Below are 285,650 nucleotides of genomic sequence, written 5' to 3'. Positions count from 1 at the left end.
GTTGGTTCAGTTGATTTAGTATATATGTTTACAAGTACACCTCCATCTCTAGAAAACATTGCAAAAGAATAAAAAGGAAAAGTGGATTCAGTCTCAAACTATGGTGACCAGCTGCAAGGAGGTAAAAATCTTTAATCATTTGTACGGTTTTGCCTTCAAAAGGAACTGCAACATTACACACTGGTGTGCTATTGCAGTTTGAAACATTCGTTTTTTAAACGAGTACATACCAAAACCTTTCATTTTCTGTAGACTGTTTCAACTAAATAAGCTCTGAGAACATCAGATTTACAATAGCGGCAAATTCCTTATAGTAGACTGCTGACAAAATGATCATCAGATCAATATGTAGTTCCTGTTGTGCCACCTTCTGATCCAACATCATTATAGAGAACCGAGTATATATCTGGAATCTGTTTTCATTGTTTTATACATTTGACCTCATGTTTCAGGTTAGTCTATGTAGCTGAGGGTTAGTTAAATCCTTGCAGTCATTCTCTGGCAAATCCACATAAATGAATTTAACTTTTTTTTTCATATGTACTTCCAAGCATACATAGTTATGTGTAGTTTATAGATTTGTTTTGTGGAGGTGCTCCTTAAAGAAAACCTTTTCTGGGGTAGGGTTTGCTGTTGTCTGGAGTTGACCCTGCTAACCTGTGCTTCTCAACAATTATCAGTTTTGTCAGCCTTAGTTTCAGTATCCATTAAACAAGAGGTGAGCGGCAGGCTGACCGAAAAAAGTAAGACATTTTTAGAATGTTCTAAAGGGAACAATGTTTTGACATGCAATGGTTGGTGAAATATAGAGTCGAAACAAGACTTTTGAGCATTTGTTGAACAGTTTCAAAACAAAAACTCACTACATTGCCTCCAGCTTCCTGGATTCTGTTCTGTGTGCAGGTGACGAAACAAACATGGTCATTTTGGTGTGTTGCAGGGCTCGCCTCTGGGCTCCGACTCTGGTCAGAGCAGTTACACAAATCAGCCTCTGCAGTTCATTCTTGTGAGAGATAAACAGATGTGCCAGATACCTTAGCAGAGAAGGAAACATATTGCAGACTCTCACTTCTTGACAATGACATTTACGCGAGGGTGCGGTAGGAAGCAGAGTCACTGCCATTTGCTGAGGATTGTCCTTCACTTTTTCAGATTAAACTTATCACAAGCAGGAGGTCAAAAATCTGTTAATGTCTTCAGCTGTAATGCAATACAAATCTCACATTTATTCAGATATAATTTCCCTGCTAATAACCAGTTATTTGTACATCTCATGGGGACAATATGTCGAGGCAAGATGGATTTTTTTTGTACTCTGAATTACATTTATTTTTCCATAAACGCAATCATGAACATTACCATAATGACTAATAAGTATTTCAACTTTTGTATCACAAATAGAAAAGGATTTAAGGTGCACTGTACCAGAACTACTGCAGAGGAGTCAGTGCAAAAAGATGATGAATAACTTTAAAGAGTCAGATGTCTTTACTGCTGGCATAAGAAAGTTGTCAGATGTGAATATAGATCAACATATGCCTTAACTATTGGGTAGAACAAGTGAAAAAGATATAATCCTGGGAAGAATCAATTTTTGTCAGATTAGTGTTTGCCAGTCTCAGTTTTTGTACGTCATAACAATTCATACGTTATATCAAAAGATAGAATACAAGTTTGGCAGGTTGTTCTCCTTTACCCTGCTTACTATGTAAAGTTAATACCCCCAAGGATGAAATAAATATATATATATTTTTTTGTATGTGTTGCTGGATTAGAAAGCAAGGATATTGATCAAATAGCTGCCATTTGTCCTGCCAATATTTCCATCACTGCAATAAGAATTCCCTGTGGGATGACTGACATGTAACAGTAGCCAAATGTAGACCCTTAATGTGTCCTCCTTTTGTGGACTTGACTGAATAATTTATGCATGAGTAAAATGATCAGTTGTAAAGCTTTTAGAATCAAGTGCGGTTTCCGTTTGTTTTGTTTTTTTTGCACCAGCAGCATCATCCTTCAGGGGTCATGACCTCTGCCTTCTTGTGTGTTACTGACTTAAAAGTGGTTGGAAACAGAATAGCAGGGAGACAAATAACTAAAGGGAGACAGTCTGGGGGGAGACGAAGTCGGAGTGAAAAACAGGGAATAAGACAGAGAGACTGAACAGTGGGAGATAGATGCTGTTTGTCAGCGCAAGGAGAGCAAAATGTCAGTTTTTGTGCTGCATCAGTGAGTGATGGCTGCCATTATCCCACCCAGTGGGTATAAGCAGGCAATATTAGCACACTGTTTTCACACTCAAATGAAACAGGCAGAGTTCTCCACAGTGGGGATACCCAGAGCCAGCATGGAAAATGGGATGTGAAAGCATGCGAGGCATAAAGATTGGTGGGGGTAGATATACGTCGAGGCTGTGGGATAGAAAAAAAGGCAAACGAAGAAAGAAGAAAAGGTATCAATGCACACAGAAAAGACAAAACCAAGAAGCCGAGTGTCAACATCAGAGCAAGAGAAGAAAATGGACTAAAGAAACTGAGTGTCCTTGTCTTTTTTAACCGTCCAAGCCTTTTAAATATAATGGTCTCTCTCAATGCAGACTGCAAAGTGAGAACTGACATCCACTGAACAAAGTGGCTGAGGCAGATATGGAAGTTTTGGGCACCTTAGAAGGATGTGCAGAATTAAAGTTTTAATTATAGACCATGAACACCTCACAAGCTCTCTTAACACAGAGTGAAGCCACTTGTAATTGTTTTTGCTGTATCAATGGGTATATGCGTGTGTGTGTGTGTGAGAGAGAGAGAGAGCGAGAGAGAGAGAGAGAGAGAGAGAGAGGAGGAAGAAACAGAAAAGGGTAATGTAATCAACGGAATTAATGAATAGCAGCTTTCTTCAGACATGTTATGATTTCTGCTTTCGTGTGTGGACATGAAACCTGGAATATAAAGTGGTTACTGTCAGAGCAGTTTCTTTGTCATGACTTTACTAGAAATTACTCAGAATTCTACCTTTTGTTTGGCAGAGCACATCTTATGAAGAAAAAGTTCTAGGTATGTTTAGGTACGTAATGCTAACAGTAAGGATCTGCTAAGCAATTACTTTTGAAATTACATCTCATTTGACTCTTATTATTGTGACAAGAAAAAAAATGAAGAAATTCCAGGAAACATTTTTCCGTTGCTCTTATCTAAGTGAGGACAATACAGGGTCAAGCTTTCCAGTGGCAGTTGTTTCAAAGACTTTGTAGTTGATATTTAAAAAACGAAAATCAATGTATGTAAGAAGAGTGGACACATTGTTTCTCCTTTAAAAACTTCAGAAATGGAGAAAGACACTGGGTTGACACAGCCTTACCGCAGTGTCACTGTCCCTCCGACAGTGAAAAGAAAATTGCCGGCTATGAGCCAAGCTAGTAAAAACACTTAGACTAGAGCAGAGAGCTCCATTGTATGGTTAGGGAGCCACTGATCTGGAAAGGCCACAAAATCAAGTTCAGGTAATTGAAACGCTGTCATCATTTTGCTTGTAGTTGACTTGCTCGTTGTTTTTCATTGACTCTGCAGAGTGTGATCTGTCACATATTACCTGTTCAAACACTGTTGATGTTAGATTTGTGCTTAGACATAGTACGTTGGATGGACTCAAGTGTTTAACCAAATCCACCTGGAGTTTAGTATGAATCAGGAATCTATCTGTTAATTTCAATTAACAACCATTTTAATTGAGATAGCTTGAATGAGTAATTATTATAATAACTTTGACATCCTTCAAAATTCTTTATGGGCATCAAGCAGTATGAAATGATACACAAAAAGGTTCAAATGTCATGACTATGCTATGATTTGAAGCTGTATTTCAGGTTTAATCAAACAAAAACAAACTGTGGGCCATCAAATCACAGACATGAAATAAGTCATTCTTAATGTTTTCTACAATAGGAGTTATGGAGTCATACTATGTAACCATGTGACAAAGTGCCATGAGATAGGGATCTTTGTCCAACCAGCAAATCAAGTATCATATCCTTACGATTAATGAAAGCAGCTTGTTGACTTTGTTAGACTGTTATCAAAAACACAAGACCAAAGTTCTGCAGGCGACACCATGATCTGCACAAACAGTCCTTTGCAATCAAACAAGCAAATTTATGAGACATTTCATGAGTTATTATGTACTCGTATTTTTTTGGCTACTATAAACCATGAACCTATATCTGTCAGATTATACCCACAGCACAATGTGCAGGCTTTTCATTCCTTTTTATCTTTTGATTGTGGAACCACAACTACCAGAAGTCACGTCACATACTTCCATGCAGTGTGGGGTGCACCCCTGTGGTTTTAATTAGTTGCAGGATTTCCACTATTGTTATCCTAAAGAGAGGAAACTGTGCCAACCATAATCTCTCAAAATGTTTTTTGTCTAACACACTACCTTGATTTGATCAAATAAGCAAATTAGAAACACATTAGCAGATAATATATGTTCTGTGTAGGCTATATCCTATGTACTGATCAATTTTCCTGCTGGAATAGTATAAGGAAATCTCTGAGATGAGCGAAGGAAGTTGCCGTGATTAAAGCTTCCTGTGAAGAGATTTATCAAAATGCTAAATACTATGGGACCATAGTATTTGCTTTAGTAAATTACTGGTTGTGTTTTTATTGCAAACGGATGGGGTTACATTTTGCAAAGTCTGGAAAGTCTGCTAAACTGAGTTGAGTTGACCACTCACCCTGTCAACTCCTTGCAGATAAGCTGAATTAGAAAGATTGTGCGATTAAACAGAAAATATTCAAATAATGTGTTCGAATCATATCTGCTGTTCAACAAACTGTACGTATTAAATGTAGAGACTGTAGAGCAATTCCAAAATCCTTTTTGACCAGAGAAGTCTACTGCAATTTGCCTTTTAGTGCAGAACAACTCGACATTCAAGTGAAACAAAATGTGTTTTCCGGATACTTTGAAATGCCATTATTTTCTTGGCACAAATAGGACAACATGCTGGCACCTGCATGTGGCAAAATGAGGCTGCTGAAGTGAATTTGCCTCAGTAAGTGATTCACAATCCCCTGGGCCTTCAATCAATGTTATTTTTCCTCTTAGATTTATAATGGTGTGTGCTATAATGGTGCTTTTTCTTTGCTTCCTTGATACAGGTGAGAGAATGACTCAGGAAATCAAACCATTATCAGAAAATGTCACAGTGAGTCAAAGATACAGAGGAGGTTTGTTCTCTCTGAACAAGCAGCCCCAGCATACAAATCTCTTGAAATGTTGCACTTTCTTTGTCAGTCATGGTTGCACTCCAGTGCAGCACAGACAGGGTTGAAATAACAGTAGAATTCAGACAGAAGTGTCTTAGCCATCTTACAGAACCAATACATAGCTCAGCCCACATCTCAGTCAAATCACAAGCTGTGGCTCTAGTGTTCAGTCTCTCTTTTTGGGTGTCTATATCTCTACAAACCATGCCAGTCATAAGAAAGCAACAAAGTAATAAAAAAACAAATTCCTGGATGAGTATATGGACAAGAAGAAGGGGAGCAGGTGAAGAAAGGTGAGCCTGGAAACACTAATTCTCGACAACAAGTTCCACTTGCAAGAAAAGTGGAAATGAACCGAGGTAGTGTCATCAACAAAAGGAGATTATTTGTTTTCAGCACAGGAGAAGGGTAGACATGCAGGGCACGCTTTATGAAATGAAAAGATGAAGTGGCGGGGGCAGGAAAAATTATTTTCATGTCAGTTTGTCTCAAGCACAGATATAACTGTGAATAGAGCACTAAGCAGTCCTGCTGAGGTACCAAGGGAGCCAGGGGCCACAGTTTAAAGTAAACGGTCAATCTGACAACTAAAAATGACCATAGCGGTGCATAGAAAAACACAAACACATGCACAACATCTATAAAGAAACATGAAACAACCATTAAGAAAAGTACAGCTACAGCTGGATACAAAAACAACCACTAAGAGATGCACAACAACTACAAAGAAACATCAAACAGTCATTAAGAAATGTAAAGCTACAACGAGATACAAAAACAACCACTAAGAGATATATAACAACTACAAAGAAACATCAAACAACCATTAAGAAATATACAGCTTCAACAAGATACAAAAACAACCACTAAGAGATGTACAACAACTACAAAGAAACATTAAACAACCATTAAGAAATGTACAGCTTCAACGAGATACAAAAACAACCACTAAGAGATGTACAAAAACTACAAAGAAACATTAAACAACCATTAAGAAATGTACAGCTTCAACGAGATACAAAAACAACCACTAAGAGATGTACAACAACTACAAAGAAACATTAAACAACCATTAAGAAATGTACAGCTACAATGAGATACAAAAACAACCACTAAGAGATGTACAACAACTACTAAGAAACATCAAAAGACCACAAAGAGATGTACAAAAACTATAGAAAGACTTAAAAACAACAATTAAGAGATGCACAGCTGCCACAAAGAAAATGCCAAACAGTCACAAAGATGTGCCCAACAACTACAGAGAAACACAAAATAACAACAGATGGATGCTCTATAACTACAAAGAAACCCCAGAGACATAACGTAATGACAGAGACACAAAACCAGCACAAAAAAAAACAGCAACACTGAAAGTAATTTAGAGACACGATATATCTAAGCAGAGAAAAGTAAAAATATCCACAAAGAGCAGAAATTGGCATTGTTAGCCTGAATCTTGCTCCTATGCAGAGGGTGATGGCCGTTTGGGGGGTACGTTTTTGTGCTCAGAGACTTGTTATTCATAGTTTGTCCCTGGGTTCAGTACACAACCACATTCAGTGGGTTTTTGGTTTCAAAATTGGTTTTTGACAGCAACAAGTTTCTCAATTATCTGGCAGATATAATGTCTCAGTGGTGCAGTTACGTTCCATCTTCAGTCAATACCAAACCTATATATTTTTGTGTCTTTGCCTCTTCTCCCACCTTGTCTTTTATTGAAGCAGTGACAGCTTGGCACAGAACTGAGAACTGAGAAACACAACCTGTGAATGCGCTCATTGTGCCCGCTATTGTAAGAGCGCTGACAATTGATTTAAAAAGATCTTTTTACCATTATGTCTTCAAAGCCTGGAGTATGACGTTATCTTCCACCTATGCTCAAGCATCTTTTAAACACTTCCTGCAGACATTTCTGGCATTACTGTTCAGACTGAACTAAATGAGAATGGATGTTTCAGAGTTCCATTTTGGAGAAACGAGGACAGCATATGCCTCTTACTCTAAATCAGCTCCATCAGTTCAGTGAACTCCGTTCCTCGCTCTGACAGTTGAATATGTGTGGGTGACAGTACAAACAAAGGTGAATCGATGCATCTCCCCGAGGAAGAGAGAAAGCGGGGTTGTGAGGAAGACACGGAGTGAGTAAGAGAAGGAGAGAAAAGACTGAGAGATGAAGGTGGCGGCATGACATAGGGAGTGTGACAGTGTCATGCAGACTGGTTTCATCGTTTCTCCCTATTGCCCTGGGGAGATCATTAGCTCACAATATGGAGTCTATCAATTCTCACAGAATACCACTTTCCCCTCCAGATACGTCTGCCTGCCTCTCTCTGTCTGTCTGTCTGTTTGCATGCTCCTAACAGATGTATAGTGAGTATCATAATATTCTAGTTAGTGGGAAGCACGTTGTTTGCTGTCTGGCCATTGGAGCTGTTTCATAGAAAACACAGAAGTCTAAAGAGTAGATATTATCCTATATGAAAGCACAGTCTGTCCTCGTCAGTGTCCTGTCTTGTTCTTTGAGTTTACTGAGGTTTAAGAGTTTCTTTTCTATATGCCAAAGAAACAAAATACTCATTTAAAACAACCCTGCAACGCCCAAAAACTGCAACAGATCTGATAGCATACAATTGCTGACAACCCAAATAATAATAATAATTAAAAAAATAGAGCAAGTAGGATAAAAAGGACATTTTTACTTGGTCTGTGTTTAAACGTGTCAGAAACAAGTCCAATAGTCTCATATAATATCCCTTTCCTGCTAGCTCTGGTTTTTGAACCAGGTCTGATTCAGAACTCAGGAACTTTGATTTTAATGACGGAACAAACCCATGTTTCCAGCTTGTTTTCCACAGTAACAAAGGATGAATCATCAACAGAAAGCAAATCCTCTTGTTTTCAACCAGGACATGCCCACTGTTGTTGGAGGAAAAACATCAAATGCTTCAAAATTAGATGGGAAAACCCAAACTGAACTCTTTCCATGATGGTCGAAAAATGGACACAACTGGCAGGCAAAAACTACAACATCAAGGCTACTGTACAGAAAATATGGAAAATGTGACGGCATTTGGCAATGATCAACAGGTAACCTTAATGTAAATGTACCCTTGTCTTACCCATGACACATAATTATACATAATGCATGGATAGACGGGCCGATCTTGCACATTTCTCAAATTCAAGGTGACTACTTGATTGGATTTCAGTTCTATCTAGTATCTCAACTAATGAAGGAATTTGTATTGAAAACACATCAAATTAGCAAAAAAAGAAGTAGCTATTGAAGAGAATGTAATGTTCAGGCCAACTTAAATCCGTACACTTAAAGCCTCTTCTCTTGAAATACTTTTAAAGACTGAATCATGTAGTTTAGTGCAACATTTTAAAAGCTCAAACAGGGCTGTGCCTCCAAAAGACTACTGCACCACTGACCCCGGCGGAAAGGAGGTGAAAGTGTTCCTAATTGGGGAAGGATGTCACACACACACGCGCGCACCCCCCCACACACACGCACACACACACACTTGCATTCGTTCATACATACACATGCACACACTCCAACAAAGACCTTCTGGGAGGTAATCTCTCTTCCTGTTCCAGCTCTGCCTGGTCAGCCAAGCGAAGCTGCCACCTCATTGTGTCCCTCTGTACCAAGGCTCTGTAGCGTCCTCCTGCAAGCAATGAAAAAGAGGGAGAGAGTAAGTCTCCACCACAACACACACGACTCACAGACACACGCAGAGATGCACGGAGTCCGATGCCCTGCAGTGCAAACAAAGAGGCTTTAAGGTTATCGTGTCTGATTCACTGTCTGCTGTTTTTACTATGTCTGTAAGAGTGTAACACCTGTGGTAGGAGCTTGTAAATTTGGTCATACAAGTATTTTGCATTGTTGCATAATAAAAGAGAAGGTCTCAGCAGGGCTTCAACTCGGCATCACTGTCCCCTAAAGACACAATGAATCATTTAGATATATGACATGATTAATGGGAAATAAACTAAATGAATGGGGATAAAAAAAAACAGTTGAAATACATTTAAATGCACATGGGAAGAATGGTGGTGTGTTACATTTCGTTGATAAAACAATCGATCCTTTAGACAATATGTGAAAATATTCAGCCTTTTTATTGCTAAAATATATGTCAACATGAAATGTTGCTGCCATCGGGGAAAGAAGGGAACATGCCATCAATGCAGGTAACATGTATTCAGATTCCAGACACAGAGCAAACAAAAGGCACTTGGAGGTCAAATGAAAGGAAATGAGCCCGGCAACATGAAACACAAACTCATGACTCGTCAATACACATTTAGCAGATATCAACAACACCATAAATGTAAGTTAAAATGATATGCGGGGAGCAATAAATATGAGTATATTAGCTTTGCTCTTTCAGAGCAGCCTTTTTTCCCTCATGTACACTCTCACACATTTACACACTAGACAATTTCATCATTGAGACTGCATGCAAAAAAAGTGTATGTGTATATGATAATTTTGGCTTTTTTTAATATATTTCTCACCATAATTTGTTTGTGCCATTGAGCAACCTTTTACTTTCCTTAGTTTTTCAATTTGTTTCAAGTAAGAGCTTTTTAAAAATTCATTAACGTTTTGTGCAGAACACTTCTGGGAGTCTCTTATTGATTTCTTATTAATAGGTTGTTTGTAGTGATAAATTATTTTCTCTTAAGGCGTGAAATATGTAAAGTTGGGGTGCAGTTGGTGAAATACATGGCCTCAGGTGCTGCAACCAGCAGAGAGGAAAAACATAAATGTCTCTGTTCATTTATCATTGTTAACCGTCATTTTCTAGAAAACTCATGAATTTATATTGTTGCTCCACATCAGTCTTGGTCCTGGAGTGGTTTGCTCCTTATTGGGGCATGTGCTTAGACCCATGTGTGTCTAACTGCAAGAAATGGATGGCATACCACAGTTATAATGTTTTTCTAAAATTAAATTCAAACGAGTAAATTACACACAGGTATGTGAAAGGGAAACAGTCAACGTCGCTGCTCTTTGCAGCATCTGCAAGCGGGGAAAAGAGAAAGAGAAACAGAAAGAGTGAGAAAAAAAACGTGCTGTGAGTTTAAGTTTAAGATTGCACTTCTGTAACATTGTTTGACAAATACTGAACAATTTAGAATAGACTCGGCAGAGACAGATATAGTATTTCTTTATTCTGCTCTTTCTTCCTCCTTCCTGAAGTCAGTGATGCAAGGGTGCTGAACTAACAGCAGCTGTTGTAGCCCCAAGCAGTTAACCTCGAACAGATATGAGGAGTGATGCAGATAGATCTGGCCAACACAAATGGGTAGGTCATCAGTCCCATTAGAAGCTGTCTCAAATAATATTTCATGCAGCGGTTTTCAGATTTCACAAGACTCCATCTAGAGCTATGGATTACTTTATACAAAGCCTGAATATAAAGTGAGAAGGATCTGTCTGCCAACTGCAAGAGAGACTTATGTTTGAATAGTCTAAATCAGACAGAACCTTAGTGTCAAAACAAGATACAGTACACACTATGACATATCATGCAGAATTGGTAGAATGTCTACATTAATTACACGAGATACGCCGTTAGCATGCCACAAAATATAAATATCCTAAGAGCTTAAAGAGAAGGCAACTGGATTGAAGCAGCCTCCTGTATGAGAGATTTAGGTACTTAGGAAAATAATAAATAAACTAAAGACCAGATCATTTGAATATTTCTTTTAAATTAGTATTATTGTTTTGGAAGGCATTGATGTGCCAGATGAACCTGCAAAGTGCAACACAAAGTGCAAAGTATGAATTCAGTCACAGTTAAGTGTTACCATAAAGAGGTGATTTAAGAGTATTTTTCACATGAAATCTTGGTTGTTAAGGGAAACAGAATTGGGAACATGCACATTCACTTACAGTACACCGACAGTAGCACATCTTTAGCAGCCTGGTGACTCTTGTTAATGTGTTACAGAAGATGCCAAGCTCGATTCAGTCTATCTATCTCCTTTCTCAAGTTTGTTTACTGCAGCCCGTAACTCATGTCAGCAACAGACAAGCCATTCCTCTCTTCTGCAGGTATAAAACTTTTACTGGGCTAACAAACTGCAGCCGTCGACAGGGCCGCTGGTAGCCAACGGAGGGGAGGGAGGTACTGGAGGAAAAGAAGAAAAGGCAGGATTTATGGCAGCCTGTAAATTTGTCCATCAGAACTTTCTTTCCTATAAGTTAGATTTTCTCTCCTGGCTTCACAATGAGCAGTCCAGACTCCAAACCAGTTTTATACTTCAGAGACTGTGTGTTTGACATAAAACAGAAAACAGGTTCTATATTTGGATTTTTTTTTTTTTTTTTAAAGCTGATAAACATGGGTTTGACTTACAGGTGAAAATGAGAAGGGCAATGATGAGTTAACATAGATGAAAATGCATGCAAAGCCACAATTTAAAAAAAACATACACCTTTCTTCTGCATAAGGAGATTCATTAGCTCCATGAATTTCACAACACAGAGAGAAAAAGCCAGAGCATTCAGGAGGCCTGCTCTGTTTGTTGGGTGAGTTAGTGATTATTGTTTATTACCTCAATAAAAGCCACAAAATCCTCACCCTTCCTGTGCACATCTGATATAATGACAGCTTAAATATTCAGAGCTGTGCAGCCATAAAATAAAAACAGAACGAGTGAAAAAATAAAGCGTGTGCTGTAGCTGGCTAGCTTCCCTCCCTTGGGTTTGTTTATTTCATACACCTCCAGTTTTAGAAATGGACTAGTATTTAAAAGTAGCAGCTTGGATCTTCAACAAAGATGCATGAGGGATAATTTCTATATTTACCTGCATAAGTTTACCTCCATCTAGACACAGACATACACACACCTGCACAGCTATGTGCACACTAATCACAAGCCCAGAGGATGTGATATAACGAGATAAACCACAACAATTTTGCATGAGCAATAATTACACCAAAGTATTATACATACACTGCACCAATTAAGCTAACACAATTAACTCCAGGGTCGTGGAGGATCTTAGAGGCTTGGTGAACCTTATGAGGATTTGTTCCAGGTCTCAGTCAATATTCATTTCATATTATTTTGTCGAGTATCACATAACCGTCTGCATTCTGCACCTGTGGAGTATTACCAGGGCCATTTGGCTCTGATTACATCTTCTGTCTCTAGCGAGCTCTGTGTTGTGTTGTCCCATTTTCTCTGGCAAACTGTTTTTGTAGAAACACACCATCTCTCTTGCTTTCTCTGTACAAACCTTTTTTTTCTCAGCAGCATACTCCTTTTTGCATCACCTCCCCTTCCATCCACTTCTTCCTCCCATCCACCCTTCACTCTCCTTCTACCTCCTCATGGCTGTGCGGAGGTCCACTGTAGGCAATAAATACAATACAATATGGCAAAATCATATATTTTTTCTTTTCTTTAGCAAATTCAATTTGGTCCTTAACATTCCACTGGTTTTAATTAGATGCCCATGGTGGCAAATTGCAATTTACATTTTTATAGTTTTTCGAGTTAATTAGCTTGTTCACTCAGCCAGACCCGACTTGTTTATGCTTTCCCTGCTTCCTTTTTTCATTCTGCCCTCTTGCCTACTGTTTGAGGCCTCAGCTTATGTGGTGTTTACAATAATAATAAAAAAAATAACAAAAAAAGCTTAATGTCTCACAGTTTCTTTGCACCAAACTAAATAAAACATCAAGTCTGCAAACACTTCTTTTCTCAGCCATTTGGAAGACAGCTTGCCGACTACAGTGTGATATCTTGACTATAACGACGGTGTTACGTCCCATTACACAAAAACATTTAAATCTTCTTCTTTTTTTTATGGGGAAAGACCTTTAAAAGACAATCTGTCTTGTGTGTTTCCTAAAACTCTTTTCTTGAATTCCCTCAAGTCCATAGGGAGTTTTTGAGTCTTTTTCCCTGGCAGAGATCAAAGTTGCAGCTCTATTAACAGCAACAAAGTGATGAAGATTAGGAGCCACCGTAGTGCATCTCATATTGCATTCAGTGTGTGAGTCAGTTTTTTTCACTGCGTGTGACAGTAAGATAAAATGTTACTGAAATAACTGCTACAGTAGGAACTACCACGCAGTTTTTAAAAGATGGTTGAAAGTACAGCTTCTTTTGATTATAATGCTTAATGTATTAAAATATTAATTAGAAAAAATGGAAACTGGTCTTTGCTCTCTTCATTAGGTAAATACAACTTCAACGAAACATAGTATCACTGTGTTACTATATATATTTACAAAAACTAAGCCAAAAGCCAGAGGCAGTTTGTGAATGAACTGACCATCAGCAGATGTGAGCAGCTCTTTGAAAGTAAATGTTTTAGTGGTTTGCTGGTCTGGAGCATGCAGGTATGTGTTAGCACAATGAAAAAATATCTGGAAACACACTGGAGAACTGTGAACAGATAAGAGTGAATAAGTCTAATGTGGGGCTGGTGGTTAGCACCGTCGCCTCACAGCAAGAGGGTTCCAGGTTCGACTCCTGACTTAAGCCTTTCTGCGTGGAGTTTGCATGTTCTCCCTGGGTACCCCGGCTTCCTCCCACCGTCCAAAAACATGAACGTTAGGTGACCCCACGTGACCCCACAGTTGGATTAAACGGGTATAGAAAATGGATGAATGGAAGCCAAATGTGAGCTAATGTAACATAATGGTTGTATTTCCTGCATCACACTTAACAGCAATAAAAAAAACATAGTAGTAATAGGTGTCATGAGCTTTTCACCTCATGTCATTGTCCCACTGTGATCAATATGTTCCTAGTGACAACTACAGCTGGTTTCACCTTACAAGTTGACAGGAGTTTTTAGGTTAGTTCAAATAAAAGTACAAGGTGAAAATCCTCAAGAATGGCTCACTCTGCATGTTTGGCTCATTATGATTTTTTTAACTAATTAAAAAAAACAGATGGGCATGTTAACAATGTTCAAACTTATTTTAATTATAGGGGATCATTAACCTCCTTTCTCTCTGTCTCATTTAGTTTATTTGGGAAGTGTAGATTGCCATCACTGATTTGTTGAAAATTAGCTTTTTCTTTTTTTTTTCAAGCACCTGTTTTCTGCTGCTTGAGTTGATGAACAATGAACTTTTCCTACACCTTGATAAAGTTTCCTTTGTCATCCCAGCAGTCATGGAAGCCAACGAAAACAGAACAGTGTCAGAACCAGTTAAATCTGTTTTCTAAAATTTTCAAGAATATTTCAGTGTACAAAGACATCAATTGAACAAACATGTTGGAGCTTTAACGACAGGTTAACCCTAAAAAGATCATATCTATGCCTTTGAGTTTGCTTTCCCTGCCCTGTAATCCCTTTTAAACACACAATTAAGACAAGGACAGATGGACTGCAGTAAAATGTTGGGGTGGGTCTGCACACATGTCTCTTTTACAGTTTGCACCAATCAAAGTAGAACAATCTCTTGTTGCAAAGCACCTTTACAAATAAATCTTCTGTAACCATAGAGTTTGAAAGTTTTATACCTGTCTTCAAGTACACAAGTGCCCGAGGGACTTTTTCTGCAGTGCTAACCCCTGTCAAAATACAGCTGACCTGAAATATTTCCACATATCCCTGTCAAAGAAAAGACAAAACACATCATCCCCTTTAGTTTAATAGTTTCTTACTTCTTTGTCCTGACCTGTTCCACATTTATTGTACAGTTTAACCCCATTTTCAGTTAGCAAATGTCCATAACAGGGAGATAAAAGAGATATTGCAAGAGACAGAGCAAGTCTTTGAGAGCAAGACAGAGGGAGAAAGGGAGAGTCAGTCAGAGCGGCAATCAGCTGAGCAGACAGGCAAGTCACCTCTACTGTCACTCACCCCTCCCCCTTGTGACTAGAGGACTAAATGAAACAGGGCCTTGGTAGTCCTCCATGTTGTCTTTTGTTTCATCCTCTTCCACTATCACTTTTCATCTCCTCAACAAGACATCAGACATTTAGTCATGCGGCCACTGTGGAGCTGGTTGGGGGGACCAAGGGTTGCTGGCAGCCAAGAGACCATGTAAGCGCTGACCTCCATTACAACACAATTAAATGACTCTCGTCTTCCTTTGAGGTAAGAGAGCATTTCCGCCTGCTTGCTCAGTTTATTTCAGCTTCTCCAGCCTCCTTATGTTCAAAGCCATCCTTTTGCTCCTCATTAAAACATCATATCCATTTAGCGTCTACACATTCGAGCCTATGCTGATAAACCGAACAGCATGTTGTTATTGTTTGAGTGAGGCTGTTACTTCCAGGGCCTCCTTAAGGCAGAGAGGACAGACGTGGGGCTTAAGTTCATATTAACCACTAATTGGGTTTTTTATCTTGATAGAAATTAGGTTGGACGTTCAAAAAGCCATCCAGACCCCTGCTATAAATGCTGCAGTGTTTTTTAAATAGGGCAAGTACAGGCAGTGACAGCTTGATTTAAAAATCAGCTGTCAGACAATTTAATGGACCAGAAACTGTCAGAAATTTGTTTTTCCTATCCTTTTAGATACCACAGAGCAAATGAATGAATCAATTTGTGTCTTTAACACTCGATCATTCTTTTAATATCTAGTTACAGTAAGACAAATAACTACTGTTGTGAGATTTAAAAAAAAGGGGAAAATGTTGCAGAATAAACTACCCACAGACTAAATTAACAGAAGTATATAATCTACACATATGCGTGTATGTACATAGATAAGTTGGGATGTTCTGTCCCACAGACTGCCATTATAGGTGATGTTTAGATGAAAAAAGCTCCTGGTTCTTAGAGAACAGCATTGGAAAACATACAGAATCTTTCAAAGCAAAGTTTTCTTTCCTTGATGTTTCCAGAGCTTGTCACTTCCACACAATCTTCTTAACAGGTGATGTTCTCACTTTCACCAGAATTTGTCCGTCTCCTCTAGTTATAGTTTTGTGTTTTTGTGTGTGTGTGTGTGTGTGTGTGTGTGTGTGTGAGCCCAGCTGCATCTTTGAATTCTGCATGCTATACATCTCATTTTCCTAAAAGCTCGGTCCGAGATTTGTTTTAAAGTACTTTTTTAGAGTCCTAACCTTATTTTTGATTGTACAAATTTCTATTGCTTCAACTTTTCTGTCCTGAAAGGTAAAAGAATAAAAGTCAGAGGATTGAACACAGACAGGTCATAAATCGGAAAAAAAAAAAAACTAAACAAAATAAAAACAGAATATTCTCTGCCTGGGGGAGAGAGGAGAGAGGGTGAGGACACAGGGTGTAAGATAGAGGAGAGCCTCTGACCTGATGTTTGCGCCTATCTGCTAATTAGTGCTAACCAGTGCTAATTATCGCTAACCAGATGCTTATAATTAAATTTACATGCAGCACTGAATAGCCGGAAAAAAGAACAGATCCGTCAGGAGGCCAGTAAGGAGGTATTGAGCGACCATCACATGGTGTGTAAAATACACAAGAACATAAAAAGCTCATTAAGAGAGACAATAAAACGAAGAGACCCCCTGAGCAATTGTAACACCATCTTGAGCTGTGCTCTGGAAGCATCCGTCCAACTTCGTCCTCCTCCTCTTCTCTCTTCTCGGCTCACTCTGTGTCACGCGTTCTCTCTATCTTTCAGTCTTTCTTTGTTCACGTCTCTCTTCAGTCGTGTTTGCATTAGACTCTGGATTCAAACTCCCATTCTTTAACTCCGCACCTGTTCTATTGAGGGTTTTTTTTTTTTTTGGTCACAACGGCTTCCTGTGACTACCAGAGGCAGGTCCTCCTTCCTCCAGTGATATTTGGAGGAGAAGAATAGGGAAGGAGAGAGCAAGCTTCTCCTTGCCGCAGTTTTGGCACATGGCACAACAAGTTGATGGAAGTAGCTGCAGAAAGGAAACAACAACAACTTTTCACAATAGGAATGCCCTACTCATCCACTTCCTCCCACTTTGCTGCTCTAACTAGTTAATTATTACCTAGAGCTATTTAAATACACCTAATTAAAACAAATGTAAAGTAGATCATTAGTCAAGAGATGTTTGCTTCCCCTTGGATGGGAACTGGTGTGTGCCCACAAACAAAAGGGCACCCTAGATTGCTCTGTGGTCACTTACTGTTAAGTTATTTACCAGACTCAATGCTATTTAAGGATTAAATGGCTTAAAAATACCATCGCTGATTTCCTATCAGTTTTCAAAAAACAAACAAGCTCTTTAATTTCCAGAAAAACACTGGTAGGCTGTGAGCTGATCAAACATAAAACATATAGAGGACCAGACCATCAAAAGTAAATATCAAAGGATATGAAACCCAGAGGTCTAATCACTGTTATTTCCCACAAGGTCTTCTTGTGTTTTGAAGATAAACAGTGAAAAAGAAGTAGAGGTACAGAGATATCACAACAAGCACTTACCAGAGCTCATGAAGTGAGGCAAACATTCTGATATGTTATGAAGGGGAAGGGTATGAAGAAAAAAAAATTAATACCAGCAATAATTGTTGGATTTCATTTGGGTTTTCTAGTTTTAATGTGTTACTGTAAGCCTGTTGAATCATTGCTCTTGATTACTGGAACAGAGTCGTGATTAGTTTCATTACTCACAGCTGGGTTATTCAGGATGTGACAAGTCAAAAAAACACACCAATGAAAACTGTATTTACTGCATGCACATTTTTTTTTTTAATTGTTTTCATGTAACAGCTTCCTCAAAAAGAAAAAAAATATTCTATTTTTGTTATTTTGTTAACTGTAGACCCATTACAGGAGGACTCTTCCACAACAGCCTGGATTTTTAACCACCTGACAAAAAGACATTCACCAGTGGGCTGTGTGTCAGTTATAATTTCTCTGGGAAAGACATGACCTTGCCTAACTCTGACTAGTCCTCTCATTAACTTGTACAAGACAGCTTCATTAAATGGGTTGGTGAGGTTCACGCATAAGACTGAAGGCCCTCATTTCATTCTATGTTTACTCCATGATGACAGGCAACAGAACATATTTGCACATAGTGTAGGTCCACTTTTGTGTCTAACTAAATATGATGACATAGTCACAATATGTCATCGGAAGGGCGTTCATCCTTTGCTAAGTAGTCGGCCTAAATAAACAACAATAACAACAACAACAACAAAATGAAAAAAAGGAATTACCCAGAATATACCCACCTCTCCAGGCACAACAATACCACTGCATATAGCGTAAGTGTAATGAGTAGGTCAAATCAATACTATGGCCAAAGTCATGTCTTGTGTTTAATCCAGCTAAGCCACTGTGACGCAACCCTGATCAGTTACAAAAAGTGTTTTTAGTGAGACTGTGTAAAACATTTGAAACATTTAAAGACGATCAAAGGCAATCAAAGTAAAGTGAAGAAACTGCAGTCATGATGTGACTCTGAGATGTCTCCTGGATTTGGTGTGCAAACTAAATTAAGGTCACCCTTGTTATCTACAGAAGTACTGCATTGTAGGTCACGCTGAAGTAGTGAATTGCTTTAGCTTTCAGTCTGTCATAACAGGCAGGGAAGAAGAAGTACTGTTGCTGAGAGTCTACAATTCCAAACTCTTGTCAATCAGGGTAAAGGACAAATACTCAAGAATGAAACAGGAACTGGCTGGCTGGCAGAGGAGCCAGCAGGCCAGGAAATGGTTTCAGTCTTTGTATGGACCACTGTTGCTGAAGTTACGCTTCCTGCAACATTGCTTATGACATCTTTTCTTCTAATCATCAACATCCAGCAATCCAGTACTCAAACTCAAATATATGTAAACTAAGACTAAAGTGACCTCAGTTTATCAGTGCTTCTTAAAGGAATCAAAACTGACCTGATCTAGACAACAGAAATAGCCTTTTATATGTAAGTTTTCCTTACTGAGCAACAGAAAAAAGATCCCATTCCACTCTCTAGTAGTATAAAGACTTCTGTTCTGTGTCGGCCTTAAATGAACCAGTACAGAAGCAGACAAAAAACCTACAGAGCAAATGGCCCGAGAGCATGATACATCCTTTAAAGGCCGTATTTCCATTCTGCTCTTCTCATCATTTCTCTCCAGTTTAGGCAGGGTGTCAAGTGCGCACCGAGATGAGTCTGAAGTTTGATCCATGTTGATTGCAATTGCGCTCCCACACAGGTGCTGCCAAGACTCTGCCAAGAGTATCTGCAGGCGCTAAATACAAGTAAACCTTTGTCGTTTTTATTTGCTTGTTTATGTGTCAGCCTTTGTGGCTTCAGAGTGTGTGTAAACCTGAATGATTGAACCACACTGGAGGGATTGAGGAAAGCTGGAAATGAATACGGTGGAATTTGCAAAAGCATCACTGCAGACGGAATTAGAGTCATGATAAAGAGACACAAACACATATTACTCTCACATTCTCATCAAGCCGCAAGGACCCTGTTTCCACTGACCACAGTCCGACAGGGACTTATATGCAAAACGCACACACCCACTCACAAATTATGCATGCACAAAGAAAAAGAAGCAAACAGCCTTGCAGTTATGTACTGCAGCACGCCAAGGTCCAACCCCTATGGACCGAGAGCCTGAATAAAAAGTGTTTATCTGACAAGGAGCCTATGGTTCAACTGACTTTTAAAACAAAATCGATTCGTCTTTTTTCTTTTAACTCATGCAATCTATATGTTTTTCCCTAAGGGGGCAGAAAATAAATAGGAAAGGAGAGGTATTGTTGGAACATGAGATAATTAACAGGCACAATCAGTATATCAGTACACTCCCCTATTAGATATAGCCACCTGATGCAAATTAGGAATAATTAAAGTGGAGCTACGTTATTTTTGTCAATCATTGTCTGTCAATCATTTTCACTTATGTGAAGAATAATTGCCACCTCCAGCATTGGTTTGTGTACAGATTCCCTCCATATCTGTCATTGCAGAGAAGTGACACAAAGCAGAATTTATTACCACGTATTTGATTGAAGTGCCTGCTGGTGTGAACAACCTCAGTGCAGTGTGAAAAAGAATACAAATTGCACTGCATATGTGCAAAGCAAGCAAGAGGTTAAAGCAAGAGAGATAATTTAAAGGTGCTCGGAGAGGACATACACTTGGTCCTCCATTTCTCCTTGATATTGTAATGAATCTCCGTGGATTCCAAACACGCCCATAAATTTTCATAACTGGTGGGTGGACCATGCTTGGCACAGAAAAGTGAACAAATGGCTCAGTCTCAGGCATCATGAATATCAATGAAAGATGGGAAATGATTGCCCTGACTGAGGCAGCAGGCAAGCAGATCGTGGTAACTTCCAGACCGTAAACTGGATCAGAAAATGTCCCAAAGCTCATGAAGACTGTCCGCTTTTATTCCTCGCTTTGCCTTGATTGTATTTCACATTGTTTACTATAGAGGTCTAATCAAGAGTGTTCCTGATAACGCTGTTGAGAGGTAATCAGCACCTCGCTGATTTTCTGTATGAATCTTATAGTGTGTGGTGACAAATATTTAACAAAGCTGCACAGTGTCATGAATATAAGTCATTTGATTGCATCCCAGTTGTGGTGTATCATTTTAACCTTTTAAGATAAACAAATCAGCGCTACTGTAACTGTTGAAATGGTTGTTGTAAGATAATCGCTGTAGTCATGCCAACGACTGCCATGTTCAGTACTACTTATTTCATCAAATACAATGTATGGTACACATACAGTCACTCAAATTTAAAAAACGTTTAAATATATATTTGTCAAAATACATTTCAAAGATCTTGGTAAGCTGCATTTACACCTTACGTCTTTTTTTGTAAAAGCTGTTGTTGCAGTTGACATATAACTCAGTAATAAGATGGTAATAGTAGGTAATAGTCTGATATTAAATATATAATAGATACTATCACAAGTGTTCCTATCACTATCACAAGGTTAGTATATGCCTCTGTTTGTTTGGGTTAATGTAACAGTTTTAAGCAATTAAATGGAAACAGGTCAGGACAGGACTGTTTGTAGCTCTGATTCATGATAGAATCTTCTTTCATACAAGACTGAAAATATTATCATATTGTTATGTATGGGTTATCACCAAATTAATATATAGATCAATATATCTATATAGCTATATATGTATACAGATAATTCAGAGGTCTGTACAACACAGAACCAGTAGAAAACATTTTGGATCATGAGTTAATCGGAGACTGCTCCAGAATGTACAAAATGTCAAAACCCTTCTTTTGAAATCTCACATTTTATTTATTAAATGTGCTTCCCTTTCACATCTAATGGCTTGGCGTTTGTTGACACTAGTCCAACTCTCGGTTGGAATAAATGAGAAATAGAAAAGTGGTGGTCACCTTTTGGCTTTAGCTCGCAGGAGAGCCTGTGTTTAGAGGAGTCAGTGGACAGCCAACCTTTCCATTATGATGGAATTATGAGCAGGAGTTGGTTGAGCCGTGACATCAATAACTACTCAGCCATGTGTCCATTTAGAGATCGGTGTAGATGAATGTGATTAAAAGCTTGTGTGATTCGTGCTTTCAATTCTATTGATCTCTTTACATAAGCTATTGTTGGAGCCTCAACTGTACACACGCACATGTGCATTTCACATGAACTCACAGGTCAAGAGACATAAGAACGCACTCACACATAGGATGCACTGTCTATAAATATCAGCCTGAGGTGAACTGACAGATGACCTTATTTCTTCTACCTGACACACAGTCATGCACACACACACACACACACACACGCTTACACTTTTCTGTGCGCAGACTTTCAATTTGTCAGGTCAAGCAAGACAGCTAGTTTGCTGTGAATTTAGGGTGATATGCTGAGCAGTGGCTAGTGGAGGCTATTTCTGTCCATTAGGTGCACAAAACTGGGCACTGCCAGAAGATTTATCTCCTCCTCAGAAATTTCATTTGGCGAAGGAATAATAAGGCCATAGGAAATTAAAGTTAATCATGAATCCTTTCTCACTTTCTCCCTCTTTGACTCTGCTGATGAAAGCTTGGCCTAGGCCTGCTTTATTTAGTCAGAAACCTTTTGTCTTTTTACCACCCTGCAGCCTTTTAAATGCTTCATAAATCAGCGACAAGGCGTGCAGTTCTGTTCATTTGTTGTCCCACAGAAATTAATTACAGTCGGAGAGCCTCTGCACCAGTGAAACAAACTTGGAAGAAAATAGTTTACCATCTAAAACCCATTGCAAAAGTGGGCAGGTTACGAAGATTGGAAAATGATTCAAGCTGTCGCTGTAATGTGCGCAATTTCCTCATTCAGGAAAAATTCTCTTTAATCACATTTTAAAGAAAAGGTTTCTATAAAACATCAGTTAGGTCGGTTGCTGAACTTGGCTCTTTGGTGCAGTTCTACCATTCAACCCCTCTGACCTCCAAATGTGGAGTTTGTTGCCACTGAGAGGATAATTAAAGGAGGACAAACACAAAACAAAGCAAAGCTACGTGAACATGGAACTGTTGCAAGCCTGTTCAACACATGAAACAGAACACCAGAGACGGCATGAAATCAATGGAACTATTGTGTAAATCCACCAGGAGTGAGATTTGAATAATAATATTAATAATAAAAAAAGGATTTTGCTCAACACCACCCCTTAAAAACTGCTCACTTGTAGCTATATAGTCTTGGCTTCCTAACTTTCCAAATCCCAATCTGATAAAATATCACAAAAGTCCTAACAGACAATCCACATGATCTCAAAGATTTGTGGTTAGTTCTGATTAGGGTTTTGGTTAATTACTGTGTCTATTTTCCATTCTCTTGTTGGTTGGGTTAATGTTAAACTTTGAAGGAAATTATTTTTGGGGATTGAATCAACAATTCACCTTTGTCACACTGTACAAGGCTTGTATGAGCCTTTTCTTCATATGTAGTTACAAGTGAAGGTAAAATGATAACAAGAAATCCCCAGGATATACAGAGAAGCAATCAAAGCAATTCACACTGATGCAGCACATAGTACATACAGTTTATCTGTCTGCCCTCACCACCATCTTCGAGAGTTTTAAGGTTTATTTTTCATTATTCCAAAAAAATTCAATTTGACAAAAAACAACTCCAGGCTACTTTTCACAATTGCCATTGTTGCTGCTGGTAGACATGATTTTAATTTAAATAATGCATTTTTTTAATCATGTCTGTTAATTATGATAAGAAACATAAAAGGCTGGTAATTTCAAGGCCTTTCAGCAGTGCTTTTTCACTTATTCAATTCTATTCATCTGTATCAACTTTCTACTTTTCTGCCTGTTTCGATTTTGTATAGCAGAGTAACATTAGTCATTGATTTAGAAAAAGCACTTATCCTAGCCTTCTGTTTTGAACATAGGTTGTTCAAAAGTAGCAATGGGGCATTCCATGTATAACTGAAGAAATAACAGGGAAAAAAAATAGGGATGTGGGCAAAAAGGAAATTTATTTAAGAGAACTAAAACAAATAAACCAAAAGGGACATGAGCTGAAAGGTGTTTTGATGCGTATCCCAATACTGTATCTTAAAGAGGAGTTGAGATGAAAAGCGATCAACATTGCTTGAAGATGTGCTACCAATTTTCTTGGTATAACAAAATAAAATACGCTTCTGGCAAATGGGAAGAAACACACAAGAAGTCTACCTATGAGAATAGTCCATCAGTTTGTGCTTAATGCTGCAGTTTCCAGGAAACTGGAAAGGGGTTTTCTAAGGCTCAAGGTCGCAAATGCTTTTGGCTTCATGGTTGTTTCACATTAATCGGTAAAACCAACAGTTCATCCAGCTCATTCTGAAATCACGAGGTCTGGGCATTTATTTAGTCCTACACGTGAACAAACACATGGATAAATGCGCCACAAACTCCTACTAATGTGTCAGATAGTGTAGTCAAAAGCTTGAAAGCAGCCATTAAGCAGTGGTTGATGAATCCAATTTTCCTTGAATAAAGGAAATCTGCTGTCTGTTATTCCTCTCAGTGAGTCACTTAACCTGAATGGCTTGTGTAAACACCCAGTGGGATAAATGGGTATTATCTTAGAGGAGGCCAAGAGCTGGCAAAGCAGAGGGGTGATAAAAATAAAGAGAAAAAAGCTATCACCTCCACTTCCAGTACAATGAGGATAGCTATAATGAGTATTGGTATGTGTGTGTGGGGGGGAGGGGTGGAATCAGTAGAAAGATGAAGAGGTGGTTATTGGGAGAGTGAGGAAGAGGAGTGGAGGGGAAAGGGTGAGAGAAAGAGGGATCATACTGAAATGAGGTGTCTGGGGTGTTAATGTTTTTTCAGAGATAGGCAGCGTAGTGCTCACAGTTCTCAAACTGGGTGCTTTAACACGTACGCCCCCTGTCTGAGTCCTGCTGATCAAGATTGTTTCTCAGTGTTGTGACTGTGGCGAGTGGAGCTGCGACTTGCTGTTGACTTGAATTCAGAAAGCTCTTTTGGTTCTTTCCATCTTTCTTTCTTTACTTGGAATTTGCTGAGGCCACCGCAAAGTTGACATAAGACTACAGAGATCTCCGATGATTTTCACAAATTCTAAAATTACATCAGAGATCTACCATTACAAGTATTTATTATAAGCCCAGAGTCATACATGGTCATACATACCGTCATTTATTTTTGGCATAAACTTTAAACTTTCTTCCCTAAATTGGAGAGTTTAATGGTGAGTCTCAGTTTTGTACGAAATATCTTCTTGCAATATCACAAAATTAACATATTTTGAAATAAGGTTCCCTTTACTCTCAAGTAAATCAATCACCTCACCAGAGTCTAGACTAAATAAATTAAGAGCAAATAGAAGCCGAAGCATTGGAGCTGTAAGGACTACGGATCTGCGATTCAAATTTAATAAATAAATTATTCAATGAAATTTGAACCCACAAATTCTTCACATATGTGATACAAAAACATACTGCCTAAAGTACTATATAGAGAGCAACAAAAACACTTTTCTACCTGCACAAAAAACCTAAAATGAGATAATCTGAAGGTGCATTGACTTCTCATATCTGTCAACATCATCATCCCCAGCCTATATAAGTAAGATTATTATGTTTTACCACTGGAATATAACTCTGTAAGCAAGCTAATAAAATGCTAGCATTTAAGATTAGCAGCCTGTATTATTAAGTCATCTTCTTCATGTCTCATAAATCCCTAGCTGTTAGCCACCTTGACTGATATCTCCAAAAACCAAGCAAGTCAAACAAGTCCAGTCATCTCATTCAACCTTATCCTGTCACTGCTCTGCTTTTTGTGGGACGTGCTAGCTCTCACTGGGCTGCTCTTCTCTGTCTGAAGCGTGATGTTCTCTTCACGGCTGTCTGTCTCACCCACGACACTGACGTCCCAGCAGAGGTAGAAGTGGCACCAAAAAGTTTGTAATGTTCAGGCACTTTGATGCAACTGCCTCAAGCGTCTTTTCATTTGTTCCACAACTTTTTGGCACAATCTTTTTTTTAACCAGCGGTCTTCATCTTTCTGTGGTTTTCATCTGCAATTTTCATTTTCATCATTCTCATCTCAAGGAATAAATACTCGTAAAAACACACTATTTAAGCCTTTCTAGATACTGCATTGGGCTAGAATCAAGCCCTAAAGTCCATGTCTCATGTATCATTTGGCCTCTTTAGTGAATTCAGTATTTCTAAAGGGCATACACCAGGTGAAAATGGTAAATCTGGTCCCTTTTCTAACTGGGTGCCCAAACATCTTTAAGATCAATACAAAACAAAAGGATCTGATCATTTCTTAGAGTCCAGGTAAAGTGAGAGATTTGCACTAAAACACATTTTATCTGTACGACAATATTTGCCGGAAACACGGTAAAACACTGAGTACTTTGTTGTCCATATTTGTGGAGTAGGACCAAAATTAGAAGGCCATGCAGCAGAGTTAGTTAAGTTCACAAGCTTGAACTCCAGCTGCGATTGGATTGCATGTGTTTGAGGGCTAATTGAATTGATAACCGAGTTGATATATGTGCGTTAGAAACAAACTGTAGTTAGGGGAGATATGCTCAGTGTATTTGTTTTGATCAAAGCCACTCTGATCAAGAGCTGAGAATCGGTCTCCAGTGACCATTTGATACGTGGTAAATCCCCAAACTTTAAAAGCAGACAAATGGGGATCATAGCTGAACGGATTCTCCCTAGTCATATTCATCCTGCCATCACTCCGGTGGGAGCCCAATTTTTTTGCATGACGCTGTGTGTACTTTCTCAGTTTCTCATAATGCCACTACTCTTCTGTTGCACTGTCTCTGGATACTCTTTGTCTCCCCTCTCAGTCTCATCTTAGAATTTAAGTAGAGCTCTTAAGTCTGGCTGTAATAAAAGTGTGCTGATGTGAGTGTATGTGACAGCTAACGCTGAGGTCACAATGTGTCTCGCACTGTTTGAACTTGCAAACGAAAGGACTAAATTCTAAAACGACCCAAGAGGTTTTATTCTTAGATCCCTGAAATTTTCAATTTTGGTGTATTAATCATAGTTTCCATTAAGACATTTGTTTCAGATTGTCTTTTGCTTTGTGTTTTGTTTTGTGTGTGTTTGACTGATTCTCCCTTTCTCATGAGCTGAAACCTTTGCCTGAAGGAGACGTCCTGTCAGCCAGCTGAAGAAAACACAGAACATCACACTACTTCACGCAGTCTGCGCAAAAATGCACATACGTTCTCATGCTTTTGTAAGAGTGCTTAGTATCTATAAGTCTACATGCTCAAGTAGAAGTCTGGGTGCACGTTTCTGCTTGTTGAGTAGGGCGTACTTTGAGGCATGCATTTTTCCGAACAAATAAATAAGAAAATGCATGACAGCTCTTGCACGACAGTCTCGTCATCTTCAATCCATCATTCAGCTTTGCAGCAAATGCATGCACGCAGAAAGCACAAAGATGCACACCACAGGGGGAATTTAAAACTATGTTGACTGAATGCCATGCTATTTATTACCCAATATACATTTGAGAGAAAAGAGAAATTGCAAGAAACATTTTGAACATTGAAGAACTGAACATGACACCTCTCCAACCTTGTGTTAAAGGCAGATGGCACTGAGGCCCAGCCAAGAGTACAAAACCATTTTGCCCCTCATTTCTGTTCATTTTGTCATTACAGGATGTTTGTAGGATGTCAGAACACATTTTCTTTTCGGTATTTGTGAACTGAAGGCGACAGGAGCTCCTATCGGGGGAATGGCTGTGCAAGGATATGTGCAGGTGGATGACAAGGGTGGAGAAAGAGAACAAACTGACAGATGAAGAATTTATACCTTTAAGGCTTGGCAGCCTGGTAACACCCTGAGAGAGCTGCCATTTAATTTCAAAACAACTTCTCTCACAGTCTTTTAGTCAAACTTCTTTAATCTCACCAGTACATCATTATAGTTTGGACATTTTTTAATTACCGACCATCCACCATACCCACATCCAACAGTTTGCTGAGGGCCTCACCTTCTTTCTTCGTTCACTGTATCCTGAGCGTAAATCAGAGCCTCAAGCAGGCAATATCCTCAGCCAGTCCCCTTGCTCTCTCTTATCTTTAATCCATATATTGCCTTTTCCATGCAGCAATTTCCCCAAACTTAGCCTGACTATACCCTCGAGACTTATGAAGATCAGGTTTTATTGGTTCGGGTCTCCTACAAGTGGATTCAAAAAGGTATTAGAGGAGCAGGAGGGAGGACATATACATTTATTTGGAGTAGAGGGAGAGAAATGGGCTGCCTATTCAATGGGTATATTTTTCAGTTGTACACAGTTGATATTAGACTTGGTCTCAGCTGTACTGGTACTGTTTGGGAAAAGGTCACAAAGCTGTCAGTTTGTTCAATTCTATCCAAACCAGAGTGAGAGGTGCTCGTTTGAAATGTGTCATTATGCTTCTCTTAACACTTAAAAAATCGTTATTAGTATAGTGCATAGGAATCATGTCCAAGCACTATATCCAACAGATTAAACTACCAGTTTACATTTTCGTTCAGAGTCTGCAATAATATAATTTGACTGACAGCTGGCTTCTGCAAGGCTCTGACAGGCGAGGTTGTTACATGCCAAAGGCGTGGTCATATAGATAAATGATGGTTCCAGTCAGGTTGAATATTAAATGTATTATGCATGGATGGATCTAATTCATTTTGTGTGTGTGTGAGTTTGATAAGTCCATGTAAATGAACAATATTTTCAGCCTCAGTGGGAGCGTCAAACGAACACTGCCATTTTTCAGGCAATAATGACAAAAGCAGTGGGAGAAATTACTCTGAGACTCAGCTTTATGGCTGTTTCATCCTAATTTACATAGTTTGAACATTAGATTATTCTAATTACTAATGTAAAATATAAAGCTTTAGTTTCTCGCTGTTATGGTTTTTCTTAACTCAGCTTGGAGGAAACTAGCACAGAGTATATTGCAGATATTTTCAAGATAATTGATATCACTGCTATCTTAGTCATACTCGATTCTATTCTACTCTCTCAAGCATGTCAACAGCAGAGGTGGTAGAGCTAATCGGCATACCCCAGTGAGAGCAGAGCAGATTCCCTATAATCTCTTGTGTGATGTCAGAGTATTATTGTTCCCCTGCTTTGAGCCATGATTAGACAGCAGATTGAGCACATTTGTCATGTTCAGTGCCACAGATTACTGAGGGATACACTGAAAAACAAACAAAAACCAACACAATGTATGTATAGCTGTGCCACAGTCATGACAAAGAAAATTAAATTCCCCTTCTGCCTTACACACATTCTCATACAAAATGTCCATAGGGTCAATTGAAATTGCACATTCACCCACACATTACGCATGTCATTGCACTCACTAACACATGTGAACACAGCAGCATACACAGAAAAGACACTTAAGTCAAATATTTAACAAGAGAGAGGGATGAATGTGTTTTGACAACTGTATCGTGCCTCTAGTAAAACAGCAAATAAAGCAGCTCTATAGCAGACACACCAAATTATAAAATATGCTGAACTCAGTTAGTGGAGGTGTGTTGTAGGCTGGTGCCGTGGCAGATTAAGCAAATCTACACCTTGACTAATGACACGAAGAGCAGATACCACATCTGCACAGACATTGGACACTTTGGACACACACAAGACCTACACAAATGTGCTCTCCATCAGATATCCACATTTACATGAGTGAATCTGTGCCTATGTATCAGCGTGTTCACGAGTGTGCTCGTAAGAGTCAGTGCCTGCAAGTGTGTTTTACTGTCACGAGAGTGTGTGCCCACACAAGTACCCGTGTTTCCCTCCTGTCTAGTGCTCTAATAGTGTGTCGTCTGGATTAAGTGAAATAAATAGATAGCTCTTCCCCCTGATGCACCATCCACCTGCCTGCAGGACAAAATAAGCCTCCAGGGGAGACATTGTTTCAATTCTTCCTTATTACCTCCCCTCCTCTGAAGTATAATATTCCAGGGGCCACTTCCCCGGTCACTGAGGATCAAAAACAAGGAAGATGAGACAAATGGAGAAGCAGAGGCAGCCAGCAATCTAAGCATCGAGCCGGCAGAGGATGTGGTTCATAAGAATGTGTCTGAATAAAAGGATGATAACACATAAACAAGCAAACAGAGAATTTAAGAGCAAAATCAGTTTTTTGTCCTCTCATCATCAAACATAATCCATCTTTGTGTTTTTATCTTAAGAGAACAACACTGCCTCCCTCTATTATTGATGTATTTTTCTGTCCAGTCATAGACATACATCTATGACTGACTGCAATGCGACAGCAGGAGAAAAATGCTGTGCTAGAACACATTAAACCCACTTTAAAGTCCTTACATTGTTTGTTTGTCAGTTCTTGTATTGATTTAAAAATCTTAAAAGTACCATTCTTTATGCTGTTGACACAGTTTGCCCAAAGATCTGAGAACGACTGAAAGGTTTTACATCTTTAACACTAAACCTAATGGTTTAGTTCCAGCCTTTCACACAAACCAATCTCAGTCCGAGAAAAAACTGACCTAAGCGTTGACGAATATTATCCCACTCCTCGAGGGAAAGCTTTATTGATAGAAAATGTTGTTTATAGTGTTGGAAAATCTGAAAGGTTGGAAGCTGGAAGTCTGTGCTGTTTTTCTTTTTTTTCTGATAACATGAAATACGTTTGTCCACAGTGAATAATACTACATTTTTCCAATGAAGTCTCAATTATTGAACACTTTACTACCTTTTCTGTCCATTCATCACCACCCCTACATCCATCTCCATACCTGTTCCTACATGATGACGTCTGCTTTCTATGTCTGGCTCGAGTTCACTTGGCCACAAATGCTTTTACAAAGGAAGGAAGGGTTGGTGGGAATTGCTGATCCACAGGACTTTGTGATACTATAAACAATGTCATTCAAGACATCACTGGTGCAACACCTGCCTGCTCGTTATTTTTAACAGTCATACTTTTCTCTTCCACTTGCTTCTTCTTGATTTACTACTGCATGAGGGTTAGCAATAAAAGCACATGTTGCATGATTAGGGTTAGAATTCATGTGCATGGTTTTGGTCCAAATGTTTTAAAAACACTTGATGAGAGAGCTGCAAAAATGCAGATTTTTTCTTTCTATTCTTTTTATTCTTTTTATTTACAACCATGGATTGTGACACTTCTATATTTGGTAGGCAAACGTGTTTAACAGGTTTTCTTGTAAGACTGGGTTGTCTCGTACAGTCACAGTCAATCCAATATAGGAAAAGCTCAAACTTATCTTTTACTAAGCAGAAAATGGTATCAAAATCATTATCTATTTTATATTCCATTGAGATGACCATGATCCAGATCTTCACCAGGGAATTCCTTGCATATTTCAGCAAAACATTGCTAAACCACATACTGCATCTGTTACAAGAACATGGCATCATAGTAGATGAATCTTGGTGTTGGACTGACCTGCCTGCAGTCCAAAGCTTTCACGCAGCTGGAAACATTTTGAACATTCTTTCTCAAACCTCAAGCAACAGTTCAAAGACATTCATGGATTGCTGTTAAAAGAAGAGGGCTTGTAAAACTGGTCCCGTCACACCATCTTTTTTAGTGTCTGTGCCATTAAATTCAAGATGAGCTGATATTTTTCATGATATTAAATTGTCTCACTTTCAATATTTTATGTCTTCTGTGGCCTATTGTGAATTTTAAAAAATGGTTTGTAGTTGAAAATCATTGCATTCTGTTTTATTCACATTTTACACAGCATACCATCTTTTAAGGACTGGTTCTTTCTAATTGATGAACGATGCAAGCCTGAGTCTCAAAGTTTTGTTGACTATGCCGCAATGCTACAGCTTCACATCTGTCTTGGAAGGATAAGAAAGTTACACAAGTCTGTTTCAAGACTTTAACCCACATTTGCAAGATGCAAAAGTTTCTAATTTGCATCACAACATCTTCACGCCGTTTGCCTCCCCCCGGCTCTGCTCTGTCTTCCTCCAACACCTCCACACCTTCGCTCAACTCGCTACCACACATCAGTAACAATCTCATTTGCCGCCCCATTAATTGCTGGAATCCCAGACTCTAGTGAGGGAAGAATGTGTGCGTGTGTGTGTGTGTGTGTGAGACAGACAGAGAGAGAGAGAGAGAGAGAGAGAGAGAGAGAGAGAGAGAGAGAGAGAGAGAGAGAGAGAGAGAGAGAGAGAGAGAGAGAGAGAGAGAGAGAGAGAAAGAGAGAGAGAGCTTGCTATACTTTTGCTGTGGGGACATGAATTTGTTTACAACATCCCATTATTGGAAGCCACCTCCATTTCAGACACAGAAAGTAGTAGACATTAAATGGGATGACGAAGACTTGGTCTATGGGTAAACATTAGGGTAGAGAGTAGAGATTAAGCTAGTAGTGGTTATAGTTTGGGTTGACATAACTCTAAGTATCGGCCTTGAATTGAGGGGGAATGATAACAAGGATGTGGAGCGACATTGAACATTCCTTGTGTGCTATTAAACTTTTAATACTTCAGTGACAATAAACAACTTAAATACTGTGTAATGGGGGAATGTGTACAACATATTAGTGCTCCTCACTGTGAGACTTACATTCTGCACAAAAACCGGTAGATGCTATTACGATATTCTTTACTGATTTTCCATATTTATTCGTTGTAAATACAAAAGAAGTGTATGTAGATAAGGAGTGTATAATCTTCGAGACATGTTTTAAAAGTATGATCAGTTTCTGAGAGTGTTGCCGTTCTAATTTTCATCTTCATTTCAAAAGCAGAGGCAGACAGACACCTGTCTTATCTACATCATACTTGCATTCAAACACCTGTAACAAGGCACAGACACACAAATATTCAAATGCAAATTATTTTTAGATGCCAGCTAACGCTTGCACATTTAAAAGCATAAAAAAGTAGAGTAGCACATTAGCAGGGGGCTGTTAATGAAGTGAGTCCCTGCCAGCAGTAATGAGTGCGCATATTTAACTACATTAACATCCCATTCCCCCTCAACAGTGCAGCAGGTAGGGCGTGACAGCGTTAACAGTCAGACATATTACAGTTATTTGTTGCAACATTGATCCAAGCATCAGGAAGCTGCTGCTTTATGAGCAGAGGAGATGCAGAGGGAGTTTTGTTCTGTTGCACTCTAAGTTCTGTGGATTTACTCTGAGCTCTGTTTGTATTTGAGGCAATGCAATGAGAAGGTTTTTTCCTTTCATGAGCATCACCGGAGAGATTTTTCTGATCCAAAAATGAAAAGTTTACCTCCTGAAATAAAGAAACATTTGCAGCCTTAACAAAAATGGAACTAATCGCCTAAAAATATTCTTCATAACAACTGCATAGAAGTTTGTGGGCTCAAAAATTTTTTTGCAGGAAAAAGCAAAAACATTGTTGACTTAAGCATGCAGAGGAGAAGTTTTACCCTTACCTTTCAAATAATTTGCTTACTCTCAATAGGCAGATGCCAGTTATGTTCCTGATGTGCTGTCACTTTAATGAGCGTCTTTGCATTTAGGTCACATGGTGTAGATACTTGGCCGTGAAATGAAAGCATAATTACACCAGGGAAGTGCTTTTGTCTCTTCATTTTCTCTCATCTTCACTACTCTGTGCTCCGTTGCTCTCAGGTGGCCTCAGTTCTTACATGAATGCACTCTGGGCCAGCCTCTCTCTGTCTCTCCATCTTCCTCAGACTTTCTATTTCTCACAAAGGCACACATGTAGACTCCCTGCTCTCTTTGTAAAAATCATTGTCAGGCCAGGCCTGCAGAGAGAGAAAGAAATAAAGAGAAAGGATTCAAGTTTATGGTGGGATTGAGTCCTGGATAAAGGTCAAACAGATTGATGGCTCTAAAACGCTTGGCGCAAGGACATGAGGTTATGACAGCTTATATCACCACTGTCTCTGCCGCCAGTGCCATCAGCGTTGTCTCCATCACAGCGAGTTTTATATTACCAGTAAGTGGCAAGAGGTATCTGACATTCCAAGGCTTTTGCAAATTGTTCTCTCGACAGTTCGAGCTGGTATTTCTCTCTCTGTGTCTCTCCCTCTCAGGTTTTACTTTGAGATGAATAGGGATGTTTAAGTGGTGGCTGGGGATGCCGTCAAATCGTCCTTGAGTGTCATACAATAGAGACAAAGCAAAGTACTGAGGAGCAAGAATAGGAGGCGGAAAGAGATAAGAGGCAGAGGGTTAACAAAGAGGTTGTCAAAGACTGAGGCACTTTGTCATTGTCTGGAGCATTTAACGAGCAAAAATTAAACAATGACAGCCAGTAATAACCTGAGAGCGGTGTACACGTGTGTGTGAGAGAGATGATACTTAAAGGTTTGCTTGAGAACAAACTGACCTGTTATTTTAGGTGTTTAACTGATCTTTCAACTCCAGCTAAAAAACGGTACCTTGTCAGTCTAGCAAGATACACACTGATAAGTGCATCAGTACAGAAGCCCATAGAATCAGCAGACATCCTTGGATTTGAATGTCTGGATGTTCTTTGCAATGTCCTCTGCTGATTTCCTGTCGTATGATAGACAAAATACAATGAAGGTAATCTAAATGATGAAATGAAAAACATGAAACATTTTGAAGAGATATCTTGACAGATTCCCCACCCCTCCTTCCCAAGAGGAATTAAATCTGTCCTATCACGTCATTCCACTGTCGCATGCATACTATTGGATTTCTCAGCTGATTAAACTGCATTTTTTGTGCTTTGCAGACAGAAATCAAACACTTTGCTCCCAAGCAAATTTTATTTTGGGGTGAAGACTCCAAACTTTATAAAATAACAAATTTGATGGGGTTTCTTCCTTCTTATATTTTTCTCTCATTCATTAGATAAAAACCTGGTTTGTGTACAAGGTATATCTTCCAAGAATACTGCCAAGTTAGATGGATTGCCTGAAATGACTTTGCTTAGGCAAAGCAGAGCATTAAGCTAAGTTTTCATGTCACCATCCTAACATAGTTATAGTTGCAATAGCAGATTGGCTGAGGGTAAAATATAATGCTGCAGCAACAGCTCAGATAAAGAATGTTTGGGTCACATCTACAGGTGTCTTATGGCCCACATTTAACACTGAAAGAAAGCTCTGACTCAACGTAAACTAGCTGCCTAAATCCAGCACAGACTTGTTAGATAGGGCACAAATCTGTATTGTTTTTGGAATTATGGGCCACATCTGGCCCTCACAACACTTGCCAGAGCCACAACTGAGCCATAAGCCACAAACCAAATATATCTACTATTTGAGAGCACAGACCATTTATTGACATGATTCAACACAGCTGTATATGACAACACAATGGCCCAAATGAGTCAGATTGAACAGTAAACCGGCTTTACAAGGTCAGCTCCATGTTTTGTGTATAATCTGATTGGGCCCATGTGTGAACAGAAAAAGGAATTTCTGGAAAATAATTTTTGTAAGCTTATGGGACAGATATTTTAAATTTTGTGATAACTTCAGACAATGTTCAGGCCCATTATTGTCCCAAGGCCATGTGTTTGAATGCCTTTAATGTTGTTTTAATATGTTCATGTGATTACAATTACTAACTGCCAGTTCAAAGATTAACCAAGGCTGATGAGAATGATCGGAAATCTGGGTTTAACTAGGTAAATGTTATTGGACCACGAAATATATTACCATGCTGTTCATTCTGAATGGAAAATCTGCACCAGATTTGTCTAAACATCTATCCAATAGTTGTGGTAATAGTTTACTAAAAGTAAAAAAGAAGCAAACTCCACGGTGGCTCAACTGGGAAAGCATGTGGAACACACGGATCCTTTTTCAGTTAAAGATTGTGCTATAAAGCCTCAGAAAAGATGCCATCGTTAAGATGCTTTTGTTTTCCTTTTTCTCATTCATACTGACCAAACAGAGACAGCTTTGTGCCATATCAGTGCAAGCACTGCAGGGGAGAACCAGAGGGGCAACAACAGCCATGGGTTAGGGTTAGGGTGTACCATGCTGAATCTTCTCTTTGCCTCTGCAAGTACCTCCCCTACAGCTTTGACCCTTTTCTTCACTTTCAAACCATACAAAAAGAGCTCTGCAAAGATGCAACAGACCTGCTTTGAATGTGTCTTGTGAAAAAAGCTATGGATAAAAATGATTTATTCTCCTGGGGCAATGAATGCTATGGCAACAGGTGTGAAATCTCAATCTGGTCAAATGTAGTGCCCTTATCAACTAAGACATATTGCCTTGTTTTGAGGTACACTGCAATGTGCAGGCTGTGATTGGCTGTGATTCAGACACATCAACACGCTTAAACAGGAGTTCATGTTGAGAATCTTCTTATAAAGAGATTAAGAAGTTTTTTACTGGAGTTCTGAGACCACTGATCTGATAACTAAAGCATATACAATATATTATGACAATCTGCTGTCACTCTGCTCACTTGTATTCATTATCCTATTAATATTCAGTGTTTTCTAGCTTGGTTGGGCAATCATTTCAATTCAGCTGTGGGAAGTTGTGATCTGCTGATCAGCAGTACAACTTCTTCTGCATGATTTATGAATCACTGTCCAGTCTTTTAGTTGACCAAACTGTTCAATTAAATAAAAAAGACGGAGGGGTAAGAAAGGGAGGTTTTACGTTCTGATTTAAGCATTAAGCACCTACCACTATAACGCAATGAAGTGTTTACACTGCAAAGACCCAGAAGAGACCACCCACAGCTGCTACAAACACTTGCTTTGGAACAGTTTACATGAGCAGCAACAGTGTGTTTATTAATCTTGATGTCAATAGGAATCATATTGAACCCAGTAAACAATACTGGAGCTCCAAAAAAACGCAACAAAGGATGAAGAAAAAGAACAATATTGATACAACGTTTAGAGGCTGAACAATAGTACCTCTGTCTAAAATAAAAAAAAGAAATAAGAAGAGCAAGCTTCTGTGAATGGTACATATACAAATTCCTAGAAACACCAATGAGCAGCATTGAACACTGTTGAAGATCTCTTTTCAGCTGAAAACATGACTACTCTCTCTTGACACACAACAGTGTCTCAATGAGTAATCCTCCATGTTTGATTCTTACAGCTTTGTAAAAGGTTGGGACACCAAGTTCCTCCGATTTCCAGCTGGTTCCAATTAGATGCTCCCAATGAATAATACTGTAATGCAGCAGTTTTTAGGAAAGAAGAGGAGCGAGAGGAAGAGAGCAGATTAAGAAAGCTTCTCATCTCTAGAGGTTAATCTTTCATTTTCAGCCTAATTTACAGAGCACCAGGAAACATGTGTGCAGGGAGAATGAGAAAGAGGAAGAGAAAAACCAGCAGTGATGTGATCTTAGAGGAAAAAGCAACATAAGAGCCAAATGAGGAACAAAAACAGAATAAAAGGGATTTTATACACACTAGAGCAAAGGCCTCTGCGCCTCCCGTATTCTGACCATGCAGCATCGCTGCATGTAGCAAAGACATTTCATTTGTTCTCTGTTTGAGTGGAAAATGACTGGTTGTGATCCAATCAGACTGCCTGTCGCTGGGACGTGTGAGTGAGCGAATATGAGGAAACGTATATAGACCAGCCCACCCTGCTGCAAGCATCAATCTCCTCTATCAGATTATATGCGCTGAAATAAATCTAGACTGACTGGCCGATATGCAGATCCCACTGCTGTATTTAATGATGAAGCAGCTGTCTCAGAGGCAGGTGGAAATTCTGGCATGTGCTTTTGAGCAAAACGGTGACGATAGAGTCACTTCCAGAGCAGACACACTGCAGATGTCTACCTTGATTGTTTTGTCATTGGATCAAATGTTCATGCTGTGTAAGACAAGGTATCAAATATTTGTCAAATGAGGCAACAATAGCGCTGTGGCTACGTTGAAATAGGTCAAGCTGAGTGCGGCTGAGCTTAGGTCTTTACGCAGCAGGTTGAGCTGCATCCGTGAGGAAATTGTACGTCTGCTGTGAAAACGCATCAACTGGCTTGATGTTTTGTCTCTGAATACACAGCACCCCCTAGAGGATCATCCAAAACATCCACATTTTGTGTGAGTTTGTCCATGCATGGGCTTCACAGATTGAAAGCGAGAGTGATGGTTGGTGTGCATGCGCGTGTGTGCGTGCATGTGTGTGTGTGAGTGCACTAAGCATTGGGCTAGACTGAGCTGACAGGGAGACTCAGTGACTTTATACTCCTGATAATCTGGATTAAAACCCTCTGGGACAGTATTAAACACTACTGGCTCGGCATTACACGCACACACACACACACACACACATACTCAAACTGCCTTTCTGTATTATTTAAGATTACAATTGTTCTCCAAAGACTATCAATTTGGACACATGGGTGAATTTAATCTTTTGATCTCCGTGTTGTAGAAGTGAATTCACTCCTGTTTCATCCTAAACTGTCAAAAGAAACTCATTTAATAGGAGTGAATCATTTCCTCAAAAGCTTTTGGACTTGGACGCTTCATTCCCTGGTGCTCAGCACTGAAATCCCGGTATATACTTACAGTCAACAGTGAGATTCTCTTCTTAGATATTGCACCTCTAACAAAACTGAGTGATGTTGGTGTATGATGGGACATTAGGAGGGGATGAGTGGAAACTGGGGGTGGGTTCTACACTGCTTGGCCTTGTGGGAGTATTAGGTTTGATTGGATTGGGGTTGAGGATTTGTGTATTAAACTGAGATTATCATGTGATCCAGCGTTTTGCAGGGAAATCCACACAGCAGTCAGAGGGGTAGCTTGCAGTGGGAGTCCACTGACCTCCTATACGCTGCCTGATTCCATTCACTTCTGTCCTGCCCCGCTGGGCTGTCAGCTCTATACTTGTGTTGTGTTTACAGTTTGCTTATTCCATCCCACTGTGCTCTGTTGCATTCTGTTGGTCTCTTTGGTATATTCTGTATAAAACAATCAATTTCATTTTGTTTTAATCCACATGACTGTCTGCTCAGCTCAACTATAATTCTTTTTTCTCATTCTCTTTTGGCTCGGTTTTCCAGCCCATCTCCCTGCCAGTCTGTTGCATTTATTTCTTCTAAATGTAGTTAATTTCTGGTCAGTTTTGTTTTTATCACATTTTGTTCCTCTAACCAAGACCCAAATGTTAGCACTCTAAAAAATTATTACAAATAAGCATTAAAAAGTAATGGGATTACACTAGCTTTCTTGCCGTTATTTTTAGCTCCGCAAAATGACAAACAACTATCCAACTACTTGACACGGCTACACAATTACCTAACTTGTTCTTTTCCTGCAGGCATCTCTGGTTCTGTAGTAAAACCACGAAGATGAGTAATAATTTGAGCTTTGTTAACACTTCATATTCTTGGGTTAAAAAAATTATTATTCTCCAATCTATTTTCAACCAAAAGCTCTTCCTCAATGGGGGGACTATAAGGTGAGGTTTGCAGCTCTTTTGAGATTAAACAGGTAAGATAAAAAAAGTTTTTAGCTGGAATATCTATGGACATTTAGTTTAATGTATACATAGATGCATACAGTTTGTTGCACACTGATGTAATCCATTTTCCAAATCCAAGTCCAAGCTGTTTTGTTTTAACTATGATTAAATGCAATAGATCAAACAATGTTGATCAATTATAGAGCTAATTGGCTCATGGAGATCATGGAGTACATATTCTCTCTTTTTGAAAAAAAAAAAAAGAAAAATCTAATTTAACTTTGAGTTCTCACACATTTGCTGAAAATTTTCACAAATCTCCCACATTCCTTTCACAGACTCAGCCAAAACCAAATTTGACTGCCAGAATGCAAAAAAGACTGAGCCCAGCCTGCATTGGCATCGTTTCATTCTGTGGATCAGCTCTTTGCATTTTCCTCATCTTTTTTTTTGTCTATTTATTTTCTAATCTGTTTCTAATCTGTTCCCTAACTTCCCGTTTTAATAACTCTACAAAGTTATGAATACTCAGATTAGCCTGACCCCATTGTGGAAAGTCTCCAGCCTCATGCTTTTCAAAAATATGAACGGCGTTGCACATCTGCTCTACAAATCCGTGTGTTGCCTGAGTGTACGAGGTTGTGAGCAAGCTTGAGAGCCCAGGAAGATAAGCTTGCAATAGAAATCAAGATTCGGAGAAAGGAAATGTGTGACACCTCTGTATGTCTCCCTGGACATGAATCTATATTATTTACAGTGGGTCAACTATCCCCCCCAACCCTCTATCTCGCTCTACACAGAGGTAGAAGTATTGGGTCTACAGAGAGGGTCATTGATTTTATGTCAGAAATGCAAGGGCTGAAGGCCTATTAGGCCAGGACCAGACAGATGTACACTCACACGCACACACACATCATACATACATACATGGATACATTTGATGTATTGTACCACCATATGCATCCAAATCACATTCTGGTATAAAATCTACAATACTCCAGCATATATTCCCTGTTTTGCAGTACGCTACTCCAGTTAGAAGACGGATTTGCTATTGCATTTTGATAAAGTGAATTACCTTTACAGAAACTTGATGCCAAGCTAAACATCCTCACTCTCTAACTCCCACCTCATCACAGACTTGTGATCAGGAGCCTGCTGGGCCAGTTTTTTTTTTTTGCAACTGTTGATTTAGTTTTTAATGCTTTTATGTTCTATGGAAAGCACTTTGCATCACCTTGGTGCTTGTTGTGAAATGTGCTCAATTAATTTAGTTGTCACTTTTGACATGCAGAGTTTCTTTAGCAAAAATAAATTGTATTATAAAAATAAATCTTTATGTTTTTGATTACTTTTGATGCCAAACAAATGCATCAAACAAAGTACAAAGGAAGTCAAAGTAAAGACCAGAAGTGAAGATGAGGACAGAGAAAAGAAAACTGTTTCAAACTCAGACTTCAACGTAGAATGTATGCTTGGGAGTCAGGTGTCTTTCCCCATCCTCCCCACTGATGTCCTACGCAGTTTGCGTTAATTAAAAGTGAACAATGTGATAGGATAGCTGTGCTACTGTTTTGAAGCAGTGATTCTGGTTGTCGCCATCTTGCTAGTTTGAAAGTGGGCATTGCTCTCGAGCAGTACATCTGACTGAGAACTGTGAAAACAACCAACTATATGATAGCAACTTGTCAATCACAAAGTAGTGCTGTCTTAAAACATACCCTTCTTTATAGTCCATTTCACTTCGAATGGTACCACATTTTAGAGGCTAATCATGCTGTATTGTTAGATATATGAGATATATGAGACCATAACTCATTTGGAAAATGTTTATGGAGATAATACAATGCAGGAGTATTCTAAGTTGCACACTGATAAAAAAAAATAAGACTTATTTTGGAGTAACACATGTCACCCCCTGCTGGCCATTAACAAGGATTAAGGTTCAAGGCACTTCCATACTGGCTGTAATTTACAGATCCTGAAACTACATCCAACTTTTATAAAGGCTGTGTGTGAAAGAACTGTGCAAAAAGCAAGTTTTTTCTCCACACACCCAATTTGAAAAAAAAGTTTACCCAAAAATCCTGTAGTTTTAAAGCCCAAGCTGAGACATTCAATGGTTACTAGACTTCTCCCAAGGACACCAAGAGACCTTAATCTATGATTTCAACACTTTGTCAATACTTTGGTCTTTCTATGACCAGTAATTTGACTTTGCCAAGTTGTCAAAGTGCACTTTTCTATGCGAGAAATGTGTGTGAAAATCTGTAAATATTGCTCATTTTTCCTACCTGAGATATTTGAAGTTGTTTATTCATATTGCAAATGGGTCTCACTCAGCATTGCATATTATCATTCCTTCTCTCGAAATTTCACTTTTTCTCTCACCCTCTGAAGGACATTTGGTTGACTGATGGTGGTCCAGGTATTTAAGAGGCTCCAAGTGGAAAGTTGTTATCAGCTGTAGGCCACAAGATTACCTCCAGCAGCTCTCTGCTCAAACTTCTGCCTTCTAAATCCTTTCATTCACAAATTGCTCCGGGGATGGCACACATCCACATGCACTGCAGCTCAGCTACATGGACTTGCACTTAGAGATAGTGAAACACACCCGCCGAACAGATTTTGTCAGTTCCTTTTTTGTTCCATAGATTATTCGTAGTTTTTTTCTGCTGCTTTTCGTTTCTTCCCTGTTCCTTAAGACAACAGCTTTAAGTCCACCTAGCATTGCTGTATGTTGACTCAAAAAGGCCTCTTCCTACATATTGACCCTCGGACTCTGCCTCTTTTCCCAACTGTTTGAGCTGTATCTATGAATGTATTTCCCATCGTTCTCTGTGTGCCGCTTTGTGACAAGTCTGACATTAGAAAAAGAGAGGATGTTTTAACGCTTCTTAACAGTATTTCAGCAGCTTTATTGTTCGCCTTCGGGCTGCTTTTGACAGGATTCTCACATTGTGTGGTAGGTTTAAGGGTTGAAGGAGATGACCCACAATGCAGATTTACCAGCAATGATGACTGAAACAATAGTTGTGTTAATAGACATTTTTTATTCATAGGTGTGATGAACTGGTCCATCCTCCAGTGACCCTCTGGAGGATAAAATGAGCAGCTCTAGCCTTAAGATGCAAAGGTTTCCCTTCGGCTGTGCTTTGACCACCAAAACTTTTCTACCGCAGCGACCTGGAGCGAAGCAAATTACAGACAGGGATGGATCAAGAAAACCCTTCATGCTGTCCAAGGCCAGCTTTGGAAGGGATCCCCTGAAAGAAAAAAAAGTATAGGTAACTGCATTCAACAAAAGCACCCCAAATATATTTTTGTATAATATTCATAGTCACGTTATGATGATATTTCCCCAACATGCAAAAATAACAATAAGTGAAACATGACAACAAGCAACAAAAAATCTGTCACAGCAATTATTGGCTTTGAAACACCCATCGGTTCAGGCAGGTCCACGTCATGGCGATTTCAACATAAAGCAAAAGTTGTTACATTATGCAACAAAATCCATTAAAATCAGTATTTAAAAAAAAAAAAACAGGCCCAAGAACTGGGCCGCTCAGTGTGGAAGCTTCTTCTTTCCTGCTTCCTGTTATCTTGTAGTTTTGCTTTTTAATGAACTTACATTGTAGCATCAGCTCTGACTTCTGATTTCTGATCTATATTTGATAGAACAGAAATTACTGCTGGTTTGTGTATTGCCTCTTCCACAGGGAATTCTGCTAAGTGGACCTTAAGTCAGGGGGATGTCTTGTGCTACTCTTGCATTCAACATGATTGTTTAATGCATGTACATCTTAGAGCAATCACCACTTTTCATCTGAGGTGTTATACCCATAACGTGGGTGCTCTCTTGGGTGGCAATTCAAAGTGAATGTGTCTGAGTCATGTCTGAATTACTCCCCCGCTTTTCCACAACATTTTTCAACAGCAATCTGAAAAGGTCACGTCAGACCTGGTGACCTAAACTCATCACTTTCAACATGCCACAAGTGAGAACAGTATAGAGGTAAATCAGGGGTGAAGATCAAGAAAAATAAATAAATATCTGTTTAAGCTAAAACTTCTTCTTCTTCTTCTTTCGTCTTCTCCCTTTTATCAGGGGTCGCCACAGTGGGTCGATCTTGCCTCGTCGATTTGGCACGTTTTACCCCAGATCTGTTTAAGCTAAAACTAAAAGTTGATATTTGACTTTAAACCTTGAAAGGAAATAACTTAAGAAAAAATAAAAGAGAGGGGAAACAAATGTGTATTTTAGTTTGAATTTAAATTTGATTTTCAAATTTTTTTCAGCTTCAGATTTCTTTTCTTTTTTAAACTTTGATCTTATAATTAAACGACAGATCACAACTGTGTACAATCATGAGTGACAGCGAATAAAGGAGGCTGAATAGATTCCTTCTATCATGTTGGCTTCAGGTAAAGTAGGGAAAAAACATATTGCAGGGTTAAATTGGCTTCTGATCAGCTGCTCAGAGCAATCCAACAGATGTCTTTATTGTGAATGAATTATTAATGAGATGGATTAAACGAAAATGATTAACTGAAAATAAAATGAAAGAAATACTTACTGATCCCAAAAGGAAATTATCATCATAGCATCACTGTCCAAACATTTGGTTTTACATACAGTAATCAACTACAGCAAACAGTTTCAGTCAAAAGACCAAGAGAAAACTGTTTAAAAATCTTTGAGTTGTAGCTAAAGCTTCTGCTCTCTGTATAGAATTCAATTAGTTTCAAACGCTGCCTTCCACCACCTTTTTGTTTTTAAAACTTGACATGAATTCCTGTGGAAAAACAACATGTTATCTTGTGTGGTTTCTCTTCTGACAAAAGTGTCTTTAGGCAAAATAGATCATCCGTTTTTATTTGATCGCTACTGTTGTGCTCAAAAACCCCAACACTTATAACACTGACTGTTCGAATTGCACAAAACAGACGTTTTCAGCCGAATCTGTCCTTTGCCAATAGGTTTTTTACGTAATCATAACATACTAGGCATAATTTTATGAACTTCTGTGGGCGATACAACCGTAAACCGTGACTCTTTAAAGACTATTATACCTCACCTGCATGTTTACTGACTGTTCTCATCAGTTTCACAAGCATATCTCAATGAAGCTGACGTCTGAATGACTGGGATTTTTGGATGACAACAACTGCATACTTTCTTTCTTTCTTCAAAATTTAAAATTTTAATTTTTCTCCATTGGGTTTACATTAGCTTCAGTTTTTGGCCAGCTCCAAGCAGAGAAACGTTGGTATATTGAACACTTTCTCTCACAAGCCTGGTGTCCTTCACCTCTCTAACCTTGATTCAGCTTTAGTTTTCTATCACAATCCCAGGCAGCTGCTCAAACCTGAGGAAGACTGAGCACAAAAAGGGAAACGGACAGAAAAAAGACCGAACGATATGACAGAGAGGGGGAATGGATGAAGAGCCGAGCGGAGACATACGGACAAACGCAGTCCAACAGATGGAGAGCTATGGGGATATTTGGAGGATGCATGAGGCAGTTATCATCCTATTTGGTTTCGACTACAGAAGCGCCCAAGTGTCACTAATGGCAAAGTAGGGGCTGGTAAACACATTTCTGTGACAGCATGACAGTGCTGAAAAACAAATCAAACTCTCTTCTCGCATTTCACACCCTCTCAACGCTTTTCTTTTTATTTCCTTCAATTGCTCATTTTTGCAGCTCTAGTTCTGTGTCTCTGTCACTCTTCTCTCTACCTGGTCATCTCTCTTCTAACCTAACCCTCTATATTACTTCTGTCGTTCTGTCACTTCTTCCTCATCCATCCCAGCTTCAGCCCGTTCCCTCTCTCTGCGGTGCACAACCAAAAAATGAAAAACAGGGCCATATGTGTGGGGACAGCAAGCGGTATTGCACTCCTGATGTTCCTGCTGAGGCAGTTAAGAGTCTCTCTGCAGGCCGCGCCCACTCCAGCCCTGCCCAAGACATGTGGACAGTTGGCAAGCATAGCCGTGCCAAACAACACGGTGGTTGCTTTCTGGCTGCATGTACTGTGAAGAGACTGGGAGTGTAATGAAGCTTCTGGGTCCTTGTGTCGACTCGCTGCTCCTTGTACAATGGCTGTCTGAGCTGCTGGTGCAGAACTGGATGAGAAGTCTAAAAGAGAAGAAAATGACAATCATTTGGAAGAGCTGAACTGAGGATTTTCTGAAGGTCAACAAGCATGGCCTGTGTTCTGATAGTAGATTGATACTCGTGTTTATGGAAGCTGACAGAGAAACAGCCCTTTGGCCCCTGGGGGGGCTTCTAATTTGTGTCTTTCTGCATCACTAGCAGTATGATTTCTTAAGCAACTGAGAGTAAAAAAGGCTTTGACAGAAAATTTTGGCATGAACTGGAATCCAAAATCAGCTGCTCCAGTGACGCAAATGCAAGATTCCCATCAAGGAAACTGGTTGAATCCCAGTGTGAGGCCATTATTCCTTTGTCAGTGTTCTGTAGAGCATTATTAACTTTGATTAACAGGTTCTCTTTGATTAGACATCACAGTATGTAAAGTACAATTCAGTACATGCCGACATATGGAGAGCATTCACAATGAAGATTGAATACAACAGTGAACATATTTTACAAGTACCAATCCCATGCATAATGTATTGGCAGTGTTATGGCTCACAGCATGCCATCTTTGCTAAGCTTATGCTACTGCTGTAATTGAAATGACAAACTTAGCTTAATCGCTCAACTTAGGTCAACTGTGAAAATACTTGTACAGGTGTACATCAGCATCACCTGAATGCATCGGTTTAGCTGACAACAACATAAAGTGACTGATGGTCTTCTCCTCACAGCATTCAATCTCATTATTCTCAAATCCAGACTGAACCAAAACTGTAAAATATAACATATTTAATTGTTATTGTAACAATGATTCAAATAATAATTAGCTTTGCTGACTTTTTTATTCATGGTTATTATTACTTATTGACAAAATGCTCATATTTGTATGCCATTACTAACATTAAAAGAAGAAGAATGGCAAGTGAGTCATGTTCAAAGTAATATGACTCACTTAAAACTGTGTGTTCTGTACTTGATGGGAATTCATAAGTGAGATGGTAAATACAGAGCAGACATACAGACCAAATGCTTGGAAACAAGGGATTGGTTAAGTTTGGTGTCTTAGTTTGATTGAGTCCCTATGGTGAAGTAATTCAGAACATGTTTAGTAGTGACATACAGTTCTATGCAAAAGTCCTGAGCCACCCCAGAGCCAGACTTTGTTGCAATCTTTCAAAGCACTAATAGAGAAGCGTGTGAATAAGACAAGTATATACCTCTGATTTGTTTAAAAGAACAGTTACTTTCGTTATGTGCTCTCCAGTGCCTGAAACTGCCCTGGAGCACCTGGTAGCTGATATACCCTGGTTGAAAACTTTGGATTCCAGCCCGGCACAGCATAGTTTAGTCTTACAGTACCACACCATGCACCAGCAACAAAGTAACAATACACTCTGACATACCTGAATTAAGGCACTTTTACTACTGCAGTTAAAGACGAAGATTAAACTTTTTTATAAAAAAAAAAAAAACTTTCAATGTGAGAAACATAGTTGGGGGAAATTTTTGGAAAAAACACAGTGGCAGATGCAGCAAAGAGACCCAAGGCAGTAATTGGAGCAAATGAGAACAAAGAGAGCTAAAGAATACCATCAGGAGACAGGACAAGAATAAACATCTGACTGGATTTTACTGCTGGAGAGAGTGCAGACAAAAAACAGGATGACAGAAGAATGCAGAGGTAGCTTTGTTGTTGCTCTAGTTAATAACAACCAGTTAGCCCTCCTGTTTTTAGTTTTTATCATGTTTCCTTTGTTGAATTATGTCAGCAAAGTAGCAAATGTGCAGGTTTATTAATGGAAAGGATATAATCGTGATCTTTTCTCTAAGGCCACCTCTGACAAACACTTGGACAACCAGCATTTGCAATTTAAAGCAAATATTCAATCATCTGTTGCACTTTTATGTGGATATATCTCTGTTTTTCCACACCAGTGTTGATTAAGCTCCCCTTTCTCTTTCATTCACACATGCATATAAATATTTGCGTTGCATCAACCCCTTCTGTCCTACACATCAAGTCAATGCCTGATCACAAACAAATGGATGCTCATTGGATTATAAAGTACCACTAAATTACCACTAAATTGACTGACTTTGAGACTTTTTTCAGATCCTTTTAGTATACGTTTTTCTCTTCACAAAGTAACTGCAGAATAATGTGAGAAAGTCCTGCTGCATAGGAAGACTTCAAACACAGAGTGGGAGATTTTGTATTGGTTATTTATATAATGATCATATGAGTGAGGTGCAGCCAGTTCTGTGAAACAAGATGCCAGACGACAGCTGATAAGGGACATAAAAGTGAGTGAGAGCGAGGAAATTTAATGTGTTCTGTTGCTTCTAATCTAATAACAATAACTTAGATATAAGTACGAGCAATGAGTCACAGCATAGTACAGACACCTCCCCCACCCCATAATTTCCCAACCAATGAACATTTGGCTGACTAAGATATTTTTGTTTACCATTAGTAGGCAGGCCCACAATTCTCTCTCTGCTTAGACTGTAAATCAGAGGGGACTGAAGTGGCGGTATATTACAAATCAAAACAAATTGAATATGTTCATACACTCCTGGCATTTAGTGCTCTGTATCACGGCTAACAGGAACTCCACAACATCATACCAATAGCGTGTTTATTCCAGTTATGTTATTCATCAGAGATTGAAACATAAACTATGATCATCTGGTTATCGTCCCTATCTCACAGATTAAGCCTCCTTTAGCCTTGTTTTAGAATTGTTTACATATAGGTTCTTGTTTTGTCAGATTTTACAAATTTGCAAATTTTACACCAAGATCTTGAAAATTCTCTGCTAACTTGCAAAGGATGCAAATTACATTTGCGTATTGATTTCACACATACACCACACATAGGCAAACTGTATTAAAGATAAACTGCAACGTTTTACTAATTGTTTTTGTTTTGTTTTTGATTTGGTTTTTTTTCTTTTTCTGTTGTTGTTTGTTTTGTGTGTGTTTGTTAATCACATGTCAAAGTGTATAAAATATGGAACCTGATCGCACTTCATCATTTTTGGTGGTTTCTGGAGGTGTCTTTGTCAGCCTCTTCACCATGGCATCATATGCACATGTATGGCTGTTCATGTGCATTTCTCAAATGGAGATCTGTTTTTACAACTGTGGTTTTACATCCCACAACTGTAGGGGAAGCCTAGAATTCTCTAGATTTACTTTAACATGGTGCTGAGCCATAGTTCTCCAGATGTCCCGGTGTCCATGACGATGAGATGATGTGCATGGCCCATGCAATCTTAGACCTAACTAGGACATTTTTCTAACCCTAACCAATAACTATTATTGCTGAAACATAATGTGAGTTGGTCTCTATCTCAGTATTCTTCAGTATTCAACATTTCATTACTACATAGAGAATCAAGTTCCTGAGCCGCATTGGTCCGGCTGCAATATAACACTTGTTCATTAAAACACAGGTCAGTTGCGCAATTGTTTTGACACCACATTATACGAATTTTGACAACATGACATAGCTGCTATTAGCTCTGTGTCCAATTTCTCATCCCACTTTTCCACTCTCAATCACTCCCTGTCTTCTTCTCATATCACACCCTTCATGCATTCTGTTTTCAGGAAAGGTGTCAGAAGAGTGTATTTAACACGTACAGCGAGCAGTGTGTGTCTGAGTGTGTGCCCATATTTAGCGAGGTGACACTTTGGATCAGTGATGCGCTACTACAGGGGCTGATGCTGGTGTGTTTGAGGGGTTGCATGGGTCACTAAGTCACTAAGTACTGCTGAGAGGAAGCCAGTAGGGGGTTGCTGATGTTTACAGGGGCCCTCAGTACCACCTGAAATGAACTGACAGCATGCATGTGTGTGTATGAGCCAGTGTGTGTTTACTAACCTCTTATTGGACTTTAATTCTTGCGAGGAACATTAGTAACAGACCAGAACAGTCCCATCTGCTGGTGCTCTGTCCTTCGATCTGCCTCCCATCCTTTTTTCTCTCCTTGTTTAATCATCTCTGAGCTTTTTATTTTTCACTCCTTGTCTTCCATTAGTGGCTCTTGTTTTCCTATTTGCTTTCAAGTTTTTTTTTTACTCTCTTCTTTAAAAAGGTGTAAGCCAACCCTTCTTTTAAATGATTTTCACATTTTCAAGTCTTGTCGTTCTGTCATTTGCACCAACTGTTCTCCTTGACGGGTCTCCATGTACTATCCCTCCCAGAGTGCTGCCATCCGCTTCTATCACTCACATACACATTCAGTTACAATCATTTTTTAAAATGTTGGATTGTGCCACTGCTGGTGAGAGCTCCATTTCTTTCTGCCTCAGTACTTTATTTGCCTTCCGTCTGTCTGTCTATCTATTTGTCTGTTTCTTTCCCTCTCCTCCAGTCTTTCATTAGCGCAAACCCCTGCCTCCAACATGGGGAATAGTAAAACTGAAAACAATGAACGTTATCACAACAGCCACTGAATTCAGAGAGATAAGAAATTCATTAGGCGCTTGCTTGCTAATGACTTGCGAAGAGATGAAATTACGGCAAGGACAAAAAGGGTGTGAGGGATGTGGGTGGAGGAGGAGGAGGGGGAGGAGGTGAAATGAGAAAGAACGTGTGGGAGAAAATGTTCTCCAGCATGTGTCATAGCATGCCAGCTCGACTGGCTTGTGACCTCTGCGAGTCAAAGAGTAAAGCAAAGGGCAAACTCGTATTACAACTATTTCTCTTCTTCATTTTCCAAGTTTGCATATGACTCTTTTCCTAATATCTGTTTGATATCGATACACAACCAAGGAATGCTCACATTCTCTTACTCGTTTATACGTCTCTCTCTTAATGCAACATGAGCAAAGAGACACAAAAAGTGTCTCTGAACTATATATTGATGGCTTTTATCCATCTGCTTATTGTGCTGAGAACAAAATAATTTTTTTCTAAAAAGTCCATCTGCAGCACATCAGACGACCATAATCCCAAAGTCTGTGCCTAAAATTCTCTCTAAAACACACGCAACTACACATCCACCATCTGGTGGCCGTCCTGCCCGTGTTACGCTGCTCCTCTGCCCTGTTCAGGATTACCCTCTCAGTATTTACATCTTGCAAATCCAGGCAGCGGCCTCTGATAGGGGCCATCTGTAATCTGAAGGTTATATTTGCAGCATGTGTATGTGTTTTTGTGTGTGTTCTCTGGTGTGTGTGTCGGCCTGTAATTTGTTCCTGCTCAGCACGGGGACAGTATCAGCGTCTGTGACATCTGTTCAACACAGGGCCTACACAGCAGAACTGAGAGCATCATCTGCACAGTGCAGCACAAGGGATAATGCAGTCATGCACACACACACACACACACGTATTTCATGAACTCACACGTACACTGCCGTGTGCATACACACTAGTATAGAAACACGTTGAAGTGGTCTTATTCTTATCATTTACTCTTTTGTCACTGTTGTCTTTATCATGTACTCTGCTATTATTGTCTTCTAAGACTTTTATTCCATGTCCAGACATTTTGGAAGAGGACTCCCTACTTTTTACAGTTTTTATTTGATGAAGTGAGTCTTAAAAATGCAAACAAGGCCAGTCCAAGGCCTCATACCTCATACAGTACAGATTTCTGGCCAGATAAATATGTTTTGAGCTTTGTAAATAAACCGACAAACCTCTAACAAGGGTTTTAATTTTCATCCATTTTGGTTAACTGAGGAGAATTACTTTTACTATTGTGTACTCTCTTGAAAAGGAATATTTAACCCAGAAGACTGTATGGGATAAATGGTGAATGAATAAAATAATCTGACTTATTTCTAATTGGGGAAAGAAGTAGACATATCTTGGAAAGAGTGCTGCAGTTCATTGATAATGCACATTTCCTGTACTTGCAAAACCACAAAAAAACTAACTTATTCTGATGCATGGCTCCAAACAGCTTCAAAGCTGCTAAATCTTCTATAGTACATCTTAAAATGCCTTATCTTTCATCACTAGGCAGAACCTCCCCGTTTATTAAATGTTCCCATTTTAAAGGCAGATTTTATAAAAACATTTGAAGACTTAGTCAAACTCACGATAACCTTGATGGCATTTGCTTTGTTGGACCCACCAATCTTTAAAAATACCTCAGCTGAGAGATGCATTTTTGAAAATAAATTTGAATAAGTGGACTGCCCCTTTAGCATTTCCTTTGTTTCATATTTTTCTTAGATTATCTCTAAAGCTGTTCACAAAGCTTTGAGCCTACACACGCATGTGTCTATTTATGCATGTGCACACAGGCCATTTTACTTTTGCATGGTAAGCCTCAATCACATCCTCTCTGTTCCACTCAGAGACCACAAAAAGCACAGGAAAGACTCGTATCAAATTTTGAACATCCGCAGTTTCTTACTAAGTCAAGAGGGATCCTTGTAGAGGACAAAAATAAATTAATCTACAGCTCATACGTTTGGGAAATGGATGTGCCTAAGATGAAGTGACGATCATCTTTGTTCTTCGCTAAAATGAAAAATGATGGTGAGGGACCCTAGTGCCATTTCCTGCCTGGCACAGGAAGCGCCCATCTGGAGTTGAGTGTTGTCTGTAGTCTGTTGTTCCATGTTGTAGTAATAGCTCTCTTGTAGTTGCTGTTTTCAGTTTTGTTGTTATTTCTGAAGCATAACGCAGAGGGAAGAGGGATTCATGATTTAAGACACTGAGCTGTGAGTTTCTGAGGAGGGAAATGGTAAAATGGACAATAAGTATGGAGTTAATCATTTGAAAGGGAAGTGTGGGGGGACGGGGGGGATGGGGGTGTAATGGAAGACGGAGGGTCGCAGCAAGATGCGTGTTGGCAGCTGCCTGGAAGACTGTCACATCCCACCACCCTCCAGAAAAGCAAAAGGAAGCCAGTCATCATCGCTGTGACAACCAACGCGTGGCAAGAGGAGGGAGGAAACGTATCCATCAAATGATGCAGGGATGACTGCACTCACACACAAGCACACACAAATAGGCACAAACAATGCTTTCATATTTCATTTGAGTCATTAAGAGCAACTGTCTCCGGGAGGGAATCTCTCACTGTATCTCGTGCTTTCTCCACTCAACAACATAATAATGCATTTTCTTTGTAATGAAGTGACTACAAACCCCCCCACAGGGCGAATGTTCAGAAGACACAGACAAACTTAAAGCACCACAGAAAAGGAACAGCAACTCAAGTGTAAACAAAGAAAAAAAACACCTCAGAGCCAGAGACTTTCATAAACACATTGAAGGTAATTAGATTAGTTCATTTAAAAGAAATGAACCATTCAAGCTAAAATGTGTGTACGTTAATAATGTTTGCATGTTTATCTTTTCATAAATGGAGAGATAAACATGCATTTCTGCATTCAAATCTGGACAAATGTTAGATAAAAACTGTTCAAATGTAACAATTGAGCCAAAAAGACCGCTCTGTGGTACATAAGAAAAAAAATATTTGCTGTAAAACGACATTTTCCACTCTTCCTCGTCTGCTTAATGGAATTTTTATTTCTTGTGACATTTCCAGCACATGACAAAAAGACTAAAAGGGAAGCTTCTGTGCATTACTGAGGCTTTCGTGCGAGCAAACACTCAAGGGGTGGAAAATGAACACTGAGCACCATCCAGTGGTCGATCGTGTATTCTGTTCAAAGCTCGCATTGAACACTGCTTCTACTAACTTAGCTGTTGTAACCACCTAATGGAAAATAAAGTGTATCTATAATGGATTAAATCGCAGAAATGGAGAAAAATGTGGTCATCGGTCAAACATCTTTTCTCCTCCACAGCCAATAATCTCCATTCTTTTCCAAGCCCACACTAATTTATGAATGTACACATTTTTAAACTCAATGTGAAAAAGTATTTTAGGCATCTGCCCTTATTTTATCTTTGCAAAATCAGCCGATTACTTATTTAACAAAAGCAGACAAAATCAAGAAGTGAGATCACAGCTATTAGACCGGTTTGATTCAGGGGAAAGGACTTCCTCACTTTCCCTCTATATATTCTGTCCAAGAATTCACACGAACCAGCTTCCCCATCTGCTGGGTGGATGCTGCCCCCTAGAGATCAATAAGAGGCAAACCCCACAAGCTCATAGAGTATAAGAAAAATGTTGTTTGCATTTGTCCAAGTTGCAGACAAAGCAAACAACATCTCTGGTAAATATGAGTGTATGGACAGACACTTAACACAAACCTCACCCCATTATTTCAGTCATCAACTGTGAGGAAGACTTCAGCACTGCCTGTTGTGATGAACAGGCAGCCAGAATAATGAATTAGTGACGAATGATAGAAGAACAACAAGGAGTAATGACCTGGCTTAAAACACACACATGCCCCCTCATGTAAAACACACACTTATGCGCACCCAGTATGCAACAAATAAAGGTTAGAGTTCAATATTTGTATTTCTCTTTCTGTGGAACTCAGAAATGGTTCAATGGCATGAGGAGAAAAACGCTACCACACTTTTGATCTTCTGCTACAAGTCAAAAGGAAACTGAGTTTGTCAATATGTTGCGAGAAGGTTAACACTTCTTACTGACATTCAAAGGAAGAGAAAAAGCACTGCTGGCAAGAACAACCAACGCACTTCTGGGAAAACATGTTACTGCTTGTCCGTTATTGTGCACCAAAACTGTGAGCGCTACGTCACTGATTAGTTATCTGTTGTGACTTTATTGTGAAGTTGTTCTAGACAGTAAAAAACTGAAGAAAATGTTGAATTCATGTTTAAGTCAAGCACAATATGCAGTTAACGTATTCTGCATATTCATTTTGTTGACCATCCCTAATAACCCACTTTCTTAGGCCTAGTTGTAGGTAGTAATCCTATGTAAAACCCTCAAACATGAGCTCAACTCATCTCAGCTCAATTAGATAACACCTATCAGTCAAATTTCTACCCAGTTAACAGTTTGGCAGACATTGCTTTACAACAATGAACTGGTTCAGTTCGGAATATTTCAAGAACCTTTCAAAGTTAGTCCCTAAAACCATCAAACGCAGTGATGAAACTGAGTCTCTCAAGAACAACCACAGGAGGAGACCAAAAAGTACCTCTGCTGCAGAGGATAAGTTAATCAAGTTAGCTTAAGTTCATGAGTTCAAAATGAAATACCGTAAATCTAATGTGTGTATGTGTGGTGCTCTTAAGCAGTCATCCACAATATCCTCCGGCAACACATCATTCCTATTTGTCTTGGGGCCAGAAACCTTTAGGTTTCATTGTTTGTTTTCTTTAACTAAAATAGAGCTGTTTGACTAATGAGAGTTAAGTGGTGCTGCTTGACATGACCTGGTACAATTGTCCGTCTTAAAGCCATATAAACTGGCTTGTAATTAGGTGAAGGATTAGCAGCCAACAGGCACTCTGCATATATGTGAGCAACCTTAACATTCAGTTTGAGTCCATCTGATGAATTTCCAAGTACTGGTAATCAATCTTTTAAGGTCTGCTTTAGGTTAATCTTCTATACACAGCCATTTGATCAAATGTACATTGTATTGAAACAACTCTATGGAAACCAAGAACATTGTTATTCACTGTTGTTTATTACGAAACTGTTCCCTCTTTCTCGAGTCAAGCAGAACGGCAGATGTAGGTTTGATTTAGCAACGGTCCGATGATGCAAGACAAACCACTTCCTACATTTTAGGAACATTGCTGTGACAAAACAGAAACACAATGTTTATACCTCATCTGTACCTATAGCTCAGTTTCTCAAGCACAGTTGTGAGGCCACAGATCATAAATCAAGCTTCCAAAACATACCGTAAAGTACAGTGAAGTAAAATTGTACTCAAACATAACTTTAGTTACTTGCACTTAACTGGGGTGTTGTGTGTTTAACTTCTGCTTCTAAATATTTCCCCACCACTAGATTCCTGAGAAACATCCCACAATAGATATCACAAAGTGGATAAGATAACACGCTTCAAAACGACAAGACATGTTGAAAAAGCTAGATCTGTGGTTTCAAATGGTTTTTGCTCGTGACATCAAAGACCATTGTGATAAAGGGAGCCTGATGCCGATAACCTCTCAGCGCAACCTCAAAAGCTCAAAACTCAGGTAGCTTTATTCCAATAATTGCTTGTGTGATTCTTCGATTATTCGCGTGATTGTCACCAAGAACAAAAGATTACTTTAAAATATCCAGTTAATCAGTAGGTGATTCCTCAGATTTGACTTTAGAGAAAATGCTTTAAAATAAATCCAACCCCCGACATCTACAAAAGAAACACAGTTCACAATTAAAAGTCTGTCTGTCTGTTTTTAACCAGTGCTTGTGATACATTTGTAAATTAATAATAAGCTTACAAAATAATAAAGAAATATGTCTTCTCGTGTTACAAAAACAAGAGGGACAAATAAAGATGCAACTAAAAAAACTCAACCTGCTTGATGTGAAGGACATTCTAAGAATATGAATAAAGTTTGATCACGGATCCACTAAAGCCTTCATGAAACCATGAAAAAAATTAATGAAGGACTTTTCAGAACATTTAACAGAGCTAAAAAAAAGTAGCAAACATGGGCAAATTGTTCATCATTTATAAATGGTTGAACTTATCATAAAACTCTACTTTGTCCCTTTGTTTCATATGCACATAAAGGCGGATCTATTCTTTTTGAATGACTGTGCTTCTTGCAGAACTGTATAAATTCCACGTGCCCCTCCTGACCCGCCCTCACTTGAGGCAGGTCTGATGTCATTTTGTCCGACTACAACAATCAGAGCTGTCATCACAACCTGGCCCTGGAGGTGAGCGCTGTCAGAGAAATGTGAGCTTTCAAACCACGTGTGATGAGGGTCTGATGGACTTGCCTGCCAGCTCTGAATTGCAATAAAAGTTAGAGGAGTCTGGTCAACTCTTCTACCTGCAGGTCACAAATTAATCGGCATATTTTAAATGCGACAAATCACTATGATGATTACTTTAAAGTTATCACGCGAGGCAGTAAAAACATTGCAAACAGCTTCTTCCTCCCGTACAAAAACTGGGTTAACTTAATTCATTGCTGCACAATTGTTTTATACATAAAAGGGAACTTGAAGCTTCCCTTTTTTTTTCAGTTTCCCAGTCTCACAGTTCCGCAGGTCTCACCTGCATTTTGATTATAATGCATTGAAGTTTACCTGTAAGACTGTACAAAACTGTTGGGCTTGCCTTTTGTTCATCCCTAACAACATGTTGCTTGGCGTTGTTATACTCCTCTCTCTGCATGAGAGCACAGGTAAGTGTATTTAATTTAATACCGTAATTAATTTATTAAAAGTATCCAGAAATTGAATTTCAAATGCATTGTTATGGTTTGTAATGACTCTTTAGGTGAATCCATAAGCAGCACTACTGTCAGAGAAACTACAATGACTACGAAAGAAGGTAATGCAGCGCTTTTGTTTGTGTTTTTGAGCTGAGTTCATATACCCAGTATAAATATCACAATATGCGGATGATGAAAAGATCTGATGTTTATTTGGTCACCAAAATAAATAAATAATTTCAACATTATTACTATTCGGAGCAACTCCAATATTCTCTCTCACTTTGTTCTATGTGAACTCTGATCATCTGTACAATCATTTCATCAGTTGTTTGTGGTGTTACTGGGTGCGGAAGTGGTTATGTTGATTAAATCACCCAGTGACAGTACTTTAAGAGATAAAGAATTACAAAGTATTTCCTGCATATTACTGTTTTCACGTTGTGAAGAATGTTCAGAACTTTGAATGACAAACATCTTACACCAAACTATGATCTTTTTCTAACCTCAGCTCATTTTGTTTTGTTGTCAAAACTTGTGAAAATGTGAGTAGTATGAAATCAGGGGGTATCTCGTGACAGGAAAACAATAAATATATATTTCCAGGACATATCTTAACATTTTTTAAGTGCACAACACACAAGTTCTCTCGTGTTTAGTTGTTTCGTTTGCAAGTTTTACCACCATCATTTTTAAAAAGATTCCCTGTATGAAATGTAAATAAAACCGAATGTACTCGTAAGCAAATCTTGCAAACCAATATTCAATTGACAATAGAACATAGGAAACATTTCAAATATTGGAAGGAAGACATTTGCATGTTTCATTGAAAACATCAGTTCATCTTGAAACCGATGGTGTCTCAAAAAAGTTGGTAAGGGGTCAGCGAAAGGCTACTAAAAAAACGGTTAAAAAACAAATGCAGGTTAAAGCTCTATTATGCAGAGAAGAAGCCGTGTATAGACATGATGCGGAAACACCAGTCTTCTCTGGACCAAACCTCATTTAAATTGGACTTAGGCAAAGTGAAAACCTGTTCTGTGGTCGGTTCTGTGGACCATCTAGCTTATTATCAGCGTTTATCGCTGAAAGTATGGGGGTGCAAAAGTACTTATAGAATTGGCTAGTTGCACAACTGGAAAGGCTTCATGAATGGTGGAAGATATATACAGGTTTTAAGGCAACATATGCTCCTGTCCAGATAACGTCTTTTTCAGTGAACAACAATTCTAAACCACTTCTAATCCACTGCATCCATTATAACAGCATGGCTTCACAGCAGGAGAGCCGGGCTGCTTTCACTAACTGAAAATATTTGGCCCTTTATTGTTAAATGATGAAGGGACGTTACACACTCGTAAGCATTTCCCTGACCCAAATTTCTGAGACGAAAAAGTGCTGCCATCAAATTTAAGTTAATGCTAATATTTTTCATGAAATAGTCAAATGTCCCAGTTTCAACATTTCATATGTTTTGTATGTTCTGTTGTTAAGGAAATATTGGTTCATGTGACTTACAGCATCCAAACTTCTATCTTTTTTTAACTGGATCTGTAGTTATCCTCCTTTCTGTCTCTTCAGCTCCACCCTCCACCACAGAAAAGCCGCCTCCACTGCAGCTGGTGGCCATACCAGACTATCCAGTTGCAGCAGGTCGAAGAGTCCACCTGCACTGCAGCGCTCCCACTGAACCAGTTATCATCATTTGGTCTTGGAAACACTTGCACAATCAAACCTGGAAACAGGTGGGAAAAGGTCCGGAACTAATTCTCACTGAGCCGGAGCAAAGTGGGGTGTACCGCTGCAATGCAAATATCTTGCCATCTCAGAACAGCGAGAGCCCAGACCACACAGTCTTTATCATTGCCATTGAAACCACAGGTTGGTATTTGTTTGGATTTGCTGTATACATGTATGAAAAACTGAATATTCGTAGGTCTTCATAGCAGTGTTGTCCCATATTTCCAACTGATGGCTGTCAAATGACTCCAAATAAATCTGCTAGATAACTATGAGTAATATTGATGTCAGGTCTAATTCATGGAAATGAACACACAGATAGTAAGCCAGTTCAACATTTAGGACATTTAGGACTTTATGACAGTGAACATTTTTTATCATGTTAATGTAGGCATAATTATTTGCATAGTTTGAAACATCACCAGATATTCTTGCTCGGGGGTGATTAAAGTTAATACCGATAATAGACCTGTGTGAACAGTTTAATAGACAAATACTGACAATAAACAAGGAGTTAAAAATTGGGTGTTTTTAAGTAAGATTTCAGAATGTGAAATGTTAAACTAATATGCAATACTTGCTGTTCCCCCAACTTATATTAGTGGGAGAGAGATTAGGAATAGCTGCCTTCGTACTTTCCCTGAGCATCATCATCTGTCTTCCGTGGCTGCACAGGCAAAGATCTTGTGACACCTTGACCACTCCAAGCACTGCAGTTGAAGGTAAAGACCACAACCAAGCACTTAAAATTTTGATTAGATTGATCTGTGGATCACTTCAACTGCTTTCCTTTCTTTAAGGTGTTGGGAGACCTGAAGTGGCATCAAAGTAAGTCTTGAAAGATCAATCATTTACACATTTTTTTTACTTTTATGTTGCTGTTTGAACTCTAACTTGATGTTATAAACCATCTGAGTCAGAGGAAGTGAACTGCCAGTAATCACAGTTTTCTATTTAACAGAGGAGAGCCACCCCAAGCTGACAGTGACAAAGATGTGTACATGAATTACACAAGCACCAGCACCTACACCAATGTGAATCCCACCATTATGACTGAGGAAAATGTGTACTCGAGTCTGTCATGACTGACGATGTGAGTGAAGGTGGAGATAACAATAACAAGGCAAAAAAGACACCAAGAGAGTGTTTTGTTCCACAGTAAAGGGTAACTTCATGTGGCCTTTGTGTTAGCATGTTAGTTTCCTGCCAGCGTGGTTTTTGTAAGATGTTATCTACTCTCACACCTCAGCTGTTGTAGGCCCCCTTTTTCTGATGATGAGTAAGCTTAATCCTGCTGCCTTCCTCTTGCTGACTTTTGTCAAGAAAAAAAATCTTTGAATCATCACAATTTATCACAATAAACATTTTATTCAAAAACACGTCTTGTTAAAATAGCTCATTTTTCTTTTGGAAGATCAAAATAACACCACGCAAACCTTTGAGCACAGTACAACAGAGCTGCACCGGAAAATGCAAGATGAATCTGCTTTGCAAAAGCAAATAAGCTCGAGGTAACGCAGACTATTAAAAGCATGTAGCTGAAGAATTAGAAGAACTGCTTTTTTATTTCGATTTAAGGCATACAGGCAGTGCAAAAACATCAGATGTGTGAGAGGAAACAGCCAAAGTATGATTACTTCTGCTATCTTGTGTCACAGTGCAGGACACAGTCTGTTTCAGCAAAGTTGATAGAAACGGAAAATGGAGATAGAAAGCTATTTGCTTCGTTTTCTGCTGATATGATGACAAGCATGTTAAATTAGGTTATGCGAATACCAGTGCCTAAAAGATGTGGCTGGGCTCTGAGTGTGAACGTGCTTCACTTTCTCTACAGTTTAAGGCAAGGCACATCTATTCATACAGCACAATTCAACAAGTGCTTTACACATAGTACTTGATATAGAACGTAAAAAATTAATTAATAAAACAACAGAGAAGGAGGTACAGTTATTATTAAGTTATTTAGATTATAAGTTAGTATTCAAAGCCCTTCAATTCAACTCTATGATGACAGGAAGCCAGTCTAAAGATATGTGATATGAATCATTACAAGGTCAAGGGCAAGTGGGGACTTACTTAGTCTCCCACAGGTATCAGTTAATCTCATTAGTCACCTCTTTTTTTTATGTCCCCCTGCTTGCAAAACTTCTCTTTTTAAGTTCACACCGGAAGAGCAGAAATGATGATGCAAAACATTTCAGTACCCATCAGCATTTGAAGCCAAACTGAACTGACTAAACAGCTCTCAGGGGTTTGAGGCCAGAATCCAGGGGACAAGACCCAGCAAGACAGAGAAACGAGATATCTAACACGCAGACTGTGTAACAGGATGTATATTACGGGAAACCTGGTTCACTGGGCCGCAACATAAAATGAAGACTGAACACAAGTAGTTAGGAAAGATATTTGTTTATTTACAATATAAAAAACACATATAAAAGGTTTCAGAACAACAAGTAAATGCTGTTTTTGCTTGACAGCAATGGGGTTAGAAAGAGATATATTGCAAAGTGCCTGAGCTGGAACTCAAACCTGGGTCACCCGCATCTAAGACTATAATCCCCTGTACACAAGTCAGATACGTAACCAGTGGAGCTACATAGGACTCCTGAAATATATCTGTGAAAGTCTGTCACATCACTTTACATCTTTAAATTAATACAAAAAGCTTGATTATGTAAACATTGTATAAGAGTGTTTCCCAACCCCTGTCCTCACAGCAAACAGCCCTTAATGTTTTCTATGTTCCCCTGTTCCAACACACCCAGTTCAAATAAATGGCTCAGCTCTTCAGCTCTGCAGAAGGCTGATGAAGACCCATTCATTTGATTCAAGTGTGCCGGATCAGAGAAACATAGAAAGCATGCAGGGTTGTGTGGCTTGAGGAAAAGGGTTGGGAAACATTGCTTTATAACACAGAAAGAGCTGAAAACTTTGCATACACAAGGCAGCTAATGACATACAGCAAATGGCCCAAGCTGGTTCTCATACCTTGGTATCTGTTTAATCATTAGATATTCATTTGACCTTAGTCAATTCAGTTGATGATGGTCTCTCACACACATATTCACACACACGTGATCTTTGAGTTATTCCTCTCTGGGCTCGTGGTGAATGCTGTGAAGTCTCTGGCTCTGATCTCTACTGTCTAAGGACACATGTGAGGTGACTGTGTGGGAGCAACCCTCTCCCTTTACTAACTTTTTAAAGTGGGCCACAATCAACTTCTGAAACTTCCTTGTGGCAAAATAATAGACCACAGGATCAAAAATGCTGTTGAGGCTCATGAGAGCCAAGGCGATCTGATGTGCGTCGTTAAGTGATTGACGGGTGTCCTGGTCCCAGTCCATGTGGCCCCAGCCTTCTGTGATGTTTAGTACTGCCAGTGCCCAGGGACCTTGGATTATGTGGTGGGGCAGGAAACACAGAACAAATACTCCCACTACTGCTAACAGCATCTGCAGAGCCCTACGTTTCATCCCTCTGGGCTTTTTACGTGAAGTTGATATGGTTCTGTTGGACTTTCTGGATATGCTGGACTGAACTTTTTGGGAGTGAAATTCTGACTGGGGAATTTTTTGATAAAGTAAAGCCTGAGCAATAAGGAAATTGAACACCACAACAAAGGAAAAGACAACGAAAAACATACCAATAATTAAGAAATGAGTTACAGCTACTTTCCTCTTCTCATCGTTTGTTTCGTTGTGGTAGCCCTCAAAACAACGATTGAAGTTGTCTGAGTCTACGTGTGTCCCTTTTTGTGTCATATTTGGAATGGATATTGACACGATGAACAACCAGATAACAACACATACGACGATCCCGCGACACCTGTGGTCTGAAGAGGCCACGTCCAGAGGCCGAGTGACCGCCAGGTATCGGTTGAAGCTGATGGCTCCAAGGAAGAGGATGGAACCATAGGTGTTGATGTAATAGAGTGAGCCCGACACCTGGCACATGAACTCACTATAGACCCAGTTACCGTCACGAATATAATAACCGATCCAAAAAGGAAGAGTACACACATAAAGGAGGTCAGCGATGGTCAGGTTGGTCATGTAGATGCGGATCTCTCCCATGGCCTTTGCTCCACGTAGGCACCACAAGATAAACAGTATGTAGACATTGGCAAAGAAGCCCAGGACTACGATGACAGTATAGATAACTGGAAAGAGCACATAGCGAAACTCAGACTCCAGGAATGCTGAGTTATTGGCTGTAGACTCCACAACAGAAGATCCTGTAACAGCTTGTTCTGCCTGTGGGAGACAAATTATGTTATCAGTATGATGCCTTATCATAACAGCAGTAGAAGTGACAAGCTTATAAAATCAAGGGTTTATTTTTGAGGCAGAGTTCAGGATGAGGAAGTTCAAATGAGCAAGAAAGAAACTTGCAAGTTCTATGTGACACTATCGAGGACTAAAAGGGAGGAATGAAAGTGTTAGCAGAGCACTGCAAACACACTCTTGGCCATTACTGAATGTCATGACACAAAAAAAACAAGGGGACCGAAACCATATTTCGACTTTAGTCAGATTTTGAATTGCTGAAATACTGAAACTGTGCAGTCTACATTTCAGACTGACATTTTGTGTTCTATTATAAACAGCTTTACAAGACAAACAAAATGTACTTTATTTATTTCCCCCTTCACCATCGACCCTCCATCCATTAGCTCAACCCCAAAATTAATTTAGCTGTAGCAAATTGAGCACATTTTGTAAAATACTTATGCAGCTCTCAACACATTAAGAAAAATCATTGCGTCATTTAATATTGTGTGGCGCACTTTACTTTCCTCAGATGCAAATAATATAAGTGCACATGCAAAACAGAGCTTTATTATGACTTATACATGTAAACAAGTGCCAAGAAGTTGGCAACACTCTGTTAACATCTCCATTTGCAGCAGACAGCAGACTATGTTCTGTTTCTTCCTCTGACTCAGAGCATAACCAAAAGTTTGCTCTCACATCTTCCTCTTTGTACAAGAGACCCGTTCCCTCTCTCTCTGATTATATACATACATATATAGATATATACATACTGTTTCCTTCCATGAACAGGAACAGAAATAAGAATACTTTCTAAAGAATTTGAACAACAAGGTATAATTATCAGCTGAGGATAAAACAGGGAGGTTACAACCGTTCTTCCTTCCTGTGGAGCCAGTACACGACTTAAAGTGTTCTAACATACTCGCTATCTTTTTCCTTTACTTAGAAATCTAAGAAGTTCTTGAGATTCGTGAAAGTAGAGACAAGTTGAGGCCTGTAGTTATCCAATGGGGGAAAAACATAGAAGGAAGAAGGAAGAAGAAGCACATGGTTTATTCCACGCAACATTACTTAATCCCATCAGCTCTTGCTGGGGGTTTCCATTCATTTTCATACCCATTTAATCCAATTCAGGGCTGTAAGGGTGCTGGAGCCTATCCCTGCTGCTACTGGGCAAGAGGTGGAGTACACCCTGGATGGGTCACCAGTCCATAATACAGCCACACAGAGACAAACAACCATACACACTCACACTCGCTCCTCAGGTCACTTTATAATCAACCATGTACACATAAACATGCTAATACGCATGTTTTTGGACAGTGGGAGGAATATCAACCAGGAATCCTCTTGCTGTGACCTTGCGTGACCCCTGCTGAGGGTTTGCTAACGAAAAACAATATCAAAACATAATGTATATCAATATCATGGGACCGCCACCTCAAACCACTTTTAAGACATGATCGTTTTATCATTTTTGTGAGTCTTTCTTAGCTTTATCAACTGGACATTTTTCACTGGAGTACTTTCTAAATTTGAGCAGACCATCTTTGTTCTACCCTTTATCGTTTTTATATTGTCCAAAATAGCAATTTGTGTGTTTTTTTCTGACTGTGACATTAAATTCAGTGGTTTAACTTCATAATTATGGAACCCTTTTGAATTAATTTAATGTAGGGCTGATTCACTTTGGCAGGATAACTATTCTGACCACCTTTATTAAGTCATTTAATCATTTGACACTGAAAGCAGCTCTTCCTTGTCAGAGCAGTTATCAATGGGGTTGGGCAAATATTGTGTAATCTGTCTACCTCATCTTAAAAACTTCCATTTTTCTGTCTTAAAAGCGTGATGACATCTGGAAACAACATAAAATTGGAGGCAGGCATGAGCGAAATTTTCCATTGAGCACAAACCCAATTTCTCGCGAAGCAGGAAGATTTTCTAAAATGTAGCCAAAACTAAAATCTGTACTGTGTTAAATAGTTTGAACCTTTATTCAACAGACACAAGTAACAAAAAAAAATTGTAAATAATTTCAGGGTCTTCACTGTTTATACGCCATCTTCTTTAAAAAAGTTCAAACAAATCTAGAATTTGATAATGGTAACATACCCAAAGCAGTGGGGAGAAAGGCATGTTTAGCACTATGTGACATCACCATATCTCTTAATTCCACATATAGGTGATTCAGGAATCATCTGTGCATACTCTGTGTGAGCAAGAGACTCATTCAGCTGTTTACCAAGACACTCCTTCCACCACTGAACACCACAGGAAACTGTATTTGCCTGTAGCTATCACACGATGCAACTCCACCTTCAGACCACCAAAAATGATTATGCACCCACAAATGTGCATAGTCTAGATATACTTTCTAATTTACTATTTTACTACTTAGTTTGTTATCTATCATTTATTACTATTTCTATTTCCACAATTACTGTATTGTTGTACAATTAGATTGTTTTTATGTGTGTATTTCTATTCTAAATTCTACTATTGTTGATTTAATATAGCTCCACTGAAACACGGGAGCAAAAGAATTTCCCCTCGGGGATTAATAAAGTATGTCTAAATCTGAGGCCAAGCTGTCATAAGTCATGTAGAATGAGATCTGGTATTGTCCTGCTGAACTATTCATCAACCTCCAGGAGAAAGACGTCACCTTGATGGTAGCATATGTCTCTCCATCATTCAAATATGCATGTATGCCTTTGCATCAATGGTACTGTCACCCATATGCAAATCAATCCTATCATGGGCAGTGATGCACTACATTTCACTGATAACAGCCTGGTGTTTCGTGCTCAGAGGACTTGGCTGCATTTCTGCAGAGTTATAACATGCATTCAGCTGATTTTCTTTTCTTTAAGTGGTCAATAATGATTTTCTAAAGGAGCTTGGCAAAAAGTGATGAACCCTGACCCATCCATGTGACCCTCACCTGCCACAAGTTAATCTATTGATTGTTGAATCTTGGTAAATGGTATTACTTCTGCATTCTATAAACGTTTATGTATCTTATTTATTTAGTTTTTGCCCCTCTTTTGACTGTTTTGAATGGGTTGGTGGTACTAAACTCTGCGTTTGTTTAGCTTTACTGCGAACAGTGAAGCGGGCAAGTGGTGACACGACTTTAGTAAGTTAAATAAAGCTTCAACTGACTTAACAGGTTTCCTGTAGATGAAATTTGTCCCCTCAAAAGTCTTTCACTGGGCAATTAAAAATGTGGACAGTTGCTTTCCATCTGGACGTATTGAACTATTTTTTCATTTACTTTGTCTCTTTTACCATTTACCATGACACTGGGCTCATATAACCACATTTATATATTATGCTGAAAAACATTGTGCTCACAGTGAGAATTAAAGCTTGTTACCTTGCGATTAGTTCTGGTTACGAAGTGATGGTTTAAAAAAATATGGTTAGGTAACAATTTATGCTAACAACCTATTCCACAATCTGTTATAAATTAGTGGCTTCATTAGTTGTACATTATGTTGTTTATGATGTGTGACAAGCTATCAATATTCTGAGCATAATACGGTCCCCAAGTTCTTCAACTACTTCAGGTACAGTAGTACTTCACAATGAGAAAGAGAGAAATTATATTTTGGACAATATTTCCTAAAACCATATAACACCAAACTCCTTCAGAGGTACATATTTTACAAAGTGGCCCTCTAACGAGTATTACATTGATTTTCAAAATTATAAGAGCACTACAAAAAGATTTGCTTTCTTGCCATCTTTCAATTGATGAATTATTTGCTATTGGTACAACAGCAAGGACCTGCTATCCTTTATACACACACGCACGCGAAAGAAATACAATTTTTAAAAAAATAGAAAAAAAGATAGAAAATAAAAACTTACAGATATATCATTCATTTTCTTCAATGATGAACGTCTCACTGCACATTTAAGGTCCCCACGGAAATGAGGGCGCCTGACCCAAGCGCTGTTCCTTTGACAGAGTGGGCGTGGCTCTGTGAGACTTTAGTGTTATATGGTTCCTTCCGAGGAAAGACCGATATGGTGCAAGACAATTTTTGACGTTGCAAGCTCACGTCTGCTCAAATGAAATGAAAGCAGACGACGGCTTTGCCGCAACGCAGGAGTTTTTCAGCTGCTTTTATTCCCATGACAGCAGGCTTCAGCACAGAAAATTAGTTTTTTTAAGTTCTCCTGGGCATTAAGGTAGCATTGAAGCCCTTAACGAGTTCAGTTTGTCTGTTTGCTATCTGTCTACTTTAACTCCTGTCGTGCACATTTCATTGATATATCTATATTTTAGTATATCAAAAACCATATTGATTATTCAACATATTGTTAATGATTTCACTGGCAGTTCAAGTGTTAATTAAATTAGTCCTATCACCCCTATATTTTTCTAGTTCAGATTATCTTCTTGCTAAAGTCTCTTTTAAAAGAGTTTTTTCTTATTGAAAGGAAAAAAATCAGCAGCAGAAGGCTTTGTTGATTTTGTGATCTTGGTTAAGATTATCGAGGCTGTTAGCAGCCTGAAAGGAATAAGCCTACAGTACCTGAGTAAAAGTAAAGGTTATGTTAGACTTAATAAAAACCATAAAAAGTAAAGGTACAGAATTGCTCCAATTTATATAGTTTTTCCTTGATGTAAGCTGCATCGTGGTGTTGTAGTGATGTTGGCTTCTTAGGATAACAACACTGATGTCATTGATGCCACAAAACCACAAACTAAGAAAGTAGATTTCTGAAAGATATGTCCGTGTGTGCCTTATGTTTGATGTGATGAATGCTCTGGGATGAAAAAAATAAATATATACCTCATCCCAAGTCTATCTTAAATGTCTTCTCGTCTTAACACAAGATCCAGATAAGTCTCAGTGAATGCTATATGGAAACTGTGTAGCCTCCTGTTGCGGCTCATCAGCGGATGAAGTCAGCAGTAATGCACGTTAACCACATGGTGGAGGTAGAGATTCATCAAGAGGCCCAGTGGTTCCATATTTGAATCTGTGTACTCCAAAGGGAAATGATTTCAGGCAGGCCCTGTGCAGTTCTGTCTGCATGAGCTAAATGAACCACCACTCTTACTCTCTGAAGCAGCAACACCACCCACCTCAGTGGTAAAGGTTTCATTCCACCTCCTATGTACAACCTCACAACACAATGCAACACAACACAACACATCCTCCTTTCCCTGGTGCCACAGTATAATTCCTGGATTAGGGTTAACGAGCCTCCCCAACCTTATTGCTGTTATTATGGCTTGGCAGTGGAACAAGACAGCAGAGCTTTTGGGTGGTTGCGTGCCCTGCATGACTACCAGACCTGCTGAGCCATTGCAGGGTATGCAGACCTAAACTGTAAAATATCTTTTCACATGCAACACATGGATGGGTGTGGATTCAGAACATTTCTCAGTTAGCTGCTTTGATTCGTCTTGGGCATGATGAAACGGAGAGCAGCTTATGTGAGATGTGGTGTGGTGTGGAGTATTGGATATGTTTTGTATTTGAACAACACGTGTCCATCGGTCAGTGTGAGCTTTTTTGTGTGAAGTCTGCATGTTTGGTTTCTTTTGGGAACTCTAATTTCTTCCCACAGTCAAAATACATGTAGGATAGGTTAAGGGGCAACTCCAATTGCTCATTTACTGTGAGTGTTGATGGTTGTCTGTACAGGATGTACCCTGCCTGTCACCCAGTATCAGCTAACACTAGCTTTGTTGCATCTTGGACCCTGGTACAAACTAATGTAGCAAAAGATGTAAGCAATACAAGATGAAGCACCGACAAACACTTTACTGTTAACGTCACCTAAATGCATTTGTTTAATGGTTGCATTCCACTAAAAAGACTCTACTTCATAAAGCCATTTCGAACACAGGTTCTCACAGGTTGTAGTCATGCGGCAAAAATAAGTTCATGTAATTAATGCTGAGAGTTAGAATCTTGAATAACTTGAAAATGCTTGGAGGTTCTTTCCCTCATACACCGGCACTTGCTCCCACCCACACTGAGAATAAGTCACAGACTCTACCAGTCGTGACATAACAGGAGTATTTGATGCCTTGCCTAGCCATACCCGAGTTTCCCATCTTTGAGCTGAGTTAAATGGCGCCTGCACAAAGCAATGTCACAGAATTGATGAAACACACATGTGAGGGGAATCAGTCTTTGCTCTAAACATTGTTTGCTCTCATAGCACTAAGCTAGTTCAACCATGATGATTAGTCTATACTTCCACAGTAAATATACCTAGTTTGATAGCACTCGTGCGACTGATGATGATCATCCACGGTTTATCGTTGTATGTGATCAATCTTAGCTTCTTTATCTCACGTTTATTTACTTCAGCTGTGTTTATGTTAGTAACTTATGAGATAACTTTACGCATTCATAAAGCCAGCCATCAATCCTAAGCCATCAAGCTGGACCAGCTTTAGATGTTTTGTAGTACATATTAAACAACTGGGATGCAAATACACATACTTTACACTTTCATCTGGCTTCTGTCTGTAAGCCTTTACTTCTTTTTCAAGTAGCGACCCCTGTATGGCCAGCCCTGAAAAAGAAAAAAAAAGTATAATCAGACACAGGTCCTTGCAGGTGATTGCTGATGTTCTGCACTCCTGCACAGCTCCGTCTGAGGAATCTTTTCTCTTAAGGAGTGGTTGCACTTTGAGTCCAGGTGTACAGAGACAAAAAGAGGGAATGCTGCCAGGTACTTCATAACTTTTTTTTAAAACTTATATATACAGGATGGGAAGAGCACGTCAGAAGTCAGAGTGATGACGTGGGAACACAGAAAGGGTGTGTGCTGATGAGTGGCGCTCCTCTTGTCCCATTAACACCTTTTCACAGTTACACCTTCACCTCAGCTTGACCTCGAGGCACTTTGTCTCTGGCAGCAGGCACGAAACGCCCATGTTGGACATTTTATACAGGAAGGCTCTAAGATCAGCTCACTTCAGGAGGGCAGAAAGGAAATAAGAGGTTGAGAATTGAGAAATAGCTGCACGTCCTGCCTGGCAAAGGGCTCTTGGCAGACTCTAGACGTGTAGGTCTCTCTCAGGCAGATTTACTGCATGCCAGAGGCTGAGGATTGAGGAATGTCCCCCTGCAGTGAGAACGAGAGGGGCATGGGAGGGTGAACTAGACAGGCCAAGGCATCTGTACTTCAAGATGATATAGGACCTGACAGTAAGTCAAGACTTTCAAAGGATTTGGAGCTCTCTGACCGTCTCATGGGACATTCTGTGTTTCCAAATTAAGACATAACAACCTCAAATATCAGAATTTCATAAGCCGTTAGAAGTCACTTAACACTCATTTAATTGGAAAAGACTGTTTAAGCAACTGAGATTCACATGACAGTATTATACAAGAGAAGCTTCCTTTTAAAATGGACACTTGAAAACATGGCGTGTGCCTGATGGCGTAGGATAAGCGCATGTTTCCTGACATGACAAGCTGCCCCACATTTTGATCCACCAGAGTTACATCTGTTTGAATACTGGCCATAACCCACTCTGTGAGGACAGTGAATTATGCTCACTAATCCTTATCCGCTCTGCGAAATGGACATAAAGTAGGAAAGCTTGAGCATAAGCCATATTGTAGCATAAAATCCTTTCACTTTAGTCTCATTTTAGTTTTCACATTTCCATCATGTAGACAAAGAAAAATATCAGGTGACTGCTGACCTAAGCCCTGCACTTTGTTCTATTGGCTGCTTGTAATTTGGGTGATCTGCACATGATTATTTGAGATTTTCGAATGTTTCAGTGGCTGAAAGTCACTCTGGATACGATAAAATGCCAAAGAAGTGAAATGCAGTGCTACAGTATTCATTTGTGGCTTCTTACTGGAACAAACAAAATCCTGGCTGGTGAAGTATGTTTTTGATTAGGAAGGATGTTGGCCAGAAACCTGCTCTTCCTGAATCAGCTGCTGTGTGTGTGCTGCAGTATGCAGCGTAGGAGATTGCATTCCCTATAACCCCAAACCTTTTGCAGGAGAGTGCAGTCTGTGCGATGCATTCACATTTATATAATTTGATATATTCAGGCAAATTTCCAAAATGACAGAAAATTGTCTGTGCATGAGCCAAAGCTCTTAAGATGGATGCAACATGGCTGATATGCATCCTTATGAAATAGGTATCTTCCGTGCCTGGCTTTGCATAAATGTCATCTCACTGTTTTTTCTGCCTTGATGGATTATTTGTACGTCGGCCCTTTATAAATCCTGGGTCGTTTTAATCTGTCTTTCATTTTTTTTTTATGCTCTGAAATATGTGGAAGAAGAATGCGCAGACTACACTCAAATAAAGTTTATTCAAACATTTTTGAGCGCTCATACATATTCATATACACCTGCGCGAGGCTTTGCTGCCGTGGCGTTCAAGTGTCTGGGCATGCCAGGTTATGCCTTTGACTTGCAGCTGCCTCGAAAAGGATTTGATTCCTCTTTGATCACTTGGCATCTTTGGTATCTTTCCCCACCTTGAAAAAGGTGACCGTATTATTTATACCTCACTTAACCCTTTATGTCAAATGATACGAACAGAATGGTATGTCCTTTGTGTGAGAGAGGTATGTTAAAAGTGTGGGAAACAAAGGCTCAACTGAGGGACTCTCCACGAGTGACTCATCACACCGTCGATGTAACAGATGTATATGAGATTTTAGTGTCCATTCACTGTATTTTTCAGCCTTTAATTAAGTTTGTGTGCAGTCTGCGTGGGCAAGACTTCACCTGGTCGCTTGACTGCTTAATAAATTCAAAAGGGTTAGAAGGTATTTTATCATCTATCTGAAATAATTTCCACTCTTACATGACTAAAAGGCAGTAAAAACACAGAAAGGAGAATTTACTGCCCACCGTAATCATGCTGCAATAACAGAGTAAACAATACACCTCTGTTCCAGTATTAGACTGAATTACTGCAGTGCTTTTCAAGAGAGCACAGTCATTTGCCTCTTGGTTGCACACCCAAATCTACATGATAGAAAGGTTATAAGATGTGACGATGGAAATCGATGTTTTGTCTGGAAGGCCAGGCTGCCGAGCTGCTCTGAATTTGGATTCAGGCGAAGGAGATGATCCAGCGTTGCATGGTTTAAGTTGCCTGAAAGTTCCTTTCCAACATCATCCACCATCAAATAGCAATCGACACAAAACAGATCGTTTGAAAGTCATCTTGGTGTCACAGTATCTGATTTTTAATACATGACTGTCACGCCCAAAATCATTTAAGATAATAATAAAATTAAACTTCTATGAGAGCTATTCTTTGTTTCATGAGTCTTTTGTTTCCGTTTTTCTGGCAGTTGAATTACATTCATAATAGGTTGTAAGTATATTTAAGTCTGCATTCAGTAATGTTAAAATATTATCAAGTGTAAATCACTAACACACTTGATATTTAAAACTTTAGATATAACAATTATTATCAATACTGGTTGAAATTATCCCATGATGTCACAAAGTTAAAAGAGGAAGGATTACAACAACATTTCACTGATGGCCACGAGAATGTTTACTATTCCTTTTTTAGATTTTGAAAAAAAAAAAAGTTTTAATGATCCTAAAGTAGTTTGATGTAAATAACAAGTCTTGTGTTGGTGTTTTAAAACTCTTGTTTCCGTAGAGAGTGTCTTTATTTAAACAGTGCACTGAGATATTTCCAACAGGCTTTGAGACAACTAATTATAATGTCACTCGGTAGTTATTTTTTGCACCACAGTTGGACTATTTTAAGACTAGCAGCTATCCCATATCAAAAACGTTTAAATATGAAGAGATTTAAAGTTGTTTTGATTTTAATTCTGCCAAATAAGATCCCTATATGTTAAATGTATTCTGGGCGTATTTCCTCCACAAAAACCTCAACAAAACTTTCTTTAAATTCCACATGACATCCAGTGTTGTATACCTAACTATGTTATTTGTACTTTTTAAAAAAGCCTATAAGGTTCAGAGTATTTTGGTGGGGATTAGTGGTTTTTGGTTGTTAAGTTAAATCTTACTTTAAGGCTGTATACGCAGCTGTATTGTAACCTCGCTGTCGTTGTATCATTAATGTCTGAATGGAGAATTTGTGTTTAAGTGACGGTGTTTTGGCCGGTGGAACAGAGTTAAGAAGAAGTCTTGAATATCTGAACGCTTGCTTGGGTTCATTCCTGCTCACTGGCCACACTTGCGTGCAGTTCAGTGGGAGAGAGGGGCGGGACCTTGAAGCCGGGAAGGGCGTTCTCTTTGCGGTCAGACCGAGCAGAGTCATCCCGAGGGGTGGGTCCTCCGCCAACAGAAAAGGAAAGCCCACCTTTTTTCATTGTTAAGGACGCGGTGGAATGTGACGGTTTGATCTCAAACGGACCAGGGAGGGGAATATCCGAGAGGAAAGGACCAACGAAAGGGATTTAGGGGACGAGGGAAACAAAAACCAACCCCCCTCCGTCGCCTCCAACTCTCTGGTCTTGTCTGAGAATATGTGGATGAACTTGTCCTGGTCGTGTCGGCTGCAGCGAATCCCACCGTCCGCATGAGCCCGACCCGTGTGAAGTTGTGGATTAACCGCGAAGGTAAATTTGACTCCTTATACTTGAGCGTGTTTGGTGTTGGGTGGAAATGTGTATCGGTGGGGGTAAGACAGCGGCTTCCTGAGTTGGACCAAGCCAGTTGCGACTGCAGAAGTCTGAACTGCGGCAAGTTTTTTCGACCCTCCTCCCCGTCTTCGTCCTTCTCCTCCTCCTCCTTCTCCTGCTGCTCTGCTCGCCAGCGGAAGCATCCAGGTCTGCGGCGAAAACCTCAGGTGGTTTAAAATACAGCGAGAAATCGCTTATATTCCGTTTTTGTTACGACGTGGCAGTTTTTAAGAGGCTGGGAGTATTTTGAGGCATAATTGTTGCACATTTGCTTGTGTTTACTCGCATTGTAATGCCAGCGTTTACGTACAGGCTGCTGCGTTTGATGCTTAGTTCAGGACATGCAGTCAGAAAACATACAATAATGTGTGCGTCGGCGGCTTGTTCGTGTTCTTGACATTCATGAGCTGTTTCAGGTTGACTGTGCTGGTTTCCCCCCTGTTTCTAAGACTTCTGGAGTGTTAGGGAATTTTCGCAAATGAAGTCAAAAATGTTTTGGCCTCTTCAGGGTAAGTACCGGCAACATAAGCAGGCATACTAAGAATTTAGTGGCCACAGAGGCACTGCTTTGGCCTCATTTCCTCCAAAAACAGTGGGACAGAAAGGAGGAAATTTAGCTTTTTAACTGTTCAAACCAGCACAACTCGTGTACGAACACATGGCATTTGTGTTTAGTGTAGTTCCCACATAATCATGGTTTTTAAATGATAATCTTGACTGGCCTTGCTTATATTTTGGTCCTGCCAAGTTGGAGGGTACAAATCAGAGAGTCACATGCCATTAGGTGAACATAAAGAAGAGATGGGAAGTGAAACGCCTGTTGTTTGGTAAAGCCTTCAGTCTGTAGCACCAACCGGCACATTGTTAAAGCCATTTGGCAGTTGTGACAAGAGACTGAATTGTGTTCATATCTCACTGTGCATTGGTCTGCATGGGAACGATGAACCTTCATGTAGCCCTAACAGATGTTAACCTCCACAGCTTGGAAGTGCAGACATTTAACATGGAAAAAAGGTTTGACTGTCGACAGGAAGTGAGAATCAAGTCGAGACCAAATGAACAGAAGTTGACTCTGTAAGATGGAAAAACAACAGTGAAAGTCACAGGCCCATTTGAATAATTTGTTAAATGCCCAGTGCTGCAAGACATATGTGATATCTGTGTTTGTTTTCTTTCTCATGAAGGAATGTGTCATACCGCATGGCCTACATATGCTGGTATAAAAACAAAGTGGCAGTCTGAACAGTATGTGCCCTGTGTTCCCTTTCCAGAACTCCAGTAGATGAGTGTGTGTGTGTAAGCAGCAAAAAAGGTAGTTGTGGTGGTGGAGTACTAATCTGCCAGGTGGGGCTCGTAAAGAGCTGCACAGGGAGGGAAGGAGATGGTGGGGACCTGCCTTGACCTGTTTCAGACTTGAAGGAGACAAAAAAAGAAAAGAAAAAAGAATCCCTGATGACTTTCCAGTAAGGCTCACCCTCCCAGCCAGCTGTACTTTATGCCAGTTGAGCTGCCAGCCTCCACTGCTGTGGGCACAAGCACTTTGATGGAAGCTTGTCGTCGTGGTAGACATTTGAAAAGGCTTTCCTTTGGTATTTCGGGTGGGATTATTGCACTGCGTGTGGAGGGAATGTGTGCAGTTTGTGCCGTCAGTTTGGAAATGTTGGGAGGAACACAATGGGGGGGGGGGGAATCAAATCCCAGTCGAGACGGAGATGCATACGTTTCCCCTGATTACTGCTTCCTTCTGTGCATTACCAGTCCTGGGAAATTATTCTTAAAGTCGTGTCGGGCAGTTTGATGAGTTTGATTGCACAGCCCAAAGATTCTTAACATTAACACAGTAGGAGTGCTTGTACCGCCACCACCTGTTTTACAATCCTAAAGTGACTTTGATGCCAAGAAAAGGTCACACAATCTGTCCTGTCCAGGAGATGTCAACTGCCATGCGAAGTAATAATCATACCTCTCTAGTGTCTTTTATGACATGGGCTACACCACGCATGATTGGTTTTCCACTCCACAGAGCGATGCGAGCGCCCTATGAAACTTGCCTGCACTGCTTTGGGTGAAACCAAAAACTAATCATTATGGGTGTCCAATAAGGGTAATTATCAGACTAAGCGCTGGACCTGGGGATTACGGAGTGGCTAAATGACTGCTTTGGGGATTAAATTAAAATATTGAGGTTTTCTGCCTGGGAGAATCAAACCACGGGGAATGTCAAGCCCAGCCTGCGAATAGTAATATTACTACCACTCTGCACATTGGGGTGTATGCACAGGCCTCGCTGTTAGTGTGGGACAGTCACACGTACGTGTGGAAATGCAGGAGAAGGATGCTGACGTCATGCGTTTCAAGGGCATGGAAATAAGAACGGATACTGTTATTGCTCAAGTAGATGGAAAACCACCAGAGATTGTTTGATAGTTTTTCATCCAAGTCTGCAGGGACTAACACAAAGAACAGAGACGGTGTCAGCTAACACCTCCTCAGCTCGTGTACTAGCTCTTTTTTCCCTTTACTAGTTCATATGGATTCTTTAAGATGAGGCTGCTACGTTTTGTTGTCTAACAATCTTGGTCATTTTTTTTCCCTGACTCCATAGTATATAAGACAACAGGGAAATGACCATATATGGAGCCTATATGAATTGAAATGGTACATTTATCAAAAGGTCATTTTAAACCGATACAGGAAGTTGTTTCCTCAAAGTTACAACTTGAGAGAGGGAAGTCGGCATCAACACCGGGATGCAAATGCGTACAAGTGTCCTTTGCAGCATAGCCTGCACATCCTAATAAGCTGTAATTGAGAGCTGAGATGGATTTAGGACCGGATGGTGTCGGTGTTGGTTGTTATTATCGGCAGGCCTTTGCTTTTAGCCCCAGTTACTTGTTCACCCAGGAATAGAGCAGCGGAAGATGCAGAGGGACGTTACAGGCTTTACAAACAGGGGCCTCCTCGAAATAGCACAGATGAATCATGATCTCTCCCATAAAGCCTTGTACAAAGGCCCACGCACAGCCTTGTGAGTGTATATCCTTTATGTGTGTGTGTGCGTGTTTTGTGATAATGCAATAAACCGCTCAGTATCCCGGACAGAGGCTGCTGTTGACAATACGCAGGCCAGCTGGAGCTCACGTCTGCGTAGCGGTTGACTTGCAGGAAGATGGCTTAATTCCACAAAGACGTCTCTGTGAGACTCTGCATGTACTTGCTGTGTCTCTGGAGTGTAAGTGAGAAAAAGAGCCTGCAAATAGTTTCACTGCTGATAAATCATTTCTCTTGGTTTCAGAGCAAAATGCTAAGACATTGCTCAGATTCCAGTGCTTCCTTTCAGGAAATCTTCTCTTTATTTTTAAATTTTTTTAAAATGTATTATTCCAGTGTGATCATTAAGTAAATATCCCAGGATGAGAGCTTTTGATGGATCCTCGTCTTTATCCGTTCTCCTCCGTCTTCCCTCTCAGCTTTCTCTATCAGTGGTGGGCAATGATTACAGATGGAGTTCAAACTGCTGTGTGGATTCTGCTTGTACGCGGGTATTTTCTGTGTTCTGGGGCACTGTTGCTTGGGGCTGTTCCCATTCGTTTATATCTGTCATCATATACTAGCGGCTGAGTGTCGTTCACTCAGCGAGCAGTAGCTAAGAAGTACATTTCAGCTCCGAATGTTCACACGCCTCCCTCAGTCTTTCATTAACACATACACTGACACGCACACGCTGTGTCCTCTCGCTCTTTCAGCCACGCCGAGGCGAGAACGGATTCTTTTCATAGACACTCTCCTGCATGCGCGCACGTGTGAATGAAATCCCATCAGTTCTACCCCAAACTGCCTCCTTTTGAAACTGACATTACTTCTTAAAGTCTCAGTAATGTCTTGTGTTGCAGGTGAATGTTAACTTCTTTTTTTTGTTGTACTGAGGCAAATATTCTTGATAACACAACAAAAGTTTTTCCCCTTAAATTGACAGGACATTCTCTTGTGGTAGACCTATTTCATATTGTGTCATATTAACTAACTCTGCCTGGATGCGGTTGCTTTTATTAATCCTTTCAGGCCGAGTATGCTGTAGTGTCTCGTATACTGCGACCTGTGATACTGAGCCGCATTGCAAGGCTGAGTAACTGTATTCCATTTATTCAGATTCCATGCTGACATCTCTGGTATTTACTGACCTGTAAAAGGTTTTATTGAATTACTGGGTGGCTATCAAACATGTCACATGAGCCGATGGTTATGAATCAGGGATTGTTTTTGCCGAATTGGGCTGTCGTCAAATGATCAGCTGTGCGCACTTACAGCAAACTAAAGTTGGTCTAATGCAAGTGTCCGAGTGCTTTGATGAGATGTTTTGTCTTTGAATCTTTGACGGCAGCTTCTCTCTCTCTCTGACATTTCTACGTCCTTGTTTGGAGGAATCCTCCCTGCTCCATGCAGAGCTGTGTGGTGATGCTTGTACATAATGTAGTTCCTGTACTCACTGAGCTGTTTGAAAGGACAATCCTGTTTGCTTGAAAGGTGGAGATTTCGGCTGGATAATCCTAATAACAAATACAATCCTGTATGACAAGTTAAAAAACTGATACAGGTGTAGAAGCAGAATTTACAAAAGTACACCTCGAAAGGATTTAGAGGTTTAGCAAAGATACAGAATGTAACAAAGGAGAAATAAAGTAATCTGAATTTATCATTGGTGGGTCAAGCAGAGAGATGATCCTAATCGGTTTGTCTTTTTTCCAACCTTACCCTCCAGTTTTGTAGTTCTCTAATATATGCTGAAGCCGATTGTGGATCAGTTTGTTTAGTCTTCAGACTTTACAGCGAACGTTTTCTCACGTGAGTCACCTTTTGAAGTCTCTCGTCTGTCTCTTTCCAGCCCTTTTAGACAATCCCACTATTCCTAGTGAGTGTGACCTCATACCACCGCTGCTTATACTCTGGATTATCTGTGATCATTTTATGTGTTGTAGTTAATACAGATGAGTCGTAGCTTCTTCCTTCTGTCAAGTGGTCTGTTTTCTCTCACACTTTAGTTTTGAAACGCTCCTGCCAAGAATGTGTTTGTGGTTGTTAAACGTATCCTGATAGCAGCAGGTGATAAGTCCTCTAATGTTTAATCGGAGTCTTGGCCAGGAACTGCCGCCTCACATGGCTGGAGTTTGGGCCACATTGACTTTGTAACGCGGTTCACTGTGCCTCCATGTGTGTGTTGTGCACACTCGAGACGGAAGCGTTTTGTCTCGTTTGTCCAACTTGTTTCTGTGTGAGATTTAGGTTTCTGTTGGACTCCAGCAAGTTGTTTCACAGAAAGTCCCCTGTGCGCCTGTTTTGCTCCTACAGGCTTGTCAAAAAAAAAAAAAAAGAAAAAATGGCTACCATGTCGATCCTGGAAGAAAAGGGAAAAGAAGTGCAAAGGAAACAGACCTCTAAAGCATGTAGGAGGCACAGCGTGGCTGTGGGAAGAAAGGGAGGAAGGGAGCGAGGCGTTTTTAATAGGGGAGAGCTAAAGTTAAGACATGGCTTGTGAATTCCTCAGGCACACTTTTATTTTTTTAGGTGTTCTGTTCATTAACTGACCAATATTTCCCCTCTCTCATTGTGATTATTATCTTGTCTTATTCACTTTCTCCTTCTATTCTACCTCACTGAAGAGAAGACCCCTCCCGTCCTCCTCTCTTTTCCTGCCCCCCCCCGGCCTTGTCCGCCTGGTGCAGGAGTATTTTTGGAAGTTAATGAAAAGAGAAATCTGAACTGCTTACCCTTAAAAGGCATGTCTGGGTCAGATGAGTGGAAACTTGTGTTATTAATGTCCTTAACATTTTCTGTGTGAGTGGGTCATCTGTGATTATAAGTATGGTGCTGTGCGGAGTGCAGGAATTCTGCGGGTTGGGGGGACTTGGAGGGAAGGAGGGTGGGCTAGGAAACGGGCCTACATCTTCAGGAAGAGAGGGGGGTCACGGGCATATTTGCAATATTTCAGGAGCCATTCCAGTTTGGTTCAAGATGCATTCTTCTCCCGGAGAGATGTTGATCTAGGGAGGGGAAGAAAGGTGAACACCACGCTCCACTTCCTATCAGTCTCGTGATGCCTCCACATACTTCATACATGTGAGAGAAAGTTATGAAAACACCACCTCATGCCGCCGACATGCGGGACACACAGATGTGTGACCCCACCAGCAAGTCTCTAACTTCAGTGACATCCATAAAAGGCTACAAGTTAAACCAAAGTCCTTCACGCAGCAGCAGGGTTTGTATGGCTTGGGCACCGTCACTACGATTTAATAAGTGTTTATGTGCTTACATATGTGCTGTTACGCGTCTTTCAACCTCTCTCCAGTGGCTTTACAGTGACCGCTACTCTCCCCTAGAGCTTCTGATCATTCAGTCTGTTATTTGCAGTCAGATGGCTGCTGACTGACGTGACGGGGGCTGGCGGGTCTTTGCTGTGGGGATGCCAGTTCAGCGCTCAGCAGAGGTTCGGTTCACAGCGAGGTCACGGATGAAAGTCTACAGCTATATTCGACCAGCTAAACTTTTATTCGGCTTCATTCTCGGTTACCGAAACTGTATACTCCGATGTACCTTAAAACCCCTTCTTCACACAAGCTGAGAAACTCTCCTCACGCTGCCGTGTATGGGGAAGCCCGTAGAGGCGAGGGATTCGACGTGCCTGATGTTTCTTGTGTTTTGATCACAGTCGGGAGATGTGAACAAGGGAAACGCAGCCAAAAACAGGAAGAGTGTAAAACGAGACGAGCAAAAACCTGAATTTTCCCCGCTGCTGAAAAATATTAATGAGCAATAACTCAATAAGCTCAGTGTGCAGAGGGAAAGACGTAGTAGGAAGCAGCTTTTATCAGGATTCTTAAAAACTAAGAATCTGAGGAAATGGAAGATGGCCAACCAGTGTCAATAACTATTAAAGTGGCACCCAGACATTAATTTTCCCGTCCTGTGTGCCTGGAGGCGTGGGCGTTTGTTCATTTGATCAAGCGATACTTGAGCCGCGACGCGTTGGATTCTCACACGCACTTCCTTCGCAGTCCGTCTGGTGACACACAAGGTGTTTCGGCTCCTACTGTACAAGGGATTTCCACAGTCTCACACTCACTCTCACACACTTTCAGTCTGACCTGCTCAAAACCTCTAGTCTACAGGGCGGCTCTCAAAATAAAATTCCTCCCGCAGATTATTTTTCTTGTGATCAGAAAATATACATGTTCTCAGAGAGAGAGGAATGTTGGGACGCCATGGTAACCTAGCTGTTCCCCTTCTTCTGTTTCTCTTGTCCTTGGCTATTATGCCCTCTTTCTTTTTTTCTTGTTTCACATTCAAACATGATGTCTCGTGTTTTTTTTTGTTTGTTTTTCGTTTCAAATTGCAGATTTGATACATATTGTTATGAGTTTGATGTGTAAAGTTAATTTTTTTAAAAACTTTTTATACGTCTTCCTTGTTTTGCTGTGAGATGATTCTGGTATTGTTCTTTGTTCAAAACTAAAGTGGTAAGATGTTTCCCTTCCTTCAGGGGCATTCTTCCTCCTTCTCAACCAGCTGTCAATACATTAGCAAGTCTGGGTTTTTGGAGCGTCATCGTTGTGGTGCCGGTGCATGTGGACCCCAACTGCTGAGCTATTTTCAGACTCTTTCTCCTTCTTTCTGGCCCTTTACCCTCGCGCCTTTGGCTTTTCTTTTTTTTTTATTTTTGGAGACGCTCTCTGCACTGCTGAGTTTGTTAAGGGCATCTGGGGGCTGGGTTTCCTGGTTTTCCCCTCCATGCCAACGTTGCTTTTGGAGCTCCCTCTCACTCGGGCTGTTCTGACCAGGGGAAGCGAAGCAGCACAATGCTGCTTTGGTGAGGGCCGTAAAAATAGACTCCGTAAAGTGCAGCTTTTACTTACGGAGTCTCGAAATCATCTCGTGTCCGAGTTTTATGCAGCGAGTGGGAGTAGAGAAAAGAATAATTTTGGCTGAGCAGAGCCTCGACTTATTATTGTGCTGAATAGTAGATAATGTACAGAAAACAAGAGAAGTCCCAAAATGGAACCAAGAGAAAGAGCACTCTTAAACGTTTGATTGCTGAGTGCCCTATTAATAATTATCTCGAATAGGTAAATAATTAATTAGTGCACAGATAGCTCCTTAATACAAATCCATGATGCTTTCTCTTGTTAATAATTGAATACCAACATGTCATTTACGTTTCTCTCAAAATGTTTGAACTGTTGTTTTCAGGACGGTGGCTGCCTTTGAAGTGGCTCGAGTCATATCTTGGCATCTTTACACATGTCTTTGTACTAGGACTAAAGCGGCAAAGAGCGACTCGAGTCATCGGCTCTCCTCTGGCTCACCCTTCGTCGGCCTTCTTCTCTCACCCCGTCGACACATATGGGAACACCGAGAAAACTTTAATGAATGACTCAAGGCGTGAGTAATTAATTTTGGTGTAATTGACCTTGTATTGCTGGACAGTGCGCGCTCATCACAGGTTACAAGGCTTTTTTTTTTTTCTTTTTCTTGTTAAACCGGTGTAATCTTGAGTTGGGAGGTTTGTGTGCTATGCTTGTATTTGCAGACGCATTCAGACAGGGGAGCCTCACAGGAATCCCGTAACACTCCCAAGTCAATAAGTGGCTCATTTGTGCACTGGAACATTGTGGAATACCAGGCATATTTTCTGATCCAGCCTTTAGCCGTCTCCCCGTCTTTCTCCGTGTTTGGGTTTATTTGTGAAGCTTAGCCAATCTGACTAACCCCTTCCCTCTCGTCCCTCATCCTTTTTCCTTCATTAGAGAGCAGAATACTTCAATATAGCAATGTAGACATAAAGATTATGCTTTCATTAAGACTAACTTATAATGAGAGGGATGACTTTGTAAGTCTGGGATGTCTTTGTGGAGAGGCACACATTTATTTTTATATATATATATTTTTTGCCACATGTAGTGGTTTGTTTTGACTGCCTGCTCAAACAAAGGTAAGAAAAAGTTTGCCGCTCGTGGCAAAGACTTGAGTCTTGCCCACCCACCTGGACAAACTTGTAGTCTTCCTCTCCTTTTTTCTCCCTCCAGTCAAACTTTTCTTTTCTTTTTTTTCTTTCCAAACCACTTCAAATCGTTCCCATCCCTGCATATCTTATATAGTCTCTCTCTCTCTCCCCTACTGCCTCCCTCTCTAAGGTGTGGACTGCACCAAAGAATGTGGTTAAATTAGGGTTTTTATCTCTCCTGCCAGCCATCTGCATCTGTACTCCCAGCCTTGCCAAGCATTTGAGACACAATTGCCCTTAAAAGGAAACAATAGCAGCCCATCAATTCTGCTCAGTCAGTCAAGGAACAACTCAGTCCTGCAAGGGCAGGGTCCAGCTTGCGCACACAACACGAGGAAGTGTTTGGTAGCTGAGCTGAGTCATAGTGCGACTACTTCTTGTTATTTTATAAAGTACAGGGTCAAATACATGATTTTAGAGCTATAAGGGTTATGAATCCATCAATGGCTAAAAGTAACACCACACATTCCCAAAAAACCATCAGCTTATGTTCTTGACACTTATGTGTGAAGGTAATGGTATTATAGCTGCTATATATGATGATGTAAAACAGTTTTGACCAGTTTAGGTTTTTTTTTTTTTTTTTTTTTTTTTTTTGAGAACATTTCATTCAAATTTCAGTTTGTGGCAGAAAAAAGTCTGTTTGAATTTTAGAGGTACAAAAAAAAAAAGAAAATTTGTTAATGGATCGTCCACATAACAAGCCCTTTTCACACTGCAGCTGCACTGTATTGGTGCAGAAGGTGTCCTTGTCCTCGGCTGTACCTTACACACAAAGATTAATTTGGCTCTGTGATAATCTCTGGCTCTGAGAAACATCAGTTTAAACCTCCATTGCGTCTGGACCTTACAAATACAATGGATATGGACAACCAGCGAAGGCACATCGGCCCCGTGTTAAAAGGTCTTTGGTCTAATATTGGGCTATTTTCAACCTGTCAGATTAGCTGAGCTGAGTTGAACCAGTTGGTAAAGTCAGGTCAAATCAAGCCAGGAGAAAAGCAAAAAAAAAAAAACGTATTTTCCACTAAAAATAGCTTTCAGTGTTGTTCTTTACTCCTCTTTCATTTAAAAAGTGAAAGTTCTGGTATAACTGCTTGCTATAAGCACACATTTGCAAACTTGTAAACCAACTCAATCAAACCTGCTTGCTGATCAGACGCAAACAAAGCCAACAAGTTGTTCTGTGACATAACTATCTGTCATGTTAGTGATGTTGGCTAACGAATGATAGCCTGAAATAGTCTGTCGTTTCAGGGCCCAGTAGCGTGTGAAGGCCTCAGCTGTTTGTGCAGCAGGGAGGGCTGCAAGTCATTAGTTATTAGGGCTGGTTCTGCAGGTTCGCTGTGAAGTTTAAGAGGTGAATGGTTTGCTCTCTGACAGCTCATCAGCGTGTGGACAAAATCCTTACCCCACCTTGCTGCGCTGCTGGAATGCAAGAAGCAGGAGGAGGAATGCTGTTTTCGAAGTCTTCTGTGGCAGCAGATGAAAAATCAGCCACTTGTTATGTTCATCGCTGCTCATCCCTCCTCCTTTCTTTCATTAGCCCCTTCCTAGTCTGCGTCTTTGTTCATCTCTGTTTCCTATCTCTCCCCATCTTTCCCCACAAAGTTTATCTGTGCGGTCTCTCAGCCTCTCTGTCTCTTTCCCTTATCCCTCTCTCTTGCGAGGCATCCTGTTCACTGTGTTTGATTTGGGCATTCCTTTCCCCCTTAGCAGACAAAACAACCCCAGACCTCTCTGAACTGCAACCCCCAGTGCGCGCACATGTATACACACACATAGGTACACATACACGCTCTCTCTCCCTCTCTCTCTCCTGCTAATCACACACAGGAAATGGGCTCCCATGCAAACGAGGCCCGCCTGGCCACTGGAAGCCAGGATGGGGTTTCAGGCCTCGAAATGTTCTCCAGTGAAAGAAACCCAACATGAGCTCTCTCTCCTCCTCCCTTTTGTTTCCCTGCTTTTGCACAATGTGCATCATTTGTCGGACAATTTGTTTCCCCCTGCACTCTTCTTAGATGCGTTCATCTCTTTCTTGTAAACATTCCCATCCAGGCCCACTTGGTGCAGTGGTCTTCACGTTACATTTAAGTGAAGCAGCGTGTTGCAAGTTTGGCAGAGGAGGATCGCTTTAGAGCTCGTTTTCCAAAGACGTACATTATCCGTAAGATTAGACTGTTGTCGAAAGTTTTCCGTGAAATGTGTGATTCTCAAAAGTGAAGACGCCACAACAAAGTGCTGATGTGGAATGAAAAAAGGGGAAGTGAGCCTCGGGAGTTTCTGGCTCCGTTTGACACGTCGCTGGTTGTAGACTCTAAGAAATGATGTGGTGGATTACAGCACTAACACACTGTCTGTACACGAACGTACATGCCAGGACAAGAAGTGCTAACTGCACTAAGATGGATACAGAAACGAATCTTTGTGAGATTGTTGCTTTATTTAAAGATAATTATATCACTGAAGCAGATTGTACAGGAACAGCAGGCTGCCTCATTTCGACCTAATTAATGGGTTTGTTGTGCAAAAACATGCCACATAAGCACTCACACACACACACACAGAGAAAAGAAAACAGATTTAATTTGGTTCCTCAACCAAAACTGTAGTTTGCAACTATTAACAAATGATTGATTTATTGAATCTGGAATTTATTAAAAAAAAAAAAAAAAGTTCAGTTTTTTTATTTGGTGTGCTTTCACGTTAAATTCTGATTGCCTTCACGGCAACAAAAACACTGTTTGCTGCTGTCACTAAAAGCAGTTGTTCTCCACATTTCATTGTGAGTTTGATGAGTGAATCGTGTGATCATTTTCGAGGTTGCGCTTAGCGGACTGTTACAGTTTAACAGCAATTTCACACACTAATCTACTTCAGTTTAGGAGTTTATTTCAATTCAATTAAAAAACTTTATTTGTCCCAGAGGGGCTAAAGGCAATTATTTATTTTCGGCCTGGCCAAATTCTCCTCATGTTATCTGATTAGTGGTATGTTTTTTTTTGGGTCTGGTTTTTACTTTGTTGATTTATATTTGCCATTGAATTTCTGTTGCACTGAAATATGTGCAACTGCCTAATGTTGAAAATGACTGGAGGTGGAAAGTTTACCGCGCGTTACCTGAGCGGCTGAGTGACCGATACGGACTCTGGAGGAGGTTTCAGTTTATTCTGCTGACTGAAATAATGATCTACCCCCGGCCTGTTTTGCTGTGTGTGCATGTGTTGGAGATGAGAAGAAGACAGCTGTTTTCAGTTTTGTTTGGTTATGAGTTGGCCAAATGTCTGAATGAAAGTCCCCCCCCCCCTCCCTCCTTCTCCACATGAACACACAACACAGACGGGACACAGACAAACATGGTCCCTGCCAGGTCACTTGGGTATTTTGATGGCTGGATTGTTCAGAATGCATAAAGTTATCTGTATTCTCCCTTTTTATTGGTCACACCTAACACAAGAAGGTTGGGTTTTTTCTTTGTTTTTCGGTACTCGGCAGAATTGTTTAGTTTAGTGCCACTTGAAGACATTGTCGTGTAGCGTGAGAATGTTGGATGATTCAGCAAAAAAAAAAACCCGGCTGTGGATGTTATGAGTCTAACGTGACGGAGCCGAGTGCAGCAGGACCGGCTCCTGTGCGTAGGAACAAACAGGGAGGAACTGACACTGGCAGGAGCAACTAAAAGACTGATGCTGCGTGTCCATCAGTCGGTACACGAACACTTTGTCTTTGAGTACATCACTTGTCACTCCCTCCTTCCTGAGTTAGCCTGGGTACAGTTTGTTTGCAAGGACCAGCAACCAGGAAGACGTTGAACCAGGAAGAGGTTGTAAGCTGAAGGTGTTTTTTTGTTTGAGTTTCTTTAATCATTGATAAACGTAGGTGTTTCGTTGCGGAGTTTCTTTTTCCAACTTCCTCTTCACTTCTGAGTTGGAAGTGGAACATTTAAACATCACACTTCAGCTTGTTTGTCAGTAGTTTATGTTACAGTCATTCTCCATGCTCCGTTGTATATCGTAGTGTCTCGTTGCTGCTTACAGTTCACAGAAATGCTCCCCGTCCTCCCCCCCCCCTCCTCTTCCTCATTTCTCCGCCTCCCTGGACTCTTCTCTCTTATCCTTTAAATTCAGTCCAGACTCCAGTCTTAAATCTGGATTCTCTGTGCTTAACCAAACATATGGAATGCTACTGTAGTGGAATGCTCCAAGTCTGGCTTCTTTTCTGTGTGTGTGACTGTGTGTGTGTATATTTGCACATGTTTTGAAGCTGATGAGAGCTTCTAGATGATGATGATGATTATGATAATGGTGTGTGTGTGTGTGTGTGTGTGTGTACTAGTGCCTCTCCAGAGAACTGAATAGAGTCTTCTGTTGTCGTGGCCAAACATTGCTTGTCTGCTCATGCATGAGTCTATTGCAGAGGCTCTGAATGTGTCCCATATCTGAGCAGTTAGCTCATTCTTAGCCTGTTAGCTTGACTGCGAACAATGTCCCCTACAGTGAGAGCATTGTCAGTCCGCTGCAGCCTCTGGGCCTCGCCAACTGCTCAGCATGACAATGGTGAAAGATGCCATGAGTGTATGTCTTGATATTATGATGACCAGTGCTCCCCTTTTACTAACCTCATGCCCCCTATTTGTGTTTTAACCAGAGGATGGAGAGTTTTTGGCGAGGAGCCTAACCTGCTTAAGACGGAAAGATACAGCTTAAAGTAAGTTGCACCTTTCTGTGATAAAGAGACCTTTGCATGAACAGACGTCTTTTTTCCCCGGAGCAGTGGATTCATTTGAACCTATAAGCTTTACTTTATACTCTTGTATTGACTTGTATGTTGTATGTATTGTACGTTCATGTTTTTTTCATTTCCATAACTTGGTTATATCTACCAGCAGCCTTCCTTTGGTTGACATTTGCAGCTTTGCTGCAGAACTATACACAAAAACAAAGTGCTGCTTTTAGAGGTTGTTAATACTTAAACAGTTTTCACCTTATTTGCTAATGCAAAGGCACAGAAATAATGCTATAAAAACCAATTGCCTCCTAAGAGTTTACTCGTCTCCTTGTCTTTTTTAGCTTTCAGTGACATTCACAGGTGTCACTCCCTCCAGTGTCTGCTGTCGAAAGACAAAAAGAAAAAACACGGGTTTAGAAAACTTACCAAAGTATAGATTTTCATCATCCAGCTGCTCGTATTGATTCACACTATGATTTTGAATTTTTTTCCTGTTGCCTCTTCCTTTTCTCGTTCTTCTCATCCTCTGCCCTTGCCAAGTCTTTCCTCCCTTCCCCACCGCCACCATCTCACGCTCTTCCTCCTCCATGCCTCTTCCGCCCCTCCTCTGCTCTTTGTGAGTCTGCTTCCTTTCGGGGCACAAATGCCGGCGCCGCATTTCCTTCCCAGCAGCCTGAAGTCACACAGAAGTGACACACCTACGTGTATTCTGTGAATATATTTCAACATGCTGTATGGCTCAGTGCATGCATGTCTATAAAAGGCTGCACTTCTTCTCCATGGGAAGCAGCAACTACTGGTGAGTGTGTGAATGAGTGATGTCGGGACAATTTTGTCAGCACAAACGATGTATGCATCACCATCACTGTCTCCTCGGCTGTCTGCTGTCACAGCTGTTCAAGGTCAATATCTGGCCAAGGCGTGTCTTATGCTTCTTAACCGACTTGTATTTATATGAGTTTATTATTACGGATGCTAGTAAACGTCCTGTTTGAGCTGAATTCAGCCTAAATAGCCCAGAACTGACAAAAACAGCGAAACAGGAAATCCAGCTCTTCATTAGAACATCATGCTTCCAAAGGCACGTCCCACTTCTACAGGCCTCTCTTAATAAGCAGTGTCTCGTTACTTATGATCGAACATATACGTTGTTAGAAGACGACATGTAAGCACTTCAGCATCCTACAGGACCCTTCATCACTTTACCTCCTGCTACATCTCTTGCTCTCTCATCTTCTTTTCACTTTCCCCGCTCCTGCAGCCACTGCTGCATTCCTGCTGCATTAATCCACTAAGGCAGCTACCTGTTCTGCATTCTGTGGAGCTCCTCCCCTCTGTCCGTCATTGCTCGATTTGCATTATTACACACATTCTGCACTGCACAATTGTTACGCCTAAGGTTTTTTCTACTGCCGCCGCTCTCTCCCTTTCTCTCGCCTGCTCATCAGAGGGCCGTTGAGCTGTCCATTCAGCCGCAGCAGGCTGCTAATGCCAAGGCTCAGGGTGATGAAGCTCTGGCAAGCAAGTCATGTGTGTCTGCGTGCCCTGTGTTAGGATGGGAATGCAGTGAATGAGGATGTCAAGCAGCCAGGCAGAAGGTGGAAGGGCTGTACGTTGAGAGCTATTGATGGGTTTGAATGAACTGACGGTGTTTGTTGATTCGCCATTAGTGGGGGAGCTTCGCCATGTGAGATGCCCAATTAATTATCGCCGGAGAGTTTGATGCTTCGCCATCATCTCCTCCTCTCTTAGGTATAAGGGGAAAGGACACATAAATGTAGCAGAAAAGCAGTGAGAACGGGATGAAGGTCAGGGGAAGGAAACCGAAGGAATGCAGCAGCAGAAGTGGGGGGGTTGGGGTGACATTTACAGGTCACATGACAGGGGATGAGACTGGTGGTAGAGAAACAGAAGGTGATGAAAGAAAGGAATGAATAGTAAATAAGATGCTGCTGTCCTTGGGCTTTTCAAGTTCAAATGGCAAAGAAATGAAAAAGCGCTACAACTTCTCAACCTATAGGTCTGTTTGAAACTTTTTCTTTAGAAGTAGTTATTGTCACTCACTGCATCAAATGTAATTAAGTTTTTAATCTACAGTTCCTTTATATGCCTACTCATCCCACAGAGGTTGAGTATGTTTTAGAAAGTGTTTTGATCATAAATCTGGTAGCTATTGCTCCTCCAACAGCCACATCTTTGTACAGCCAGCAGTTCAAGCTATGGCAGAAGTGGTCTCGTCTGGCAACAACCAAGTTCTGAAGTCAAGGCATCAAAAGGTTATTGCTTTTTAGCTTTAGGATTCAGAGAAATATTTACCATCCCAGCTTGCGTATCTGATATCTCTCATATCACTTTGCTGATGCTTACCTAGAAATTCAGAAAATTTTAGGGCCCCTCACGACACAAAATGGCGCTTGAATATAGGGGCTCTTTAGACTAAGGGTTGGCAGCTCTGACCATCAGAGCAAAGGGCAAACCTCCACTGCCTTTACTTTGTTCAGTGCGTGCAAGAAGGGCGGGCAGAGCAGGACCAGTGAATTAGCTGTTACTCGTGTTGTTACGTGGTGTTTTTATGGTGGTTTGTCACCCAGATTGAGGCGGCATGCTTTGTGGCAGAATAAAATGACTTTCTTTTCCTTCATTTTCCTTGAGGGACCCCTTTGCATCTTAATATTGACAAAAAAAAAAACATACCGCAGTCATTTTATGTCAGCTTATGTCCAATGATCTCTAGTGTTCAGGACATCCTTTATTGTTATTACTTCGCAAGATGCAGTTGAAGGATTTACTGCCCGGGTCCAGATGGATTCAGCATAGTTGTAAGTTATGAGCCAGTCACATGATCACATACCAGTGGCTTTGCAGGTAACATTGGAAAAGAGCTGTGTCATTATAAGTTGAGTGTCTTTAAATGACTAATTTGATGTTGATTCCCGAATGAAAGATTTGGTTTATTATCTTATGTTATGGTAATATTGCACTCAGTATGTTGATGGTAATGGAAATGAAACAAAGCAGTGGAATGCAGAATTATTAACAGTGTATTTTTTTTTTTTCTCTTTTTTTGAGGTAGATTTGATGAGACTTTAAAGTATTCTGGCCATTTTATTTTATGTAGTTAAAGTAACTGGAAAAACTGAAAGATGCGTCTATCTGCCCCAGATATAACTCCCGATCTAACATAATATTACGTTTCTAGATGCCCTTCTAGTTCTAAAACAAAAAAATATGTAGAACCAACAAGTAAAAGACTAAATCATTTGACTGTCATTCTCTTGTCATCACTATAAGTTAAGCCATTGCTTAACTTTTGTCTGTTAGCCTCCCTTCATTCTTTCTCAGCCTGACTCGCACGTACACACACACACACACACACACACACACACACACACACCCACTCACACTCGCAGACAGACTGATAGTTAACCAGTGTTGACTTGAACAAGTGTCATCATGTTGTGATGTTTTCATGTTCTCTTATCAGTGTGAAATGGTGACACATGCACATTCCTTCTTGCCCACCTCATTGTCAGACACGATGCTGCATATCTGTGAGCATCGATGGGGCCATGTATGGTTTTTAGCTGAATTCTGCTCGCTTGCGAGCGTTTTCAGCTGTCAAGAGTTTTAAATGGCTAAAAAGTAGGTCCCGGCAGCTCTGTTAATGAGAGGACAAGGAATTTCTCTCTAGATGGATTCAATCCATGTTCATGTTTAGCCATTTGACACATCTTTGCTTCTTCCGGTATGGATTCTGCCTGGGAGCCTGACTTTGCAAATTCCCACTGTGATTCTGTGACAGGTATGTGTTAAAAGGCTTCTGGTCAAAACAAATTTCCAACACTTTATGGACTGCTGTAATGATTAAACCTGTGACCTTTAACCACCTTCTTCTAATACTTTACCAAACAGCTCTTTGGGAAATAAATAATGCAACGTAAAAACATAACAAAGGCAGAAAGAAATGTTGAAAGTTTTTTTTATTTTATTTTTATTTTTATTTTTAAAGAAATTCAAAAAGGGGATAAAAATATCAACACCTCATTTTATCCTTTAAAACATGAATGTGAAATGTTGTCATAGCTGGAATATAAATCCTTGACTTGCAGCTAAAACATTCAACCACCAAGAGCTAATCACGTCTTCCTCATGTTTAAGTTGATGTGTTGAAGAAAAATGCCATTCAATGGACATTTGGATGTAGGCACCATGGACTTACACACCAGCTTGTGGAATATATTATTTTGAAGCTTCAAATTTAGCATTTTGATCGTTCACATGTTGTATTTGTTGTTTTTTTTTTTTTTGTTTAGTTTTTTTTAAAGTGGATATTGCGAGCGAGAGGTGAATGCAACTGGGAGCCTCGGGTTGTAGGTTAAATTCTAAAACTTTTTATGAACGGTGACACATATTTGTTCACCATAATAGTGGCAATTCTGTTTCTGCATATGACGTTCATCCACAACTTGCTTTCAGAACCAGTCGAAAGGTCAAACACCCCTCCCCTCCCCTCTCTTCATTTTGAAATGAGGAGGCGTGTCCAAAGCTCCGACGGGCGCTGGACGTCCCTCAGCTGTTCATGGAGCTCACTCATGTTCTTGTCTTACCATCAGCTGAGTGTGAAGTCACTAAGTAGCTTGTCACACATTTTATTGTGGCTCCCATCTTCGTTATATTCATACGTCCGTTGCGATCTGTACAATGAGCACTCTATGCGGCAACAGAAACTGATTATTCCCCACATTCTAGCCAGTTTAGCGCAATTCATTTGGGCTTAACTGCAGTAGGAAACGGCACAGTCTGTTCCCCTAATCATCCCCTCCCTCCCGTTTGCCCCAGTTTCTCTTGTGGAGTGTTTTACATGTTTACTGTGTCAGTGACCTCTAACCCTAAGCAAAGAGGACAGCAGGCTGAGGACATGCTGGATTAGAGCAGTGGAGCTGGGTGGGTGAGGGTGGGGGTGGGGGGGTATTTCATGAGAACCTGATGGCAAGTTAGTGTTTGCATCAAAAACAAGCTGGTCTTTGTCCAAAATGCATGCGTTCATAAGCACAGTACCTAAGTAAGATGCTTAGGTAAGGTAATATAGGTAAGGTTTTAATCATGGTGTCGATTATGATCCATAGGTTTGGCCTGTTTTGAGCTGGATTTGCAATTTTTCCCTTATCTACAACTGAATGTTTACAGATGCTTTACCTTATACCGCATAACTGAAAAGTTTGCTGACGTTCTCTGCCAGAATTCCTGAGACCGACTGCATGGAGCGACGGCTTTCGCATCTCTCGCAGCGGTCTTTATGGGTCTTCCTGCAACAAAAGAATCCTCTTAGAGCTTAGACTGGGTCGATCAGGGTCCACTTACATCTTAGACGCGCTGACATGCAGACAGGAGACGGGCGGGGAAGAACAGGACCCTGTTTCTCTGAAGGACTAAATGCATCATGCTGTAATACCATCGTGTCGTATATTTGACAGTTCTGCTCTGTAGTCTCCTATACTGACCATCAGGTACTGTAATAAGCCAACATTGGCTGACATTTCACCCTCGCCTACTTATCAGATACCTCTATAAACTACCTGACCTGGGTAGATTTGGCTCAGCTAAATTAGATCTGTCAAGTCCCAATTTGGAAGCCCGCATGGATTTATAGTGAGTAAGCAGACCTGTCTGTGTTTTGACATTCGCTCAATTGTTGTGCGACCCCGAGTCTTCCCTGCCTGCCCCTTTGTGATATTCTGTGTTTCTCTTGAATTGAATGAGTGGACTGATGTTGCTCCAGGTCTCCTTGGCTTCAGATCTCCTTCGATGACGAGCAAGATACTCACTGGTTAGTATTTCTGGCGGCTGCCGTTTTTAAATAGAGCATCTGATATAATTCCTTTGCTCTGCTTCTTTATAGCAGCAACTTGTAGACGTCGCCTCGCATGCAGTGCAGACTTTTGTTGACGGACACGTTTTAATTTACTGTGCAGCCTTGAAGATTAGGCGGGACGCCAAAAGAGTCTTGGGGCTTTTGCATTTTATTGAACCTCTTCAAGGTCAAATCCGCAATCAGGTCATAAATGGAGCAGCCAAAAATGTAGTGTATGTGTATTAACTGTCATTCTCTTCCATGAAGGCTGACAACTTGCACACTGTAACTCCTGTGGCTTGTTTCTCTCACTCTTCCACCCCTTTCTTACCCTCTCATCTACCTTTCCCTGGCATTTCTCATCCCCGCCCCCTCATTTTCTTTCTCTCATCTTCTTATCGTGGCCATCCGTGGAGGCAGATTGCTGCTATTGAGCCCTAGCAACAAGACGCTTGATCTGGAAGGTCAGGGGAGGGCAGCGAAGGAGAGGAGAGTGGGAGAAAAGGCTGCGGGTTACTGGGCTAGGAGCAAAGAGAGAGTGGTGTCTTACAGCATGGGTGTCAAAATAAATCTGACCTAATAAAATGAATAAATCTATTCATGTAAATATGTCACCCAGCTAAGCATTGCCTTTCACCACCTTTGGGCTAAGAATATACCAGGACTTACTTATTCTAACTGGTGTTAAGCACATTATATGAGAATGCTTTCATTCATTTTTGCATTTGACTGGTTCTCCTTTTTATTAAAATCCTTTGCTTTCTTTTGCATGTTTTTTGGTCTCTGCTTGCGAGTTCAAAAGAGCATGCAATGTAAAACTGAAACTGAGTGGAGAGGGTTTACAAATGAATGGAAATCCAGAAAGACGTGCCCAAGCTGAGCGAGTGGCAAGCGCACAGCATCTGCTTTGTTGTTGTGGTAATGCGGTTTACTTCCATCCCCCCCACCCAAAAAAACTCTTTCACTACTGAATATGACTTTTTTTTTTTTTTTTCACCCATTATTTCACCACATTTCAGTTCTTCTAAAGTAAGTGGCCAGTTCATTCACGAACAAAAAAAAAAAATGGATCCAAGCAGCAAAAGTATTGCAGTTGAGTTTTCTGCTCTCCACCGTATGAGCTCCCTGACCCCGGCATCCTTTTTCTTTTTTGTTCTTCTTTGCTGAAACACAACACTGCCTTTCATTTTGCCATTTTTCCAGAAGCGGCACAAAAAAAAACTGAAAGAGTGAAAGAAACCGAGTAAAAAAGTAACATGACAGCACAGGAAACGGCAAACCGAGCATTATGGGATGCCGGTTTTCTCTTTCTTGGAAAAACGGAAAAATGCAGGCCAAGCATCAGGTCTCCACCATCTTGTGGCTTCCACTGCTGCGCCAGCATACATCCACTGCATTTGTCCCTCCACACACACACACACACACACACACACACACACACATGTACAAATACACAGGATTTGTCACACTTATTCAAACTGGCAAAATAAAAAAAAAACTCTATGAAGATGTGGTTGAGGCATTTTGATTGGACTGGGGCCCTTTTATTAAATGCTGTTTATGAGGCAGAAGAGCTTCTAACCCAGAAGTTCCAACTTAACGTCAAGTGCAACCGAGAGGGGGAATTTTAAAATTTTTTTTTCTTCTTCCCTTTCTTTTCTTTTTCATGGAGGGAACAGAATGTACTAAAGGCAATGGGCAGGCTGGAAGAAAGTGGCTGAAGCCTTAATCATATGGTGTATGATTGTAACCTTGGTGCGTGTGTGTGTGTGTGTGTGTGTGTGTGTGTGTTTAGGGAGTGCATGAAGGGTTGATGGGACCTCCTTAACGAAGTTTTACTTTCAAGTTTCGTTGGTCTAAGGAAAAAAAAAAAGAACCCTTCACACACAATGCTTTAGTAATCCTAAAAGGACATTCTATTCCTGCTATATAAGTTACAATTATAGATATGCTCTTGTTATAGATGGATATGGATATGGATGGATGATATCACCATCTCCCCATCATTGTGTCTTCTTCCATCTGTTAAAGAGGACTGATCGTACCTTCCTATATTGTTTAGCAGTCTACAGGTTCTGTGGCCGGTTCTTTTCCCACGTACCAGCTTAAACCACCTGTCGCAAAGCAACAGCGGCTGCACTTTAGACATGAAGGCAACGATGTCCCATGTCACATTCCGAAAGGAATGGGTGCAACTTTTCCCAACAATTTCTTGTGATGATGTCAAGTTAAAATGTACCAAAACTGAATAACGCTTTTCGGGAACTTGCTCGTTTTTAGCACATTGATGCACAACGCCGCTCACTAGCCGAGTGAGGTTTGGTTTAAGCCCCTTTCAGTGCAACCTTAACTTTAATGGAGGTGTGAACAGATTCAGATGCTTCATAAAGTTTTAGAATGATCTGCTGTCAGAATGTCCTACTGTCAAGATAGTTTGTAGTAATCAAACCGGTTTAGCAGGACAGTCAGGGAAGTGCAGCCACTGCAAAAGATGATAAGGAATCCAGTTGGAAACCAATTACTGGAATCTGTTGGAAATAATATCAGGCTGCTGATTGTCCTGGATTTTTTTTTCTTTTTCTTTTTTTTTTTTTTTTTTTTTTTTTTTTTTTTTTTTTTTTTTTTTTTTTTGATACTCTGGATATTGGCAGTATAACCCAAACAATGAGCTTCTGCAGACACCCCGATGAGCAGACGAGGCAGAGTGGAGGACTGGCAGTGTCCTGGTTAGTTCATCATTAGGAATGTGTCTGCAAAAAAAGGGGGTCAGTTTCCCTGCCTCAGAGCTTCAACCCCCCTACAGGATTTTCATATTTGTCAAACAAAGCACAGAACAAGGGAATGAAAGTCCGTTTGAGTCCGGTTCAAATGAAGACAAATGAAAAATAATGTAGAAATATCCTTCTGATATGCGAGTATCCAGGTGTGGAAAATGAAAGAAATGCTGTAATAATCAGGTTTATGAGTACTTCTTAATGTGGACCTACTAATCATCTGCACCTCTTCTGCGTCATTCACTTTTCTCTCACTTGTTTCTTCTTTCTTCCTTCCCATCTTACCTGTCATCCTTCTAACTTCCTCCTGTCTTGTCTCGGTTGCATGCGATGAGGCCGCATGCCGGCCATAAGTGAATCAGGTATGTTGATTGGTTCAGCAGTGGTAGGCTCTTGCCAAAATCACTTTACACGCATTGCCACCCCTTAAAAGCACACACTTGGCTGAACTGGTGTGCGTGTCAGAAAGAGATGAAGGGGAGAGATGTGAGAGGGAGGCAGAGAACTGGCAAAGAAATAAAGGGAGAATGAGAGAAGAGTTAGGCAGCCTGCCAGGACGGGGGTAATTTGACCTAGCAAAATGCTATCATTAACCAGGACAGGGCTCATCTGAGATGCCTTTTGGAGACCAAAATCAAACCCCGAGATGATTAGGGATGTGTCAAAGCTGAAGCAATGTAAAGAGAAGTGGAAGGATATTTAAAATAGTTTGTTAGGACAGTAGGTTAAGTTATTGCTTAGTTTAGTTGTCTATAAAACCGCAGTTTAAAAGGATGCCACTTGTATTATTTGTGGTGACGTTTTCCCGGAGCTTCATTCTGCAGCTTGATGAGCTGTCACGAAGAATTGAACTGAAATCTTTTGAACCAATGGCCAGTCTGTTTTTGATGGCTATACGGGAATTGCTTGATTTATTTTTGCTCCACTGGAATCGGATCAGTCGGGACAACTGTGGATCACAGCGACTAGCTCAAGACGAGAGGAAAAATTCAGCCACAGTTCGCTCAACGCGCCTCGGATGAGTAGAGCAGATACTTCACAAAACGACTTGATGACAAAGGTGTTTTGGCATTCAACTTGGCATTAAGACTTACAGCTTTCTCCCCCACATTTTCCCCCATTTGCCTTTCTCACCCCCCAGCTCATGTATTTTATTTTATGATGAGTCCCTGAGAAGATTACCAAACCACCAGACCTCATGAAAAGCAAAAAAAAAATATTAAAGCTCTGCAGCTGAACACTTTTGAGTTCTCATTGTACTTTGTCGTAAAGTATTCTTTGATCCACTGACTTTAAAAGCTTACTATTTTGGTAAATTTTCAGTTAGACGTTTAATGAACTGTGGGTAAACTGGTGTGTGCTCTTTACACCAAATGAAGCTATAGAAAATGTATTATTCAACCCTGGAGTAAACCGTAATGACATGTTATATGTTTTTATATACCGTCTACACACATGGTTCATGTGCTGTAGATGGGGGAAGATGCAGTAGATTTATTGTGCTGGTTGATGTTTTCACAGCAGTAAAATGTCAAAGAAAACAGTCCTTTCATGTAGAGCTTTGCAGATTTAGAGAGAACCTTTGAACACATTAAACCAGAAGAAAGAGGAGACATGGAGCAGTATAGAGCTTGTTGTCTGGGGGTCGATAAGTGATGATGTGCACAGATGTTGTATTCTACCCTTAGGTCGATACCCCCCCCCCTCCTCCTCCTCCTTTGCGGTCAGTGTTAGAAGCTCAGCTGAATGATGGGGGGAAGGGGGATGATAGGATTTAGAAGCAGGGGTTAGAAAAACCCACTACCTGCATCATGTATGAGAACCAAGTGCTAGCTGTTAGATCTGCGATGGCCCTGCTGACAGTAATGCACAAATAATCTGTGTTGTCATGATCTCTGTGCGACAATGGGCCTTCATATGGGAAGTAATGCGTTGTGATGACAGTAGAAACGCAACCCTCCCACTATGTAGCTGTAGTGACTATCAAGATAAAGGACGGATGTGCTTCAATGCCCTCACTGGTGGCAATAATAGGATTCCTTGATTGTGATATCCCTCATGATGGTGGGATGAGGGAGGTAATAGTCTCCGTCACTGTTGTTGTTTATCATCACTTCTGTCCCAGGGGACTTGGAATGCTGTAGTGTTGTGACGGGCTGGCCATGCAGTGGAGGAGGGCCGTGTGATTGAGATATGCTGGTGTCAGCAGAAGCAGGCAGGCAAGCAGAGATCGATGTGGGATACAAGAGCAGGGAAACAACCGAGCGTGTGGGTCTGTGTGTTCGAGGCTGTGCAGATTTGTTGAAACCCTCATCCAGAGATATGTGCCATCACGAGCTCCTTCGAAGGACGGGAAAGGTGAACAGCATGGCGGCTGAATGGCACAAAAAAATGGTGTATTGTGTTCAGTTAATGCAGGGTTTATCGTCATAATGAGGACTCGTACCTTTGTCACGAATTACTCAAGGTTTCCTTTTGTGAATGAAAATGTCAACAAGCTTAATCTTGATTAAGAAACTAATTCCCGTCTATATTTGTAGTGGTTGAAAACATGCAATCTGTATTTGTTTTATGTATGTGCCAAATGCTGAGTCATTGTATTTATAGTACATCCCTTAACGTTAGGTCATGTTTGTCTTGTTTTTTGGGTTGTGTTACATCAGTTCAATAAAACCGTACAAGTGATGACTTTGATTTGGCACCAGGTGCAGTCAGCTGTCAACTAATTTCTATGCGTCTTGTCTCATTTGCTTCTCTTACAGGGCTACCTTTGAGAATGCTAATTATTGTCATTGACAAATCAGGAATGACTAAGTGTTGCTTCCTCTCTCCCTCCTCCAGATGACAGATTTGTCTGCTAAACACCACTCTGAGGAAACTTTGAAGTCTTAAAGAGACCATTGGAAAAACACAAGAAAAACAGGCTGCAAAGAGACAGGAGCATTTCCTCAAGAGCCTTTAAGACTTGCTATCACTGCCACGCAGATGTGGAACCCTCAACACTTTGTCATCAAATAATCTGAACGACAACGCAAACCAATCTGATACATTACACCAAACCTTGTAGCCATGTCTGACCATAAAGACATGACACACCGCCACCTGAAGCACAAGCTGCAGAGTCTTGGCCGAAGGCTGGATGAACTGGAAGAGGCAACCAACAAGCTGCAGAAATCAGAGGATGAGCTTCTTGACCTGCAGGTTAGTATAGTGTGACTTCTTAAAGTGTTTGTTTGTGTGTGCAAATAGGTGCAACAGAAATGTAAAGCACGGAAAAGGCTAATGAACTCTCTCCCCTGTAGGACAAGGTCATCCAGGCAGAGGGAAGCAACTCGTCACTTCTTGGCGACGTGGAGGCCCTGCGGAAACATCTCCTGAAGATCCAGGGTAAAGATGAAGAGGTACGCAAAGCTGAGGATCTATGCCGCACAGTTAGAGAGAAACTGGAAGAGGAGGAAAACCTTACAAAGGAGCTGAAGGCAGAGATTGAACGTCTTCAGCGCAGGATGGCTGAACTGGAGAAACTGGAAGACGCATTTGCTAAAAGCAAGTCTGACTGCAGCCAACTCTGCCTTAGCCTCAATGAGGAGAAGAACTTGACCAAGAAGCTCTCATCTGAGTTGGAAATGCTCAAAGGGCGTTTGAAGGAGGTGGAAGGGTCCGAGACTAAACTGGACAGAGCAGAGCAAGCTCTGGCGATGGAGTTTGAGAAACTCAAGGGATTCACTCAGGCCTTTGTTAGTGAGCGCAAGAGGCTGTTGGAGAAACAAAGAGAGGATGAGAAGCTCATTCTAAAGCTGACAGAAAAACTGGACCACCAGAAAAATCGCCTGTCGACAGACCCTGGTCGTACCGATTTCATGAGGTCAAGAATTGAGGATGAGCTGTCATCCACAAAACGGACCGGTTGCAAGAAGAGCCTCGATTACTTAAAACTGGCCGATGAGAACATCGGCATAGTCGACAAATCTGAGAACGAGAAGAACAGCAGCCTTGAAGGCTCTCAAGAGGAGGACAACAAAGTTAAAGAGCTGGCGTTGGAAGTAGAGAGGCTAAAGAACCGTCTCAAACAGCTGGAGATAGTGGAGGAAGACTTGAAGAACTCCGAGTCCAAAAATGGTGAACTCCATGAAAAGTTCCAGATCGAGCGAAGCCGAGCTCTTGAACTAAGTGGGCAGGTGGAACAGCTAAGGAAGCAGCTGTGTGGAAAAGGTGGAACTGGAGGGAATGGAATTAGTAACATGGATAAACATGGCAATGGAAGCACTAACATTTGTCTCAACAGCCCTGCTAAGGTCCTGGAGAACGGCAAAGCTGAGAACGAGGAGATCATTGTGAAGGGTTTCAGACAAGAGAAGCCTAGATATAGAAGTGCTGCAACTGTCTCAGAGCCAAGCTCCCCCAAGCACAGGAACAGGGAGCTTTCTCCTCAGCATAAGAGAGAAACCAAACTGAGGAGCAAAGAGCTCAGCCACTCTGAGGAGAGTTCTCCAAAGTCTGTGAAGAGAGCCCTCAGTCCTGCTCACAAGAGCAGGAGGACACCCAAAGCTCCAGGATCTACACTGTCATCTGACAATGGAATAAGAGACACAGCACGAGTCGCAGAGGAGAAGACAAGAGGAGCCACATACAGCTCTGTAAATACGACTTCTAATGATGTTAAAAAAGTCTCCGTACTTAGTCGATACCCCCCAGCAGCTAATGACCAGAAGTCACTGAGGGCAGGACTCAAACAGACTGATGGGGATATTAAAAAGAGCAGAGAAAAGTTTTCCAAACTTTACGTAGGTAGTGATAGCGAATCAAACAACTCCGATGTGGTGCCTGACAGCTCCAGTAACATCAACAGTTTTTCTGCACTTGAGAAAGAAATGGCTTCTGCCTCTGATCAAGAATCCTTAGACCAGGTTCAAGAATCTGTTTCTGTATCTGTGGCATCCACCCTGTCCAAAGCCAATGGATCATACACAGCCTACAGATCTCACATTACTCCACTGTTGCTCAATGACCAGGGATCAGAAGGTCATTCCTCTGCCTCTGAAACAGAATCTACTAGCTCAAAACCCTCTGAACCAGAACCTGTAAGTGAGACTAGTACAACTGTAAGCAGCAGGACCGCAGCCTCCAGGTATGCAAGATACCCTCATGTACATGACTCCCATTCAGACGGCTCCTCTTCCAGGAGCTCATTTGATGAAGAGCTGCACACCAGGACGCAGTTAGCCGAGGGGGGCCACCAGGGGTCCATGCATACTCCATCGGCGATTGAGATCCAGCGAGTGTGCAGCCCACGAGAAGCACTTAGGTCAAAAGCAGTCATCAAGCCCGCTATTGTTGAGATTGACAGGAAGGAAGTAATGATTTCTGATCCCTTGTCTACAAATGGCAAACCCAAGATCTCAACTAAGCCCATTGTGACCACCACTAGTAAAATGACCAGTAGTATAACTATCTACCCCAATGACCCGAGCTCATCCAGAACCAGCAGCCGCAGCAGCAGTGTGTGCAGCGAACCCGTGCCGATGAGAGAGCGCCACACATCTACCAGCAACATCCTCATAGGTAGGTTTAAACAATGAACATCCTTTTACAGTCACAACGATGCCCAAACAGAATGTTTAAAGTATTGACATTAAGGACTGTTGGTTTATGCTCACTTTGACAATGATAACAATGTTGAGCAAAGATTCATTACGTTCACCATGCATGAAATCTGTTTCTATAAGTAGATGTGATTCACAAAATGACCATTCACACAGGCTTATGATGTTCTCTCCATACTCTCTGCAGCCTCTTCAGTCTCTTGTCTGGCTGATTAAGTGTTTTGCTCATATGTCTTGTTATAAGTGGGACGTATTGAAGGACATATAAGTTCTTCATGGATGTGTTTGCTTTTGTTGAAGGTGATCTTGGAAAAACAGAGTTCAGCTAATGGCAATATTATTTATTTTTTTCATGAACTAAAAGATTCGGATAAGTTTGCCTCGCAAACAACTGATATTATGAACTGTGAGAGTTTTTCATTGATCACTTGTGATGTGATTTTTACCTTCTACCAGGCCCCAGCAGCGACCACCATGGCAGTATTTCCATCCCATATGAGATCTCCATACCCAAGAGTGAGATCACCTTGCGGCCATGCCAGGACCAGGACTGTGCGGCAGACCACCACAATGATTCCTCATCGAGGTCAAAACTCCACAACGCTTCTCGGGTGGAGACCACCACCAGCCACCTGTGCTGTCAGCGGAGCAGCTTCAGCCTCCAGTCTGCGGACGCCACCTCCACAGACTTCAATGACACAGAATCTGGTTTTGAGAGTAGCACAACTACGGTCACCAGCTGGAGAAGCCAAAGACAAAGCCAGCACTCCCAAGACGACGGTTTACCAGACACGAAGAACGTGACTGTGAGAAGCACCTGGAGGAATCGGGGCGCCGCGTCAGGCGACGAGGCAGGTCGAGGGCGAAGAGAAAGGAGGGCAATGACTGATGGTGGGTATGAAGACGAAGCAGAGGCCACAACAACATGGAGGGCATATCGCGCAACCACGTTTGATTCAGAGGACAGCGGAACAGGGGCTGCTGGGAGTGCAACAGCACAGAAGGGAACCAAGCCGTCCCCTGCAGAGGTGAGGGAAGGATAGAAGGCATTTCTACGAAATGAATAAAAAAAAAAAAAACAATAGGAGTGACTACAAGCACGTTGCTCTTTTTATTGTTTTGCTGTCCTAGGTGTACATGCGTAGAATCAACAGTGTTGTTACCAACACTAAAGAAGCCGAGGAACCAGTGCTTCGCCGAGGCAGGCACTCTCAGTCTCCCACTGTAGAAACTGCTGGAGGCTTGGGAAGGACCATACCCCACGCACCCGTTACCTCCCAGTCCTGGAACCGGTCCTACACACCACAACCACAGGTAGGACCTCTAACGTCCGCTTTATACACTTCTCTGCAACGGTGCTTTATTTTGTTAGCCGTCAGCGTTACACCTACAGCCTTATTTTTAAACAGTTTTGTTCTGCAGCTCTGTGACAAGCTGTGGAAATTTCAAATGATTTGACAGAAGAAGTCCCACCGCATACTTGACTTTTGAAGTACTCCATCAGATCAGGAGTTTTTCCCCTTCTATTAGTTTTACCTTGAGGATGGAAAATCCAGAGAGTACAGTTGCGGGGACTGAGCTCCTGGTGTGTTCATTTTGCATTCGAGCTCATTGTGTGTTTTTCCCTGACGCCAAGCTCTGTGACTTCAAGCTTAGCACAGCAGTTCTGCAGGCTCCACTCCTGCTGCCCCAGTAAGCACAAAGAGAAAAGGGTGGGACAAAAAAAAAAGTGAAGATGGAAATGAAAGAAAGGAGGGGGAAAAAAAGAAACTCACCAGGGAGAAAAGAAGGTTAGAAAAAAAGAATTTGCATACAAATGTGTCACCATATGGTTGCCTTGGACTTGGTTGCATTTCTATTCAACACAAACAGCAATGGCACTCCTACACAAAATGCATGCCGAGGTGTGTTTCCACCTGCGTTTGCTATTTTTGACGTCCAGGGTTGTTCAACTAGCCGGATTGAACTCATGTGCTCATTCAAACATATCCTGTTAAATCAGTGGAGTGTGAACATTTATACAAGTAAAGAAAATGTATAAAAACGTGAACTTCACTGTATTTTATATACCGTCAGATGGATGTAATTTGAATGCTCTGTGGCTGCGATAATATGTCACTTTTGGACAACCAGACACGGCTAAAAATCCTGAGTCTCACCCCGATAAATGAAGTGGCTTTGCCCAGGAGACAAGTGTCAGCCATGTATTCCAAAAGTAGTTGCGGCAAACTTTCTTGAGACTTGGTGAGTTGTCGTCGTCACATATTCAATTAGACATAAGTGCATCCCATGATGTTTTCCTGTGTGAAAACGTTTATTTTGAAAATGAGTCATGCTGACTATTCAGGCCTAAATGTGAGTACTTGCCAAAGTCCCTTATTTTTAATAAAATTTTTCAGATTTGGAGTTTTGAATTTATAATATTTTCTATTTGCTGAATTTTCCTAAATCGAGATTCTGAAAACGGGGATAACACTCCCAGATATTCTGGTTTGGGTTCTGATATTCTGTTTGTTTTTACTCAGTTATATTCAAACTGACCGAGGTGCTCTGTCAGTGCTTCAGAGTTCCATCTTTTGCATCTTTTTGAGAAAAACGTAAAGCTGAATTACCAATAAAGCTCCTCACACTTCACCTATTTCTTTCTTTTCTTTACTCGGAAGACTAAGTTTAAACTTGGGCTCACTTCAAGTATTTTCCAGACTGCAGTTCTACCGATAAAATCCAGATTTTATAATATAATATTTCATAATAGAATCATAATCATAGATTTTATAAAAATCTGACAAAATCACCATTCGGTAAATTTAACATCTTTGAAATATAAACGGAAAATGTTTTTAAATGTATTTAAGGCATCCGAGCTGCTGCAGATGCTGTTGGAACGCATACAATACATACATATAAGACACAGTACAGGGACTCGTTTGCACTAGAAACACTTTTCATTTACATATGACCTACACCAGTACAGTATCTTCCCCAGATTTTTATTTTATGCTCAGCGAAGACGACAGTCACAGACATCAGAACATTCTTTCAGCTGCACCCTCATTGTATAAAAACATAGCAGCTAACATAGCCTTCGAGCTCTAATTGCCTGCATGGTCCTTCCTCTCATTAGCCTCAATGCGCTTAATGAAATCTGTCTAATACTGAGCTTCAACTCTCTCTCCTTTCATCACTGCTGCAGACTGGCAGAAATGGTGTCGGGGGGGGATTTGTTCAGTTGAAAATGACTCCTCCCAGCATTCAGCTTGTCATCACGGTCTGACATGAGCAAAATGATATGTTTGAGGATGTCTGCCAGGGTCAGCGCACACTGGTTTTTACAACACATGGCGTTGACCCCTTGCTCTGTATTTCCAGGCCTCTTTCTGATGTGGGATATCAGCAGTGACCTGATAAACTGCTGTCTTGTTAACATCCCATTAGGTTTTTTTTGTCTGCTGAGCACATTGTAATTTTATTGTGGGAATTTCCTAAAGCCACTCAATTGACTCTGCGGTACAATAAACTCTTGGTTATCCTGATGTTGGATCCATGAACTGGTCACTCAATTTGGATAGCAATTATGAGCAAAGTTTGCTCATAACAAATCCTTCAGAACATAAATGGGCTTTGAAGTATGTCTTGGAGCAGAGCCGAATGTTGTTGGTTTGGATTTTTTAGAACATTTCAGTGGTCTGAACAGCTTCCATTGAAGGAGGATTGGACAAATACAGCTGCAGATGGGAGAGTGGGAGTCAGGATTAGTCTGAGATCGCAGCGTCAAAGGTGGATAGAACGGAGCCAGACGAGTCAACATGAACCAACATCATGCTGATTGTTATTCAAGCACTTCTATTTTTGGCAGAATCTTTAGAAGTATCCACCTGTGTTGTTCTTCTAAAAGCCTACATATCATTAGTTCTTTTTAGACGTAAAGTTTTTAACTCTTTGAAAAAGCACGATGACAGCCATGCTGTATATCATAGTGATGAAAGGAGAAGAGAGCCTAAAATCTGATTACTGTGGATCAGCTGTCAGTAGATCAATAATCATTACGGAGGAGACGACACTACCAACACCCATAAGTACCCTGGAATAACCTGTGCAGGCTGAGAATGTATTGATTTTCTTTCCTTTATTCAACCTTATGTATGGATAATGCAAGCTTTCATTTAGTGAAGGGTCATCCCGATCCGTTGCCGCTGCTCAACCCGTTATCAATGATTTCCTTTTTTAGTCCCTTTTTTAGTTTAGACTAAGGTGTCTCATAAAGTGAGTGCCATGATGGTTTGTGAGAATTAACCGTTTAAGTCAGCTGAGCAAAATTAGTGCAGGTTATAGCCTAAATACTCAAACTTCATCATCCACTAAGTCGGGATCAATGAAGATATTAATGAGCTTCATTCACCTCCCGGCACTTCCTCGGACCCCCCTGTAAACAACATACAGACTGAAATAATGAGCAGAGCTGCTTGTTGACTTTTCACGTAAGACGCAGCAACTGCGTTAGTTTTTTTGGCGGTATTGATACACACAGGTCTCAATGACAAAGACACAAGCGTCTGCATGAGTCGAGAAGCCTCTTTGGAAAAATCCAGCTTTCCTGGTGTTTTTTTTTTTATTTTTTAAGCATGGTTCCACAGACAGTGCATTTTTACCATGGAAACAGACACAGATTGAAAATGCAGAGCCTGGGCTGCCGGTGTCAATGCTTGTGGATTTTTTATTATTTTTTTTTCTGGTGGCAGGAATTCATTAAAGCGTTTGTTAATTTCCTGCTTTATCCAAATCGGGGTCGCTGTGGGGCTGCCACCAGGTGAAAGGCAGGCTACATCCTGGACAGGTTGCCAGTCCGTCACAGCGGCAACACAGAGACGGATGAAACAAATGAGCATGCATACTCAGGCTCAATTTAGAATAGCCATTTAACCTAACATGCATGTCTTTGGACAGTGGGGGGGGGGTGCTGCAGTGTCCTGAGAGGACCCACGCTTGCCTGAAGAGAATGTGCAAACTCCACAGAGAAAGGGCTCCAGCTGAGATTTGAACTAGAAAACCATCCCGCTGTGAGGGGACAGGGCTGCAGCGTGAGTTGCAAATGAAAAATTGTGTCAACAGGCCAAATATTCTTCTATGCTCGTTTGTTTTTGACACAATATTTGTGTCTGAACACTCGATAGCTGCAGATTAATCCTCCGACCACTGACTTATCGATCAGCCGCAGCTCGAGTTGATGTTAGCATGGCGTTATTAACCTTTGGATGAAAGCATGTTGCAGCCACTAATGTGACTTCACAATACATGACATAAATCGCACGAGGGCACCAACTCTGGCAGGAGTAAGGCCGACAGGTCATGGCTAAAATGGTGATTGCTTGCTTTTGTAACTGTCACTCCACACCTCAGTCTGCTGAACAGAACAGTATTGTAGTGCTTCCTCCCACTGTAGCGGTAGGAAACCTCAGCCTGTACGTGAATGAGCCATGAACTTATGCTTGGCACAGGACAGCGGGGCCGATACAGCCAACGGTCAAGATACCAAAACATCCTCCGCTGAGTAAAAAACCAGTGGCAAGATAAAGCGTGGATTTAGCGCCGCTGTAGTCGTCAACGTTCGCCTGATGTGACCCGCGCAGAAACATCCCTCTGAAATAACACTCTTCATGGAGTTTACACTTGTAGGTCGGAGCAGACTCTGCACAAGCAAACCATGAAAAGCAATAAATTATCGGCAGCAGGGAATTCTGACTAGTAAATCAGAAAAAAAAAAAAAACACTTCACCCGCTCTGTAACATTTCACCTGGAGTGTCAGGAGTATTGTCTTGCTGGAGAGCAGATTTAGGAGTTTGGGTTGGCAATGCAACGCCGTTTCCTTAAAACGGGGCGCGAGACCAAGAGCAGACGGATTTAAAGCAAGGATGTAATTTGTTCTGCAGAAGCTCCAACACACTCCTCATTTTGGTTCTTAAACCGGCTGGACGTCTTTCTGCATTACAGAGCGACGTCCTCACACAGCCTCTGCTTTGGTTTTTAAGGTGAACTTCTAGAGCTGAAGTGTTCGGGTACAAAGAGCCCTTCCCAAAACTTGTGGAGTGCCTTAGCTGCTCTCTGTCTGAGCAGAAGATGTCGCACTGCAGAGCGTGAGCTTGATGTGTTTTTATTTTCTCTCCCAAGAAAAAATGTTCGCAAGCAACTGCAAATCACCTTCTTTTTTTTTTTTTTTTTTTATCAGTTCATTATGTATAAAGCTAGCAGCATAGAAATGGTCTATCACATCACCCCTAACTCGCCATTCTCGCTCTCTGTTAACTTCAGCTGGCTTTCTTGCTTTCTCAAAAATGCCGCACAGACATGACAGACGTTTAAAAAAAACTCTTCATCTCACAAACTGACTCAGCCCTTCCTTTTCTCTCTGTATCCCATCAAACCATTTCGACATTGTTTACTGCTGTCGTGAATAAATGGAAACGCTCCTCTTCCCTTTGTTATCCCTTAAATGAATTTTGAGCCACGTGGTGAAAAAGCCGCACACTCTAAGCTTTCTCATCTTGCTGCTGCTGAAAGGCTTCTTTTTTTAAGCATCTTCATTTCTATAACACTTGATATGTTGAGGCCACGATTTCAAACCTTTTCTTTTACTTTCATTTACAAGCCAGTAGTCCTATGTATTTTTGTTGAGGGCTTTTATTTTAGTTCTGTCACAGTGTGTTGTAGAGTACAAGCCTCCCATTGAGTGTAGGAGGAACACTATTCAAGGAAACTTTGTAAAAGCTTCCAGTCTTGCAGCAGTGGCTTACCATAGAAGGAGAATATGCCACTCCACTGTTTCCTCCCCCAGTGACTGGGGCAGGAAGTGACCACACTGAGCACACCCACTTGGCAGCATTGGATGGTGACTTATTTCCTGTCTGTTACCCCTGGAGACTGAGAAAGGCAGTCCAGCAGGGCTCCATTAAGGCCAATTAGCGAGAATGCATTCTAAAACTGCACCAAAAGCCAACTCCAACCCACCAAATGTCACTAATTATGGTGCTTTTTTAAAGCTGAAATTACAGGAGCGGGTGCCGTTTCTGTGTGCCTCAGGAACTGCACCGTCATCTAACTCTCGCTTTCTGGGAGCAGGGTTACTGAGGTTATGAGAGGGGACGTGCCTATGCAGCCACCACAGACTAGTAACTTGGGGTTTATTTTCTAGTCAGCCCACCAAATTATAAATCTCTCAGCTTGGGGTATGTTTGGGGTTTTTGGTTGGGAATTTTTCCCTTGGCAGAAGTCCACATGGCAGACTTTCTCCATCAAACACTGGTTAACGTAAACGGCCTGTATTTAATACCCACATTAGATAAGGGTCCTAACAAGGCTTGAAACTATCCTAACAAAATGCTCAGAGCTCCCGTACATAATTGTAAAATTGAATAAAGCCATTGCCGTATTAATTCTTTTTCCCCTCTAAACCAAGCTAGTCAAACTTACTAAACAGGGACTTTCTGCAGATATTTATTTTGACAGTTTCTAGTATTTTAATCTAATTTTCAGTCTTATTTCATCTTCTCCAGGCCACAGATAGCCTTGACCCCAGTCCCGTTTCAAGTCGCAGTCCGGCCTCTTGGAGACGACAGCTGCCCACCAGTGACCCGCAACACCTGGGGATTTCTTATGACCGGTTGTCCAAGTCAGCTGGAGCCTCCTCCAGAGGAGGGGAGCTGTGGTCGAGTCGAGGGCAAGGGTCGGGGGCCAGAGCCGAGGGGAAGAGTGGAGCGGGAAGCAGACCGTGGAGTCACCGTCAGTCTGAGCATCATTAGAGCAGCCGGGCCTGAGCGGGACTTCTGTGATAAGAAGGCAGGTTGGAGCAGATGGGCTCTTTTTGCTTTATCCCTGAAACTTGGTAATTAAAGAAACAGATGGTAATTACTTCCGCTGAAATTATGTCACATCTTTTAAGGGGCTGAGCTGATGTAACACAGCTCACAGCACAGGGCATGTAGCTGTACCATGGTGGTAGGGCTTAAATGATCCAGAAAGCTTTGGTTGGAACTGGCAGGTTCTCTCAGGTGAACTGCGATGAAGCTTACCTCTGAAGTCTCCTGGAAATGATAACAGTGTTGGATAGTTAAACGTTTGGGGAAAACGATGCTGTCCTTGAACGAGGAGCTCAATTTAAACCCCGATAAATCTTCATCAGTTGTTGACCTTCTTTTGTTTACATTTTATGTATCCAGCTGATGTGCCGTGAGCTGACCAAAATAATCTCCACATTTTGCTGGAAAATTACGTACGGTTGCTTTAAACTGGAAATGTTTGAGCACAGCATCTACTTTCCCCAGAAAAAACCCTTGTTCTTTCTAGGAAATTGTGAGGTAATTATAGACCAGCCATGTCTCTAAAGAAGATGAATTCTATTTGAAATATGAAGGATTAAGTGAGATCTTTGCCTCATTTCTTTCTCACAGGACTCGATTAAGCTCTCTGTGGCGTGAGGGCCAGGCACCAGACTTCCACCAACTGATGGCCACATATGATACCACTGTCTCCAACATCTGCAGCTTTTGCAACGAGAAAAGAAAGAAACTGTTGCAGCTCTATAGAACAACGAACCACAGACCTGACCGCGAGTGTGCACTGAGACTTCAGGGGTCACCTCACCAGCCCATGTTTCCTCTTCTGCTTCTTGTGTTGGATGTATTATAGTATAACCCCCGAATCTTGACAAGGGAGAGGCTGGCATGCTGGGGAGGCCTCAAGATTTTTCCTGCGTGCCAGAGGGGGTTTCAAAGAAACTCGGAAGGAAGAAGGAGAAGGCCTTTCTCAGAGAAACATTGCAGTAACCTCAGTGGGGCTGGATGGGTCGTCAGAATTGAGTTTTTTTCCTTCTTCGCTGAAAGCGTCACACCTTACCTTCAGTCAGGAGCAGTGCTGTTTTAACAGTGCGTCTGCATCTCACAGGGCTGGATTGTCATGTAGAACTCTTCACAAAACCAAAAGATCTCTACTTTAAATGTGACCAAAAACAGGAAGCGAATTACCTTTTCTTTTTTTTTTTCTTCTTTTTGTAATGAAATCATCTTGAACTTATATTAGTTTGGAGAGGCGTACACATTTGTCCTCTCACACACAGGCAAGCAAACCACGCACACATATCCACAAAAACAACCGGGACATGCATGCAGATTGTAACTGTCGGGTTATTTTTAACCCATATCACCACTTTCTGGCATACTGTGACCTCAAAGTGGATTTAATTAGGGCTCATTGATTTCGAGCGAACATTTGCATGTTTCTAGGTAATGAATGAAAAGCACTTGAAAGGTTGTGACTCAGCAGCATGCACAGTTAAAATAAAAAAAAAAAAAAAAAAATAAACGGTTGGTTTGCTACATTTAAAGAGCACAGACGGCATTTCTTGCAAGCTGGGACCTTACTTTAGTTAGTTAGTCATTTTCATTCTCTGTAATTCGCTTCCTGTTCTGCATCGTCCTTTCCTTTTCCTCTCAGCCATGTCAAGTAAAAAGAATGCAGATTGCACACAATAAAACGCATTGCACATGTCGGGGAAAAAAGCAGGAGGTTGTTTATAACCTCAAACCATGATACAGTTTCTGTGGTGCTTTGTTTTACAGCCGAAGCAACTGTCCTCATTCACGTATTCTGAGAGAGAGCCATAGCAAAATGGAGTTTGTGTTTGAACTTGGACTTTGGATTACCAGCAAACCTGGCCTGACAGGGTGGACTTTTTTTCTTCTTTCTTCTTCTCACAGTGCTGTCGCAAATATTGATTAGTCATAGGAAAGCCTGACCGGGTTGGACCGCTAACAAGGAAGTGACAGTCCAGCTTTGTGTGTGACTGGATTCGCCGTGCGAATCGTCCCAGATTCTTTTTCTGTCCTTTTTTTTTTTGTTTTTCTAGAGTTGTATTACTGTGTTACGTCATAAAACATCAACTCGACTTGGTGTGTCGGGGCAATCTCTCGCTGGCAGGAGCTGTTGCTGCAGTGAGAGGGCCACAGAACACACTCAGCCACTGGCCAGTAATAGAAGAAGATGTTTTCATTGAGGGAAACGGTGCATGTCTATGACGGAAACCTTGCTGACATTTTCAAACCTTTTTTCCTGTCATGTGTTTTATAAAAGGCTCCTGCTGGAATTTAAAACCGCTTCGCGGGTTTGAATGGCGGGCGACATAAACTATGATCACAGAGCAAAAATGTATGAATGTCGCTAAGGAATGCAGCTGAGAATGACCAATTACTCGATGGCTACAATCAACCCAGCTGCATTCTCAGTTTCTTCAATCGGCTAAATTGCCAAGTAACCCGAGCGTAACTACGGCAACCGGGTTCTGGATCTGCTGAAGAACTTTCGAAGCCTGCTCTCCATCTGCTTCTTCTGCTGTTGTGATATTTGGTGCTTTGTTTTATTGGACCCTGCTGGGGAATGATCTGATTCAGCACATTTCTCAGTTCACCTGCATTCTGCTCGCTGCCGTCTGGCTCTGATATTTATTAGTCTCCAAATATATGGACAAGAGGTCTGCCTGGTGGTAGGAGCTCAGCCTGTTGCGACTTTGTCACTTTACTGTTTATGCGAGCGGGAGATTATATGCAATCAAGCTGTCCCCCAGGCGTTGTCTGTAACCATGCCAGTCATTATGATGCAGATACAGGTCAGAGGTGATGACTTTGTTGTGAGGTTGGTTGCCTCTCAGTGTGCACATTTCCACTCGTTTTTATTACTTTTAGGCTTACCCTTTGCTACAGATATCTTCTATATGTTCATCTGTGCCTTGAATAGAAGAGGAGAGGTGGATCGATCCAAATCCCCACTTGTACTATCTTTGTAACTGACATGCGATACTGATTGAAAGGTTCAGTTTTCTTTAGTTTCTCCTTTTCCATTTGAAGCATTGTTGTGACTGTTGTAAAAGTATTTAAATTCTCCTAGTTTTGACATCTCCCTCAGGGATGTCACCCCCCCACCCCCCCAAAAAAACCAACAAAAAACAATCTCTAAAGTACCATTTTAAGGAATATACACCACACCACCCAAAAAGCTGCCCACTGCAATTGACCGTCAAAGTCGCAGAGTGCAGCGTAGCCTCAGAAAGGATCGCAATGTGGTCTCCTTTTGGCTGCTGCTTGCTTTATGATGGACGAAAAAACAGACCAGACGTACTGTTAAGAGCACCCGGTCCACATGCCAAGACTCCTGATCATATAGTGCGTCTGCACTCTCTCTGTTGTTGCTACCGCACTTTGCATGTACCAAGAGGAAATGCCAACTCTTCCACAATCTTTCATCTTTTTAACCAGTTCCAACTTTGCTTTTAGGCTTCAGGAGAAGCCAAGTGTCTCTATCTTTCACTGTGTCCTTCTGTTTCTCCGAGTTTTCCTTGAATTCACATTTCCCAAAAGCAAAGCCTTGGCCCCAAACGACAGTGATGTGTTTAGTTGGTTCAGAGAGTAGTTTTATTGAAGGCCAGGGGCCTGTCACTAGATCTTGACGGGCAGCTCCCTGAGTAGCTGAAAGGTCAGAGGTCAGGGCTTCATCTAATCCTGTCTTTACATCTTGACTCAGGGCTTCTAAATACAGGAGAGAGGAAGACGGACAGCTTGGCAGAGATGTCTACTTTGTGGTTAATTAAAACTTACAAGGGTATTGAGTGTCCAGTTCTGCCTGTGATCATGTTGCCAGAGATGCACGTGGTCTTCTGTGTGTCTGGTGTTGTCACTGTTCTCGTTTAAGGCTCAACACGCCGTGTTGGAAGCTTCTGCAGGTCTCACAGGTGGAAACGGGTTAATGATAAATGTCCTTATGGTAATTAAGACGAGTTTTATGTTTGACTGACATCACTGAGGGGCAGAATTACTGTATGCAGCCTCCTGGTGATGCAAGCCTCTCTGTCCCCTCACCCGCCTGTCAAGTTCTTCACCTGTTTCCCTCCATCCAGTATATGATACTCGACCATGCAGACAGTCCTGTAGTGTCCTAACAGCTACACCCAGAAGCTTCTTTCTTCTCCAGTTAATCCTTCACCTTTAAAATATTTCCTTTTGAACCTTCTTCTCTGCAGTTTCCCTGAAAAGAGCATTTGAGTTGGTGCTGAGCGTGTGGTGTGGTGTGCATGTGTAGGGGGGGGGGGTTAGGAAGACTCCACCTGTCGGAAACTGTAGGTTTTATGACTGGTTGGAGGGTCCCTCCTGGATGCAGGGGTTTAAAGCAGGTGGGGCTTGTTAAAGGGCAAAGTTGAAACTCCATCCCTTGCTATGCATGGCGCCTTCCTTCCTTACAAGGCCCCCATGTACACCACCACTAACCCCGCTGTATGTCCACGCCATCCACTGAAACCCCGTCAGAGCTGGTTTCACATGCTCACACACAGTCTGACTTCCATCTGTATTTCGTGCCACAAAAATGCCACCACTCTGTTAGCTCTTCTTTTTTTCTCCCCTCTTGCTTTCACTGGCACAGGTCTGTACAGTGTTGACGCGATGGAACGCACTGATTGGTCATCTGGGACTTTGGTGAAGACTTTAGAGGTTTCCAGACTTCTATGGCTTTTGTGGCGCTGCGAAGGAGCGGCTACACTACTTAGTGCAGAGCGGAGTGCGAGTCCAGACTTCTGGGGAGTGAGCAGGCGCTCGCCGTCAAAGGCGTCCATTGTAGAGCCGGGGTCATGGTGGCATAGGCTGTAATCTGCACTTAACCAGCACTTAACTTTATAACCTTAAATGAGTAATACCCACCCCCCCCGCCCCCTTGGGAAAAATGTTATGAATCCCAGAATTGTATTTAAAGTAAATTTTTAGTACCATTTTCGCTGAATGTACCAGAGTTAGAAATGTTTTTGCAGCAACCTAATTGGAGTATTTAAAAGAAGGAAGATTGGCGAACAATGGGCCGAGAAATCGCGTGTGATCGTGCGTTTAGTGTTGAGGTATGGCACCGTGTTATGTCTGTGTCATAGCCTTCTAACGTTGTGCCAAAATCATTCCACAGTATTTACGGTTTACAGTCGGAGACAGTTCCTGCGTCCCCCCCCCCCCAGATGGATACTCTGTCTCCAAGATACTGAAATAAAGGGGAGATATTCACTTTGAGGGTTTTTTCTTTTGTGTTTTCTGCTCATGTATGTTTTTATTTCTTTGTTAAACAAAAGATGTCTTATTTTGGAATCTATATTGGATAGATTTTATTTAAGGAAAATCTTGTAATTTTGTAAAGTGGGCCTTATTATTGAAATATATTAAATATTTGTCCAACTTGATTTTAAGATTGATATTTTTTTTTTTTTTTTTGCAAGGTAATGTATCGTCATCGTCGCTATTACACTCCTGGAGAGTTCTTCTTCCTGTGTTTTGTGTTTAGTAGTTTAACATGAGACGTGTCTTGCAACCTGGACATGGTGACACACGGGGATCGGGGGGGGGGGGAGAGAGGGGCCAGCGTTGCCATAGTCATTGAAGAATGAGAGTTCTGTGCATTTTTACCAGGGCTGAGCAGGTCTGTGGCGCTGAGTGGTTTGCCACGTGTCGTCCCATTTTAAAGGGGGTGGGGGGGGGGGGGGGGGGACCGTTCAGTGCTCGGACCTCGTTGCTGCTCTGTTCTCCCTCACTCATAAATTCAGGGTTTGTTCATCTTGTGCTCTCTGTTTGACAGCGCTGCCAAAGAAAAGCGTGCAGGCCTCCCACACACCTGTATGTATATATGTAAAAACCCACAGGAAATGATCATTAAGATGTCTTTACTGAATCTCCTCTCATCCATCCACTGATATTAGACTTTCTGGCCTGTGCAATCGCATTTTAACAGCTGAGCGTTCATACATTCTGTGAGCAGAACAAGAGGCGTCGAACGCAGAAATGTGTCACCGATTATTGCATCTCAGTGTGTCAGCAAAGCCAGGTGGACTGTTGGGAGGCTTTTCCTGTTTGTTCCCCCCCCCCCCCCCCTCAGTTTTAGACTCAATACATTGTGCATGTTTTAACCTTACTGTGGCTGGCGCACTCTGCATGTAGGTCTCTTAAAGCTGCCAACTGTACAGCAGACCATATGTATTCCAATAAAAATAAAAAGCTACCTGTTTGTAACACATCTCCATGTTGGAACCTGTGTGTGAGCGCAAGGTTGTGCAAAACCATTGTGTATGTTAGTCTCTTTTATGCTTTTTTTTTTGTTTGTTTGTTTGTTTCGCCGAACAAGCTCAGCAAGTTCTGATTTCATAGCGGTACACCCTCTGAGCGTTAATATACGCTCTGTGCGAGACTCCAATCTCCTGGTTTGTATAAGACGGGGAGTAGGAGAGAACAACAGCTGACGGCGTGCAAAATAAGCAGGCAGACAAATGAGGCAAATTGGTCGGGTACAAAGAGGAAAACCACAAGCTGCTGTGGAATGCAAAGTCAGCACACACATCTTTCTCTTAAACAGCTACGCCTCTCCTCTGCGACGGCCACATTTGCTTTTCCTCAAACTTTAAAAGACCCGTCAAATTTTTCACATCTGTTCTAATGAACAGACCTCTGATCAGCACACAGCCAGCTCTCCACTCGGTTCGACTCGTTCCCACCTACCGTCCTTTATGCTGAGAGACTTAACTTGTGCCATACCTCCACTTAAGCTTACGGCTACATTTCTACTTTAGGCACGGTTTAGAACAACGCCTGAGTACAAGTCTTGGCATGTTGAATGCAGCTGCTTGGATGCTGCCAGCAGTACTGAACTGTATAGATTTCCCATCTCAGATATATATACATTATATATATATTTTTTTAAGATGGCTGTATCTGCAGTGAGAAAATGCCTTAAACATTTCATATTCATTTATTTATTAATGGCCAAGTTTTTCTTAAACCGAAAGTTTCTCATATGGTCATAAAACCATTTTATTCAAATGAATAAAGTACTGGTTTAGAAAAAAATGCTTAATGAAACTATTGAAAATAGAGAAAACAGAAATTTAAGTCTGGAATGTGTTGTAGTATTGGCTTAAAGTAGAAATGGAGAGTTTAAAAAAACAGCCAACGTGAATATGGAATCGAACAACTAAAATACTAAAGATCAAGTTTATTTTAGTGTCATAGAACTGAACAGATAAGTGAAACTAGTAATGGGCTCATAGGACACGTTTTTACCGTCCAACAATCCTGCCAAAGGCCAACAAGAGTACATTTCTGTGCCATGTGTGACGCGCTGAAGTGTTTGAGAGTCAGGGGTTAAATCTGCCTCCAACCCCCCTCCCCTGGTTTAATCTGTCCCAAATATCAGATGCGGGGAGGTGAAACAACAACAACACGGTGCCCGTTTGGCCCCTGGAACTGGTGAGCCTCAGTCAGCACTGATGCCTGACCTGAATTAGTGCTGTGAAGTCAGCCGTGGAAATGAGTCGGATGCACTCCAGGTGAGTGACGGAGGAGATGGAATAAGCGCTCACAGCTTAAAGTAAGTGAAAGAAAAATCCGAGCAGGAGGCTCATTGTGTAACGCATCCAAACGGTTTTGAGGCCACGTGACAAAAGAAAAAAAAGTAACCCTGGCTTGATAATTGTAGATGCTTTAAGGTGTTTTTTTTTTTTTTTTTTTTAAATGTAATCTAGAGAATCAACCACAGCAGAGGTATGCTAAAATGCTCACACTGACAATGCAAACATGCTGATATGCAGGTATATAGTAGATGATAACAATAATCAAAGACTTGCTGAGTAGCCATAACAATTAGTGCTGAGGCTGCTGGGAAAATCACTTGTTTTGCAGAAGAATACTGAAAGCTGCATCTGATTGTGGTGCCAAAGGAAAAGTCGAGGTCTGCTTTCATCCTCTCGAGAACTCGAATGTATGTTTGGATATTTCAGTCCGGACCGAGTGTACCTTTTGGGTTTTGCAGTAATATATAAGATGTGATGATCAACAGTATTGTCACAAGTACATGCAGCATTACGAGGGAGGTGTTTATACCATTAGTCTCTAATCAAGCAGATCTCCAGCTCATGGCTTTCTGCGTCTGCTGCTCCATCAAGTCATCGGTTGATGTGGGCTGGACGTAATCATGAAGAATAACCTCACTAGTCAACAGTAAGACACATGGTTTACCAAAGAGGTGAAAATATCAGAGTGCTGCAGTCCAAAACCCCAGCTCGAATTACTGTTGTTACATCAAACATCTTCTTTGGTCACGATAATAACCACAGCGCTGAGAGAAAGCGGGGCCTGTGACGCTAAAGAGTGCCTGGAAACGGAGGGGCACAGAGCCCTGAAGCACAGCTCCACAGAAAAGCTCCGAGCTCACGGTTGACCATTTTAATCTCCCTCCCTCATTCATCAGATCCCCCACTATGCAGAGATGTTGCCAGGGAGCCTCATCTGTCCCTCTTGCACACAAACATAACCGCAGATCCTGGGAAGTGGCCAGACCTGCAATGAAGGAGGGTCACGGGGGGGTCAAAGCAGAAGCTGCCATCTTGCTTCTGTATATGCTAGAAAACTAGGATGTTAAGTCTGGAAGAAAATATACAGATACCAAGATTTTGGTCTTCTTTTAATAACAAACCATTTGACAATAATTAATAATAAAAATAAAAAATAAATGCTGACTAAATAACACAAATAACACTTAACAAAGAAGTTTTACATTTTCAATAAGAGCTCATAAATAGCTCACATGAGGTGTAAGACATCGAGTCAATCCAACAACCAAAAGTAAACCCATGCTTTAGTTTTTCTACACATTTATAAAGTAAATAAAAATGTAAATGATTCCTTGTTGCTTGGTGGGAGGCCCAGTCTCTGTCCAAGTTAAATGCAAACTGTTCGCATATTCAGATTTCACTGAAACGCTGCAGTGAAGGAAGTAAACTCACCGTCTCATCCTTTTAAGTCTGAAGGCAAAAATACAAAGTTCATTTTTGGGACTTCCAAGTTCTTTCACAAACAAACATGTTACGAGTTTAAGGTTTTTTTTTTTTTTTTCATGAACCGCTATAGTGGACAGGACAGTCTTTAGCTGACGACATCTATGAGAGGCCATTTCAGACGCTGGCGGCGGGCTGAGCCTGCTGAGGGTTGCTGGTGGCAGTGGGTGTGGCTTGTCTGGGGAGTGTGTACATGGCACCCAGGAACTGATCTGCGATACGTCCGGCCTCTCGGAGGCCGCTGAGCAGGGCGCCGTGAACTGTCGCCGGATAATTTCTGATGGTGTGCTCGCCGGCGAAGAAAAGACGGGGGACGGGCTGACGGAAGAAGAAGAAGGTTTAGGTGTGCTTGTGTCTTTTTGTGTGTAATTTTTTTTTTAAATGGCGGTGCGGGTGTGGAGGGTAGCAGCCACATCTTATAACCCGCCAGCCAACACATAACTTGTTCGCATCAATCTGCGTGCCAACATCAAAAAAGCCAAAAAACATCTGTGTAGGCAATAAACGGCTTCGCTTTGGCTTGGTTGGATATTGTGGGCAGGCGAGGATGCTTTCTCACACACTGACTCACTCATCCAAACCCATACATTAAAGTCTTCTTTGCTTATGTTCTCACCTGCGAGGCTCCGGGTATAGCTGGGCCAGGTGTGATGGGCTGTGCCATGAGGTCATAGTCGTTACCCGAAGAACCTGCTGCGACGTACGAGTAGGAGCCCCTCGCCCAGGGGTCGGCACGCCAGCGAGTGACCACAGTTTCCTTCGGCTGCCATGACAACAGACAACACCACATACATTTTAGGAGTTTCCATGATGACATTAGAGGGACCTGTAAACAGCTGGCTGGTGCACAGTTCCAGCATTGGTTTGCACGCATGTGATTTTTTATCCCATTTGAAACCATAAGCAAATGACTTATAATGACGGGTGGTTTGGATGCGTCTCCACTCGCGAGTGCTTTCACATATGCTCTCTGTGTGGTGGTTACGGGGGTGAAATCAGGAATGAATTCCACTTGAAATATTTGGGGAGGGAAAAAAAAAGGGAAAGCTATGGCAGATTAAAGCAGCTTTTGAGCAGAGAAGTGCAATGAGCTTAAAAAAAAAAGTCAAAGTGAAGAGAGATAGACAAACTGACATCCTGCAGAACAGAAAAAAAAAACAAAAAACAGAATTTTTTAAAGCAAAATGATGTTCAAACCTGAGGCACAGCGCTACTTCCAAATATTCCTTTGAGAATTGCCAGGCAGCGTCCAACGATAACGTCGTCACTGATGTTCTCCATGATGCCAGCGGCTTCACCGGCCATCAGAGCGAGCAGGATCGGGGCTGATCGAAGAAAGAGTCATAATACGTTATAAACACGGGTTTATAATACAACCCATATAATGCATGGCTTTTTAATACAAAGAAAGGCCATGCATGAACAACATTTCAGTACCACATCACTGAAAATCCCTACAGTATATGATACCAGTGATAAAAAAAAAAACAAACATCAGTAACGTGTGAGATGAACATGATCTCATTACCTTTATAGAGATTCCAGAAGAGGAAGAGTTCGCCCCGGCTTGCAGTTGTGGAGCCAACATGACCGAACAGGTTAACACTTGGATCCCAGAACACACGGTCAAAACACAGCACCACCTTCAAAACAGGGAGAAACGCAAAAAGAAGTCACACAACCAGCCAAATGCTCATTTCAGTAGAAAGTTTCACCTTCTGTGAGGACAATCTCATGTTTAGCACTTCTGCTGCCAGGATTTAAAACCCCCATGTGAATGGTGGGGCTCCCTCTGCTGGAGACACAGCGGTAGCAGCTGCACAGGTTGCATAATAATGCAGCATTCTCCTCTGTGCTGCGGCAGCGTTACGAGCTACGTAAACTGTCCTGCTGCAGATAATGTTGAGCAACGGAGAGAGTGCAAGAGGTGGAGGGTCAGGAGTGACGCAGAATGAGCACCGGATTGCTATTCTCACGTCAACGGGCCCCCGGCTCCACCCTCGCCACACAAACCGTCCAACACTCCATCTGCACACTCAAAATGAACAGAGCGACAAGCCCCATTCTGTTTTCAAGCTGCAGAGGAATCACCGATGTTGGATTTAATGCTCACACCTACAACGATGTATGGAAAAAACAGAAAGACAATTCAGATGTGTGGCTTAGCTTTCTGTGCGCCTCAGAGGAAAAATAAATGAGTACATTTTTGACTACAGGGGCCCTTTGGTAGCCGATGGTCAAGCTTGCAGCAAAATGAGACTGTGGTAGAAACAGCAACAGGGGATCTTCCAAAGCAAGCAAATAATCTGCCCTGTTGGAAACACACCACAGTATGCGCCTTACAACTTGAACTCTGACTTGGACGCGGTGACTCATTTTGAGAGGGAATGCACACAATCCGGCACATTACTGCAGCTGGTTTTCACGATATTCGGGGGTGGATCGACGTTTAATGCCGTCCAGCATCAGTTTTGTCTAATCAAGCATCAGATTTAATTGTCTAGGCAAAGTAAGCATCTGAGGATGGAAACCCAATCAAATAAATGCAGATGAAATATGTTCAGTTGTGTTTGTTGCAGTCCAACCTTGTTGAGGTTTCCGAAGCCCATCCTCTGTATGGCCGATGTCTTCCACTCTGGCAGTGGGGGGACAAACTGGACTGCGGGGGGCTGCTGCTTTAACACGCCGAGGGGCAGCGTGCACAGCACAGCGTCACACTTGTATATAAAGGTCTGGGTTGTGGAGCGAGTGTTAACAGCAATCACCTCGCAGCCTGGAGCAGGAACACACAACATTCAAATGCATAAAATGTAGTTTCCTTTCGGATGTTTTTCCAATTTAAGGTCACACCTACTGTACACATACCAGATGCCGTATATCGGACCTGTCGCACTGCTGTGTTTAGTTTGATGTCCAAACCCTCGGCAAGGGCCACAGGAACACATGAGTAACCGTTTCTCACTGTGAGGTGGCTGCCAGTGAACTCAAAATCATCATCCTGAGGAGATATTTATTACTCATTAACCCAGTGGCACAATAAACCTAATGTAACAAGACAGAATTATCAGAAGTATCTCAAAATTAAACTAAGTTCTTCCATATGAAACTGTGAAAGGCATCTCTGCAGTCTCCATAATTCTCTTACATCGCACAGTAATGACATTTCGATATGTGTACATGTACATACCTGATCCCAGTGCTTAAGAGACAGAGTGGAGAGGGGTGTAGCGTTGGCAAACTCTAAGTTGGCAAAGTGCCAGTCGAGGATCTGCCGATCCCTCGACGAGAGGTAAACATCGCTGTGGGAAAGGAGCAAAGGAGAGAGATAGGAGGTACACAGGCAGCTGTGAGGACATGGGAGGGAAAGATTCTCACATGCACCAGCTAGCACAACTCAACCCGCTGTTGATTTAATAATACATCTTATAACACATTTCAGAAACTAAAGGTGTACTGCCACAGGGCGTAACACGGGAAAACATTGTTGCTATGCAAATATTTTCATAACCATGAAGCAAACTATTTTCACTCCAGTCACATAATGCTTCAACTTAGACATCCTTCACCTGCACTACCTGTAATCAAACCTTCTGGAGATCAATATCAACATTTATATCACAAGCTAATGTAATCCAAACACTAAATGTTAGCCATCTGGCTTTTCTTGTCCTCCTCAATCAATCTTAAATAGCTGGAGGAATGTTTGCTGTCCTTAAAAGCTAAATGTCGTCCACAAATCTGCTGCAATAGCTTCACTTGAAGAATTGCTCCCGTCTTATTCTCCTGAGTGGCCTCAGAAATACGATGTTATCTGTCCTGTTGTTGACCCAGCTAATGCTCACGTGTCTGACCTGTACTAAACGGGACTTGGGTGGGACTGAAACCGCGTCGGTTGCAAAGTGAAAGTAGCCAAACTGAGGAGGCAGAATAAGTCAAAACGATGCTGTCAAATCAGAGTGGTGTGTCACCTGGGGGGATTGGCCTCCAGCTCCTGAAGCTTCTCTTCAAGCTTCGCCTGCATCTCCACCAACTCGTCGTACTCCTGCACGGGGACAAGGGACACAGAGAGACTAAGTATGTTTCATTGCACATCCATAAGGAAAAAAAACTCATTTTTTCTTAGCAACAACGCTTGAGCAATATTCCGCGACAAATTAACCTTCAGCCAGACTTCAGGAGGTCATGTCTTAACTAGATGAGCGTACGTGGGAGGCACACACCCAAAGGGTTTCAGGTCATGTAGAACAAGGAGGACAAAAAGCTTTGACAAAGAGAGCTAATTCAACCTGTTCATCAGTTCGCCACAACGGAATAAACTAGAAGAACGGAGCAAAGTCTGGTTATACCACCTACAAGGAGACAAAGCTCTGAACTAGCAAGCTGACCTGAGGAAATCCTAAAAGTAGGAAGAGTACCATGGGGTATCCAAACAAAAATACACTGAATTAAACAGCCGTCCCTTTTACTGGCTTTAAAATCTTGTCACACGCAGTGGTCATAAATGCATGTTATGAGCGCGCACTGTTAAAATGCTCCGTCTGTCTTGTTCAAAGTGTGTGTACACGTCTGCAGACATAAAGACCGGCAGAGCGTGATCCAGAGCCTTGAAGTGGTTTCTCAGGCTGCGCATGGGTCGCAGACAAATCATGTTCAGAGACCAGCTGTGTTTAAAGCAACTAAAACCTCCCTCCAAAACATACACACAGCAGCAGTGGAGGTGATTTATCTGCACCAAAAATAAAACACCGGCACTCACTAATAATACATCCAAGCAGGACATTAAACAACTTAAACACAGCCTGTCTTCCTTACTTAGACAGCACAGCATTTAAATTCTTTGAGGCATCTCCCCTGATCTAACAGTCTGTAAAATATCCCCTTTAACATGCAGCGGGGCTTCACCATTGTAATTCTGTTAGAAATTATTTGTTTGACAACCGTTGTCCCTCAGATCAAAGCTTCTCTCCTGCAGGCTGCGGTGGCTCAACCTCCTGATCTTTGGATACATCTACGACTCAACTTTAGGAAATCTTAGTTAAAGCTACTGCAAATGGAAATGCAGACACTATAAACACAGTTCTGCGTTACTGGCGATGAGAGTCACAAAGGAATCCTGCCCGGACAACCGCTTAAAATAACTACCGTAAATTCCGGACTATAAGCCGCTACTTTTTTCCCAGGCTTTGAGCACCGGGACTTATAATACGGTGCGGCTAATATACGTTTTTTTTTCTTGCCGCAGAAAAACATTTTGCCTCGTAACATTAGACCAATAAAATTAACAAATAGTTCACAGTGGTCCAATGAAATCAAACACACTTACACGACTAAATTATTGTAAATCCATCATTTGTACTCACTCTCAACATGGAAAACAAACGAAGAAATGCATATGATGCAGCTTTTAAATTAAAGGCGATCAATCTGAGATGAGATTGAGGGTGTATGGTGTAGGACGTGTATGAGATGTGAAGAGAAGTGAGGATTCTGCTGTGATGCTCTTCTGCTGCGCTTACTTTGCAGAGTGCGGTGAGGTCGCGGTGCTTGCTCTTCACCAGGAACTCGGCTGTGATATCTCTGGGAGGCTTGACTTCACTTGCTTCTTTATACTGCTGATGGAGCTCTTTGACACGCTCCTTCGTAGACACCATCTGAGGGGGCAGGGGGAGGCAGAAGGAGGTTAGTGGCGACGTGGAAGTCGTTAGAGGCCAAGAGAAAACCTAACTTCCGCTCACCTTGTTGAGAAGGTCCCTAAGTTCCTCCTGAGTCTTCACAATCTTTTTCCAGTGTTCTATCTGCTCATCTTTTACGTGCTTCTCCTGCAGCCTACAGACGGGTACAGCATCAGAAATGTTTTTGTTTGTATGCATCTCTTTTCTGCATCCACGGGTAAGGAATGCATCTGCCACCATGAGCTCATGCAGTGATCACCACACTTACTGTATGACCACCTCCAGGGCCTGTCCCAGAGAAACAGGTTTGTTGTTGAGGAAGTTGAAGTCCAGCTGGTGGCTGAGGTAAGATGTGGCCTCCAGCAGTCTGTTGAACTCCTGTTCCACCATCTCGTCTTTTTCTTTAGGGACCTGGGAACACATTGTGGCACAAATCACACAAAAAAAACAAGTGAACCCAACATAGACAGAAGGCACCATTTCTACCGACTCCCAGCTATTAAAACTAGTTCAAGAAACAGAAATCCGTAGATGAAATTCGACAGAATTTCTGGCATTCGTTCATTGCTCCACACAAACTATTCATTCATTCATTCATTCTGGACTTAAACAGAAGGAAGATGTGCAGATCCACTGGAATTGGTGCTGGATCCAATTAAAAAAAAACTCAATATGGAAATAAATGGTGCACGGATCGATTCATCACTATGTTTACTTCAACCAGTCTTTTCCACAAGTTAAAAAGAGCAAATGTTAATATTCCTGGCATTTCATATCTCGATAAACATGCAGTTCATTTTGTCATGTTTGTAATGCTAAGTTACTCTGATGGGAAAGGTCACTCATAGCAGAAAGTTCTTATTTTTTCACAAACTTTTAAGACTTACAATAATTCTGTGGAAATTCCCTTTAATAAACTTTAAGAAATTACATAAAATAATGGATAAATAAAGAGTTAATTTAGTCAGTTTAAAAGATGAAGGTTTACAGAAGGAGATAATGCTACATGGATGAGAAGTGGTTACATGAAGTGAAATTCAAACAGAGAGGGATGTTTCTCAGTAAAAGATGAAAAATGAGGAGAGGGATAGATTATGTAAGTAAACATATACATACACTTGTGCACCGTTCACCCTTTAGCAGTTCACCAAAAGATGAACATGGGAGGGATTGAAAAGACAAAAAAAAAAAGGGGAGGGGGAGGAGAGAAAGAGAACATATTAAGTCAACACAACTTCAACCTCAAACAGGTTTGCACAAAAGCAAAACATGTACATTTAATTAGCTTTTTCCTCCAGAGGAGGAAACCAGTTACACATGATGTGGACGCTTCAAGAGCCCTGCAGTCTATTCCCTACTTCAATGGAAGTGCCCCGGGAGAAAAACAACCCCGAAACATCCTACTAATGTTGCAGCCTCTTAATGGACAACAAAAGTGTTTATTCCTAATTTAACGACATTAAGCCATATTCGTTTTCTGGTCTGCTCTGTCCTGAGAGGAAGTGGAGCTGCTGTTCACACGCGAGGTTAAGCAGTTAAATACGTTCACTGTGTTTTTGTGGCTCACGGAAAGCCAGATTCCTGCCTGAAGGGGTTGAAGCGTCTTTGTATAAACGCGTCTTAAAATATGGCCAGATCCTTTCCATGCTGACAAACACATCAATGAATTTTGTTTTATTTTTACATAACGAATATGTCATTCAACCATTCCCAGTGATGAAAACTGCATGTGAACCACAAAACTAATGAAGTCACACAATTTGAAGTTGGAAAACCTGGAATCTGATGAACAAAACAAGCTGGGAGGTGTCGGTTAAAACAAAGCTACCATTTTGAGTTTGCCTTTTATAAAAAGCATCTGCTGATTGGAATCATGACTAAAATAACAAAAAAAACTAAACAAACACCTCTCATAATACCTATGTGGTATTATAATGTTTGTCTGAAGGAATTATGACAGCTGGTTGACTTCTATTTTTGATCAAATCCATCTTTTGGATGGCGAATCCGAGCTCGGGGAGCAACCTTGAGCTTTTATTGTAAATTATTGACTTTGGCCTTATATTTAAAGATGCTCTGTGCGTTTTGGAAAATACTGATAAAATACTGAAGTCGCATCAGGTTTGAAAGCCAACTGCGCATAAATGTTGCATCAGGTCTGGATGCGTTAACCCAACAGAAATGATGGGCAAAGCCAGAAGAACACGGCTATAAAATACAAACATTCCTCCTGAGCACTGTGCTGATCTGATCTGCAGTTTGCAGAAATTGTTGCCAAAAGAGGGAGAAGTTGGACAAGATATTAAATAAGATGGTTCACATACTTTTGCTACCAACAATGGGAATGGTGAATGGGTGTGTCAAGATGAAATATTTTTCCAAGCATCGGTCGGACAGAAAAATTTTTTTAGTTTTTTTATTTGAATAACAACTGAAAATTATTTCAGTTTACAACTACCAACAAGTTATTGATTGTTTGGGCTTTGGCATAATAATGGGAAAGAGGAAACTCAAATTACTGAGAAAAAAAACATGATACTCACAGCCTGGCCATTGGCTTCATACAGTGGACACTTCTGTTTGATCTTAGCCAGCTCCATATTGACCTGCTTACTGATCACAGCCATAGGATTCCCTCCTGACCAAACACACACAAACAAATGACAGTGATACAGCATGTGTGGTTGTCACCCTCTGCAGGATGATTAAAGTCACTGCAAAAGCTCTACGGTAAGATCTCCAACCAAGAGCCACCAAGAATAAATTGACAGTGATGACACAACCCGAGTCAAAGCAGTACTCTTACGATCAGATATGAAGTAATCATATCAATAGTATGTTTAGACTCGTGTGACTGACACTGAATTAGATCCTTACCCAGCCCAGTTACTACCATGGCTCCAAGATCTGCAACATAATTGCCCTTCCTAAATGTGGCCACTCTGCCTCCAACGCGGTCCTGCATGGAAATGATAAGTAAAAAATAAAATAAAAAATAACACGAATATATAAATATACACACACTTCTAACAAAAGTAAAGTTTGAAACTGGAGAATTGAAAAGTGTATCAAGAGGCAATAATCTCCCAATGCTATTAGTCACGAAGTACGATTAAACATCACAAAACAAGGTGTGACAACAGCCAATTAATAAGAAAATGAGAAGAAACGTGTTTCGTGGAGATCCTGTTGGTGACCTACCCTGGCTTCCAGCACTGTCACATCCATCCCAAAGCTCTGCAGCTGCCTGGCTGCAGCGAGACCAGACACACCTCCCCCAATGATTATAACCTTTCCAGTCTTCTTAGCTGTTAACAACAAGCAGGAAGTACATTAAACGACGCAATAATATCGATACCAAATCAAGACGAGTGTTAATGACGTGAATGAAGTGAACTCACTGGGTAAAGGCTTGACCCTCTTGTAAATCCCGAAGTTAATGAGGCCGTGCCTTTCTAAGTAGCTGTGTATCCTGTGGACCAACACGGCATCGCCTATAAAAACAGAGAGAAAGAAAAAAGAGCAATAAATCTGCAATTCGGTTTGGGGAAAAAGATCATTCAATGAAAGCAAAGGAGGAATCGTGTTTAATTTGATGTCTTACTGTTGTATGGAGCTTCAAGCTGCTGTGCTGTGTTCTCAAAGGTCAGTTGAATCTTGGGGTTGTCCAGCCACAGTTGGATCTGGATGAGATCGATATAAATTACAGTAGTAATCACACAACAATTACCATAAGTAAGTAATGTGTAAAAAAAAGAATTACACATACCGTACGGTTGCGGATGTACAGGAACACCTTCTGAGTCTGTTGGGGACCACTGATGATGTCAGGGAAGCAGGCAGCCTCTTGGGATGTCATGCGGTCATGAGGAAGACGGCTCTGGAAAGCAGCTCCTTCCAAACCTACAAGTTAACATTTTAACGCCGAGTGGAACACTGGATAATATCAACAATGAATTTAGGTTCAATGTGTTCTGAAGTCACGAGATAAATGATCAGAAACAGCCTTCATGCAAGTACTCAAAGCTCATTCTTTCAAACTTCACTTCAAGTCCCCCCCCCCCCGACAGAAGCCGCTTCATTTTGAAGCGTCCGACTCACCGGATGGTTCATCGGGTTCACTGTCATTCTCCTCCTCGGGTGGTGGAGGTGGAGGAGGGATGACCTGCTTCCTCTCTTTCTCCGCTTTGGCGTTCCTCTCCTCCTCCGAATAATACTCGTCCTCCGACAGATTAGCGAGGCTTTCGTCCATCTCGCGGTACTCCACCTGCAACGGTAGGCACAATAAAAGCATCATTAAAACCGGCATTCCCGTAATTTGCTCGTTTCACTCGCTCTCCTGAAAAGTGTTGAAACTCTTACCATCGTAACCAACAAAGACTATTAACATCACACTGCAAACACAGAAAAGGGGGGATTAAAAAAAAGAAAGACCCGTTTTAACTTCTGCGTACACTTGGTAAATAAACACAAATCTGAGACTTGAGCTACAGAGAAATATCAAAACTGAAGTTTTTATAACAAGAAATACATCGACTCTTTATACATACAAGCCAGTAGTCTTAGAATGTAGTCGATTCAAACACTGGTGATTTTTAACAAAAATCCTCTTCTACCGAGGCTCCAGAAACCTAAAATGTTTACTTTTGCTCGCTTGCGTCGACTCGTCCTACGGACTTCAGCTGAGTCCTGGTCCGCCCCCCCAGGACCTGACTGGTGGGGAAAAGAGGCTCCCCCAGGTTCCCCACTAGGGGAAGACCTCTCTTTCTTCTTTGAATCCATAGTTCCTGCGGCCGAGGCCGAGGGACCAGTCTGGGCATCAGAACTCAAGGCCCTTTCACCTCCCGCTGTTCCAACAGAAGATGAAGAGGAGGAGGAAGAGGAACCAGCATCGGATTTCTTGCTAGAGAGCATTATGGAGGATGTTGGAGGCCTCTCCTGAACAAATGGAGGATAGGAATGAAATAAAATCGAAAACAAAAACGCAACAACTTGCATACAGTTTTGGGGGGGGGGGGGGGGGGCGACTATGAATGTTCAAAAAAGTATAACCAATGAACCAATGAAAAACACTATAAATCATTAGATGAAAATGATGAAGTGTGGGTTGTAAGTGCAAAGAACAAATAAAGTAGCATCTAAAGTGCGAGTTATTTTGTACAGCACTTTGTCAAATTCCCAACAAAGATGTCAACCAGATGTGTTAAAAATAACAAACAAAAGCAATTACAACGTTTGCAGCTAATTTTTATCTCACTCTCTCGTAATCTGTCGGCCCAGACAACTGTCAAAATATCATATTTCCGCATTGTTTTAAACTGTTTGTGCTCCTTTTTGCTGCTGTGCCTTAACGGCCAACTACTGCTCCTAAAAAGTGTTTGCCTACTAGTCTTTGATTGTATTCTGATTAGCGTCAGCTGACAGGAAAACAACATGGCCACAGTTCCAAAGGTGAGAAAACGGAGCCCAACAACTTGGAGGAAATGACTTGTCAGATTTGAGAAAACGTGCCAACATTAAAACCTCTAATCTAAATATTTCAGAAGCATAGAATGATAAGCAAACATTGTAAGTACAGTCGTTAACTAAAGCTTTCTTTCACTGTTGTGATGGTCATAACGGTTAGTTTGATAAATTCACTCCAATCAAAATAATTACATAAAACTCTTAAGTCAGCTGCATGTTTGTTACTATGAATGCTCTTTTACAGCCACCAAATACTGAAGAACATTTGAGGAATACATCACCCAAGAACACCACATCTGATCACTGGATGATAGAAATGATGTTAACTGAGCATGGATGTCATGGATTTTATGAAATGAGGGCTCCAAGGTACAGTAACCTTGTCTTGTTTTACCCATTTCTCCGTACACCTGGTAATATCCATTCAAACACTAAGAAACGAAGACAGAACCAGAGATATGGTTACAAACAGGACCAACTAAACAAAAATGTTGCCTTTTATACGACATTGAATTCATTTCAGCTAATCGATTGAGTAAAAAACGTAAGCAGGTTGATATGTTTTCCAAAAGCTTTAATGCGCTGGGTATGCGAGACCATTTCCTCCCGAAAACCTTAAAACAATTAATTAATTAAATAAGTAATATTAAAAAAAGGACGCTGGCTTGTTTGAATTGTTTGATTTGGTTTTAACCAGATCGTTAGTCACAATCCTGCATCCTGTCTTTTTATCTTGTTTCTGGGATTGCCATTTTAGCCAAAATGACTAACATTAGCTAGCATCAACAAAGCTAGCAGCAATACGGAATGAACTTAGCATGTGATCTCTGCAGTTTTGTTTTTACCACGTACCGACTTCCACATAACCCACTCAAATTTCACTGTCATTAAATCCAATTGCAAAGAAACCCCCAAAACGTTGAACTGCAGTCAGACAGAAAACGCTAATAGTTTTAAAATGCACACCTTCAAATTAATCATAGGACACCATGCTATGTTAGCAGATGCTAACAATGAGATGTGGCTAAGAGCAGGTGCGGCAGCTTTGCAAACAAAGATATGCACACTAATAGCCTGACACTGAAATAAAGTTACATCTATTTACATCAGCGAATGCAGTTCTTTAAAGAAATGGCAATTGCGCATTTAAAAAATATTAGTAATACCCCTCAGTCCTCCGAAGATGTCAACACAAAGACGGCACAGTTGCGGGTCCGCTTTCAACGAAGTCGTCTGTGATTGGTCAGTGGGAAAACGTTACACAATGTCATTGAGTAAAGTGATTGGTTAAAACTTCCGTTAATCAAATGGAGAAGGTGGCGTTTCACTGTTCACAGACACTGAACTCAAACGAATTAAATTCAACTTCCCATTTACTTATGCACAATTCCTTTAAAACATACATCTCCATGGTTTGTTTTTAGCTTTTAGATATATACAGTTATTTGAGTTGAATTTTTAAAGCTGGTCTGGAATCAGCGCTTCCGCTCTGCTTTCCTCACTTTGCAGTTATCCGAGAAAATCCTCAACTGATCTGAGCTCTGCATATAGAGGAAGAGGTGCGAATGGGCGTCGCCAGGTAAAGGTGAGCTTTTACGTCGAGCCGATCACAAAGGGAGGAATATCGGTGTTTTGTTGACTTCTTTGTTTCACCATTTTGAGCCGACGCCGCGTAAGTAAAAGATACGTAGATATAGATGCCTCAAACGAACTTTTAACAAGCCTCTGAGAAGTTCAAATGAATGAAATGTCTGTTTTCTGGTTGTGTTATGCTGTGAACTAATGTGATGGCAGATTACTAGATATATATGTTTTGTTTATTTATTCAGCGAAATAGAAAATCTTTTCGAGGTGATCTATGTTAAACAATTCTTTCAACTACCAAACAAGTAAGACACTAAAAACAAAAGAAATGAGGAAGTCTAAAGGGTTTGAGTATTAAAAGAAAGGCTCACCCATCTAGACTATTTAAAGCAGTGTTTCATATGTATACCATGGCAGTAGAAGCTTATGACATGCTTTAGATAAGGTATCATGTAAGCTATGAGCAATAACAGACTTTTGAGCTGATGAATGTTTTTACATCAGAACCAGAAAAATGGTGAAGGAAGAGCAGGAGTCGTCCGACCGGCCTGACAACACCGCCTTCACTCAGCAGAGGCTTCCGGCATGGCAGCCCATGCTCTCCCCAGGCATTGTTATCCCAGGGTTTGTCCTCATCGGTCTGGCATTCATCGGCATTGGAGTCGCTCTCTTTGTCACTTCCAACAGCATCCAGGTGTTGGAGGTAGGACGCTGTCGTTGGAAACGTCCCATCGGCCTGAGAAGCCGAAAGCAATTTGCAGTGCATTTTTTTTCAGACACAGATAAAAGCCAATGTCTGCCACCTGGTGACCGTGCTTACAGACTTGTAACAGACAACGGAGATGGGAGTTGTAGCCATCAATAATTGATAATTGCTGTTCTTTCCAACACAGATGGACTACACCGGGGTGGAGCAAAATTCCCCCTGCTTCAAGTGCACCAACACAGATGTCAAGAACTGTATGTGCAAACTGGACTTCTCCATTGACACCCTATTAAAGGTCACTTTTCGTGCATTTTCACACATAAACACTCTTCGCTAAGTTGTCAAGTTAAACTGTACTCTTTGGCTGACCCGTGACTATCTTTTTTTGGTTGTCCTCTACGACAGGGGCCTGTGTTCTTTTATTATGGCTTGACCAACTATTTCCAGAACTACAGAAGGTACGGAGTGTCCAAAGATGATAATCAGTTGTCTGGAGACCTGGATTATTTTGAAGTAAGTTAACACACAACGCTCCACTGTGATAAAGAAGACAGACACTTGTGTGCCGTTCAACGATGATAATCGTAGTCGGTCATGTAAGAAGATGCAGAACCTAAGTACAACTACCCATCAAGCAAAGACATTCATCTGAAGTCTGACAACTAAACTGTTTCCTGTACCTCTTGAAGACTCCCGATGACACCTGTTCACCCTACGAGTATGACAACAACCAACCAATTGTGCCATGTGGATCGGTAGCAAACAGCATGTTCAATGGTATATATGACATTAACTCTTCAGATGATGTTGCTGTGATGTGAAAGTGCTGCATAACAGAAGTGTTCAATATAGTTCTGTCATTCACTTTTTTTTTTTACAGACACCTTCAAGCTGTACCAGATCGTCAGTGGGGCAAAGAAGCTGGTGCCCTTTGATGGAAAAGGGATTGCTTGGTGGTCAGACTACAACGTCAAATACAGAAACCCCAGTGTCACGCCTCTAAAGAACGCCTTCAATGGTAATAACTTTGGCTTAATTTACCATGTTGATGTGACTTTGTGCTTTAGTAGATCATCTGAAAATGATTTTAGAGGAGTAAATAGTGGGCTGTGTTACTTTCAGGTACTGTGAAACCCATATTTTGGTCAAAGCCCGCTTACGAGCTGGACCTGTCAGACCCTGCTAACAACGGCTTCATCAATCAAGACTTTCTGGTGTGGATGAGGAGGGCAGCGCTGCCAGATTTCAATAAGCTGTATCGCCGAATCACCGATGGAGATTATGAAGAGGGTCTGCCAGCCGGAAAGTACACCCTTGAGATTTCCTACAGTATCCTTTTGCGTGTTGCAGATTGGGGGAGGGTTTTGACGCTGTTGCTTAGAGATATAAGTGGGTATTGTTTTGTTTTGTTTTGTTCAGCGTGACATTCTAAAAATCCCTGAAAGAAAAAGCCAGTGAGCCACTTTTAACATAGTGATTATTATTTTTTTTTTATTTCACTAGTTCATGTAGACAGAATCATGATGGAGGACATTCAAATGATCTAATTTAAAATGAAAGTGTTTCTTGCAATTTATAGGAAGTTATGTAAATGCATCACTGTCACACTATTTAGTCTACTGTTATTTAACAAGGATTCGTGGCATATTTGGCTTTGAGTCCACGACTGCTTCCATGTTTGGTTGGAGCGGATACTATATTTTTAAAGTAAAAGGTTTATCCTAAGAAGATAACTACCTCTGTTAAATAAGATAAGTTGGATACTTTGTCACGATTAGCCTTTTTTTTGGGGGGGGGGGGGGGGGGGGGTTCTTGGGTCAAAATGTAGGAAACCCCCGAGCTGAACTCGACAGGTGAGGCACTGAAAAGGCCTCGCGCTTCGTATCGGGTTACAACCTCAACAGTGCAGTCTGTTTGTTATGCTGGTTGGGTGTGGTTCAGTCTTGAAGTGGGCAGAATGACTGCAGTGACTCGAGCGTTTCTTGAGAGAAAAGAAAGAAAAGAAAACAGGCAAATTTTTCTGACATAGGTAAATAAACTAGGCAAATAGCGATTGTCACCTACCCCGGTTTGACCTTTGTAATGGATCTGGTTGCTGCGATGCCAGGCTTAAATCCTTTTTAACTACAAATAATTGATTTCTTGCTGATCTCCTCTGGTGCAAAAAAAAACAAAACAAAAACAGAATTTGAGATCTATTCAAGTCTGATAATTGTCATACAATGTTAAAATGTAAATATAAATCCTGGTATGTTTTTAATCCTTTTACAGTCAATGCGTTTTTTCTTTTTTTTTTTTCATTATCTCTAATCTTTTTTTTTTTTTTTTTTTGTGTACTCCTACTCCTGTACGTCCTTAACACTTGTGCCCCAGACTATCCTGTTTTGAGCTTTGGCGGGAGAAAGAAGGTGGTCTTCAGCAATGTGTCCTGGATGGGCGGAAAGAATGAGTTCCTGGGCATCGCTTACCTCGTGATTGGTTCCTTGTGTGTCTTCATGTCCATAGTCATGCTAATTGTCTACGCCAAGTTCAAGTTCCCAGAGGAGGAGTGAGTGTCTGATCATCGGCTGTCGCTGACTGGGGGTTTTATCAGTCATATTAACAAATTTCTATTTTTTATTTTTTTTGTTGTTGTTTTATTTAAAAAGATGCTAAACATGTAGCTCAATGTTCAGCACAAAATGAGAAACTCCACATATGAACTAAAATCTTACATGATATTCTGGACAAGCTTGGTGTTTATTTAATTATGCGGGACATGATGCTGGAGTGTTTGCAAAGTAAGAGCAGGCTCTGTGGAAGCTTTGGTTATAATTCTAATTTGCATGCACACTCTTGCCCGTAGAACATCAGGGACAATAGGCTTTCTTTGAGTGCAACATTGAAGAAACATTTGGTGTCAGCAACTCTCTTAACTCTGTATTTCTTAAACTTAAGCTTCTGTCTCAGAAAATTACTTGCACTCTCATGTGAGTTTGGGAATGTTAAAGCCATAAGTCACCAGAGAAGCTATTTGATACTGGACAAGCAGTTACATTGTGATGAGTGTGGTATACATAACTTGCAACTAAGTGCTGTAAAAGTTGTGAATATATTATTGTAACTCAGGGGTATTGTGTGCAGAAAGTTATGTTTTATTTTAACTTGCAGCAGTTTTAACTATGTTTGTTCTTGGAAACTCTGTTTTTATTCAGGTTTAGCCTGATATTTATTTAATAAAAACACAAAGCCAAAGTGTCTCATTCCTGTGTCTTATTGAGACACTCGCACACACTAGTGCCATGCTTTGTTTTAGTTACTTTTACGGTCGATGTTTGATCCTGTCAAAACCTGGTCTTTTTGGTTGTAACTGACTAAAGTTTTTACACGTTAAACTACTTGGATTTTTTGCAGATGATAAGCTTTCTGCTGTTACATCTAGGATAACGTATTTGAATTCTTGCCCAAAAACTCCATCCCATGGACTGCGAATGTGTAATGTTTTCCAGTTTGGTGTATAGTAGTTAAGGAGTAAAAACCAATAAAACCAAAAATTCTGCAGAGATGTATATTGTGTTTTTGTGTTTACATTTGCATGCTGTTTTCTCCAGGATTTAAACAACCTGCATAACAAATGTGGCAACTGCATTTATTTTTTTATACCAGATTATATCAAGCTATGTTTATTCTTGGAAACGCAGCATTTAACAAAACACAACAAAGCCAAAAACACAGAAACAAACAAATAAATAAAAATGTAATAACAAAAGACAAGATATTGCTGCATCATCGGAGACTACTCCCTTTCTCCCCCTATCGGTATACTTTGTTAATGCAACAAGACAGGAGGAAAAAAACTGATTGGTTCAGCTGCATTGTGGGTAAAGTAGTCTTTCTTCAGAGTGGTCCAATAAATTAACCGTACATAGAACTACAAGAACCATAATCCTTGGCGCGAATAAATGCGACGATCACAGTTGCGGTGATTTGACAGCGGCAGTCACCCTCTGACGATACTGTCAGACGCCCAAGTTTAGCTTTACCTCTTTGTTTACCTTCACTCAGCATCTGGTTGCCGTCGACCGCTTCAAAGAATGTCTGACGGCGGGGCGACGGAGGAAAACTCCGGAACCATGGAGGTGTCGGCTGTTCAAACGGTTGCTGATACCTCCGTCTTGCAGAAGCACATTCGGAAACTGGTACCGCTGCTTCTGGAAGATGGCGGCGAGGCCCCGGCCTCTCTGGAAGCCGCCATGGAGGAGAAGAACGCCGTTGAACAGATGAAGAAGTTCCTGGCCGACCCCCAAATTCACACCATCCTGGTCGAGAGAAATGCCCTTAAAGGTACATTCAGAAATAAAGCGGATTGGGACTATCTGCTCACTGTTCGAACGCACCATTCGAACGCAGTATCTCTGCAAAAAAAATGGGCGTTTAGAGTCGCTATGTCGTCGAAATGTTAACGGTTATAACTGTGAGTTAACTGTAATAACTGAATTTTTCTTTGTCAGCCCATTAAATCGTCATATCATAAAGCAACTGCGCCACACTGGGTGGGGTGGAGAAACGGCAGCGGCAGAGAACGCGTTTACGGCGTGGTACTAAAAGGTTGCTGAAATGTCTATGATTTAGTTTCTCCACTGCATTTATGTTGGTGAAGATGCTGTACGAAATGACGGGCGCTTAATAAGAAAAACAATCAATTTTATCAGTGCGATTCAAAGAAAATAAACTCATTGTCCTAACTGCAAGTCATACTCCGTGAAACGTCTTGGGGTTTGATCATGCGAACGGGCTCGTGTCAATGAGCTCCTTATCTTCAGTTTCCCAAAGGCGAATAAATCCACAGCTTCTGAGCTGTTTTCTTTTCATATGAATGCTGAACCTTTCTCTGTTGATACTGCACATGACCAGCCACACAGTCTGCGCATGTGGGTTTTTGATTCCTACCCATAAAGTCACTTCCTCGGCCTTGTCATGATTTTGCACAAAGATTATTATTGTCGAATATAGAGGGCAGAGTTTGCAGGTGTCTCATTCCAGCAAGCCACTCTAGCAAAGGAGGGTGGGGAAATGGATGCAAGCAGAGACACTTGCTGCATCACTGCCAGCTGAGCGAAATTCAGGTCAACCCATGCTTCATCACAAAAAAATATATCATTGTCAGCAGGGTAACCTGGCCTTTGGCACTCCATCTTGTCCGCTTGAAGCTGTCTCTAAATGGTGTCAAGCACTGCATAGGGTGTGGTACTTTATGGCTGTCTTTTTCTTTTTTCTTTTTTTTTTTAAAGCAGGATCTAGGGCAGCAGTGTTTTTCCACTTTATGTTCGCATTTATTGGGTGGTAATGGGACATTAGGACCAACCTAAAGGGGCAATAACTGTACAAAATCTTTGAAGAACTTTGTTGCATCTGGGTCTCTCTTGTTCGGGCTTTGATTTTTATCTGTTGTCACACAGAGGATGTTGGAGATGAAGGGGAGGAGGAAAAGGAGTGCATCGCCTACAACGTTAGCATTGACATACACTATGGGATTAAGTCCAACAGGTAGGTGATTCATCTAATACACTGACGAGAGAATAGTGTGTAATCTTCTGAGAGGAAATTACAAAAAAATGCCTCCCATTCTTCTTTTATGCCTCCCAACTGCGATTTAAAAAAGATTGTTTTGGTACTTATTTGTGTAAAAATATATATATATATATCCACCCTTCTCTCAATTTGTTTCAGCTTGGCTTTAATCAAGAGGACAGCTGTCATTGATGCAGACAAACCCATATCAACTCAAGTTCGAGTGTTGACCCTGAGTGAGGATTCTCCCTACGAGACTCTTCACTCTTTCATCAGCAATGCTGTTGCACCTTTCTTCAAGTCCTACATCCGCGAGTCTGGCAAGGCAGATAGGTATTGTTGCTATAAACATGGTTTATGGCACAATCTGCACCAGAGACGGAAAACAGACTCTCACAATATTCCCTGTCATTTCTCTGTAGAGATGGGGATAAGATGGCCCCCTCTGTTGAGAAAAAGATTGCTGAGCTCGAGATGGGCCTTCTCCACCTCCAGCAGAACATTGAGATACCAGAGATCAGCCTGCCCATCCACCAGATCATCTCAAACATTGCCAAGCAATGCTACGAGCGTGGGGAGAAGCCAAAGGTCACTGACTTTGGTGATAAAGTGGAAGACCCAACCTTCCTCAACCAGCTTCAGTCTGGAGTTAACCGCTGGATCAGGGAGATCCAAAAGGTAAAATGGGAACTTGCATCCCAATGAAACGGAGTGCCAATACATGCACAACAGGTCTTGGGTGGAGGAGAAAGTACTCGTGAATATTGCTGGATCTGTCGTTTCTGTCACCTCCCCTCTTAGGTGACAAAGCTTGATCGGGACCCAGCCTCAGGCACAGCCCTGCAGGAGATCAGTTTCTGGCTGAATCTGGAGAGAGCCCTCAACAGGATCCAAGAGAAGAGAGAAAGCCCTGAGGTTCTCCTCACACTGGACATCCTCAAACATGGAAAACGTTTCCACGCTACTGTCAGCTTTGACACAGACACTGGTGAGTGATAAAATAACAGTGTTATTATGTAACTTAAATCCCTTATGTTCTCTTTTTTTTTTGTGGTGAAATATGAATAAATTCCGTCTCTTTCCACACTACTTCCCACAGGTCTGAAACAAGCGGTGGAAACGGTTAATGACTACAATCCTTTGATGAAGGACTTCCCTCTGAATGACCTGCTTTCTGCCTCAGAGCTTGATAAGATCCGTCAAGCCTTGGTGGCCATATTTACTCACATGAAAAAGATAAGAAACACTAAGTATCCCATCCAGAGAGCGCTGCGTCTGGTGGAGGCCATCTCTAGGGACTTGAGCTCCCAGCTCCTCAAGGTGTTGGGCACCAGGAAGCTTATGCATGTTGCCTATGAGGAATTTGAAAAGGTTGGTGTTGTTGCACCTTTTTTTTATTGCATTTTTGTCACTCCCAGAAGTACACGCTTTGGTTTACAATGCTGGAAATGTTCTTAAATGTCAATTAATGTTCTGTGCACAGGTGATGGTGGCTTGCTTTGAGGTGTTCCAGACCTGGGAGGATGAGTACGAGAAGCTGCAGGTGCTTTTGAGGGACATTGTGAAGAGGAAGAGGGAGGAGAACCTGAAGATGGTGTGGCGCCTCAGTCCGGCACACAGGAAGCTTCAGTCCCGGCTGGACCACATGAGGCGCTTCAGAAGGCAGCACGAGCAGCTGAGGGCTGTCATCGTTCGTGTGCTGAGGCCTCAGGTGACATACATTCAGCATCTGTAATGGCCACATTTGAACTGATATTACATTATTCTCTCTTTGTCATTTTAACATTAATTTCTAAGGATCCCCTGATGCAGGATTTATTGTTTATTTATGAGTGAGAAATTGGTTTGTTTACAGGTATCTGCAGTGCCACAGCACGCTCCTGGAGAGACAGTCGAGCCTGAAGATATGAAGGTAGCTGGAGTTCTCTTTGACGCTGCAGATGCCAATGCCATTGAAGAGGTCAACCTGGCATATGAGAACGTCAAAGAGGTCGATGGCCTGGATGTGTCTAAGGAAGGCATGGAGGCCTGGGAAGCTGCCATGAAGCGCTACGATGAACGCATTGACCGCGTGGAGACCCGCATCACTGCCCGCCTGCGCGATCAGCTGGGAACTGCCAAGAATGCCAACGAGATGTTCCGCATCTTCTCCCGCTTCAATGCTCTTTTTGTTCGCCCGCACATTCGCGGTGCCATCCGGGAGTATCAGACGCAGCTCATCCAGCGCGTGAAAGATGACATCGAGTCGCTGCATGACAAGTTCAAAGTGCAGTATCCTCAGAGCCAGGCCTGTAAGATGAGCCATGTTCGCGACCTGCCACCCGTGTCTGGCTCCATCATCTGGGCCAAGCAGATCGACCGTCAGCTGACTGCTTATATGAAGAGAGTGGAGGATGTTCTGGGAAAAGGCTGGGAGAACCACGTGGAGGGACTGAAGCTGAAGCAGGATGGAGATAGCTTCAGGGCTAAACTGAATACTCAAGAGATATTTGATGACTGGGCTCGCAAGGTATAGAGCAATGCAATTTTTATTCAATTCTGTTTTCCAAGTCAGCATTTAGATTTACTTTCTAAATATTTCGTCCCTTCCTGTTGTAAATCAGGTGCAGCAGCGTAACCTTGGTGTTTCTGGCCGGATCTTCACCATTGAGAACACTCGTGCCCGTGGACGGGCAAACATGCTCAAGCTTAAAGTCAACTTCCTCCCAGAGATCATCACCTTGTCCAAAGAGGTCCGCAACCTGAAGTGGCTAAGCTTCCGTGTTCCCTTGGCCATTGTCAACAAAGCCCACCAAGCCAATCAGCTGTACCCATTTGCGATCTCTTTGATCGAAAGCGTGCGCACCTACGAGCGTACGTGCGAGAAAGTGGAAGAGAGGTCCTCCATTTCTCTGCTGGTGGCTGGGCTCAAGAAAGAGGTTCAGGTTCTCATCACCGAGGGCATCACACTGGTGTGGGAGTCCTACAAGCTGGACCCCTATGTACAGAGGCTGGCTGAGACCGTCTTCAACTTCCAAGAGAAGGTTAGGAGCTGTAATCACTATCTAGTTACATGTAGCATAAATTCAGACTTCAAGCTATCATTTTAGAATTACTTGTCATGGTAAGAGGCCAGTCATGCCAAACAAACGTTTTTGTTGCTTCCAGGTGGATGATCTCTTGCTGATTGAGGAGAAAATAGATCTAGAGGTTCGCTCACTGGAGACTTGCATGTTTGATCACAAGACCTTCTCTGAAATCCTCAACCGTGTTCAGAAAGCTGTGGATGACCTCAATCTGCATTCTTATTCCAACTTACCCATTTGGGTCAACAAGCTTGACATTGAGGTATGTGATTAAGAATTATAATACTGCAGATATTTCAGTTTTGGTTTTAATTCCATAAGAGTCTTGTTTGTCTGATAATCAAACCCACTTCCGCCGATGATATTTTCTTAGATTGAACGCATCCTCGGAGTGCGTCTTCAGGCGGGTCTTAAGGCCTGGACCCAGGTACTCCGTGGACAGGTGGAGGACAAAGCTGATGTGGACATGGACACAGAGGCTCCACAGGTCAGCCACAAACCTGGAGGAGACCCCAAGATCAAGGTAACTTGTAACACTAACCTCATGTCATGCTTACACTTAAATGTAGATGCATTAAAAAAGGTTGGGAAATTGTAGGTATCGGGACAAAGCTGACTGTTTTGTTTGATTCCTAGAACATTGTCCATGAGCTGAGGATTACGAACCAGGTGATCTACTTGAACCCACCAATTGAAGACTGCCGCTACAAGCTCTACCAGGAGATGTTTGCTTGGAAGACGGTCATTCTCTCGCTGCCCAGGATCCAGAGCCAGAGATACCAGGTAGAGATCTTAAAGCGGTTACAGTTTTCACAGGAAAAGATCTGTGATGTATGTTGGCGATAACGTGATTGCAGAACCCATTTTGGACAAATTACCTGTCCAAGCAGTCGTGTGTTGTGGTACTGTCTTGCACATCTTTCAGCTCAGATATTTTGGTTTTGTGTCCTATTGTCCTTTTGCTGCTTTTTTTGTTTTTGTTTTTCTAAGTGGCTCTTTCCTTCCTCATCAGGTGGGTGTTCACTATGAGCTGTCAGAGGAGGAGAAGTTCTACCGTAACGCCCTGACCAGGATGCCAGATGGTCCGGCAGCCTTGGAGGAAGCCTACAATGCAGTGGAGGACATTGTAAATGAGGTGGAGCAGTATGTGAAGGTAAGGGCCACCTTGCTTTAAGGTAATAAAACATATGATGGTGTTTTACACTGTTGCACACTAGCCTGTGATGGTTTCTTCAAACCTTCTTGTTTCACCTGCACAGGTGTGGCTGCAGTACCAGTGCCTGTGGGACATGCAAGCTGAAAACATCTACAACCGTCTTGGTGAAGATCTCACCAAGTGGCAGGCCCTGCTGGTCCAGATCCGTAAAGCGCGTGGAACCTTTGACAACGCTGAGACTCGCAAAGAGTTTGGACCGGCGGTCATCGACTACGGCAAGGTAGTAACGAGTGACAGTTCTGGCTGCTTGATTTTCTCATTAGACAAACTGTATCATTGCTGTATGTAAGCATTGTTCTAAGGGAGGCTTCTGAAGCATTGAAGCGTTATTTTCATCTACAATCTGAGACCTTTTGTGTGTCTGTAGGTTTTAATTGAAATATTAATTTTTGATGCTGCCAACAGGTTCAGTCTAAGGTGAACTTGAAATATGACTCCTGGCACAAAGAAGTTCTGAGCAAGTTTGGGCAGATGCTCGGCCAAAACATGCAGGACTTCCATTCCCAGATCTCCAAGGTAATGGACGACATAAAAACCATGTCTTTTTTTTTTTTCTTTCCTTGTTTAATTGACCAGCCTCGTTGCATTGATAACTCTTCACTTTGTCTCCGTTCCTCTCCAGTCCCGTCAAGATCTCGAACAACATTCCGTGGACACGGCAAGCACCTCAGATGCTGTCAACTTCATAACGTACGTCCAGACCCTGAAGCGCAAGATCAAACAGTTTGAGAAAAATGTGGAAGTAAGTACTGTGACACATCCAGCTTTTTTTTTTCTTTACTAAAATAGAAAAACGGAATAATAATACTCAAGTCTTAATACTCTCCTGCCATTTCACCCATAGTTGTTCCGTAATGGACAACGTTTGCTTGAGAAACAAAGATTCCAGTTCCCTCCATCTTGGCTCTACATTGACAACATTGAAGGTGAATGGGGTGCGTTCAGTGACATAATGAAGCGCAAGGACACTGCTATCCAGCAGCAGGTGGCCAACCTTCAGATGAAGATTGTACAAGAGGACAAAGCTGTGGAGAACCGCACCACTGACTTGCTCAGTGACTGGGAGAAGACCAAACCAGTTGCAGTAAGAGTCACTGAGTCATCTTAATTCACTTGAAATGAAGCTTATCGACACATATTTCTTCAAGTATCTAACTGACAATTCGTTTGACTAGGGTAACCTCCGTCCAGAAGAGGCCCTTCAGTCTCTCACCATCTATGAAGGAAACTTTGGTCGTCTGAAGGTTGAAAGGGAGAAGTGCGCCCGAGCCAAAGAGGCCCTGGAGCTCACTGATACTGGTCTGCTCAGCGGCAGTGAAGAGAGAGTGCAGGTAATGTCTGAATGCATTGACGTAAAGTTTAAGTCACAAATTGAAGACCAAATAATAGATGTCGAATGGTCGTCAGCCACCAATTCGAAATTCAGTTAATAGTTAAACTTAAGCAGTAACTTTTGAAAAGTTGCTTGTCTTTTGACTCTTTTCTGCCTTTTGCCTGTTTTGCAGGTGGCCCTGGAGGAGCTGCATGACCTGAAAGAGGTTTGGTCTGAGCTGTCAAAGGTCTGGGAGCAGATCGACCAAATGAAAGAGCAGCCATGGGTTTCTGTTCAGCCTCGCAAGGTACAAATACGCAGTGATCTCCACTGTCTTGCACTGCGTTGTACGACTGTGTCTTTAATTTTTTTTTCTTCTTATGTGCAGCTTCGTCAGAGTCTGGATGCTCTTGTGAACCAGCTAAAGAACTTCCAAGCAAGACTGAGACAGTATGCTTCATATGAATTTGTCCAAAGGCTGCTTAAAGGATACTTAAAGGTCAGGGAACTATTTTTTCCCACTAAGCCCAAAGTTTGACTCATAAGAGAAAGTTTTATAGGACAATAGTGACCTGTCTTGTCCTTTTCACTCTAGGTCAACATGTTGGTGATTGAGCTGAAATCAGAGGCTCTGAAGGACCGTCACTGGAAGCAGCTGATGAAGCGCTTGCATGTGAACTGGGTCCCGTCAGAGCTGACCCTGGGACAGATCTGGGATGTGGACCTGCAGAAGAATGAGATGGTGGTGAAGGACGTTCTCCTCGTAGCTCAAGGAGAGATGGCTTTGGAGGAGTTCCTTAAGCAGGTGAAGAGCAGAGTTCATAAAAGCAGTGCAACGAAAACCTTTTAACATCTCAAATTTCAACGGCTGTTACTCTGATGCATAATGACGTGGTTATTGATTTTTAGATCCGTGAAGTATGGAACTCCTATGAGCTCGACCTGGTGAACTACCAGAACAAGTGTCGTCTGATAAGAGGCTGGGACGACCTATTTAACAAAGTTAAAGAACACATCAACAGCGTGTCTGCCATGAAGTTGTCTCCTTACTACAAGGTAAACCGATTTCACCTGTTCTGCTCATTAACACAACAGATTACATTTGTCAAATATTTCAGTTCTACAGAGCTGCTTTGAGATTATGATTATTTTTTTTTTTGTCCTCTTTCAGGTGTTTGAGGAAGATGCCCTGAGCTGGGAAGACAAGCTGAATCGTATCATGGCTCTGTTTGACGTTTGGATTGATGTCCAGCGTCGCTGGGTGTATCTGGAAGGCATCTTCACAGGCAGTGCCGACATCAAACATCTACTGCCTGTAGAAACCCAGAGATTCCAGAGGTAAACTCAGGACTAATGATGCAACACACGTTGAAATTTGTTTGAAAAATGTATATCTTGTGTTCCCATTTCCTCCTCATTCTCTACAGTAACAATGTTTTCTGCCTGTATCCCACAGTATTAGCACAGAGTTCTTGGCGTTGATGAAGAAGGTGACAAAGTCTCCTTTAGTGATGGATGTACTAAACATCCAGGGAGTGCAGAGGTCCCTGGAGCGATTGGCTGACCTGCTGGGGAAAATCCAGAAAGCCCTTGGAGAATACCTGGAGAGGGAAAGATCTTCATTCCCCAGGTAGGATGAAGATCCTGCAGCTGAGCAAGCAAGAGACGATTCAAATTGTTAAGAATTTTCAGCCTTAAGTTAAAATTTGGGTTTTGCTGATGCAAGCATACTTTGTTGTTCAAAAGGTTCTACTTTGTGGGAGACGAGGACCTGCTTGAGATCATTGGCAACAGCAAGAATGTGGCCAAACTCCAGAAGCACTTCAAAAAGATGTTCGCTGGTGTCTCCAGCATCTTACTCAATGAGGACAACACTGAGGTGTTGGGCATCTCCTCACGTGAGGGTGAGGAGATTCTCTACAAGACGCCAGTCTCCATCACGGAGCACCCCAAAATCAACGAGTGGCTGACGCTGGTGGAGAAAGAAATGAGAGTGACACTGGCCAAGCTGCTTGCTGAGTCTGTCACTGAAGTCACAGCTTTCAACAAGGGCACAGCCATTGATCTGAGCCAGTACATCGACTGGATTGATCGTTACCAGGTTTGGATTGGGAGAACTGATTGGTACACACGATAAATAATGATGGTGAATTCCTCATTAACACATTAACTCTGTGGATTTCCCTGCTCCACAGGCCCAGCTGGTGGTCCTCTCCACCCAGATCGCTTGGTCTGAGAACATCGAGTCTGCCTTGACGACCATCTCTGGTGGTGGAGACATGTCCCCTATGCAAGGAGTGCAGGCAAATGTGGAGGCCACTCTCAACGTGCTTGCGGACACTGTGCTGATGGAGCAGCCTCCACTCCGCAGGAGGAAACTTGAGCACCTGGTTAGAGGGGATTGTTTTAAAGAATAAAAGTAAAACAGATGTTTTATGATGAACTGTCTGAAACCCATCTTGCCATCAATTCTTAGATCACTGAGCTGGTGCACCAGCGTGATGTTACCAGGACCCTGATCAAGAACAAGATCGACAACCCCAAATCCTTTGAGTGGCTCAGCCAGATGCGCTTCTACTTCGACCCCAAGCAAACAGACGTCCTGCAACAGCTGTCCATTCAGATGGCCAATGCCAAGTTCAACTATGGCTTTGAGTACTTGGGCGTGCAGGACAAGCTTGTCCAGACCCCACTGACAGACCGTTGCTATCTCACCATGACCCAGGCTCTGGAGGCTCGCCTTGGTGGATCACCATTTGGTAAGAAAGTTATTCATGTATTTTCTTCCTAAAAAAAAAATTCTATTTTATTATATTGATAAAACCATTGACTTAACTGAATTTGTTCATCCTCTGATAGGCCCTGCTGGCACAGGAAAAACTGAGTCGGTGAAAGCCCTCGGTCACCAGCTCGGTCGCTTTGTTTTGGTCTTCAACTGTGATGAAACGTTCGACTTCCAGGTACATGACTTTTTTTTTATAAAATATTTTATTAAATGGTTAAGCTGTTAAGCTGGTGTTGGTTGTTAATGTGCTTTTTTTTTTCTTTTTTCAGGCTATGGGCCGTATCTTTGTGGGTCTGTGTCAGGTAGGAGCCTGGGGCTGCTTTGACGAGTTCAATCGTCTGGAAGAGAGAATGCTGTCTGCCGTCTCACAGCAGGTCCAGTACATCCAGGTTGCCCTGAGGGAGCACAGCAACCCCAACAGAGACAGGAGTATGTTTAATAAATGTTTGGGACGCATTGACGCACAAAATGATTCTTGCATGAAAATGTTCAGGTTGAAAAGGTTTTTGGACACCGACACGATGAAAATGTCCCAACCGAGAAAGTAAAGTGGATCGCATTATAGAAGATTTGAGATGGTTGTATGTTAAGATTCACAATCACTTTGTGCTTGTGTTAAAGGGACTAAAAAAAATACACATGCTTGGGAGTAAGATAACACAAGCAGGTATGGAAAATGGATGGATGCAAGTAACATGAACTGTCATCCCAGGTGTGCCCATCACTACTGAGCTCCTGAACAAACAAGTGAAGGTGAGCCCGGACATGGCCATCTTCATCACCATGAACCCCGGCTACGCTGGTCGTTCCAATCTGCCCGACAATCTGAAGAAGCTCTTCCGCAGCTTGGCCATGACGAAGCCCGACCGCCAGCTCATCGCACAGGTCATGCTTTACTCTCAAGGTTTCCGAACTGCCGAGGTCCTCGCCAAGAAGATTGTACCCTTCTTCAAGTATGTATTTTGTTTAAGACCAATTGAAACAACTTGGAAAGGATTTAGCGAAGGCGTTTCCCCTCTTGATTTAAATCTCCTGTCTACGTTTCAGACTGTGTGACGAACAGCTGTCATCCCAGAGTCATTATGATTTTGGTCTCCGAGCTCTCAAGAGTGTGCTGATCAGTGCTGGCAATGTCAAGCGTGAGCGCATCCAGAAAATCAAAAGGGAGAAGCTCGAACGTGGAGAGGTGGTTGATGAGAACGACATCGCTGAAAACCTTCCTGAGCAGGAGGTATAAAAAGTGTAGCCTCATTGAATTAGGAGTGGAGCTGTTTCGTTTTGGCGTCTTTGGCAGATTTGACTTCCTTTGGTTCCATTTGCTTTAGATCCTGATCCAGAGCGTGTGTGAGACCATGGTCCCTAAGCTGGTGGCTGAGGACATCCCTCTGCTGTTCAGCCTGCTGTCAGATGTCTTCCCTGGAGTTCAATACCATCGTGGAGAGATGACTGCTCTGAGGGAGGAGCTCAAGAAGGTCTGTGCTGAGATGTACCTCACCTACGGAGACGGAGACGATGTTGGCAGCAATTGGGTGGAGAAGGTATGAACCTGAATGTAATTGATCTACCTCCATTTTCTGTGGCAAGAAATGAAGCGCTAGAGCCCTGCTTCTGACTTTAATTTTCTATAATTTATCTCTTCCAGGTGCTTCAGCTGTACCAGATCACACAGATCAACCACGGTCTGATGATGGTGGGTCCTTCTGGCAGTGGGAAGACCATGGCATGGAGGGTGCTACTCAAAGCTCTTGAGAGACTGGAGGGTCTTGAGGGTGTGGCCCACATTATTGACCCCAAGGCCATCAGCAAGGACCACCTGTACGGAACCCTGGACCCCAACACTCGTGAATGGACGGATGGCTTGTTCACACACATCCTCAGGAAGTGAGTCCAGTTTATTGATGATTATGAATGATAATTTGTATTCCTTAAAGTAGAACAATGTTAAAAAAGACTTTCTGTGAAATAACTTTTCTTTTTATTTTAGGATCATTGACAATGTCCGAGGTGAACTGCAGAAACGTCAATGGATCATCTTTGACGGTGACGTCGATCCAGAGTGGGTTGAAAACCTGAACTCCGTGCTGGATGACAACAAACTGCTCACACTGCCAAATGGAGAGCGTCTCAGTTTACCACCAAATGTAAGAGCACAGCATTTCAACCGCCGACCTCTGTCGTTTGTCTCATACAATGTGAGCGTTTAGCAAACACATTTGTATTTATCTAAACTTTTATGTTTCTTCCCAGGTGCGTGTGATGTTTGAAGTGCAGGACCTGAAGTATGCCACCCTCGCCACCGTGTCTCGCTGCGGTATGGTGTGGTTCAGCGAGGATGTCCTCAGCACTGACATGATATTCAACCACTTCCTGGCTCGCATTCGCAGCATCCCGTTGGATGAGGGAGAGGATGAAGCTCAGCGCAAGAGGAAAGCCACAGAAGAAGAGGAGGACACTGCTTCACCAATGCTGCAGGTAATCGAACGCACTGAGAAACGCGAGAGCTCCCAAACCTTTTATCGTTACTTATGTTCTGCTGTGTGCTTTAAACTAGATCCAGAGAGATGTTGCAGCAATCCTGCAGCCGTACTTCACCTCTACAGGTCTCGTGATCAAGGCCTTGGAGCACGCGTCTAAGATGGAGCACATCATGGACTTTACCCGCCTGCGCTGTTTGGGCTCGCTGTTCTCAATGATGCACCAGGCCTGCCGAAATGTGGCTCTGTACAACAACAACCACCCCGACTTCCCCATGCCTATTGACCAGCTGGAGAAATATATGCAGGTAATGTTTTACTTTCTTCTCTGTATGGTTGGAAGAATGTTTTTTACTGTTGTACAAGTATCCTGTTGAAGCTGATAAATGTTTTTTTAAATTTTTTTCTCTGCAGAAATATTTGATCTACGCCGTGCTCTGGTCCTTCTCTGGTGATGGCCGTTTGAAAATGAGGGCAGAGCTCGGGGAATACATTCGTCGCATCACCACTGTGCCCCTCCCATCAGCTCCCAATGTCCCCATCATTGACTATGAGGTACAGCTAAGTTTTACTAAGAGATACTGGTTGAATTCTGTCTCTGCGCTCAGTGAAAGAAAACCAAAATGACTCCAGCCATGCATTTTCAAAATAACCGTTGTTTTGCTTTGTTCATGTTCAGGTGTGCATCTCTGGGGAATGGCAGTCCTGGCAGGGCAAGGTGCCCCAGATTGAAGTTGAGACCCACAAGGTGGCATCTCCAGATGTTGTGGTTCCTACCCTGGACACAGTGCGCCATGAAGCTTTGCTTTACACATGGCTGGCAGAGCACAAGCCACTGGTACTGTGTGGACCCCCTGGTTCTGGAAAGACTATGACCCTGTTCAGTGCCCTCAGGGCTTTGCCTGATATGGAGGTGAGAGATGAGACTGAAAGGATTTTCAACACCTGAACTGGAAACTCTTCCTTTAGAAGCGATTACCCTTTTTTTCATTAGTTAAACACTCAGCGTTCAGCTCTGTGAATAAAACTGGTAAAAAAAAAAATAAATAAGATCAAACTGATTCATTAAATTAAATTCTCTTTCTTCTCTACCAGGTTGTTGGTCTGAACTTCTCCAGTGCCACCACCCCAGAATTACTGCTGAAGACCTTTGACCACTACTGTGAGTACCGCCGCACCCCCAATGGCGTGGTCCTCGCCCCGGTCCAGCTGGGAAAGTGGCTGGTGTTGTTCTGTGATGAGATCAATCTGCCGGACATGGACAAGTACGGCACACAGAGAGTAATCTCTTTCCTCAGACAGGTACGACATGCTTTTAAACACACACACACACATATATATATATATATTCCTTAATCCGCATATTTTGGTTTTATTTTTAGGTGGTAGAACACGGAGGCTTCTATCGCACCTCAGACCAGACTTGGGTGAAACTGGAAAGGATTCAGTTCGTTGGAGCCTGTAATCCTCCCACTGACCCGGGCAGAAAGCCCCTCACACACCGGTATAGCTCTCAGAATTTGATCTGAACATCAATACATTCAATGATGTGTCTAAGAAGAAATAAATGCTACCTTTTTTTTTTTTTTCTATCTCTCTAGGTTCCTGCGTCATGTCCCTGTGGTGTATGTGGACTATCCAGGCCCCGCCTCTCTTACCCAGATTTATGGCACCTTTAACCGCGCCATGCTGCGCCTTATTCCCTCGCTACGAACCTACGCTGAGCCTCTTACAGCCGCGATGGTTGAGTTCTATACCATGTCTCAGGTAGAGGAGATGACTGAATGTAAAAATAAAAACACAAGATGTGTGTTTTATTGATCACTTTGTGATAACTTCTTTCTAATTTATCTACTTTTCCACCACAGGAGCGCTTCACTCAGGACACTCAGCCTCACTACATCTACTCCCCAAGAGAGATGACCCGTTGGGTGAGGGGCATCTTCGAGGCCCTGCGGCCACTTGAGACTCTGCCTGTTGAGGGGCTCATCCGCATCTGGGCCCACGAGGCTCTCCGTCTCTTCCAGGACAGGTGGGTTAAAGTTTCTTAGAGGTTAGGTTTTAGCTATTTCAACACAGACTGTTGTGATTTTGAGAAAGCTGTAAAGTTTGAACAAATGGAATGACACCGTGTTTATTTATTTTTTTCTTTAGGCTTGTTGATGATGAGGAGAGAAGGTGGACTGATGAGAACATCGACATGGTTGCTCTCAAACACTTCCCCAACATCGATAAGGAGAAGGCTCTGAACAGACCTATCCTGTACAGCAACTGGCTCTCCAAGGTAAATTAGAGATTTGCTGACCACTTCTTTTGTTCTGTAGTACTACTAAATTATGAGCAATTTGCGCTTGCATTTTTCTATTGAGTTTATTGGTGTTATATTTGCAGGACTACATCCCAGTGGAACAGGAGGAACTGAGGGACTATGTGAAGGCCCGTCTGAAGGTCTTCTATGAGGAGGAGCTGGACGTGCCTCTGGTTCTCTTCAATGAGGTGCTGGACCACGTTCTCAGAATTGACCGGTAAATAACGTCCTCTGAGCTTCTTCTTCGATCGCTACTCGTCGGTTCTTTGAAATATCGGATCTTAAGCATTTTATTAGAAGTCAACTACAACAGATCATATGTTTTTCAGAATCTTCCGTCAGCCTCAGGGCCATCTTCTGTTAATCGGTGTAAGCGGAGCAGGAAAGACCACACTTTCTCGTTTTGTTGCCTGGATGAATGGACTTAGTGTCTACCAGATCAAGGTTGGTACAGTGAGAGTCCGAATAATTTGGGGTCATTAATACACACGCCTGTCTCTTATATTGATTGGTCTGTTCGTGTTTTCAGGTGCACAGGAAGTACACAGGAGAGGACTTTGATGAAGATCTCCGTACAGTGCTGCGTCGTTCAGGATGCAAGAATGAGAAGATTGCCTTCATCATGGATGAGTCCAACGTACTGGACTCTGGATTCCTTGAGAGAATGAACACACTGCTGGCCAATGGAGAGGTAATTTATTATTTCACCAATTACATCATTGTTGTGTTCCCATTGGGGAAAGATGACCGCACTGCCGAAAAGTTTGCAGGGTAATTAATTAGTTTGTTTTCACACGTAATTTTCTGGATCTTATGCTGATGTTGCCTGACTCTTTCTAGGTTCCTGGCCTGTTTGAGGGAGATGAGTACGCCACCCTGATGACTCAGTGTAAGGAAGGAGCTCAGAAAGAGGGCTTGATGCTCGACACCCACGAGGAGCTTTACAAGTGGTTCACCAGCCAGGTTATCAGAAACCTCCACGTGGTTTTCACAATGAACCCCTCTTCAGAAGGCCTGAAGGACAGGGCTGCCACATCTCCTGCCCTTTTCAACAGGTGCAGAGACTCATCGTGGATGAATATTTAGCATAATAGAAATGGGGAAACTGCACTGAAAGGTAAGGGTTCCTGTGTTTAATCAAATCTCTCCTCTGTGTTAGGTGTGTGTTGAATTGGTTTGGAGACTGGTCCACAGAGGCTCTTTATCAGGTTGGTAAGGAATTCACCAGCAAGATGGATCTGGAGAAGCCCAACTACAAGGTGCCAGACTACATGCCAATTGTTTACGACAAACTGCCCCAGCCACCATCTCATCGCGAGGCTATTGTCAATGGCTGTGTGTTCGTACACCAGACTCTTCATCAGGTAGAGAAGAAGTTTGCAGTGGAGTTAATGATGTAATTAAATGGCTTGCTTTTGCTTTTAAGTAATAATCGTAATCACATCTTTTAGGCTAACAACCGTCTGGCCAAGCGTGGTGGTCACACCATGGCCATCACTCCTCGCCACTACCTCGACTTCATCAACCAGTACGCCAACCTGTTCAATGAGAAACGCAGTGAGTTGGAGGAGCAGCAGATGCACCTCAACGTTGGTCTCCGCAAGATCAAGGAGACTGTCGATCAGGTAACTTCATCTTTCTTTTTTTTTTATGCTTTCAGGACTTTAAATGATCAAAGCCACCGGGTTAGGTCTTAAAGTGTCAGTTTGTCAATTCTTGAACTTGATCAAGTCTGCGATTGTATTTGTCTCATTAAGGTGGAGGAACTCCGTCGTGATTTGAGAATAAAGAGTCAGGAGTTGGAGGCAAAGAATGCTGCTGCCAATGACAAGCTGAAGAAGATGGTCAAAGACCAACAGGAAGCTGAGAAGAAGAAGGTACACAGGAAGTAATTTCACAAAAAGAAGAGACTTTTTTTAAAATTGTCTGGGGTTTTTTTGTTGTTTTTTTAACCGCCATGCTTCACCCATGTCCTTTAAGTGTTTTGTTACCCCTGTGACTCCAGGTGATGAGCCAGGAGATCCAGGAAGCTGTGTACAAGCAGCAGGAGGTGATCAAAGATAAGCAGCTGAGCGTCAAAGAGGACCTGGACCAGGTGGAGCCTGCTGTCATTGAGGCTCAGAATGGTACAATGATTTATGTTCATTTGGTCTCAACTGTTATGACAATGGGTGTTCATTTGTTTTAAAAGCAGCAGTCTTTGCATACATTGTAACAACTTGATTTATGCTTACACTCACCCCTCATCATTGCCCCTTCCCTTGTCATAATCGCCTGATGTTGATAGCTGTTAAGTCTATTAAGAAGCAGCACCTGGTGGAGGTGCGTTCCATGGCCAATCCACCTGCTGCTGTCAAGTTGGCCCTGGAGTCCATTTGCTTGCTCCTGGGCGAGAGCACAACTGACTGGAAGCAGATTCGTTCCATCATCATGAGGGAGAACTTCATCCCCACCATTGTTAACTTCTCTGCTGAAGAGATCAGGTGAAATAAGAAAGAACTTGTTTTCGAGTTGTACACTAAAGAGCTCTTTCTCTGTCCCTTTTTGTTTTTTTTGTTTTTTTTCCTCTCTGTCTCACTCTCAACACTCCTCTTTCTCCTCCTCTTAATTCTTTCAAACACATTCCTCCTCCTTCTTAACTAGCGGTGAGTTCTATTAAGCGGCAGCACCTAGTAGAAGTGCGGGCTATGACCAATCCCCCAGCTGCAGTCAAACTGGCCATGGAGTCTATCTGTCTTTTGCTGGGCGAGGAGACCAGTGACTGGAAAAAAATCAGACAAGTTATTATCAGGGATAATTTCATCAGCAGCATAGTCAACTTTTCCTCTGACGAAATGAGGTACTAGTGTCAGAATGGCAGTTTTGTCTCTATCGAATGGTACCAAAATGATTAATTCCAATCTCTTCAATCAGCACACGTGATTCGAGGTTGACTTTAAATGATTGCAACTAAGTCTAATCATTCGATTTGTAATCACAGAATTAGCAGATGGTAATAGAGGTTATTTGTGGTTGTAGTGATTTATTTATTTATTTTTAATTATTATTATTCAAATGAGAAACTGTTTAGAATTGAGCACTTCCCAAAACAAAATTGAAACAACCCTGTTCGATATCCTGCTAAATTCCTGTTTAATTTCCTGTGATTTATTATCTTTTCATAGCGATAATATCGCTATAACGTGTGGCTGTATTCTAACTTCTTGGACTAATTTTACTTTATCCAGTGACTCCATCCGTGAAAAGATGAAGAAGAACTATATGTCCAACCCAGGCTACAACTATGATCAAGTCAACAGGGCATCTCTGGCTTGTGGACCTATGGTTAAATGGGCAATTGCTCAGGTTTGGAGGCCTAAAATATCTCAAGGTTCTGAAAATGGGATTAAAAGAACGTTCTTTTAATATATACCTTGTATCTCCACTCTTCTAGCTTAATTATGCTGATATGCTGAAGCGTGTGGAGCCCCTGCGTAATGAACTGCAGAAGCTTGAGGATGATGCCACAGACAACAAGACAAAGGCAGAGGAAGTGGAGCAGATGATCAGAGACCTGGAGGCTAGCATTGCTCGCTACAAGGAGGAGTACGCTGTCCTCATCTCAGAGGCCCAGGCCATCAAGGCTGATCTTGCTGCAGTCGAGGCCAAGGTAACTGGTCATCTGATCTTTATCTGGTCCCCTTCCTACTCCCACTTCTGATTTCTGGTCTAAAATGAAGGTCCTAGAATATTTTCTCTCAATAATGAATTTTGCTCTTTGCTCTCAGGTGAATCGCAGCACAGCCCTGCTGAAGAGTCTGTCGGCTGAGAGAGAGCGCTGGGAGAAGACCAGTGAGACGTTTAAGAACCAGATGTCTACCATCGCAGGAGATTGTCTGCTCTCTGCTGCATTCATTACTTACGCCGGCTACTTTGAACAACAGATGAGGCAGAACTTGTTCACTACATGGTCTCACCACCTGCAGCAGGCCAACATTCTGGTATTTGAAGCTCTCGTCCATTATTGTCAAATCTGAGCTTCAGTCAAAATACTTCAGTAGAGTAGTACATGATCTTACTATGTTTAGACTTAAACTAATTTAAAGATTCTATAAACTAATCATACACGTGGCCATTTTTTTTTTTATTAAACATATTATTTAATACTATAGACTATTGTTTGTGTTTTAAAGCCTGTTTCATGGAGCCTCAACATATTCCATCGTTTGCAGAGTTTTTTTATTTATGTTATTTTTTTAAAAAGTTTAAAGCCAGATGACATAATCCTAAAGTCTCGCTGACCTGATTTTCTTCTTCAGTTCCGTACGGATATTGCAAGAACTGAGTACCTGTCCAACGCAGATGAGAGGCTCCGCTGGCAAGCCAACTCCCTCCCAGCTGATGACCTCTGTACTGAAAACGCCATCATGCTCAAACGCTTCAACAGGTCATTGTCTATCTTTTCCTCTTGGAGTCCAAACTGAAATGTCATCTTAAGGTTTTTTTTTTTATTACCAGCCTTGAGTTTAATCTTGCTTTATCTTGGCTGTTTTAGGTACCCACTGATAATTGATCCATCAGGCCAAGCAACAGAGTTCATAATGAATGAGTATAAAGACCGCAAGATCACCAGAACCAGCTTCTTGGATGACGCCTTCAGGAAGAACCTGGAAAGTGCCTTGCGTTTCGGAAACCCACTGTTGGTCCAGGTCAGTGCATCATACTGTCGACATTTCATTGTGTGTTTGCTGTGTGATCAAAGCTCACTGGCCTCTTATTCATCAAGTCCCTGTTTGTTGATGGCATTTTATTTACCTCCCTTCTCTTAAGGATGTGGAAAGTTACGACCCCATCCTAAATCCAGTGCTAAACAGAGAAGTGCGCAGGACTGGAGGACGTGTCCTCATCACCCTTGGAGACCAGGACATCGATCTGTCACCTTCATTTGTCATCTTCCTTTCTACACGAGACCCAACGGTAAGAACGTCCTTTAATATATTTATATTCTGGTTTAAATTGAGTGTCATACAGATCAGATGAAAGGGTTCATCTCTAATATGTGTTGTCTTCTGTGCCCAGGTCGAGTTCCCACCAGACTTGTGCTCTCGTGTAACATTCGTCAACTTCACCGTGACACGCAGCAGCCTTCAGAGCCAGTGTCTCAACGAGGTCCTAAAGGCCGAGAGACCCGATGTGGATGAGAAACGCTCTGACCTCCTGAAACTGCAGGGTAAGATGGAGCTAGTGAGGAGGCACAGGTGGGCGGATAAGAGGTTAAATCAAATGAAATAATAATTTAATGACTTCCCCCATCACTTTCAGGTGAGTTCCAGCTGCGTCTTCGTCAGCTGGAGAAGTCCCTGTTGCAGGCCCTCAATGAGGTCAAGGGTCGCATTCTTGACGATGACACCATCATCACCACGCTGGAGAACTTGAAGAAGGAGGCGGCTGAAGTGACCAGGAAGGTGGAGGAGACGGACATCATCATGGCTGAGGTGGAAGCAGTGTCACAGCAATACCTGTCTCTGTCCTCTGCGTGCAGCAGCATCTACTTCACCATGGAGTCTCTCAACCAGGTCTGGACACATCTTACTCTCTCAGTGCAATCAGCTGTGTTTTTTTTCCTTTTTCTAACTTACAGGTTTTCTACATAGACTAATGCACACTGGAATAATGCGTCAATATTTTAGTTCAGCTCTGCAAATCAAGCAAACTAGTACAAACTAGTACTGTTTGGCTCCTCTTTCAGATGCACTTCCTCTACCAGTACTCGCTTCACTTCTTCCTGGATATATACCACACAGTGCTGTATGAGAACCCCAACCTCAAGAGCATTAGCGATCACTCACAGCGACTCGCTTTCATCACCAAGGACCTTTTCCAGGTTTGAACCATCTATTTTGAAAATGAAAATTTCTTTTAGGATAAAGCAGGTGAAAAATGCTGAGGTCTGAGTTGTGTGATATTAGGTGGCGTTCAACAGAGTGGCCAGAGGTATGCTACACCAGGACCATATTACCTTTGCCATGCTTCTGGCTAAGATCAGCCTGAAGGGCTTGACCAGGTAAGACACCTCTATTACACCAGTGGAGTATTACATCAAAACAGTTGCACTGTATTGTTAATCATCATCATTTCTCTTTTTAATAATTCTCCAGTGAGCCATCATATGATACAGAATTCCAGCACTTCCTGCGTGGTAAGGAGATCGTACTGACGGGCACGGCACTGCCTAAGGTGAAGGGTCTGACCACTGATCAGTGTGAGGCCATGGTCCGACTCAGCCGTCTGCCAGCATTCAAGGATGTGGTGGCTAAAGTTGAGGCTGATGAGGTGAGTGTTGGCGCATCCATCCATCCAGTATGGCTTCCATCAGGTACACAAACTGTATTTGTAATTATTGATTGCTTTGTTTCGTTACCTCAGCAATTCTTCATGTGGATTGAGAGCAACACTCCAGACCTGGCCGTTCCATATTTGTGGTCCGAGGAGAAGCAGTCAAGTAAGTTCATGGACTCGTTTTTTTGTCCAATTATGCATAAATGTTAAGGCAAATCAAAGTGGACAGATTAATTCTTTCAATACCGGACCTGGATTCAAATGTACTTCTCCCTGTTTAGCTTCCATTGGTCAGGCAGTGCACCAGCTGCTGCTGATCCAGGCCTTCCGTCCCGACCGCCTGCTGGCCATGTCCCACATCTTTGTCTCAAAGGTGCTCGGGGAGACCTTCATGAACATCATCGAGCAGCCTCTTGACCTGGCTAATATTGTGGACAGCGAGGTACTGTTGAATATTTCTTTATTAATTTTCCTCTCCAGAGACCTTTGCTACAGTGGTTGCATATGTTGCTGACATTCATGTTCTTGTGCTTGTAGGTGAAACCCAGCACTCCAGTGTTGATGTGTTCTGTACCAGGATACGATGCCAGCGGGCTGGTCAGAGATCTGGCTGCTGAGCAGAACAAACAAATCACCTCTATTTCCATTGGTAAGGAAGGAAGAAAAATAGTCTCTTGCTTCAACAGAAGTGTGTGTGTTATGACTGAAATCAGCACCTTATTGAGGATATTCCAAATGTTTGTACACTTCCACTGTTCACAGGTTCGGCTGAAGGTTTCAATAAGGCTGACAGAGACATCAACACTGCTGTCAAGTCTGGCAGGTGACTGATGTGGTTTCTGTGAGTTTTTGGTCATGTAAACTTTGATTTTAGCACTTTTATCCAGACTCTCCTTTATCCTGCAGGTGGGTGATGCTGGAGAACGTCCACTTGGCCCCTGGCTGGCTGATGCAGCTGGAGAAGAAGCTTCACTCGATGCAGCCTCACGCCAGCTTCAGGCTTTTCCTCACAATGGAGATCAACCCCAAGGTACAACATATCACAGATCAGTTTAGCGAAAATGTGATCAATCCCAGTCCCAAAGTTCCTTTTTTTTCATAGCACAGTTTCTTTTTTCCTTTTTTTTCTGGTAGGTGCCAGTAAATCTGCTCCGTGCTGGTCGTATCTTTGTGTTTGAGCCTCCTCCTGGTGTCAAAGCCAATATGCTCAGAACCTTCAGCAGCATCCCCGTTGCTCGGATGTGCAAGGTGAAACAAACGCTCACTTCAAAACTTATTCAGTTTACTTAGTTGGTTATTAACCACTAAAGCCATCTCCACTGTTGCTATCTAAATATGTTTTTCCCCCTGCCTTTCCAGGCTCCAAACGAACGTGCTCGTCTCTACTTCCTGCTGGCCTGGTTCCATGCTGTCATCCAGGAGCGCCTGCGTTACGCACCACTCGGATGGGCCAAGAAATACGAGTTTGGCGAGTCTGACCTCCGCTCAGCTTGTGACACTATTGACACCTGGTTGGATGACACTGCTAAGGTTGGAGATGACTGCAAAAATCTTAAAAACTTAAAGTTACATAAGCCAAAAATATGCATTTTTAATGTGTAAACTTCATACTGCTGCTAATTTAATTGTAAATTTAACACATGAGGGACAAAGTGTTTTTAAAGTGTCACCACCTGGCCACATTTAATCCATTTCATTCAAACACACACAGGGCCGCCAAAATATCGCACCAGACAAGATCCCCTGGGCGGCTTTGAAGACGCTGATGGCCCAGTCCATCTATGGTGGCCGCATTGACAATGAGTTTGACCAGCGGCTGCTCATCACCTTCCTGGATCGAATCTTCACCAAGGGAAGCTTCGACAGCGAGTTTAAGCTGGCTGTCAAGGTTGACGGACACAAAGACATCAAAATGCCTGATGGCATTCGGTCAGTATGGGTTAATTCTGTAATTCCAACACTTCATGAGTATCAGGATGATGTTTTGAAATTATTCATACCACAAAAACATCTTTAATTTGTTTCAGACGCGAGGAGTTCATGCACTGGGTAGAGATGCTGCCTGACACTCAGACTCCATCTTGGCTGGGGTTGCCTAGCAATGCAGAGAAGGTCTTGCTTACCACTCAGGGTATGCCTTAGCCAATCAGCTTCATTGTTTTTAATACAGTTACTGGACTGCAATGTTTCTGTGCTGTCTAACAACAATAATTTTGTTCTTCTTACAGGATAAGTTATTAATCAACTCTCTATTCTAGTATCTTAACTCTTACTTTGACAGGTTGTCTCATTCAAGGAGAATTGAACTTCTTTGGGCAAAATACTCGTAGCAAAGAACATGTTATGGGCGCTTCCTCTGCTTATTTCTCATCGTTCCATTGTTTTTCTTCATCTCACTTCCAGTTAGAGTTCTGTGGTTTAACAAGTAGTCAGCCTGGTATTACGTAGCAGTCATAGCCATTGCATTTTAAAAAGTCATCTTCCCAAAGGATGGGTGCGTGTCTCCTCACCCTTCAGCAGCTGTATTTCACAGCCATCATGTTGCTTTGCTGCAATACTATCTCCATCCCACCCTCAGATTAGGTTTTTAAATGGCTCCCCACCTCCATACCTTCGGCTCCCCCGTTCACATCCCTGTTTTGTCAGATTCATGTCCAAACTCCAACAGTCTCAGCCACTGAGGCATCACCCCTCCACACTCCACACTCTCCCTGTTCTTCATCCTCCCTCCTCCTCAGTGTCTCCCTCAAAACCCGCCTCCTTTTGTTGCTTGGATTCTATTTTCAGATCCAGTCAGTTGAGAAATTGGTTAATTTCTCTACTTGCCAGTTATTACTGAATGTTATTTGATTGAAATATTGCCTGAAGCCTTGTTTTCTTATCCTTTTGTTGTATTAATATCCGTCTGGCACAACTCCTTTTTTTGATTAAACAAACCCTTTTTTGTCCCACATCCTTGAGGTAAACTGTTAAGTCTCTGTTCCACGATTAATTTCTTCTTCCCCCCTACCTCCTCGCGGCCTTGTCTTCCAACCCTCCTCCACCTCCCTCCCCGCTCACTTGATCCCTCTGCCGGGCTGCGCAGGCACTGACATGATGGGTAAGATGCTGAAAATGCAGATGTTGGAGGATGAGGATGACCTTGCCTATGAGACAGAGAAGAAGGAACGCACTTCGTCCACTTCCGATGCCCAGCCAGCCTGGATGAGGACCCTTCACACCACTGCCTGCAACTGGATGCAGCTCATGCCACAAACGGTCAATCCACTCAAACGCACAGTGGAGAACATCAAGGTAATGGCAGAAAAAATTAAAAGGAAAGCAGATTTCATCAGGCAAATTCAAAATATGTTTACTGGTCAGCTGACAGTACAAAGTAATATTTGAAGTTTTGACATTTGACCAGGTAAAAAGAACAAATTGAGCGTGTTTCAGTTAAATAAAGAGCTTTTTTTTGGGTGTGTGTCATTGTTACATTTATCCAGCGTCTGTTTTTACATTCGTGTGGTCTTTGCTCAAACACCAGGACCCGCTGTTCCGCTTCTTTGAGCGTGAGGTGAAGATGGGCGGCAAGATGCTTCAAGAGGTCCGCCAGGATCTCTCCGACGTGGTGCAAGTGTGCGAGGGCAAGAAGAAGCAGACCAACTATCTGCGCACACTCATCAGCGACCTTGTCAAAGGTTTTTAACTCGGATTCATTGAAATCTTCCAGGAATTTAGCCCGTTTTTGTAGAGATTGGATACATTTGAACGGAAAACGGATTATACTTTGAATATTCATGGAGTACATCTGTCTCTCTCTACAGGAATCCTCCCTCGTAGCTGGTGCCGGTACACAGTCCCAGTCTCCATGACTGTAATCCAGTGGGTGGCAGACTTCAGTGAGCGAATCAAACAGCTGCAGCAGATCTCCCAGGCAGCTGCCAGCGGGGGTGCAAAGGAACTGAAGGTACTGCATGTCTGTATGTATGAAACCAAACAAGCTCTCAGATCCCATTCTGCTTTCTTTTTCTCATTTCTTGTATCCTTTGCTGTCTCCTTTCTCCAGAACATCCACGTGTGCTTGGGCAGCCTGTTTGTGCCAGAGGCTTACATCACCGCCACTCGCCAGTATGTGGCACAAGCCAACAGCTGGTCACTGGAAGAGCTGTGTCTGGAGGTCAATGTCACCACCGCCCAGGGTGCCGCACTGGATGCCTGCAGCTTCGGCATCAAAGGTCTGAAAAAAACACATGCCATCTGTTGTACCAGAAGAAAAAACGACGCTCAGAGACTTTCTTTCACTTTTGCCTCCAAGTTTTATCATGATCTCCATGTCCCCTGTCACTCCTCTCTACTTCATTTTGTTTTTGAAAACATACCGGCCCCGATTAGATACTTATTTGGTGTATTGGAGTGAAAGTTAATTAAAATATATATTCTTTTGAAGTTCTAATTTAAAATATAACTATTCCTTCTAGGTCTGAAACTCCAGGGAGCTACTTGTGCCAACAACAAGCTGTCTCTGTCCACCTCCATCTCCACTGAGCTGCCTCTCACTCAGCTCCGCTGGATCAAGCAAAGCAACGCAGAGAAGAGGCACATGGTATGATTGACATAAAACTACATGTCATAGGACGGTGTTTTAATAAAACAATCTTTAATAAGGTCATTAAATGCATCTTTAGTCTTCCTGCCCTCATCGTGTGTCTTTGCTCTGCAGGTGACTCTACCCGTGTACCTGAACTTCACCAGGTCCGACCTCATCTTCACCGTCGACTTTGACATCGCCACCAAGGAGGATCCTCACAGCTTCTATGAGCGTGGAGTTGCAGTTCTGTGCACAGAATAAACCAAACGAGACATTTCTGTGTACCGACATCTTAAAAAAAGGATCATACCACACTTAATCAGTTACCCATAACATGTAGTTGTAGTCTTTTGCTGCCCAATGTTAGACTTAAAAGGATTAGTGGAGCAGTCATGCACATGTGTCAGCCGTAATGTTTTTGGAAAGTGTCTGAGAGGGTTAAGAGAAGGTTGTCAGTTGGTAAATGAAGGGAGGGTGTACTATGAGAAAAAGGAAAATTGGAAGTGAAATGTTTTATTGACAGAATGTTTTTTAGAATGAATAAAATCCACTCAAACAAACTGCCTTCACTTTGGTCTTTGTTCTACTAAATGTGTAAGAACGAGAATGGCTCCACTACGATGGCTGACTTCAATACTGTTTTTTCAGTCTGTGATACTTGTGCTGACAAAGACATTTTGAACCCAACTTTGGACTTTAGTACAACTGTAGCTGAGATAAGTAAAGTCTTTAGTTGAAAGTCCTTGTTGAAATATAATATATTGATAAGAAAGGGATATTGACCCCTTAAAGGTGGCTTTATGAGGTTTTACCCACTGTTGAATTCCAAGAGCAAATTTGACTGCAAACACTTCAAAAAAATTAAACCAATTACCATGAATTTCTTGTCAGCTTCTTGATAATTTCCTCACCTCTGTACAAGATGACACATCAACAAAGAACCAAGGTTCATGTGGAAATGATCTCAACTTCTATTCTTTATCATTGTTGTACTTATATTCCCTTATTAGGCAAAGAAGAGGCTTCGGTGAGTTGTAAAACGAATGTCTGAAGGATGTTTGTTACTGCCACCTGCTGGTTGGAGTGGGCATGATTTATTTTTTTTTAAATAAAAGCACTCAGGATAGAGGAGAGTAAGGTCAGTCTTTGTGTGTATAATTTAGAGTCAGAAATGCAAATGATGTAATATAGCCATGTTTTCATTTGTGTAGCATAACTGGAAAACAGTTATTTTTACTTTAAAATGATCCTTGAATATCAACAGATGGCAGGTTTGAATTTTTTGCATTGACCTACTGGCCAATATACTTCTATCTTATGCCTGAAAAGAAAACTGGTGTAAGACTGTCGAGGTAAGAAGATGCAAAGTGATTCTTGTGCCACTTTGCAAACAGCAATTGTGCATATGGGGTCAAGGTTCATCTGTTCATTCCTCCTGTTTCCCAGAACACACAATATAAGCGATGGCTCCCAGGTTGACCTTCCACTACTTTTTTTTTTTTTAAACATTTCTCGAGAACACTAGTTTCTCCTGCACAATTTGGCTCAAGCCTAACCCTCCAAGGCAAGGTATAATCAGCTGGTTTCAGTTTGCAATTGAGCCATATTTGGTACAAATACTTCAAAATAGGATTTTATAGTCAATGTGGATGAACAAAATTACCAGCCAATGAACAGAATACTCTGCAGAATTGTAACCGATTTCTTCCCAGAAAGATCAAGAAAAACTTACACAGGAGCCAGTGGAATTTTGTATTTGTTCATTTGGATCAATGTGTATGAAATAAAATTTGAACAGCTCATCATTTTAACAAAAAGATGACTTTGATGAAAAGCCCCAGGCTAAAATTCAGGAGAGCTATTACTGCTGAATGCCATGTTAAAAGTGGTGCTCCAACTTTACTCTCAGTGCATGCTTCTTGAACAAAAAAAAAAAAAAAAAAAGGCCTCCATTAGGCCTTAGAATACACCAATTTAGCCATAAATGAGGAAACAGAGTGCATTTCCAAACAACTATGTACAATATTGAAGTCCTTTAAAGGCTTCTACATATGACTTGAGCTGGTTGTCAATAGTTAGAAGGCTCTACCATTGTTCAGTCGGTTTCTTTGTCTTCTGGTTCATCCTCCATGTAAACTGTGCACTGCCTTTTTCTTGGCCCCAGCTCCACAACTTCTGCTCCAGGAAAACCCTCCTTTCTCTTGCAGAGAGATCGGAGGTTACAGGAGCTGGGAGATCTCTCTGAGCAGCTGTCCAGCATCTGAGAAGAACTCGTTTCCACCGAGGTTTGAAGTCCGGGCGTGTAAGGCGTGGACGATCTTGTAGAGTGCAAGCCCGAGTCATTAAGTTGCAATTCCATACCCATGTGTACTGTTGAATCAGTTACCATTTCCTCTGCAATACTTCTTTGATCATCCCACTCACAGTTGGAGAACAGAGCATCAAGCTCACAGTCCCTTCCATGTTTCATCTGAATGTCACTGTTGTCTTTGTGGCTTGTTGGTTGCTGGTCTATTACACAATCTCTCATCCCACTTTTCACCATTTCTCTGAGGGAAACAGAGGCAGGGTAATGAGAGATTAATCGCCTTCTTCGGCCTGAGAGGCGACACCCTCCTCCTCCACCCTTACTCTGCTGCCTTGTTTGCCGGCTGGAAACGCTAATGTCAGTGTTCGACTCCTCAGAATCCTCTGAGCTCCCATCGTAGGGGTCCAGGAACTACAGACATAAATGCATGAATTTGTTCGCCAACACACTGAACCACAAGCTACTTTAGCAATAGAAATAACTGGGAAAGAGAAAAGGGAACGCTTACCAGAGAATAACAGGCCTGCCTTCCTGCAGACTTGAATGTTAATGGTACTCCCCGCCGTAAAGTCCCCCGCCCTGGTGCTCTGCTCACACATCCCTACACACAACAACCAGAGATTCCATAACTGGATAGTTATTGCAGACAACATAGCACACTCTCCTTATAAAATTATCCAACTGAATTAATATATTAAGATGCATGCACAATAAACAGAGGTAAAGCCAAGGTAATACGAGATTCATTTCTTTATACAGGTTCCTTTGAAAGCTGTTCTTTTTAAAGTCTACACTGTGTCAGTGTCTGTACTCCTGAGATTGAGAATTCAAGCAATACCAGAGTACTGGTGTCTGACCACCTTGGACTGATTTCTGAGTCAGAATCTGTGCTGGACTCCATCTTGCACATCTCCTGACAGAAAAGAAGAGATGTCTTAAATCCACATGAACATGACACAGCAAGAAAAAAAAAAAAAAAAAAAGAATTAAAGCTGCTGAATATGATGCATAACTTATTCGCCTGTGAGAGAACAAAACACAGCTTGATAGTACCAATCCTACCATGTACTTGAAAGTAAGCTGGTCCACGTTGTCGGGTATGTGTCTCTCACTGTGGTCTGAATGCAAAAGAAAGCATCCATAATGCAACAATGAATAAGCACTTTCAAAATACGCCAAAAATAATGAGACAGATGTAAAGGAAATAACACATCCAGGGTTGTGAATGGTGCCAATGTGTTACAAAATGACAAAATTCAAAAGGTTGTACAGCTTTAAACAGCTTGAAAACATCAATGTAAAGGAGTTCATGTTGCTGTATTTTCTAAATAAGGTTAGGCCTCAACATTTGTCAACACCATGAACACAAGACCGTCCAAAAGGAAGATGTTTGGCCTGGGAATGTGCATAAATTAAGAACTAATTTGAGTGAACATTTTCAGAAAAAAGAAACTGCATCAAGGACATTATTATTAGTAGTATTACTGTCTTAATGAACTTACAGGAGAATTTCAAAGGCATTGCAGATTAGTTAAAATTGTGTCTGTGGTTTTCCCTTCAACAGAAAATACTGCAAAGTCTACCTGCACGTGAACGCTGCCGTCCTCTCCTACATGCCATGACATTTGGTACGTGCAGTTTTTTTTCGGACAACGGTATGGTGAAATGATGACAGAATGTTGTTGTAATGTGGTCAGGATACCCAGCAGGTTAATTAACCAGCAGGGTACCAGGTGCTCTTGATTTTAAGCAGCAAAAATGTAGGCACAGCACAGGTGAGTTCAAAACGCCTCTTAGTTTAAAGATTTTGTCACATTAAAACGTCCGGTGAACGCTTTTTCAAAATAAAGCATATTGCTGCATCTAAGGAAGTTCCTCCATGCACGTATTTATAGAACATAATTTACCAAAATGTTTTTTTTTTTTTTTTTTTAACTTTTGCAGAACTTTTTATTTGTACCATTTGATTTAAAGTCATTTTACAATATTTCTGGGATGTACCGAAGAAGTACAGGGCTGTAACAAACTCCTTTTTAAAATACATTTTTTTAAAAGCCCAAAAGTGCCGTTTTCAACCCTTTTCTCCTCCAGTTCCCCGGTGAACCGTTGGGGGGAATAGAGGAGTAGGAATGCCCGCTCCCTCCCTGCGTAAGATCCGGCCTGGGGGAAAGGGATGAATGTTAATTTCAAAGATGGCGGCGGAGGGAGGAGGGAAGGAGATGAACGAAATTAAAACTCAGTTCACTACTCGGGAAGGTGTCTACAAACTCCTCACTCACTCCGAATACAGCCGTCCCAACCGGGTGCCTTTCAACTCGCAAGGCTCCAACCCCGTTAAGGTCTCCTTCGTGAACGTCAACGACCAGTCGGGTAACGGCGACAGGATCTGTTTCAATGTGGGCCGTGAGCTCTACTTCTACATCTACAAAGGCGTTAGAAAGGTAGCGTGCTAACTCGGCTAATGTCAACGGATATTCGAGAAACTGCTAGTTAGAGTTTATTACTACTGTCTTAGGTGTTGATTAAGTTTGGCCTTGTTCTTGCCCAATAAAATAACTCTGACAGGTGCTTGACTTTGAAATTAGCTGGCAGCTAGCTTGTTAGCTCTAAGCTATGATTAAGCTAGCCTACTTGTTAGCTAGCCAGCGCATCTGGCTAACGTTAGCAGCTACTCCGAGGCCAGAGGCTAATATCCGTCTCCAGGCTGTTACTCGTTTTTTTTTTTTTTTTTTTAGTTCTACTTGGTGGCAGGATTGGTGAGTTTGCGTTAATAATATTAGGATAAAAGTGACCTTCTTCTATGACTTAAGTTGTCAGAATTGAACATAGTTCTGAAAAGGTTCCAGTTTCTGAATAAACTGTCTCTGTCGACAGTGACAGCTTCAAGTTTCCGTCGGTAACACCTGTCAACTTCCTATTGACAGTCAGATGTATACGTATCAGTGATGCAAATACAGTCTGTTCACAGCTATTTGTTTAACGAGCTACCGATGTAATCCCAAATTCTTAAACTGATAGTTTTAGCTGCTGTAAATGTTTCTCCGGTAGTTTTTTAGTTGTGTTCATAGCTGCCTTCAAACATGTTACTTCAGCATTTACTTAGTCCAAACTTCCTGTTTTTAAAAAAAAAAAAAAAGACTTACAAAAGAGTAATATTTACTAATTATTGACAGAAAAATCGGAAATTATTTTTAGTGATATACGGACAGGTCTTATGCAATTATTAAAAACAATGTAGCTAAAGTTTAAATAATCATATAAATGTTTGTTTGTGTGTGTGTGTGTGTGTATATATATTTATCTCCTTATAAAATTATCCAACTGAATTAATATATTAAGATGCATGCGCCATAAACAGAGGTAAAGCCAAGAGGTAAAGCCAAGATATGTCAGGTATGTTGTCACTAGGTTGTCACAACTACTACAATGATATCTCAGTACTATAAGAGTAGCATTTTTGCAACGCTTTTGTAATAAGCTATGGCAAGACAACAGAAATAACTTTTTAGTCACAGAAGTTTCTGGCACATCCTTTCACATGAGGTCAGTTGAATCTTAGCTTGGGGATGTGTCTGGACAAAATCTGCTTGATTAAATCAAGCTTACTCACCACAATTTGTTTTTATTTTTACAACGTGCATGCGTGTACAAATACTTTAACCCTTCATGGTATGGTTTCATACCCTCGACTGGAAAAGTAACGTAGACCCTCAACAGCTCAGGTTGATGCCATGTCCAGAAAAAAAATCTATTATGATTTCTCAGTTCAACAGAAGATGGAGGACATGTGGAAATCGCATAACTGGCATCCAGTTATCACAATACTGCGCCTGTTGTATTCGCAAGTAATGATACAAATAGTTTGCAAGCTATGTTTTTATTAGATTATAAAGCAGTTATGTGGTTTCCCCTGAGAAGTTGTCTTGTAAAGCTTATCTCCTTCACGCTGTGTCAGGGCTGTAAAATTAAAATTTAGATGAGCTTACTATTAAATTGCAGCAATGTCATATTAATTGATCTTCACATAAACGTGTGTCATCCATGTCCCATTGTAATATAACTGTGGACTAAATTAAGCCAGACATAAATGACAGCAAGTAAATGTTTGTTTTATGAGCACAGGACTGTGGAGTGCTCGTGTTGTTGGGAAATTTAAGCATGGCAGAACATGTTAAATGCAGGTTACTGTGGAACAAGCACATGCCTTAGTGCAATACTTGAATAACATGTTTTGTAAACGGTTATTTTAGTCTAGTCTAATATTCCTCCAGGTTTACTGTTTTCTTCCACCCATGTTGACACAAACTTGGAGTGTGACAATCTTTATGTCGATCTTTAAGTTATACAATGATGGAGAGGCTTATGGCTTAGTTTCATTGACTTGACTCTTGATTTTAAAGTACTTTGAAGAACTTTTTTGGCTCCTCTGAGGTGAGTCAGTAACACTTAATGTCAAACCAAACATTATTGAACAGTACCGAGTCATCATCTTACACTCAAAGAATTTTCCATTCTACGAGTGTTTTTTTTAACTGTGAATCATTGACATTGCGACTGTTTTTATATTGGTTGTCTACCGTATATGTTCCATGGCTTGTTAGCAGCATTTAAATGTGTTTTTATTTTACATTTTTAACTTTAGTGTCAGCTGTATTATTATTTACAGTCACTTCTTTTAAAGGACTGTTGCAAAAGACTGGCTTTTTAATAAAAGGCTATTGCTTAAAGGCTTCGGTATGCTTTCTGACCAGTGGAATGAAGTGAAACGGTCACTTCAGCTCCTCTAACGTCCATCTTAGGATATTTTGAGATGAAATGCAGAATGCAAAAATTCTATGTCCTACAACAAGCTTTGCAAAGTCATCTCTGATAACAATTTTTTTTTCCCCCTCTCACTTCATGTGTTTCCATGCCCTCGCCTTCTTTCTCCAGGCTGCTGACTTGAGCAAACCAATAGACAAGCGCATTTACAAGGGAACGCAGCCCACATGTCATGACTTCAACCACCTCACAGCGACAGCAGAGAGTGTGTCCTTGCTGGTGGGTTTCTCAGCAGGACAGGTACAGCTCATTGACCCCATCAAGAAGGAGACAAGCAAGCTCTTCAATGAGGAGGTAGGTCCCTGAAGAACACAGGCTTGATTTAAAATACTTTCTGCAGCCGTTTTTGAACATAACTCGATTTTCACTCGTAATTTGTCTCTTGTTTTGTTGAGCTTTATCTTCCGAACAAATGTATATTTTCCATTTCTGCTGCAAATTGATTTTTAATGACATCTCAATCTGTCCCACATATTCACTACTACACTGTAGTAGAAGCATAAAGAAATGTAAAACTCAAAGTTAAGTTTTCTTGTATTGATGACTGTTCTCATCACTTAAAATAAACCTTTTGAAATTGAAAAAGTTCTTTATAACATTGTCCGGTAATGGCTGAATGTCATTGCTTTCACAGATTAGGTCATTGATGTATGTTAAATCTGAAAAGTGGCTAGATACTTTACATTAAATTGGGAGAATTTCAGTTTATTTGAATAATGATTTCAATTTGACACTGCACTGAAATATATATTTTTTTCTTTCCCCTCTCCCTCTCTTTCCCCATCTGCCTCTCAAACCTCAACCATCTCCTGCCAGAGATTGATAGACAAGTCTAGAGTAACATGTGTGAAATGGGTGCCAGGTTCCGAGAGCCTGTTTCTAGTCTCTCATGCCAGTGGGAATATGTACCTGTACAATGTGGAGCATACCTGTGGCACCACAGCACCACACTACCAGCTGCTCAAACAGGGGGAGAACTACTCTGTGCACACTTGCAAGAGTAAGTCCACACGGAACCCCCTCCTGAAATGGACAGTGGGCGAGGGAGCTCTAAATGAGTTTGCCTTCTCTCCAGATGGAAAGTTTCTTGCCTGTGTAAGCCAAGATGGCTTCCTACGGGTGTTCAACTTTGATGCTGTTGAGCTTCATGGCACTATGAAGAGTTATTTTGGTGGCTTGTTGTGTGTGTGCTGGAGCCCTGATGGAAAGTACATAGTTGCAGGTGGAGAAGATGATCTAGTGACTGTGTGGTCATTCTTGGACTGCAGAGTCATTGCCCGAGGCCACGGTCACAAGTCATGGGTGAGTGTGGTGGCATTTGACCATTACACCACCAGCGTGGAGGAGAGTGACCCTATGGAGTTCAGTGGCAGCGATGAGGACTTCCAGGATCAGATGATCCACTTTGGACGAGACCGGGCCAACAGTACTCAGTCTCGACTTTCCAAGCGCAACTCAACAGACAGTCGGCCTGTTAGTGTAACTTACCGATTCGGCTCAGTGGGGCAGGACACTCAGCTGTGCCTATGGGACCTCACTGAGGACATCCTTTTTCCCCATCTTCCACTTTCACGGACACGGACACATACTAATGTGATGAATGCTACTAGCCCTCCTGCGGGTGCTACAATAATTACTAACACCTCTAGTAACACTACTAATGGAAACAACAGTGGTGCCAATACTCCCGGCTTAAACTCCCTCTCTACTACATTACCACGCTCCAACAGCCTCCCCCATTCAGCTGGCACTACAACAGCAAATAGCACCAACAAGGCTGGCGGTGGAATCGGCAGTGGTATTATGGACAGTGCCATCGCTACAGGTGTGAGCAAGTTCGCCACGCTTTCACTCCATGATCGGAAGGAGCGCCACCACGAGAAGGACCACAAACGCAACCACAGCATGGGTCACATCAGCAGCAAGAGCAGCGACAAGCTCAACCTCCTGACAAAAACCAAAACGGACCCTGCTAAGACTCTGGGCACCCTACTGTGCCCGCGCATGGAGGATGTGCCCCTCCTCGAGCCTCTCATCTGTAAAAAAATAGCACACGAAAGACTGACTGTACTCATATTTTTAGAAGACTGTTTAGTGACTGCTTGTCAGGAGGGATTTATTTGCACATGGGCGAGGCCAGGCAAAGTGGTAAGTTCTTTTTAACGCTTGAAATGTGCGGAAAATTGAAATGATAACATTGCAACTGTCGGTCTTTAGAAAGACATCTTCTGAAGGGAAACCTTAAACTCTTGACATTTGCAGTAGCATTTTTAGCTTTTTATAATTATATTGTCACTCCTCAGGCAGCCAAGTAACACCTTTAAAACTTATGTACTCCTGCTTTCCAGTGAATTATCTACAATGCCTAAGTTTCAAATACAGTGTAACCTATGCTATGAAAATGTAGTTAATGGTTATATAATGAATTCTAACAGACAGCGTTCATGTTTAGATATGTGAGGCAAAGTAAGACAATCCAATACAAAATGTGGTTCTTGTTTTATAATCATCCCACAGTGCATAGCCAACAAGTCATCAGCATACATTCTCAAATTTAAGGTTGGGTTCTGGTTGATAGTTTTGGCAAAATTCTCAGCTTTATTCTCAAAAAGAAATCTGAACTTTGCTCCTCCTCTATTTTATTTATTTTTTCCTCCTTCCCAAGCTAAGACCAACGATCCAAACATGCAGGTGACATTAGCAGCTTTTCGTTTGTTCATTTATTTGAAGTCGGTAAGTTCTCGAAGAACAGTCAGAAATCAACATTTCAGATCTTAGTTTTAACTACTAAAAGCTAAATGATTTTTGACTAGTCGAAAAACAGCTGAATCTATGATTAATCAAAACTAAATTAAATGTGATTAGGAAGTCTTGAGTGAGAGATTTGGATTTAATGAGCAGATTTGATAAAATGCAAATAAACCCTAACCTTATCCTCCTTTCAGCTTTCAAGCTAATGGCATTATATTTGCCTGGATAATCACTGCGTTGCCTCCCGTGTGTTCTGCTTTTTTTGTGTGTGTGTGTGTTTGTGTGTGTGTGTGTGTGTGTGTGTGTGTAAACTTTTGTATACTTCCCCTATTGTCTGCGGTTTGTCAGAAGGAGGCACGTGATACTCGAACAATTGACAGTGGGGTTGGTTTGTTCTCGCATGCCATTTGAGGTCATATTAAGAAAGGTCCGAATCTGTTAGATGTCCTTTTGAAAAACAAAAAAATTGGGGTGGTCATGCACAAAAGGAGGGCCTCAATCAAGAAAACCTTTCAAAGACAGCATTAGTCTCACACAGCACGAAGCACATGCTTTTGATTAAAATGACATGACTGGGAATTTGGGAAGCTGAGGCCACTTTTTACTGTTGCTTGATTTTTTTCTTTTGCTGCAGTATCTGCACTTTCCCAATGCAAATCTCCTTGTTTTCCTTTTTCCAGGGTTTATTGTCATCCCAAAACCAAGCCAGCTCCCCCAGTGGAACAGTAGTATAGCCACAATATTTCTGCTGCTAAAGAACCCTGCAACCCAGAGTCTGATGCTGCTCTTCACCCTGCAAGCATTGCAAGTTTTCCTTTTCTTTTATACCCTTCCCTCTCCCGGTTTTCTTAATGGCTTTTCTGTTATTGTTTATCACTCACTTGACTTAGTGGAGGAACGAAACAGGAAAAAGGTGTGGTGCAATTGCTTAATATTGTGCTATTGTTGTGTTTCTCTGAGTTTTAACACATTTTAGATCTTTTTTCTTTTCTTTTTTTTTTTTTTTTAAATCTTTGTTTTGTGTCCGATCTCATCAGACTGTTATCTTCACTGGAACTGAGGCTCGGCTTTGTTAGATGCAAACCAGATAACCGTGGCTTGAGATTAAAAGGATAGTTTAATATTTTTCATGTCAGATTACCACCCTTATTTAAATCTTGCTCTGTATTCCTGTGTAGGTTCAGGGCCACTGACTTCAGTGTGAATTTTCAAAGAACTATCCTTTTATGACCAAGTGCGCGAGCGTCTGAGAACCCTGCATCCATCCGCATTCATCCACCACTTCTGTCTTTTCTTGAGTAGAATCTCCTCCCCTTCCCATTTGATGACTTTGCACTGATTTTGTTAGCTATTTTGTTGTTTTTATAACTACTCTAATGGAACAAAAAAAAGAAAAAAAAAAAGAAGAAAAGAGGTTTGAGGACTGCCTTGTTGCACTCGGCTTTAACATCCTCAGTCTTGAAATCTGAATCTATAAAGCTGGATGCTGCAATCATAGTCTTTTTAAAGGAAAAAAAAAAGTTTGCACTTAAATTAGTTTATTAGAAGAAAATGGCTTTACATTTTTGGGTGTGCTCAGAACTCACAGATGGCTAATACAGTAGGTGAAGAAAATGATAAAAACTATTAAAAACCTTTATCTATTGAGCATTTATTTTAATATTATTTCAGATTCAAATCTGCTCTGTATCATAATGTGTATATTGTAATTAATTGATTTGATGGGGGCCTAAGCAAACTACCATTACTCCAGTGGAAGTTTTGTCATTGATAGTTATATTTCTAAAGCCTAAAGTATACATATTAATAATATTAAAATAATCTTGAATACATTGTTTTCTGTTCTTATTTTTTCTGCACCTACATGTGTTTGCGTAACAAACTTCAGTCTCAAAGGTGAACGCGTCGATGGCTGCAGAGAAGGAACCCGAGTGTGGGAGTCTGTGCAGTTCAAGAACTTTCGTAAACAATGGTTTGATATAAAAAACTCATTTACTCGATGCCGCTCCGTGTGCGCCTCAGTTGCAAAAACTCCAATTTTATATCAGTAAAATTTCTCCTGAAAACAATTTAACATAAGAAACATGAAAGGTAGCAACGTGAAACTGGAGCTTCAACGATGTTGTCCTTTCCTATGCGACACGAACGCACTTTTTACGTTTGATAACCTGTGATCATCAGACTTTTATGCCATGAGGACTTCAGAGAACACTTCTACGGACAAAGTGTATTCACTGACTTTTCTTTTACATTCTGATCATAATAATAACATAAATTGCACAAAATAATGCAGACTGAGTCATCGTCCGTGTGAGGAGTGCACATTTACCCCCTCCCCTTCTGTAAGGCTGTACAGCTTATCATTGAGGGGGCGTGAGGGCACTGGTGAAGCTACAGTTTATGCTTAACATTCCAACACGAGACTCAGATATTCACAAGGCCCAATCTGTAATCATTCATGAGTGTATAGATACACATTTGTCTTCTGTGTGGATCGTGAAATGTGCCTTTTAATCACGTCCCTGGTGCAGTCTTGTGGTGAAAGACTGTTGATCTTTGTACAAAAGGACTGTTGCCTGTGAAATCAGTTTGTCCTGAGGACTTTTCCTTTTGTTAGTGACTATACACGACAATACAGTTCTTACAACAAGTTTTTCATGTTTATTCCTTTGCAACTTTAAACCTAAGGGGATTAATCAAAGCTACTGTGTAGCTTTTGGCATTTTTAACTATACGTGTCAATTTGACAACATTTTGGACTTTAATTTGGCCTTGTTAGGAAATGTAGAAACTCAGGTTTAGTTTGAAGTTGACGCTTCGGGTCCAGTTCACTTTTCCCTGGTAGATGTTTTTCCATTGATGGGAAATGTTGTCGTTATATTTTCAGGACTTCGGGTACTTATCGGTAAACTTATCTTATATCTTCTCCGTTTAAATTGATTTTATTACCCAGACAGTCACCTGCCACGCTGTTATCGCACCCAATTACATTAAAATCTTTACTTAAACATCTAAAAAACACAAGTATAAATGTGATGGAGAGCACTTGAGCTTCTTTTTCAACCGCCAACAAAGTATTCTCATTAAATTTAAAGTTGTTCCTCCACAACCTGAACAAGGCCAAGGCAGTTTTTAAGGGTGTCATCACTTAAAAAGTTGAAAATGTTGATTTACCAACGTTGAAAAGCTGTTAATTTGCCAAGCATCTTACTGCACATCCTTTTTGCCATGAAGGGCTCAGAATAAAGACTTATTTTTAAATGACTGGGTTAAGTAAAACAAAAGACCATAACGTACCACACTTCATTGAACACTATAAGACCGCATATATCGTTTGCGTAGACTTCACATTGAGTTTCATCATTACAATCATGTTAAAAAGCTTCGTTGGACTCGCCACCGGTTCGGTGACGTGTTTTGAGTCCTCTTTGTACTTTTTTTTTTCTTTTTCTTTCAAGAATGTTTGTTTTACAGATTTCAACATCAGGCCTGTCCTAACATTGTCCTCTCAGCACATTTGTCTGCCTTAAGAGCCATGTTTAAATATGATACTGAAGTGTTTTTGGCTCTCAGATGCCTCCATTTTTCCGATCCAGAGGTGGCATGTAGTAGGTCTTGAAAGCTGCATGATGCGACTCATCCCGGGGCTGTGAAGAGAGCAAATGCAGCCTGAATGCAAAACCAAAGCCCGTATTGAAAAGCATGAACAAAGCATTAGTCTTTAAATCACATACTGAGCATTTCCAAAGCATTTTCTTATCAAAAGAAACCTTTTCTTCTGTGAGTCATGAAATAACTGAAGACTTCTCCTGCCCTGTTTACCTTAGCCATCTGCGACTGGCACTTTTTTGATGTGATGGCTGGCAGTGTTCCCCTGTGTGTGATGGGAAAAGCGGGCATAGTTGAGACCGGGAATGAGAACTGTGGTCCTGGTACAATCATGTTGACTTTGGGCAGCTCAGCTGGACAGTGAGGGCCGTTCCATCGGCTGAAGGGGTCTGCTACATGCTTCATGTTGTGCTGCAGAGAGACCACATGTGAGATGGATCTTGGGGATTCCACTTGATACAATTGATTTCATCAGTAACCGGTGGAGTTTGGACTTACGCTCATTAAAGGTGTCTGTCTAATGTGTCTTCCTCTCAGTTGTTTACCATGTCTGGTTGGCCGCCAGACGTGCTCCAAGGAGTTCTGCATCATGGTACTACCTACTCCATCCAAAGTCCCAGAAACTCTGTGAAGATTGTCTGCTTTCTTCTCAGCCATCCTGTTTTCAAAACAATAAAAAGTGAGAAGCATCAATATTCCTCTTGAAGATGACAGGATATGATTCTTTGAATGTCATATTCCTTGCAGTTTAAACAGACATGACAGGCTAAGTTTCCTTGCAAGTCTAGTTGTGCACTTCACCTGATTTCCCTAAAATAGGTGTGCCTCAGGGCTGTTTCCGCGGTGATGCGCTCATCAGAGTCATAAGCAAGCATCTGATAGAGCAGGGACAGAGCTGGAGCTGGGCATTTGGGGATTAACCGTGAGATCCCAGTGCCTTTCTTTGGGAGGAAGTTGAAATGCATTGCTCTAGATCTGCCAGACATTTAAAACAATTATTATTTTATATATTTGCTATTTATATGTGTGCTTGGCCAAGACGCACACGCCTGACATCCAACACCTACTTCTTGAACTTTTGAAGTAGACTTTGATCTGGTGTCCCCAACACATCATGGATCTTGGCAACCTGGTCCAGCTCATTGGTTCCAGGAAAGAGAGGATTCAAGCTGAAAGACAGCAGTATAAAACGGTGTAACTGCCACCACAAAGCTACTTTGCATAGCTTTTGCAGTGCATTTGTCTGTGCTTGTGGGCAGATGGGAGCAGTCAAATTACACAAAGAGATGAATGAAAAGACCAAATCCTGCCTTCTAAATGAACTGAAAGTTTGAGCTCTACAGATTAAATCTCATTCAGAGATACCTCATGATTTCAAAGAAGACACAACCAGCACTCCAGATGTCCATTTTTAGGCTGTAATAGCCATCAGTCAGGAGGCACTCTGGGGCTCTGTACCAACGTGTGGAGATGTACTCTGTGTGGGGGGGCTTGGAGTACACGCTGCGACATGAGCCGAAGTCACCCAGCTTCAGAATGTTTTGCTGCAATTCATACAATAAAAGTAAATCGATCAGTAAATGAAATGCCGAGTGCTACAAATGAAAACCTTCTCAGAGAGTACATTTTAATGCAGCTTACTTTTATAAGAATGTTTTCCGGCTTCACATCTCTGTGAAAAATCCCACTTCTTTGAAATAAAAACATAAATGAAGTCAGCGTGACTAAATACTGTCTTTTATTTTGTACGTGAGATCTTTTTTCCTCTTACCTGTGCATATGTTCGAGCGACTTGCACAACTGGTACATGTAGAGCTTGACTGTGTGGTCGGGCGGCGGGGTTTGTCTTCCTGTGGAGAATGTGCAACATTCGTGATGATCCATCATTTGAAGGAAACGTTGATAATTCATAGTGAGTAACTCTGCGCTTGTCGTACTGGCAGACTTACCTTGTATGAACTCGTAGATGTTCATCTCCATCAGCTCACAGATCAAAGACACGGTTCCAGTTTCTTTGTCACTGAAACATTGCGTAGGATTAGTATCACCTGCCACGTCACAAGCGTCAGATACCTGAATGACCTCGTACGTTTTGTATTAGGCAGTACTCACAAAATCAGTTCGTGCAGTTGGATGATATTTGCATGAGGGCTCAGTCTTTTCATTGCCTGGACTTCCCGTAGATTGTTGGCCTGTTCCACACTTATAAAGGAATAAATTTGAGTTTGAGGTGGAGGGATCTAGACTAAATGCATGCTATTTTATATCACCAGACTGTATGGAAACGTTCCATGATGAATGTTGAACAAATTTAAAGTGCACAGTTAATGTTAAGATCCAATAACGTATCAGATTTCAAGCACGGTCATCGATCGTTAATCCAGGCTGAATTTATGTCTAATAGGATGCTTAAGGCAAGTGGGGGATGTCAAGCTGCTGGCTCAAGTTTCAAGGATCCACACACACAACACTACAGAGTATAGGAAAGGAGTGGGAAGGTCGACCACTCATTACCTGAACACTGGATCAGAAGGTAGGTGCATGGGACGTACCTGTTAATTGTCTGCTTCATGGTTTTACACGCGTAAAACTTCCCATCTTTCAGGCTCTGAGTTTTCACCACCTCTGAAAATGTCCCTTCTCCAATTTTCTTGATTATTTTGTAACCTGCAATAAAAACAAACAGATGTCTGAAAAAGAACCACACGATTTTAAAATCACTTGTACGTGCGGGTGGATGAAAAGAAGAAAAACAAATCTGAATGAGCTATAGGAAAATATTGAGCCAAAAAAATACAATATTGAGTAAAAACTAGGATGCCACTACTGGATATTAAAGCTATCATAGTTTTATTGGGACAATGATTATTTAGGGTGGCAGCTGTTATTATTGTGTAGTTAAGTCCTCATAGCATTATCTAAATTTAATTCCAAAACAACTTGTATTGGCCAATTAATCCGACATTTGCATACACATACATTCTTCTAAATCTTAGGATTTAAAACTAAAGATATAAAAGTATAGCTGCTGGGAGGTTAACTTACGTTGATTAATCACTGGCCCTGATGGATACTTCTGTTCTTTCTCTCATTTTCCAATTCAGGGTGACCGGTCTGTGAGTTTTACTTCACTGTCCAGAACTATTAAAAAGCTGAATGAAAAATGTGCCCCGTCTAATCTTTAGCGCCTACATCTACACCTGCACCGAGCCAATGCCAGACAAGCGGTGTCAGTTGTAAGAGCCATGATTCTCAACGCTTATTTGACGTCACCAAAACATGCGTTGAAACTTAATTAAAAAGATTATTTTTAATGATGTCATGATATGAAATATTTCAGTCCTATCCGTCTAATTTTAAACACCAATGCTTGAACAAAAAGAAATCAAATACCCTGTCTGGTTAAAAGAGCAACATTACATTGAAAAATCTCATCGACTTGCGACCGCTTGCCAGCCCTCTCGCCGCTCCGCTCAGCCTTTAGCTGATAACTTACCATGCAGTCCTTTGAGTCTTTGCCGCCGCATGTTTGTCGGTTGTCCATAACACGCGTGTACGTACAGTACATTTCAATGTTAAGCTGGAAAAATAAAAGTATCTCGTGCGTTGACGTGAGTAAAGTACACTGGAGTCGTCTTGGGTGCTAACCTAGCCCCGCTAGCAAGCCCTGTTAGCTGACCGTCGCCTTGGTAACGGAGCACGCCTTCGCCCTCCACTCTGACCTGAGGAGGGAACTGGAAACTCAGGCTGAATGTCTAACTGTCACACCAGCCTGGCCCCTCTGCTGAAAATATTTAGAATTAAAAGGCCGGAATATGCTATGCCATGTGTGATATATGACAGACAATGAAATTTATTCTCCGCAGGCCCCGATGTTCGACACGACTGACTCTTACTTGATCCCTTACCTTTTATCCAGAGGTGGGTGGTGACCATAAGCTCAGATGTTTTTTCACTAGGCTTCGGGTTGTTGTTCTGCATGTCTGCAGCATTCCTCCAGTTATTCCAGTCGGTGCTAGGGGTTGTTTTGCAAGCATTTCGAAGGCTTGCCCTGTTTTTAACGTCAATAAGCCAATTTGAGTAGTGCATCATTGGTGCACATAAATTTGAAAAAGAAAAGCCGACCATGAGCTGAATAATTTATTCAGACAGTTTCTGCGGGAGCAAATTAGCTAATTCAACGAATTCATATAATAGCATTACGTTACCAGAGTCGAGTTCATCACACACACAATGTATTCTTTCACTCGCGGCAGCTGCGCTTAAAAGGCGTGGAACTAGTCATTATTACACCTCACCGGCTTCCGTAAAAAAAAAATCTCATGTGCGCATGTTCAGTAATTCTCTGCGTGTTTTCACTGCTGATGTTGCTCCAGAGATGTGAATATTTCCTTCAGTGTTTACCTCTCTTCTTTCATTATATATTTTGACAAAAGCCCGGACTTAGGTCAACATGAAAACCAGGTTCACCACCGTGGATATCAGGGCAGTTATTGCCGAAATCAACGCCAAGTAAGCGATAGATGTTAAGCTAAGCTAACGTCAACTTAGCCTAATCAAACTTGCTGCCACGGCTAGTGTTGACTTATTGACAGATGTTGATCAGCTTTTAATTTTTTTCACCTCTTCCTTTCACAGCTACATTGGCATGAGAGTGTACAACGTGTATGACATCGACAATAAGACGTATCTCATTCGTCTACAAAAGTAAGGGCAGATTGAAAACGTACCTCTTGAGTGTTTTACTGTTACGTTTCATATGGCGTGGAATGACCCAAAACTGTCTTACATTGACAGCGGTTAACTTGGATCATAGGTCTGCATTCAAAACCGCAATTGCGATTAAATACGACAACAGAAATATAGAGGATGTAACTATTTTTTAGGTAGTTGGGGGGGTGCAACGTTTAGTTTATTCAGGTTTTATACATTGGGGAGGTCTGCTGTATCAGTGCATTAAAAAAAAACAAATGTCTTGTTTTTAAAGTCTCAGAAGTATCTCAGATATTAGAAGTTGGGACTAACAGTTGGTGCTGTTACAATATAGCAGGAGAAATAGGCACCAGTGTTGGAAAATGTGGTGGAACCGGTGATGAAAGGAAGACATCGGTTCCAGTCATCAAGCTGATTTCATACAAGTAAACAGAAACTGTTTAGAGGATTATAAGAAAAAAAAAAGATTGCATTCTGCCAAAGTAATAGGCTTTTATATAGCATGTAATCCAAGTACATTCAAATCGAGTGAATGCACTTCGTTGCATTCAGCCACTTTCCGGCAGGGTGTATAACCGATGTTACGTTGTCGTCTCAGGCCGGACAGTAAAGCTGTTCTCTTGATTGAGTCTGGGACTCGCATTCATTCCACAGACTTCGAATGGCCCAAGAACATGATGCCTTCAGGCTTTGCAATGAAAGTAAGAACATCTTGTTGATTTCATTGTTAGCAATTATCTTTTGTCTGTTGAGAAGAATTTGTGGCCTTTTTCATTCGTCTTGTTTGACATTGTAGAATTCTTACTTATTTGCTTTACCTTTTACTGTTTAGAAACCATTCTTATCTTGTAGTCTTCTGACTGGGATGACTCTACATTTTGACATTTGATTGATGTGCTCTTTTAATCTCTGAACAGATGACATGTCGTACAGCAGATCAGAGTTAGCTTCTTTTTGATGAGATGAAGCTCAACGTTTAATCAGATTTTTAAAAATTATTTTTCTTTCAATAGTGCCGAAAACACCTGAAGTCGCGCCGGCTGACCCAGGTTAAGCAGCTCGGGATTGACAGGATTGTGGACATTCAGTTTGGTTCCGATGAGGCTGCCTACCACTTGATCATTGAGCTATACGACAGGGTCAGAAAACTGCGCTTAGTGTCGCCTTATGTCATGTGTCACATCCAGTAGTATTCAGATCCCATCTACCTTCATCCGTAGCATTACGCTGATTCACAACTGTGGGTTTGTTCATGTCCATTTTTCAGGGTAACATCATACTTGCAGACTATGAGTACACGATCCTGAACCTGCTGAGATTTCGTACAGCCGAAGCAGAGGATGTTAAGATTGCTGTGAGGGAGCGGTACCCCGTGGAGAGCGCCAGACCGCCTGAGCCTCTCATCTGTTTGGAGCGGTAACATCATCTTAATCTGTGCCTGCTGACTTTGGACACCCATCAGAATTCAGTCACCATTTATCCTGACTGCGCTTCTGAAAAGTGTCTTTGCTGTTGTTTTTATGTAGACTCACAGAACTCCTAAGCAAAGCCCAAAATGGAGAGCAAGTGAAAAGGGTTTTGAACCCTCACCTTCGTAAGTAACCGAGCGGAGGATACGGCACAAACTGTTGTACTTTTTATGTTTTTTTATTGAAACGTGAAAAGCGAGTAGTCACTTACTGCTGTTCCAGTTATGGAGCTGAGGTTTCAGATGTGGAACGCAGAGTTGGACCTCCCTGTAATTAAAAGCACGCGCAGCCAGGTAACTGTAAAACACTGCTCTCCTCTCTCTTGAGAAGGATATTGGTTTGTGTGAGATTTGCTTCGATCACAGTAACTTCATCTTGACCTTACGAGCAATATTCTCGGGATTCACAGCACCGAAAAGGGGTAGAAAAATCTTCCTGATGACTTGGTGCTCTTCAGTCCACAAAAAAGAAAAATCTCATCTCAGCTGTGAAGCACGGCAGAAGGAGGATTATGTTTGGAACAATGATGCTGGCGGGGGCCATGGAGCTCTTACAAATTATTGAAGAAACAAGTAATTGAATTTCATCGTGAGACATTGCAGAGGAAAGCACCAGGTAGCAAGTCCAGGTGCAGAAGGTATCAAACGTCAGCTGATGAAATGAGACGGTGACCAAAACACACGTGAATAAACAACACAATTGTTGGGAAAAACATGTTTTGGATCTAGGATCCTGAAATGGGCTGTTCAGTCAAGACAGCTTGGAAATCTTGAGGGTGAGAGGACTTACTGTCTTCAAGAAAGGCATGAAAAGTACAACGATTGTGCTTTGTGGTTGCAAATCAGATCACATTTCATGAGTTCAGAAATTGATATTTGCTGATATGTTTTTTTCTGATGGTGTCCTCAGCCTACGGAGCCACTCTGATAGAACACAGCCTGATCGAGGCAGGACTTCCAGGCTCGGCCAAAACTGACACTCAGGTTGATGCTGCTGAAGGTATAAGCATGACAGTTGAAGTAAGAGTTTTCTTTGAATTAAATTCTGATATCTATAAATAGACTGTGTTTAATCTGGCTGCTTTTCAGTTGCACCTAAAGTCTTGGAAGCCCTGCAGATTGCAGAAACCTACATGGACAGAACGGAGAACTTTAGCGGTAAAGTAAGTAAGAGGTCTCTCATGAGCATGGGGAAACTGCTTTGTGACTCTGTTATGTATTTGTTGTATTTATAATTCCCACTTTGATGTGTTAAGGGATACATAATTCAAAAGAGTGAGAAGAAACCAAGTCTGACTCCTGGGAAACCCAGTGAAGAACTGCTCACGTATGTCTTGTTTTGTTTGATAGCGAAACACTTAGTTCTAATTGGTTGTTCACAAAATGGTTTATTAGTTTTTGTGGACCATGTCTCCCGCAGATATGATGAATTCCATCCTTTCCTCTTTGCCCAGCATGCAAAGAGCCCATATTTGGAGTTTGATACTTTTGACAAAGTGAGTATCAGCGGGAGTGCTGCTTAATTGTGTCTGCGGGAGGGGGAAATATTGAATGAAATTCTCTTTGAAAGAATGACCCAGTCATTGAAACGATCCACTCTCACAGGCTGTGGATGAGTTCTTTTCTAAGATGGAGAGCCAGAAGATTGACATGAAGGCCTTGCACCAGGAGAAACAAGCGCTGAAGAAGTTGGAAAATGTTAAAAAGGACCATGTGCAGAGACTTGAGGCCTTACACCAAGCACAGGTTGGCAGCAGACGGCTTCAGTCGTCCTCATGAATAAATGCCCCCCCCCCCCCCCCCCCTCTTATGTTCGCATTTGTGAAACTTTAATGTTGCTGTGGTTGTGACTAAATAATTATGATTCACATCGCTGGAACTCATGCACAAGACATCCCGTTTCATGTGCTGTAGGAGGTGGACAGAGTAAAGGGGGAACTTGTGGAGATGAACCTGCCTATGGTGGACAGGGCGCTGCAGGTGGTCCGCAGCGCACTGGCCAATCAGGTGGACTGGACTGAAATTGGTATTATCGTCAAAGAGGCACAAGCTGCTGGGGACCCTGTGGCCTGTGCAATCAAGGACCTGAAGCTGCAGACCAACCACATCACCATGCTTTTAAAGTGAGGTCATCACTAAGGCAATAACCGTGCCTGAGATCCAAATGATATCCCCATCACTGTGCTGTGTGACTTTTTCTTGTCAGGAATCCCTATATTTCTGAAGATGAACAGGAGGAGGAAGAGAAAAAAGATGCAGTGGAAGAGAAAGGCAAGAAAAATAGGAATAAAGACAAAGGGCAGAGCAAGAAGCTGCAAAGGAACAAGCCCATGTTGGTGGATGTGGATCTCGGCCTGTCAGCTTATGCCAACGCCAAAAGGTCGGTTTATATTTAAGGCTTTAGACATGGAGGTGGGACTTATTCAGAGAAAGCTTACAATTGATGGACCTTGTTATTGTGTTTATTTTAGGTACTACGACCACAAGCGCAGTGCTGAGAAAAAGGAGCAGAAAACCATTGAGGCGGCAGATAAGGTGAAGAAGCTGTTTTTTTTTTTTCTTTTGTTTATTCCATGTGCAAAATTAGAATTTCTAACCATCATTGTAGTTAGCAGTAAGCAACACCTGTACTTGTTCTTCTGATAAGGTCCATTTATGTGTCCTATAACCAACAGAAATGATGCTTTGATCCATGATTAGCTGATCCATTTTCTTTTATTTCATGTCACTGAAGGCTATGAAATCTGCAGAGAAAAAAACACAGCAAACTCTAAAAGAAGTTCAGACAGTGACCACCATTCAGAAGGCTAGGAAAGTCTACTGGTAAAGCACATCTTTCCCTGAATACGCATACATATGCTGAGGCTTTGATCCATATATATATTTACTCATTCCTTAGAACTCTCTCGACCCCCTTTTCCCTTTCGGCAGGTTTGAGAAGTTCCTGTGGTTCATCAGCTCTGAGAACTATCTCGTCATTGCAGGAAGGGACCAGCAGCAGAACGAGATGATTGTTAAGCGATACCTCCGAGCAGGTAGTGAAACATCTGCAGTCGATCGATACCTTTTAAAAGCTGGTTTGTCACGTCATCTGTACCTACACTTTGTCAGGTGACATCTACGTTCATGCTGACCTCCATGGAGCAACGAGTTGTGTCATCAAAAACCCTTCCGGTGAGCAGCGTGTTTCACTGCTCGACTGAATCAGCTTAGTTCACGGTGATGGTTTGTTTTCTTAAACTCTCATTTGCACATCTCTCTTTCTCGTTGCCACAGGGAATCCCATCCCTCCGCGTACTCTGACAGAAGCTGCCACTATGTCTGTGTGCTACAGCGCGGCGTGGGATGCCAAGATTATCACCAGTGCTTGGTGGGTTCATCATCATCAGGTAGGTCGGCCACAAGAGAGACGTCATGTTTGGGTGCACACCGATCGGCCACAGGGAAGTAAAGTGAGTATAAAAAGTGCAATATGGCTGCAGCATCCCCCAGGAGGACAGTGCAACCGAACCATGCCACCAAAAACTGCTCAGAAGCAGCCTTGGGAGTGCAAGAAAAGGCCAGAGGTGATGATCAAGCCTTTGCACTCCCCAGATTCTAATCTGATCCTACCACTGGGATGTTTTGGAAAAAGCCTGACCCCTAAGGGACTCACAGGATTTGGAGCCATTGTTCCAGAGCCAGGCAGCACAGGACATCTCCAGACATCCTGTTTTTGTGCCCAACAAGCCAGAGCTGTTTTGTGACACAATGGGTTTGGGGGGTTGGTTGGTGGTTTTCATGTTGTTTTCATGTTGTGGCTGATTGGTGTGCATTCATTGGTAATGGCTGAAATGTACTGCATGTATTTCTAAGGTCTAAGAGGAGCACAGAAAGCACAAACAACCATACCTACAGGTATTTAGTATCATTAGCTGAACACCAGGAGTGGTTTGATGTGTTCATGACAACAGACTTTGTTTTGGTGTAATAACTAGAATTAGTTTAGAAAGACTAGAATTATTCTAGTATCATAAGAATATATATATTTTTTTGGTGATGGCCTAAATTAAACCTTTATTATCAGCGAATGTCCTTTGAGAACTTGGACATCGGTGTCTGTTTCAGTTCATCAAAGTTAAATTTACTGCCACGTTAGCCTCGTTATGTCTTACAGTCACCAAAGATGTTTCAGATTCAGATTCCTAGCAGGATGCAGGAAAAGGATATGCTATCACACACAGGAAAACAAAAACTGCTTAAGCTGTAGAAATGCAATATACAATGGAAGAGTGGCCATTATCTATCCTTAACTAAAGGTTTGATGGCTGTTTTTCAGGTGTCTAAGACAGCCCCCACTGGAGAGTATCTGACCACAGGAAGTTTCATGATCAGAGGTGTCACTTGCTTTCAGTTACATGAATATCAACAGAGTTAGTAATGTTAGATCGCTGGAGCTAATCTCTCTCGTTTTTCTTTTCTCTAGGAAAGAAAAATTTCCTGCCACCCTCTTACTTGATCATGGGTTTTGGATTCCTCTTCAAGGTAAATGTCAGCTGTGTCTGCGTTTCAGCTCTTTGTTACGCTCAAACGGTTGATTTTCACCTCTCCCTCTTGCAGGTGGATGAGCAGAGCGTGTTTCGGCACAGAGGAGAGCGAAAGGTGAAAACCGTAGAGGAAGACATGGAGGAGGTCACTTCCAGAACTGCTGAGCTGTTAGAAGACGGTGATGAGCTGATCGGTAAGAAGACGCAAAAACTGACTGCATTTGGGATGTTTGGAAAGGCTGCATCCGGGTGTTGCAACCGTTTCTGTCAACGTTGCAGGGGACGACAGCAGCAATGAAGATCAGGGAGAAGAGAGGGACGGAGAACCTAAAGAAGTGGGAAAACAGATAAAAAGTGAAAATGCTGAGATGGATGATGAACCTGAGGAGCCTGCAGCGGATGCAAGACGGACGCAGTCAGACCAGAACAACATGGAGGAGGACAGCAGTAAAGAAAAAGAGACAATGAGTGATGAGAGTGAAGAATTCAGCTTTCCAGATACAACCATCTCCCTCTCTCATTTACAGCCAAGCAGGTAATGTTTCCACCCACCGAAGATCTGAAAGCCTGTTTTACAAATAACAGAAAATGGTCATTCAGTGAATTCTCCTTCCCCGTCTCTAGGAGTGTGCAGAACCCTGGTTTCAAAAAGGAAACAACAACTCAGGCAACTACCAACGTCTTCAGAACTTCAAGTCATTCCACGTTTATTGTCGTTCATACTCTTATGTTATTTCATTAATGTCTCCTCAGGCTGATGTGGATCCACAAGCGAAAAAACACATGACTGCCAAGCAGAGGAGGTGGGTCATTTTTGTGGTTGTCTGGTTCTTCTGGGCTCCATTTTCGATTTGGTTTGATTAGGAAACCCCACGCTCCGCTTTTGTTTGTTCCACCTTTTATTAGCCCCTGGATGAGCTTGTAGCTACATGTGATGTTGAGGAGGTTTAGATGAAAAGCTAAAAAAATATATATATATCTTTTGTTAAAAGTGTACATAGCTTTGATTTGATCTTCAGACATTCTTGGGTTGAACTGTAGGGAAGAGAAGAAGAAGAAGCAGAAACAGGAGGGTTTTGACACTGAGGAGAAGATTGAGATTCCATCTGATGGGCCAAGAGAGGATCAGGGGTCCAAAAGTGGAGGAGGGCCCTCACAACCGCCTCTGAAAAGAGGACAAAAGGTAAGAGGGAGGGTTGAAGATGTATCTCTTTTTTTTTTTTGTGGTAAGCATCAGATTTAAAACATGGCTTTGAAAGTGTTTTTTTTTTAACTTTATGAGATATAAACAGCACAAGAAGAATTAGATTTAAGTCTAAATCATGTAAGCTCAACATTAGTTAACAAATACAGCACATTGGTACCATAAATGTCTCACTTACACTCACACACCATAGTTTGGGCAGATGTGGTCATAGCTTCTCTAACTATGAGCAGGTGACTAAAAGATGAACCGATCTCCTAAAGATGTAACGATTACGGTACATTTAAAAAAAAAAAAAAAAAGCTCATCTGGTTGTCTTTTAATTTTTCGGTTTGTCCAATTTTAGAGTGAATGAACGGAAAGGAACACTGTGCAAGTGGTTTGATTCCCAAATGACTTTCTGAGTTGTCAGACCTCAGTTTGCCTCTGAGGGCTGCAGCTTGTTCACGTTCAGCGAGTAGGTTGCTCATGCTTTGGGTTTGAGTTGCAGCTGACGCAGAGGAGAGAAAATCTACAAAATCTTTGAAGCATCACATATTCACACATCACATAAGCTCAAGATGAAAGGTTACAGTCCAAATCCACAATAGATTATTGAACAGGTGCAAAGATCTACTGCAAACTTCTTTAAATTAGTCTTAAATAAAAACTAAATGTATTGCCTTTTACTTTTCACATTTATATTTTGCATCCCACTGAACACAATCAAAGGAGAGTTTTTAATGCTTTTATTCTTTAATTGTGAGACCAATTTATGTTAAAAGTCTTCACAAAACCTGTTTACAGAATGAGGTCAAGTGTTTTTTCCTTTCTTTTTTATTAAAATTGCTGCTTTGTCTCCTGCTGACAGAACAAACTGAAGAAGATCAAAGAGAAGTACAAAGACCAGGATGAAGAGGACAGAGAGCTGATGATGCAGCTGCTTGGGGTGAGGATAAATGAACTGTGTGATCCTTGGATGTGCGCTTGCTGTGAAATCCCATTTGCATAACTCCGCTGCAACCCAGTTTGAGCGTCCGCTGCCCTTCATAAAGTCACAATAAATGACATCTCAGCCATTTTTCTCTCTTTAGTCCGCTGGCTCAACCAAGGATGAGAAGGATAAGGGGAAGAAAGGAAAGAAAGGGAAGGGGAAAGAAGAGCCTGTCAGGAAACCGACTGCTCAGAAACAACAGCAGAAACCTCACAATGCGGTGAAGAAACCAGAGCAAACAGGAGGAGCGGAGGAGGTGGACGTCAAGGAGAGGCCACCTGGGGAGGAGCAAGGTCCTGCAGAACAGGAGGAGAAGGTAGACGACACTAAATACTGAACTTATTAATAACCGGGGTCTGAAATACGCTCACAGGAGTGTTATTTGCTAAGAATTGCTTCTGTTCAAACCTCAAATTAAGACACGTGGCAGAGCTTTGAATGAACCGTTGCTACAGAGTAAGATATTCCTGAGCAAAACCGGTTGCTTTTCATCATTTCTTCCTTAAATGTGTCGCTGCTGCTTTTTCTTCCAGGAGGATGAGGTGGACCAGGACAACCCTGGCGCAGAGGTGGGTTACTAACACGGGCATGTATAAGATACCGAACATTTTATTTCCTCTAAAATACCTGAATTTATCCCACCAGGAAGCAGAGACTCTGCTCACCTCTTTAAGCGGCCAGCCTCACCCCGAGGATGTGCTGCTCTTCGCTGTGCCCGTCTGTGCTCCATACACGGCTCTTTCCAACTACAAGTACGTGCAGTCGGCTTCCGTTTTTTTCTTTTCTTTAGAAAGACAAAGTGATGAGCTCTTCGGGCTAATGAGTCTTTTGTTCTCCGCAGGCACAAAGTGAAGCTGACACCGGGTTCTCAGAAGAAAGGAAAAGGTATGTTAATGTTAGCTTCATGGTTGTCACACTGGAAAAAAAAAAAAGATTTCTAGAATTAACAGATGGGTTTTATTAAGTTCCTTTTTTCTTTTTTTTTTTGTTCCTACAAGCTGCTCGAACGGCAGTGTTGAGCTTTATGAAAGCCAAAGAGGCGTCATCCAGAGAAAAAGACTTGTTCCGCAGTGTCAAGGTAAAGATATAACTACTTTGTTATCTGTTAATGAATGTTGAGCGCTGCGATGACTCGTTATTTGAGTTAACTACTCAGATAATGAACTACGCAGATTCAGTCATGCATGGATTGTCGTTTGCCACTGAATTTCCACTCATTCTGTGTTGCAGGATGCAGATCTATCCAGAAACATGCCGGGGAAAGTTAAGGTATCTGCTCCTAACTTGCTGGCTGCCAAGAAAAAATGAGTGACGGGTGAATACGGACCCACCGACCGAATGCATTCAGTCGGTATGGAACTGGAGTTTGAAGAGACTTAATCTGTAATTCAATCGTCCGGAGCGCAGGTTTCTCACTTGCACTGCCTCCTTGTTGGAATTAAGAGTTTTTATTTTCGAGACCGACTGTATTTGCTGATCAGCAACACGAGAATGAACAAAACTAAAGGAGAGACCTCAATTTATGGCATGTGTTTATTCTTTGAGTACAAAGTAGGGATTGCAATAGCAGTACTCGTTGTACCCTACAGTTAAAAACAAAACCAAAGAAAAAAAAGGACATCAAGGTAACTTTGTGCAAACCTGGCAGGTACAAAAAGCCCTACTGACATGAGGCATTTCAGTGCAACGTGGCTCAACATCCAATACAACTGCTGTATATTAAATTATTGATTAAATTAAAATGCTACAGGAGCAACCTGTATCACTTGAGAGACTTTGAAAGCCTCTTCGATAACACAGTACTCAACATATAAATAACTATATATACAAATAACTACCAAAACCGTTCTGTGGTTTCAGAGTAGATAGTCTTTAAGTAGCATAAAGCACTAGTTTTACATCTGTGAGACCTTATGTACAGAAGCAAAGATCAAGCAAACATTTGTGTTCAAGATCACACGAAGGATTAAAGACGGTTTAAAAAAAAAAAAACTGCAAAAAAAAAAAAAAAACCTGTCGTGAAAGTAAAAACTTCTCCACCTACCTCCGTATTTAGTGTTAAGACGATGCTGATATTTTCAGATGGTTTTCAGCGGGAATCATAACTCTACCATCGCACGTTGTTCGTTCCACAAACTCACAACTAGTCACAGGGTGCTTACGCCTGTTGAATGAAACGGCTTTTAACAAGAAAAAAAACCCAACTTGCTGCTTTTCTTATTTTTTTTTCTTTTCCCCTTTAACTTCCTTGCAGGTTGAAAGATTACATGGACAGGAAAACAAAAGCCAGACTTTCATGTACAGTCATTTTGGGAAGGCTGAGAACAAAAACTGAAAGAGTAAGCAGGCTGGGACTTCAGACGTCTCGTGCCATCAACAGCACACAGAGAGGGTCCGACTGGCCGTGTGAGAATCCCAAAAGAATTAACATGAAAAGATGACCAACAGGTCGGCTTATGAACCTTTAGCTGAAAGTCCACATCATGTTTTGGGTTTTTTTTCTCTTTCCCCTTAAAGTCTGCTCCGAGCTGAGAAGATCAGACATTTCAGGAAAGTGCAGGCTTCATCATCGTCGCTCCTTTTCCGGCAACCAGTCCTAGGCGCGGTTCTAGCCATGTCCATTGCTAGTTGCACTCAAGTCGTTGGGCCGTGAACGATCACAACGAAGACAGAAAAGCCCGTATATGTCGGTGCAGATCGCTCCCCCCGGCGCCGAATATCGCCAGCGAGCTTTGTGCTTTATTCCGCACACGAGCTGAAAGCCTGTCGGGAGCTGAAGAGGGAACACTTTCTATCCTAATGAGATGCTGGGATGAAGCACTTCACAGAGCTTTTCTGACAGGAAAAAAAATAAAACAATTTAAAAAAATTAAAAGTTCCTTGTGGTAAACGCCGTTTACTACAATTACACAAGGGTTTACTATTGCTTAGATATTCTTCTTATATAGTTGTCCACAAACATAAAACCAATGCTCTTAAAAAAACCAAAAACTACCTGCTTTGACAGAAACATTCATCTCTACCACACATTCACACAGCCTTGCATACAGTTCTGTAGCCTCCTCTAAACCTAAGATCCCAGAGTGTTGACGCGGGACATTCTCTGTTTGAGGCTGTGTAAGAGGTGTTTCGGCAAGCAGTCCCAGTAGCAGGACAGACGCTCCCTGTGCTGCAGAACAGTCTCCATGCACAACCTGGAGAGTGGGAACAGGTACAAATGAGACAGACGGCAGCAACGTCCACGCTGTAGAATTCAGAATTTGCCTCGGTACACACTCACCGAACTAATGATTTGGGCTGAACGTTGAAAACAAGCAACTCATTGCTGTGAGCCTGTCCAAAGAGGAAAAGAATAAATAAAAAATTAGGGGGAAAAAATAAAAAAAAATCCAATTTAATGTGGGAAAAAGACGTTTGAATGTAAAGCTTACAGCTCTGTGATGAGACAAGAGGTTGTTGGCACATCCTCCAAAGACAAACACCTCTCCATCGGGACCAGAGCAAGCCGTGTGCCACAGCCTTGAATTCACAAACACAAAGTCCAGTTTGCTTTTAGCTGAAGGCTTGAGCCACGAGCACACCATCAAACGTCCACAACAAGGCGAGAGAATTACCTGGGGCTCTCTGTGTGGCCGTGTTTGAAAGGCTTCCATTCGTTCTTGCTCACGCAGTACAGCCAAGCGTCACCTGGAAAACACAAACCAAGAGCGTCTCTAAAGAGTACGGCCAATGCTTCCAGACGACCATCTACCTCCTGAGGTCGAGTGTCGGACTCACTCAGCGTCTCTCTCTCTGTGGTGAAACCTCCAAACAGGAAGATGTGGTCTGATGACACAGGTGTGAAGGAGTGCCAGGATCGGCCCAAAGGGCCGTGCTGGGGAACGCTCCTGCAGAAATGATAAGAATGATACAGTTTTACACTCATATGTTAACATGTTCATGTTAAACCTCAACATCTACAACTTATAGCAGCACCGTGCCACCAAACGTGGGGTCACCAAAAGAGGAAAAGAGGATGACCACTTACATTTCATGCCACTCCCATGTGTCCAGGTCAATGTAGTACAGGTCATTTAGTCTGTAATTCTGTATAACAACAACAAAAAAAAAATGTGTTGAGGGCAGCACATCATATACTACTAATTCTTTAAAAATGTTTCTAAGAATATCACATTTCTTTCTGCCCACCTTGTATCGTCCACCAAACACATATCCTCTGTTGCCAACGGTAGCACAGGCATGAGCTGCTCTCGGGGACGGGGCGTTCCCCTGCGTCACACCAAAGACGGACAAACGCAATCAATCTGAAATCTCGACCTCTTAATTGTTTAAAAGCAAGATGCTTTTGCGTGTACGAGTTGAATAACGAATGCATTCTTCACCTGAGTGATGGGTTGGCTCCATGTTGACGTCTCCAGGTCCAGGATGTGAATGTGGTTGTTCCAGCCTCGCCCCGGGCTGTCCCACTGCACAGCAACAACAACAAAAAGAAAAAGGGGATACAGTCGAGTCAGTATCCCGTGACGACCTTTCTCATAAAACGGCGCAGTTACAGGAAGCTGACATTCTTTGTACGAACCGTCAAATACAACGGATTTATTTTTTAAAGCTTTTTAGGTTTTTTATTAGGATGAAACTGACTAACACTGTTGAGCAATTAAGCTAAGAAACACTTCCATTTGTTGTTAATAACATGGATGAGATTAGTCTACAAACCACGAGAGAGGAGGATTCGTCGTACTGAAAAGTGCCTCGATGAGACCCTTGTGGAGCGTAGCCATAGCCCCCAAAGAATATTAATCTGCAAACACGCCAGATCACACAAAAGCACATCACTTAAAGCAACGACAATTCTGGATGGATACAAACTGTTCAGATTTTAACACTGAATGTGGATGGTGTGCGACACTCGTCTCACTTGTTTTTCTGAACCCAGCATCCTAACTTGTCCTTGCACGATGGAGGAAGTCCTTTAAGATCCTTCATTTCCTCCCACACAAGACTGGGAGCCCTCAGGAGCAGGCGGTAGATCTACAGAGTACAGCCCAGAGAGCAGGGTTTCAAAATGAGAAGTCCGTTGAAATGTTTTTTTTTTTTTTTTTGCTAACAGAAGATGGCAAAACACTTCCTTAATGCAACATAAAAAAAAAGTACCCTGTTTGTGTTCCCCCGGGCGTGATGGCCACCGAAAAGGTACAGGACTCCATCGACACACACCCCACAGCTGCCCGACATTGATGTATGCAGGTTACCCCCGGCGACATGCTTTGTCCTGTGAACATTCAAAACACATTTTGCACAATGTGTAAATGACTGCATCAAAGGTAGGCGTGATGACCAGGGTTGTTCATTTGCAAACGAGACGCTCTCACCACACTGCCGACTCCATGTTGTAGGTCCAGATCTCGTTTCTCGGCAGATACAAGTCAAAGAATCCATGGTTTTGAGTATTCTTTATCAGAAGGGAGAGCATGCCGTCATTTGGGGAAATAGGGAGACAGTGGGAGCACACATGAATGTACACCTGTGGGCCATACCTTGTATCCTCCCCACACATACATGGTGTTTCTATCAACCACAGCTATGTGCCCACTGCGCTCAGCTGGGGCGTCGAGCTCGAATGACTCCGATGCTTCAGTGTCCACTGGCTGTTCGTCCTCCACCTCATCGTCTTCCTCTTCCTCAGCCATGTCGTCATTTGCCATCCAAGCAAACAATCGGTCATCTTCATCTCTATCCGAGTCGTTGTCTTCCTCTCCAGCAGGCACATCGCCAATGTCCTCCTCCACCTCTCCATTTCTCTCCGCCATGTCTGTCTTTCCTATCAAAGAGAGTGAAAAAAGGCTCGTGCTGATGTCAACACCCAATTAAAAGGTCGGTCATACATCTATATATGTACATGTATGTATCATACTTCAAACTTTTTAATTGGTGTTCACTAAAACTGCTGCAGAGCAACGACCCAGGTAACGTTAGCTAGCAGCAGCACAGTAACTGCTGACCTACTTTGATAGCTTAACTATTTAGGTTAATAGTGACAACGTTAGCCGCTAGCATACCTTTTAAAGTCTACATGGAGACTAGCCAAATAACGGTTATGTGTTTCGGGTAAAATATTCTTACAAAGGCCAACGACACAGTCATGTTTAATCAAGCCAGGGAGGAAATGACATCCGTTTATCGGTTCATGTGCTCTCTGGTGTTAGCTTTAGTTTGCCAAACACTCCCACATTTAGGAATAAGTACCGAGCTACATGTATATCTGCTGCGTCGGTGACCAGTTCAACCAACATACAGTAAACACGTGCCAAATGCATTTGCACAGATCATAGCCTTACCCTGTGAGATAGTTGGTTTTCCAGGAAATTTCAAAAAGCAATCTTCTGTTTATATCAGATCTTCCCCCGGGAAGAGAAACCGGAAACAGTCGACTCATTAAAGCGGAAACGGGACAACGCGTTTAATCACGGCTTTTCTGGGGTGGATTTTTTTTCTTCCTGGTTTGGTTCACAGGACTAAAGTTTCCCCAAGGGTTTTAACAATTCATCGTAGTTTCAACCCACCCAATTATTCTCGTTACACCCACCCTTGAGGCCACTCACTTGAGATTATAAACTGCAGATTATGAGATGCAGATGATAAAACATGTCTCAATTTACCGTTTTAATCAAATCAGCTTCAAATAAACTTTGCATTTGCATTTACATAATTTATATATTTTCTTCCACCCTTAACATATGACTACCAAACTTCTCCAGTGGATTACATACTAACGTGACCAGGCGTCCCCGTTTTGGGTGACCTGTCCCCGGTCAAAGCTGTCCCCGAAAATATCCCCGATTTTGACACTGAATGGGATAAAAAAAAACCATTTATTACGGTAGTCATTTAACGCATCGCCAGAGAATACGTCGTATGACGTACAGACGCAGCAGCGTCAACAACAGCAATCTAGAAGCGACAAAAAAGAAAGAAAAGGAGACCAGCGGCCGTGATAAATGGTATGTTGTGTATTGACTTATTTATTTTTGGCAGGGTTTTTTTTTTGGCAGATTTTTCACTTCACCGATTTTCATTTCACAAATCTGGTCACCTTATTACATACATTAGACAATTAACAGGTGTGTTACCTTTTTATTTACTTTCTAGCTTTTTTGTAGTTTGTTTTACACATATGCTGTTTTACCTCAGTAAGAACTAAATCAGTGTTGGATTATTTCTGGTTTAAAACTAATTTTTAACTGTATTTTATTGACATATTAGAATCAAACATTTTGATGCTGATATGTTTTTTCCCCTTAATCACTCCTCAAATCTGAAAATAAATAGCTTTTTACCGTGACGTTAGAAGCAAAATATGACATAAATTAGCCTATGACCGACATAGGAACCGCTTAGTAAAAAATCTTCAGAACATATGCAGGAACAAAACAGAACATTTTGATACATTTTCACCTGAAAACTTTGTACAGTACCTTCATCAAAGTCACGGCATTTTGGTCCAACTCGGCTTGACGATGTGTACACAAAAAAATGGACATAATGTTAAGTACAAAGAATAAAAACTTTATTACTCATGATGATACAAACACAGAAACACAAGGCCGTTCAGTAACTAGCCAGTCTAAACATCCATTATACAAATTCAATGTACACGAGTGAAAATAGCTCCTGCTAAAATCCGTCATTTTCTTTAGAGTCCTTGAAGTTTGCTGTGAAGACATAAGAATGCATAAATTAAGTATGAACATAATAAATCACAATATCAATACTGAGTATCCCACAGTTTGAAGAATGCATCCCACCTGTCCTCAACAGTTCTGTTGGATGGGTAGTACACCTTAAATGAAAAGCCACTTCTGGGGAATGAGCCCTGCAGAAATTAGTGATAAACGTCAAAGGCTCGTACCTTTATAGGACATTACAAGACATTAACAGTTTTATATTTCTTCTGCTTCATACCGGGTTGAGACAGAGGGACTCGGTGCTGTTGATGCTGAATGGGTCGTACTTGTCTGCAAAGACAATGACATCAGGCACTGGATAGACACGCAGGGAGTAGTCGTAGGCCCAGAAAACAGGACTGACGTACAGAGGCAGAGGAGTCAAGTGACCCTGGGATAGGATGGTCTTGACAAACTGGAGAGGAAGAGAAGAAGAGACTGAAATGACCCACAACACTGTGAAAAAACTAAACATCTGACAACATAACTAATAATATCATATGTTGGAGATGACTCACGTGTGAGCAAGTTTGCTTTGACAAAAATTAAACTCACGTGGTTTGGGATGTCGAGATTATTGTTGGGCAACCGGACACAATTCCTGCACATCTTGTTGACCAGATCCTCTCTGATAATTACGATCTCTTGGCTGCAGTACTGGATCCTGAACAGATCCCAATGAAGGTCAGTTTCAATCACGATATCCTCCGAACCTTAAATGTCTGTCATGTTAAACTACCGTTTCTGCATGTAGTCAAAGTCACAGGCAGTCACGTGCCTTACCTGCATGGGTTCGTTGTGAACACAGAGAATGGCACCCTCTGTCTAAACTCCTCTGTGATGTGGTCTGCCAAAGGAGGCCTGAGGAAAACATATTCACCCACATTTTTGCAGCAACTGCTCCACAGTGATTTTAGAGGAGACGTGTCTGAAGGCTTACCTCGGTAGGATGGTGCCCGGACCGGGGTCCTCAGGCCCGGGAACAAAGACAAAGCGACTACTGTAGGTTTAGGACGGACACATTAAAGTCAAACACACTGAAGCTTCGATAGATGGATACGATTCAGTACAGACCGGAATGGGAAGCCTGATGGATCTTACCTGCTGTGGATGCTGGGATATGCACATATAGCATCAGCAAGGCCCTTCAGTGATTCTTATAGGAAGGAAGAAAAAAAACTTTGACATGTTTTCTGGCTGTCTTAAAGTTTGACCAATTCCAAGATTATCTTTATTTTTTAATTCTTGGTAAGAATTAAAGCAGATTCAAAGCTTAATCTCACTCCACATTACTCTTTTTTTCCACACACACACACATATATATATACATATATATATATATATTTTTTTTTGTTCATTCATTCATTCCCTAACCCTAATAAAAGTTACTTGTAAAATAAATCTCCTTTAAAAGGAATTGTCAGAGGACAAAGCCAACTTGGTGTCAAATCTGGCTTCAGCTTCATAGTGTGGTCAGTTGATAGATCCATACAGCGAAAAACACTAATTCAACCATGCAGAGTGTGTTTACACAAAGTAAAGATCAATAAAATCACTAAGGGTTAATCCAAATCTACAGGCAGCGAGTTCAAGGTTTATGGGCCTAAAAGACTCACCTTTGAGGGATTTGATCTGCGTTTTCCCGTATGGGGCAGAAGAGAAGTTCCCGCACAAAATGAAGCAAGTCGGAGGCAGGGTTGCATATCCTGTCGGAAACAAAAAAAAAAACAAGGCGACAATGTGACCAGCGTCTCGTAGAGCGCACATTCTTGACCCATAAAAGCCTGCAATACCACACCTGAGAACATGATGTTGAGATTTTCCATCACGTCAGCGCTGTCCAGCCACACGTCAGACACCATCACAAACATGGCATCTTCATTCTCCTCCTCCAGCTGCTTCAGCTTGGAGGAAGCTTTCACGGAAGTGGTGGACGGACCACCGAAGAAGTTGATGTTGCCGTAGTAGGCCCTGGAATGAATGTAGGCGTCACGTTGTGAGGAGGCAGAAACACCCGCTCAGCTGATGAAATCCCCTCACGCCGACTGTGGTTTTATATGCAGCCTTTCAGGCGAGTTGGAGTATCCTTCATCCTTAACTCAAAGTTGAATTCACAGAGACTATGACCTTATAACTTAATATAAACCAACGTACAGAGTTAAACTTTATAGCTAAGCTATTTCAGAGGCATTTTTTTAACTGCTCCAAGAGCGACAAGATAAATCAAATTCACCGAATGGTTGCTCCGAAAATGTTGCTCTAGTCCAAAAATGCTGACACACACGGGGAGATAAACCCAGAGAAAGCTTTAATTCACACCTCTCGCCTATGTGTAATGTAAAGCCTTACATCCCGCTACACTGACTGACTCCTGAACCCACTGACCTTGTAGCAGAGGAAGGTTCTGTTGGTGGGAATCCGAAGCCGTTGACGTGGAACACGGAGTCCTCGTACCAACCTTCAGCACAGAGAACAAACCGCTTCTTCAACACCAGACATGTCCGTGCTTATGAAATGTACGTTTGAGGGATCATTTAGTTCCACTGTACATTCGTGGAAGCATTTAAGACTAATCTCACCTTCCGCCAGTACAAAGCAGGAATCTGTGTACAGGCCGTTGTGAAACTGGTGAGGATGGAGCTGAGGAATTGAACTCTTTTAAAAGTTGCACATTGTCACATTAGGAAAAACCCTTTCTCACTGAGAAACTCTGAAACAGCTCAAAGGATATTGCTTTGGACATATCCAGCTGTACGGCTCCACTCGGGTCCTCCAGGTAAAATTTACCCTTAAAAAAAAATGTTTTCTGATTAAATAAACGTTAAATACCTATTTATATCACACCCAGGTACAGAAAAAGAAGTCAAATAAACTCTTTCACTGGAAAAGGACCAGCAAACGTAACCTTAACTCACCTCTTTCAGCTGTGTGATCATTCCCAGTACGATCACCTCTCCCAGTTTAGCTGTGCTACCGAGCAACGCTTCAACCGTCCTCAGCTACGAAAGACAAATATCCCCAGAAAAGCTGGTAAACAATGGCATAACACACTCTTTACTCATCCGCCAGCACACTGATGTTAGATCATACCTGAAATTTATTTTGACCCTCTTCAACTGCAGCTCCTATTGCTGGAGGGGTAAAGAGCTCGTGGCGATGTGTGCGCTGCAAAAAATAAAGAAGGAAGAGAAATACAATCCATCAAAACAACATTCACTCCACGCTTGGTTGAAACGGCAGCCAAAAGACAAGCCAGTCATCGTGAGTGGGATGTTGGTGACCTGTTGTAGGATTGTGTAGCGCTCCCTGAAGAGTTCGGCTTTGTCTTTGGCCAAACCACACAGACTGGGGGCGCTGTGGCTGGTCATACTGATGCTGCATGAGGAAGTCATTAAAAGAAAGAAAGGCCTTTTAATTTATGCCTGTAATACAACAAGCTGAGGTCAACAAGCACGCGTGAGTGTGCAGCTAACTCCAGCGACTGACATGTAAACGAATAAACTTTTAATCCTTTGACATAAAAGTAGAAAACGGGCTGTCGACTCACGGTACAAATTTCTTCCTCTCCACACTGTAAATGTACCTGGGGACATCAAAGGCTCCAATAATGTTGAAAACATTATCTCTGGGGAAAAAAAAAAACAAACAAAAACAGCTCATGTGAGCATTACCACTTAATAACGGTTCTGTCCATAACAAATGCTTCATCGCCAAACGTTATACCCACAAATAATACAAGTCTGAATCAGTCCAGGCCTAAACTTTTCTCTTATTCACAGGTACTCTGTCTGCATTAAACAGCTGGTACATAATATAAATCATATGTATAATATAAATAATCTGAGTGTGCTAGGAATAGCTTAATATATAAAGAGAAACATATAGAAATTAACTTATGTTGTGACTTAAGAGGGTGTATTGAAAATGATCATTTACATTAAAATAATGCATAAAAGAACTTGATGTCACAATGTTTGATTAAACAGTAACATGATAATCAAAGGTAAAAAAGCTGCACTTACATGGTTTCATCACAAGACTGAGAGCAGTCCTGCACAGCGCACTCCGCCACAGACAGCTCTATCATACTCGAGGTCACTGTTAGAAAACTTACTTTGGTCAGAACCTGCAAACGCTTCAGGTAAATGCACAAACACAGTGCTGCAGTGGGCAGAAGAAAAATAAATAAAGTGTCTCACAGAAACTGACTGTGCTGCACTTACACGGCTGCTTTTCCACTGCATCCAGGACCTTTTCAACGACATCATCCAGTTCAGAGTGACTGACCGACTCCAACACCTCCACAAGGTACCTGCTGGCCTCACTGGAGCATTAAATAAGGCAAAAATCATTTAAAAAAAAACACACACACACCAAAGCACCACCGTGTGATCGATTTAGTTAAATTAAAATGGAATCAGAGTAGATATTAGAGTTAAGAGTCTGAGATGAGAAGCAGCTGAGTTTTAACTGGGAGCAGTTATTTGTTTAAGACTAAAGTCGAGAAATAAAAAAAATAAAGGAACGTAAAGGAAATAAAGCGTAAAATACCACCAGCAGCACCACTACTACTGCTACTACTACTAATAATAATACTTTGTGCAATAATAGTGAAGAACAAAGACGGTTTCCAGGCTGTCCCTGCCTTTCAGTTGACAGACGAGACTTTTTCTAATACTTTGCTAAAAACACACCGAACATCCGGAAAAACACATTTTCTGTACAGAAACCACGACAGACAAAAATCACATACGGTCGCAGGATAAGCCCCCTCATCTTGAAGGCAGCGGATACTTTTGTCTTTATTTTGCGAGCTACATCCATGTTTGCGTCTGCCTTAGCTCAAGCTTTGGCGCTAAATGCCAACTTCCGCGTGTACTTCGTCACTTCCGTTGAAGCGATCCTTAAAAAATAAAGCACATAAACACTTTTTTTTTTTTTTAACTACTCAAAACTATGTTTAAAATCAGCTTGAACTTTCTTCGTGCCATTCCACTTTGAAGAATATGTCTTGATATGATATTAAGATTTTTCTAGACACATATTTATACAATTATTCATAACACCTAACCTCTCCTGAAACCTTCTAAGTCCACTTTAGACAGACCTAACGCTATGACAAAAGATAATTTTCTGCATCATAGAGTGGGATAATGTCAAATTTGGCTGAACCTGCATTTTTATCGAAAGGATAAGAGTCACGGTGGCCATATTCTTTAATCTGACAAACTATTGTTTTTATAGATAGAGATAGAAAATGGCAGGGAATGATTGTGTCTACACATGAAGGTTTATTCCCAGTGGTGCATTGCCATCACAATGGATGTCAAACTGATAAAATTGTGTAGTATTATGTTCTGTGAGGGCATATCTTATCATTTTGTAGCGAATTTTCAGCTCACTGCATATGACTTTGCATGAAAGATCAAAAGTTAAATTCTTAATAGTCATGTAACACACTTCGACACAGACACATTTACTGTATGTATATCTATTCCTCTTCTGTGCACTATTGTACAGTATTGACTTTTCCCAGTAAAATGTCTCTGATATTGGAAAGCTGCTTTCTTCTACAAAATGTCAAACAAAATAGATTTTTAGATTTAAAAAAGAACATTTCCGGGATTGATTGTTACTGTAATATGACATCTAGTATAGGCTCTCTTTATAACTTCCACTGATTCCTCCTTCATTTAAACCATTTAAACATCTCTTAATGACAAAATGATTTTCATTTTGATGAAACTTACAAAGTAAATAGTTTTTTAACAAGACTAAAATGTTTTTGACAGAGTTACTATGTTTGTACAAATCAGATATAGCTGGATGTTTCATGCGATGACGGTTTACCGATTGATAGGTCTGTTTAATAAAAAGAGCTTTAGTAATTGAGAAGAACTGTATTAAGGAAATCATATACTTGTGAAACACATTATTCTACATATAGTCATTAACTACTGCTAAAACATAACTTCCCTGACAAAGCTATGTTGGGTTGTCACTGTCTTCAGCATCTCTTAAGCAGATGAATATGTGAACACTGTCAGTTGTCAATTCTCGTAGGTGCCTAAAAGTAAGGCGACTGGACAGATTTTCTTGGTTCTATAAAGTATTTAGAATTACAAACCATGTTATTGAATGCTGTATCAGCGTCAGTAGATCTTTTTTTTTCTTTCTCTGAAGAAGATGGTTCAAGATAACGTACAAAGTCCCAGCTAGCATGAAGGAGTCCTACGGGTGTTTTCTGATTGGACACATGTTTGGAGGCAGTCTGTAATCCACAAATTTCATATTCTAGAGCTTTTATTTTTATTCAAATCAAGCCTCTACAAGTAAACAAAGACAAAAAGACACGGCTTAGGCCAAGAACAGTTTAAGTAAAGGAATTATCTTTGTTTGACTTTGAAGAGAGAGACCAGGCAGACAGTAAATACACTTGGAAGAAGATAGAATACCAGATTAGTTTTGCTTCTTCACCTTTAGACAAATTAAAATGCTGGATGTATAAAGAAAGATAAGTTACATTTGTGACAATCAATATTTTGACCGGCTACGGATTTGCTCTCTTAAACAAGCTTAACTATTTCTTGCATTTTCTTGTTGCAATATTCAAAGCATTATTGTGTCTCTGTTATTGATACACAGTTCAGAGATGACATCAAATGTCAGGCGAGAAACTAAAAAATCCACCACCACGGTAGTTGGCTCATCAAAAGTTTCACCTTCAGCTTAAGTAAAAATGGAAGATATGACTAAATGACTGCAAATTTTTCAGATAACAGATAAGTCAGAGTTATTAAAAGAGGTGCAGATGCCCATCAGGTTTGAAAAGGTTGATACATTCACCTTATCACTGCAGATATAGGGAACCAACAAGACCTCTCCCAGTAAAAGCTCAAATGTAGCACCTGTTTCTCGCATCTTTTTAAGCCGGGGCTTTTAAACATTTTTTTTTATTGAATATAAGCTGGGTAAATGTAAAGGCATAGGTCAGGAAAGTCTGCATGAATAAAATCATTCAACTTAGTTATTCCCGTGGGAAATGTGGCCCAAAAAGGCAATAGAAAAGAAACACCACATTTCTGGATACGCAATACTGTTATGGAATGAAGAGCTCAAGGGTAGTCAAAGATTTCAGCATGTACTCAGCTGTGATTAGAGGAACATTTCTGGAAACAAAATCTCATTGTAACTCACAAACACAAGTGACTGTAACTGTTGCATAATTCAACTTGAACCCAGTCACAGGGCTCTACCATAATGGATAAACACACAGTATCCATGACTCATATCAGATGGACAAAAAGGTGTATTTCTTTATTTACTCACCTGACACATTCATAATAGCAGCATATCCACTTATATACAACTAAGTTAATTAACCAAATAATCAACCTATCCAATCCAGTTAAATAACGCATGAGTACATTTTAACACAGTTTTTATGTATAAGTCAAGACTAAATAAGGTAATATTGATTATAAAAAAGCATCCTTTCTAGAGTGAGATTAAAAGCGTTTAAAGATATCATTTTATAGCAAACGTTAAGCTGTTTAATTTGTGCCTATTATTCAAACGGCGATGTGTTTCAAAACGTCTTTGATTTCGAAATAATTAACTATTTAGAGTAGCCATCGTTGAACGCGAGATTTATGTTGAAAGAGGCGGACCGGAAGTTGGGTTTTATTTTCGTGTGGTGTTTACACAGCTGATAGCGCCGTCGACAAACTTGCTGTGTATGCGATCAGGGAGCAAAAGCTTTGGCATTCATTTGACAGCATGACGAAGAGGAACACCGCGATTGGAAGTCTACTGTAGTTTGCGGGTATGTTGAAAAATATATTTTCCGTTAATCATTTATTAGTTATTGTGGATTCAGTTAGCCTATTTAATTTGCCTTCAGCATTAAGTGCAGTTAGCTCTAAGGACTCGCAGACAACCACTTTTGTACAGGGCGCCGTTTGATGATCTACATTTGATCTCAGACTGATGGAAAATGCATTGAGGGTTTAGTCCTCTGTCTTGTGGCGGGTCTCTGCCCGCATCTCTTTTGACAGCTTTCACAGTAAAAGTCGAACCTCAGCTGACATTTCCTGGTACATTTTCATCATTTCTGTTCAAAAGGCGCGTCCCCTCTTTCTATTTATAGGTGACAGAGATGGATTCCGCGCTTGAGAGGCACCGCTCGGAGCTGGTGGCCCGGGAGCGGAGCGGACACACGGCCGTGGTGGTGGATAACCTGCTGTATGTGTGGGGAGGTTACATGGTGAGAAAAATGCCACCAAACATGTTACAAAACGCGTTATGTAAGGGAAAAGCTCTGCGCCATGCACAGTAGGGGGAATATATAATATTACCCCCTGACGTTAATTATTGTTAGGCTTGAAGTCAGTGTAATGTTTCATTACAAATTCATTTTACGGCCGTCATTTCCATTAAAATGACAGATATTTAATTCAAATGTGAAGAAGGGGATGCATACTGTAGTGTAAAAAACATACCATCTAACTGACAGACATGCATGAATGAACTGTATGCCATATTAATGATAGAAAAACATTTTGTTAAATGTGTAAAACTGAATTATTTTTTACAGATGAGAATATGAGATTACATCAGTACACTTAGATATGATCACGACTGAATCATTAGGGAAGGATTAACACTACAAAGTGGCTGAACTAAACCCCTTGTTAAACACATGCATATACATTCTGCTCACATGTCAGTGTAGTGATACATCAATAATCTAATTATGAATGCGGTTTTATGTCTTTTAAATTTTTTTTTAATATATGTGTTATCTGAAACCTCCCATGTTAGATATTCAAACACTACGATTTGACAATACTTACATCTTCCAGTAGTGCACTTGTAAAATTACCTTAGCAGTTTTATTCATACCACTGGTAACGGCCAAAGTCTGTAAAATGAAGCTGGCACAGAGGATGGTAATACACATGCATTCATCCTTATATTATCATCTATATTGTTGATATATTTACATTTTGACTGATTACTTTGGATGTACTACTCCAGGCCTGTTTATGTATTTGTGATTGGCTTTTTTCTTTCTTTTTTTAAAATGTATCTTAATAGTCAGTCGCTGAGGAAGAAGTTTTCCTTCCTAGTGATGAAATCTGGGTATATGACCTGGAAACTGGTATATGGTAAGAAAACTCAAGTGTAGAAAATTCCTGTTGGGTTTGAATTGACAAGTTCTTTCCTTGAGCTGTCTGCTGTCTGTTGTCTGTTGGTGAAAAGAAGAGACTGCTGTTTATTCACCTTTCTTCTTCTTCGTTTTCTTAAGGGAGGTGTTTCACATGACTGGGGAAGTCCCACCCTCTATGTCAGGGACCTGCGGCTGCTCCTTGAATGGGCACATGTACATATTTGGAGGCTGTGATGACAACGGACAGACCAATCAGGTGGACATTTCTTGTCTTACTGTCCTACTGTTTGTTCCATCTGAATTATGGTTGTTTACACTCTTTGTTACAGAAATAGAATAGCGTGCACATACTAACAAAGTTGCCAAAATCATGCTAGGTTAATTTTCTTCTTATAAAACATTTTCCCTTTTCATATAATGATAAATGGATCGTTAAATCATCAGCTGAACACTTTCAACTTGACAAGATGATTCTTTTTGAATTTGAACAGATGTACTGTGTTGACCTGACAGACGGTAAATATATGTGGAGGAAGATTACACAAGAGTTTGGCTCTGCTCCTTCACCCCGAGACAAACTGTCTTGCTGGGTTTATAATGGAAGGTACGTGATATAATATGATTTGTTTTGTTATATGTCCAGTCGATTTGGATTTGGAGGATTCAACACTGACTTCATGGTAACAGTTAAAGTGTCAGTTTTTGATTGATTCAGTTTTGTTTTCATGTTTGGTGTATTTTAAAATTTTTTTTTTACTCTTTTTACTCTTAAGAGTACCTAAATATGAAGTGAAATGGAAATAAGAGCAAACTCTTTGCGTCCACTTCTTATGAATCTATAATCTTTGCTTGCGTGATATTAATTAGTGTGACTGCGGTTTGATACTCTTCAGGCTCATCTACTTTGGAGGATATGGCCACAAACTGCTGGCGGATATTAACAGCAGGAACAGAAGCTTCATTTTAGATGAAACATCATGGGTAATGCTTTTTGTTTAAATCAAGCAATGCAGATTTGGCATGAAGTTTAGAGGTTATGTGTCACCTTTTCTTATGTTGTTTTATTTAGTTTTCTGATAAGATTACGTTGCAAAACATTTCAACAAGAAGTTGGGACAAAATTGGGAAAAAAACTGTTCGAAAAAGAGCATTTTGAGTGCTTCTTCATCATTAGAATAGTTTCATAACTGTGTGTATTCTTCTTGTTCTTAGGTGGAGGACATGTTTTGGGGATGGAACAATGAAGTTCATGTGTTTGACCCCATGCAAGTCAGTTGGAGTGAACCACAAACTCGTGTAAGTGCCAAACATCAGAGGGACCCAAACATAGAGACTATAGAGAGAAATAAGTCATACTTTCACACTAAGGGAAACGTTTACACCGTACTTCAATTTCTGATACTGAGATATACTGCTATATTTGATAGATGATAAAGAAATCTGGTGTTACAACTTGGCAGTTTTTGTTTGCAGGGTCGTGCTCCAGCTCCGAGGGCCGCTCACTCCAGCGCCACACTCAAATGCAGAGGATACATTTGTGGAGGCAGAGTCATGGTGAGAGGCCTGCTGTGGCATTCCCGTGTCAGTGTGCGCTGATATATTGATCAAGGACAGCCATACGTTACTTGTGCTCTTTTCTAAATGCAGGAAACCAGGACAAGTGACATTCATTGTCTAGACCTTGAATCGTGGACGTGGTCAGAAATGTATGTAAACACATGCTGCCAGCTTACGTACAGCATTTTCCCATCAGACAGCATCTTGCATATAACGCGCTTAAAATGATCTGCAACAGTAAGAGTTGTCACGTTATTGCTAGGTTTGTCATTAATGATGTTATTCTAAACATACTTGCCAGAGTCCCATCATCCACCGCTCCAGTGGGCAGGTCATGGCATACGCTCTCCGCAGTGTCAGACACCACCATGTTCCTGTTTGGAGGTCTCAGTGTAGACTGCAAACCAATGAGTAAGAAAATGTGCCCTCTTGTTTATCTTTATACATATATTTATGTCCCATATTTGTTGTCTTTTCAGCAATGTGTATTTTTCTCATTAGGTGATGGCTGGTTGTTTGACACTGAAACAAAGAAATGGAACGAGTTTGAGCATCCCTTTAAGAATAAGCCAAGGTGTCAGCTAATGTTTTACATTTATAACTCCGAACAAGACTTTTTAAGTGTTACAGCAAGTTGTGAACGTATGTTGAATGATACGGTTTCCCCCCTGCCTTAAGGTTGTGGCACACAGCATGCGCAAACAAAGACTCTGATGTGATTGTGTTCGGGGGAAGTTGTGACTACATCCTCCTCGTTGACACTGTAAGTATCCCAGGGACACTACTGAAAATGAGAAAAATCTCATGTAAAAGTGCCGATGAAGTTCATTAGGCTTAGAGAAGTCCTCGAGCTCTACTCCAAACACCTTTCCTAGTTATCAGTTTTTCAAGTTTGGCTCTCTGAGCAAAATTCAATTACTTTTCCAAACTTTCTAAGCTGCATCTCATTTTGGATTTCAAATGAAAAACCCTAAGGACAATTTGCAATTAATTTACCTGTTGCAGAATGTTTTTCTCCAGTCAAATTAAGAACAACCTGCAAAGAGGATGTTTGATTTGAAGAAAATTTTCAGTTAACTCTAGTTTTCACTATTTTGCAACAAAAGTTGGATTCTTTGTTATGTTTTATACAGAAATGACCAACGTTGATCTTTTTAGGAAGACATTTGTGGAGAGCCAGATAGATTTGGGAGGCAGATGTAAAAGTAGGAAGTTAAATCATCACATTCAAAACAGCACTGAACACTTAATAACCCTACACTTAGAATATTTACTCTTTCACCTGAAAGCATTATTTTCAATCAGATTTTTCCACTAAGAACCAATAATTTAAAGTATTTGTCTTTAATTTCCCCATTAAAAAAAAACTTTTCTTTAGTTGTAATAGGGGCTTCATGTTTTTTTAAATTTTCTTTTTAAGAAAGAGTTATGTGGTGAACATTTCATCTTGTGAATAATTCAAAGCCCTCAACAGATCTCAGTTTACTTATGATTTGACCCTCCTTTCTTTTCAGGGTCACTGCAATGAAGCACTTGTTTTCCAGATGCAGCCATATCCTCTGTTTAGGTAGGTGGAGTGATCTCAAAACAGGATTCTTATGTGAAAGAACAGCAGAAAGCTAATACGAGTCATTTCACACAGCAGACACCAAGAGTTGTCAAGCACAGGTGAAATGAACACCTGTAATGGCTGCATAGCATTTGCAGAGCTCTGGTGATGTGTGTGCTGCTTTCTGGGTCAAAGCTGTCATTAATGGTATTCTAAATGAATGCCATTAATGACAGCTTTGTCCAATCCAATCCAGCTAATCTGTGCTTCTTCTGCTGTCACAAGTCAAAATAACTGCTGTTCACAAGCTTATTAACTTTGTAAGTCAAGTTACTTAAAATGGAAATTTCTCTCCCAAAAACAGAGATGCCGTCTGACAGAAGCTTTTTTTGTTTGTTTTTTTCTCCTGACAGGATTTGTGAGGACTACATTGCAAAGAATGCAAGAAACTCAGAGAGGCTCAGAAATCAGCTTCCTCTTCTACCTCCCAAACTTCTGAAGGCACTGGAGAGGAGAATATCTTTCTACAGGCCCTCAAATAAGCAAAATATTAGTTAAAGTAGATCGAAAGGGCGAATGAGAATGCTTTATTGTGTATTTTTTACTTTGAGGGTTTAACATATCATTTTAAGAATTTATATATGCTGAATATTTTATGGTGTTTTATTTGGTTGTTTTACAAACATACCTTTTTATTTTGTATAGTCAGCCTGCCAAAACAATCATCACGTGTCTCTGTGATGACTTTGATGATTAAATAAGCTGTTGAAAAGTTTTTGCTTGGTGTTGACTACAGGACCATTGTGGGACTAGTGAATAAAGCAGTGTTGTAATAGCAGAATTAATCACACATATGTGCTTCTTGTTTGGAATATTTTTTTAATTTGTGGCACAAAAAAATAGAAAGAATCTGCCTCTGCTTTCCAATCGGCATCTTTTTTCACGCACGCAGTGCTCACATGTCCACTCTTAGTCCATTCACACAACTCTTTTGTCCCACCACTAAGTGGCAGCAGCCTTTTCATGTTTAAAAATGGCTGAAAGGTGTCAGCAGAAATGCAGCTGGACCAAATGTAGCCTGACTGAAAGTCTCTCTGGAGCCACATTCCTTTTCATAAGCCTGGAAAAGGGCAGAGACTGAGCTAAGGAAGGAAACCTTGACTAAACATTTCCCTCTCATACCTTTGCACGGTTGCCACATCTGACAACTATTAGTCCAGTTCTGTGCTGGACCTGTGTTTATGTTTTACATAAAGCCTTGCCAAAAACACTTAATGGACCTTCACAGCATAAATATGCTAAACTGTTGAGTCTAAGCAGCCAGAAATATATTGGGTATCTCATTTACTTATTAAGAGACAAGTGAGAACAATGCATGCAATGGGGCTTGCTCAGAGGGAGCCTAGCAGGAATGATTGGATGACATGACACCCTACTGTTGCAGATAACAAACCACAGAGGCATCTGTCTGTTAACACCCCAGGCCAACACAAGGACAACCTCCTGGCATCTGTTCAAGTTTGTGTTATATGGCAGCAGTTACAGCGCTCTGTGTCGTTAAATAACACTTGGATAATTGCAGTGGCCAGGACTGACTTGTTGAATCCAATCAATAGGAATCTATATATGGGCAACCAAACTGAAAATACAGATCATGGAGCGATCCCTGGAAACAAGAATTTTGTCAAAAGAGCCTTGTTTCCCCTCTTGAAAAATGTCCCCTGCAAGACTGGAAGGGTATTTTAGCTGCAGTATTTTCAGCTTAAGGTCAACTAAACTCTCTCTCAATTGTGTCCATCAGCTCTTCCTCTGATCCATCATATAGCATCGCTGGCATGTTAAGAGAGGCGCTTTGGCAGCTGCCACAAGTCCTGTGGAGAGTGGAGAAACATGTTAACCAAAGCTGCTAAAAAACAGAAAAGCAGTCTAACACATCATATTTCAATTTGCAGTGATGTCAGTTTAGAGACATATTCATGTTTTTTTGTGAGTGTCATAAGACTGGCATGTCTCCTCCCAGTCTTAGAACAACAGTCACTTATTTGTTTCCGCCTTACCAGCAGCTCTCTGACAAATCTGATCCACACAGGCAACAATAGGCTAGTATTTCGATCCCTTAAGGAGAATTTGATATGGCCATGCTCCGTTTTTACTCCACTGAGCTCGGAAATGACTTATGTATGAGAGTTGTCTACTTACGGTTGTTTTTCTGACGTGGGAACAGTTTCAAACGAAGTTCCTTTCGCCAAACAGCTCTGCGAGGAGGGCTGAGAAAAACAGAGTGAATAAAGGATGCAATTTGTTTCCCTCACCGAACAATAAATCAGACCAACAGTTATTTCAAAATGAGCTGGTTCATAATTATTTTCTTCAATTAACATAATTAAATGCTTAATAAGCAACCAGATGAACTGATCCAATCCATTAGTATGTCTATATCTTACGTTGTGCTGTTTTGTGAATGCCGGTGTGTGTTGTTTCAAGCGCGTGAAGGCAGGATTACTCCTCTTGTTTACATCCTTTGTCACGCCGCGTGGGACACGTGGCTCTTCGGCTCTTCCAGACGGAGCAGAGCTGACGTCGTCCTCCGTGTCCTCTCTGTTGAAGTGACACAATCCGTACTTTCTGGATTTGACGAAAGACCTTTTTTGAGGAGTTTTCTCAACGGATGCTCTCTCACGATTCCCATAATCTTCGAGAACTGTGTCCAGTTCTCCATCAACGTCATCGTCTTCCCTTGACAAGGGAGAGTCGTGCCCCTCGCGGTGGCAGTCCGGTCGCGCACTGTTGCGCAAAATTGTGTGATTCTCGAGAGGCTTGAACTGACCTGAATTGTCCTGCTTGTGTGTAGCGATATCGCACCCTGTTTTTGTCACGCTCACCTCGCTAACGCGCACAGGTGCGACTTTCTTCCCTCTGCTTGTACCAGTGCCCATGTCCGTGCGTCTGGCTGCTTAAATGCAAAGTCCTGTCCCCATGTTCATCTTCAGGCGTTCAAATCCCCCCAGAATTGATTATCAACCAACAAAGTCTTGATCCTTGGCAGTGTCTACGGTCGGATCTCAGTTAGGCTGACAATTTTAAAACACATATTTGGCTAAAAAGTAGTTCTTGCGGCCAGTTGTCAAAACGTTTCACTCCTGATCTGCAGACGCATTACTGAAAACGTCCCCACGTGTCCACAGAACGACCCGCAGTCTAAACTTTCGAGTAACTCCCATCAGTAGGAGAAACTGTGTATCCCTTACATAACACAGTTTGGCTCAGGACCCCGGGGAGAAAACCCCGCCTTCTTATAGAAAGGAACACACACCCTTTGAGTTTCCATTATATTTGTACAAAAATTCAATTCCACTTTTACTTCACGATCTTTGCCTCTGGATGTTTTTCCTCATTGTTCAACCAACCTATTTTAAAGAAAAAAATTAAAAAGTCCTTTTTTTCCTTCTAAATATTCTGCCATTCCCGTGACGGAAAAATAAATTACAAAAGGGCATAGTATGAACATGAAAAGGCTAAATGGGGGCAATTAGTTTAATTCATATGAATCACATCAGCAACACGACCTACTTATTGTCCCTCTCTGTTCAGCTAATAGATTTTATTGAGGTGAGTGAGGGCCAGAGTGAGTGAGTTCCTGCCAGCCCAATGCTTCATGGCCCCAAGTGACAGATTAAGACTTGAGCACTGGGCCACAGGAGATGGGGCATTCCTTTCCAACAGCTTGAGCTTCCCAGAGATTCCTCAATAAGCTTTTGTCTGGTCCACTTGCACATACAAAGGACACGGCAGGAGCACCTCAGAGACAAAGCTGTCCAACAGAACAGGAGTAAAAAAAAGTTGTTTGCGATCTTTCATTAAGTGCCTCTTTTCTCTTTCTCTTTTCCAGCTCGTGTGCGCATGTATAATATGGGTCTGTCTGTGCCAGACAGCTGTGCAACCTGTTCCCTCTGGAGGATGACCAAGTCAAAGACACCTGTTGTTCAAGCAAATGGTATTTTCCAAACTGTGAATGTAAAAAAAAAAATGTTTGGCTGTAGATGTCTCATTGAGGAATTTCCTGCTTTACTGTCGAATTTCTGGAAAGCATGTAACTGAAGTATGACTGAAAGCTGAAAGCTAGGAGCAGGAAACATAAACCAGCTGTAGAATATAAACTAGACTTTTTCAGTTTAAGTTACTTAGCTATGTTTGAACTACGCAAAGAGCCTATGTGGCATCCTCATCATATCCCTTCCAACACTCCCTCTCCACTTAAGTGATGCAGCCCAAAAATACAGAGGAAAAACTGCAAAACTGAGCCCTCCCCCCCGATTGTGCAATAATTTCATAGTTCTAAAGTGCAAATCTTACTCAATAAAAGTCGTAAATCCAGTTAAAATCTGCTTATTTCAAGACAATAACAATAATGTAAAAGTGGAGTCATTTTGCCAACGCTGCCTTTCCAGGACTCTTGTTTGTGTTATTTTCCAACCCCCCTCCCTGCACCAGTGCATCATTAAAGAGATGTGGCGGCCACATCTGGAGAAAACCTCAACAGCTTCCAGACGAGGGGGAGGATCCGCCGCAAGATGGAAGCCATGGCCCAGCTTGCTGCATTGCTGTGGTTTTTCTGACTTCTCCCAGATTCAAGGACTCTTCTCAAACATAGACAAAAGAGCCCAAAGGTTGGCTCAAGTATCTATGAAACTGGTTGTACATTCTGCATGGCTTTATGTATTACGCTCATCTCAAACTCTGATAATTGTTCAGAGTTGTGGTGGATGCAAGCATCTTTTCTTCCCACCCAACAGCCGGACAGCATATGTGAGTAATTAGATTATTATGACTCAACAGCATCATTTGCGGTGTGACAAATAAAGAAATTGTGTTCATGTTTGAGTGCAAAAAATCTGCCAGATGTCTGTAAAAACATGTCCCTGGAGAGTATTTAAAAAGCGAGCTACCCACTGATACACATTCCTTGGCCTCATACCCCACCAGGTAGAAAAACAAGAGGTCAAAACGATCTGCACACAAACATGTACTGTACTGTTAAAGACTAATTTAACCTTTTTCTTGACTGTGTTCATTTATACAACTTTTGAATAATTTTACACAAAAAGAATGTCAAGTATTCCCTAAAAGGACAAATTTAAAGAAAAAAAAAGTCTCCCTTATAATATAAAAAAATGTTCAATCTACACACCAGAATCTGTATTAAAGTAATCCAAGAAGACACAGAAAAGTGTAGAAAATGTAATTGTAATTGTAAAAATGTAATTAATGCAAAATTAAATAATGCCAGTATTATTCTGATATGCCACAGTTATATAGACAAAGATTTTTTCCAAGGCAATCCAAAACTAATATCATGTTTTTGTGTTATTGGGTTTTGTAATTTTATATGTTTGCACAGATGTTTAAGCTGCACTGTAATTACTGACAGAGCTCGCTAAGGATCTCCTAAAAGAGTGAGAAAGCTCAGTTGTCTCCTCTGCGGTCAGATAAAAGGTTCATTGAGTCACTGCACAAACGTAATCGACTGAACACACAATCAGAGCTGAGACAGAGGGATGTTGTAAGTCTGACAAGGTTGTTGGGGCAACAGTCTACACAGCCAAAAGGAGTTGAACTGTATATTAAAGGAGGGGCATCTTTATTTATCTTTGAGCTATCCCTCTTAATCTGCAAGATTAGTTCATGTAAATTAAGGCTTTTTGCTTTTGTGTTGATAGTGAAAGTACGTCACAGAGAGGAAGCTATGACCTCTGGAAGATGTCTTTTTTTTTTTCTCTCTCCTGTAAACCTCTTACTCCCACGCATTACTGACACACCTAATTTATTTCCCCGACGGACCACTGTAAGAGGGGCTCCTGGTCTGCATCTTGATTTCATTCATGTTAAAACAGGATTACAACCAGCAGAGGGAGCTAGCATTCAAGGAAAGCAAATCAGACAGTTTCTTCCACAAACCGGTTCCATCAATACAGAGGCTCCTTGACTGGAGAAGTTGTAACTCTCACCACATTTTCTCCAGAATGAAGGTTCATAAATAGTAGAAACATAAGGGAAACTGGATACAATGCCAAAGGGTACATTATTGTACTTGTCTTTTTTAGTTATGTAACAGAAAAAATGCAATCATTTGATTTAAAGATTTGATCTAATTCAGCACCTGAGCCTTGAAGGACAACGAAATCAAGATCAGTGTTAAAAAAAAAGTAAATCAGCAGCAATTAAAGTGAGACCATTTTAGTCTATAGTTCCAAAAGTAGAAAAAGTGTTATACAGCAGAAAAAACACTATTATCAACGCTAAATATAGTCATCACAACATAGTGTATTGTAATGTATTCGAAAGTTACATGGGGTCAACTTAAGACAACAAAAATACCCCCATTCTGACCCAAGTTGGCGATGCATTTTTAGATGTCGTCACTCTATTCATGTTGACTTTGCTCGAACAATCCACTCACTTCCCCACACTCTCCTGGGTTCTGGAAGGCATGCTGGAAAGTCATCTCAGCCAAGTCTGTGGTCACTGTGGCAGTGACCCATTTTCCTATCAATAGGCCGTGTAATCAACAGAAAACAATTACTGCCTCTCTCAGGTTCTCAAAGCGCTCAATACCAACATCTGCTCATTTCCTAATTACCCACTAGGTAAGAGGCTTGATTTGGAGAGAAACTCCCAGCAATCAATCTTTGCATTATACCAGGCTTGTTTGTTAGCATCCTAACACATCAAATTGAGTCATGTAAGTTCATTGTTTGATTGTATGAACTAAATATTCATGCAGTATCTATCTAATTGGGCACTAGTATTTTTATACTGAAGTATTTTCAGTAATTAAGTTTTCTCCTTGTCTCAGTAGATGAAAAAAATAACCCAGCTAATCCCTTAAGCCTTTGGGTTTTCTTTGGAACTTCTACCTTAAAAATATCCATAATCAGTCAGTAATGGCTCTACAACTGCAAGGCCAAACTGAAAAACCTCTGGTTCTTTGTAAGAGGCACTTAGAGAATTCTGAATACAGTAAATCTCCTTTTTCTTATCGCCAGGTCAGACTTTGATTAAAAAACTGCAGGAAGATTTTCTGTTGTGTTTCTATCGTAAATTAGAGAATGATACCTTATAACAAGTGATTGATGGAATTGAACCTGTGCTAAAAATGACCAACATCCTGGTTGCTTTGGATAGTTTCATAAGACTTAAGAAGTCATTTAAGGTCAGGATTTGAACTTTTACAGATGGAGATTCAAACCATGACACCATCACCACCATGTTTCATAAATGAGATAAGATTCTTATCAAGTGATACAGTTTTAATTCAATCAAACTTTTTTTAAGTTCTTTTAACTTCCTTTTGCAAATTACAGGCAGACAGTAATTTTTGGCAACCACACTACTGTTGTGTAGAAGTCATGAACATTAACGTTAAGAAATGTGACAAAGACTTTTAGTTGCTTAGAAATTACTCCAGTTACAAATGACCTCATTAGACTATCACATTCCTTTCTTTTTGGGTTCTTTGTTGGTCAACCACTGCTCGAGGGGGTCACAGTGGTCTTGAATGTCCTCCATGGAATATGAGCTCATTAGAGATGTTTTGATGTGTTTTTTTCTTTTTTTTACATTTTTCAGCCAAATGGGGTTAGGGTTAAGATTCTCTTTGCGTATAACTTATAACGTATAACTTGACACTAGAAAAAAAACCAAAACTGTGTTAGTCTGACAAAAATCTAGTCTTTTAAAATCCACGTGAACATGTTAGTCTCTGCATATACTCAGCTATACTCAAATGGGCCTATGTGCATTGTATATGCTCCTAAGAACCATCTTTTAGCATATTTTAGTAAAAACATTTTAGTATAAGTGTAAATCAATACAGCCAAATTCCCAATAAAGCTGCTCTCATTCATATATTTTTCTGTTTCTTCTTTCAGGGGTTAGAAACAGCAGAACTAGTGATTGAAATACCCCCCCAATTAAACTTTACATAAACTTGGGGTTGCTTAAATTATTACTAGACTGTCACTCTGCTCCAATAAAAATCCTGATTTCATAATCACGGTGTCATCTGACAAACTCACCTTTCAAGTAACTTAAAGACAATGTCTGTGCAGTGCATTTAGCTACATACATATTTGATGGCACAGTTAAGCTGCATCCGTAGCTCAATTCAACTGTGCCTGTAACTGTGTATATGCTTTGTATTCATATCTCGTATTTATTGCTGTTTCTTGTGTGAATTTCAGTCACTATTGCTCTTTTCTTCCTGGCAAGAGCTAACCAGGTTCTGCCTCCACAACACAGATATTAAGTGCCTCTTCTTTGTTTACTGCTGTTTCTCCCTAATAAAGTCTCCTCTTGCAGACAGTATGTCATGTCAATTAGAGCAAGTTTCTATGAAAACTTGTCTCCAATGAGTCCTGAACCCAATGTGGTTGTGAAAAAAGAATTTACTGCTGTCAGTAGTCACATGATGAAATGAAATGAACATTGAACATGATCTTGAGAGAATGAATCCCAACGGCTTTGCTGATCTGTTGATTGTGACTGTTGCACCACAAAGCAGATAAAGCTCCTGTTGTATGTATTAGAGTCATATTTGCAGTCTTCAGAGTATGGATTTTCCCTTTACTGTAGGAATATACCAGTATATTCTATCCATCCATCTAAGTGTTATTAGCAGAATGTAGAATAAGTTATAAAGTTAAAGGACTGTTTTAAATCTTTGGACTCATTTCATCTGGCACCTTCAAATTACTTTTTGAAAATAAACCACATGAGAACTTTAAGGGGGAAACATTACTTGTACCTTTTGGTAGTTGTCCACAGCTCATAAACTGAATTGTGAGGATACCAGAAGCATAACAGATTGGAGAGCATTGGCTCAGTCTTTTACAATGTGTAGTATTCCACAAAACATGTAGTTATTATCCAATGTCTAGAAATCATTATCTAACGATAAATAAAGCCGGAGGATAAATCTAATGGATTATAAACTGCACAGCATTTCCTTCTGATACTAATACAGATATTTACTAATGTGCACATTCTTCTTTCTGTGCCTCTTCTCCAATCCCATTAGCAGGTTAACACACTAAGCTTTCACTGAAATATCCAATAGATCACAATTAATTATATTAATTATATAACACATACATAGATAAATTCTAATTTCATTGTTTTTAGATGCACTTTATCTTTTTGGCACTTTAATTTCATTGTATTTTACTTTGTGTATCTATACAGTGACAAATAACCGTCTATTCTATTCTAGGCTTTTGTTTATGTCCTTCAGACCAACTGGTGCAGACTGGTAGGCTTTCACTTTTCCGAACAATACCTTTGATTTGTGTGCATGTTTCACTAGTGCTTCCGTTGTTTCACCTGTCAGTCATTTAACTTTAATTTCACTTAACATGTGATACTGCACCAGAAAGCAGTCTTTTGATAACTTAAAAATTTTCTTTTAAAACCAAATCTGTAGGAAGAGCTGTACAGCTTAGATACGGTTTCCACCCTGATAAAAGCAGATGCTTAAGAGAAGTCAGACAACATTTGTCAAAGATTTCCTGTCTTTTCTCTTTTCCTTTCTGTCAAAACAACACAGAGAATAAGAAAGTTGGTCTGACTCCTTCCCCTGGTATTTCTGCTCCAAAAACATGTTGAAGGTGGAGGAAAAGTACAGAGGGTCCACAAGTAGAAGGAACACCAATCTGATGCTGACTTGACAGGCCACAGATGGTACTGAATTGATAGCTGCACAAAAGACATTACTATTTCATTGAAAGTGCCTGGAGGGCCAACAGTTATGTCATGGATGTGGTGCCTTGAGGAGAAACACACAGACAATCTCAGATCCCAGGGCTCTTTAAAATGTCTGTGAATTACAGTAACTGTACAGTAATGTGAAAAATACACCCACTTTCAATTCTAAAGTTTTATTAGGGCATAATAAAAAAGAATGTGGTTCCTTTTGGGTATTATAATTTATACATATAAATACAACATCAGATAAATAACAAAGCATGACATGTTACACTATGTCACTATCTATTTAACAAAAACTAAGCTACAATGGGAAAACAGATTGTGAAAAATGAATTAGATCCTCACTGCTTTTCATAAGACTTTAGAGGGTAACAGCAAGGTTCTGCTGATCAAATGCACTTGATTAACTGATCATCAGTGAGTGTGTCTACCTCTGTGTAAGCAGGAGTTTGTTGGTTTGCAGCATTTAGGTGCGTATTAACACAATGCAAAGAAGGAAAGACATCAGCAATAATCTTACAGAAGCAACTGGGAAGGGTAGCGAGGCCATTTCCAAACAATTTGCAGTTTATCATTCCTCAATGAGAAAGATTATTCACATGTGGAAAACATTCAAGACAGTCACCAATCTTCTCAGCAGTGGATGTGCAATGCTCAAAAATCTGAGAGCTACATCTCAGACTCTACCAACCTCAGTTAGCATGTTAAATATAAAGTCCATGACAGTGAATGACATCAACTTAATAAAGTGCTTTGGTGGGACATTAAGAAAGCTGTGCATAAATGAATGAATGCAAACCTCCCTTTATTGTAGCAACGTTGTAAAGAAGACTGGAGAAAAATTCCTCCGCGATGATGTGGGAAACTGACAACATGCTAAAGTAAACAATTATTTCAAGTTATTCCTGCCAAAGATGGGTCTTTAAGCTCTTGAATCATGGGGTGTACTTGGTTCTTCCACTGCTGTGTCTGCATTTTGGCGTAGTTTTTGTTGAATAAGTAATGACATTATGTCATATGCCCTCTGCAGCAGTTTTTCAAAGATTTTACAAAGAATAAATCTCTTTACGCTGATCTGTCAAGGAAAAGCTTTCACAGGTGGTTGAGCAATAAAGTAATGTCCTTAAAGCTTTGTTGCAGGGTCACTAGACAGCAGACAACAGCAGAAGGTGTGCACTTTATAACATAAAGGAACACAGCTCAGTGTTTACTTTGTATATGAATGATTGTACCTGTCCTTAAGCAAGACTGCCAGGTATGGGGAAAAAAAAGTATTCTTTTCGTGGATGTCGCTGTCTCCCTTTCTCTGTTACATAATGGGACTGTACCATCTCTGTCAGTCTATAAATACGATTTAGGGCTCAAGCAGTGTGTGGCATTTATATAAGTGAAGAGAGCAGGAGAGGTCTTTGGATCACAAGTCGTTTCTGTGCCAGTGCAGAGCCAGTGTGACAGAGAGGTTGAGCAGGGAGGAAAAATCCAGACCTGAGTTAAAAAGAGAACAGGAGAGAGCCATGTGTGCTGTGTCTGTAGGGGGTGTTGAGTGAAAGAAGGATGGTGGTGTGGTATGGAGGCGGAGGTAACTCAGTTCTATTAACATGCACACTTCAGATATCCCTGCAAGGGTCCAGAAAAAAAAAACAACTTTCACTTGTCAAGCTGCATACTTCTTCTCTTGGCTAATACAACACTGCATTACATAAACAGCTTCCTGCTGTTCAATTTTATAACCCTTAAAGGTATCATCCTGCAAAGTATATTGCAAATTAACAGCACTCTAAAGTGAAATTAAATTCAACTGTTAACTTCAAGAAAAAGTTTAAACAAATTAAAGTCCTGAATGTTAGACTGTAGAGATGAAGGAAAATGAAATGCAAATTATTGGGAAACTATTTGTGTGTGGAATTATTATGCAACTGCATTTGAGTTTTTTTTCTAATTTTTAGGGACTTGGTTATTGTCAATAGTATTTCAAACTGATGCAGCAACCACAGCCTCCAATGCTCTTTAAGGAGGTTATACTGTCCATATATTCAAGAGGTACCTCCAAGTTCTTGTTATTGGAGGCAGGGTGGCAGATCATTACTTTGTCATTTCTGAGTCTTTCTATGACTGGTCAGGATGCATGCAATGGAGCTCTGTATTGCATAAAGATTGTGGACTTGAATGCTGCAGTCTTATTCCTGTACCACTGCTTGAACTCTGTATCTCCTCAAAACTGACAAAAAGTGGTTTGGGAGGTGAGATCTAAATTTTTTAATCTTGAACCTGTTAAAGATGCAGGTTGCCTAAATGAATGCAGTTCTTCCTAACTGCTGGCACTTGACTTGAAATGATGCCCAGTTTCTCATCTGTTCCATCAAGAGTCATGTTTTCTGGTTAAGTCTCTATCCTTCAGTTTGTGAGTCTTATTCAGTGGCGTTCATGTTGTATATGATAATAATGATACTGGAGGATAATGACTTCAATGCAGCTTCACGTGTTTATCAAAAATCTTTTGCACACCAGTAGAATTTATGAATATATTGCTCACACATCCATTTTTAATTAATTCAAGAGTGTTGCAGCCACCGGAAAGGGATTTCACAATTTTTGACATTTCATTATCAGTTAAATCCCTGGAACACTGATTGTCCGATCAGGCCTGTTAAGTTTCTGAACTCTCTACATGCTGAGTGCTGCTCCAGTAAGAGCAACACAGTACTGTAAAGAGCTGTGGCTTTTTTCCAACCCGTTCAAAGGAAAAAAGCGCTAAAGCCGAAGTGTAAACAGATTTGAGCTCATGTTTGTCCAAGCGAAGTAGCAATTGCTACTTACAGACCAGGAAGCCTGACAAAATGTGATTTGCTTACTCTATTATTTTGCTGTTTTGTAGGTTGTAGATAAATCCAACGTCTGTGTTTCTGTCCAAGTATATTGTTGATCAGTTAACAAGATAAGCAATATTAAATGTTGACAAGAAAAATTATCACATCTGAGAAATTCCTGTGAGTCATGTTGCAAATAAAATCTTCTGTGATGCTCTTGAAACCCCCTGTATGAATTGAAAAAAAAAGTCATTTGCACTGTTTTGCGACACTGTTAACATCACATAAACCTTTACAATCAGTTAGCAGCATGTGGCGGCATTGATGTCGTGTTTTTTTTTTTTTTTTACTGGTGTGACTCTTTTCCTCAGCTGCATTTGGTGCTTACAGATCTGACTCCTGCATGGGAATCTACTCAAGTGTGATTAAAGCAGCATTATTGACCAAATGTTTCACCTAAATAGCAATTAAAGTAAGCTATGAGACTTTGCTATCACTAGTAGGATCAATATGGTTGTTAAGTTGTTTTCTCCTTACCTTTCCATTCTCTATAAAATGCTGACATGAACATAGAATACGTCTATAAATTTGTATTGCTTGCACATATATGAGTCAGTATTTCAAAACAGGCTCCTTTAGGGAATAATTACTCCTAACTGAGGACAGTAACTCTTTTTGCAAAGTGGACTTCAGTGATGTTCATAGTAAAAAATTTATCAGCTTTTCATTTTTTGTGTCTTGTTGGGTATTAATTGTTTTATAAAGCTCAAAATATAACATAATCAGTAAACTGCTTTTTCACAGATTATATTAGAGTTAATGCCTGCGTGCAGTGTTTTAAAGGGCAGTACTTGAAATGAAGTGAAAGTATAAGAAATATACACATACAGCATAAAAGTCCTGCAAACTTCCACAGCAAAACTTCAGCATTACCAGCAGAAATTTGTTAGATTATTCTAACTCAAGTACTCATTTTGTATGTTAAATGTCTATCAATACTGGAGGCACAGTTTAGAGATGTGCAGTAAAATAACTCCAACATCTTTGAATTGAAAACAAAATAGCAAAGAAAGTAAATACTTAAGTGAACCCAAAGGGCCTCAGAGCTGTACACAAGAAATATACTGAAATGAATGCACCTAGTTCACCTACTGTGTTAGATTATAAATTCATATTCATGTTGAAACTGACAGCAGAAGATTTTGATTCAGATATGAAACTGAAAATGAATTAGATACCACAAGCATCCTTTAATCACAGCCCAAAATACAGACGTGCTGTGATGTTAGCAGTGACAGCTCTGAGTCAGACATCTTGTACTGCCTTGTCATAGTTTCAATAACAACTCTTCCATGACCTGATGTAGAGATGCCACACTGAACACTTAACCCTTGAGGCTGCAGCAAGCAGCTGAAGTGGAAGGGTTCGCTCTGCGTGGAATAGAGTTACCCGTTCTTGACAAATTACACCTGGTAAGCAAGTCTGAAACACGTTACCTCAGTGGTTGTAAGATTTATGAGCGCGTCTGCATCCACATCTAATTCACTTGGATCCGGCAGACAGGGCAGATAGAAAAAAGGTCCACGGTAGAAAAAAAAGGAGATTTCCTCAACAATTTTTTGTGAAGACGTATGCACTTACACCATCATTCAAAAGAGGCTGTAAAAGTTAACAACCGCTGCATATAAAAGGAATGCAGTAAACATACTCTGACATATGGCAGGTTATGCTGATCAAAGCCTTATGCTGGGGTTTACATGAGGGGCATTCATGTTATTTAAGCATCTCTTCACTTTATGACATATTCTGGCCTAAATAATGGTGAAAGGGCTTGTAATATCACACTTCTGTTCAGAAAATTGTCAAAATGTGTAAAGACGTCAAGTGAAAATAAAAAAAAAAGGAGTTGCGGATGTAGAAAGATTTTCTGCCTTCAATCATATTTTGTCTTTTTCCTATGTCCCTGATTTAAAAAGAATCAAATTAAGGTGACTCCAAGCACATTCATAACTCCTGTCCATCCATAAACTGATTTAGCTCACCAGCTGTCTTGCGCATACACTCACATGCTGGTGTTGTTCTGTTTGTGTTATCAGAGCTCAGCGGACTGAGCTGAATTATTCAATGCTCCCAGTAGGATCTCACTCTCTCTTTGCACCGACCTAGTTTACATCACAAGTTTACAGGTTGGGCTGGAGGCTGGAAATTTGAAGCAATGTAGCTTTGGCTATCAAACCTGGTCAAGAAGAAATTATTTTATGTAAGACTGCTTTTTGATTGCCTCAGAGATTTCTGGTAGAATAAACTGGTAAACTAATTGGGATGGGTTTCATGGGAGGATTGCTTTATATACATTTTTAGCGCGTTCTCTTCTTATAGGGTTCATGTGAAAATGACTGCCACAGGGACACAAGTCAAATAGGCTGCAGGACATACAGCATACATGAAAAGTGTATCTCCTAATATAATGTTTTATTTTCTACATTTTTAAAACTCCATGCCAAACGGAGACATGTTATATACTCCCTTACACAATTCAATTTCCTGAGGCTTTAATTAAATGTTTGTCTCATGCTTTCGTAAAAATACAACAGAGATGCAGAACAACGGCAGTTATCTCAACCATGTGTCTACAGCACGGTTTATAGCAGCCTGTTTAAGGAGGTGGAGGGAGCCCCTCAATTAGTCCAGGTTGTTAAAGGTTGTAAAAAACCAATCTGCAGATATGAAGGCTGACGTCAGGTAACTGCTAGCCGGTACAAGAGTCAAAAATCATGTTGTAATATCTACCACATGTAGGCTTCGTAAAATGAGTTGGTTGGAGAGAGTTAGTTGTTTTTATTCCCATATACTTTTCCAGCGTCATGAAGTTGTGTTTTTTTTCAAGACTGAAACTTTTCTGTGTGGAGCCATGGTGCAGACATGCACATAGACAAAACCCATTGCTCTTATATATCACTGAAAGCTATTTTCAGGTCATTGTAGAAAGTGTTTTAAATGTGCTCTCTCTAAATGAATTGCTGTTGACTGTCCATAAGCAAAATACTTTCCTTGGCAACTATTGAATAATGCAGTTGTTAAAGGTACTACAGTTTTACATTTTCTGGCATTTCAGTAATGATATCTATTGTACATTGCAACTCTAATCTCCAGAGGCACGGTGTCACTCAACCCCCTGCCAATCTGACAGAGGAGATATGTTACGCCTGTTAAGCAGACCACCAACTTCCGAAAGCTCAGCTTGGTGACAAGCCTGATGGTGCTCAGAGCTCTGCTTTGACCTGCCAAGACTCTGCAGCCCAAATGAGCTTAAAACGCAGCATGAACTGCATGCTGTTGAAACGCATCTGTGAGCGGGAGTCTGCTCGCCACAAGCTCTGGATTCAGGAGTTCTTGAGAGGTGACAGCACAGATCGGTCATATAAAAGCCATTTTTGGAGCAAGAAGTTTTCAGGATTGTAAATGTTCATTCAACATCCTCACAACCTATGAGTATTGACTGAGTGCAACACATGCCAGCAGGGAAAAAATAGACTTTAAGTAAAATATGTTTACTTTTTTTTTTTTCTCCTGGACTGAACTATGGGTGGGACAACAGATGCCGAGCGTGGGAAGAAAGAGTTAATGAAATTTCCCCTTGAAAGAGATGGAAAAAGTCTAATTGAATTGGGCAGCTTTGAGTTTGTGTAAGCCAAGGTTAAGGAAATGCAACAAAACAGGGCAGTGTTTTCATAGAAAATCAATACCGTGCTTCTCATTTATGTCCTCATGCTGCTGGGTACAAGACAGGTCAGGCACTTCAACGTTCAAGGAATACTGAAAGAAGGAGAAATCACATCCAGGATTGTCTCAGTTTTTACCAGAATACACTGCAAAAGTACAAAAACAAAGCAGATGGTATATTTGTCCTTTTTCTAATGAGCTCTTTAATTTAAATGTTTTTCTTTTTCTATTTCCAGATGTGAATTTATGGCTTTCAGTTTTCAGATATATTTAAGTAATGTCGTTAACTTTACTTGTCATATTCGAAGTACAGCTCCCGCTGTTTTTTGACCTCTTATTAGCAGCAGTTGTCAAAGTCTGGCAAGGAAATCACTGCTGCAGGTGACTTTTCATATCACGTCCCAGATGTGCTATCACCCATTTCCTGCCAAGACTCTGTTCATTTGTTCTGGGCAAAAAAGAAAGAATTATCCAAGCTTTTGCCAAGGAAATAAAAGTCTTCATCAGACTTGCAAGACAAAAGTAAAAAGTTAACAAGGGCATGTTTAATTGCTTTTAACATTATATTAAAACTTTATGATTATACAAAATTAATTTAACTGTAAATACATTATTACTTTTATCCAAGTCAGAGGTACCAATACTTCTGATCAGAGCTGTTTTGATATAATATGTAAAAATGAAATATCATGATCCTTATCTGCTCCTGTGTTGGCCTCGCAGCTTCCATATCGGGATAAGAAACAGGTTCATTTAATTGTTTACTTTCAAATGATTTTTCAATAATACAAAGCAATTTTAGGCTGATAACTAATCAGCACACTGTTGACTGTTTACAGTTGTGTCTCTGATGATAATTGATAATTGTGAGGGGATTTGGAAAACAGCCTAAAGTTTGTGTCTCTTGAGATGTAATGAAATTCATATGAATTTTGTTTGTCTGCTTTACCAATGCAGACTGGCAGCATAATGCACAACAACACCTTACACTGCTAATAAACACAGCTGAAGGTCACGCTCCCCCTTGTGCAGCCGTCTCAAAACAAAGGACAACGCATCACCTCTGTAACTGCTACTAACAATATGTCACACTAAATTAAATTTCCAACCTGCAGTTGCTGGAGCTGCTGCCTGATCCTCTCAGACTGTGACCTCTCTTTGCTGGTCAGTGCAGTCAGGCAGGAGAATGAAATGAACGAGCTCCGGATACGAAAGGCCAACCCTGCTTAGCTTGCGATCTGTGCTGCCGGAGCTGCCATCACATGTGTTATTACCATATAAATGAGATAAGGTCTTTGGTAATTGCTGGCTGAAATTAAAGCCAAATAGTTAAGCATTAGAGACAGTTTGTCTGCATGATGAAGGAAACTTACAGTAGACTGACTCTGGCTTCTGCGGTGAATCTTTTTCGTGTGATATACAGGCAGAAATCTACAATGAAACTGATTGTGACTGTATTCACTTGAACTTCTGTTGCAAAATATTCCTGAAAAACTGTAAAGTGACACAATTGGTTTAGAGGAACAAAGTAAAACATTGACATTAGCACGCTGCTTTATGTAGAATCCAGTTAATCCCATTAACGCAATCTGATCACAAAGAACGCTGGAAGACTATTCCAATTTAAATTAGCCCTCATATTAGCAGCGGGCAAATTAGATCGTGATAAGTTCTGCTAATTACACTTGGAGTGAGGTGTGTGTCATCTGCAGATTTTACGAGTGTTGTGTCCTATTATGTTATGGTGCTTTGGTGCTGAGAGAGGGGCAATGGCATTTATTAGTTGATGGAATAGCCCACCTGGGATAAGGGCAGCCGTGACATTTCAGCAGTGGAGCAGGGCAATTACCCCTGGTGTCAGCAGCAATAGAGCAAACTGGCCTTCTGTTGTAGTTCAACTCAGCGAAGGCTTTGATTTGTACATAGATTTCTCTAGTTGGACATTTAGAGATGAAAAAGGCATCTTCTATGATTTTTTTTTCTCTCGAGGCCAAAAACATTTTTTCTTATATAGTGTTATATTTTAGGGAACTGTGTAAAGTAAGTTAAAGTAAAATACCACTGTAATGTTTGGCTGCATCACAGATGTCAGTCTCACACATCTGGAATCGACTGATAAAATCTCTTTACCCTCTCTTTGTCTGTAAGATATTAATGTCAAATTCAGAGGCCCCGTATGAGATATAATGGTCAGTAAGCATACATTGTTCAAATAAAAAGTGAGGTCACTTATGAAGCCTGAAGAAGAGCACCTTATTAAAATTTAACATATGCATCCAGGTATCATATTTCTATCAGTAGAAATCGGAGACGGAGCAGATAAATACCCAGAGCTTGTCATTTGACATGGGACTGAATGCTGATAAAACACCTTCCCATTGCACTAAAAAGCCAGATGTTGGCAGTCATTAATAGGTTTTGGACCAGTGGGAAAAAGGCTTTAGAAAAAGGCTTTAGATTAGCAGCTAGCTCTCTGCTGGCACCACTGGCAGACTGTGAGAAAATGAGCTCCTGGGAACTCTCGATGTGCACATGTGCACTAAGGCAAGACACTTAGAATAGAAAAAAAAAAACAAAAACAACTGAACATGTGCCTTCAATCTTTTTTTTAGGTCTTAGGTATTTCCTCTTTGTTCACATCTTTTTTTCAGTCAGTTTTTTATCTGTTCTTAGTTTTTTTGCCTTACATCATTGTTCATTTCAAATAATTTCAAAGGTTCACTTTCTTAGTGTTTCTATTTATTCGCTTTTGCTTTTGCAGTTGCTTTGTGTCAGTTTCTGGTCATTTCATGTTTTTGGCTATTTTGTTCATGTAACTGCCTTATTTTTGCATCTAGTTTTTGACAAAAAAGTGAAAGAAAGAAAATAGCAAAAAGATAAAAACAGACTTGGGAAAAGGATATACCAACATAAAAATATAGTGTCATGAACAGGATAATTAGTTACCTGCAGTATAATGAAAATATTTACAATGTATTAGGATTTAACTTTTTTTTTTGCTTCGCATTCAATCTTGAATCGTTTGTCTCCATATAACTTTGCTTAAATAAACGCAGTGACTCACATTAAATGCAAGTACACACATCTATTTGAACTTTTTCATGAGTGCAGTTTTCTTCCTCTCAAAAATGAAAGGTGTTTTGGCTGCATGTGCAAATTTGTTACCCCTTCTGAAAAATAAGCTCTTTCGTGTAGCCTTATGCTTACTTTATATAGTGCATGCCTCGAGACAAGGAGATTCATTCAAAAGCGTGAGGAGTACCGGCATAGAGTGGGCAGACTGTATCTGATTATGTCTTGATAAGGAGCAAGCTGTGAGCTATTGATTATCCAAAATGTGGTATCATGGGGGGTCAAAAACCATTTGCAGTAAGTCAGTGGGAGATCAATGATTTCATGCACCTACACCGTATTTTATGCTTTTCACCTCTTTCTTTCCTCTTTCTGTGATCATGCACAGTACATGCAGTGCAAGGACTCAGGTCAAAATTAATAATCCTCTTTTCTTTTTTTTTTTATTCGATCTTTTTACTGCCACGCAGTCCCGAATACGAATAAAACCTACACTAATCATACCACTGTGTTTCAGTTAGCCCCACATACATCATAATACTGCTCTCCTTTTCCCAGAATGCCACTGTCTGAAGGTCATGGCAGCCTTTTTAGTATCACATGCTATCTGGGACTATTCATGGTTGACCTTTCACTGTCTGTCACCTTGCAGGATGACACAAATCACTATGTGGGGAATTGATTGCATGCAAGTTTGCAACATTAGAACTCGGCTATGTCTTGTACAGTACTTTATGTTTGCTGTTTATGTTCATTGTTAAGTCTCAAATCTTGTTTGCTGTGTTGAAGAAAGACTTAGAGAATGACAGGTTGAGACACAGAAGGACATGGCCGTGTGTTAAAAGAGCAGGAGAGAAAGAAGGCAAGAGACCTGTTCTGCCCGTAATGACTGAGCTTTAACCTGACTTATTAATGCCGGACAGATTCATCTCATTAATCTTTTACATCTTGCCTGCAGTTATCATTACAAAGAAAACTGTCAGATTCTCTTTCCTTATTCTGATAGAAACACTTACTTTCATCTTCACTACAAGAACCGGCGGAGACTGTTGTTGTTTACCCGCATACCACCTACCTCTGAAGTTTAGTGAGTCATCTGCTGAGAGACGCGTCCGGATTGACAAGCACCTCCTCTCTACTTTAGTTTTGAGGAAAGTGAAATATATAGTTTTACTTCTTTTTCAGATCAAAACATTGGGCCGCAGTTTAATGAGTGTGGAGAACTTAACTTTGTAACTTTGTAACTTACAGCAAGTATTTTGAATTTTGTTTGTCTCCACACTCATTAAACTGCAGTACAATGTTTTGTTTAAAAAAAATAAGTAAAAAAAAACATATTAATATATATATCTGTTTGTAAACAGCTAGAAAAATGCAGAATAACAAAAAGCTTTTTAAGCTGTTTACGTACAATCTACCTGAAGGGATTGTTCTAAAGAAACAGAGCCCTAACATCAAAATCACAATAATCCTTGGATTAGTAGAGGGTGTAGGGTATAAAAAAAAAAGAGGCCTTGGATGCATAATCTGGATAGCTTGGAGGTTTGGGGTGAAGACTATGTGGGACCTCAAATGTGATAAACAATATCTTGAAATTAAATTTCATTCTTTGCCTGGAGCCAGTGACGGGGTGTGAGGATTTATGTGATGTGGGATCAGAGGATGGTATTGCTTAGCAGTCTGGCTGCAGAGTTTTGCCCAACTTGCAGGCATTACAGGGCCTCTTGACTTAGACAGGAGAAAAGAGTAGGGCAGTACTGAACTATCCGTTTTTCTATACCCACTTTATCCAATTCAGCGCTCCAGGGCTGGAGCCTTACTGGAGTACCCAGAGAACCCATGCATGCACAGGGTGAGCTCACAAACTCCACACAGAAAGGCCCCAGATGAGATTTGAAACAGGAACCTTCAGGAAGCCCACAATAGTAAACTTTAAAAAAATTTGTGGTATGGGCAAGTATCTGTAGACATTGATTTTCAATATCTTCTGAGTTGAAAAGAACAAGTTTGTCCATGCTTGTTCATGTTCGACTTAAAATTTCAGGTTTTAGTCAAATATTTCTTGAGGAAGATGAAGCATTGGTAATTTGATGAGCCAGATGATGTGTCAAAACAAACAATCTGACAATCTTTTGTATAATGGTTGGAAAAATACAGGACTTTCAGATAAATGTAGTAGGTTAGAGGATGAACATGTTCTTTACTTTCCTCAAATTCATGCCACCATGTAGCTCATTTTATCACACTTTAAAATAAGACTGCCACTACAAACCGCAGGAGAGAAATACGATGCATATGAGCATTTCCACATCAGAGCCGAAGTTATTCTCAAGTGAAGCCATAAAATCTTCTTAAGAAGTTTGGAGGGTGGGGATGGATGACACGGCAGTGTGCAGCACTTTCATTCATACATATGTCCATGACACAAGATCATCATATGCCAACAGTTTTGTCACTTCTGAATTATGTTTGGTCAATGACAAGACAACACTTTACTTACACACTTTTATTACTTCCTGGCTGGGTATAGGAAAAAAACATGAGTTGTTTATAAGAAAAAGGGGCTGTGATATATTCTTTAATAAATTACATGTAAACATTTTACAATGGAACTTTGTCACTTCCTGGTTGGGTTTAGCCAAAAAACTATTTGGGTATGGTTAGAAATCAGAACCACTTGGTTAGGGTCAGAAACTGATCTAAACTGAACTGAACTGAAGGGGTTAGAGTGTAATCTTTATAAAAGCGACTGTCACTGTCAAGTTAAGTCAAGTCAAGTCAAGTCAAGTCAAGTCAAGTCAAGTCAAGTCAAATTTATTTGTACAGCACATTTTATGTACAAAACAATTGCATTGCAAGGAGATTGCATTGGAGCGGGGAGTGGAATAAGCATTAAAATACATAAAAGAATAGAAAGAGAAACAAATAAAATTATTAAAATGAATTAAAATGATTAAAAACAAGCAACGGTCTAGATAAGTTAAAAGATACCATGCAGATTTCATGCATAGACACATGAGAAAAGCAATATTTTAACCTGGATTTAAAAATGTGTTCAGATCTCTTAGTCCGAGTTAAAACTCTAGCAGCAGCGTTCTGGATGAGCTGCAGATGTTTAGTGCTCTTTTTGGGAAGTCCAGTTAAAAGACCATTACTGGCCAATACTGGTCTACTGGCACTGTCACTCTCAGTAAGAAGCCACGATTGCCACGTGTTGTCACAACTAGCCCTGACCAAAGCTGCCAGTACAAGAGGTTCAAACTAGAGACGATGGATTCTCTTGGGATGTTGATTTCATGAATAATGTAAGAATCCAGCTGGCTTCCAGTGCAATAACACTGATGTCACATGGGCCGAAACCGGGTTATGCTTGTAAAAGTTGTGACAAAAAAAAGATGTAATGTAAAATGTTTTCTTTCCTACAAACTCTTTGCATAGAGTTCCATTCATAAATTTGGAGCACACTCACTCAGAGGTCGGTGTTGTACATTCAGCATGTCGTTCTTGCCGAATACTCTCAATGCACTCAGTGCATTATGAGCACTCAGAGCGGTAGCCAAATGTCACAGAGCTATCCCGTAACAATAATGGAGTTTGAAGTCTGAAGACAAAAGGGCACAAACTGAGGTGAGTTTGAGAATGTAGCTGTCCCACCTCGATTAGCCTGTATGACAAATGTTTTGATAAACATGCCCCCTCTGTGGTTTCAGTCTATATATTTAGGGTTTTCTCATGGTGTGAGATAACACTGAGTTCCACTAGAGGCAACATGAAGCCAAACATGAAGCCAAAGAGATTAATGTTCAGCTTATTGATGTAAAAATTAAAGTCTGCACAAGCTAGTAAGTTTTTTAAACAACTTATTTCCAAGCTAAATCGCATGGTTTAGGAAAGTGATAAAGTCTTACAAAAACATTTTGTTCAGTCTGCAAAGTACAGATGATGTATCTACCTAAAGAAAAATAGAAAAAAGAAGAAAGAGCATGATTAAAGGACAAAAATAGAGGTCTCACGATATAATATATAGAACTGAATGAAATCTGAATGAAGACTAGACTTAAGAGCAATATTAGTAGAGATAAATGTCCACAAGCTGATGTCTTGATATGTGGGCCAAAAACCACCAAAGAAAACATCTGTTCCATTGCTAATGCTGCATGCTGCATGTTACTCTGTGGGATAGGAAAGACTAAATGATGTCGTTTGAAGGGCTGGCGTGCTTTAAGTACACGGTCCACTGGCTGAGTTTATTGTAAATATAATTTATACCTGACTCTCTCTGCCATTCTGTCACATGGAATGTGAAAGCCGGAGCATCAGGGAGCTGGTGTCAGTCTAATTACTGGGAATAGTGCCTGTCAAGAATTTAGGGCAGGACCAGCACTCTGCACAAACATTAACATAAAGGATGTTGAAAGAGATTTAATGAGATTTTCAGCTTTTTAGGTGAGCAAAATGACAGCACATCAGTTTCTATAAGAAAACGCAGATGTAACCCCTCTGACGCGCTATTTCATTGGTGACTGTAAAGCGTGGGACATGACTATTCATTCTGATGAATATAGAAAGACGTGAAAACTTTCATACAGGCATCATTTACATATGACAACATATGCCACACACACCCTTGTCTACAACTACAAGAAGTAGTCACTTTATTTCATAGACATATCAACACCGAATACTTACAAATGTCACTTTTTGTGAGCTGACTGCTGGTGATACGATTACGCTGCACAGTGAGCCCTTGTTTAATGCCAGCAACAGTTTTAAAAGGGTAAATAATTCTGTATATAACAGTTGATATTTTAGAATATAGCTGTTTATGTAACTAATTAGTGTATTTGGCTCTCCTGTGATCGCATGCTGTGGTGAACTCAGATACAGCTGAGGTCCTTCATGAGTCTACACTGAAGACCAGCTGAGATCCTCAGTGATTCCTGCTCAGCTAAACTGGCCCTGTTCTGGGTCATTTGGGCCTCTAACTGGGCCACTGGGGGGCGAAAAAAGAGACAAACAGATCTGCTATTTTTAAACTGAATGCAAAGCAGCTGTTAACCTCGCCTGAACTGCTTTACATTGATTTATTGTATGTGACACAATTTTGAGAGTTTGATTTCAAACAACACTGCATCAATTACTATAACTCTTTGCAGTTGTTTGCCAAGGTTTCCTCTTGGAATCAGAGAGGATCATTAAATATTAAACCACAATAGCATGCTGCAGGGCAAAGCTCTGTTCGAGCAGTAAGAAGAAGGCTGTTTATTTACTTACCTGCATCATGCTGTGGCAAGCTAAATTTTTCTGCTATAACTTTGGCTTGTTGAGTTAAAGAAAAAGATGGGTGCTGAAAAATAAAATGAAATAAAGGTGATACTCTGTGAGTGAAATGTGGGAAAGGGAATGTGTCACACCACAAGGGTCAAAGTAACTTAATGCACTCAAGTACAAGTAACAGATATAGATTTTTAAGTACCTGACTTGTTCTATATTATTTTCATTTGGCATTCTCTATACAGAAAATTCTTATCTTGTGAATAAACCTATACATTCAAAGATGGGTGGGGCCTGTTACCTCATTAGCATTCTTGTTGGTGTGATTTCATACCAGATTTGTGGGTGAATTCACAAGCCTGTCTGACTATAGATAGATGGATACAGTCAAAAACCACCTTTGTGGTAGTTTCCACTAGTTTGAATTTAACAGAAGTAAGTAACCGAGGTGACATCACCTGTGGGTTTGTGGATTACTATTTAAACCACTCTAGTCACTTAGCTATCGCTACCTTGGGTACCTGAAGGTAGCAGTGAACAATAGACTGCATTTCTTTTTTTTCAGCCCTGCACAATAGTTCAAAACATTTTACAATAAAGCCTAAAAGGTGTTACCATGTTTTTCACTTCCATTTATCTGTCTGTTTGTCTATACGCAGATTCAGCTCATGTGATGACATATTGGTTTTAACACCCACCAATATTCTTATTGCTTGATGAAATTCAACTGCAATGTGTTACCTCATGATGATGTTGTTCATCCGAGTCGTCATGAAAACACTAACAGACTGTTGATTGGTTGATTATGGCATTAGATTCCTGATTGTTATTCAAGAGATGATGGAATTGAGACCCATTAAACACAATGTTTTCCATAGTTCTTTCTCTTTCCACTCTCACTCACAATATTTAGAGCTTAATAAACATTGTTATGATTAGAATTCATGTAGATTGTTAGATTTACATGTTAATAAATACACTAATAATGCTCACAAAGGACTGCTGCTCTATATTTGAGGCTACAGTGTCAAGCAACGCTTCTGATGGTGTTTGGCTGTTTTTTGGTAGACTATCAGAAATGATCATAACCCACTGTTTGTAGTTGATCATTTTGAAGCTTTGAGTGTTATATTTACCTATCATCATCATTTTGGAACTTTATGAGGGTCTGATAGTCAATTTCATGAAATTACAGTAACTATGGAGAAACAAAACTAATCAAATTAATTAAAGCAACCAGCATGCAACTAAAGCTCATCAGTGAATGAATATCCCAACAGTCTCCCTGACCAACATTTTTGTCAATCCTACTGACCTTCAAATTTCAATCAAGCCAATCATTCTCCCAATCACAGATCTTCAAAACCTTATATTGTCCTAATTAAGGAATTGTTTTCAGAAGGATTAAGAGTACACTGACTGAAAGGGTGAAATCAGCAAACGCAGCCAAAATGGCATCAGAGAAAATGTACTGACTTGATACTCTTTGAGTGAGAGCTAAAGATATTTTGACCACCTAGCAGCCATCAGAGATGTTAAATTTCAAGGCACTTACACAAACACTGCCTTTCGTCACTCAACATGATAAATATCTAAATGCACAAAGTGCAAGAAATGCATGATAGAGCTGATTCAGAAAATTTAAATAAACTTGAGAAAACAGAAAACTTTAAATTAAAGAATAAATAGCAACAGCAAAATTAATTCCTTTTGGGATATATGGAAAATAGAGGTTTTGCTGTTGTGATGCGCATTAACTATTCTGGTTACCACTCAAAATAGAGTTTCACATCAAAGAGGATTTTACTGTGCACCTAAATGGGTTGCCCTTCAGGGACAGGCTGGAGACGCTTAATTGCACTTTCCTTATTTCGAGTGTGGTACTTAGACAGTGAACAATGAGCTGAATGTATAAAATATTTCCTTGGTACCAATATGACACTGACCAAAGGAAAAAAATGTGTGGTCAGAAAAACAGAAATAAATAAAAAGATGAATGCACTGTCTTCGAACACTGTATAGAGGGCACATCTTCCCTTGTACTGAAATAATCTTTTTTAATTTGGCATTTGGTGCCAGTGATGGGAAAGTCTGCCTTTATAATAGGCCCTAATAAAATCAGCTTTTGTCTATAACTTGGAACACCATCTGTCAGTGAGAGCCCAGTTGCCTTCTAAACACTTAGGATCATCTGCCAGTGTGTCAAAATAGATGCAAGAAGGTAGATAACCCTGATTCTGCTTTAGATTTATTTATGTTTTTTAAAAACTAGAGAGAAAATTCAGCAACTTTGTGACGTGGCTTTGACGGGATTTATACTATATTAATGCTCGAGGTGATGAAATGTGGTTGAGACTGAATATTAAGTGTTATTTACCACTATCTTAGCTGAATCCCTGTCTAATACTAGATACTGAATCTAATCATTTTTCACAAGTGGTGAGAGTTTAGAAGTAAAAAAATAAGGTTTACACTGAGCAGATCAAATGTATACTGAGAAAACATACATGGAATGAAAAAGAACTGAAATGTAAAAAGTAAGTGTTAAAATCATTCAAGTCATTTTTAGAAAATATCTTCTTTACAGTTGCTATATATTCATTCTAAAGCCATACATATGGATTCATTTACGACAACAACTGCATAGCATACACTGTATGAATTAATGTGTAGGATTTATGTAGGACATGCTGCATGTCTCATGAAAGCAAATATGCTAAGCATCATTAGATGTAACACTTGCATGATTTGTATGAGAGTTGAGGAATGCATCCATTTATTTACGCACAAAGTATTACATCAAGGAGATGGAAAATATATCAAATGTACAAGAAAATCAAAACAAAGTTTTTTATTAAATTCATTAACATTCATTATAAGCACTGTTGCTGTACTCCGGCTGTAAGGAGTTACAGCTTTGCCCTTTAAGATCCTTGAAGCCCTCTTAACTAAATGTGTTTGTATTTTTTATGTTTCAGTGCCAACCTCGATTAGTATCATATCACTAAAGTGCCCTTGACTCCAGTCAAGCAGCCCTATGCCTGTTGGGTTGGGTGTGTTGGATATGGGATGTATTTACAGTCTGCGTCCCAAAAATACAGCTCTGCACATTGCAGAAAAGATTAAATATATTAATCCCTTTACAAACTACGGATATTTAGTTACTTAAGTTAGGTTGACCTGAGGGAGTGAGTACAGCACTTTCTAGCTGTAAAAAGATCTCAAAGAACATTTTCTTTTCTTTTAATAGACTTTATAGTAAAACCTTTGAAAGAATTTAAAATGAAATAGGCCACCTGCTCACTTTAATAGTACAAAATCAAATACGACCTAATACCCCATGGTACATTACACCAATATTGATAAGACAGTATAAAATACTGTGATAATGTCTTTTGTGATGACAGTACCACCGATAATTCTTTATAATGTTACTTTAGCTGCTCTGTGAAAGTCTTGTGTGGGCGGCTGCATCACACAGGGATTGTACAACTTCATTAAACTATTCAGCCGTACTTTTATGACATTAAACTTCTCGACTTCATTTGAGAGAGAAACTTACCCTTCAAATATGTGTCACAGCAGTAGGGAGATCTGCTTCTTCCCAAGTGGTTTATTGGCAATTTTATGGATTGTATGATTGCAATTTTCAGAAAATGCTGTCAATTACCTTTTTTTTTTATGGTGTTGGAGATTTTAGGAAAATACTAGAGCACAACAGAGTTAAGATTACAGGTAAATACCAACTGTGGATTAAGTTTTAAAAGGGATATTTAGTTTTTTCGTAGAAGCTAGTTTTTATAATTGATAAATGAGCAGTTATTGTCTTACCTGCAGTGGATGATCATCAGAGCTCTCTTGGTTTAGATAATTCTGACAAGTGAAAAGCTACAGGCGAAAGCTGCCAAAGCTACTCAGAAAGGGGTCGCGTTTGGCAATTGTTTACTTTGTCGCTATCTTCTAAACCCAAGAACATCCTTGTTGCTAAGTATTACATGCACACAAATTGGTTCGTCAACATAAATTGCAGCTGAGTCCTTGAGGAGTTGTGTACTGAATATACTGTACATACACAGCATGTATTTAGCTTCACACAAATATAAAGCCTTGAATTAATCTGCATTTGTTAATATCACAAGACCCTTAATAAGATGTATTCATGTAATTTCCATCATTGTTAAAGGCATTGAGATTTCAGCAGTACATTAATATAGACTAGGATACAACATAGTGTTTGATGTATGTTAACTCTACAGGGGTATATTTATTTGAATTGTGATAGTTGTTTTTACTCTCTCAGCAAAAATAAAAGTTGGTGGTGCTTCAGGTTTTCCTAGCAAGCTCTGACATAATGTGATGTAAGTATAACCCTCTCAGACCTAAGGCTTTATTAGGTAAAAGACCTCTATGTAAGGTTGGAGCAATAATCTGGAACATAACACTCAATGAATTGTTGACTAAAAACGCTTCAATAAGGGTAATACATTGACATAATCAGCAAACGTCTATTTCTGCATTATCAAAGAAGAGAAAAGAGCGATAATTTCATGTCTTTGAACCGATCTGTTCTAACTTGTATCCATCTTCTCCCTGACTGAGCTCTTCTTTGAGCTGGGCAAAGCAGACAAGAAGTGCTGTGGCATCCAAACAGAGAAAGCATTGCTTTCCAGAACCAGAAAGACGTCCTGCACTTGGGTCAGCAATCCTTCTACCCCCTAAAATGTGCAACCAGAGCCTCTTTGAAAAGATTAATGACCATTGATCCTCGACATAAGCCACCACGGCAGCAGGCCTCTGTTTTCCTCCAGTCGGCAGTCGGCAAGAGCAGTAAAATAATCATTACACACTATCTGAGTCTTTAGGTTACACCTTTGCTGAGCCCAAATCAAGCCCAAGGACGGCTGCTGGTGTTTGCTTTGTTTTGTGTAGTGTGCTGGTTTGGTGGATGTTTGCTTATTGGTTCCTATTTGCAGTTTAATTCTGTAAAATTTGTATTTCATGTTTTTTAATAACTACTTTAGTCAGAAATCATTATAAGACTAACACCAACACTCTGACAGTGACAGGAAGTTATATAATTACGAACTGATGATAATTCTGCTTGCTCATGTTGTGAGACCAATCTCAGCTATGACACTGAGCTTGGCAGGGACACTGTGAAAAATGATTGAAGGGTGTTAGTGTCTTCATCACTTTACTGTGTCTAATTATAATATCACCTCTAACATGTCAGGATTGATCACATCAATAATACACAACTCTGTATGCTGTTTAGACTTGAGAAATACATAAATCATATGATTTATCAAATGGAAAAAACAACCCATCAAAGGATACATACGGAAAATCACTATCATCTGAATAAATGAAAGAATAAAATCCTGGCATTTTATTTTGTGCCCCAAAGCTTTAAAAATGTCCCATTCAGAGATATGTGTAGGTTTTCAGTGGAAACTTACGTCACTTGTCAAGTTTACCTCACTTTATCTGCTTGAGCTCGGCCTCTCGGGTATCATTTTCTTGCTTGCTTTCAACCTGCCATAATGATGCAGCCAGCTTTGCATGGAAATGTTATGTTGTCAGCTGTAATGAACAGCAGGCATCTTATCTGAACCCCCGTTTCACAGGAAAAAAGGTCACATTAAGTTTATATTTGAGCTGGAAGAGCTGGAACATTGGAACAAAGCAACGTTGGCTCATTATCACACCACTGTCACTTTGAGTGTAGTTTGAAGATATGGGTAGGGATCACTGAGGGAATAGTTTTAGAGATGAAAAATACAGAGAAATAGTACAAAGTGGGTTAATCAGGAATTTTCTAAATATGGCAAACAGCCTTTCAATATGACATTTTTCACTAACAAGCCAGACGAGATCCAACAAGCTGAGTCAGCCAAACAAACAATGATGGGGTCCGACAACGCAAATGATGTTATACATGTCCAGAAGACAAGTTTACAGACAGTTTCCCGAAGTCCCAGACTCTTCTTACAGCCAATTGTAAGGTTAAATTGTAAAAGCCTGAACTTCAATCAGTATCATCCTCTTTTTAAAGGACACCTGAACAAATTATGATAAATGATGGTAAATTAATTAATGATTCTGTTTTTTGCTTCATTTTAGGTAGTTAAAAAAAAAGATATTGTCACAGGACAGCCACTGACACCGCTGGCTTGATGGTTCTCTGGTTGGTAGCAACTACAACTGGGGATTCTTGCTTCTTGCTCAGCTGGATGGTGTTTAGAGAGTGTTGTGTTTCCAAGACAATTTAGTTCAATTATTACACATCAATCAATATGTATAAAGATTGACTTTTGACACTTGGATTCAGAGTCCTCCAAATCCATATGAATCTAACATTAGATTTTTTTCCACCTCACCCCGTTCTCAAGAATATGGTCAAATCATGAGTCAATGTCATAATCTGGTTCAAAGACATGACCAATTATGAGGTCACAAGGCTTCTAGCTCATGAATTACAATACATGAATAATGTTGTGACGTTATCATTAACTTTAAACAACAACGACTGTAGTTCTTATTCTCATAAATATGAATTTACAATCAATAATGTCATCTCAAATCAGGTAGGGCTAAAACATAAAAGTCAGTGAAGCCTTTTGAATATGCAGTTTTTAACTTTCATGAAAAGAGGATTTTATGATGATCTGACCCCACCACATGTTAAAAAAAAAAACTATTTTCTAACTTAAGCTCAAAGTATTGACCTATCTACTTCAGCCTGTGATACTCTCTTTCAACTGACCTTTGATCTCTTGTATAGACGCAAGAGTAGGTTGAGAGAAGGTGAAGATAGCACAGTGCATTTTTCTCAAATGTGGTGAGAAACGTGGTGAGAAATATTTGTTCAGTATCTATCTCCCCAACTGCCTGCTAAACAGTGGCGGACTGTGTATTTCCCACCCAGGCCATCAGTGATACTCTCCTATAATTACAATAGCCTTGAGTAACCTAATTATGACATTAGGGCTATATGCTATTGTCATTTAATGTAACCACCTCATCCTCACTGTGACAGTAACCTTTTATCGGGAGGAATTGAGTGATCTGGCTGAACATTCAACACCTGTGAGAGCTACAGTAACTAATCAGAGAGGTCAAAACATCCCTGTACAAAGCGTACACCTCGGTTACGTTGTTAGGATGACAAATGGCACACATCAGATATCAATATCGTTACCAAAGAAACTAGAGTGAATTTACAATAGCCACTGGATTTACTCATACAACCATAAAGCAATGAAAACTTGTAGAATAAGAAAACCAACAGGCTTGCCAGCAGATTCTAGCTAGTCTGCTGGGCTTAAAAGCAGATTTCGTCATACACACTCAAGAGCCCCACCATGTCATTGAATCAGAACATAATTTACACCTGAAAATAAATATCTGTGACGATGCCTAGCACCAAGATGGAGTCTTTTAAGCCAACTATTTTCTCTGCTATTCTATAATAGACAGCCTGGCAGTCAAACAACAACAAACAATCTAACAGTCAGTTTATTGGTTTTTAGCATTTTTTTGTTGAAACTGGCAGAACAAAAACTGGATACAAAAATATTAAAAACATTATGACCTCTCATGGTGCTTGGCATGACTTGTAAACGAACATTTAAATCTATTAAATGGCCCAAAGATGCTTACAACTTGAACACAGAGTGCTGCACAAATTCTTTCCCTGGCTGAGAAGTTAAGGGTTTTCTACAGAATGGAAGTGGATGTTTGTCAATCAATCTTCAGTTGCAAGACATGATTGGCTAGAATCACCTTTTGGGATATCTTCACTGCATAGGAACGTGCTTTTTCAGGAAAAGAAGATTTTGAAGCCCAAAGCCCTTTGTAATACTTCTGCTCTGCTATCAAGTGTAGAATTTATTTTAAGGAATCTGCCAAACTCACAATTCACTGAAGTTACACAAAGAGTCTGTGCTGTGATTTCAGCAATATTTACATGAGCGATGACCAGTGACAGCAAGTTAGAAGTGGCAGAAAGTCTCTGCTGCTCCTCCGTCTGTTCTTGGTCATCCTGGTTGAGCTGCATTTGAGAACAGGAGACTGTTATCTACTTATGAGATTACTTATCACTTACTTGACTACACGGCTGTTCTGCAAAAACCTTGACTTGGGCTGCCAACTGTGGATGAGCCTTTCTCACAATATCCAGTTTTAAAAAAAAAACTGTGCCAGTAGAGTGGCAAAAAATGCCTTCAACAGACTCCCTGAAACAAACTTGTTATATACCAAACTGTTTTCAATTAAAATACGTGTTAATTACATATGTTTAATTATCTGATTCTGACTGTCTCTTGGACAGCAGAGAATGCGCTGTAGGCCCCTTGGCAGCCCGACTCTGCTGATAAGATACATCTGTTTATTTTGATAATGATGTTGCCTGTGCATCCAGATGAATTGATCAAACTCAGAAACCGAACTGCCGTATGGACATAAGTGATCTGGAACTGGTAATGGTGTGTGGATAAGTTTCCCATAAAACGAGTATGAGCAAACACGCTGTCACAGCAGCCCCATCATTAAGTCACCAAACAAGGAAAGGCTCTGATGGACACTAGTCATTCAAGATCAAATACATTTCAATTAATTAACAGCATCTGTTCACACAACTAGTTGTGGTGATTCGCCAAAAATGGTTTGCAACCTCAAAATGTTAGTGACAAGGGATGTAGATGCAACTGGCTGTTAATACTGTACAAACCAACAGAGACAATCAAAATCAATCAATTCTGATCATGATGTGTCAGACACAAGAGCATGATTTCCTTGCAGAAAACAGAAATGTGAAGGTGACTTTAATGGGCCAAAGACTACCTTCTAATTTGTATGCATAGTCATAATTTTGGAACATATGGTAGACCATGAATTACTGGTCTTGGCATATATTTCAACATATCTTGCAATCTGCTTTACTATTCAGATACCTTTTGTCATAACAGAGGTTAACCTAGTCCACATGAGCAAAAAATTATTTAGATCTCAACATGTGCATCTCTTATATACTAACAAAAGGAAATCAGGTTCATTCATTTAAATAATTGCATTTGTTCCTGTTTTTGTCCCAAGTTAATTACCAAACATTTTAGCTGAGAGAAAAAAAAAGAAAACTCTTATTAAGTGGGATAAACATTGGCTGTCAGCACATCTTGACAAGCCTTATGTGTAATACAAATAAGCTTGGCTGCTTGTAGGTGCTGAAGCTCTGAGAGGGTTTTTCATCCATAGCTGAACAATTTTCTGCTCCTCTGGGATCCTTTGCATCAATTCAATTTATTTCAGTAAATGGACCAATTCATCAGGGAAATTTGGTATGTCATTTGTATTTTTCATCAACCGATACCTTCCTCTGCATTTTTTACAAGCACAAATGGATCGAAGCCCAACGCAGATGTTTTGAACCCACAGTACCTTGGCATGACATTTCATGGTGTTCTGATACCATAAAGGGGAACTAACCAGAACCTGGAACTCTAATCAATAGAACCGGCAGCATGTTGCTCTATTTATTTGATGCTGATGTTGATTGTTGAGTTTGCAGATAAAGCATGTTCTTTTATTTTGACTTAATCTAACTTTGCATTTCATTTAATAACCAAGGAGGTGACTTAAGAAAACCTAGAATTCAAACTCTGGTCGTAAACTTTGCATGTAAAGTGTACTTAAACCAGTAGAATAAATTTAGGTAAAATCCCACAGAAACTTGCTCAGGTAATACTCACAGTTGATGTTTCGTATCCTTCCAGATGTCTGCGTGCAGTACGGTGCTCCCTGCTGGCCCACACTGACAAGCTCATGTCATCCCCGTGACATTTCGGGAGCCTTCGTGTTTCATCAGGACAGTAATTAATCACTGCCGAAACAATGCAGTGGCCTGGAACACCCGGGCCGCCATTGTGCCTAGTTGGAGAGAGAGTGCTGCCAGGGGCCTCTGTGGCACACAGCAAGATGCGACAGGCAAAACGTTGCCATGGTAAAAACCTCTGCAGCATTAAGGACCATCATGCCAGTGTGATGGGGGCTTTTGGATCTAAAAACTCAGGGTTTGTTATGTCTATACAAAGTGACCGGATCTAGATAACAGTTGTCCAGATAGTCAATAATTAATGATTAACCACAGCAAGAGGGCACCTTTAAAATAGATTTTTGTTAATATTTTATTGAGTTTTTCTTTTATAATAGATGCACAACTGAAGGGGGAAATCAAAAGGAGAAGACGAAAGCACAAGGTGAGATATGTACACAAACATTCTCAGAAGTTTGCACAACCCCCCCGAAACACACACACCAACACATGACAACAACTGTAGTATAAGGAGGCTTTCAGCACTATTTTCATGGTATGAATAAACATTCCTTTGTTGTCATGAGCTTTGCTTTAGAAATTTTGTTCCTGTAATAAAAGCAGGTGCAATAAAAAATGGATGCTGGTCAAAGTTATATGAAAAAAAGCTTTTAATTATTCACATTGTCTTAAGATTCATTAAGGAAGTTGGCGAAAAATGCATTTCTTATTCAGTAATAAATGCATGGCTTTAATAATAAACAAAAAAATAAATTTGTTTTCGCCCAAATTACATGTTGGTGTTGCTTTCATAACTTTTGCTGCAATGTTAAAAACATACTAAACAGATCGACTCATGTCAAGCATACATACCAAAATAATCCTTCTTAGTCTTGTCTTATGGCCCAGTAGAAGTGGGTGGTGTCGTATTTCTCTGCAGGAACACCCTCTTTTGCTTCCCTTGTTTCTTTATACTTTGATGTGTTCATGACTGTTTGGGGCAGTAGACGTAGATATGAGCTGATGAGGACTATAAAAATGCACCTATTGGCTCAAATTGCAAACACAGAACATAAGCGCATATTCACACTTCAAATCTGCCAAAGCAGAACCTTCCCACAAAGTTGTGTGGAGGCATGGACTCCTGTTTTTATATTATGCAAATAACCTCTGTGAAATTTTTGGAAAATAAGGTTTTAATCCTGCAATTATTGTTATTTCAGTCAAGTCTTTAGCATTCAACGTTTCTAAAGAACAAACATACCAGCTTAACAAAGGCAAATACCATTACTGTTAGATCACTCAAGTGGTCTAAAATGTTCATTTGACACAACAGTGGCAATGTTAACAGTTTTGTGAATTATCATTAACAAAACGTACTCTCACAGTAAAAATACCTTCATAAAATTACCTATTTCTTATTATTCTCTAAGTTAGTTTGGACAAAATTTGAGTTGGCATTGAAAGTACTTAAGTTTGAAGAGTAAAAGCATTGGATCCAAGGGTCTTGATTAAATTACAGTTTTTGAGTAAAGCTACTTTTTATTTCTGGTGCCTTGTCAGCATAATAAAACATAATGTCTCAAAACATAATGCAAGAAAAACACAGCTTTCAGGCGGGAATAAAGGCAGAAAAAGAGCCAGATGTGCCCCAGACCCTCAGGGTGTATTAACAGCAGGAGTACACATAACCTACTTCAGGTCTGTCAGCTCTAAATGCATTCTCTAAAATGCCAAAAATAATAAATCAAAAGCTGAATGGCAACTTGTTGTTGAGTAGAATCATTATTCGGTGAAAATTACTACTAATACCACTTTAATAATACGTTGAGCTTTGTAGTGTTGCTTTGCACTAAATTAAACAGTGTTCTGTTTATTTGGCCTTTGCTTTTGCCACAGCTCACAGCTGTCATCAGCTTTTCACCCCATCATAGTGACCTTTTAATGTGTTGTTCCCGTGTGCTTGTGTGAGTGCTCTTCATAAGGAGACAGTAATGAAAACGAAGGTGCCACTTAGTGACAGCTTTTAATATTAATTGGTGGTGATTTGTAGAGAAAACATGGCTTTGGTCCAGGACGGCACTGCTTCAGACGACACTGTTTTATAAGAGCTTTGTTGTCACAAAATAGCCTTTATGAAATAAAGCAAGTTTATGACTGCAAGATGAATACTCACTCCCACTTTGTGGTGTTCATACAGCATGCAGAATGAAAATCATAGCTCAAGTCAACCAAACAGGTGAGGTCAGATTATTATCAAAGCTGCTGAACCAGAAAGTTGATACAGTTTGCTGCGTGTGCTCGGGGGAGAAGACACTGACAGTTCAAGGCCTTTGAGTCTGCAAGAAAACAGGGAGCTTGGTAGAAATGCATCTGCAAGCACCAGAATTATTAACATTTAGGTATGCTTACAAGACAGTATTAAATCAAAGTAAGCAAAAAAAGGGGGGGAAAAAGGGCTGAAGCAGTGCTGTGTCGATGGACGCTCACATCCACGCTTGTATTCACTCATTTACAATTCATGTCAAGTTGCCTCCACCATCCCCAATTCCTCGGCCTGAACTTACACCCTTCCTGCTCTTTGAAGTGAGAGACACAAAGTTAGAAAAACCAGAAGAGAAAAGGAGGAAGAAGCGTCAGAGACATTGACCTCCACGTGAAACTGATCATCCAGCACACTGTCTTTGACAGGTTTGACAACATTTAAGGAACCACTTTGAAATCAGGTCAACAAAGGGGATAGATGGATGGATGACAACATTTGACTGTACACTGACCACTTTATTCTGTTGTGTTGGTCAAGAGATTGTTCTAACAAGAAAATAAGGATAAGTAAAAAAAAACAAAAAAACAACAGCATCTTTAATGGTTAAAGGCTCTGAGAAATATCTTAGAAAGAGAAACCAATAATCATGTCAAATATTTTATTCAACTGGTTAATGAAGTACATAAAAAGTTGGCATAGCAACAAAGAGAGGAAACCCCTAAATCAACAAGTATGTAGATGAACAATAAATCTTAATTAAATTAACAGTGAGAAATGCACATATGGTGGAAGGTTGAGATGGTGGACATATTTGGTTGTAAAAAGTGTTGGCATGGGGACATTAGTGTCAGGCCATGCTGTACACACTGTGAAAAGGACTGCAGGTGACTTGTCAGCTGCTGATGCCAATTCTCTCATACAAGCACCCTTCAGAGCTCTGCCTGAACTACTGCTATGTTCCAGTTTCTATTTGACATATGGGATTAGTTGGCATTCATTGTCACTATGTGCCATGATGATTTGTCACTGCTATTAGAAGCAATAACAAAAAAAGGCCAGACTGACAATTGAATTGAATTAGTTCGTGACTGCTCTGGTTTCCTCCGACAGTCCAAAGAAATACAAATTAAATCAACTCTCCGAATGATTGTTTCTATCGCAGTAATGGGCTGATGTACCTGAACAGGATATAATGGCTATTGAACATTTTTACTGTGTTGCATATTTGCTTACATATGTATGTGTTCAGTTCAGTGTAAGCAGTACAAAAGTACAAAAGGATTTCAGTTGTGAAGTCACTGAGATTTGCTAGCGTAACCAGTCAGCTTGATTTTCCTGAAAAGCTGCTGGTAGTTGTTACAGTAGCAGCTCATAAACACTGAGTCACTGAGACAGTCTAACCCTCCAGTTCTTCAAGGCAGTCTACTGGCTTGATGGATGAGAATTGAAAGACCAATCAATAGAGATCACAGCTTAAATGAAGAGTGATTTTAATTGGCTTACTGTTATTGACATGTGCCTCCCTCAGTTTCTTTGACTTGCTGCGCAGCCACAGGAGAGCCTGAGCTGTGGCTCCAGCAAATAAAGATGTGCTGATACTTAGGTCTTTGCTGAATGAAATGATGCCTAATGAGGGGTGACAACAGCAATTCAGATAAATGTTTAGAATAATCATTTATAAGGGGTGTTTCCAAATGTCCAATTCTGCCTGTGGTGAATCTATTCCAGGGGTTGTTAAGACATTGATAAACACACTTCGGATGACAAAGTGTCAGATTCAAACAGATCCAAATGTGCCCCTCTGAGATTTGTGGCCCTCTCTTTTCTGTCAGTAGAAAAGAGAAATGCAATATTTCATTCATTGTAGCTGCAGTTAAAGTGAAATTCATATCAAAGAGGAGATGTAAAACAGGAAACTATTCAAATGAAACTACAGGGTTGTTGACAGTGACATTTTCACTTTTCCACAAATCTGAACTAATATGTGCCCAAAACATGTTGACAAAATCTCTTTATCTCTTTCAGAAAGGGAGCATCAAAACTTGCAAAAACACAACACATGGAAAAGATATGGAAAGCACTACATTTACTGTATGACAGACGAAACTACATTGAAACTCATGGGGTAATTTATTAATTTGACAATGCTGATAAAGATAAATCTTAATCTTTATAGTTTGTTGGAGAAATGGAGTTTATCTCACGTGCTACATGAGCCTAGAAATTAGAATTGTTTTGGAAAATGATTTGGATTTGTAATCACCATCCAATCCCATACCAGTTTAAATGATGGTTCCAACATCTGCAATAAAATATGCAAATGCTGTTATTATTAAGAAATGGGACCTGAACTCTGACTCTAACTTTTGTTACAGTCAGCGGCAGGGAATGCCTGGACGATTAACACTGAGGACCCCTCTCCTTATTGCATTAGGGCTGCCTGTACAGGCTATTTTAATAATGCATACTCACTCATGCATATTCTCAGTGCTCTGTCAAGTACAGTGGAATTAAACCAGTTTATCATCTAAAAAAATGACATGTTCCATGTCAGCCTTTTTTATCAAGCAGCTTTTCGCCTATCTTGAAGATACTGAAATAAGACAGTTATCAGCAGTCACTGAAAATGTATTATTTCCCTTCGGGGCCAATATCCTCAACCTAATAACTGAGGAATGATTCTGGTAGAGGAAGAGTTTGAACCGGTGGAAAAAGTCCTCCCCTCATTACTAAAAACATTTTCTTTTTACATTTATGTGACCTAAGACCATTTAAATGTTAAACATGCATTTAACTATTGCCATTTCTTTACTTGACTTGACTGGGCTATATTTCCTTACAGCAATGCTTGAAAGTTAGTAAGTACATCAGAACCTTCTGTATTCCAGCATAGGTAAGACTTGAAACACTCAAACCATCCAAAGTCAGACATATTGTGTACAAATGGAGGAAATTCAAGTTCACTGTTATCCTCTGCAGGAGTTTTATCCACAAAGATCCCTTCAAGTACAAGGCGTGTAAAAAGCCTCAGATGGAGTTCACACAGGGTATCTTACAGCAACTAAGGGCATGTGTCCGCGCAGGAAAGAGTGTGCGTGACAGCCTAAAGAAAAAGAGCTGTACCCTGTAGTTTTACTCAGAGGGCTCTCTGTGTTTGGCTGCTCCAAGCAATACCACTTGAACATTTTTTCACTTTTATTCTTTTCTAGTCGCACCTTTTCAGGCAATCAATATTGACAAAGACAGTCTCCATAGTAACTGGAAAATGGGTGTGAGTCAGATTTGGCTGTGTTGTCTGACACCTTTACCACAGCACGCTGCCATTTGCTTTTCAGTGCTTTTTCAAGAGAAAGACACATTTTTGGCTAAAAGGAGATGGGTTATGCTTAGAGAAAAGGAAACACTGTAATCTAACATAAGATCCTCATCCGAACTGTAAAACTGTGAAACATGTTGATGGTAGTTTCATGATTTGGGTTTGTTATGGTGCACGTGGGCCAAGACAACCTGCTGTTACTGCAGAAACACTGAAATCCTTATTCCAAAAAAAAGCAGAGCATTGTGTAAAATGAAAATAACATCAGAATGCAGTGATTTGCAAATAAGATAAACCAATACCTAATTCACAAAAGAAGATTAAAAAACATATCAAATGTTTAAAATGAGCAATTAAATATTTCAGGAAAAATAATCAAAACCAAATAGTGCCAAAGTGCCTTTTTCCCCTTTTAAACAATGTTTTTGTTGCATTTTTTTATTAGCCTTTTATAAACCATCTGGATTTTTTTAAATTACATGGCAACATAAGTACACATAGAATATTCAGTATTCACAGAGCGCAAACAGCTATATGAATTTGAAATCCAGATAAGTTGTGTCCAATTACCTGATGCTTGACCATGCATGCTTTAAATAAACCTTTTCCACCTGCACTTTGCTAGTATAATGGCCCACACTTTGAGCTTGATGGGCAGAGAAGTACTTTATGTTTTTTCACTTGAAATTCATATATTTTCATGTACTGGCTTTAAATGTGAAACCGCAGACTGGTTGTTTGAGCATATGACATCCCCTGAGATACATAACAAACATTTCTATCTATCTATCTATCTATCTATCTATCTATCTATCTATCTATCTATCTATCTATCTATCTATCTATCTATCTATCTATCTATCTATCTATCTATCTATCTATCTATCTATCTATCTATCTATCTATCTATCTATCTATCTATCTATCTATCTATCTATCTATCTATCTATCTATCTATCTATCTATCTATCTATCTATCTATCTATCTATCTATCTATCTATCTATCTATCTATCTATCTATCTATCTATCTATCTATCTATCTATCTATCTATCTATCTATCTATCTATCTATCTATCTATCTATCTATCTATCTATCTATCTATCTATCTATCTATCTATCTATCTATCTATCTATCTATCTATCTATCTATCTATCTATCTATCTATCTATCTATCTATCTATCTATCTATCTATCTATCTATCTATCTATCTATCTATCTATCTATCTATCTATCTATCTATCTATCTATCTATCTATCTATCTATCTATCTATCTATCTATCTATCTATCTATCTATCTATCTATCTATCTATCTATCTATCTATCTATCTATCTATCTATCTATCTATCTATCTATCTATCTATCTATCTATCTATCTATCTATCTATCTATCTATCTATCTATCTATCTATCTATCTATCTATCTATCTATCTATCTATCCCTTCTTTGTAGGAGAACAACATAAAATCCAGACTTATCTTAACTGGATAAACCATGGTTTTTGGTTTAAAAGCCCTCCACAAAAATAGGGATAAAACCAGTCTACATAGCTAAAGTTTACACAGAATAAAAGGACAAAGTGGTGTGTATGACTGATAACAGCTGAACACACTGAACCACACATTCCCGTAGGGCAGTGGCTTGTCAATCACAAGTTAGCATCTCTCAAATGCATACACTGCTCTATGTTCTTTAAAAAAAAAAAAAAGATTTTTAAGTAAAAACTTAAAATTTGACCATTAACCAAATAATGGGGATCATTCTCTAATAATTAAGACTTGAATCCAGTGATTAAGACCATCAACTCATTACAATAATGTTTGGTGAAGTTACAAATCATGGACTTCTGCAGTACATGAAAGGACTTTTCTTTTAAACAGGTGTCAACCCCCCGCTCCACATTAAATAGAATACATGTCTTTTTACACTTAGGCCTAACTTTTGTGATGGAAAAATATAGATATTTATTTCATTGTTATAGATATTTGGAGCTGCTGATAGATTGAATAATTTTTTAACATAATCATTTGTTGAAGTAATTCTTTATTCAAGTAAAAGTACTAATACAACCATGTAAAAACACCCCTTTAAAAGAAAAAATGCCAAGTATGAACATAAACATGCATTAAACAACAATGTTCTATGTTTGAAAAGATAAACAAAAACTAAAGCAAATTGCTGGTTTGATCTTTGACAGGTATATTGTCATATCGAAACTCTTTAGAATATTGATATAGCAGCACATCGTTGTGTAAGTATGATGCTGTAGGTGCTGGAGATGAACCAGATTTAAACTGCTTTATAGTTTTATTCCAAAAATATCAAGAGAAAAAAAAGGTTTTCATGCATCAAATTTGTTTTTCTGGTTTAAAACTTTTTCTTTGATGTTTGGGATGTCTGATTTTTTGTTGGGATACTGAACCTCGCGGACATTTATCAAAAAAGAAACAGTTTGAGAAGTTTATGGAAAATGCAAAAGGAAAGTTCTTTGTCTTGATGACCTGGAACCATTTAATTCACATCTGAAACAGGACCCCAACCGCACGCTGCTTTTTTGAAGATAACACAAGCCAAAATCTTTGGAAAACACTGGCTGACTCATAAAATTGTGTCTAGCCTTGATAATTCTGTCCAATTAATGTAAATGGGATGAGTCAGCACAGTCTTCATTAAAACAAAATTGAATCTTGTTGTATAATAAGTGTTTTGTCTATGTTTCTCATTTCAATCTTGTTGCATGAATGAAATTGCACGTAATTGCAACAACCGATATGAGTAAAACCCCGTAAAACTCGCACTGGTCTATTTAACAACTAATGTCACATTTGTCTATCACCTCTCAAATGATCCCTTAACAAACTTAAACTTAATGCATTTACGTGACGTAAGCATATTTTTTATCTAGTCAATAAAACATCTAAACGTATTTATTGATTTTTCTGTGTCGGTGTGTGGAACTACCTAAATACATTTTTTCCCACCACTGCAGACTTGCCTCGCAGCAGGTTGCAAAACATAAAGAAGCTGATACTGAGCTTGCATGTTGCACCTAGTATAGTATTGATAAAAATAAGATCTTGCAATCTCAAGTCAGTCCAAAGATGCAGTGATGTGTCTTTGTGTGCCTGATTGTGAAGAGGAGAGAGTAGGAGTTATGGTCAGTAGGAGGAAGCCTTCTTTTGTGAGATCAGTGCTATTGTTAATCTCTCTAAATCACCTGCAGTAAGTGGAGCAAAACAGAGCAGCTCGATGCAAGGCTGCGAGATTTCTTATTTCATTTTTAATACCTCCGGATCAGAGCCAACCGGGATTGTGTTGCTGTAATCCCTTCGCTCAATATCCACCATGTTCACTATGTTAATGTCTCCCACTAAATGCATCATCCGTCAGACTTGGCAGATGGGTTTGCAACCGTTTCAAAAAAGACAGATGTATCAACATGCCTTTTTTAAATCTGTGTGCTTTTCAACAGTCGACTTATCATCAAAACAGCAATAAAGGCATGTGTTTGTGAGCTGAAAGAGTGACATGAATTGTGGGACCAAATAGTTACCCTAGATCATTTCTCCAGGCCGATGAAAAATCTTGCACAGCAGAAGATGCGCGTTACATTGTCACATCCCAGAGGGTCGAACATAAAAGCAGCCTTTATATGTTTAAATTGCCAGAATAATTTCTGAACACATTATTGTTCAACCAGATAATGATCTATTTCTCAGTTCCACAGTGTCCTACTTAGCCTAGTTATCTAAGTTGGAGTGAAAAATAATCATTTGATGTGGAGAATGCTTCTTAGCCTTGCTAATGCTGCTCTGTCCTTGATTATAATCCTTATTATTTAATAGCTTAAGGCCAGTTTTCTTAAAGTAGGAGATTTTTATTGCTTTTTCTATATATGAAACTCTTTTTATGTTTTTTGTTGACTTGAAGAGTCGCGATGACGGTGAAGAGTTCAGGGATGAGTCCACCCGAATATCAGACTGATGTTTTGCAAACATTGATTTTAAAAAAACGGCCAGAAAAAGACTGCTTTCTGCATTCTAATTCAGGCCTCAGCACTTCAGTATTGAAGAACCCCTGAGCTATTATGATGTTTTTCTTTGAAACACATGATTTATTACTTCACCTTCTGTTGTACCACCAGATCCCCAGATGGAAGAGGGCTGTTTGAGAAACTCTTTTCAGGAAAGTAAAACCAGTATAATGGCTGTTTTCTTTTTTTCTGATTCTAAAGGACTGAGGCTGATTAATTTACTTACTACTGTCTTCCTGCTCCTATTGGCACAATGATATCTTAACATAATGAGGCTTTTAATGTCATTTTACTCACAAACGCAAACAGTCTGCATGGGAAAAATGTGAAATGTTTCCCTCACATTGGAATTTTCCACATGATCAATGTTGTTTATTGTTCAGACGCGATGCCTGCAGGCAAATAAAGATGGCCTCCGTTGAGTTTGACAATATCGAACGAGCGGAACATCAAAGCTGGTGGCCTTGTGTCTTTTAGGTTTTGTTTGTGCTGAAAGTTCAAACATTATAGTTTCTATCTATCTATCTATCTATCTATCTATGAACAAATGAGAATGAATTCGACTGGATTTCCTTTAGAACAAAATACATATTACATGTATATTGACTGACCAACGGATGTCTGAGGATGGACTACCACATTTGTGCCTCTGTAAAATGTTCTAAGAATAAAACTGAAAGCTATGTCGAGCACTCCAGAATGGTGACGAGCGGCTCTCAGAAAACAGGCTTTCATGTACTCAGTCTGACAGGGTTTTGATGTAAGTAGCGGAGTCTGAGATCAGGCTCTGAGGATATCAGGCTGGCCTTTAGAGAAAGGGAGGGAAGAGACAGAGAGATAAACAAAGCTCTCTCTGTGTGTGTTGTGGGTGTGTCTGATATCTATCACCAGTATGTACGTTAAAATGTAAGTTTCATTCAGGAGATTCTTTCTTAGAGCTCAAATACTGTATGTCTAGATTAGTGGCTAAAAAGCATACACAGAAAAACTCATCTTTCACTGATTTTGAAAGGAACACAATCCTGCATTCAAGTTGTCATGTGTATTCTCAACTCTTCTGTCTTCTGTTTTTTTTTCCCCACTCCCTCGATTTAGACCTTCTGTTTGTGCGTGTCTGTGTTGGAGAGGAAAGAGTCTTTCTTTATTTCTCATATCATGTTATCCCCTGTAATTACACCCCGTGTAGAGAGAGAAACAATATGAAATCTAGCTCATTCTTGGCTTTTGAAACAATAGAAGAAAAAAATTCAAAGGCATTTAAAGTGTCAAAAGGCGCAGTTCTACCTCAGTCTCAGAAGGAAAATTCAGAAGAATGCTCATGACTGTTGAAAATAAAAAATGTTTTTCAGAAAAGCATGCAGTTAGCATAATCTTATTGATACCATTCCTGCAGTCAAACTGTAGAATTGTTCCAAAATCCAGCAAAGTCACTGCTCTCAAATGTTCTTTAATAACCAAGTCTCAATGTTATTTTTACATTTCAAGTTACGGTTTGACTCCCTTCCACATGATCAGGATCAGCTGTTATTCATCGCAGGTCTATGCAAAACTGTGCTGACGGAAACAAAACGCAACTTCCCGTGTTTAGAGTGGCTCAGATGAGACAATATTGGATTAGTTTACCTAACAAACACATTCAATTGACCTTGCAGTTGCAGATTAATCCTCTAGCATTGTACAGACTTAATAAAATAATTATTAATTATTAATTAAAAATTCTGATTGTTCTTGTTTATTACTTTTCCATAAACCAAAAGTGAGAGTCAAAAGTAAAAGTGCTTTTTATTTTATTTTGCAATTTCCAAGCCTGTAAAAATGATTAGCGATAGCTCAGTACTGCATGGAGTGGTAAGGACTCATTAATTATTCCCTAATCTGAATGTCAATAATCTTTGGGTTTGAGCAGGAAGGTATTCATGTATCAGCACATCTCTTTTTACTTCTCATATTTCTTGTTAGACAAAAAAAAACACCTCACATTACATCGAACACACAAAACCCACAAGACCTCCCTTCCTCTGGCTCTTTGGTGCTAGGTTCCACGATATTTTGCCCCAAACTGCATAGACTAAATTGTGACTTTGTGGTCTCCTCGAGTTGTCCCCGTAGGGCATGGATAGGCTGCAAAAATAACGACAGGATAACCTGCACTTAACCCATAAGTGTGCAGAATGTGCAATCCCAATGATGACTGCCTTCCCTACTTTCTGCAAAGCCACTGGATTTCAGCCAAATCTGAGAAAAGCATCTGCCCTGCTGAGTTTACCTTTGAAATACAGAGCCAGTAAAAAGGCAGGATGTCATCTCAAATTGTGGGAAGAGGGACAGGGGATGAAAAAAAAATGGTCACTGTAAGGTGAGGGGTCTGAATACTTGATATTTCAGACTGAATTTTCAAACTCTCCCATAACCCATTTTAGTTGATATTGTAGACAGTTGTATGCAGACTCATGAGGGAAGATATTAACCGAATCCATTATAAGATGACTCAGGAAGACAACATGATTTAAGATATGGTATTCTTATTCACAATATGTGTACTAATTTATCTTCCATCCATCATTTTAAATGGAATATTTAACTCTCTATTCAGTACAACGCCATATGTGGAGGACAGCTAAAATCTTGACCTGTGGGGTAAACTCAAACTTCCAATGAACATGTTGCATCTTATTTAATTATGAAGTTCCACAATGAAGTAATTGGATGAAAAATGCCAATGAGAAGCCAAGTCCTGGGTTGGCCCACAAAAGGCTTTGACCAATCAAGCCTAAAAGCATTACTAGTACTTTCAACATTTCTGAGTGACTTAGCTTTTTCTGTAGGTCAGGTGATTTTTCATTTTTTTCTCCTCATTTTTATCAGACTTTATGTAACTCCAGCAAAATAAAAAAAAAAAAAAATTGAATGGCTTTTCTTGTTGTTTTACCTTCTTAAGCCGACACACAGCACCGATTTAATGCTACTAGGATCACATTACTACAGGTTCAACATTTACATTGTCCAGCTTCTGCTCTCGACCCATCTGTCTGTCTCTCAAAATGAAGGGATAAAACATCTTTTAAAGCTAGAATTTGTATTTCCCTCTACCATGCATCTGTTTCAGTGACAGGAAGAGCAGGCTCGCTGACTGGAGGACACCCATATGCTCCTGTCATGTTCTCTGCTAATTAGGATTAATGGCAGCCATGGCATCGTTAGCTTCATAGGATCCTGCTTAACTTTCTGCCATGTCTCTCTACCCTGCAAGAAAGAAGACTGCATGCGTTGAGATTAAAGACTGGTGCAGCTTTCTAGATTTCTTTCTTTCAAGCTCAGCTGGTGCTTTGTGGTATTTGAGACCTGTCTGTGTTTGATATTCATTCAAGGTTTTTTGACGCAAATAAGATTCTTTTAACTGCACTAAACTTTTTCCGACATTCCTTCATAGATTCGAAGTCCTTGATGTCAGCTGATAGGCGTTGGGTTTATTATTTGTTTTTAACTCTGTTTACAGGGCACAACTCTCCTCGATAATTAATGAGGTGGCAACACTGAACTGTGTTCACTGAAGGGCAAACGAGAAAGCACAAACTGAACAAGTGCATAAAAACACAAAAAAGAGAGGACGTGAAGTTAAAAATGAAGGCATTAATTGCTGATTACACCTCTATTAATCTGGATCATGAAGGCACTCAGATTCCATTTGTTTTACCCTTGAAACTAAAACAAAACACCAAGGTTTTTTTTTTTGTGGGTGAAAGATTTTCTCACACCATTTGCATCAAGGTTTAATGTCCTTGAGTTTGCCTCATGAAATGTAAGCTCAAGTATCCAACTCTGAGAAATTAATCAAACTCTAGCCTTTCCTTGTGTGAAATCTGATATCCTTTTCATCAACGTCATATCAAACAATTCAAAATAATTCCCATTTAGTAGTTTTTTTTACATTGTTGTTTTGTTTACTGGTTTATAAAGTAAAAAGGTATTTTGATGGATTTTTATTTGGTCTCCTCATCAGGACAGGTAGTAATATTTGACATCTACTTTTCCAGCTCGGTTTTCACATATAATCACCCTATGATACCTCATTCTTCTTCTTTCCTAATTCTTAGAGGAGTCATTTTCCAATCAAAAGATCTGTGGTTTGATCTTGGCTTCCTCAGTGTCCTTGAACAAAACAAAACAAAACAAAAAATCCCACATTGCTTCCAGAGCATTTGTTGGTATTTGCGTGTGTGTAGGACAGAGAAAAAACACTGGTTACGCTAAAAACCTAAGAAGTGCGACATGAAAGTGTGTGTGAATCAGTGTATATGACATGCAAAAGTGGTCTGAGTGGTCAACAAGACTAGAATATTGATTTATATCTCTCTCTCTCTATATATAGAGAGATATAAATCCATTTTACACATCCAGAAAACATTTGAGTCATCAGCCTCCGTTCGGCAACCTGAGGCAACTTGATCTCATGACATGTAAAATAAATATGTCATCCACAGAAAGTACATAGCAATTCATAATAAAGGCTAAGAATTGTACAATAGTTATATTTTCCTTCCACGTTTCTTTAGGGCTATACAGCTCCTAACATGCTACTGACAACATTTGCACTCCACTCCTTTCTTGACTTGACAGTGTTGACGCTGGTGATGTAATGATGTTGACAGCTGCCAATCTGTAGAGGGACAAAAATGCTGAGTAAGAGGGAAGGAGGGGTTGGTGGGTGGCTAAACCTCCTGGCCTTTGAGTGTTGGATCACCAGTATCATATTCTGACATGCAGAATCTTTTCTACAGGTCTATGACGTTTCTGTTTTTGCTGTTCTTCGACGATTACCTACTTACAGGTAGGAGTTAAAAGTACATGGGCGGCCAAAAATACTTTGTTAGGGTGAGAAAACTATGCATGTCACCTGTCACATGAAGTGACCTGACACAAAACAACGTTGTCATCTTCACATATTTTTTCCCAGATTGTTAAACTACTGCGTAATTGACATGTGGACAAATATTTCTATTTAATAAAATCTGATGAGTTATATAGGAATTCACACTCTAATTACAACTGTCTCTTTCTACGGATAAATGTTCACTTACTGTTTCCCGTCTGGACAGGTAACGGATAACATGTCAGACTATAGAAACATAAGAAGGAACTAAAATGCTACTTAAAGTTAAGTTAGATTATGAGCAAATCCTTTTACGTCACAAAATTAATTAATGTAGCTTTGGAATGAGACGCTCCACTGACTGCATGAGCACAGCTCTGCAAACAGTGTAGAGACTAAAGACACACGTGGCCTGGTAATGGTTCAAATACTGCCTGAGCATGTGCTGAGACTGATGTAAGACAAAGGTTGATCATCTTGCAGTCGGACAACATGGTGATTTAGTTACCACACGACAAGAACAAATTCGATGTGCTCTCTGATTAATTGTTATAAATGCCCAGGCAGGCAGCGACGGTCCAAGTTAGTTAATCTTGAGAGATGGCATGTCGGCAGTAAAATTATGCACACCGGTGGTTTCAGTTTGGAGGGAATGTTTCCTTTACATTTACATTTTTATTGCCGTCCATTCCAGGTCATTTCATGGGCAAAGCAACGTCAAACCAAAGCTAATTTGTTGGCAGCTGTTCACGTTCTGAACATTTCCATTAATAGCCAAACCCGTCCACATCTGTTTACAAAATATAGTTCAAAGAAACTATTTGCAAAGCATTTTATTAAATTTCACAACCTCTGATTCTAAATCTTCATATTCACATCGATAAAAAAAAAAACTTTCATTGCACTGAAATGACACCTGTATTCATATTAAGTATTTACAATATTCTGATCAGTGAAAAAGGAAATACTCTGAGACATGAGCCAAAACATCTGCGAGTTTCCATGGTATTAAAACTGAAAGCAAGCTTGGACACCAGAAGTTATAACACAACATATTAAGATGCAGCATTAATTCGGTTCTGTTCACTTGAAAGGAAGAAGTCAAAGGCCAGAATGTAAATTGATGAATAACTATAAATATTCAAGTCATAAAACTGCCTATTTCTTTAAATTACAAATGGGTAGTTTGGCCTTGGTGAGTCACTTCTTCTAAAGACAGAAGGGTAAGTCTATCCGGGCATAGTTCAAATACTGAAAGCATGTGTCCTTCCCTCTTGAGGTGAAGTGAGAAAGGAATCGGAGGAAGCACACAGGATGGGATGTTTCACTCAGTGGGGGTTTCATGTTCTTGTATTGAGCTGCACAATAATTGTCCCAGAGGCTGTTCACATTTGATCATTGTATCCATTATGTGCTCCTGACACTGGTACCGATGTATCACACCTCCTAAGGCCACAAAAAACATGTCTCGTGGGTGAATGTGACGAAGACGTTCGGTGTGCTTGTGAAAGTATTGTAAAAGGTGAGACACACACGCATGAAGACATGGGACTTGTGAGCAAACCAGATATCTTTCTTTCCTAATCATACACATTCTTAATCACTGCTCAATTGTGCTTGCACCTTAAGCTGAACTGACACACGTGTTTTTTTTGTCAATCTTTTATAACCTAAGCGCAAAGTTGCTCTACAGTTGACCTCGTTTCAATTTGGGTGGTCTCTTTTCCACAGCACTGTTAACAAAACATAAAAAGTTGTAAGAGGAAAAGGAAAGGGAAACATGAAGAGACTCAGCTTTTAAGAGTGTTCTTTAGATAATTTTGGACCCAAATTTTTGGTTAAAATCAAACAAAAAAACTAATTGTGTGTTTTTGCATAATATATAGTCATAGAAACTTAATGATAAGTGACAGTTTGTGTTGCTGGTTGGCACTCATTGTTCAATAATGCTACTGGCATTTCTCCATTAATTACAACTGGAAGTATGTGCTTTGTATGATGCATGTATAAAACATGTCAAAGTTTGGCCTGGTCTCACAAAAATATGCAAAATGAACCTGATTAATTTACTCTGCATTACATGATTAATTCCATCCCTACTCAGTGGAAACCAACAACCTTTTCTCTAATGGCTTGGTTAGCAGGGTGATGTGCCCTGCTTCAGGCAAAGGGGATAACAATATCATGCTCCTGAGAAAAAGGCTGGAGATTTGGCAAAACTGATTTGTCATTTTTCAGGAAATGGTTTGCTGCCCAAACATAATTTTCTCCTCAACCAAATCAAGCTGGTTTTTTTTGCCTCAAACTAACCCGAGTGACAGAATAAAGAGAATGAAAAAATAATAATTAACAAGACAATGGAATTCCACTCCCAGTCCGGAAAGTCTACCAATGAAGTCACTCCACCACCATATCCTATTGTCTCTAAATAGACAGTTGGCTATCTTCATATTACCTCAGTTTACTATGGGAATTTGTGTCCGTGACAACAAAAATCTGCCTTCTATTGGCATTGCTTCTGTGGTACCAAATTGGACTTGCAACAACACGTACAACAGTGTTAAAGAGGTGAGGTTTATTTCCTTGTGTGGACTGTTGATGAAAGTTGCACACTTCTTTCTTTATGAATTTCAAGCACAGACTACTCACACTGACAGTACTCAACTTCAACAGAAGGTCTCATTTTTGCATGAATACAAAGGACATCTTTTAACAACATCTCAAACGGGCACACATTTACGAACACATTCAAAATCCCGTAGAAACACACCGGAGAAGACCCTCGCCCTCATCCCGGCCTCTGTCACAAACACTTCTTGTCGTCAGACTGTGTGTGACTCCCCTGAGCCGGTTGCCAAGCAACCGTGGCTGCATTAATATGCACGATAGAACGAGAGCAGGGGATACCTCCTTGTCTGTGGAGCGAAAGCAACCAGGACAGCGTCAGTGTGAGGCTACTGGTTCCTTCACAGCACCTCCCCTCCACTCTTCCTTTTACTTATAGTCATTCGGCATTCACGCTCTGCTCAGTTAGTTAGGGAAACACACTTGGCCGCATGTGTGCAAGAAAAGGTATGTTAAGTTGCACATCACATAGAGCAAGCAGTGGCTTTCACTGGCTCAGCTGGGGTGTCTATTTGCTTTTTTTTTTAAATGTATGACACATTGATAAAGTGAGAAATGAACAAAACATTTTTGACAAGTGAGCATGATGAAAGTTTAAATGAGATGAGTCTTTGATAAAGGCTGACAGAGTGTGTTGGAGGGAAAGAAAACACTAAGAATCTCCCTTTTTGTTGGCGTTACAGAATCAAGACAAAGGAGGATGGAAATATTCACATGAACAGCTTTGTTACCCTCCCACCCCCATATGCCCATCAACTGACTCCATTCTTCAACTTGACATCATCCCTCCACACAGACAAGAGGAGGGAAGAAGAGGAGGAGAAGAGAGAGAAGCAGAGGTGGGGAAGCAAACAGAAGAGAAAGGGGAGGAAGAGCAGAGAGGAGGTGGGCAGCACAGTTTCAGCTCTCACAAGGCTGATGAGGAGAAAGTGACAGGAGCTAAAACTTGGCCACTAGTGAGATGAAATTCGTGGAGGAGACGCTGGAGCGCTGCAGGAGACGACATCCAACGGGAACCCTAAATTTGGACCGCCTGGAAGCTGAACCAGTCCTCTTTGGACCCAGTGTCCCTCCACAGCCAAAGGATGAGAGGGGTAGAGTTTCACCTTAGTTGCCAGGGATGTCTGTGCGCTACGGGAAGGCTTCCCCCTCCAGCATGTCCAATGCTACGTTACTCCTGATGCTTTGCAAGGTAAGGTCTTTTACTGTCATCTCACATCCAGAGCTTTTTCCTGAAACTCACCATTATTTACAGAGCATCTGTACACAATGAACGTTTACCTAATAAATATTTTACTGCTTTTAAGTGTTTGGACTGTGTGTAGCTATGAATTTCTTATACATCTTGATATATTCTTTATAAATATGGGATATTTCCAAGCTCTGTTATCTTTGCATGAATCATTCATTAAGGTAGAAGAGACACCCAGAATTTTGCCTAACAGTCAAATTATGCTTTCTGTCCTTGGAGCTTTACTCTAAGAGATATTTGTGCCTGTGTTGAAATACTACTCACAGAGCTGCGGAGCTTCGAATAAATTGTACATCTATTTTGTTTGTGCATAAAAGCAATCATATTCTACAGCACTCAAGCTATGTTTTTCCAAGTGTTCATTACAAACAAAGCTTGGTCAAACTACTTATGGGCTTACTAATTATGGATGCCTTTATCCCCCAGTTGTATCAGTACAGAGGAATGCTTTAGGGTGTAACTTATTGCACATATGAACTTTTCTGCATCTTTAGCAGAATGTTTTCAAATGAAAGGAAGCGTTTTTTTGTGCAATCAAATATTTTGTCAAATCTTAAAAGGTCTCTCATTTTCCACTCACTTATAGAACATTAGGTACAGGTTGTGGAAAATAGGTCAAACTCGCCATTGGCAGTTTTTCATTTGGTTTTCGTCAATCGAAAGATAGCTACGAACATTCACATTTGGACTGTATTGTTAAGAATGTGAAGCTCTAGTTTATATGTCTTTGTCCGTATCTGATGGACATCAACCTAAATGTATGTGAGTGTGATGACACGAACATTGGGAGCTGTTTGCTTTAATTCCATTTTAAAACGATGCCAAAAGCTCCCTGCTTGTCAGACTCAATTAGCTTCTAGAGTTGTTGGACATGTACAGGATTATTCAAGTGGCAAGGTTTTACCTCCACTGATCTGATTTGAGAAGGTTAGCTTCTGTTCAGTGAAGCCAGAGTGCCCAGATTTGTTGTCCCTGGTATGATTTCACCCTGACTTCTCTACCTCTTTATTTCTTACAGCTTGTCAGGCTGCTCTTTTTATATAAATCTGCTTTGGGCTGTGTGACTGAGGAGCCAGGTGTGTGCTTGATGTGGAAAAGAAAAACTCCCAAGAGTAGGCTTTTCACATGAATGAAAGTTTTTCGATCCAGAGATGCCACATATTGGAATCCTGAGCGGCCTTGACAGTGACCGACCCGTTCAGATTAATTACAGAGAGAAAAATGGACACATATAAATGACACAGCAGCTCATAAGTGTTCAGAGAAAATCGGTAACAAAATACCAAATCCATTTTGTTTCTTGGTCACAGTAATAGCCTCTTAATTTGATATCATAAACTATAGCATATGAGTATATCGTTGGTAACTTTCATTTATCGCTTGTCCTGGATTATGACAGCTCTGATCTCTTATCCACACTGTCCATTCCAAGTGCTGAACAGACAGGGTAAGTCATTATGGGCAGCTGATGATAATGGCACATCGCCTTGGCTGCCACTTGAAAACGAACGCTCTCTGTTGATGACTGTATAGGCTGGAGTTGTCGAATGAGGAGTCACTGGAAGGTGTCCAAAAGACTTTGCTGTGTGACGCACAGCTGCACTCATTGAAGAGGCTATTACCTCAATACACAGGTTTTTGGCGGAGCCTTCAACCCCCCCTCCACACACACCACCACCACCTCCCCTACCTTTTCCCTCATCACCCTTGGGCACATTTTCCTCCCTTCTGTTTTTTGCTGAGTGCTTGTTTATATCAGCAGCAAGCAGGCGTCTTCATGCATGAGGGCACATCCAGCGCGCCACACAAAGATCTCCATTCAGGTTGAGGGGAAGCCCTGTTTATAGTGCTCCCAGGGAGAGGCAGTCAAAGCCCTTTGTTACAGATCAGAGGAGGAAGATGCACTATAACACAGAGCTCAATGTGTTTTTATGTATGTCAAGAGCATAGAGTGTATTTTGACGACTTGATATTGCTGTCGTATCAGAGTCCCCATGTAGGATGTTAGCATTTAGAAAGGACAATCATTTTTATGCTCTTACCCTTATAAACAAACTACAACATAAGGTTTTTTCTACTTTTATGATATGAAAAGCTTTTCATATAAACCATGGTCATGTATAATCACACAGAAAAAAAAACATTGCTTGGTGCTGGCCCTTTTATGACTGGCTGACTTTCTATTCTTCCTTTATTTGCTTCATAAATGTTGACATCTCTTCAGCAGCACAAAGCTCATATTGAGCTTATTAAAAGTGTCGACTGTATCTGATCAACAGACTTTTTTTTTTACCCCACGACTTTTGCCTAACTGTTTCCTGGCGAGTGTATATTTCTGCCAGGACTTTTTCTCTGCCAGCCTGTCAGAGAAGACAATCAGTATTTGGGAAAAAAAGAGAAGTGCAACTACTTTATCACAGCTCCTTCAAAAGTCCACACAAATTGTGATAATGATCACATAAAAAAATAAAAAATTGAGGGGGACCTGTGTTTGTGCTTTATTTTGTGACCATGCCAGTCATGGCTTTACACCAGATGCCACAGCAAATAAAATGTGAATTTAATATGACTTTTAACATTGACAGGTTGTTGGTTATTGGTTCACATGAGTGCCACTACATTAAAAATTACAACACAGGATTCTCAGAAATGTTTTTTATCTCTTGAAAGTAAATTCCCATAACTGATATCAGCCAAAAAGATACATAGAGTAGCTGCTTGTGCTTTAGGTAACTGTACTTTTGAAAATCTTCTGCTGGAAATGATTTTAAAAAGTAGTTTTTGTTGCATCAAAGCTTTTCACTGGGAGGAGCAGCTCCCTGTTAGAAGGTTTATTTTTAGTCAGCTTTAGCTTACATGCTTTTCTGTCGCTAGTTGGCATGTGAAGCCCATTGACCCGCAAAAGAAGCACTTTTCTCCTGAGAGGTGTTTGGATGCCAACTTGCACAGGCTTCTGCGCCTACAGGCTAAAAACATGCATCTAGTTTCTAATACTGCACCCCAGGAAACACATATCAATACACACGGACAGTGCACAAAAACACACAGTGGTGAAAACTCACAGGTGAGCACTGCACCCCAATAACCTATATCAGAGCAGTCCAACTGTTGAAGAAAAACAACAGCTGAATAGAGCACAGTGCAGGAGAGCTGCCAAAGCTCTTCACCTGATGCCCGGCATGTCAATCAAGAGGGAAGTTTGTGTCTGTTTTCCAAAGTATAATGCTGTTGTGGCTGTAAGCATTCATTCTGCTCTAACCACAGGTTCACATCCTGTTTGGAAACAAGTGCTGCCACAATGTAAAAAAGCAACCTGTTTGTATGTGACGGTTTTCTTTGACTTTATGAAAGACCCAATGTGTGCAGCTGACATGCTTTACAATGTAGCCATAAAACATTGAAAATGGATTAAGCATCATATGCTGTTATTGAAATAAGTGCTTAAACAAGGATTTACACAATGTAAACATCCAAACTGGATTATCCATTAATAACCAAACATACATTTGAACAATGTCTTGAAATCCTTTAGAATCCGGACATGAAGTAATAAAAATTTGTACAGATAAATCACCCACGACACATTAAATTGAAGTGGATATAAAGCATGGGTGCATGCTTGTATTGGGAAAGTATGATTGTGTTCTAAACTAACTAGATACAAAATGTTGCATCTTTTTACCAAAATAAAGATAAATTGTAAGATAAATAATGACTAGTTTTAAATCTTCTTTCTTATTTTGCTATGCACTTATGTGTAAAGGAGATTCATCTATTCAATGAACTAAAGTTATTAATTTCTTAATTTGCAAATATTTCTTGTACTTATAAAAGGAAATAATAGAATTAGAGCAGTATTATGTGTATACACATGTGAGTGAGTAGTCCATAGTTAGAATAGAACAACGTTTGAGTTCAGTAAAACATGCCAGATTAGTGTCAGCAATATACATGTTGCAAATAGAAGACTTTAACATCTGAATTAAGATATTTTCAAGCAATTTATGAAAATATTTAACACAACATACAGAAACACACATTAAAGGGAGGCAGAAACATCCTTCATCCCTCAATCTTCCATCAATCCTGAACCTCTTCTGCAAGGCAAGCATGGGTATGCTTCACGTGTGCTAAAATTAGAACGCCATCAATGGGATTCTCCTGACCGAGTCCTCAGTTTAATCCACTCATCCAACATGTCATCATCCCTGCAGAGACTTTGTTGCTCTTTATTGGAGTTCACCTAACATGTGTTACATCTCCTGCAGCCAGACAGCAGAGCACAGTGGAGGAGCAGGAATCAAGTTCTCTCAGAGAAAACTTGAATACTTATTGTTACTAGTACTTATTGAGTACTAATCATACAGTATCACCAAACATTTGCATGGCTAGGCAGCTTTTCGTGTGTTGAACAGTTAACCTAAAAAATTATTCATTATTTTTGGTTATTTTGGTTTATCTTACTAGTTTACTAGCATTATAGTTGTCCATGATACCCTTTATGGAAGTCTATCTTAAAGCAGAAACCCCACAAACAAACTAAACTAAACTAAACAAACAACAACAACAACAAAAAAACCCAGTTACATTTATTAATACAAGGATTGTGTTTGACTTTTTCTCTCATCTACCTGTTCTAGGTTGGTCTGAGACGAAAACTGCAGACTTTTCCAGGGAAAATGGTAAATACTGTCTACAGTGATGAGGAAAAGGGAATCCAAGACCAGGAAAGTAAAGAGGAGAGCATCTTGGCCATGTTGGGCATCATTGGAACCATTCTTAATTTGGTAGTCATCATCTTTGTCTACATTTACACCACTTTGTAGGCCTTGTACTTCTATTAAACTTCAACAGCTCACAAAGCAGAGCACATCGGAGCCTATTTTAGCTACAATGTGTTGACAAATGTAGAGTTAAAGATGGGGAGAACAAGGAAGAGGCTGAACTTTCTCAGCGGTGCACCAAGACTGTGTGACTGTGATATGCTGTCCATAATGCATCAGCTCAAACAAATTAGATCATGAGAAACTGACTTGTTCCTCTCCTGTTTACAGATACGATTTTCTAAAAGATCCGGTCATTTCTGACATGTAAAAAATGCATGAACTGAAAGAAGACACTCAAATTTTGCCGCTTGTATCAACATATGGACTATGGAGACTTTGTGGCGTGTGGACACTTTTGGAAAATATTTTTCAGATGTTAAAATCAGAATTGAGAAGAATTGTCTGATTTGCTTCTAAGGGAAAATGAGGATAAGGATGTACAGAGAAAACGAACATAAATGTCTGCATTGTTTTTTCTATTTTTCTGCTTGTATAAAACACAATACAACAAGATTTTAACAGACCTAATAATAAAAATGTTATTCATCTTGATTTGATGTTTTTCTTTTGTCTTATTATTTCTTTTGTCTTATAAAAAAATCATTGTACATAACCTAAAAATGAGGTACACAGGCTTTGGTTGTTTAATGCAAACTTACTTAAACAGCTGGTGGAAGATTAAACTTTAAAGTGCTTGACTTTGTTTCTGACAAAATATTTACAGTGATTTACAGACATTGGTAGAACGTTGCATGCTTGTTCATTATTTAAGGTGCATCTGTTCAGTCTTTAAAGATCAGCAATATTGAAATGATATGCATTCATATACATAAAGAACTTCTCAGGAAAACTGAGATAAAAGGTAATATACTCATTAAATGGGTAAAATGCAGCTTTAAAACAGAATGAAATCAGGCTACATGGGTATGACAACATACTCAATGAGTTGTTACATGATCACCATGTTACTGATCGCAGTTTAAACCACTCTCTCATGTATTTATATAGACATTGTTGAGGATGAAAGCTTTAGATATTTGGCATTTACCAGTCATCTATTCAGTTTCTGCTTAACGACTTCTTGCCTTAAGACATGGAAACGGCTTTTCCTGCTGTGTACAAAGTTATCTTTTTTTATTATTGCACATGCATGTAATTTGATTCCAATGTTGTACGTTTTTATTGCGGAAAGATAATTTACTGGCAAGTATCATACAGCAACCTGGCTATTGTCTGAACAAACTCCAAAGCATTTGACTTTTCAGTGTGGACTCTGTAGAATTTGAGTTATTTCCATACCTGCATCAAAATGTATTTTTTTTCAAGCGGCATAACAAGAAAAATGACAGTGAATGTTAGAAAATTTACAAACTGAAAAGAATCTTAAAGTAACTTTTCATTTCAAGCATTTTGAAGGCTAATGTGACATCTAGCAGTGAAGTCCCATATTACAACCAACTAAATGCTCCTCATCTCACCTTCCCATTCCAACCGTTTACAGCAATAGCTATTCATAGCTAGAGCCAGGCTTACATACATACATATATAGTTGTGTACACTCACAGGATTCTGCCCTCATAAAAACATAGTTATGAACATTATGTTGCAGCTCTAAAGTTCACACAACTATAACTGATACTTTACCATTTGTCAAAATATTTAGAAGTATATGCATCTGTGAGCAAGTTACATTTACACCACTACAAGCACCAAGTGTGTCTGTTAAACTGACAAATGAACTGACAAATTCCATGATCACATCCAACTTAATTAAGACTTTCAGGGTTATGTACAGGAACTATGTGCCAGCATTTGCTTGAGGTAAGACATTAGAAAAGTTAAAGAAAAGATTTGACAGTTACATGAGAAGTATGTGACTATTACTATTTAACCAAATGTACATACTTTTTCTGCCTGTTTATGTGACACAAACAATATTTTGAACTATAATATAGTAACAAATAGCTACTTTATATGTGAAGATATAGCACTGTAATGGCTCTTGCGAAAGTCCCTCTCTCTCTGTTGTGTGTGCTGTAATCCAAACTGCTTTGTTTTGCATAGATGCAACTGCTCCTGCCATGGGTGCATCTTGGGACATTCTAGTCTCCAGTGAACTTCAAGATTTTTCTCTTCGGACAAATCATGTTCAAGGCAAAAAAAAGGGGACCAGAGTCCACAGGGCGAGTGATTGTAGTTTGGTTTTACATTTTAGCATTTGTCTTAGCTGATTTTGATGATTTGAGATTTTTCTGCTCTGCTCAGTGCATCATGTAGAGGCTGTCAAAGCTTGTTTGGCGCTTTTGATTCCTGTATTCTCATAGAGCAGAGTCAGGGTGTGAATTCCATGACTTTTTGGGTGCACCCTATAGACCCTCAACACCTGGTCATTTCAAATGGTTTTATTCTTTAATCAAAAGAAGAATAAGGTTAAAAAAAAAAGTCTATTTTACTTACCTGAGGACTGAAAACAGGAACATTTTCAAACTACATGTGGGTTTATGTGACTCGTATTAAAAATCTCATATGAATAAATGAATTGATAAATAAATGAGTAACTGAATAAACAAACAAATGAAAATTGTACTATCTCTAAAATGAAATAAGCTATAACAGGCCCGTGCAGTTTGTAGAGAATGTAAAGCCACTGAGAGCAAGCTTCACTGTGTGTAAAAACACTTTCTTTTGTCTTTTCAATTTACCAACCTTGTGATCTCAGAAAGTGCCTGAGATATTACTATCACAACATCACAAGTGTAGAGGTAAAAGGAAGGAAAATTCAAAAGACTGGGATAAGTTTGCAGAAAAAACATTTATGCTCAATTGCAGCGCTGCATTCATGACGAAACTGGATTTCTATTTTCGCTAACTTAATAAAGCCAGACATTTTTTAAACTGGGTCAGGTGCTCCTGATTGTTTAGAGAAATAGAATACATGGACAAGCCTTATGAATGTTTTTATACTTGATGTAAATGTTATTTCTGTTATCTTTGTCACACCTAACGCAATGTAGTTTGAACTCTCATTTCCGTTGTATTCATGTGTATGCAAAATCTATTTAAACTCATTGTACAGTCTTGTGGATTACAAATGGAAAGGTTAAAGCTTTTCAACCTGAAGTTTTCTTTAAAAAAGGTAAATAAATATATCTTGAAAGCGATTTTATGTACAGTGTGGAGGGATGAGGAAGATCATTGTTAAAGTACAAATTTTTATGATCCAATACAACCAATATACTTTGAAGACAATATGCATATAAAAAGCATTTAGTTGAAGTGGAAACTGTCCACTCGTCCACTACTTAAGCAAAAAGTTTAGTCTATGTACATGAACCTGCATCTGACAGCAGCGTGAGTTACAACTGAGCCCTGAAGAAGAGGAGAAGAAGAAGAAACCAAACTTACAGCACCACACCTTTCCACATAGTGAAACCCATTTCCATTTCTTACTTTAAATCAGTCTGAAAGATTGAGAAAAACTAGCAGGACAAAGATGCAGAAATCAAACAGCCCCAAACAAATTTACTTTCATTCCATCTGCTTCTGGTTTATATCATTTAGGTCATATGTACAGGGTGGTGTCAGAACAATTTCCCACTCCATTAAGAGTGCTCTATGACGAATAACACACTGGAATAATCCTGTTTGAGGAAAAAATAGAGACTAAAAACAGCTCAAATTTGCTTTTTTTTTCATTGAATATAACGGATTAGGCGAGACCGGGGGGGGGGGGGGGGGGGGGGAACTATTGTTTGAGAAACCACAGCTGCTTAAATTCACACATGCCCAGAAGCCTCCTTTAAGCTATTGTTTCACCTGGATCCAGTGAGCTGAGCTTTAGAAAATACTCCCTCTTTGAAGCCAAAAGAAGCTTGTTGAACAATGTGCAGGAGATTGTGGTGCGTCCCCGATTGATGATTCAATCCAGCAGATTGTCTGTGCAGACGTTCCATCTCTCTTGAACTGAACTGACATGATTTTGATGGTATCAAAGAAAAGCTATGCTGGCAATTAATCCACACATCCAAAACACATCCACAAACCACTCCGAATCAACAGGACATACTCGTGCCTGGCAAAATTAGGCTGCATCAATTGTTATGCAAAGGAAATTCAACCTGTGGCAGTAGCACATTAAAATGTAATAATGCATTGCAAAGCATGATTTCCACAAACTCAATGGGTCTTTCCACCCTTATCTTCTCAACATAATACAGTTTTTTTCTTCACTAAAAACCTTCTTCGAACTCGATGACACCCAGAACTACAATAATTCTACTCGTGGGAAAAGGATCTAATCAAACATCTAATTTGTTTTTCGCAACAAAAATTTGGAGTGATTAAAAAAGACAGAATGTATTTCGAACAAAGAGGTAAAAGGCAGTTGCAGATAAAAGAGAAAGAGAAAAATGTAAATCACATTAAATATCCTCATATCCAAAATGGATTCTGGAAAACGTAGGAAATTGAGGATAAAAAATGTAGGGACAGAAAGAAACTACACAAAGGTAAACACAGTACTTAATCATATAATACCTAGAGATAGATGTGTATATAAGTTGGATATTCTGCCACTCTAGAATCTAAACTACAGACATGAAGTATGTTGATGAAGATTCTCAGTCATCCAGGTCACGGTAATCATAAGAATTTGATTAAGGGCAACTAGAATTCTTCTTGGAGAAGTTGCCCTTATTCAAGCTCTTATGATTACAGACAAGTAGACAGGCCCTGTGTCATATGTGTACAAAACAAAAGATGAAAACCTCAGGCTCAGAAAAAAATGAAAAACAAAGAATCACCATTTCTACCTAATAGGGTCAAACTTATCTCTGCAGTATCAATGTCGTGACTTTCATGAATCTGTCCGTCACGTCAGTCCTGCCGAAACTAGAGGTCTGAGAGGATTTCCCCAACAGATGTGTCCTGCATAGATTTTTTGTCACAAAGGGTGCGCATATCCAGCTGCTTTACTTCACATTTATTCATGCAGAGAAATAAATCCAGTGATCAAAATCAGGGAACAGGCTTGAAAGCTGTGACAAATCCTGATATAAATGTAAAACTTGAAAGAGGAAAGTGTCAACGTGTAAGGTTCAACTTGGCGGCGAGAGATTGCTAATCTTCTTATGCAAGGGAAATGTTTTCAGTCGTGTTATTCTGCAGATGAACCAGTCAACCACAAGGGCTGCTCAGGATCACACATGTCTGGGACCTTTTGTGCAGATCTTAGTGTACCAACAAGGTGAGGAGGATTTGTGAGCTTGAAGAAGTGCCTAAAAATGTAGTTTAGTCTAAGCTGGCAAGCTAGGCAAACTAGGTTATGTTACTGTCATGACCACAAGAGGTCACATATTTTCTTAAGGTAAATATTGGCTGTATCTGTCTGCAAGAAATGCCACGTGGGAATGTATTGAGGTGGAGGGTCATCTCGAAAGTTTACATGCATAAATTACCACGTGCTGAAACTACCACAAATACTAAATGAGTTAGGGTTTGGTTCACAGCCACAAGCAAAAAAAAACAACAACACTTAACAGTTAATAATAGGACAATGGAGCAACTGCCCAAAACAGGAATCTGTTTTTCTCCTCCATCATCTGCTCTTGCTTCGAAATGTGGGGTTTTCATGATTTAATTTGAATGCGGAATTTCAGTGTTTACCACAACACGGACATGAGTCATGTGTCATTCACAACAATGTGGCCATTTCTTGCGTGTCTAGCTCTATTCACTGGCAAAAAGAGAGAAAACGGCAAATAATAACAAATAACAATCACATTTCTGTCTTCTGTCTTCTGGTTTCTACACACATTTTCCACAATATGTATGTATCTACGGTTTACACACACGTAGCAAAGTTTTAATCAGGAATCATTCCCATGTGGGCTCTAAATGACTCACACAAATACAATCATCTTCAAATGCCTTCGTAGGACATTTTAATGTCAGTTGTGTGACACACGCACACACACCTTCCCGTGCACAAGCACGTAGTTATGTCTCGGTCATTACAGAGGACATTGCATTGACTGACCATCATTTGTAAGACAAATGTACACCAGCAAAGACAAAGTCATGATAATAAAGCAACAAGCAAGACACAAAGGCAGTAGCAGCAATCCAACCATAATATCTCCCGGAACTGGAGAATAATCTCTATTGTAAGGTTAGTCAACTTCTGATGTGTATCTCTTCTGCATAAGATGATCTCACACACACTCACACATATATGTATATACATGTATTCTAAAGTAAAATAAGTTGATAAATGTGCTATACACTTAAGTGGATATTTGACAATAGACCAGAGAATTACAAGTATTTTTTTCTATTTCAGAGCACAGGAAAAATGCATTCAAGAACACCAGAACATCACTGGTACATATATCAGCCAAAAATGTAGCACCCTATCCCAGTTGTTATTGGGAGAAAGGCAGAGTACACCCTGGACATGTAGCTAGTCCATCATAGGGCCACAAAACATAACACAGGTAAAAAAAAAGTCTGGTACACAGTTAGCATGAAATGCTGTCTTCTTGGTCATTTTTACCACTGTGTGTTTGTATCATGCCTTCAAATCAATCACTCTCAAGTAGACAGTAAGGTGACAGATCTGTTGTACCTGCTGTACTTAATCAAGACTTGAAACAGTGTTGCATCAATGTGACCAGATTTTGATGATATAAGACCCACAAAAAAACAGACAAACAAATAAGTAAATAGATTTATATCCAAGCAAAGACGTTATTCGGGCATTAGTCAACTGCCTCTATGGAAAACACCCAATTATACTTGGTTTATAACTACATATACAAAAGTAATAAAGATTTCAAGTTCAATTCAATGTTATTAATATTTTGGGCTAAAATCTGATCATTGGAGAGGAATGAGAGGTAAGAAGTTACTTTTCTCTTCACTATGTTAGATCAAAACCATTCTTGTGTCATTATGCTTGAATTAGGAACATGGACTACATAAAAAACAACACACCCACACATCTCTATCCCCAGGACACATGTTCCCACACAGAGACACACACTCCAACGCAGCTTTACTAACCATAGTTAAGATGAGGAGTCATTAGAAGGAGAAGATGCTTCAGAGAAGCTTGCCTTGCATTTTGCATCCCGCAACCACGCCTTGTCGTCATCTTTGCTTTAGAAAAAGTGTGAATCAAAGCAACAATGAACAGAACATATAACTTTATTGGACATGCTTTTTGTAATACTAAACTGCATTTTTTTTTGTCATTTAAAACTATTCATAAAACACGTTTGCACATTTTAGAATGAGTTCAATTTAAATTTCTCCAGTAATTACAACAGTGTAGAAATAATTTTTGTTAATAAGGAAGTTAAAATCTGTGTTCGGTATAAAGTGGCCTTAGCTTCATTACATACTGCGTCCATTAAAGTGACGGGGTATGTGGCATTAATAACATAAAAAAACAGCATACATTAATTTCAGTGCAGCAACTCTCCGTCCCCGTGTGATGTGCTGACTATGATTAATTATGTTAATATTTATTTTGAGTCTGGTATTACCGCCGTGATTAAGTTGCTCGCTTGTCAAGTGTCAGCCAACCTTTGCTTTTCTAATCCAGGCTGATCTGCCTAAGTATAGTGGTGTTAGCTGACTGGAAAGTCTTAAAGAAAGTTGGAAGATTTTCTTTCTTTTCGGTTTGGAGATCAGCTTACTGTGCTTCACATTTGGGGGTTTAAACATACAGAATATGCTACATAACTCTTTGTTTAAAAGCTTATTACTGACCAGAACTTCAGTATTAAAGAAATGTTAACCGCAAAAGAATGCGTTGGGCATGTAGATTTAAACTTTCTTTGGAAAAAAAGAGAAAGAGAAGCCTTCTTTGAAAAAGACTGATCACAGCAAGCTGATTTTTAATGAGCAGAAGTTCGAGAAGAGGCCAGCTGTGTTGTCTCAAGCTGGACATCCCAGCTCCCAGCTATCTGTCACTGTTGCCTAAACAATGACTGCTGAGCCAATCGATAAAGTGCAATCCACTGGGGTTCAAGATAGTTTTTGTAGTGAAATGTCTGTTCATGAGCACAGAGCATATATGGAAAAACAACACTTTTTGCCTTTTTATATTGAACCTTCAGGCTTAAATCACAAAGACAGCTGGTCAGAAAGTACAAGACAGAGCTGATCTTCAGCGAAATCAGTGCTTGCTAACTACTTACACTGCGGTGGATAAGCTCAGCAGAATGGCTTTTGCTCTTACTGTACTTCTCACTTTGAGTCTGATTTGTACCCGGAGGAGGGGAATGGATGACTCCCTGGCCAAATGATTAAGGCTGGGTAGAAGCGAGGTTTAAGCAGAAAAAAACCCCACCAACCAGACACAGTTGTATTCAAGGGCTGAAACACCCCAGTGCACTTCAATCAGACCAGTTGTTGAGGTAGCTCACACACACGCTGTGCAGCTGCTGAATGTACATTCACTCATTCCTGCTGTTTATAGCACATCTCTGGTGCATCCAAGAAGGAAGTACAGTATGTTTATTTCTCTGGCGTTAGAACTTTACATGAAAATAGGGCAACATATGCTTTTTTTTTACTTCGTGGAAAGAATTACTTCCTTCAAAATAGCACACTTGTGAGACTTTTCCTGCGAGAGATGTACATTTCTCAGCTCATGTTTGGTTATGCAGTGAGAGATTTAATAAAAGTAGAAACATAAAATCCAGCCAGATTTGAGTAGTCACAAAACAGTGATGCATTTCCATGTAACCCTCCCATATAATCCTGCTAAAACTGTCTGACTATATCGAAAAAAACCATCAGCCCACAGGATTACATAAGAAAGTGATTCATGCTTCAACTTATGCGGTAAAACTTGTGACGTGAGCATCAACATTAACCTAAAATCGCCAAATTCCTCCAGAAGTTTTAATGACATAAGCTTCACACATCTTTCTTTCCACGAAAAACGGAAACTGTAAAGAATAATCAAGACAAATCAACAAAAAAAGTTATGTTAGATGTAAAATCTCTCACAATGTATTTGGCATTCGTTGCATCAAGAGCTCAAGATCTGAAAATGCCACAGCAAAAAAACATAATTGTTGCAGTATATAACATGTAAAGAACATTGTCTCAGTGAATTACATAAGTTATTATTGAGATTGTATTTGCTTGAGTAATGTTTGCCAAGAGAGCGGACACCACAGCCACTTTAGCAGACAGACTCATCTTAATGGGGTCACAATCACCACAGTGGCTTTTTGCCTGTTGGGATAACCACCTTCAGCTGTTTGGATGAAAAAACAAAACAAAAATACATAAAAAAAACCCATTTGTTCAACCTTCAGCACAAGTGCAGGATACAGAAGCAGGCAAAACAACTATGCAGATGACTGCCAAAGAACCGAGGGCATGTCTTCATTTGAGCTGCCAGAGTGATTTCACCGGCCAAAACGCAAGTCTGTCTCGGATAAGAGAGGACAAATATGTGGAGTGGACACACACTGCCCTCTGCTGATGAATACTGAGAGGATCAGCAACTGTACCTCCATGCACATACGTAGATACACTGCATTGGTGAATGGATGTATTCATTTAAAATGCAATTCACATATGCTAAAGTAAAATAGCCCTGAACTGACAACAAAGTGCAGCAGTTTAAAGCAAAAATATATGAAATACGAAATGTTTTCAGAATTAAACAAACAACGGACCAAATGTCAGAATAAGTCAACCATGTTAGGCATTGACAATAAACTAGGCTGCGTGAAACTGTAAAAAGGCTGTTTGATGTTTTGTCTGCTCTTGGCGTATTACATGAAATGTGAGGTCATCCCAACATTTCAATGTGATCACCTCAAATGTGCAGCCCAACCAAAATTTATTAGCTGCTGACCTCTAGCTGGAACAGAAGGTAACAGCAGAGTATCTGGACAAATTTATTTATCTAACAAGGACACAAACAGTTGGGCTATGAAAAGAGAGACTTTGGTGGCAAGATTCGGTGGCCTCTTCACATCCCCTGAGTCATGTCAGTGATTTATGGGCCAAAACTAAAAAGACTAGCATGCATCAAAATTTATGATCTGCAAAACATGCAGGATTATCCAGTCATTAACTCATCATGTTGTGTCAAATCTTACATAGTGGTACAGAAATGGAAAATTGAGGAGGAAAAGTCCTATCTGTATTCTGTCCTTTGCAATGGTGTCCACTCCACTTAGCAGCACAGACAGAATCCATTGATATTCAGCTGGGTGAGAGTGATTTCAACAAAAACACAAGCCCAGAAAATGTATATTGATAGCTGAGAACCTCTGTGACTAGTGGAGAATGATGGAGGAAGGAATAAAGAAACTTAATAGGCTGAGGTTGGGTCTCTAAATGATCACGAAACAAAGATACTAACTGTCCAAAAGTTGTGCATCTTTGCAGGTGATCATGCTGAGAGTCCAGCTTGTTCACCCAACAGAGTTCATCCTGTAAGTAAATGTTAAAAAAAAAAAAAAAAGTTGAATCAAGGAATCAAACAACTGATACAAAACAGAAATTGCAAAACATCTGAAAAATGCAGTGTGTGAAATGGAAACGGGCTGTGATGGTTAGCACCGTCATCTAACAGCAAAAGGGGTCCTAGTTTGAATGCCAGCTGGGGTTTTTCTGTGTGGAGTCTGCATGTTCTCCCCATGTATGCGTAGATTCTCTCCAGGTACACCTGCTTCCTCTCACCGCCCAAAAACATGCATATCAGGTTAACTGGTGACTCTACATCGACCATAAGAGTGAGTGTGAGTGTGGATGGTTGTTTGTCTCATTTGTCTCTATGTGGCCCTGTGATGGACTGACGACCTGGGTGTATCCTGTCTTTTGCCCAGTGATAGCAGGAACCCCCCCCCGCAACCCTGAGTTGGATTAAGCAGGTGAGAAAATGGATGGATGGATAACCTGAAATAGTATAGTATAGAAATACTAAAAAGAGTGTTCTTCATCAACCAGCTGCAGCTTAACATAGTGAAATATCAGGTTTGTTGACACAAAATTAAGCCGTGTAAGGCTAAGCAATGCAAAGCAACGCAAGGCTAAGTTAAGCTGACAGAGACTACAGAATAACTCACACACGTCGAAACATTGTTTAATGAGGCAGCTCCCAAGTTAATACCACTTAATACCTCTCAGTGTGCAAATGAAAATTAGGTCATCAAGCTTTCAGAATCTGCAGCACAGAGGATTAGACATTAATGAAAACCATAAATACGTCATCAATACCAACTGAACAATTTATTGATGAAACTACAAATGCGCATGATATTGTACTTGTCCCACTTTCTCTTTTGGTATCTAGTTAAAAGGTCTCTTACATACAGTAAATCCAACCTTCCAAGTTGTAATTTTCAAGTGTCTGTTCATATAACTGCGCTGACAAAACAATTATTCCATTAGCTCGGGCAAAGAAAGTATCACTGTCTGGGGATGAACTGCTAATGTAGTGTGTCTTCATGTATTCATGAATAATTCATATTCATTGATTGCACAACTTTAGTCAAGCCTAAAAAAATAAACCCTGTCATGCATTTGATTTTGGACATTATTCTTATTTGGATTTGGGAAAAGAACTCGATGAGATGTGAAAAGAAAAATTTTCTTATGGTTGTCATTATGGGAATACACTTTCCAGCCATGTTGGTCAAAATTGCTCAGACTAGCCATTCACATATTTTATTCAAATGAGGGAGAAAGAGAGGCTGATCAATGATCTTCTTTTTTCCATTTAGCATTTCTGTCACCCATCTAATCCAAAAAACTAAAAAAAAAAATCATGTTTACCTCAGCAACACAACATAACACCTGTCAGATTTAGGGAAATAGGTTTTCTTATGATGCAGATACAGAGGCACTGAATATGTTACCTGTAACTTAGATCTTTACAAAACTTTGTTTTGCTTTCAGCAGCTCGTCAGTGATGTGGCTCAAATCCCTTTATCTCAAACTGGTATCTGTTTCATTAGTTGTTATCTTCTTTACTTTATTTCATTTGTTATCAAACAGCACAGACAAATGCTTGCTGTCTATCTAACATCAGAGCTTGGTTACATGAGCACTGACCTCCCTGTTTATCCTACAACGTGATCAGTGAGAAGAAATTGTGCATATTTGCGTGTGTGTGTGTGTGTGTGTGTGTGAACAGATGGGGTTGGTGACCTTTTCAAAGAGTGATCATTTAATCTACACTGACAGCCTTTTAGAGACCTCTTACCATTCATCTGGTCTACAAGATTAGGCCCTCCAGTGAAACTGCATACTGATCGAATCATTGTCCTCAGATGAAACAGTGACAGCAAGAAAACACAAAAATCAATAGTTCAGTGGCAAGAGTTAATATTTTAGGAAATATGGTAGCAACATGTATGTCCTACATCCATTTATTTCTATACTTGGGTTCATCCTGGGCAGGTCTTCGGTCTGTCAGAGGACTGTCACACATGACATTTAGCCCTTTTTTTTGTCTAAGCTCTGTACAAATGGAAAACTAGGTCAAGTGTCATTATTCCCAAGTGTACAGTATGAATGTCATGACATTTCACTTAACCATGCAGTGGCCTCCCTACAAAATTTGACCATGTTAAATGAGTATGTCAACTACTTAACAAGTCAGAACAGTTTTTAATCTCAAAAAATTATAACTCCAACCTCCAAACATGTTTTTTTTAGATGATATGAGGCTTAATACACTTGTCTCAGGTTAAATTTCGGATCCAAAATTGACAATGGAAAGCTCCAGTCATCGGAAAACCCACAGACGCAGTTGAAGTGAAGTAGTGCAGTGTTAATGTTTTTTGATCTGGGATGACTGGTGATCTCATAACAGTTCCCTGCTTTTCACTGAACATGCAAAGCGGCTCAGTGAAATGCAACAGCAATGTCCTGGAAATATAAAAATTCTCTCCCCATTCTTCAGCAAAAACCAGCTCACTTTCAAAGTTGTCCCACCAAGTGAGCACTGAGCCACAGCGCAGGCAATGATGTGAAACATTCTTTGGTTTAGAAGACAGTAACAAAGAACAGTGTGATGCACAAGGGGCATAGTGTGAAATGATTAAAATAGAGAGTTAACATGAACTGCTGTGACATTTTTGAGGACTGAGTTGTTTTAAATTGAAAAAAAACCCAACAGTCTTCTTGTGCATATCCCTCTTGTGGGTAGCTTTTAGCTATAGCTCATCTGTCAAGAAAGCTTCAGATTTTCCAAACTCAGAGCCCTCTAACTGCTGTCTACTGCAGGTAAGATACTATGCTGAAATACTTCCCCCGACCCAGATTCAATAAAACAACAAAAAAATACTCCTTGAGATTTCAAATATGGTTCTTGTAAATATATTACCCACAATTTTTTAAGTCCTGTGTTTCAGGTAAACTGAACACAGCTGGTGTTCGTTCCAGCTCTCCCCTGTTCCAGGGCCTATTTCAAAATGACTCCTCCTCCCACTGGTAAAGGTTTTTCATTCATTTAAAAGATATACTCCTCCCTCGCCTCTCGTCATCCCTTCTAGCTGGCTCATGCGACAGCAATATGAAAAGGAGCATCACCCTGAGAAAAGCTAGTTTTTGTTTGCTCCCATCAACCTGCCTCCCATGTTAATGCAAATTTGAGACCTGTTTCAGAAGTTATCACATTTGGCCTGTTAAAGTGAGTATACCACCAGAATGATTTTTTTTTATGTTGTCTCTAGGTAAAAAAGGAAAACAATTATGGTTTTAAAGTTCCATTATACTACTATTAAAAACAGCAGCAAACAAGTACTCGCTATGTGAAGATACAGCAATTATTTGGCCTCCTATTCCCTGCATAGTTTACACTCGTGCAAACACGCATGAGCTTCTTTTTGGAGTAGGTGAACTTCTGGGTTTACCTTCACCAAATTCCTGCTCGGGTTAAAAAATCTCCCCAAAAAAGAGAAGGATAATGTCCAAATTGGGCTGTTCTATTTGAGATAGAGAGACAGTTACTCGTTGTTTCAAAGCTGCCCACCTAATGTTAGACTTTTAGTTTCCCTGTGTTTGTTTCAGTCTGGTTTCTGGATTAAATCTTGGCTGGGGCCATTCTGTGTTGAGTCTTGCTTGGTACTCTGACTTCCTCCTAAAGTACAAAAACATGCATGCAAGTTGAATTTGTGTTTCTAAATTGACCCTAGGAGTGAATGTGAGTGTGTACGTTTGTTTGTCTCACTTGTGTCTGTGTTGTTACTGTGATGGACAGGTGACACTGTCAGGGTGTATCCTGACCCTCTGTGACTCTGAAATGGATAAAGTGGGTATGGACACAAAGACAAAAACAGTGGACAAGAAATTAGTTGTGTCCCTAATTGTCAATGATCGCCACAATATTCTCAAAATATTATGTAGACAAAATTATCTTATTTTAGGAGAAAACAATGACTTTTGTGGCCATTTCTTGGCAGAGGTAAAAAAAATCCTGGTTTCTTTTTCTTTATTGTTTTTTCTGACCATCCTTCCCTTGAGGCTTGTTTTCCTAGAGCTTTCTGTAGGCAACTGGCAATGAGGTGTGATGCACAGAAGTGCTGGCTGGATGAATAACTGTTGACCACAACAGTGGCTCTCAGATTGACTTACAGCATATTTTCTTTTGACATTCCAAAAATATTCTAACTACATTTCACAAGTACAATAACAAGACTGATTTTACTTGTACTCTCCAAAGCACAGATGCACATACACATGTTCACACACATGCACAAAAACAGACACGCACCATTGAGAGAGGAATGTTGTGAATTCTTGGCCTCATCCGGCGACACATTTCATGCACCGGTGCAGCAAACACGAGAAGTGCATACTGGAAACAGGCCGACACGGACACAGAGCAAGAGCAACAGCATGGAGCACGCAACAGCCACTTATTTAATCCAAGGCAGCCTCTCAGCCACCCGGCTGCATGTTTCTCATATTAAAAATGAACCAATTACAGAAGCCACACATCCTCCCTTTCTTCCATTTGAATTGGAAAAAAAGAAATCCTTTATTTTCCATGTTTCCCCTGCTTAAAAAACTTCACAGAATTCCTGCTTCGCACCTCTCTTTACACAGATTTGCGCAGTGCATTAGCAGTGATATTAGGGATAAATTGATTGAATTACATTTGGATGAATAAATTAGTTGGCCAGCTTGTACCAGAATTCATTTACATCTAGATGAGATTACACACAAGCTCATTACTGGCTTCTGAAGCTTTCTCGAGACTTCATCACCCAGTTGCATCCCAGCTCATTCAACTTGCTTGTTGCTGTGACTATAAGAATAATATGTGCAGTAACTGGCTGATTGATGTGATAAAATCACAGAGACGGAACACAGAAACTGCCAGCTACATATTACAAAAGCTTCAGTTTAGGAGTTTAGGTTAAAACGCCAAAGAGACCCCAGGGAACTATAAACATAAATGTTTTAGCAATAGAGGTTGAAGGAGTGTTGATTTAATGCTAAACTCCCATTGTATGGGTTATAATTTGTTCCGAAACTCTTTCCTTTCACTCATATTTAACGCAATGGTCCTTTATGAGCATTTATTCTCCATAAATGAAACAAACTCTATTACTCTAAACTCTATAACTCTATTATTAGCATATGTTGTGTAGCCCTAAGCAAACCTAAACACTGGCACTCAATATAATCAAGAACTTTTTTTGTGCAAAACAGTATCTCTCCAACTGTAATGCCCAAGGCTGAATCAATCATGCTTTGAGCTCTTGATCTCTCTTACAGAAAGAAGAATGGATTTAACGGATCAGCCAATTCTGGAGGTACACCTATGGTACCATGTGTTTAAAAAAAAGAAAAAAGATTAAACGGATAGCTTCTCCAACAGAAACATGGCCCTAAATACATTTCAAAATTGAGAATGATGTATCAAAAGATGCAAGGCCAGGGTGCCAGGTAGGTCTGCTGGTCTGCATCCCCATGTACAGATGCTGCCAGTCCTCGACTTTTGCATGCCACTGACTTAAACGATGAGACAGACAAGATGGCAATTTCAATAAGCAATAGCACATTTTGGACAGTGATAATTAAAAACAAGAACACACCCATGATATGTATCTTAAGCAGCACATTGATTAGAGCCAGTAAAGCGTGTTGTATCCAAAATCAATAGTGCACCTACAGAGTGTAGCTAACTGTTTCAGCTTTCAAAATAATCTTGTTGTAATTATGTGTGAATGTGTTATACAACCTTGGAAAAAAAAGTGCTGATCTGATTAATGTTCCTGCTGGTTCCCTACCTACGCAGTATTTAAGTCAACGTGCCTCATCATTTTATTTTCTTACAGCCACAATCGTCCTGGACACACACGACAGCAGGCTTGCTGGTGTGCAGGATCAAAGTGACAGGGCTGTAATGGCCTACGGGTTAAAACGGAAGGTGAAAAGCATGGCCACAAATGGAAGGAGAAAACAATAAAGTTTGTGGAAAGATAAAGGTGATCCAGCAGGGAAATCAGCTGAAGGGGAGGAAACTCAAAAGAAGGAGAAGACCCTAGATCAGTGACTCAAGTTCACACACAATCATGCATATTTCCTCAATAATGCAATGAGTTTAATCTAGTTTAAATTATTTTATGACTCTTAAGTCAAATCTTGACGCTTTTAGTTTAAGTTTAAAGGGGAACTCCGGTATTTTTAAACCTAGACCTTATTTCTATCTTTGACCTTATTTCGTACTGTTTTATCTAATCACCGAGAACAGTTTGGTGAAAGTCGGCATCCTTTGGAAGATATTTAGATTCCTCGAGATCTTATTTAGTGGTTGCATCGTGTAAGCCCGTTCTCTCCCATTATATGGATATACACGGATCACGAGGCCAGAAATAAGGTCTAGGTTTAAAAATACCAGAGTTCCCCTTTAAACTATAAAAGAAAATATCCTCATATACCATTTGAAGGGTACTGCCTCAAGAGTGGGCACATCAGCACCTGTCACATCTCACCTTCAGCTCTTCTATAGATGCTTTGTGACACTCTGTACGGCCCATCTATCACTCAGCACACAGCCATAACCTTCTGTTTCCTCTGTGCACCATCACATACTCAGGCAGCAATCTGAATGTGAGCTGCTGTAGAGAAAGAGAAGAGAAAGGTCAAGTCGTGGGCTGCTGGTGACACCAAAGCAGGGGATTGTGGAGACATCTTGGCAGGTACATGCTATAGCTGTAGGATATAGCTGCTGTTTACGGATTACAGCAGACAACAAGCGCAAAGCAGTATGGTTGAGGACCTCTCTTGATGGAAAGGTCATGGTAATTGTATTAAAGCACAAAGCTTAAATGTGAATTGGGATAAGCTGCCTGAATAATCAGCTAGAGGGTGTTTTTTTTGTTGCAAAGCAGTAAATCTCTTTGTTCTGATCAGCGCAAACCGTTACATGTTTTGAAAGACACTGAAGGGAAGTAGGAAGTTTATTTCATAGGCACATAGAAACCGTTGACATCTGAGGCAGTTTTGAGGTGAATTATCATTCTCAAACGGTTAACGACAAGCATTAACTTCTGGGTCACAAAAAGTGGCCCCTGGAAAACATACCAGATCTGACACAAAACTGTATTTCCTTCGTGAAAGTCCTGCAACTGAGACAAATGATCAAATCACATGCATCCTCTAAATGTGGACTCTGTGCTTTTTTCAATGCGAGGAGAGAAAGAAAATTTGTCATTTAAAATGAATGAACATCAAAACACAAAGGATCAACAGCAGCACCACAGATTTATTGTTGCACTTTGTTGGATTAGAAATGTGTAATTTTTAATAAATCATTCAAAATAATATTTTAGAATGATTTAGGGAAAATGCATGACTTCCTGTAACTGTGATACACTTAATTTCCAATTTGAACTGTATACCTTCATGTCCTAGTATATCGGAGCCATTGGCTTCCAGTGGTCTGTCAGTGACATTTTGCATTCATTCTTCGTCTAAAATACAAAGTTTCTCATTTAAACCCCCACAATTATTTTGTGCCTACTTTTACATAGAAAAACGTCCCGTATCAGTTCAGTGTCCTACAGCTTTTCACTGCAGTTCAAAAGGAAAAACATCACATCAGGGCAGATCATGAGAAAGACTAAAAGCTACTTCCCAAACAAAACTAAATCTAACTGACTGAAAAAACAAACTTGAAACTAGAAAAAGGCAAAAATTCAGGTGGAGAAATGAGTGGCGAGCTGAAAACAAGTAAAGTTTGTGGAGACATGGGAAATTGTCCAAAAAGGACTGATATCAAAACAGACTTTAAAGAATTTTCAAAGAAGAGCAGATGGCAGTCGCTGTTGCAGATTTAATCAGATATATGAATCACTTATTGTCTTTGAATGCAGTTTATGATTCAGATCAACCTCTGCACTGGGTGCTACGATGAGTTTGTTTCTGTCGGTCACAAGGGAAGTGAAACCATGGTAATGGCACGCAAACACACATATACACATTCAAAAACAGCACAACAAACTCAGTAGAGTGTGAAATCTGAAATATAGATTGGCAAGAAGCAGCGGAGGAAGAATTTTCTGACTGCCTGTCAAGTACATTCAAGGAGTGTTTGTTCTGACTCACAGCCAGCCCCAAAACATTGTTTCCTGTGGATGCATTTCGACAGCTTGACTCCATGCTTGAAATCTGCTACAACTAGACCTAAAATATGTTTTAGGTAAGGTGATTTTAGTCACGCTTTTAGTGTGTTAATATTGATTTAACCTTTCTATGGGGATTTAAAATTGTTGGCATTTTCCATTAAACAGCAATTAATGGCACATTTTTTGCATGTCTTTCTAGACATGATATCATGGAATCACTGGACTGAATAGTCCATCTAAGCCTTTTTTTCTTTTCAGTGGAGGAGAATTTCTGAAACGTAATATGTCAACGCTGCAATAAAACTGTAGTTCTACATAGGGATGAAAGAACCAGGGACCAGGAGCTCTGTAAAGAAAATATCATACAGATGAGGGCACAAAGGCGGAAGCTCACAACATGCTGGATATTTTGTCATAAAACGCTTTTTTGCTCTTGGCATTCATCTGCTGCACACAACTCATCCATTTCTCCTCTTTTTGTCCCTTTATGCTGCCTTTCCTGAGGCTGCCTAATATTGCATGCTGTATGTACCTCTGCTGAATAAACCAGTCAAACAAATAGTAGACGACAACCAGTGACCATTAAATAAATGGGACACGCACTATATATATGTAAAAGCATCTAACAATATTCTAATAACTATAACTGTTTAATTACCCAATGATGAACTGTAGAAGTAATACCATAAAAATGTTAACTATTCAGTTTTTTTTATTTAAAACATTTATGTTGCAAAATGCCTGTTTTGTCCTTCTCCAATCTGACTATTTCACCATTGTTTCAAAGTCTGAATAACACAGCAAGAGTCATATATACATGCAGTTGTACTGATGCATAGTTTTTTTTCTTTATTTTGACTGTCTACATTGTAAAACAATATTAAGAACATTCAAACGATGACATTGCATCCGGAATTGTGTGGAAAAACAAAAATGCATAAAAAATACATATATTTCATGTTACCACTTTTTGCTTTGTTAGCAGCTTTTTGATCTCTTGGCACCTTGTTCTCTTTAAATAATTGCAGGATTGATCAAATAAGAAATAGAGACAACAATGTTGCTAATTTGGCACATACACTTTCAAATAAACCTTTCTGACAAAAACAAAAGATCAATTTAGTTACTAGTCACATTACTGTCTGATATTACACAACTATCACATTTTCAAAAATGGTTATCAGGAGGTTGGAGTCCCATCAGATATTGTCTGATTATTGTTCAACTACTTTTTACTTTTCATCGTCACTGTCAGCTGAGTTAGGCATTATAAATATATGGTTCGGTGTAGATTTGACTGAAAATATGATTAGAGTTAGGGATAAAACATGTGTTTAGGTTTGAATATGAATATATACATGGTTACAAGTTAGCATTGTGTTGCCTGAAAGATTCCAATGGAAAACAACAGGCTATAAAAAACAACCATCTCACAAAATCTGCATCTTTGATTTTGCACTACTGTATTTTCAATGTCTTGACAAACACTACAATCAGAAATTCTCCTGTGAGACTGTGCTGACCATTGAGTGCTTTTACAACATTGGGTGAACCAAAGCGCGATTCACATTCATGACTCTAACACAACACGACATGTACATGGGCCAACTAAGCATCCTCGGTGTAGCTGTTATTCAGTGATGATCTCCTCAAACACAGATGTGCCATTCACAGACATTCTACATTCACAGAGGGAAGAAATACCACAAAGGTCAACCCAGTTGCTGTTAAAAGTCAAACAAGTGCACATTTCTGCACGCTGGCAAGTAGCCCAGCAGAGTGGCAGTCTGCCATGCCATTCAGGCATGAGAGACTGAAGAATGTGAGTTTGTTTCATCTGTGGATCAGATCAAACCTGTTGCAAAAGCCTGTTTTAATAACTTCTAACTTAAATACCACAGAGGATGGAGCAATCAATGTAAGAAAGAACACACAAATGACAAGGGCATTGGTGTGACAGTGGAACCT

At 40.5% G+C, this 285,650-nt stretch overlaps 15 protein-coding genes across 22 annotated transcripts; 8 read left to right on the top strand and 7 right to left on the bottom strand.

Annotated features, from left to right (window-relative positions):
- Positions 1–56,296: 56,296 nt before the first annotated feature.
- LOC140270244 (uncharacterized) lies at positions 56,297–59,330 on the top strand. The gene is made up of 6 exons (XM_072365359.1): positions 56,297–56,416; positions 56,512–56,565; positions 58,046–58,327; positions 58,789–58,908; positions 58,987–59,014; positions 59,148–59,330. The coding sequence occupies exons 1-6, from the start codon at positions 56,371–56,373 to the stop codon at positions 59,269–59,271; spliced, it is 654 nt and encodes a 217-aa protein (XP_072221460.1). The 5' UTR covers positions 56,297–56,370; the 3' UTR covers positions 59,272–59,330.
- A 1,260-nt stretch (positions 59,331–60,590) lies between these two features.
- ptafr (platelet-activating factor receptor) lies at positions 60,591–62,631 on the bottom strand. The gene has a single exon (XM_072365776.1). It carries the CDS (start codon positions 62,485–62,487, stop codon positions 61,276–61,278), a length of 1,212 nt encoding a protein of 403 aa, XP_072221877.1. The 5' UTR covers positions 62,488–62,631; the 3' UTR covers positions 60,591–61,275.
- Positions 62,632–72,787: 10,156 nt separating this feature from the next.
- Positions 72,788–115,205, top strand: luzp1 (leucine zipper protein 1). Its single transcript, XM_072366173.1, has 8 exons — positions 72,788–73,045; positions 86,817–86,876; positions 98,364–98,723; positions 98,825–101,084; positions 101,582–102,153; positions 102,257–102,439; positions 108,674–108,956; positions 109,568–115,205. The coding sequence occupies exons 3-7, from the start codon at positions 98,592–98,594 to the stop codon at positions 108,917–108,919; spliced, it is 3,393 nt and encodes a 1,130-aa protein (XP_072222274.1). The 5' UTR covers positions 72,788–73,045; positions 86,817–86,876; positions 98,364–98,591; the 3' UTR covers positions 108,920–108,956; positions 109,568–115,205.
- Positions 115,206–117,976: 2,771 nt separating this feature from the next.
- Positions 117,977–130,393, bottom strand: kdm1a (lysine (K)-specific demethylase 1a). Of its 5 annotated transcripts, none has more exons than XM_072364780.1 (22): positions 130,322–130,391; positions 129,550–129,586; positions 128,334–128,627; positions 127,791–127,959; positions 127,459–127,592; positions 127,294–127,372; positions 127,091–127,183; positions 126,891–126,997; positions 126,567–126,648; positions 126,233–126,327; positions 124,806–124,823; positions 123,958–124,100; positions 123,753–123,843; positions 123,534–123,668; positions 121,986–122,059; positions 121,205–121,316; positions 120,883–121,015; positions 120,603–120,790; positions 119,546–119,660; positions 119,215–119,342; positions 118,634–118,780; positions 117,977–118,335 (listed from the first exon to the last, which is right to left on the bottom strand). In XM_072364780.1, the coding sequence occupies exons 2-22, from the start codon at positions 129,577–129,579 to the stop codon at positions 118,135–118,137; spliced, it is 2,568 nt and encodes an 855-aa protein (XP_072220881.1). In that variant the 5' UTR covers positions 129,580–129,586; positions 130,322–130,391; the 3' UTR covers positions 117,977–118,134. The 5 variants fall into 5 exon arrangements, with proteins under 5 accessions (XP_072220881.1, XP_072220883.1, XP_072220882.1 ...); XM_072364782.1 differs by having other exon boundaries at positions 127,459–127,583; XM_072364781.1 differs by having other exon boundaries at positions 127,791–127,956.
- Positions 130,394–130,723: 330 nt separating this feature from the next.
- tmem30b (transmembrane protein 30B) lies at positions 130,724–134,689 on the top strand. Its single transcript, XM_072364688.1, has 8 exons — positions 130,724–130,827; positions 131,244–131,442; positions 131,633–131,740; positions 131,851–131,958; positions 132,135–132,222; positions 132,326–132,463; positions 132,568–132,774; positions 133,819–134,689. Exons 2-8 carry the CDS (start codon positions 131,254–131,256, stop codon positions 133,995–133,997), a joined length of 1,017 nt encoding a protein of 338 aa, XP_072220789.1. The 5' UTR covers positions 130,724–130,827; positions 131,244–131,253; the 3' UTR covers positions 133,998–134,689.
- A 722-nt stretch (positions 134,690–135,411) lies between these two features.
- dync1h1 (dynein, cytoplasmic 1, heavy chain 1) lies at positions 135,412–161,603 on the top strand. Of its 2 annotated transcripts, none has more exons than XM_072364687.1 (78): positions 135,412–135,768; positions 136,884–136,971; positions 137,155–137,328; positions 137,418–137,673; positions 137,797–137,983; positions 138,095–138,366; positions 138,479–138,706; positions 138,851–139,504; positions 139,599–140,018; positions 140,143–140,322; positions 140,434–140,583; positions 140,697–140,843; positions 141,073–141,213; positions 141,320–141,496; positions 141,682–141,792; positions 141,899–142,018; positions 142,121–142,360; positions 142,452–142,607; positions 142,782–142,895; positions 142,977–143,087; positions 143,184–143,393; positions 143,498–143,644; positions 143,760–143,926; positions 144,045–144,218; positions 144,335–144,689; positions 144,784–144,978; positions 145,065–145,347; positions 145,448–145,548; positions 145,643–145,802; positions 146,086–146,326; positions 146,421–146,604; positions 146,699–146,911; positions 147,016–147,254; positions 147,358–147,514; positions 147,621–147,845; positions 147,925–148,155; positions 148,262–148,402; positions 148,527–148,760; positions 148,943–149,149; positions 149,230–149,351; positions 149,449–149,614; positions 149,716–149,879; positions 150,002–150,131; positions 150,239–150,372; positions 150,485–150,599; positions 150,685–150,846; positions 150,996–151,210; positions 151,315–151,519; positions 151,607–151,780; positions 151,913–152,032; positions 152,161–152,281; positions 152,799–152,994; positions 153,383–153,500; positions 153,589–153,804; positions 153,923–154,135; positions 154,454–154,581; positions 154,690–154,843; positions 154,965–155,111; positions 155,214–155,364; positions 155,457–155,710; positions 155,884–156,018; positions 156,104–156,198; positions 156,293–156,467; positions 156,561–156,636; positions 156,755–156,915; positions 157,011–157,122; positions 157,236–157,296; positions 157,380–157,503; positions 157,608–157,721; positions 157,833–158,003; positions 158,185–158,402; positions 158,501–158,604; positions 159,559–159,767; positions 160,000–160,153; positions 160,280–160,422; positions 160,522–160,690; positions 160,934–161,058; positions 161,176–161,603. In XM_072364687.1, exons 1-78 carry the CDS (start codon positions 135,519–135,521, stop codon positions 161,302–161,304), a joined length of 13,920 nt encoding a protein of 4,639 aa, XP_072220788.1. In that variant the 5' UTR covers positions 135,412–135,518; the 3' UTR covers positions 161,305–161,603. The 2 variants fall into 2 exon arrangements, with proteins under 2 accessions (XP_072220788.1, XP_072220787.1); XM_072364686.1 differs by lacking the exon at positions 152,799–152,994 and adding an exon at positions 152,443–152,638.
- Positions 161,604–163,039: 1,436 nt separating this feature from the next.
- LOC140269793 (uncharacterized) lies at positions 163,040–165,520 on the bottom strand. Its single transcript, XM_072364792.1, has 5 exons — positions 164,935–165,520; positions 164,414–164,469; positions 164,190–164,264; positions 163,860–163,952; positions 163,040–163,762 (listed from the first exon to the last, which is right to left on the bottom strand). The coding sequence occupies exons 1-5, from the start codon at positions 164,969–164,971 to the stop codon at positions 163,139–163,141; spliced, it is 885 nt and encodes a 294-aa protein (XP_072220893.1). The 5' UTR covers positions 164,972–165,520; the 3' UTR covers positions 163,040–163,138.
- An 8-nt stretch (positions 165,521–165,528) lies between these two features.
- wdr20a (WD repeat domain 20a) lies at positions 165,529–172,753 on the top strand. Its single transcript, XM_072364789.1, has 4 exons — positions 165,529–165,792; positions 168,284–168,466; positions 168,989–170,320; positions 171,604–172,753. The coding sequence occupies exons 1-4, from the start codon at positions 165,529–165,531 to the stop codon at positions 171,655–171,657; spliced, it is 1,833 nt and encodes a 610-aa protein (XP_072220890.1). The 3' UTR covers positions 171,658–172,753.
- Positions 172,754–173,561: 808 nt separating this feature from the next.
- On the bottom strand, positions 173,562–178,778 carry LOC140269792 (MAPK/MAK/MRK overlapping kinase-like). 2 transcript variants are annotated; one of them, XM_072364790.1, is made up of 12 exons: positions 178,441–178,778; positions 177,085–177,199; positions 176,645–176,734; positions 176,482–176,552; positions 176,304–176,382; positions 176,174–176,222; positions 175,898–176,076; positions 175,600–175,701; positions 175,334–175,507; positions 175,031–175,190; positions 174,746–174,943; positions 173,562–174,570 (listed from the first exon to the last, which is right to left on the bottom strand). In XM_072364790.1, the coding sequence occupies exons 1-12, from the start codon at positions 178,658–178,660 to the stop codon at positions 174,493–174,495; spliced, it is 1,515 nt and encodes a 504-aa protein (XP_072220891.1). In that variant the 5' UTR covers positions 178,661–178,778; the 3' UTR covers positions 173,562–174,492. The 2 variants fall into 2 exon arrangements, with proteins under 2 accessions (XP_072220891.1, XP_072220892.1); XM_072364791.1 differs by lacking the exon at positions 178,441–178,778 and adding an exon at positions 178,029–178,400.
- Positions 178,779–178,860: 82 nt separating this feature from the next.
- LOC140270908 (ribosome quality control complex subunit NEMF) lies at positions 178,861–188,939 on the top strand. The gene is made up of 32 exons (XM_072366165.1): positions 178,861–179,044; positions 179,171–179,239; positions 179,844–179,946; positions 180,259–180,384; positions 180,513–180,661; positions 180,772–180,839; positions 181,624–181,713; positions 181,803–181,876; positions 181,970–182,040; positions 182,134–182,209; positions 182,319–182,459; positions 182,628–182,836; positions 182,920–183,093; positions 183,185–183,248; positions 183,448–183,536; positions 183,645–183,748; positions 183,825–183,887; positions 183,990–184,102; positions 185,032–185,089; positions 185,179–185,237; positions 185,313–185,433; positions 185,519–185,774; positions 185,864–185,906; positions 185,993–186,042; positions 186,281–186,422; positions 187,294–187,371; positions 187,517–187,732; positions 187,950–187,985; positions 188,062–188,168; positions 188,258–188,301; positions 188,415–188,494; positions 188,647–188,939. The coding sequence occupies exons 1-32, from the start codon at positions 178,986–178,988 to the stop codon at positions 188,722–188,724; spliced, it is 3,210 nt and encodes a 1,069-aa protein (XP_072222266.1). The 5' UTR covers positions 178,861–178,985; the 3' UTR covers positions 188,725–188,939.
- Positions 188,932–193,842, bottom strand: klhdc2 (kelch domain containing 2). Of its 2 annotated transcripts, none has more exons than XM_072366166.1 (14): positions 193,755–193,842; positions 192,954–193,237; positions 192,789–192,868; positions 192,571–192,688; positions 192,335–192,447; positions 192,133–192,217; positions 191,799–191,882; positions 191,605–191,685; positions 191,444–191,502; positions 191,194–191,303; positions 191,031–191,103; positions 190,848–190,935; positions 190,697–190,749; positions 188,932–190,610 (listed from the first exon to the last, which is right to left on the bottom strand). In XM_072366166.1, the coding sequence occupies exons 2-14, from the start codon at positions 193,224–193,226 to the stop codon at positions 190,487–190,489; spliced, it is 1,341 nt and encodes a 446-aa protein (XP_072222267.1). In that variant the 5' UTR covers positions 193,227–193,237; positions 193,755–193,842; the 3' UTR covers positions 188,932–190,486. The 2 variants fall into 2 exon arrangements, with proteins under 2 accessions (XP_072222267.1, XP_072222268.1); XM_072366167.1 differs by having other exon boundaries at positions 192,954–193,232.
- A 1,119-nt stretch (positions 193,843–194,961) lies between these two features.
- Positions 194,962–199,986, bottom strand: pole2 (polymerase (DNA directed), epsilon 2). The gene is made up of 19 exons (XM_072365135.1): positions 199,894–199,986; positions 199,364–199,464; positions 199,163–199,238; positions 198,688–198,765; positions 198,422–198,515; positions 198,231–198,305; positions 198,056–198,139; positions 197,872–197,928; positions 197,720–197,768; positions 197,526–197,598; positions 196,939–197,111; positions 196,757–196,846; positions 196,242–196,296; positions 196,081–196,140; positions 195,924–196,001; positions 195,696–195,804; positions 195,379–195,555; positions 195,222–195,289; positions 194,962–195,128 (listed from the first exon to the last, which is right to left on the bottom strand). Exons 1-19 carry the CDS (start codon positions 199,962–199,964, stop codon positions 195,110–195,112), a joined length of 1,587 nt encoding a protein of 528 aa, XP_072221236.1. The 5' UTR covers positions 199,965–199,986; the 3' UTR covers positions 194,962–195,109.
- A 2,842-nt stretch (positions 199,987–202,828) lies between these two features.
- Positions 202,829–208,285, top strand: LOC140270448 (kelch domain-containing protein 1-like). The gene is made up of 14 exons (XM_072365591.1): positions 202,829–202,965; positions 203,290–203,406; positions 204,240–204,310; positions 204,451–204,568; positions 204,804–204,916; positions 205,206–205,293; positions 205,525–205,608; positions 205,786–205,866; positions 205,960–206,018; positions 206,171–206,280; positions 206,371–206,443; positions 206,548–206,632; positions 207,384–207,436; positions 207,832–208,285. The coding sequence occupies exons 2-14, from the start codon at positions 203,299–203,301 to the stop codon at positions 207,974–207,976; spliced, it is 1,188 nt and encodes a 395-aa protein (XP_072221692.1). The 5' UTR covers positions 202,829–202,965; positions 203,290–203,298; the 3' UTR covers positions 207,977–208,285.
- LOC140270449 (uncharacterized) lies at positions 208,273–210,574 on the bottom strand. The gene is made up of 3 exons (XM_072365592.1): positions 209,863–210,574; positions 209,618–209,685; positions 208,273–209,289 (listed from the first exon to the last, which is right to left on the bottom strand). The coding sequence occupies exons 1-3, from the start codon at positions 210,352–210,354 to the stop codon at positions 209,187–209,189; spliced, it is 663 nt and encodes a 220-aa protein (XP_072221693.1). The 5' UTR covers positions 210,355–210,574; the 3' UTR covers positions 208,273–209,186.
- Positions 210,575–259,813: 49,239 nt separating this feature from the next.
- On the top strand, positions 259,814–265,582 carry tunar (TCL1 upstream neural differentiation-associated RNA). The gene is made up of 2 exons (XM_072365526.1): positions 259,814–260,176; positions 264,877–265,582. The coding sequence occupies exons 1-2, from the start codon at positions 260,105–260,107 to the stop codon at positions 265,060–265,062; spliced, it is 258 nt and encodes an 85-aa protein (XP_072221627.1). The 5' UTR covers positions 259,814–260,104; the 3' UTR covers positions 265,063–265,582.
- The last annotated feature ends 20,068 nt before the right edge of the window (positions 265,583–285,650 follow it).

Source organism: Leuresthes tenuis, unplaced genomic scaffold (assembly GCF_036924035.1).
Source record: "Leuresthes tenuis unplaced genomic scaffold, fLeuTen1.0.hap1 SCAF_15, whole genome shotgun sequence".
Classification (NCBI taxonomy): domain Eukaryota; kingdom Metazoa; phylum Chordata; class Actinopteri; order Atheriniformes; family Atherinopsidae; genus Leuresthes; species Leuresthes tenuis.
This window is presented reverse-complemented; position numbering and strand designations above follow the sequence as displayed.

Excerpts from the sequence above, each read along its gene's own strand:
- LOC140269793 (XM_072364792.1), bottom strand. The coding sequence starts at position 164,971 with ATGGCATGTAGGAGAGGACGGCAGCGTTCACGTGCAG. Across the intron at positions 163,953-164,189 it reads GGTCAGACACCAGTACTCTG|GGATGTGTGAGCAGAGCACC; the intron begins GTATTGCTTGAA and ends TGTTGTGTGTAG. Across the intron at positions 163,763-163,859 it reads GGCAGGCCTGTTATTCTCTG|TTCCTGGACCCCTACGATGG; the intron begins GTAAGCGTTCCC and ends TTATGTCTGTAG.
- LOC140270244 (XM_072365359.1), top strand. The coding sequence starts at position 56,371 with ATGTTGCTTGGCGTTGTTATACTCCTCTCTCTGCATGAGAGCACAG. Across the intron at positions 56,566-58,045 it reads TACAATGACTACGAAAGAAG|AAAAGCCGCCTCCACTGCAG; the intron begins GTAATGCAGCGC and ends CCTCCACCACAG. Across the intron at positions 59,015-59,147 it reads AGACCTGAAGTGGCATCAAA|AGGAGAGCCACCCCAAGCTG; the intron begins GTAAGTCTTGAA and ends TCTATTTAACAG.
- pole2 (XM_072365135.1), bottom strand. The coding sequence starts at position 199,964 with ATGGATGTAGCTCGCAAAATAAAGACAAAAGTATCCGCTGCCTTCAAG. Across the intron at positions 198,140-198,230 it reads AGGGTCAAAATAAATTTCAG|CTGAGGACGGTTGAAGCGTT; the intron begins GTATGATCTAAC and ends TGTCTTTCGTAG. Across the intron at positions 197,112-197,525 it reads GAACCTTCCTCTGCTACAAG|GGCCTACTACGGCAACATCA; the intron begins GTCAGTGGGTTC and ends CATTCATTCCAG.
- tmem30b (XM_072364688.1), top strand. The coding sequence starts at position 131,254 with ATGGTGAAGGAAGAGCAGGAGTCGTCCGACCGGCCTGACAACACCGCC. Across the intron at positions 131,741-131,850 it reads CCATTGACACCCTATTAAAG|GGGCCTGTGTTCTTTTATTA; the intron begins GTCACTTTTCGT and ends CCTCTACGACAG. Across the intron at positions 132,464-132,567 it reads TCTAAAGAACGCCTTCAATG|GTACTGTGAAACCCATATTT; the intron begins GTAATAACTTTG and ends TGTTACTTTCAG.
- luzp1 (XM_072366173.1), top strand. The coding sequence starts at position 98,592 with ATGTCTGACCATAAAGACATGACACACCGCCACCTGAAGCACAAGCTG. Across the intron at positions 101,085-101,581 it reads TACCAGCAACATCCTCATAG|GCCCCAGCAGCGACCACCAT; the intron begins GTAGGTTTAAAC and ends ACCTTCTACCAG. Across the intron at positions 102,154-102,256 it reads CCAAGCCGTCCCCTGCAGAG|GTGTACATGCGTAGAATCAA; the intron begins GTGAGGGAAGGA and ends TTGCTGTCCTAG.
- LOC140269792 (XM_072364790.1), bottom strand. The coding sequence starts at position 178,660 with ATGGTCGGCTTTTCTTTTTCAAATTTATGTGCACCAATGATGCACTAC. Across the intron at positions 176,077-176,173 it reads CGGAAAACATTCTTATAAAA|CAAAACATTCTGAAGCTGGG; the intron begins GTAAGCTGCATT and ends TATGAATTGCAG. Across the intron at positions 175,508-175,599 it reads CTACTTCAAAAGTTCAAGAA|ATCTAGAGCAATGCATTTCA; the intron begins GTAGGTGTTGGA and ends AATGTCTGGCAG.
- dync1h1 (XM_072364687.1), top strand. The coding sequence starts at position 135,519 with ATGTCTGACGGCGGGGCGACGGAGGAAAACTCCGGAACCATGGAGGTG. Across the intron at positions 150,847-150,995 it reads CACTGCTGGCCAATGGAGAG|GTTCCTGGCCTGTTTGAGGG; the intron begins GTAATTTATTAT and ends GACTCTTTCTAG. Across the intron at positions 155,711-155,883 it reads CCATGGAGTCTCTCAACCAG|ATGCACTTCCTCTACCAGTA; the intron begins GTCTGGACACAT and ends CTCCTCTTTCAG.
- LOC140270908 (XM_072366165.1), top strand. The coding sequence starts at position 178,986 with ATGAAAACCAGGTTCACCACCGTGGATATCAGGGCAGTTATTGCCGAA. Across the intron at positions 185,238-185,312 it reads GTTTTGGATTCCTCTTCAAG|GTGGATGAGCAGAGCGTGTT; the intron begins GTAAATGTCAGC and ends TCCCTCTTGCAG. Across the intron at positions 188,302-188,414 it reads TTCTCAGAAGAAAGGAAAAG|CTGCTCGAACGGCAGTGTTG; the intron begins GTATGTTAATGT and ends TGTTCCTACAAG.
- klhdc2 (XM_072366166.1), bottom strand. The coding sequence starts at position 193,226 with ATGGCGGAGAGAAATGGAGAGGTGGAGGAGGACATTGGCGATGTGCCT. Across the intron at positions 191,304-191,443 it reads ACATGGGAGTGGCATGAAAT|GAGCGTTCCCCAGCACGGCC; the intron begins GTAAGTGGTCAT and ends TCATTTCTGCAG. Across the intron at positions 190,936-191,030 it reads GGCCACACAGAGAGCCCCAG|GCTGTGGCACACGGCTTGCT; the intron begins GTAATTCTCTCG and ends TGTGAATTCAAG.
- ptafr (XM_072365776.1), bottom strand. The coding sequence starts at position 62,487 with ATGATAAGGCATCATACTGATAACATAATTTGTCTCCCACAGGCAGAA.
- tunar (XM_072365526.1), top strand. The coding sequence starts at position 260,105 with ATGTCTGTGCGCTACGGGAAGGCTTCCCCCTCCAGCATGTCCAATGCT. Across the intron at positions 260,177-264,876 it reads TACTCCTGATGCTTTGCAAG|GTTGGTCTGAGACGAAAACT; the intron begins GTAAGGTCTTTT and ends TACCTGTTCTAG.
- LOC140270448 (XM_072365591.1), top strand. The coding sequence starts at position 203,299 with ATGGATTCCGCGCTTGAGAGGCACCGCTCGGAGCTGGTGGCCCGGGAG. Across the intron at positions 204,311-204,450 it reads GACCTGGAAACTGGTATATG|GGAGGTGTTTCACATGACTG; the intron begins GTAAGAAAACTC and ends CGTTTTCTTAAG. Across the intron at positions 205,609-205,785 it reads GGAGTGAACCACAAACTCGT|GGTCGTGCTCCAGCTCCGAG; the intron begins GTAAGTGCCAAA and ends TTTTGTTTGCAG.
- LOC140270449 (XM_072365592.1), bottom strand. The coding sequence starts at position 210,354 with ATGGGCACTGGTACAAGCAGAGGGAAGAAAGTCGCACCTGTGCGCGTT. Across the intron at positions 209,686-209,862 it reads CATTCACAAAACAGCACAAC|CCCTCCTCGCAGAGCTGTTT; the intron begins GTAAGATATAGA and ends TGTTTTTCTCAG. Across the intron at positions 209,290-209,617 it reads CCCACGTCAGAAAAACAACC|GACTTGTGGCAGCTGCCAAA; the intron begins GTAAGTAGACAA and ends CACTCTCCACAG.
- wdr20a (XM_072364789.1), top strand. The coding sequence starts at position 165,529 with ATGTTAATTTCAAAGATGGCGGCGGAGGGAGGAGGGAAGGAGATGAAC. Across the intron at positions 165,793-168,283 it reads TCTACAAAGGCGTTAGAAAG|GCTGCTGACTTGAGCAAACC; the intron begins GTAGCGTGCTAA and ends TTCTTTCTCCAG. Across the intron at positions 170,321-171,603 it reads GGGCGAGGCCAGGCAAAGTG|GGTTTATTGTCATCCCAAAA; the intron begins GTAAGTTCTTTT and ends TCCTTTTTCCAG.
- kdm1a (XM_072364780.1), bottom strand. The coding sequence starts at position 129,579 with ATGGATATTACCAGGTGTACGGAGAAATGG. Across the intron at positions 121,016-121,204 it reads CTCTTAAGCACTGGGATCAG|GATGATGATTTTGAGTTCAC; the intron begins GTATGTACATGT and ends ATATCTCCTCAG. Across the intron at positions 119,343-119,545 it reads CTTCTGGAATCTCTATAAAG|CCCCGATCCTGCTCGCTCTG; the intron begins GTAATGAGATCA and ends TTCTTCGATCAG.